The 288,358-nt window shown below is 39.6% G+C and overlaps 4 protein-coding genes and 1 pseudogene across 10 annotated transcripts; 4 read left to right on the forward strand and 1 right to left on the reverse strand.

The window, feature by feature from the left end:
• The first annotated feature begins 11,923 nt into the window (after positions 1-11,923).
• Positions 11,924-64,487, forward strand: AP1AR (adaptor related protein complex 1 associated regulatory protein). 3 transcript variants are annotated; one of them, XR_010133462.1, is made up of 13 exons: positions 11,924-14,911; positions 35,997-36,045; positions 37,536-37,562; positions 40,567-40,592; positions 43,561-43,657; positions 45,777-45,875; positions 47,798-47,856; positions 48,526-48,599; positions 49,383-49,511; positions 50,940-51,206; positions 51,602-51,707; positions 62,511-62,717; positions 62,860-64,487. XR_010133462.1 is itself a non-coding variant. In XM_055385178.2 (10 exons), exons 1-10 carry the CDS (start codon positions 14,829-14,831, stop codon positions 51,203-51,205), a joined length of 909 nt encoding a protein of 302 aa, XP_055241153.1. In that variant the 5' UTR covers positions 11,924-14,828; the 3' UTR covers positions 51,206-52,842. The 3 variants fall into 3 exon arrangements, 2 of the variants coding, with proteins under 2 accessions (XP_055241153.1, XP_004040339.1); XM_055385178.2 differs by lacking the exons at positions 62,511-62,717; positions 62,860-64,487 and having other exon boundaries at positions 50,940-52,842; XM_004040291.5 differs by lacking the exons at positions 45,777-45,875; positions 62,511-62,717; positions 62,860-64,487 and having other exon boundaries at positions 50,940-52,842.
• TIFA (TRAF interacting protein with forkhead associated domain) lies at positions 57,509-68,922 on the reverse strand. 2 transcript variants are annotated; one of them, XM_004040292.4, is made up of 2 exons: positions 68,465-68,922; positions 57,509-61,245 (listed from the first exon to the last, which is right to left on the reverse strand). In XM_004040292.4, the coding sequence occupies exon 2, from the start codon at positions 61,225-61,227 to the stop codon at positions 60,673-60,675; it is 555 nt and encodes a 184-aa protein (XP_004040340.1). In that variant the 5' UTR covers positions 61,228-61,245; positions 68,465-68,922; the 3' UTR covers positions 57,509-60,672. The 2 variants fall into 2 exon arrangements, with proteins under 2 accessions (XP_004040340.1, XP_063561534.1); XM_063705464.1 differs by lacking the exon at positions 68,465-68,922 and adding an exon at positions 64,485-64,596.
• Positions 68,923-80,181: 11,259 nt separating this feature from the next.
• ALPK1 (alpha kinase 1) lies at positions 80,182-225,040 on the forward strand. Of its 4 annotated transcripts, none has more exons than XM_055385181.2 (15): positions 80,182-80,308; positions 98,656-98,707; positions 160,590-160,810; positions 165,622-165,776; positions 195,077-195,275; positions 207,211-207,270; positions 208,929-209,015; positions 209,730-209,806; positions 210,815-210,910; positions 212,379-212,483; positions 213,677-215,810; positions 218,380-218,533; positions 221,733-221,895; positions 222,935-223,121; positions 224,167-225,040. In XM_055385181.2, the coding sequence occupies exons 3-15, from the start codon at positions 160,690-160,692 to the stop codon at positions 224,364-224,366; spliced, it is 3,738 nt and encodes a 1,245-aa protein (XP_055241156.2). In that variant the 5' UTR covers positions 80,182-80,308; positions 98,656-98,707; positions 160,590-160,689; the 3' UTR covers positions 224,367-225,040. The 4 variants fall into 4 exon arrangements, with proteins under 4 accessions (XP_055241156.2, XP_055241157.2, XP_055241159.2 ...); XM_055385182.2 differs by having other exon boundaries at positions 160,642-160,810; XM_055385184.2 differs by lacking the exon at positions 165,622-165,776 and having other exon boundaries at positions 80,189-80,308.
• Positions 138,716-143,164, forward strand: LOC101127712 (regulator of telomere elongation helicase 1). Its single transcript, XM_031010318.3, is given in 8 exon segments — positions 138,716-139,269; positions 139,271-139,523; positions 139,526-140,338; positions 140,341-140,817; positions 140,820-140,936; positions 140,939-141,519; positions 141,521-142,576; positions 142,578-143,164. Coding segments are annotated over 8 exon segments (3,621 nt in total). The 5' UTR covers positions 138,716-139,014; the 3' UTR covers positions 142,647-143,164.
• Positions 225,041-239,126: 14,086 nt separating the features above from the next.
• LOC101130960 (TOX high mobility group box family member 4-like) lies at positions 239,127-241,090 on the forward strand (annotated as a pseudogene).
• Positions 241,091-288,358: the final 47,268 nt, after the last annotated feature.

The following is a 288,358-nucleotide window of genomic DNA, read 5'->3' on the forward strand; positions in this document are numbered from 1 at the left end:
ACTATCCGTGTCTTATCAAAATACTTGAAAGAATTTGGGAAGGGAAAAATCCATCATTTTGTTACTTTAATACAGCTATTATTATTTTTTGTTCTCCTTTCTGGCCAAATTGCCTTATAAAAGAATGACGACAGTTGACAACTCAGCAATGTATGTACACAGTGGTAAACGTTTTCTGTAAAAGGGCAGATTGTAAATATTTTGGGCTTTGCAAGTCATACAGTTTCTAAAGCAACTTCTCAACTCTGCTCTTGTAGCACAGAAGCAGACATAGACATTAAGAAAATGAATAACCGTTGCTTTGGTCCAATATAATTATTTGGGAATGATAAAATTTTAATTTCATATAATTTTCACGCAGCACAAAACATTATTTTTCTTTTGTTTTTTCTTTTTTTCTCCAGCATTTGAAAGTGTAAAAACCAGTCTTAGCTTGTGTGCCATCCAAATGTGGACAGTAGGCTTAATACTCATGAACACAGAGTTGACCAGCCCTATTTAAAAATAGACCATTTCTCTAGTTTTGACCTATGTCCTGAGCTCTATAGACAAATCTTCAGCTTTTTCCTGTTTATCGTGATACGAATATTCCAACAGCATGTTAAACAAAAGACATTTAAAACCTAACTCAGAACTTACCTGAAATTCCCTATTTCTGTTGATCCATAGCTGAAATTTAGAAATCATCTAGACAGGTTCAGCAACCCTTGTGAAGTTCTGTCCTGTTTCAAATATGTCTTCACTTTCAAATTCCCATACCCAGCATCTGAATTAATGCCTTCATTTTTCTCTTCTACATTGTTGCTGTGGCACTGTAATTGGTTTCCCCTACTCCAATATATCCAACATACTGTTCTCAGAAAAGCCTCCTAAAGTGCTGCTCTAATTATGTCACTACACAATTTTACAACTTTCTCTAAATCTATTGCTTACAAAATGTAATATAAGTTCTTCCAACTGGCAGTCAAGGCCATCCAAAACATTATCCCAAATATCTTTCTAGTCTTGCCTCACACTAACTCTCATTCAATGATGTGTTGTTTGTTTAGAGACAGGCTCTTGCTCAGTTGCCTAGGCTGGAGTGCAATGGCACGATCATAGCTCACTATAGCCCTGAACTCCTGGTCTCAAGTGATTCTCCTGCTTTGGTCTCCCAAAGCACGGGATTACAGGCATAAGTCACTATGCCTGGCCCTCAACAAATGTGAATAGCACCTATTAGGCACTGTGCTGGATACTCAGGTACAAGATTGAGCAAAAACAACATGACTTCTGCCTTCATGGAGTTTATAGTCTAGTTGTGGATAAAGGCATGAGTCAAATAATCACATAAAAGATACAATAATAAAACTGGCATGCAAGAATAACATGGAATAATCTTTTCAAAGAATTGAAAGAATTTTAAATCTAGAATTTTACATAAAACTAAACTATTATCTCAGTGTGTGACTGAACTAGAAACTCTCAGTCACACAAGGTGTCAGAACATTCATCACATAAAGATCTTGTCTGAAACTATATTTGGGAAAAGTACTCCAATAACAAGAAAAATATTTCCAAAGGCTTTGAGCTCTACAGGAAATAAAATTTTGATAGGCTTTATTGTGGTGATATTTTCACAAATGTATACATATTACTGAAACACCAGGGGTTTGGTCTAGGTCTTGCTGCTCACTGCACAAAAGCCAATCACTGTGACAAGTGTTGCCAAGGAAGAAGGCTTTAATTGGGTGTTGCACCTGAGGAGATGGGGACTCAGTCTCAAATCCATCTCCCTGACTAACTAAAACCAGCGATTTATATTAGCAGGGAAGAAATGTAACAATATGTAAGAAAACAACAACTAGGAAGGGCCAATCATGGTGAGTGAGGAGGTCCTGCATCTGCTGCCGTGATCTGATGAGTTTCAGTTCTTTGGTGCTTTTTTGAGAGGCCTGAAAGTTGTTTCCTGAGGAAAGAACTCAGATAAAACAAATATGAGTTTCAAGCTTTAAGAACAAAATGGTCAATTTCTATGTTTATCCAAAAGAACAGTCTATGGGACTATTGGTTCAGTGTCATACATATTTGAAAGCTTATAAAAGTGTCCACTTTAAATATGAGCAGCTTATTGTATGTCAATTATTCCCTGGTAAAATGTGTAAAAATCTGATAAAAATTTAAAAATATATATGTACAGCTTAAAGTAAAAGAATACAATGAACACCTGTGTAGTCAATATCTAGGTTAAGAAAAGCAATTACATAAATCAATGTAAAATTATGACTGTGACTGGTGCTATGAGAAAAGGTGGGAAAGAGCCTAGAATAAAGGTTTCTGACTTCAGGAAGTTAGAGGAGCCTTCCCTGAAAAAGTGATGCCTGATCCTAAAACTGATAATTGACTCACAATATTAAAAGTCAACACTTAGATAGTAATGCTACCTGCCAGGTACTGTTTTACATGTTTTACACATAGTAACCCGTTTAATCCTCACAACATTGCTTCATGTTGATTCCTTTATTATCCCCACTTTACAGATGAGGAAATTAAAGAACTGAATAGTTAAGTAGTTTGCCTGAGGTCACACAGCCAGTAAGTAGTGGTAGCATTCCCTGGGAAATGAGACACTGGAGGAGCAACAGGCATGGGGTGTATTAGTGTATTTGGTTACAAGCAAGAGAAACTGATTTTAGCTATCTATATTAGTTTAGATATTAGTTAGGTTTACCTGAATGGTTTTCCATTACTGGCTGATAACTGTTTTTTCTGTTTCTCCGTGGCTTTCTCAAAGTCCTAAGAAGATTACATTTCCCACGGTGGCCACTCAAAGATTAATCCAAGGAGTGTTACCTGGAGCAGTTGGCCACAGCATTGGATAGGCAGCCAGCCTGGTATTGAGCATTTGCCTACAGGGTACAAGTGCTGCTATCAGTAAGATAGATGCTCATTTTGGCCAGGAGAACATTGTCTGATGAGAGCTAGCACATCGGATAGACAGCAACTTGGCTTGCAGGCCTGTAGGCTGGCAGGAACCTGCACAAACTCCAAGTGGTGCACAGAGCACCCATTTCCCCCAGGGCCAGGTGATAGACTCAGAGAAGAAATAGGACAGTCCTTTGCGGGCTCGCTAGGAGGCCAGATTTGACAGATGGGCAGGGCCTAGCCAATCAAAGGAGACACCAACCACAAGGCTGGCGCAAGGTCCTGGAAGCCTCTTTATGTGCCAAGCATCAACCTTTCGGTTGTTGGATTTTTGAGAGCTGGGAGGGAGGGTCCTATGGGAGAGGCTAGTGGCTGACATTATGAGAAAAGGATGCTCCAGAAGGCTTGGAGCAGCAGCTATCTACCAACCGGTGGGAAAGGATTTCAATGTCTTAACCATAGTAAATGCCATAGCTGTGTGATTCCGTAGATAGCAGATACCTATTTTTCTATTTTGCTGTCACTGTTGAACAATAGTTAGGTATTATTTTCTCTTCTTCTTTTTTTTTTTTTTTTTTTTTTGGAGACAGGGTCTTGCTGTGTCACCAGAGCTGGAGTGTAGTGGCACTATCACAGTTCTCTGCAGCCTCCATCTCCCAGGCTCAAGCAATCTTCCCACCTCAGCCTCCCTAGTAGCTAGGACTACAGGTGTGCACCACCAGGCCCAGCTAATTTTTGTATTTTTTGTAAAGATGAGTTTTCATCACGTTACCCAGGCTGGTAAGTATTATTTTCTTTCAGCTCTTTGAATATATTACTTCATGGTGTCCTGATTTTTACTGTTGCTGTTGAAGTCTGTTGAGGGTTCATCATCCTATAAATATAATATGTCTCTTCTCTGTTTCTTTTTGAGATCTTCTGACTTGGATGCTTTTTAGTTTTCACATGATGTATATAGATATAGATTTCTTTTTATTTATTTTCCTCAGGAATTCTATTTCATAATCTTAGGTTTCATATCTCAAGTGTTAATGATACTTGAAATATTATATCTTTGAATATTTCCATACCCCATTCTTTATTGCTCCTTCTTCTGGAATTCCTCTCTGCTATTTTCATCTTCATATACTAAATTCTGGGTAACTTCTTCAGGCTTTTTTATTAGCACATAAGTTCTCTTCTTTGTCTTAAAAATTTTGTATTTGTATTAAGGTAATACGAGCAAATAGTTTAATGTATCAGAGGCAACCAATCAACCAATTTAATTTTTTTTTTTTTTTGAGATGCAGTCTCGCTCTGTCATCAGGCTGGAGTGCAGTGGCACGGTGTCGGCTCACTGCAACCTCCCCCTCTGGGGTTCAAGTAATTCTTCTGCCTCAGCCTCCCGAGTAGCTGGGACTACAGGCATGCACCACCATGCGCAGCTCACTTTTGTATTTTTAGTAGAGACGGGGTTTCACTATCTTGGCCAGATGGTCTCAATCTCTTGATCTCATGATCCACCTGCCTCGGCCTCCCAAAGTGCTGGGATTACAGGCGTGAGCCACTGTGCCTGGCCCCAATTTAATTTTTTTTACTGACTCCTTTTGCTATTACTTTTGTATCATTAAATAACATACTTTTATTGCTAATTCAGATTTAAGTTTTATTTCCATCATCTATTGCTGCATAACAAAGCACCCCAAAAAATGGCTTAAAACAACAATTTTATTATTTCTCACAATCCTGTTGAGTGACAAGGTGATTCTTCCGGTTCATATGGTACCAGCTAAAATTTGGACACTAGAAGGCTTAAATGACCTCCTATAGTTTGGCCTGGCTGCCAGCTGAGAGCTCAGCTGGAGCTGTCGGCTAACCCATTTCATTCTCCTCCACAGAGTCTCTCCAACATGGCAACTAGATTCTCAGTTGAATATTAGTTACACAAACATTTAGAATTGTTATGTCTTCTTGACTAGTGCAGCTTTTTATCATAATACAACATCCCTCTTTATCACTGGTAATGCTGCTTATACTGACATTTAATTTGTATGATATTAATAAATTATACCAGCTCTATGATTATGATTAGTGTTTATATGGTTACATATTTTTCCTTCCTTACTTTTAACATATCTGTGTCTTTGTATTAAGAGTGAATCTCTTGTGCACAACATAGAGTTGGTCTTTTTTTATCCTGTCTGAAAAAAAAAAAAATCTTACCTTTTAACTAAGTGTGCTTAGTCCATTTATATGTAAGGTAATTATTTATACGGTTGGCTTAAGTTGACCACCTTGTAATTTGCTTTTCATTAGGACTTTCTTTTGTTTATTGCTCCTTCTGAGAGGTGACAACATGTTAGCAGCCCTCACTCACTCTCAGCGCCTCCTCGGCCTCAGTGTCTGCTCTGGACACGCTTGAGGAGTGCTTCAGCCCGCCGCTGCACTGTGGGAACCCCTCCCTGGGCTGGTCGAGGCCCAAGCCGGCCCCCTCAGCTTGCGGTGAGGTGTGGAGGGAGAGACGCGAGCGGGAACCGGGGCTGCGCGTGGCTGCAGGCCAGCGCGAGTTCCAGGTAGGCGCGCTCGGCAGGCCCGGCGCTCAGCGGGCGCTGCCGGCCCCAGGCAGTGAGGGGCTTAGCACCAGGGCCAGCAGCTGCGGAGGGTGCATTGGGTCCCCCAGCACTGCTGGCCCGCCAGCACCGTGCTCGAATTCTCGCCAGGCCTCAGTTGCCTCCCTGCGGGGCAGCCTGCCATGCCTGAGCCTCCCCTGTGCCCTGGGCTCCCGTGCGGCCCAAGCCTCCCTGACAGGCGCTGCCCCCTGCTCCGTGGTGCCAAGTCCCATCGACCACTGAAGGGCTGAGGAGCGCAGGCACCCAGCGAGGGACTGGCGGGCAGCTCCGCCCTTGGGCCCCGGCATGGGATCCACTAGGTGAAGCCAGCTGGGCTCCTGAGTCCAGTGAGGACTTGGAGAACTTTTATGTCTAGCTAGAGGATTGTAAATGCACCAATCAGCACCCTGTGTCTAGCTAAAGGTTTGTAAATGCACCAATCAGTGCTCTGTGTCTAGCTAATCTAGTGGGGACTTGGAAAACTTTTGTGTCTAGCTAAAGGATTGTAAATGCACCAATCACCACCCTGTGTCTAGCTCAAGGTTTGTAAATGCACCAATCAGTGCTCTGTGTCTAGCTAATCTAGTGGGGACTTGGAGAAATTTTGTGTCTAGCTAGAGGATTGTAAATGCACCAATCAGCACTCTGTGTCTAGCTCAGGGATTGTAAACGCACCAATCAGCACCCTGTCAAAATGGACCAATCAGCTCTCTGTAAAATGGACCAATCAGCTCTGTGTAAAATGGACCAATCAGCAGGATGTGGGTGGGGCCAGATAAGGGAATAAAAGAAGGCTGCCGGGAACCACCAGCGGTAACCCTTTTGGGTCCCTTTGCGCAACGTGGAAGCTTTGTTCTTTTGCTCTTTGCACTAAATGTTGCAGTTGCTGTCTGTTTGGGTTTGTACTGTCTTTATGAGCTGTAACAGTCACCAGGAAGGTTTGTAGCTTCACTCCTGAGGCCAGCAAGACTGTGAACCCGTCAGGAGGAATGAACAACTCCGGATTGGAGAAATGAACAGCTCCAGACAAGCTGCATTAAAAGCTCTAACACTCACCACGAAGGTGTGCAGCTTCACTCCTGAAGCCAGCGAGACCACGAACCCACCAGAAGGAATAAACTTCTAACACGTCTGAACATCAGAAGGAACAAACTCCAGACACACCATCTTTAATAACTGTAACACTCACCGCGAGGGTCTGCGGCTTCATCTTTGAAGTCAGTGAGACCAAGAACTCACCAATTCTGGACATACTTCCTGACTGATGTCATAGAAAAATATTTTAGTTTTTTTAGGGTTTTTATTCTTGTTACCATGTGTCTTTAACACCCTTCTACATATTAGAAATTAGGAGAAATCTCTCCATTAATTATTTAATTTCAGTGTCTCTGTATTTTTATTAGTTTTTTTTTTTTTTTTGGCAGGGGTGGCGTGGGAGTGGGCACAGAGTCTCGCTCTGTCGCCCACGCTGGAGTGCAGTGGCGCAATCTGGGCTCACTGCAAGCTCTGCGTCCCGGGTTCACACCATTCTCCTGCCTCAGCCTCCTGAGTGGCTGGGACTACGGACACCCGCCACCACACCTGGCTAATTTTTTGTATTTTTAATAGAGACAGGGTTTCACCGTGTTCGCAGGAATGGTCTCGATCTCCTGACCTCGTGATCCTCCCTCCTCAGCCTGCCGAAGTGCGGAGATTACAGGGGTGAGCCACCACACCCGGCCAGTTCTGTTTCATTTTAATAGCTCTTTAGTATTTCTTTGCTTTTTATGGCATCAATCATTGTAAACATGCTTATTTTATAGTGTCCATCTGATTTCTTTGCTGTATTTATTTTATAAATTGGGGTTTTTTTTCTGCTATTCCTTAATGTCTGCCAATACTCAGTCATGGCATTTTGTGATTGCAGGCTCATTTTCAGTGTGGCTTGATATCTGTGGGAATCTTGTACAACCTAGATAAAAGGTATGTCTACCGAGAGTAACTTTTTTGCTTTCCAAGAAATCTCAAGGACATTGCTGCCCCAAACCACTTTCTTTTTCTTTTTCCTTTTTCTTTTTCTTTTTTTTCTTTTTTTTTTTTTTTTGAGACAGAGTCTCACTCTGTCACGAGGCTGGAGTGCAATGGTATGATCTCAGCTCTGCCTCCCGAGTTCAAGTCATTCTCCTGCCTCTGCCTCTGCCTACCAAGTAGCTGGAATTAATAGGCGCCCACCACCACACCCAGCTAGTTTTTGTATTTTTAGTAGAAATGGGGTTTCATCATGTTGGCCAGGCTGGTCTTGAACTCCTGACCTCAAGTGATCCGCATGCCTTGGCCCCCCAAAGTGCTGGGATTACAGGTGTGAGCCACCGTGCCTGGCCCCAAACGACTTTTTATGTTAATTTCTGGCCTGGGGTTCCAAGACCCTAAGGTTAATGTGAATTCCAACTCTTTTAACTAGAAAGAAGACAGGCCTTTTTTTCCAACTCAGATCACACCCATAGTAATAACCTTTCCCCCGAAAGCTATTGAAAAAAAAAATTAAGTAGTAACAAATTTCTGTTTTCATCTCCCAGTAGACTAGGTGGCTTTTATCCGGAGTGAGATTTTCTAAGGGTTCTGGCTTTATGTATACTTCTCAGGCTCCTCCCTTTATGTGGGTCCAAGGCTTTGTCTCTTGTCCCAGGGTGGATGTTAAAACGTGTGCCAGTTATGATCTATCCTCTTTGCTCTGATTTTTTATTCTAGAACTGGACTCTGCAGACACCCCTTCTCGTTCATTGGCTGATCCTATGTTAGGATCTCCTAATACAGGGTGCTGCAGGGACACTGCAAGGGTGGAAGAAGTGGCATTCTTTTTCCTCTGTTCTGTTTATATAGTGGCAAGTGGATCAGCAGGAAGGAATCCTGGCAGTGTTTATCACAGTGGCCGTAACCCTCCTGCTTTAGTGGCTAGTGCTTCCTAGCCTACACAGGGAGTTCATAGGTAGGCAACTTCTATTATGCTCTCTCCCTTACCGTAGTGGCAGGCAGCATGTTTCTATGGCATCCATAACTCTTATCAGAAACTTGAATATCTAGCTTGTAGGGCCTTCCTCTAACTTTCTAAATTCTTTCCTTGTTCACTTTTCTTCAGTTCCAGTGGTGGTTGCTACTCCCTGCAGGAGCTACATCTGTTTGACTTAGATTTTCCTTCTAGCATTAACCACCACTGACCTACTTACTGATTCCCATTATTAAATTTCCCTTGTTCGAATTACTAGTGTGGTTTCCAACTAGGCAAGAGAGATCTGGAACAAACTCTGCCTAGAGGAAGGACTCCATATTAATCGTGTAACTGTTCCTATTTATCTCTCGTCCCTGTCTTTGTGAAATGTGTGTGTTGGGTGATCAAAGAGGGAAGCAAATTACTTAGTGTGCATTGTACTCAGTGTTACTAACTAATGAAGCTCATCTCACATACATCCAAAGGCCAGAAAAAATGAGTTGCTGGTGACTGAGCCAATAGTTAAATAACTTTCCCTTTTATCTTTAAGAACATCTTTTTGTGCCTTTTTTCTTGGAAAATTACTCAAATGATCTACTTAACTATTTAGTTATGCAAATGTAAAGTAAAAGAGCATCATGAGAAATAAATTTGAGAGAAGTGATTTTAAAGAGCCAAAATACTCTGCGTGATAGTGTAAAAAGTTGTTTGCATTATATATATAAAGTGTTAGTTGTCTTGGACTTTTTTGGACAAATGTTTGTTCATTAACTATTAATTTAAGCTGTGATGTGTCTGCAAAATGTTATTTATTCTTATGTAAATGTGCTCTTGTTCAAGCCATTGTTGAGTACGTGGGAGCTGAAACTAGACTTGGTGCACCAAAATTCTCACTTATAATGGAAGGAAATATGTACAAATGAATTAGGCAATGTCGAGGCTGGTTCAATTTAAACCTGAACTGGCTTATTGGTCTTTCATATGGTATTATTTAAGACTGAATAAATAAGACTTTAGGAACAATAATGATACTAGCTTGTCGTATTAAGAAGAAATTATTCCATTTGGGTTCCCAGGACAATACACTCCTAATTGGTAGGGAGTGAGGTCTCCCTTTAAGTCAGAGGATATTCTCACTTACAATCATCTGGGAAAGAGGCAAATCATGGGACAGACAAGGCCTGAGAGTTGGGGAATTTTTCCTCTACCTATGCCACATTTTCTGGGAGCCTGATTTCAAGTAGTGGTGTGAAGTGTGCCCGAGGACTGTTTTAAGAGACAGAAATTTTAAAAGACTAGCATTTTGTATTGGATGACAGGAATGTAGCTACAAAGGAAAGTGTAATATTGATGAAAATTTCCTTCTGTCTGTGGATAATAACACCTAATATTTATATTTATGGTATTTTAGATAATTATAGTATAGCCTATTTAGTACATTATAGAAATTATAACATATTATACTAAGTACTTGATAGTGCTTAATCATTCATCCTAACAACAAAGGCAAATTTTGTTTAGTGCTTAATCATTTATCCTAACAACGAAGGCAAAATTTATCTCATTATCTCCATTTTATAGTAGTCATATCTAGTACTCTGTATAAATTTTGGTAATTGAAACTACGCTCAGTGAGTTAAAAGTACGACTTTGTGTCCATATTTGGAACAATGTCGTAATGGAGAACACAGAATTCTTCCCTTTGCAGGGACCACATAACCTCCACACCAAACATAATAGTAGCAAATGATCTCAAAATGACAAAAAGTGATTAGCAGTCAATAGAGAAGAAGTTCTGAGCAGAGAAGAGATTCAGATTTGGAACCACATAATCCAGAAGACAATTAGGGGTACACGTTGCATCCTGACGGACTCCGGAGCACCTACGAGAAAAGATCTTTCCCTTCAACTTCAGAATAAAATACTTGAGAGAAGAAAATGTTGTGGGTTTTTTTTTAACTTGTATTTTAGGTTCAGGAATACATGTGCAGGTTTGTTATATAGATAAACTCATATCACAGGGATTTGTTGTGCAGATTATTTCGTCACCCAGGTATTAAGCCTAGTACCCAAGAGAATTTTGAAAGGGATGGGGAAGAAGGTGTGAAGTTCTGCTACCTGTAAGCAGGTGGGATGTCTCTAGCAAGCTGACAGTAATCACTGTAGATAGTCTTTCTTTTTTGAGACAAGGTCTGGCTTGTCACCCAGGCTGGAGGGCAGTGGTTAGATCTCGGCTCATTGCAGCCTTGACTTTCTGAGCTCAAGCAATTCTCCCACCTCAGCCTCCTGAGTAGCTGAGAATACAGGCACATGCCGCCACACCTATTTTTTGTAGAGACAGGCTCTTGCCATGTTGCCAAGGCTGGTCTCGAACTCCTGGACTCAAGCCATCTGCCCACCTCAGCCTCCGAAAATTCTGGGATTACAGGCGTAAGCCACTGTGCTTGGTCCCACTGTAGATAATCTAAGTGTTTGTGTATCTTACTGACAAGTTAAATATTCTGCGTAGCCAACTGTCATATAAATGAACTTTTTGAAATGATGAGGTCTTGCTATGTTCCCCAGGCTGAACGCAAACTCCTGGGCTCAAATCATCCTCCTACCTCCACCTTCTGAGTAGCTGGGACTACAGTTACGTGCCACCACACCCAGCTCTAAATGAACTCTCTAGCAATGATGAATTAAACTTATAAATCTTATCAGAATACATGTGACTATGGTCGTTACTGATTTTATACCCATGTCCAAATGTAAGAGTCGAGGAAGCAGTACTGAAGCATGGCAGAAGGCACAAGTCTGTCAGGAGGCCTCAGTTTTCTTCATATTATACTTTTAATTCATTGTATGACCTTGAGCAAATCATTTAATTCCTCAAAGACTACTCTTTCTCAACCATAAAATGAAGTTTATCTGCCTCTCGAACATCCATTCCAGTTACGGGTTTTTTCCCTGCTAATTCTGTTTAACTAAAAGCAGATCATCACTTAACTGAATGTTTAAAAAGTCTTAAAACTTACCATGAAGATTCTTGATGTCAAATTTGGTGAAAAATTGGACAACGATAAATTCCAATAACCTCTTAAGATTAGCTTGGTAATTTATTTAATACATTTGTAGAAAAAAAATTAAGTAGCTCCCCTGAATTTATTATAATCTACCCATATTCAAGTTATCGTTACTTTCGGAGACAGCCAAATGCCTAGGCAGACAAAAAGGGGTCCCCAGAAAAATCTCCCACCTGCCCCCACAAGCGTTTACATCAGATGCTTTTGTGCAGATGAGGGAACCTGCCCAGTGCCTTGTGTGAACATGCCCATATGTGCACTGGGGGAATGGGGTGGAACCAGGGCGGGGGAATGGGGTGGAACCAGGGCAGGGGAAGGAGGCTGGCCTCTTCAGTTCCTATGTGGTGGCTTGGGATTCAATCTGTGAGGTGCCTTTTCAGTCCCTGTGCAGTAGCCTGGGATTCAGTCTATGAGGTGGGGGCCTGATAACAGGACTCTATCTCGCTTTGGTGAGTTTTTTCTCTTTTTCCTTTTGCCCAATAAAATCCTGCTCTACTCACCCTTCAATGTGTCCACGTGTCTAAGTTTTCCTTGTCATGTGACAAGAACCTGGTTTTAGCTGAACTGCGGGGCAAAATTCTGCATTTGTAAATGCTTACATTTGTGATCAAACTTTAATTGAACTGGTTATCAATCTTTTCTACTGAAGGGTCAGATTTAAACATTTTTTTCTGATTACAGAAGTATTAAATAATAATTGTCAAAATTGAGAAAATAGAGAAGAGCAATAAAGCTCCCAGCATTCACAGTCTTGAAATAATTACTGTTAGCATTTTGATATTTACCATCCAGCCTTTATTTTCAAGAAACACGTGTAAGAAAGAATGTAAGAATGTATATGTTTTGTTTTAAACATCATTTGGAACATACATATAATTTTCTATCCTGATTTTTCACACATTATTCAGCAAGCATTTTTCCATATTATTGTTTTAAAAAATATATTTATTATGTCTATATAACAAGAATACACCAGCAAATTTAATCATCCTTCAATTTTTGAACATTTAGTTTGTTTCTGGTATTGGTATTTCCGAATAATTTCTCAGAATGAGTTTCATTATCTGCAGCAGTTTAGAATAGTACCATTTCATTGTATCCTTGCAAATACTGAATATTTCTAACTGTAAAGCTTTGTTAACCTGACAAGTGAATCAATACAAATGACTAAAACATGCATTTTAATTTGCATTATTTTGCTTAGTGAAGTTTTTAAATGTCTTATTCATTTGTATTGCTTCTGAGGATCATTCATATCCTTAACTGAGAGACCAGATTTACTATAAAAAAATTATTTTTAAGTGAGATTTAGTTTTAATAAAGGTTTATAGAATGCCTATAGGAAGTGCTCTGTCAAGTCTATAGCTGTATTTTTTAATCAAACTTTTTATATTGAGACAACTGTGTCACATGCAGTTTTAAGAAATAATATACAGATGACCGTGTATATCTTTAATCTAGTTTCCCCCAGTGGTGACATGTTACAAAACTATTGCAATATCACAACCAGAATACTGACATTAATATAGACAAGATGCAGGATTTCCATTCCCTGACCCATGGCAATCAATTATTCTGTTGTCCACTTACATAAATTTATCAATTCTGAGATGTTACATAATGGAATTACACAGTATATAAGCATTTGAGATTGGCTTTTTCTTTAACCATAATTTCCTACAGATTCATTTCAGGGTGTGTTCATCAATACTGTGTTCCTATTTGTTACTAAATATTCCATAGGATAGATGTACCAGTTTCTGTAAACATTTATAGTTGAATTTTAATGACTATTTCATTAATACATTTGTCTAATTTCAGGGGTTGGAAGGAGAAAAGAAAATGCATTCACTAGGAAGTCATTCGGTCATCCCAACATTCACTGAAAGCAGACCATTGGGACAAATGTTATCCTATGCTTCTGATTACAAAACAACTAAAACCCAAATAAAATAAACATTAGTAAGTAGCAGTGCTAAGATTGAAACCAGATACGTATTTAAAGAAGCAAGAAAATGAGTTCAGAGAACATTTTATCATCAATAAAAACTTTCTAAAATGTAACAATTTTTCTAGGTTTAATTAAACAGGCTAAAAACTTGATGTGTCCAGTCCATGAGAGCATCCTCCTATCCACTGGACTAGGTGTCTACTAAACCACATCTTATATCTATTGTGAGGCCAACTGTCTTGAGGCCAAACAAGACGCGAGTTATATGGTAGCACTTGAGAGGGCTGCGGACACATTAGAGCAGCTTTCTCTTCCCATCTACAGCAGTTCTGGGCAGCATGCTTGGAATGGCAACGCTGGCGTCCCCGAAAAATACCAGCCCTCTTGCCAATTTCCTCTGAACCCCAACTACCCAACCCAAAATTATGTGAAGATCTGATTTTCAAACAAAACGAGGCCAATAATGCACCATTATTACGTTTCCCTAAAACATTAACAGTATGGAAATTAAGACACAAACCAGAGACCGGAAAAAAATCTTGGTGCGTTCAAAGTAACCTCAATCAGTTCCCGACTCTATTTTTCGCTTATGGTGCAATATTAACAAAAACTAAGCACAACGTGCAGAGAAACGCCCCTTCGCACTTATGACTTCCGGCCTGGGACTCTGGCTCCTCACACGCCTTTGATACAAAGTTCGAAGGCTGAGCCTTAACCATGCCACGCCCAGCGTGCTCCGGACGAGGATGCCCGAAACTGCAATGAGAGAGGGAAATTTCCTAGTCAGGTCAAGGTCCAACAAAACAAACGTCCGCACGCAGGAATTGAACCGTCTCGCAGGCAGAGGCGGCTGAACCAGGAGCGAGCGGAAGTGACGCACAGGCCGGTCGCCGGAGAAGGCGGGGCACCGAGGTAGCGCGCCCAATTGGGGCGCGGGAGAGGCCGGGGGTGTGGCAGCGTTGGCGGCGAGCAGGGGCCTGGGCGCGCTAGGGGCGGGGCCAGGGTGCTCGGCTCGCGGGGACTGGCCTCCTTCGGCAGCTGGAGGCGGTCACTCACGCTGGGCTAGGAGCTGAGGCAAGAAGGGCCATGCGGACGGCGAGGGAGTCCAGAGTCTTGAGCCCGGTGCTCCTCCCTCGCGCAGCGGTGGCTCTGCGGCCGCTGGAGTAAACACTGCCTTTGTTCCCTAGCGCCTCGTCTTTCGTCGCCCCGTCCCCTCACGCCGCCGGGCTGTGGCCGGCCCGCCCTCGGTCCTTGAACCCCATTTCGGCTCGTTCCGTGCGGATGCGGCTGCCGGGCCTGGGTTTGGGCATTGAGCGGGAGGAGGAGGAGGAGCGGCGGCGCCTGGGCGGCATGCGATGGGGAACTGCTGCTGGACGCAGTGCTTCGGACTGCTCCGCAAGGAAGCGGGGCGGCTGCAGCGAGTAGGCGGCGGCGGAGGGTAAGCCCGCTGGGGGAGGGGCCCGGCCCCCGTGGCTCCTCCTATTCGGCCCCCGGCGGGGAATCCCTTTCACCGTCCCCCAGCGGCTGGAGGTGGCGGTCGAGAGCCCTGCTACACTCACTGCTTAGCAGACGTCAGACTGGTGGTCGTCTTGGAGGCCCAGTCTGGGGTCCGGTCTTGGGGCCTCCTCGGAAAGAGGTAGAAGAGGGGGCGGGGTGTCCCTCCTGCCAGGGCGCCCTGTCACGCGGGGAAGGAGTCACGGGAGACATCATCTCCAGGAAACAAGGGGTAGCCTCGCGCTAATGGGCTGTAGGACCGGCTCCACGGCAACCTGGACACACCCTGCGCTGAGCTTAGGTTTAACGCCAAAGCTAGTATCCCTGTATCTGACCCTCTCTTTAGCCCTGGCAGAGCAGGTGGGATCTGGCTCCGGAGTTAATGTCTCAGATTGATTTTAAGTAGAAGTCATTTGGATGCTGGAGTAAAATAAGGTTCCAGATACTGATGAACTCTGGTAGCTACAAAGACTTGCTGAATTGCAGAGTTCCCAATGGGCATTCAGATTCTTGGTGCTCATAACTACAGGGACAATGTGTAATTTTTTCGTATTAAGTTTTTGAAATTTCGAGAGGAATTCCTTGCCCTGATTGCTACTCAAACGTCCTATAAGATTAGGTAAATTGCAGTCCTTCTGAACTTCACTTCTCTTGAGTAAACCTCGGATATTGCTTAGGTTTTGTATATGCACCATCCACAGAATAGTAATTTCATAATTCCGTTTTTGTGTTTTTTTATTTCATATATATTGAAAAAATTAGAGCAAATTCCTTTGGGGTTGGCTTTGTTGTTATTAAATGTCCCTCCGGAATTCAAACCTAGAATTGAAAATCTGAACCAAGCCAGTCTGTGTAAGGACTAAGACTGTTTTGCACTTTCTGAAACAGATTGCTAATTTTTCATAATCTGTTCCATTTAACTAACATTATTGGGTAATAAGATGTTCAACATAAATAAATTGCAGTAAATGATCATAATTTTAATCTTTGGTAATGGAGATCTTATAAAATATAGGATTCTCATTCATTAATTAGGCATTGTGTCACCTCTCTGATGCAAAATAGCTAAGGTTTTACACTAAGTATCCCTAGAATGGAAGGACAAGGATTTGCAGTTTGTGCCTAGTGTAATATTTCGATTTCCCTAATTTATGAGTTCTTACTCTTGAGTGGGACATGACAGTTGTTTTATCTTGTCATCCAGGATCATCTGGTTTAAGTATTTATAATTTTTGTGTGTGAATGAAACTTACAAGGTCAAGCTGCTTAAGTAGGCTTGCCCAAGAACTAGATACCACACAATCTTTGGCTTTTACTATTATTTGTAGTTGTGTTACAGGGCGTTAAATTCTAACTCTAAGAAAGTTGGTTGGTGAGGGAGCAGTACTTACATTCTAAATGGATAAGCAAAAAACTTTATATTTGACTTTGGACTACATGATGTGTCTGTGGACTTTAGTTTAGTTTTGTTTTTTTCATGTGGTCTCCGTAGAATACAGCATTAAAATTGTAGGTTCTACTCCCTCAGCTCGTGAGCTTGGCAGCACAGGGAGGTGGCAGGAGGAAATCCATGAATCAGCGTGAGTGTTAATTGTCTGTAGATATGCCATAAAAACATAAGCAGGTGGAATATTTCTCTTTTTTTTTTTTTTTTTTTTTTTTTTTTTGAGACAGAGTCTCGCTCTGTCGCCCAGGCTGGAGTACAGTGGCGCGCGATCTCGGCTCACTGCAACCTTCGCCTCCCGGGTTCACGCCATTCTCCTGCCTCAGCCTCCTGAGTAGCTGGGACTGACTGCAGGCGCCCGACACCATGCCCGGCTAATTTTTTTGTATTTTTAGTAGAGACCGGGTTTCACCCTGTTAGCCAGAATGGTCTTGATCTCCTGACCTCATGATCCGCCAGCCTTGGCCTCCCAAAGTGCTGGGATTACAGGCATGAGCCACTGCGCCCGGCCAGCAGGTTGAGTATTTCTTATCTGAAATACTTGCTTTGGAGTTCACATTTTTATTCAGATTTTGGAATATATGCATTATATACTGGTGTAGTATCTGAAAATCTGAAATCCAGAATTCTCCAATGAACATTTCCTTTGAGTAACATGTTGGCACTCAAAAAGTTTCAGATTTTGGAACATTTCAGATTTTGGGTTTTGGGGTTAGGTATACTCAACTTGTGGTTGGGTTTTTACTGTTTGTGGGCAAAGCTCTTTCAACAAGTCCTGTGGAGGCAGTGAGAGTTTATAGGTTGTGGACACTGTCATCTAAAATTATATAATGGTGATATTGATCCTATTACTTTAAGTCTATAAACAGGATTTGACGGTTCCCTTACTTGAATTTTCGATTAACTTATTGTTTAACATCAATTTTAATACTGTTTTAGCAGCTTCCAGTAAGCATGTAGAGACAGATGGATATAGTTACTTGTGCAGTAAGGTTAAACTCTTATTTTAGTTGTTTTTTTTTTTATCAGCTGTTTTGATTTTCTTTCAAGTATAGGTCTGGATAGTTAGTAGTTCTTCTAAAGGTGAAAAAGTTGAGGAGTAATCACAAAAACTTGATTTGATCCTATATGTCTTTGTAGTGACCACAAAAGAAGAGGGTGTCCTCAACTTTTTTTAGCTTGATTTAAGCTAGACTTCACAGGGAAGCCTTATGATCTGAGGCCTGGTTTCTGAGTCTGGCAGATTGACATGCCCCTGAGAAATCTCAAAATCAGATCACTCGTTTTTTACTATTTTAATCTCAAAACCAGAATTACCACTTTTTCCAGTTTATAAAATACTAGGGAATTCTAGTATAGTATATTCTAGGATATCTGTTTCACCAGTCAAAATATCAGTATCAGTGTTGAGGTATGTTGGAAACCCTACTACTAATGAAGTCATTTGGTGATTAAAGCAGAGAGAATTAAATATCTTTAAGGAATAAAACTTAGGCATCCTAATGAGTCATACTTCTTCACTGAGTTTTGCCTGCCAACACTTTCTGCAGGGCTCCATCTGCTGGTCAGTTCTCCTGTTTCTCTGAGCAGGCCTTTGTATAGACTTAGTTTTTTCTTTCTCAGATAGAAGACCCAATTAAGTTTTGTTGTGTTGTATTTAATTCCTATTTCTATATTACTGTATAATTCCACATAGTGATTCCACTTAAGATAAACTAGTTTTTATAGAAAGGTAAACCATATTTTGTATCCTCATCAATATGTAACATTTGTTGGCCTTTTTGGCTCCGGCAGCCAAGTTGCTTTCAGGCAGTAGTTTACAGTGATTTGCTTTTCCATTCCTAGTAAAAATGATTTTAATAATAACTGACAACATTCCGTTACTTCCTATGTGCCAGGCACTGTTCTAAGTACTTTATATTATCTCACTTATTCCTCCCCGCAATCCTGTGAGGCAAGTAAGTATATGTATTATATATATTATAGGTTGAAAACTGAAACTTAGAAAGTTGAACTTTCCCAAGATAGCAGAGCTGGGATTGCAACCCAGGTCCCTCTGAATTCAGAGTTCTTATCCTTAACCACCACAAATAGTTCATGGCAGTTTATTCTATAGGTAAACATTTGGTTGCTATCTCTCTCATTGCAGTATCTTGAACGTTGTCACCAGAAGAACTTATGAATATACCTGAACAACTTGACTCTTTATTCTGTGTGCTAAGCTGTCTTTTTCTTGAAACTATGCACTTGACTTCCACAATATCACCTTTATCTTATTTTCCTGTTTCTTTCCTAGCTATTCTTATTCTGTCTATTAAATGTGGAGATTTTCTTGTCTTCTCTTTTTTAATTTCCTTCATATGTGTATTACGTGCCCCTGAAGAAATTTTACCCATTCCTATGATTTCAACCACCACTACTTCCAAATCTCATCTTCTGCTTGTAGATCTTTTCAGTTGTCTACCTAAGAGGCACTCTTGGATATATTCAATTAAATCTCTATATATTATTTTCAGTCTCTCCTTAAACATACTGAACCTGTTTTCTTCCTGTCTTCTGCCATAAACATTGCCTTTCAAACTGCTTAGTCAGCAGCTTCCAGACTACTCTCTCTATTGTAGCTCTCATACTTCAGCCCATCCTCCCTTCCTATCATGAGTTAGGCTTTCTAAAACCCGCATTGGATTGTTTCTTTCCTTTGCTGAGCAACTTCCATCTGCTCCCTGATTCCCATAGCTAAATTTCTAAGTCTTTTTTTTTTTTTTTTTTTTTTCCCAAAAAGGAGTCTCGCTCTCTTGCCCAGGCTAAAATGCACTGGCACAATCCTGGCTCACTACAACTTCCGCCTCCTGAGTTCAAGTGATTGTCTTGCCTCAGCTCCGCAAGTAGCTGGGATTACAGGCACCCACCACCATGCCTGGCTAATTTTTGTATTTTTAATAGAGACAGGATTTCACCATGTTGGCCTGGCTAGTCTCGAATTCCTGACCTGAAACGATCTGCCCACCTCGGCTTCCCAAAGTGCTAGAATTACAGGCACGAGCCACTGTGCCCGGCCCTAAATTTCAAAGTCTTTTTTCCTTCTGTGACAGCATGATGAATTACATGGCATTCAGATGTATGGCATACTGTCCCTTTGTATACTCAGGATGATGTTTAGTTCTATATTTGGGTTTCTATAATCTCTTTGTCAAAAAATGTCAGGATACAAATCAGTGAGAAAAACATTAAAAGAATAACATTAAAGCTATTCTAATTTCAAAAAAACGTGTCATTCATAAATCTTAGCATTTTAACTTTTTGATAACTTACTATCTTCCCAACTACTAGTTTAAACTTTGGACAAAGCAATGTAACCTTAACCTGTTTTTACCAGTGTTATTCTCTCCCATCCTTTCACTTACCACTTTTAATATCCTATATACCAGATGGACTGTGCTTGTTCTTGTTTTCCTAAAATACAGTGTTTTCTTTTTTTTTCCCCAAGACGGAATCTTGCCCTGTTGCCCAAGCTGGAGTGCAGTGGTGTGATCTTGCTCACTGCAACCTCCGCCTCCCAGGTTCAAGCAATTCTCCTGCCTCAGCATCCCGAGTAGCTGGGATTACAGGTGCGTGCCACCACACCTGGCTAATTTTTGTATTTTTTAGTAGAGACGGGGTTTTGCCATGTTGGCCAGGCTGGTCTCGAACTCCTGACCTCGTGATCCCCCCGTCTCGGCCTCCTAAAGTGCTGGGATTACAGGCGTGAGCCACTGTGCCTGGCCAAATACAGTGTTTTCTAACCCTGTGCCTTTGTGGGTGATATTTATTTTCTTTTTTCTTTTTCTTTTTATTTTTTTTGAGACGAGGTCTCACTCTGTCACCCAGGCTGGAGTGCAGTGGTGTGATCTAGGCTTATTAAAACCTCCACCTCCCGGGCTCAAGCAGTTCTACCTCAGCCTCCCAAGTAGCTGGGACTACAGGCGCAGGCCACCACGCTTGGCTAATTTTTGCATTTTTTGTAGAGGCACGCAGGGTTTCACCATGTTGCCCATGCTGGTCTGGAACTCCTGAACTCAAGTGATCTGCATACCTCAGCCTCCCAAAGTGTTGGAATTACAGTTGTGAGCCACTGCGCCTGGCCTCTGTGATATTCCTTCTTTTTTTAGTTTTTTTGTGAGCTTTCACTTACCTTTACCTTACCTTACTTACCTTCCCTATGAAACCCGCTCCAAGCCCCTGAAACCATATTATCTCCCTGAGGAACTAATATTTTCTACAGGCTTATTTTTGCTCTATATCAAGGGTTGGCAAACTTTTTCTGTAATGGGCCAGATAATATGTATTTTAGGGTTGGCAGGTGGTATGGTCTGTCACAACTACTGAACTTGCCTGTTTTAGTGCAAGAGCAGCCATAGACAGCATTTCAACAAATGAGTGTGGCTATATTTCAATGCAACTTTATTTACAAAAATAGGCAGAGGGCCAGATTTGGCCAGTGGGCCATAGTTGCCAACTCCTGGTACCATATGTACCGTGATGTACGCTAAGAGCTCCTCAAGGAGATCAAGGACTGTGTTTTATCACTCTCTCCATTCTCAGTATCTTACATTTGTTGAATGAACAGCCAGAAGAGTTATTTGAACTTGCAGGATCTACAAAACTACAATTTCTCCTATCCTTCGTTTTTTTTAAGGCCTAAAGATAATTCCCTAACTTTGGCAAAAACACCACATACCCAGATACTTAAACACATATCCTACCAGTTTTATATTGACTCACTATTTTTTTTTAAAGAGATCATATTGAGTACCTTTGAGAATTTAAAAAATATTTATTATATATTGCTAAAATATAGAAATCAATAGTGTCAGCATTAGAAGATTTATTTTGGTTCTGCATGTTTTTCAGTTTTGAAAAAAATATAAAAGTGTAAGATGTTTCTCTTGGAATTTCAGAAGATAGGAAGGAAAACAGTAGTGCATTTAAATGGATATGGATTTTTTAAACATTCTTTGTTAAACCTTAAAGACTCCCTAAGACTCTGTTCTGAATATCATTCCATTTTTCCCTAATACATTTTTAGTCTTAAATGTACTTTTCCTGGGTAATGGTACTTCACCTACTACTTATATGCTAATAAGTTCAGTCATCTTAGTCTGAGCTCTGAAATATCTAATTGCTACTGTGTAGTTCCACTTATCTATCAAACATAACTGTAAATTAATTTTGTAAAGCTGAATTCATCTTTGTATCCTTCTCATAGCCCTTTCCTCCTTTTTCCTCTTTAAGCCCCAGCCTTTTCTACTACTTCGTTCCCTACCTTGTGAGTGGTATCTGTAGTCACCTAAGCCATGAAACTAAGAACCGTATCAAGTTCTTTCCTGTTACTCACCCTTCAAACCCGGGTTATCAAGTCCCTGCCTTCTGAATGGCCCCTACATGTTAGATCTTTCTAACATCTATATCCTCTCTGCCTTAAAACAGACCCTTCTGTCCTCTATATTTGTAGTTCTACCCTCCTGATATGCCCTTTTGAACTTGTGTCTCCCTAATCTGAAAACCAAAAGGAAAGCAACATGAAACCTTATGTAGACTCCAACATCTCCCTCTAGCTGTTACCCTGACTACCATGTCTCCCTCCAGCTATTAACCCTATCTCCTATCTTTTCCCTTAAATATGTTTCTTAGGAATTGTCTGGTCTTGCCTAGTCTTGATGTCTTCTTGAGAAGTGTTTCCTCACTTCTCACTCAGTCTTCAAAGTAACCTAATGTTCACCTTTCCTGCTGCTGCTCCCCTCTGCATATTCATTTTCTTCTCAGTCATGACATTTTGGAGTCCTTTAAAACTTCTGTTAGACTCTTCTCACACTATACTCTCCTTAAAGAGTGACATGCATATAGCTGCTAACCTAGGGGTTGTCTTTGACACTTTTCCCCATCATCCCATGTTTCCAGTCCATCCTCAAGACCAGATGATGTCTTTTTTATCTCTTAAATAACTTCAGTCCACCCACTTCTCTCGCTGCTGCCACATTAATCCAGGCTGTTGTCATTTGTTGCCTAGATTTCCAATAATTCTGTGTGTATTCCTCGTTCACCATTCTCTGACACTACTTTGTTTTCCTTCATGGCGCTCACCACTCCATGACTTTGTAGACTCCGAGCATTTGTTTGTCTGTTGACTGTTCTCCCTTAATAGAGTATAAATTTCATGTGGTCAGAGACTTTGTTTGTTCCTGTATCTCCAGTGTACCAGCGGTGCTTGCCACATAGTAGGTGCTCAATAAATATTTGTCGACTGGGTGAATAGACTATCAAGTGGGTCTACCCACATATATTCCTGACCTTTTCCAATTTATCCTGCACCCTGGAATCGAAGTGATCTTAAATGCACATCTGATACTCTGGTTTCTCTTCAGAGTCAATAGATCTTTTGCCTTTTAAATGCAAATCTGTGACACAAATACAACATAAATTCTGAAGTGGCTTACCAAACTTGTAGGATAAAGACTGAAATCTTAATGGAGCTTTCAAGGCTCTGTGTTAATCTTTTCCTTGCCTACCTCTTCTTTCTCCTTTTATTTTTTTATTTTTGCTTCATGTGTGTCACACTTTTCCTTGAATCTATTTCTTTCCTTTTTACTTAGATGACTCCTATTCACTCATCTTGTAGATGCCAGCTTAAGAATCCTTTCCTACAGAAGTCTTCCAAAACCATCTCCTACCCTCCAGAGGGTAAGTCTGCACATCATCATGGAACCATCTGCTTTTCTTCTGTGCATGTTCTTAGTTTATAGTCATACTGAAATAGTGTGATTATTTGGTTAATGCCTGTCTGCTGCTCTCAATAAAAAGGAAGGAGTTTATGCCTGTTTTTCCATACCACTGAATGAATACCCAGCTCTCAGTTAAGTGCCTAGTACATATTACATGTTCAGTAAATACTTGTTGGCAGAATTAATGAATACAGTATCTTGAATATGTCAGGTTCTTTTCACTCCTCCTTGCCTTTGGTACCTTCCGCTCCCTGAAACATCTCTTTTATCTGCTTGGAGGCCTGGCTCATTCCTCGGCCTCAGGCTGATTTTTGATGACACCTCATCTGAACATATCCCCTCTCACAGCATAGTAGTTGTTAATTTACCTGTGTGTCTACCCTGTTAGATTATAAGCCTTTTGGATACATGGGTTTAAAATATTTCAGATGTATAGCTATGCGTGTTACTGTATTACATAGCTATGCCTGGCTATGCCTGTCACTCAGTAACTTACGGAAATAAAAAATTGGAAGATTCAGTGGCATAGATACATAAGTGGCAACAGTTTCCAAAAGAAGAGGGTTGTCAGTGATTTCAGATGCTGCACACAAATTGCAGAGGACAAATAGCAAGGAACTAAAAGACCTCTAAGGTCCCTTCTCATTATTAGTTTCCTTTAAATCAGGCTCTTAAAAGGCAATAACTGTTTTTTAAACCCTTGCATTATGTCTTTGACATGTTTGGAGGGAAGAATTTGTCTCCTCTCTGCCAAGGCATAAAATTAAGTTTTTGAACATATTCTTCGTAAACATGTCTTTATTAGGAAGAAGCTTATTAAACAGTAAATATGATTATTATTACTACCTGTATTAGGGTTCTCCAGAGAAATGGAACCAGTAGGAGATATCTGTATTTCTATGTTTACATGTAGGTAGATATATATAAACAGATATAAAATGAGAACTGTCATAAGGAATTGCCTCATATGATTATGGAGGTTAAGTCCCACAATCTGTTATTTGCAAGCTGGAGACCCAGGAAAGCTGGTCGTGTAAGTCTTAGTTCATGGGCGGAAGACCAGTGTCTCAGCTCAAGCAGTCAAGTAGAGAGAATTCAATTCAACCTTCCTTCAGCTTTTTTTGTTCTGGTCAGGCCCTGAATGGATTAAATGATGGCAGCCCACCCACCTTGGAAAGGGCAATTTGCTTTACTCAGTCCACCAATTCAAATGCGAGTCTGTTCTCTAACACCCTTGCAGATGCACCAGATATAATGTTTAGCCAGATATCTGGGCATCTGGTGACCCACTCATGTTAATGTATAAAATTAACCATCACATCACCTTATGTCACTGCTATCCCTACCTGGAAAAATCTGTTGATTTTGTCCCTTAAGATTTGAGTGGTTAAATCTCTATTGAAATATTTGATACTAATTGGAAAACAATGTTTCCATCATCTTTGTAATACTTTTTGCCAGGCATTAGATTTATAATCTTTCCAGTCTTCTGAAAAAAAAAATAGCATTCTTGGGAAGCTTTTAATTTTTAATAGACTTTGGAACAATTTACCATGATTCTTCCTCATTTATTTATAGTGTCAAGCAAAACATACAGGGAAAGACTTTCTTATTTTATTCTGACAGATATAAAGAGGAATATGAAGAAAAGGTACAATATCAATGTAGAATTTGTGATAATTTTTCAGTTACCTTTTACTTAAGTCACTTTGATATGAGTATTTGCCTGCTATGCAAAACAAAGTGAGAAGCATAAAATACTGCATTTTAAGCCTATTCTTAACAAGACTGGTTTTATCTTTAATAAAAGTATCTTGAAATCCACCTTGAGAACATCAATAAGTGAATATGTATGCAAGTATCTCCACTTTTGTACCACGTTAGTTTCAAATTCTTCCAAATTTCTGTATATGCCTCCATCGTTCAGAGTATTATTCTCCAGGAACCAGTCATAGCCTTTCTTTTCTACCCCTCTGATGTCCTTTATGTGTCTGAATCTGTCTTAGGCTGTGTTGACATAAAGGAATATCTGAGACTGGGTAATTTATAAAAGAAAAAAAAAGCTTACTTGGCTCACAATTTTGATGTCTGGAAAAGTCCAAGATTGGGCATCTGCATGTGGTAAGGTGCAGACTGCTTCCACTAGTGGCAAAAGGTGAAGGGAAGCCACTGTGTGCAGAAATCACACGGCAAAAGAGGAAGCAAGGAGGGAGTGCCAGGCTCTTTTTAACAACCTGCTTTCATGGGAACTCACTCATAACCATGAGGATGAGGTTGGCACCAAGCCATTCATGAGGGATCCACCACTGTTACCTAAACACTTCCCATTAGGCCCCACCCCTAACAATGGAGATCAAATTTCAACATGAGATTGTTAGGGGACAAACATCCAAGCTATAACACAATCCATTTTCACATTTTCAGTAGTAGTAGAGTGGATACGCAGAAGCCTACTTTACTTCATTTAGAGACAGCTCGCAGGACCATAAGAATTACATGTAAATGAATGTCCATGGATGACTTGGAGGAACTCTAGACTGTTAAGAGGAAAAAGTACACTTCTATTTTCTTTAAATCATTGTTTTTGGAGCCTCTTTCTTTCAGCTCCTCAACTTTCACCCTAATTAACACACCTGAATATACATGTTCTTGAATAGAATAGTGGGTTGATGCCCAAATTACTTATCGCCTTCCTTTTTCCTCCAGGGCATGTGACTGGATTCATGAACGTTAAATGCACATATTATGTGCCTGTAATCATTTTCTTCACAGCTCAACTTTATGTGATACTGCTCTATTGCTAGAGAATTCTTCCAGCTTCTCACATCACTTTGTCCTTTATCGTTTCACTGCTGGCATTTAAGTCTTATGTCTTGGATTTACCGCATTTATTTTTCTCTTGTACTTTCACTCTTGATACTGCTGCTTTCATATTACATCCCCATTGGGATTCTGACACTTCTCCCATCATCTCTTGTTTTCCAGTCCGTCTCCCAAACCAGATGATTTTTATCTTGTAAATATTTCTTTAATCCCTCCACTTCTCTCACTGACACCACCCTAGTCCATCTTATTCTTGCTTAGCCTCAAATTTGATTGCATACATTATTCATACATTCATGCTATACATTTATCCCCGCTCACTGTTTAGGACTTGTATCATTCTTGGCACTTGCAGGAGCAGCTTCTTATATGAACCAAGGTTTACTTCTGGTTCAAGTCATTCATTTCTATTCCTGTGCAGTATTGTATTATATGAATAGGCCATAATTACTTCACCCTTCTGTTGATGGGCATTTAGATCATTTCCAACTTCTTTTTTTTTTCTTTTTCTTTTACAAACTACTTCAATTTGTGCAAGGAGATAAATGTCTCTTTGTACACATGTGCAGAAGATTCTTTAGGTGGATATACCTAGGAGTAGAATTGCTCAGTCATAGCTTATGTACCTCTTCAAATTTACTAGAAAAATAAAACTTCTTCAGAGTAATTATACTACTTTAAACTTTTACCGATAATGAATTTTCATTGTTCCATTTCCTAACTCTTGGTATTGTCAGATATTTTTTCAATCTGTTGATGTGAAATGCAATCTAATATTTTGTCAAAACTTTATAATATTCCTATATACCAGCAACAAATACTGCATATTATAAAATTACCTTTTAAGATAGCAATGAAAAAATATGAGACTAGTAATCAATAATAGATGTGTAAGACTAGAACAACGTTTTTAAAGATGCCATATAAATAAATGCAGGGCAATACCATTTTCATGGGTAAAAAGACTCACTGTGCTTAAGATGTCCTCTGCCTATTTACTTGAAATTTAGTGCATTTGTAGTTAAAATCCTAATAGGAATTTTGTGGAACTTAAGCTGATTCCAGCAATTTTAATGGAAGAGCAAAGAGCCATAAAGAGCCCACAAATTTTGAAGCAGGAAACTTGTCCTATCAGATTTTAGACTCTAATAATTAAAACCCTGTTGTATTGCCACAGCATAAACTAGTGGGTGAACGGGCTAGAATATAATACCCAGGCTTTCTTAGTCAACTTGAAGGTGAAGCTCAGTAATGTTTATTTTTAAAAGGCAATTGTTTTATGCCACAGGATGAGAATAACTGCTTTTCTAAAACAGAGTTGTCAAGACTAAATACCTATATTGGAGGGTTTCTAAATGTAAAATGCCTAGTTCAGGGACTCATAACCATTTTTTTTCTTTTGTACATCAGCTCCCAAAGGTATGCAGTAGTCTCCTGTCAGTAATAATGCAGTGTTATATTGATTTTTGCCCAAAGATGGGTGAAGGAGACCTCCTTAGATTTACTCTTGCCATTTTCTGTTGTTGTTTCCTATGGTACCTCCAACATTCACACCTCCAGAAATCTCTGGTCTGTATAAACTTGGAGTTTTCTTACAGAGTTGTTTTGTTGTCATTATAAATGAAATTAATTTGAGATTCAGTAGGTTTAGTCAGAAGTTACAAATATGAAAGCGGAGAATACTGTTTTTTAGCTTCCTTATTTTTAAGCAATTATGTTTGCATAATAGAATCTTAGATTGTTCTGTACCAATTTACACTATAATTTTATTTAGCAAATGTAGGAAGCTTTGTACAACATGACCTACTTATAGGCTAACAATAGGTCTAAAAAAGTAGGGTGGCTATTCTCCTTTATTTTTAGATTCTTAAGCAGTTACTATTGAAAATATTAGATCAGATTTTCTTTTAACTTTAAATGTCACCAGATTTATATACTCCTAATTTTTAGTGAAAATCTTTTTATGAATAATAGTTAATTAATAAAATAATGTTTTATGCATAATACAATTAAATTTATTTTTTTCTTATAAGAATGCTCTAAAAGCATATAATGTGAACAGTGTTATATATAAAATTAGCACACTTTTAGATTCCAGGCTACACATATTATCAGAACATGTATAGCAGTGTTTTCAGCTACAGAACTGTGATGGATTGAACATGGAGGGGGAAGAATTGAGGAAGATCTAAAAGATATTTATCTACACTTGACCTTGGATATATGTTGAAAAGAGCTTACTTTTTGGAGTTTAGATACTTTACGTAATTTTTTGTACTAAGTCCTCAAAATCCAATGCATGTATGACACATAATAGCCTTTAAAATTCAGACTAGCCACATTTCAGTTGCTCAATAGCCCCTTGTGGCTAATGGTTATCATTACTGGACAGCGCAGATCTATCCAATAGGATAACAATAGTTCATAGGATGATTCTGGGAAGCAAATGAATATAAAATACATATTTTAAAAATAAGCTTCGTTCCTGACCCATTGTAGGTCCTCAGTAAATGCAAGCCTCTCTTTGCTCTCCATTATATTAATAGCTTGTTATGTTTTGGGTTTTGTAGCATATGTAGTTGGAAACTTCAAGTCAATAAAATATTGACCTTTTTTTCAAATTGAAGAAAATAAAATGTTCTTATTATTCTCTAAACTAACAGTAATTGAGAGTCAGCTTTTGTAATAGATATTGCTGCTTTTGCTCATTTTGCTTCCTATCTTTCCTTCTAAGACTCAATTTTCACCTAAGATTATTAGAAATGTACGTTAATAGTTGGCACCAAATTTCTGGTTTTAGACTGTGATCCAGTTTCCTTTTGTCTCATTTTTTTAATGATGCTGCCCTATATACATCTAAAACTTCATTCTTGAAAATATTCTCAACCAGCACCTATATAATAATGAAATATTACTACACAGTACTTGGGGGACTTGAATGATGAGTTATGTGATTTTTCCTGTGGCTACTTTTGCTGTCCCATTAATATATAATTTTAGGCTGGGTGTGGTGGCTCACACCTGTAATTCCAGCACTTTGGATGACCGAGGCAGGCAGATTGCTTGAGGCCAGGAGTTCGAGACCAGCCTGGCCAATATGGCAAACCCCCATCTCTACTAAAAATACAAAAATCAGCTGGGCATGGTGGTGCACGCCTGTAGGCCCAGCTACTTGGGAGGCTGAGGCAGGAAAATCGCTTGAACCCAGGAGGCAGAGGTTGCAGTGAGCTGAGATCACACCACTGCACTCCAGCCTGGGCAACAGAGTGAGACTGTCTCAAAACAAACAAAAAATACATAATAATTTTGTTTGGGCAACCACATTGGTGATTTCGTCATGTCCCAGGCTCTCACCTTCAACCTTTTGGGTCAGGTGAGAAAACCAAGGTAAATTTAATAATTTAAAATGAGAAATGTAACTGTCAAGGAACTATATAGTACTTGTGTCTAGGTAAAGACATTATTTTACTATAAGCATAGAATAACAGGGTGGGAGGTGCTTAGTGAATGTAGATTCAGAACAAAGAAAGTTAATTATACAATTCAAATAACCCATCACCTTGGAACACTACCATCCACTGGGACCAGATAGCCCAGTTCCTTGAACCAGGGGACTTTTCTACAGACAGAGTTTGGCTGAACTCTACCAACATTTCTTTCTCTATTTTGTATTCTTCTGTTTCTTCATTTTACACATCTTTTATAAAAATATGATTAACTTCCTTCTCTTTCTTTTAAATCTTACAGGAGCCCTTCTGTTTCCTTAAGTTAACTTAGCATGTGAAGGTAACTGATCCATGATGTATTGTTTATAGCTTTAATTTCTGTTTTCTCTGTTTCCAGCTTACTGGGAGATAACTCACTCTTCCTGTGTCCCCAAGGAAGAGACTATACTTCCATTTCTCGATATTACTTAAAAGTAAAATCCCTAGAAACGATAGGCATATGTATGTATTGGTAGTAACATGAAGTGTATGTATGGGAGGGGGAAAATTGCTGACATTGCATCTTTGTCTACAGACAACCTTATTGGGATAGCAAAAGCAAGCAACATAAATTTCCTGGGTGTGAAGAAAAGAAGAAAAGAAAAGTACTTTTACTGATCTGAGATTGAGAAGTAGCTCCAGGGTTAAATATAGGAATACTTTTAAGGAGTTTTTGGGCTGATGTTTATGTTAACGTTGTAGTTTCGAATTTGAATAGAGGAGTCTCACCCAGACTCTAACTTTGTATGAATGTCAAGCTCAAGGCATCTAAAAACACAAACCTGCTTCTTTCCCAGGCTTCCTCATCTTGGTAAATGACAAATCCATCCTAATTGTTCAGGCCTCAGAGTTAGGAGATAGCCTTGATTTTTCCTTTTTACACACATCCTTATATCTAATACATTAGCAAATTCTGTCAGCCCTGTCTTCAGAATTACTTCTTATTACTCCCACTATTGTTACTGTGATTCAAGCCACCATCATTTCTTCGCTCTACTATTATAATAGCTTTCTAATTGACCTCTTAAAACATATGTCAGCTTGTCTTTTAAGGATCTTCCAGTGAAGTTGTTACGGCTAATAGATTCTTAAGGAATGATAGCATTTAAAAATCATTGTTTTTGTACTCTGTAGTGAAATAATGGAACTGAGTACTGATTATCAATGGATGCTAAAAACCATTTGGTAAAAGCTTGATGTGAAATATTATGATGGGTGGATTAGGCTGACATAAATACCCTAACTTACAGATCATCAGTAAAAGTGAGGCAGGCAAAAATAAAGTTCCTTATGATTTGATTCAATAGCAAGTGCCATTAGTGAAGCATTCTTGCCTAAAAAAATTAAACTCAATATAATCAAGCTTTTAAATCAAATTACTAAAATGCAGGAAATACAGGGGATAGAAGAAAAAGTTAAATAATACCAAGAGGAAAAATATCAGGTAAATCCAGAAAGTGAGAAATTTTGTAGGACAAGTGACACAATTTGTCTAACAAATCAGTGGCATGAAAACAGACACTGGTGCTGGGAAGGGGGCTGATATGGACTAAAAGAGGTGCAAGAGGCCTAACAAGCAAACATACTGTGTGGGGCTTTTGTTTGATTCTGATTTGAACAAATCATATGTAAAAAGATAATTGGGGAAATAGAAATATAGATTGGACTAGACATTAGATAATATTAAAGAAATTATTTTAAATTTTGTTGGCATGTTAGCTTTTTAAAAAAAAACAGTTCTTAATACTTTAATTAGAGATGCAAATTGAGGTAAGGGTAAGATAACATGTCTGAGATTTGCTGTAAAATACCAACAAAAAATAAAACAAAAAGGAGTATAGTATAAATGAAACACGATCAGGAAGTAGTAACTTTTTAAGTGTGGTAATGGGTACAGAGGGGCTTATCAATCTCTTCTCTCTGCTTTTGTTCATATTTGAAAAGGTTCATGATAAAAGTTTTAAAAAACAGAGTGAATGCTAAAGACAAAAATCTCTTCTGTGAGTTCTTATCTAATTAATATTAAAATCTAAAACTCTTCCCATGGTCTATAAAGGCCTGTGATCTGACCCTGGCTATCTCTCAGACCTTATCTCCCTTCCTTCTTCATTCCAGCCATTCTGACCCTCTCGCTTTCTTAGAATGTGCCAAGTAGAGTTTTGCCTCAGAGCGTTTGCTTTTGCTTTTCCTCTGTTTAGAATTCTTTTCCTCCAAATATCTGTCTAGCTGGCTTCCTCATTTCCTTGGGGTCTTTGTTCTGCTTTTGCTTTAACCGAGAAGTCTGCCTTGACCACCCTACATAAAGTAACCTCCTGTTCCGGGTGCGGTGGCTCACGCCTGTAATCCCAGCACTTTAGGAGGCTGAGGCAGACAGATCACCTGGGGTCAGGAGTTCGAGACCAGCCTGACCAGCATGTAGAAACCCTGTCTCTACTAAAAATACAAAAAATTAGCGGGGCGTGGTGGTGCATGCCTGTAATCCCAGCTACTCGGGAGGCTGAGGCAGGAGAATTGCTTGAACCCAGCGGGTGGAGGTTGTGGTGAGCCAAGATCGTGCCATTGCACTCCAGCCTGGGCAACAAGAGCAAAACTCTGTCTCCAAAAATAAAATAAAATAACCTTCCTCCTCCAATCACGATCCTCACTTACTCTAAGGTACTTTTCTTTAAAAAAAAAAAAAAAATGTATAGGCTTGGTGCAGTGGCTCACGCCTGTAATCTCAACACTTTGGGAGGCCGAGGTGGGTGGATCACCTGAGGTCAGGAGTTTGAGACCAGCCTGGCCAAAGTGAAACTCCGTCTGTATTAAAAATACAGAAATTAGCCGGGTGTGGTGGTGGGCACCTATAATTCCAGCTACTTGGGAGGCTGAGGCAGGAGAATCGCTTGAACCTGGGAGGTGGAGGTTGCAGTGAGTCGAGATCCAGCCACTGCACTCCAGCCTGGGTAAGAGTGAGACTCTGTCTCAAAAAAGACATATATATATATAATTTTTTATAGATTTAGGGGGTACAGCTGCAGATTTCTTACCTGTATATATTGCATAGTGAGATACCATCTTGTGCCAGTCAGCGTGGCCATTACTGAAAAGTTAAAAAGCAATAGATGTTGGCGAGGATGTGGGGAAAAGGGAATACTTAGCCACTGTTGATGGGAATGTGAATTAGTACAAACTTCATGGAAAACAGCATGAGGTACTTTTCTTTCATGGCAATTACTATCATCTGATGCATTTATCTATGTGTTTATTATCATTCATTCACAAATTGTTAGCTCCAAGGTGGCAGGACCTTTATCTGTTTGTTGACAGTTGTATTGCCAGCATCTAGAACAGTGCCAGGCACTTTAGAAGCACTTGATAAACATTTATGAAATAAAAGTGTAAAACTCGACTTAAGGTTTAATAGTTGAGTACTTCCATTCCTTTCCCCAGTTGTTCCGCTTACCCTTCACTTACATTCTCATCCTTACCTAGGAGCAAGCAGTGAAGGATTGATTGCCAAGAGCCTCATCGAGAACAAAACTGAAGGAAAGAACAGAAAATGCAGGATAGTTTATTATAGGAAACATTGTAAAAGGTGTATTCCAAATTTGCTAGGCTTTTAAGCATCCAATAATATGGAAAGATTTGAGTTTTCATTTTTCATTTCTTAATAGCTCTCCGAAATCTGAAATGGTTCTTTCAAACCATTAGGACTTTGGCTTTCTAATTATTTTTAAAACATATATATTACATAGAATATAGAAAAGTATGTGAAAAGTTATGGTTTTATATGGCTGGAAGTTGGCAAAATGTCAGTGACTGAATTTAATACATCACATGTCTGAGGGTCCTATTCAGTCATCAATAATGTTTGAACAAGTAAACATAATTCAAGCATACTTGAATAAGTAACTTAATTCATGAAATATATACATATTATGTTTCTTGGTATTTTCAGATAAGTCACAGGATAAAGCTCCCCTGATAAAAATGTTGACCCTGAGTTTGCCAAATCGAGTATTTACTTTATCAGTATAATCTTAGCTTTTATTGTGATAGGAGTCAAGATATGCATTTTGTGAACAAAGTCTCAATCTAATCCATTTTAAAAGGAAAGCTTGAATTTTTTCCCAAATATGTTTTGCTTTTCTCTCAAATATATTTTGCTTTTCTCTTTATCTTGTTTTATTTATTGCTATTCTTAATTTACTCCGTGTCATATCACTTATATTCATGTTTATTAATCAGGACTTTGTGGGGGACAGAAGCCCAGTTAAAACTATCTTAGGCAAAGGGTAGAATTTGTAATAGGGATGTTAGGTTTCTCAACTAATAACCAAACCATGAGCAGGGTGGGATGCATCTGGTTCTTAGGGATGATTTTGATGCTGTCAGAGCACTCTTTCAGTTTATTTCATTCCTCTCATTGCGCATTGTCAGAAAGCATAATCCCCAGCAACTCTCTAGAGCTCTCAGAAGGATATTGTCTCTCCCTGCTCAGTTTCTGTGTAACCCTGAACCAGTCAAATGAGGTGTGAGGGATTGACTGATTCTAGCTTAGTCAGATACTCAGGGATTCAGAGTCATGTGAGAACGTGAGTGTCCTCACTATAGCTGGCTGTGAATAGAGGGGACAGAAAAGGGAGATATTTACAACAGATAACACTTTTGCCTACTACTAAAGTTAGTTTGTATTATCTATGTATAATTAGACTAGAACATGGTGTTCTGCCATCTAATACAAATGTAGTGTAACAGTTACCTTGGTTTCGACAATGTTCTACTTAGCTTTGGGCTTTGCCACAGCAGTGAAGTCATACTGATGGCTCCTATTGATAGTATTACTGGGCTTTATTTCTAATTATTCAGCTGTACCACTCACTAACCTGGAGGAGGAAACAGATTAATCAGAGACAGATTCTTCATTCAGGGAAGATAGTGATGGTTGCAGGGAGAGAAGCATATAGCACTGTAAGCAGGAATCCTAATGCCAGAACCCAGTGCTACTACTGAAGGTTCAACTCATTTCTGTATTTGTTTGAGAAATAAAGGAGAGAGAAGGGTGGAGGCACTAGATAGAGGATTAAGGGTATTGCATTTATGTTGGATATAGTCCATGAAATCTGTGGAATTGTAATACCAAATTCTTTGCTTTTTACCAATGATCTTAGTGGACAATAACACAGATTTGCATCTATCAGCAGATAAAGATTATAGCAGGAAAAATAGTTCCCATAATTTCATTGCTATTTTTTTCCTTCAGTCATGATATGGCATTCTCTTTCACTAAACCTTCATCCACACACATACACATAATACAAAGAATTCTGCACTTTGGGAGTCCCAGAATTACTTGAGCCCAAGAATGTGCGACCAGGCAGGGTAACATATTGAGACCTCGTCTCTACAAAAAAATAAGTGAAGCCAAGCATGGTGGTGCATGCCTGTATTACTAGCTACTGGGGAGGCTGAGGCAGGAGGATCACTTGAGCCAAGGAGTGCAAAGCTGCAATGAGTCAGGATTGCGCCACTGCACTCCAGCTTGGGTGACAGAGTAAGACCCTGTCTCCAAAAAAGAAAGAAAAGCAAAAGAATTCTGACCTGTCCTAACCCCAGGATTCTTCCTGTTTCTTAAAAGTGTGCTTTCTGTCCATGAATCCTGATGATTTAAGAACGCTTAGTACAAATTTGGATCCCCATTGTATGGCAGTGGAGTTCTCCATCAGTTTTGGCAGCTGTAACAGGAGCCACATTATGACTGAAAGTCTCGTAGTCTCCTGGCACTTCCAGTTACAAAGGACTGTGAGTGGCCCTGTCCTGGGATGCCAGCTTGGATGCTGTAGTACTTAGAATGTAGACATATCTTTGGAGGATATAATAAAGAAGATTCCTATTTGACTACATATAAGTTTAATAGGAGCAGAAAAGAATGATTAAAATAAAGTCAATATTTGGCCCTAGTTGGAAAAAATAATGTAATGGATTGTTTGATTGACATGTATATGCATTGTTTTTCTCTTTTATTTGTGAGGGCATGGGAAGATAACAAAAGTCTTAAATAAAGACATGTGATTCCACCACCAAAGATAACTACTCTTAGCATATTGACATATATACTTCTAGATACTTAATGTTTTGTGTATTTTTAACAAAATTGAGAACATATTCTTTTTATATATTATTTAACACATCAGTATTTTTTAACGAGGTACTTTTCTTGATGTAGTAAAAATAGAGATACATTTTAAAATGTATTCTACTCAATGTAGTAAATATAGTAAATTAATTATTACAGATTTAGTAAGTGTTAGTGCCAATAGAAAGAAATATTGATTGACTAAACAAAGTCATAATGAAGTTTAAAAATCTGGACTTTTTATATTCTTAGGTAAATTTTGTTGTTCTTTTTTAATAAATATAACTATATGTTAGAGATTTTAAAGTTGCTCTTGAGGAAATAAATGTTTTTATGCTATATATTAATTCAATCTTAGAGTTAATTGTGTTTTTTTAAAGTTATTCTGTTTTCCTTCCCAGATCCAAGTATTTTAGAACATGCTCAAGAGGTGAGCACTTAACAATAGAGGTAAGTAGTCATTAATTTGATTGAATTAAAAATGCCTTCAGAAAGGCGGAAGGGGCTTTTTGTTGTAAAGAGGGAAAGATCTGGACCCAAATTTAGAATGGACTGTTTATATTTCAATATTATTCATGTTAGTGAAGATTGAAAGAGTTGGAGCAGTGAGGGAAGGAATGAGTAGGAAGAAGTTTGCAGAGGATTATGGTTCTGTTTTTCTAATAGCTTTTTCCCCCATCCTATAAGTCAGGGAGAAGGTACTCTTCTGTCAGTAATAGTGGCTCACTAGGGTATAATGAGAGGTGGTTGGCCTGCCCCAGCAGGGGGGAGTCCAGAAACAAAGCAGGAAGTTGAGTTTAAGCAACTCCACAGCAGAATGACCGAGTCACTTTTTCTTTGAATGTAAAATATAATAATAGAAACTACCATTTATTCCTTACCTACTATAAACTAGCCACTCCACCATACAAATTAAGAATGTCATCACAACTCTCTTGTAAACAGGTGGTGGTCACCCTGTTTCATGAATGAAAAATCAGAGGCTTAGACAGGTGGAGAAATTGGGCTATATTACACAACCTATTAAGTGGCAAAACCTAAATTCTAGTCCAAACTGCCTGGCTCCAAAGCTGGAACACTGTACTTTATGGCCTTCTATATTAATAAGGAAATGTGTAAGGCAGGAATTAGATATTTAAAAATCACAAACTAATATAAAAATAAGATAAAGATAATAACTTTAACAGTTTATTCTTTTTTCAGAGAGATTCCTTAATTTTCTAAACCTTTTGAATTCATTGTTTCCTCTCAATCTTTAAGCCAAACAGTATTAACAATAAAACACCTTTTATTTCAGGTGGTTACTTATCAAGTTATTTATATTTAAAATAAAAACACTTTAGTGATATAATAGTAATGACTTTTATTAGGTCACTGACATAATAGTGTTAAGCACATTATGATCAAACTGTTTACATTCCTATCTCTAGAAAGACATTGTATTTGGGGATAGTAACTACCACTTAGTAGATTTTCAGTAAATAACTATGTGAATGAATAGACGGATAAATATAAACGTGGGGAAATTCTTATTTGGTATCTTTTAGTCCCCATTCCTTGAATAATTTTCCTTCTTACAACATTTGTTCTGTAGTCAAGTGAAGTGGAATATTCTGGTAGCATGGAATGAAATTACTTGTATGAAATATTCAATTCAGATGAAAGTTTTAGTTCTGATTTATGTAGAAAATTGCTATAATTCTCCTGTTTGATTTTCATTCATAGAAAGTCATAAATTAAAATAGTATATGCTTGTCTTGGCCATTTTGTAGGACTGTTAAATATATCAAATGAAATGATGTATTAAAGAGGCATTTGAATTAAATAGCTTACAAATATAAAGGTATATTATTTTTAAGTGAAAAAAGTAACATAATTTCTTGTGAGATGTATACCTAAGACAAACATTCCTCTTAACGCTTACTTTTTTGTCCTTTCAGTTTGAGAATCTAGTAGAAAGTGATGAAGTAAGTATTTCCATAATAGTACAAAACTTGTATTTGTTTTTCTCATTAATCATCTCATTAGTTCTAACAATTATGTTTACAATTTTTATTATTTTTGTTTTAGAATTTTTATTTTCTGGTTTTTATTTTTACTTTTTAGTTCTTTATTATTTCCTTCTTTTACTAATTTATATTAGAAAATAATTCCGAATTTTTTTTTTTTTGAGACGGAGTCTCGCTCTGTCGCCCAGGCTGGAGTGCAGTGGCATGATCTTGGCTCACTGCAAGCTCCGCCTCCCGGGTCACGCCATTCTCCTGCCTCAGCCTCCCAAGTAGCTGGGACTACAGGCGCCCGCCACCACGCCCAGCTAATTTTTTGTATTTTTAGTAGAGACGGGGTTTCACCATGTTAGCCAGGATGGTCTCGATCTCCTGACCTTGTGATCCGCCGGCCTCGGCCTCCCAAAGTGCTGGGATTTCAGGTGTGAGCCACCGCGCCCAGCCAATTCCGAATTTTTTTACTATCTAAGATACACTATATACACACACAGGATTTAAAGCATTATACAGAAACCCAAGGAACTTCAGAAAGTTGTATTTCTAATATTTCTAACCTCTTGCCATTAGGTAGGTAAAATACCTAACAATCCAGAGTAGACCCATTGCTTTTTGTTGTTGTCGCTGTTGTTTTCTTTTTAAGAGACAAGATCTCGCTATGTTGCCCAGGCTGGACTCAAACTCCTCGGCTTGAGCAGTCCTCCTGCCTCAGCTGAGTAGCTGGGACCATCGGTGTGTACCACTTCACCCAGCTTTGGAGTAGGCCTATTCTTTATAGTTTTCATAGATTCTGATGTCAGATTTTCTACATGTTTATTGTACATTTTCTGACTTTAGCCATCATCTCTTTTATCAGTTATTCTTTATGTTGATTTTCTACATTTCATCTCATACAACTCAGCAAGTTTTAAGATGCTTCTCAAATACAGAAGTGTTAAAAATGAGAAGGGAGTGCATTTTAGAATCAGCAAATTGTGGTGTATATTTCAACATTTGATCGTAGTCAAAAGGCTAAGAAGCATTTCTTAGGCATTCGTATAGTTAGAACTTTAGTTTGTATGCTAATTTGCAACTTCACTAAATTAATTGTGTACGTTTCTGCAAATTACTTAGCCTCCCTGGGTCTACTTTCTACATCCTTAAAATTGGTTAGACTAGAAGAACACTGAAAGTTGACACTGTCATTTTTGTTTTCTAGGGAAAGAAGAAAATGTATTAATCTTTTCCTTTAAAAATGTATTCTTTAGTCCAGCCTTTCTCAGAGTATGTATAGAATACTAGTCTCAGAGTGTAAATTAGCATGTAAAAGATTCTGAGATAAACTATTGTTAAACTGAATTATTTAAACTTGTTCAACTCAGCTCTTCTTAAATTAACGTGGGTAAAAATCCTTTTTTAAAATAATAATACATATTTTTCATCTGATAGGACACATTTTGGAAACTATTTTAGCCGTTTGTTCTCCCAGTAAAATATCATTCCATTTCATAGAACTTACTCCTTTTCCTTCACAGAGGTCACTTTTGTCTTCATGTCTTTCTCTTAAAAAGTTTAAGCAAACACTGGACATGATATTTTTAAAGCATCTGACAAGTGTTAAAAGTAAGCGTTCTTTCAGCCTCCAGTAGAATTCATCCCAGCATCATAACACTTTTCAAGAGAACTCGTGATTCCATGGATTTTCCTAAGATGCTTTTTATTTGGTTGGCTGAGGATTTTTTTATTTTTGTTTTTGCTAACCCCTCTTCTCCTCTCTCATTTACTTCATATTTTGTGTTTGGTTTAGTTGAATGTCATCCTGTTTTGTAGTGCTACTTTCTAAACTAATGTGGACCATTTGGAATTTTATTCCTGCTATTATATTTTAACTTTCAGTTATGAATAGTTTAAATGTGTAAGAAATAGGCATAAACCTGAATAAATCCTGAAAATAGTTATGCTTTGCTTTGGAGGAAAAAACTACAGATAATTTCATAACCTTGTGAAAGAAAACAAAAAGTTGATTCTCATTATTGTATTTAAGTTGCTGTAAATGCTAAATTAGTGAATGCTGAAGCATTACTGCAGGGGAAATACAAGGTTAGGTTCCTGCAAGCCTCTGATCACAATATGTTCATCAACCAATCATTATATAGCCTCATTCAATGTGCGTTTCTGTGTAAGGCACTGTATTAAACACATATTATTGATTCATTAACTTTGAACTCACAGCCAATAGCACAAACTCATGCTTGTATGAAGCTTACCTAACACACATATTTTCCCCATAACACACATCATAGCTTTCTTGGACTTTAGGAACACTGGAATACTTAGAGGTCATTTTAAACAGAAATCACCAGCAAAAAAGCACAAAAATGCAAACAATGTGGCATTAAATAGACTGTAAAAAGGATACTTGTTTATAGCATGAGAGCTGAAACAAGAAAGCGGAGTGTCTGTTGCCCTGTTCTACCTCATCTGGGAATGTGCATTGCTGAGCAACTCAAAATTTTTACTGCTCCATGCCTGTCCTTGAATGACCAAGAGAGCTCAAATATTGATTTTGTGGTTACAAGTAAATTTTCCAAGTAGGCAAATTTGCAAATATAGAAACTGCAAAAAAATGAGGATCAACTGTTAATATAAATGAGAACATAGAGAATATGTTGTCTCATACCATACTGACCACAGTTCATTTGGTATGTAACAAATATTTGTTAAAAAAAATTAAGAAATGTCCAGCAAATGGTTTTATGTAATTAAGCTAGATAGTAAACTAAATTTTGCTTTGGAGAAGTAGCAAAATTTTAAAGCTTTTTGTTTCAAATATTTTTAATAGTGAAATATATTTAATAGTGAAATGTATTTACTCTGATAAAAAATGGGTAAGTTGAAGGTATTTAGATTAAATAAAAATTGTATTGGTTACTTTAAATAGAATTTAGCTAATGAATTTGTTTTAATTGTTTAATTAATTTTTGTACAGGGGGAGAGCCCAGGAAGCAGTCATAGGTAAGGCTTTGTTAAAAAAAAAAACAAAACTTCTATGCAAACTGTAAGAAAACTCTGTTAAAAAGTCAGGCTTTATCATTTGCTTGCTTTGAGACATTAAACAGTTTACATTTCAGAACTTTTAGTTTTTTCTTTCTATAAGATTGAGACAAATATCATATATCTCAAAAGACTGTTTTGAATATTAAAGAATTTAATGTAAGTGCCCAGATGCTTTCCTGTTGTACCTGTTATATGTTTTTTAGTTTTCTTAAAACCATTTAATACTGATAAGTACGTTTCTTTTAAATTTTTTAACTTTATTACCCCTTTCTTTCCTTATGCATTCTAAAACTTATTCTACTAAATTTTTTCACATCTTTTAATAGTAACTAAAACCTTATGCTATAATTATTTAAGCAGCTTTTAAATATTTTATTAAAATTGCATGTGTTACTTGAAGTATCTTTAAGTCAAAAGAGCATTCTTAATTTCAAGAGAATAGTTTTCATATACAATGTTATATTATGAACAAATAATCCTTACTTTTTTTAGTTTAGCAAACATTTATTAAGCAACTGTCGTGTGCCAAGCACCGTGCTAGACACTGGGATTTTAAAAATCAGACATAGTCTCTCCATTAGAAGAAAGAACATCCTGGTCTGGGAGATAGATTCTCGAGATGACTAATTTCAATATGAGGTAGGGAAAGCAATTAAATAGTGATTATAGAACATTCTAGGGAACCTTAGAGAAGAGGCTGTTTGCCCAAAACAAAATCCAAGAAGACATTTTTAAGGGGATAACACCTGGTGTTGATTGTTGAAAGGTTGGTTAATGCTAACTATCCAGGCAGAGCAGGAGGACATTAGAAATTTCATAAGCAAAGTGAGAGAATTGATTGTAAAGGGGCACAAGGAAAGTATGTGAGGTGATGGAAGTGTTATATATCTTGCTTCCAGTGGAAGTTACATGAGTGTATACAATTATCAAAACAACTTTATGAACTGAACACTTAAAATCTATATTTCATTTTATTTAAGTTATACTTCAAAGAAAAAATTTTAAAGCCCTAATATATAACTAGGGCTAGCAGAAGTTAGAGCTGAAGGGACAGAAGTAGGAGATAATACCTATAAATGGCTAGTTAACCATGATAGTTACCAAGATCACCTAACTGAGATGGGGGTTTGGGGAGAGGTGGAGCATGGTGAGAGAGCAAGGATCTGAGGATTGACTAGGCGGACACTAGAAGAGGATTCTGAAGATGACCAAGAAGTAGTAGGCAAAAAGAAGAACCAGGAGAGCTTGGGAAGCCGAGGGAGGGGAGACAGACAGACAGATGGGAATGGTTAACACTGTCCCATGAAACTGAGGTAGTAAGATAAGGACTTAAAATTGTGTATTGTATTTGGCAACATAGAAGCCATTGATTACCTTTGCTAGAGTTATTGGAGTTATGGGAGCAGAGGTAGACTGCAGCGAGTTGACAAGTGAATGGGAGGTAAGGACATGAAGGCAAGAGAAGAACAGTAGTTAAGAACAAGAGCTACACTACCTGGGGTTCAGATTCTGGCTTTGCCACATACTATATGACTTACTTAGCCATACTCTTAATCTGTCTTCGTTTCACTTCCCTCATATGTATAATCCTTATATCTACCTTAGAGGGTTGTTGTGAGGATTACAATTTGCTAATATATGTGAAGCATTTAGAAGAGAGCCAGGCACATAGTAAGTGCTAGGTATGCTGACTATTGATATTATACATTTAATTTCAGGACTTGGCTGAAAAAAAGAGGGAGCAGTAGCTTGAGATAGATACAGGTCAAATGGAGGGTTTTTTCTTAGTTTCTTCTTTCTTCCTTCCTTCCTTCACATGGAAGAGAGGTGCAAACAGACAAAAGGAATAGGTTAAAGGTAAAAGAGAGGTACTAATTGATAGAACAAGGTCCCAGAGAATTGCCTGGAGTGGGGCAGGAGAGACGGGCTCAATGGTGAGTGAGTCAAGAGTGTAAATGTAGTAGGTGACTCTGAACAAGTTAAGAACATTCCTCTTTAGAGGATGGTGAGGAGAATAGGAAGGATATATGTAAGTAAGTGGGGGTTGCCACAAAGTTGGGGCGATTCATGGTTGATACTCCTCATTTCTTAAAGTGGAGTGAAATTGCCTTTTAAGATAAAAAAAGTATGAATAAGGAACTTGAGTATGTGAAGATTTTTAATTTGGTAGTGTAGGATATGTGAAGGAATTGCCACATATATATAAAAGGACTACTGCTGGGGTCCGAGTGCCAAATTGATGTCAGGTTTTCTCTAGCAGCCTGAAACAGAAAGGGCTGAACATGGAAATGACCCAGGGTCAGAATGTGAGTAAACCAAGTGAATATGGAATAATGATAGGAGTGCAAGAAGGTGAGTATGTTGGTAAGAAAGTAGTTCAGATCTGCCTTGGTGTCCATATTGGTTGTAAGTGAAGCAAGGCCAGAAGATGACTGGGACAGATAGACTGGGAGAAAAGGGAAGGATGAAGGGCCTGGGGAAGCCAGAGTGATTAAGCAGAATAAAATAGGAGGATTAAGAAGAGTTCCAGAATGGTATGATGGCTGAGATCAGGGTGTAATAGTGTACTGATGTTTATATTTTATGATGAGCATCTTGGAATATGGTTTGGGGTATATACCCATAGGTCAGATGGCTGAAGCAGAGCCAGATGAAGGTAAATAAAATCCACATTTCTTAAAAGGTAGCTGTAATGCTTTAAAAACTATTCTGATATTGTATCATCTTACCAGTTTATATACTAGAATAATAGCAAGTGTTAGAATGTATACTTTTTACTCTTAACAATTGACGTTGTAGCAAATTGCTTTAACATTTTTAACAGCAAAATTTGAGAATTTCACTGGCTTTTTGAGTGTTTTATTTGGACTTAGACTCATCAGAAGTTTTTGTTTTTTCTTTTTCTCCTCCTCCTTTTTTTCTCTAGGCCTCTTACTGAGGAAGAAATTGTTGACCTAAGAGAAAGGCATTATGATTCCATTGCCGAAAAACAAAAAGATCTTGATAAGAAAATTCAAAAAGAGGTAAATTGTCTTTTATATTGCTTAAGTACATGTTATCATAAAGAGAGAATTGTCATTAAATAATATATTGTGTAGAGTCTTTGGACCTATATTTAGATATATACAGATGAATCTGTTTTAAGAGTTAAAAAAAAATCATTCCAGCCTATTATAATTTCTTTTAGTTTGGCTTAATTTATCAGAAATCATATGCTGCCAAAAAATGGAGATAGTACATTCTTTTAAAAATAATTTCTTAATTCACAAAGTAGGAACTCTGGCAAGAATATGCACCTTGGTATTTAAAACCAACTTTTAGAGCAGGCTCACACCTGTAATCCCAGCACATTGGGTGGCCGAGGCAGGCAGATTGCTTGAGCCCAAGAGGTTGAGACCAGCCTCAGCAACATGGCAAAACCCCGTCTCTACAAAAAATACAAAATTAGCTTGGTATGGTGGTGCATGCCTGTGGTCCCAGCTATTTGGGAGGCTGAGGTGGGAGTATTGCTTGAGCCAGAGAGGTCAAGGCTGCAGTGAGCCAAGATCATGCCATTGCACTCCAGCCTGGGCAGTAGAGTGAGACCCTGTCTCAAAAAGGAAACAACAACAAAAGCAAATTTTTAAAAAATTACCCTGTTTCACAATAAGTGGTTTTTTGAAGAGTTTTTGTCTTGGTGTATTTGTTCTCAGAGAACCAAGTACTTATAATCATAAGTGTTAAAGTTATTTAATGTGTTTATTGAAAGGGCCTATAATTATGGTTTTGCACCCACTAAACTAAATGGAATTATTCATATTCTGCTGCACATTTAAAATTTTTCTGTTTAAGACCGGGCATGGTGGTCATAGTTCCAGCACTTTGGGAGACCTGTAGTTCCAGCACTTTGGGAGACTGAGGTGGACAGATCACTTAAGCCCAGGAATTTGAGACCAGCCTGGGCAACATGGTGAAAACCCATCTCTAAAAAAAATACAAACATTAGCCGGGTATGGTGGCATGCACCTGTAGTCCCAGCTACTAAGGAGGCTGAGGTGGGAAGATTTTGAGCCCAGGATCCTCAAGGCTACGGGAGGTCGAAGGGGAGCCACTAGACTCCAGCCTGGGTGACAGAGCAAGACCCTGTCTCAAAAAAAAAATAAATGCACACACACACATACATACATACATATACATATATTTGTCTGTTTAATGTGGGTATGGTGGCTAATGCCTATAGTCCCAGCACTTTGGAGGCCAAGACAGGCAGATTGCTCAAGTCCAGGAGTTAAGAACCAGCCTGGGCAACTTGGCAAGACCTCATCTCTGCAAGAAATACAAAAATTCACCCGGGGTGGTGGCGCACACCTGTAGTCCCAGCTACTCTGGAGGCTGAGGTGGGAGAATGGTTTGAGCCCAGGAGGTCAAGGCTGCGGTGTTGGTGCCATGGTACTGCAGGGTGACAGAATAACACCCTGTCTCAAAAAGAAAAGTATGTTTAGGACCAATTAGTGATTTCAAAAGCATTAACGTAAGCTATACAGTAGCTGTTAATATTAGTCTAAAGAAAAAAATTTGTGTTGAAATTTGATTTTCAAGTTAACTTTAACATACAATAGATATTACTAAAGCAGTTTATGTGCTCTTATGAATAGCAAGAACTTACATTTGAAAGTAATTTTTTAGTAGTTTGATAGTAATAAAATTAAGGAGACATGTGCATTGATGTTAATTAGATGGCAAGACATGAATTTTGTGAAAGCTGAGTTCACTTTGGTCACAGTGATGTAATTGATCTTAAAGATACTGGATTTATGAGGGCCAAAACCGGCAAACTAGTGAGGGTGATAGGTGTTGGAATGATTGTTTAAAATGAAGATCACTGCAGATTCTAAAGAAACACTTCTATATTTATACAGAATAGATGCTACTGCTTCATAACTCAGTTTCTAAGGAATTGTGTAATGTGTTTTATATCCTTTGGGTTATTTTGTAAAAGAAAAAATTTAAACAATTGCAAACACTTCAATTCTGTTATGCTTTGTAGAGATCAATTATTTTTTAATAATTTATTTTTTGTTTTATAAATAGAAGCATTTTATTTTTAGAGCAGTTAGACAGGTTCTGATTTTTGTTAATCCTTATCGTTTTGTTCATGTACAGTTAGCCTTACAAGAAGAGAAGTTAAAACTAGAAGAAGAAGCTTTATACGCTGCACAGCGTGAAGCAGCCAGGGCAGCAAAGCAGCGAAAGCTCTTGGAGGTGAGGGGAAAAGACCCCAGCATATATTAGGGTTGCTTTTCTCCTTATTTTCTCTGACAAATCTTAGTTGGGACTCTTTTTTTCCTCTTCTCAAGGACTTCTTGTTTAACAACGAATGTGTTTACCCATATATTCTTAAGAATTTTCAAGGCAAATTAGTCATTAACAGCTAGAAATAACATCAGATTACATGCTTGATACTCAATGCTATTTAGCTTTAGATTAGCAAATGCTGATTCCTGTTTATCCTAAAGATAAATTTTAGTGCTATAAAATTCAGTATTCTTTTGGAAAAATTAAATGTACTCTTAGAGGGAAAGCGTTGCAAAACTAGCCTTTAAATATAATTGGCAAAGCATTTTGTTTTGTGAGGGTTTTTTTTTTTTAACAGTTTTTTAAATTGCTAGAATTTCTTTTTTTCCTGGAACTGGATAAACTGTGCTATTTTCCCCATAAAATTATTACTTGCTTCTCATCTTTATTCTTGTGTCCTTGGGAGATTGGGAGTTTGGGTCTTGAGAAATCGTTGGAATATTATCAGAGAAGACAGCAGATTTACCGTATCTTACCATGCTGCATTACCATAATGGCTGGCAGCTGTAAGTAACAGGCATTTATGGAACCCTAACTGTCAGGAGCAGCAATGTTTTACCTTATTTAATCCTCACAACAATCTTATGAGATAGTGTTTTTAATCCCTGTTTTACAAATGAGAAAACTGAGAGTAGGATATGTTTTGTAAGTTGCTTGAGATCCTACAGTTAATTAGGGCCAGAGCCAAAGTTCAAGCACAACAGTGCTTAGCCGGTATCCTTAATATCTTCCTCCATATTTTGCCTGTTTGGATTCACCTCTGTAGTGTTAATTGAAGTAGTATAAAGATCATGTCACATTGTAAAACTTAGGGAAACTGAAATATCATGTCTGTCATATTGTTACATGATTTCTATGTGAACTGTGTCCTTCTCCCCCCAACTTTCCTTCATTTTTTTCCCTTTCTCTTTCTCTCTGCTGTTTTAGCAGATTATATGAAGGAATATATTTTCTTTTTAAGTCAGTTCTAAATATTGAACAAGTTTTTAACTTTTACCTTCTACTAAGAAAAGTATTTTTCTGGTTATCATATAGACACTTTTTACTGTAATAGATTATCTACTGCTTCCCTTTTAAAGACAAAGCATTCCATATGCAGCATCCATATGGGTGATTTCCAGGATTCTCTGAGTTTTTCCTACCCTGGTTTAAATATTTGATGTAGGAACACATTACAGTCTATACAGCACATACTGACACACAGACATACACAGACACCCACCAAGTCATTTTATTTTCATGGGAACCCTGAGTTTGCTAGAGCAGTAATATAGCTATCTGTAATTTATAGGTGAAGGAACAGTAGGTAAAGGCCATGCCAGGGATATATAGCTAATAGCTATCAGAGCCACAACTCCAACAGTTCTTCTAAATCTTAGCCTATTGCTTTTATTATTTCTGAGTCAACTCAGCCAGATCTTATAAATCTGTTGTTGTATTGCTACTTATTTCACCCAGAATGGAACTTCATGTATTGTTTTAACTATTCCTTTCCTGCTCCTCATTTTTCCAGTTGGTTGGAAGTTCTTGGGTATACCAAGAATGTTAAGGATATCAATACATATCTGTTAAAAAAAAAAGTTATTTTTTAATAACACTATGAATATTCTGGCCACTTCTGGATTACACATAGATAAATTCAGAAAAATTCTTCCCATAAATAAGGGGATATAGAATTGAATAGTGATGGATTTAAGGAAAAATATATCAACAAAATAACTTTTTTTTTTAGAAACTAGAAAAAAATACTTTTTGGTGTTGCATGAGTGGTTTTAAAATATATAATTTTACAACAGAGTGATTTTTCTTATTACATTATGTTTCCAAAGCAAGAAAGGCAGAGAATTGTGCAGCAATATCATCCTTCCAACAATGGAGAATATCAAAGGTAAATAGTGAAACATATGCCTCCTTCCCTTTGTGGTAGAACATTTTATTGCGGTGTAGAGCATCGTTCACCTCAAGATGTGTATATACGCATTCATGTTTATGTGTTCCCTGAAAATTATGCCTTCTAAAAGACATTGTCTTGGAAGAAAACTGAGAACATTTAAGTTGAAACATGATTATTATTCATTTAAACTGACTTTATTGCATTTTTAAGAGTGGTCTCATTTCCCATATAGATGTGATACAATAGCTGAATGCCTTTGGGTGAGTTGTTTATACCCTAGTTGTTTGTGTTTTCCTTAGTCCCTCTCTTTCTTATAATAAAGTTTATGTGTGGTCATTTTTTGGAAGAGATATTTCAGTGTCACATTTCCACAAGTACCACTACTCATTCAAAGAATATTGTTCATGATTCATTATTGTAAAGTTGGACTTATGGCTAAGCTTTGGAGATTGGACTTCAGGATTAACGAAAATCTTCTTATTTTCAGTTTCATTTTAGTATTAAGAAAATTAAGAACTATTTTCATTAGGTTATTCTAATTGTACAGCAGTTATGAATTTGTATGACATAGGTCTTCAAGCCACAATGCCATCATTAGCTTAAATATTTGTCATATTGCAGCTACCATGAATATATTAAAAAATTATTTCACTTTTATTACAGTTCAGGACCAGAAGATGACTTCGAATCTTGTTTGAGAAATATGAAGTCACAGTATGAAGTTTTTCGAAGTAGTAGTAAGTTTTTTAAAGTATTTTCTGTACTTTTTATGCCACAGTAAACAGATAAGTAGAGATTCTGGCTCTGTTTCTGTAGAAGAACTTTCTGTTCTTAAATTTGTAATTCCCAGATAGGTCAATTTCCTAGGTAGTCATTAATTATACAACCTCATCTTTTCTTTTTAAAAAGAAGTTGGAGCAAAGAAAAATCTCAGACTATTTCTGTAGATCCATATAGGAAGTCAGGCACTCCTTTTTCCATTTCTACTCTGATCCTAACCCTTCCCTTTCCAAAAAAAAAGAAAGGAAAGGTGGGAGGAAGTAATAGAAAAGTGTACTTATTTTTTACTTATTACAGATTGACTTATAAGATTAAAATATTTCCTCAGGTTTCAAAAGCAAAAACTCTTATGCTTCCCAATAGTGGAAGCATAGTATGGTAGTGGTTCCTTTTGAAAATATAGGTTGCTTTTTGTTTTATCTTTCTTGTTCATTGTTTTTTGTGCCGCTTTGTAATTGACTGTTAAAAATATTATCTGGAGTTAATCATATTTGAAAAGTTTATAATCATTTATATTTGCATGTTTGCTATGCTTAGATGGCAAAAAAAAAAAGAGAGAAAAGTTTCTTTATACTGTTCCTAACAGAAACTTACCAATAAAATGATTTCCAGAATTATTTCTTATGAAGCTAAAAGTAATAATAATAATATTTAGAGACAGATAATTGTTACAAAATAAAACGGCTGTTGCGGTGGAAGAGTAGATGAGAGTATTCAATTGTATTTCGTGTATATTCTAGGACTCTCATCAGATGCTACAGTTTTGACACCAAATACAGAAAGCAGTTGTGATTTAATGACCAAAACTAAATCAACTAGTGGAAATGACGACAGCACATCCTTAGATCTAGAGTGGGAAGATGAAGAAGGTATTTTATAATTCACAATTTTACCTGAAAAATTTAACGTAATCTGTGTTGATTTATGTAAATCTACCTTGGTCTTTATTTAAATGGAAATAAATTCAAGGCCTTGAAAAATCATATAAACACTTTTTAGACCGTTATTGTATTGGTGATTATCTCTTGATAAAAATTTTTAGAAAATTGCTTAATTTTTAATGTTTCTTTAGATTTAGAAAATAAATGTTGATTTCTTTAAGGTTTTTGTAATCCAAGCCCATGACATTACTCAGTATGAAGGATTACTACCCCCTTGTGGACAGTCCAAAGCCAGAAGTTAAATATAACTTCTCTTAGAAATAAATCCACAGAAACAAATCCACCAGATACAGATCTACAAAGTTATATTAGTACCTAGCTCATATTTTTTTCTTATCTATAGAAATAACTTGTTTTACTGGGTTGAGTCTTTGTGATTTTTCAGGAGTGACAGACAACGGTGTTACAGATTTAAATGTTCTTTTATGGTGGGATCTGAGCTTTAAGGTCAAAAAAGAAAATCATTAAATGTGTCTGGGAATATTACAATCTCTTTGTGAATCCTAGATTTTAATTCTGTTACCAATGTTGATTCTGTACTTACAGATTCAAATTTCTTTTCTGTCCTGTCTCCCTTCCTTCTGCCAGTAAAATGACATTATTTTTTCCTTTCAAGATTATTGACACTTTCACTTTACCAATTTCATTTTGTTCAGAATTAGATCTAGAACAGTTTCCCATAGAAATGTCTCTACTCTGTTGTGGTAGAGTCAGAAGAGCATAATACCACAGACTTTGGAGCCAGACTGAATGGATTAAAATTCTTGCTTCACCACTTTTTAGCTGTGTGACCTTACCCAAATCACTTAGCCTTTCTGTCCCGGTTACCTCAACTATAGAATGAGAATAATGATAGTACTATACTCCATAGAGTTGTTGGGGATTAAATCAGTTCATATCTGTGGCATATATGTCACATTAACTGGAACCTAGTAAATGCTGGAAAAGTACATGTTATCATTAGAGTGATTGTCATTCTCTGGGAAATGAAATTTTGTGGGTGGGAAAAGACTTTGGCAGACATACTAACTTGGCTATATAAGACTAACAGCAGTTGAAATCCTCCATCCATTCTGTTTTATTTATGAGCCTTCAGGAATTTCATCTTATCAGATAATCAATGATGCATCAAAACTGCCCTTTGGTGACTGTTAATATTTATTTTTATCTGAGGCATACTTCAGGGTTAGAACCCAACAATTTCCCTTAAGAAGGCCTCCATGGGACTGGGTCTTTAAGTTAATTCACACATCAAGTCTGATAGTTAAATAAAAACTACATTGCTAAACTTGGGAGTTTTTAAATATAGCTTTATTATCTGTTCTGAGATTTCTAAAAACTCTGTTCAAATCATAGGAATGAATAGAATGCTTCCAATGAGAGAACGTTCCAAAACAGAGGAAGACATTCTACGGGCAGCACTTAAGTATAGCAACAAGAAGACTGGAAGTAATCCTACATCAGCCTCTGATGATTCCAATGGGCTGGAGTGGGAAAATGATTTTGTTAGTGCCGAAATGGATGATAATGGAAATTCCGAGTATTCTGGATTTGTAAATCCTGTATTAGAACTGTCTGATTCTGGCATAAGGCATTCTGACACAGATCAACAGACTCGATAGGGTAAAATTGTGTGACCTTGTTTATCAGTTATGACCAAATGTTAAAAACCAACTAGAATGTATAAGTGATTGTGCTTAGCCTTTTTGTAAGGGAGACGTGTAAGAAACCATGTTGTAAATGCTTATTTTATTACAAAGGAGTAGGGATGATAGGATCTGAATTGATACAGAATTAAGTGCAATTTCATCATCTGCCTTCTGCTTTTCAAGACCAATTTAATGGTCCTGTCATGTTACTGATTAAATTTACTTTGTCTTGTCTTTATAGCATTTCTGTTTACTATGGTAGATTTCCACTTTCAATTTTTTAAATTAATTTTACTTTGAATGATTTATGAAGCCTATTTCATTGTCTAACTATGAAAATATTAAGACTTTTTTGTTAATTCTCAGCAGATGTGAAGGAAGCATGAGGAGGGATCGTCAGATTCAGATTTAGAATAGTGTTCCCGTTTCCAGCATTATTTATTTCTATGACTTCTTTGGATTTTATTATCTAATAGTAAGTACAGTTGATGTGAGTAGATGACTCTAAGAAATGCTGAAGTATCGGCATTACATGTGTTTATTTACATGTCCTAGTATGATAATGTTGATTCAATCTGAACAAAAGATAATATAAAAATAACCCTTCAGAGTTTGGACATTTCAAGTTGGTAATAATAAAAAATAATATTTAAGAAGATATATATATATATATTTAGTTTTTTCCACTTCATTTTACATGCCACTATATTGACTTTAATTGATATACAGTATTAAGTTTTTAGGTGCCATTATTTTTAAAAAATTCTATATTTCCAATGAACGATGTTAGATTTTACACAGAACATATTCTCTGCATGATTTCAGAAAAGGAAATCTAAAAAGGTAATACGGGTATTTCAAATAAAATCCTTTCTGGTATGAAAGGCTCCATTGATTTTATTAAGCTTTCCTTTACCTTGTAGTACAAGGTGCTTTAATGGGATAGAACTAAGCATATCAATATCTATAACTGCATTTTGTGCTAGACAATTACTGTTCTTTTCTCTAAAATGTATATGTCAATTTAAAAGGCCAGGGATAGAAAACACTCCATAATTGCTTTCCTTGATTTTGCTGAGGATTTGGTATGATTTTAGTAAGCAAACTGTTTTTTGGTTTTTCCTTAATGTTTTTAATTTTTTTCCTCTTGCAACAATGACGGTGCATGTTCTTATAAATATAGGAAGGTCCAGATATAAATAGTAACCTAAAGTTCTTGCTGTGCTTAAAAAAAAAATCATGTGGCCCTTTCAATATTTGAACTGCTAAGCAATGACATCTGTAGTTTTATCTCCTTTTTTATGTCATAGAAATTAATATGATACTTTAAATATGTAAATATAATACATTAGGTAATGCTATTATTTATATCTGTCTTAACATAATTTAAGTTGTAGCTGTGTCTTGGAAATATTTTTAAGGTAATCTATATTCACATTGCCTGTGTTAATGCTTTTTAAAGTTTGTATACATCAGATGTATATTTTTGGTTTGGCATAAGCTACGATTGTAATTTTTCTTGGCTTTTTGTTCATAAAGAATTTTTTGAAGGAATGGTAACAAATGGTAATTTACAAATGGTTGTGAATAAACACATTTTTACACTTAAAGGTAATAAGTTATTTGACTATTATTGGTTTTACTCCATAAACATGCAGGTATTCTGATTCCTGACTTGTAATTATTTTATTAAATCTGACGTGAAGACAAAAGTAAATTAAGAAAGCAAGGTGGAACTAGAAAATGTGTTTTAACTGTTAAAAAAAGTTAACGTTTTGTTTTGTGTTTATAAAAAGTACTAGAAATAACTTATTCAGCAAATATTGGAATAGTATTTAATATTATTGGAACTCTGTCTGGTGCGTGTTAGGGACATAGAAGTACAAAGACATATAAGGTCTCTGCTCTTTGCTTACCATTCTGGTGAGAGAGATGGACAATAATAAGTAAACATATATGCAAGAAAATCACAGGTCACAGTTAGAAAACATACAAGATTATAGGAGAGAGAGTAACTGGGGGCCAATTGACTACTTCTCATAGGTCAGGACAATCCTCTCTGAGGAGATAGCTTGGCTAAAACTTGTTTTAAGTTTTAGTTGTTAACTTGTGAATTGTTTACTTGGCTAAAACCTAATTGTTAAGCAGGAAACAGTCAAGTAAAACCTGGTGTGAAGCATGTTATAAGCAAAGGGAATGGCAAGTACAAAGTACCTGAGGTGGGAAAGAGTTTGTTATGTTCTGTGAATACAAAGACCACTGGGAATGAAGCATCATGAGTGAGGGGGAAGAGTGATATGAGATGATACTGGAGTGGTAGTTAAGGGCCAGATGATGCAAGACCTTGTAGACCAAGAATGAGTTTTAAATTTGATGTGTAATAGAAAGCCACTGAAATTTTTTGTAAGCAAGGATGTACAGTCATCATATACACATTTTCAAAAGATTGCTTTAGTTGCTGTGTAGAGAATGGATTGTAAGAAGGCAAGAGTGGATATATAGCACTCCCAGTGGAATATAGTGTGCCTTGGGTTTACAATGGCTGTGAAAAGGCAGAGCAGATTTATTTTAGAGGTAGAATCATCAGGATTTTCTGATGGGTTGGATATAAGACTAAAGGAAGGGGTAGAATCAGATACTACTGTAGGGGTAACACATCTGGCATGGTGCCGTGGCTACCTTGCTCACTGCACATAGTCCACGTAGGCAAAACTCAACCACAGTCTGACACAGGTCTTGGTAGAAAACATCGTGATCCTCTCTGGATCCTCCATGGCAAGATAGGCCATCGTAAAGGAGCTGTCAAAGGGCCATTTATCTTGCAAAATACCTCCCTGTCTTACAAAAGGCTGCCGTGAGGCAATTTCTCATCCAACTGGTTTCCAGTGACCTCACTCTCATTCAGGTACAGATACCGACTATTAAAATGTTTAGCTATAGTTTAGAGATGGCTCCTCAACAGAGCTATTTCTACTTGTCATCTGTCATCTTGTCCCCTTGGTTCAGTGTCATCCAGGGATGTCCCTAAGGACCAGGTATACAGGGAGCTGACTCCATCCTGATACTGCTTTTGCTGTCTGTGTAAATAATAAACTGTCTCAATCTATTTGGACTCATTGTCTCCCTACTGGCCAAATCTATAGATGTCTGACAGCCAGCCTAGTAGCTTCAAGTGCCCTTAACTATAACTTCTTGGTTCTGATTTGACTTCAGTGTAATGGGAGGAACAGGTTTGGGAAAGTGGGGAAAATGAAAGAGTTCTATTTGAAAAGTTAACTTTGAGGTGTTCATAAGATATTTGGATGAAGATGTCAAGTAGGTGATGAGATATATGTCTGCAGCCCAAGAAAGAGGTCTAGGTTCAAGTTTGGGAGTCATTAGTAGGAAAATGGTATTTTACGTCATTAAACCAGCTGAGTTCACCCCAGGGGAGCACATAGGCAGAAAAGCCCCACTAAGTGTTGACATTTAGAAGTTGGGGGTAGTGAAACAGTCAAAAGAAACAGATACAGGAGGAATGCAGGAACCAGAGAATAGTGTCACAGAAGCCAGGAAATAAGAGGGCTCAACAATAGCAAATGCTTTGAAAAGAGGTCCGCTGCTTTAGTTGCATTTGGAGACAGTTACACAAATGAAGGGATGGAAACTGGGGAGTTGGGGATGAAGAATAAAGAACAGCTAATGCAGACAATTTGAAAAGAGAGCAGAGAAATGGGGTAGCTGGAAGGGGATGTGGAGTTATAGAAGGGTTTTTATTTAAAAGATACTAGTTTTAGAGTAGATAGGCAGATGTGAATAGGGCAGGACAGCGCCACAAAGACTGTGAGGGCTGGTGACAGGGAGGGGAAAATCTAACAGGAGACATCTTGAGCTCATGGGCAACAACTTCCCAATAAGAATTTAAGATGGCAGAGTTTGGCCTTCCTCTGGGGGCATGTCCAGGCATGTGCAGTAAGGGGCAAAATGACAGAGTTTGACAAATATATGACCTTCCCATGGGGCTTGGCCGGGAGTGCTAGCCCAGTAAGGGAAAATTGCCCTAAGAGAGCATGTGCATAACTTCAACCACCAAAAGGCCCTTCCAGATACTGGCAAACCACTGCACATACAGGGAGGGAAGAGACGGGGAAAAAAAATAGGAAATAATAAATCTCTAAGAGCCCTAAGACAAAGGTCAGGCTGGGTACTCAATCTTTTGACGTCCCCCTTCGTTCCATCCAAGTGTACTTTTTTTTGCTTCAATAAACTCTTGTTTCTGCCTTAAATATACTTCTGTCTCTTGGCTGAATTCTTTCTCCCAAGAAGACAAAGATCAAGGACTATGGAGCGTGCCCATACTCACCACTGGTAACACTAGAACTTTTGAAATGATATATTTTGGAATTATGCCTGCTTTTTTTTCAATAGATAAATATATTTTTCTAGCAGAGGCCAGAGGTTTCGTTTAACTATGTAAACATGTCCTAATCATAATTTCTTGAGAATACAGACATCTAAAAAAGATTTTATGTTAAATACGTAGTGTTTTCCCATCTTCATTTATTTGGTATTTCTGGTTAATTATCTGACAGTAAAGGAGTTCACAAAAGAAATCTGAGATTCCACATTGAAATCCTAAATGTAAAACAACAACAGTAACAATAAAAATGGAGAGAAACAGAATCCCTGCATCTGATTCTTGAATCCTTAGGAAATATTAAAGGGGAAAATGAAATTAAATTTGGAAAATGATATTTAAAATTGTATATTATTATTTCAAATTTAAAGATTTATTTCCTCCTACCCAGATATAGTAATGTCCTCTGTAGTTCAGAAATCTTATATGAGACCATTAAAAATAAGGACCTAACTCTGCCCCATGCTACTCAGAGGAACAGGTACTGTGTGTAAATGCTGTGGTAAGGAGACTACATACTTTATCTCAGTTGATATTCACAGAGACCCTATGAAGGAGGCACTATTTAATCCTTGTTTTTCAAAAAAGCAATCTGAGTTATGTCAAATTTTACAGGAATAGTAGATAAACCCAAGCAGTATGACTCAGAGCCCACACTCAACACTGTACAATTCTTTCCAGTAGAAATTAGGTCAGTATTGTTTTGAGAGTTTTGGGGGCTTCAGGGGATTTTTTTGCTTAGCTATTAAAAAGAATGTGTCTAACCTGGGCGGGTGCGGTGGCTCATGCCTGTGATCCCAGCACTTTGGGAGGCCAAGACAGGCAGATCACCCGAGGTCAGGAGTTCAAGAGCAGCCTGACCAACATGGAGAAATCCCATCTCTACTAAAAATACAAAATTAGCCAGGCGTGGTGGAGCATGCCTGTAATCCTAGCTACTCTGGAGGCTGAGGCAGGAGAATTGCTTGAACCCGGGAGGCAGAGGTTGTAGTGAGCCGAGATCGCGCCATTGCACTCTAGCCTGGGCAACAAGAGCGAAACTCTGACTCAAAAAAAAAAAAGAATGTGTCTAACCTAACTTTGGAGGATTAAAAAACTTTCAAGACGCCGAAAGTGATATTATTATAAAAAGGCACTGTGAACTAAGGGGAAATTTCATTGTCACACCTTATTGTGACTGTCTAATCTCAGAAGTTTTCTGTTTTAAAATGTCACTGTTGAATTAGCTCAGTTGATTGTTCATAGTCAGTTACAGATTGAATTTCTTGTTCTACTCTTTTCCCCCCTTCTGACTACTGCACTTGAGTAGTCTAAAAAAAAAAAAAAAAAAAAAAGTCACTGTCTTGATTTGAGCCTTCAAGCAGTTATTTTACTGATGCCACTAAGCAGGGCCAAACTGGTTCATCTCTAGTCCCTTGGTAGCCTTCCATCAGCAACAAAATTATGAAACCAGCAACAGAGCTGAACCTAATGCCATCCCAGTTTCTTCACCAGTGCTCCCAGCCCTAAGTTCATTGCTTAAGAGGTAAAGGACAAATAAGTATTTTCATGTAGGTTGAATAGGTTGGATCTGAGGACAACTCATACCAACTAGAAACCTATTAAATTCCACCCACTTGTCATAGGGCTCATCTTGGTCACCACCTGAAATGGAGACTCTGATAGTTTCAATCATGGTCCACTTAGTAAAATAATAACAATGCCTGTTATCTTAACTTAATAATATAAGTAATTAATTAAACAAGTGTTAGAGAATTGGAAACATAAAAAGAGCCAGGAGGTAACATAAAACCATCCACCACATATACACACACACAAAGTTAACAGTAGTTCTCTTCTGGTAGTAAGATTATGGCTAATTTTTCTACAAGGCATATATATTTATTTACACATATAAATTTTTTTTTAATGTAAAGCTTAAGTGAACACATACCCGATCCCACCTCCATTAAAACAAATACCACCACTTATGTTAGAGTCTAACAGTAATACTTACTTTTAAGTCAGTTACTGCATTAGATAGTAGGAACAGAATTCTCTAGAAAATGGTTATATAACCATATGGCCTATGAGATTTAACCACTGGAGTTGCAGGTTCAAGAGACTGCCAAGGATTCTAACACTGGCACCATTAATACACCTCTCTACCTAAGGAGCCCCAGAAAAATCACTTTCCAGGGACAAAGAAGTCCTTAAAGTATATATGGAAGGTTTCACACCTTAGCTTCAGTACCTTGTATCAAACACCAATATTTTTGTTTGCCCCACCCCCACCCCTCTGTGACCATTTTTTTGAGAAAATGCTGTATCTATCCACATGATCACTGACCAGAGCAGCCATTATATAATGTGACTGCATTACCTGAGACAAGTTGATTGGTGAAGGGGTGGGCACCTGACCCAAGCTGACCCGTCCCTGGAACTGAAATCAAGAGATCAGTTCTCTTTAGGGGATCAATAACGTGTAAAACTTGGGAGCTACAGGTGGCCATGGAGCCAATATGCATTGAGGGTCAGAGCCAGAGCATTCGAATCTCACCTGAGGTCTGCTGCGTTCCTTCCTCGGTTCTATGAAATATGGCAGCTTTCCTCTAACAACCCCGCTTTGGGGTTGGGTAGCTCAGGCAAAGATGCTAACTTTGTAATCAAAACAATTCTAATACTAACCAATTGCTCTTTCATTATTAAAGCGTTCATTATTATTTACTACTGGAGTTGGGCTATGGAAAGTGTTTCTATTCTTTGGAGAACAATATAAACTTTTAGCAACCCACTCTCTCCTTTGCCAATCTTTTAAGAAAAAAAAAAATAGAACAAAAAATTTAATATTTCTCAAGTTGAACAAAACCCTTTCCAAGATTTACATTAGGAGAAATCATTATTCTGTACAAGATTTTTCTGGCCCTAAATATTACTTAACACATTGTTTGGATTCAATAACAATAATACATGAATCCCTTAATATTAAATTTATAACTTAGAAACACATTCATCAGCCTCAAAGACAAGAAACAGAGGTGAAAGTCTTCCAAAATAGTCAAAATGTGACAGTATACACATATTAAAGTATATACACTTCACTCATAGAACGCCTTTACCATGAGACTACACACTGTAAGCAATTCAAGCCGGGTGATCTGGCTGTAAACCCACATCAGACCAGAAGCTAAAATCCTAGAAAGAATCAATAGTAGATAACCTTATATTAAAGGGAGTATATTAGTTTTCTATCTGCTGCTATAATAAATTACTGCGATTTAGTGGCTTACGACCAACACAAATTTATCATCATAAAGTTTTGTAGGTTAACAAGTCAAACATATTCTCACTGGACCAAAATCAAGGTGTCCACAAGACTTTGTTCCTTTCTGGATATTTCTTTGTCTTTTCTGGCTTCCAGATGTCCAATGCACACTTTCCAGCTTCAAGAGACTGTCCACATTCCTTGGCTCATGACCTCCTTCCTCCCAGCAACAGCAAGTCAAGTCTGTCTCACACCTCATCACGCTGACATCCTGATCTGCCTCTCTTCCACTTTTACGGATCCGGTGATCAATTGGGCACACCCAGATAATCCAGCATAATCTATTTTACTTCCATCTGCAGCCTTCATTCCCCTTTGCCACATAACAACACAGTTACAAGTTCTGGAGACTAGCACATGGACATCTGGACATCTTTGGATGGGCCATTACTCTGGGCATCACAGGGAATAAACAGGAAAACCAGACACAGGAACTCCAACAGTCATTCAGGCCACTTTGTACAGGGACAAATATTTCACTCTACTGGAACAGTCCCAGGGCTGGGGAGTCGGGGTTAGGGTGCTGGACATCACATACTACTGCCCAGGAATAGACTGATGGTCTGAATCAAGATGAGGTTTAAAGCCTCTTTTGGTAAGAGGCTGGAGGGTTCACAAAAGCATTTTTAAAAGGCTGTTACAAAAATATGGACCTCTTACTACAGGAAATTTCATTTACCTGGAAAATTGTACAGTGAGCCTCACTACCTGGCAATGCTACAATTTAACTTAACTGAATGGTTACCTCATCTACTTAACATTCATAGCTACCTTAGTTAAGATAAGTCGAATAAGTATCTTAAATAAAAAAATTTTTATTTAAGAACTGAAAAAGACTTTTTTGAAGTTAACATTTTAGAAATATTTAAGCGTTTATCATAAACATTCACATACATTTATCTATGTAAAGTGGCCCAAGAACAGTTCTTTCCCTTATTTAGAAAAAAATTCAAAGAAAATGGCTAATTAAACTTTGATTTTATTATGTACATGGATACTATTAAAAAGGTGAATTCGTGAAATTTTAAAATTGTGTATAACACATAAAAGTCAAACTTCTAATTTGGTAAGTAAATAATCCTAAACTTAACACAGTGGTTCTTTAAAATGTTTAAATATTTGTCTTAGATGCTGAATATAGACAAAGAGAACTGTCATCTTAGGAGTAAACACACTATAACTCTGTAAAAAGAAATCATAGAAAAGTAAGGTAGTATTTCTCAAATAAGTCCTCCCATGCTAAAACCACAGTGACGCGCAGACACTAGCCTAGAACCTATTCCAGTACTGCAAGTACTGACAGGCTGCAAACACCAGTAACAACCTGCCTGGAGCCTTGACCTTGAAAACAAATGGCTGTTGTGAACTGATGTGACCAAACCAAGAGATGGTTCCTTACAAAAACAAAGCAAAACACAAGATGAAAATCAAGCAGAAAAAGAAAATAATATAACCTTATTTTGAGAACACGACTTCATCTCAAAGGATACTTTTTGTATATTAATCCTCACAGATTAATAAGAGCACTTAAAATAATTTTGTGTAGATCCAGGAATACAACAGGTGACTAAGTTAATGACTAACACAATTTACAGACTTCAAAATGATAATACTGAATTCCAAATTTCACAGCATAACAGATGACTATAATATACTACCCTAATCAACTCTTATTTAGTATCTATACAGCATCTACAGAGCTCTTCATCCTTCATATTTCTCCTCTTAGACTTTCTGTGTTCATGACTCATTTTCATCCATTTCTGTCGGAGAACTGCTTTGGAAGGAGCAGAGCGAATAAGTGCCATACTCGGGTATGGGCCTGTGTGGTGGCCAGTTGTTTTCTTGCAAGAGTGATCTTGGAGATAAAATAAATTGAGTCTCAAAAAATTCCAATGACTCGCCATCTTCCTTCTCCATCAGAAACTGATACTCTCCGAATCTGACCATGCACCTGTATGGCAGGTCCATTTTATTTAGGTAGCCCAGCTCTCTGCTGTCCACGATCAGATTGGTCTTTTTACTCATATTTTTTATTTCAAAGGAGAGAACTGAGCTGTTGAATTTTTTAAACAGCTGCAGAGAAAACTGAACTCGGGAAACCTGTTTGTCCTGAAAAGTATAATGACAGATGTTGGAATTTCGGCCAAATTTCACCACTTCGCTGGAAGGGAGTTTCTCTCTGTTAAAACTTATTGACTGAAATATTCCACACTGCAAGTGGCCAGGATGGTAAACCGTCATCTGGAGACAAGTTACTGTCTCTTCTGTGTCAGCATCTTCAAAACTGGTCATGATGTGCACAAGGCCCACCTGCAATAATTAAATTACCATGTTAGTTTCTGCTTATGCTTGAGGCATTAAGAACTTTGATTCTAACGTTTTGATGAACATCACCTGATAGGCAATTTATTTGGACTTTAAGAAAACAGTACATAGACAATACTTTCAGTGAACTAGTAGATATGTGAAATCTTATACCAAGCCCTATAAAATTGCTACACTAGCTTCTCCTATCTTTTTCATTTCTAGTTTGACTATAACACCATACATAAAATGCAGACAATAACAAAGAATGATTTTTGATAATAAAATGATTTGAGGGAAGCATAAAGAAACCTCAGTTCCTCTTTCACCTAAATAGAGTGACTCGAGCCCAGAGAAAATATGACAGGTGTACTTTAAAAAGAAAATTAGGAAATAAAAAATCTCTTTGGTTTGAATACCTTCAGAGGATATATACATAAAGAAAACATAGTTTATTAACTGGATTATAATTAAATATATTATGAATTGTGAAACCTGGTTAAAGAAAAAAACTTAATAGTTATAAACAAACAATTGCAACATTTATCCTTTATATCCTCACTTTGATTTCTAACAGGTAAATGATTAAAAATAGCAAATGCTTTAAGTGGTTATTTTATTCTATAATTTCAAATTTTAGACATTACTTTTAAGAATATAAGTCTCCATGAGTTGGTTCTAATTATCACAGCCTGCACTGGTATCAGAATTATTTATTTTTGTCAGTGGTACTCAATGACTGGATGGACAAACTGTCATTAACTACAAATAGCACAGTCCAACTGTTGTTAACCACATCCCTTGAGAGCCGATGGCCCGAGGTGCCCTCCACCTACACTTCACTTTATATATCTTTGGTAATTAGTACAGTACTTAAAAGCAGTATAACGGGACAGGAGAAATAGCTACTAAAATTTTTGTGAAGTTACTTCAACAGAGAATTGCCATTTTAAAACTAATTTAATTTTTTAAAAGTACATGTACATGATTTTAAAATTCAAACACTAACAAAGGATTAAAAAAAAAGAGTATTTCTCCCCCACCTGAACTCTTTGTCTTTCTCTCCTAGAGTACAACCACTGTAAAAGCTACTTTTATCCTTACAGAAGTTTTGTTTACATAACGAGCATAACTATGTGTGTGCACTCTCACACACACAAACACACATACAAGCACATTTCTCCACAGAGAAAAAAAATTTCTTACACAAATAGAAACATGCTATATTTAGTTCTGAACCTTTCTTTGTTCTTTTTTTTTTTTTGAGACAGGTCTCTGTCGTCCAGGCTGGAGTGCAATGGCACAATCTCAGCTCACTGCAAACTCCACCTCCCGGGTTCAAGCAATTCTCCTGCCTCAACTTCCTGAGTAGCCGGGATTACAGAAACGCACCACCATACCCAGCTAATTTTTGTATTTTTAGTAGAGACGGAGTTTCGCCATGTTAGCCAAGCTGCTCTCAAAACTCCTGAGCTCAGGTGATTCACCTGCCTCGCCCTCCCAAAAGTGCTGGGATTACAGGCGTGAGCCACTATGCCTGATCGATTTTTCAATTAATAATACATATGGGTGATAATTTTCCCATATCTACACTTACAAATATACCTCATTCTTTAACAGCTGCACAGAATTCTGTAACTGTAGCACGGCGAGAAGTTACACCAGTACCCAGAGAGATGCTGAGTGCCGCCTGCATTCCTTGGATGACTCTCCCTTGCTGAGGCTACCGGACACTGTCTGCTTATACTGATTTGGGGTTTGGAGATAATCAGTCTTAAGTGAGATTGATTTGTAGTTTTATTGTTTTTTGTTTGCCATCTATATTAGATGTTGGCATCAAAATTATGCTGGTTTGAAATATAAAAAACAAAAACCAGAAAGAATATTTTCCTTCCCTTTCTATCTTGCTGGCATTTCTTTTTTTTTTTTTTTGGAGACAGCGTCTTGCTGTCACTGGAGTGCAGTGTGCAGTGGCGTGATCTTGGCTCACTGCAACCTCTGCCTCCCAGGTTCAAGCAATTCTCCTGTCTCAGCCTCCCAAGTAGGTGGGACTACAAGTGTGCGCCACCACTCCCAGCTAATTTTTCATATTTTAGTAGAGACGGGGTTTTACCATGATGCCGAGGCTGCTCTCAAACTCCTGAGCTTAGGCAATACACCCACCCTCGGTCTTTCAAAGTGCTAGGATTACAGGCATGAGCCACCGTTCCCAGCCCTGCTGTTTACTTTTAAAATATAATCTTTCCTTCTGTTTTACAAAGTTTTGCTGCTGGGAATCAAACTCTCAATTTATTCAATTATCCAACAAATGACATAGCTAAGCAATATTTCTTTTCTATTGATTTGAAAATGCATTTTCAATTTTATTTTCATAATATATTTTTGAACATTATTGCATCATATTGCTCTACCCAAGCAGGCCACAGATGTCCAGCTGTAAGCAGAAAAACTGAGAAAAATCCTCAAAATCCTGTGCTAGGGGTGGTAAAACTTACTATGAAACCAAAGTCAGCAAGAATTAACACACAATGGGTAAAACTGGTTAATCCATCTTACACTGTGATTTGAAGACACTATGATTACGATAATAAAGTCTCATTATTCAGGAAGCAGACAGCATAAAAGAATAATTATAAGTCATGGGATGATGCATTAGCAGTCGACAAGAAAAGCATTTGCTATTAACAAGAGCCTGAAAAGAAGCGTCAGAAATCTGTAAGTGATCTCCAGCTTTATTTACGATATGCTGCCATCAATTTAGTTCATTGTTGGACTTCAGGCGATAAGAATTCCAAAAGGAGAACTGTATTAAAAACCATGGTGTATTCTGGATCTAAATAGTCTTTTGGTAACATCCAAATTTTGTTTTTGTATGCTTTATATAAGCTATTACTTTATAATTCAGTCTTCTGAGCAAATCAACCACAAGAAAAGCTTACCCCATATAGGTTCTTATACTCAGTCCCCAGGACAGATATATTATCCACTGTTAGAGAGAAAAAATGGCATTCTGGTTTATACATCAGTGGCTATGAGTGTCTTGGTGCAGATCAATTGTCTGGGTTTGATGAATCTCTGGGTTCACAATTGTGACTCCATCCAACAAACACTGAGGCAGACTGCATTAGTGTCAAATATTTGCTACCCCATCCTTGCAGGCCTGTCCCTACCAGTTCTGCCCCTTTAAAATGATGATCCACTTCATTAACAACCATGTCAATGAAACATGAATGGCAGTGACTTACTTCCAAGCAGAAACTTAAAAGCCAGTGTGTAGTTCCACCTTCCCTCTTTCTTTTGTCAAAACATCAGCAGTTCCCACAAGGAGCAGCTCAGTCTGGGTCCCAGAGGGAAGAGCTGAAGACAGATACATAAAGGACAGTTAATATTAGCAAAAAAATCAACCCTTCTTCCAATAAGCCACTGAGATTTTTTAGGTCATTTGTTACTGCACTATATCAGAGCCTGAGCTGATGGATGCATTCACCTATCTTATGAAGGTATAAAACCACAGCAAACTCTGACAGTGATATGGTTTGGCTGTGTCCCCACCCCAATCTCATCTTGAATTATAGCTCCCACGATTCCCACATGTTGTGGAAGGGACCTGATGGGAGGTAATTGAATCATGGGGATAGGTCTTTCCCATGCTGTTCTTGTGATAGTGAATAAGTATCACGAGATCTGATGGTTTTATAAGGGGGAGTTTCCATGCACAAGCTCTCTCTTTGCCTGCTGCCATCCATGTAAGATGTGACTTGCTCCTCCTTGCCTTCTGCCATGATTGTGAGGCTTCCCCAGCCATGTGGAACTGTGAGTCCATTAAATCTCTTTCCTGTATAAATTACCCAGCCTCAGGTATGTCTTTATTAGCAGTGTGAGAACAAACTAATACAGACAGGAATAAGGGCTATTACTTATTTCATGCCTTTCATGTGCCAGGCAGACTGCTGATACCCTGATACACTGTAACCAAGTACCTCCACTTTTCTAAGTCATAGTTTAATTTTTTAAATTATTTTCTCTTTTCCCCTTCCCCCTGTGCCCCGCTTCCTACTTAGACCTTCAGAAATGCAAATGTAACCATTCACCTTTCCTGACCAGAAATTCCCTACAGGGCAAGTATATCTAACTATGTGCTCCAAGAGAACCTTAACGTTGATCTCTCCTGGAGAGTTGACAGTCGATTTGCAGACCAAAGCATGTCCCCACAGAACTCTCACCTCCAGGGGGTGGCCTCTGAACTCACACCTACTAGGAGGGCATGGTGAGAGTATGCCCACTTGGCCACTTATATAACTTATATTTCTGCCCAGGAAGGTGCCAACTCAACTGTCTGGTAGATAAAGCACCAGGGAAGCGGGGGACTCCCTGCTCTGGCTCACTTCCCACCCTACTTTATAAAAGAGGCCCACTTTCTGCTCCAAAAGTGAAGCAGCACATTCTGGGTGTGGATAAAGGCAGGACGTTTTGTGCCCCCTTCTCCAAGCTAGCTTAGGAATTCACTTTTTTTTTTGTACCAGACCTCACTCTTGTTTATTGGACTCTGCATGCAGCGGGCAACTAACCTGCTTTTTGGTGACAACAGGTCATCTAATCTTCAAAATAACCCTGTGAATCACTGCTTCACTGATAAGGGAGCTGAATCTCAGAGGGTTAAAAACCAGCCCAGAGCATAAATCCAATGTCAAAGACAGGACTCAAACTCCAATGCATCATCTCTTAACCATTACAAACACTGCCTCCCTGGTTACCAGTTACTTCACAAACTTTAGCAGTTAACCTGTAGAGAAGGGGGACATAAATGTGTGTGGGCTACAACCAGCAAGGCACCAAACAAGAATCTAATACTGGGGAGGGAAATACACCATTAGTGCTACCTCATAGGAGGAACAGCCTCTGAAGCACCAGGTTACAGTGAATATCAGTAACCTGGGTATCAGTAAGCCTGGGTGTATAAATGTTAGCATGGACCTAGTACTCATCGGTAATTGTGGCAGGTTGTTTGGAGACCATGTTGATCTCTGACCTCAAGGAACTTAGAAATGAATCTATTTGTTTATCCTCAAAGCCACAGGGTCCCTCTGCAAAGTGACCTGAACACTCTGACATTTCAGAGTGGTCAGCAGAAAAACAGGAAAGACAGAAGCTGACAATTAAAATAATATACTTAAAATTGTTAGATTTAAAAAAATCATTGGTGCACATTTGCTCAAAACAGCATTTTGAAATCTGTTAGTCATAAGTTATCAAAGAAACAGGGCAACAATGATTTTATATAGTGATAACAATGGTTACCTCTGGAGACAGAAACTGGGGGCCCAGGATAGGAAGGAGACTTACTCTCCACTGCACACACACTCTACACCTTTGGAATTTTATACCATGTGCACTTCAATATCTATTCAAACACTTAACAAATATTTTCTTTACAAAATCACCAACCTCTGATTTTTATGGAATTGACAGTGGTTGGAGATTAGCAAAGTATTATTAAAGGGGTAAACTGTGATATCTGACATGGAAAAGTTGTAAAACACTGATTAATATCTGACAAACAATAATATCTGTGTTAACAAAGGAAATACAATAAATATAGAAATAAAAATAAGCACTGCAGTTGGGAACTCTGTCTCTGAAAGCTGAATACAGAAGGCATAGATGCTGCATCTTGAGTGTCCAGCTCTTCTGTGCTGGACATCAGGATGTGTACACTTAACCTGGGAGGCTTAGAGTTGGGAAGAGAAGAGTTAGATTGAGGGCAAGGCTTCTGACTCCTCTCTGGGGAAAGAAGAATGGATACGTGTAGAGGTGCTATGTGCAAAAACAGCACCTCCACCTCTGCTACCCTCCCTGCAACACAACACACACACACACACACACACACACACACACACACACGTACACACACACTCACTAAGGTCCTGCAAAGCCCGTGAAGAGACATACTACCTCTCCTTGCCAAAGGGTGTTCGGCCTTAAAATGTCATAAACAAAAACATATACAGAAATATTTTCGCTAAAAGGACCCAGATGTCTAAGCAGTTTAACAGAAAGCTTGGCACCCCTGGGTGGTCATGCATGCCAACCAGATTTCTCATGCTTTAAGAAGTCTATTTTTTAAAACAGGATTGACCAAACTAATGGGGTCTGCTCTGGATGGTGAAAATGTTTACTTTCATTTCCCCCCAACCCCCTCGCCTCCCCAGTTCCCCCTGAATATATTCTCAAGAAAGAGTATGTCTTTGGGTGGTTGCAAGTAGGAAGTTTCAAGGCTTTTCTCCCTAACGAATACCGAACACTGAGCACACAGGAGGGGAACAGAAACTTGGAAGCAGAGCAAAGGACCAAGTTATCCTCCTGTCTAACCCTGCTCAACAGGATCACCCTGAAGTGTGGCTCTGAAGATATTTGTGAACTCTGGCACAGCTGTTTGGCAGAATTAATACTAAAACCACAGGTCTTGCAAAAACAAAGAATCAAAAAAAAAAAAAAATGAAAACCAAACAGCAGGAGGAAACCCTTAGGAAAGCTCGGTGTCTTTCAGACATGAGATTTTCTTTCTCCCACTCTACTTGACTGGCCTGACCTGGGGTCCAGTCCCACTTCCTGGTGGCTGCGGAAATCCGCAGTGAGGCTCAGTATGGATTTTGGCTTCAGAGGATTTGTGAAATTCCACCTTTCAATCTGAAATCTGGGGAAAGTCCAAGAAAACAACGGATTACTATATTTCTCTCATGAACCAGACTGAAGCAAGGAGTCAGGTCTAGGACCAAGGACCTCGGCACTCCAGGGAGCCCAGGGCCCCTCAGAAAGGTCTCGCTTGGCGACCGAGAGCGTGGGGCCGTGGCAGTTGGCAAGGGGAGGGGAGGGGGGTCACGCACAAATGCTCTGGAGCCACACTGCATAAATGGCATTCGTTTTTGTTTTCTGATTAGAAAAACGTTGAAAAGAATACCAAAGTACAGAGAAAACACACCCCCATCTCCAATGTTTCCTCATTTATGTAAATATTCTCATATTTTATAAAACAGGGAGGTGCTGTCTATAATTTTTGCAGGCTTTCCTTAGCATATGGTGAGCGTGTGCCAGGTGAGCAGGAGCAGCGGGGGATGACTTCCGATCCGACACCCCCAAAATCTCCTGGACAAAGCTGCTGTCTTTGCGGGATAAACAGAAAAGGGCCAGTCCCCACCTCACCCCCAGCCCGCCGCCCCGCAAGTACCTGGAGCTGGGGAGTCAGTGAACTCTCCTCAGCTGTTCGGCTCTCCCGGCTCAGAGCGAGGGGAATCGAGGAGACTGGGCGCAGGCTGGGGGTGGACACCCGGCCGCTGCTCCTCCGCGCGGGTAAGTATGAGCCCCGGGGTGCGGGGAACCGAGCCAGGGACCAGGGACCGCGAGCCGCCGATCCTCCCGCGCTCCCGCGCGCGAGGCCTCCCTTCCCACTGGCTGGCAGAGCACGTCCTCTCGCGCCCGGGGCCTTTGTAAAGAGCGCAGCGGAGGCGCGGAGGTTTTCAGGCTCCGCCCGCTCCACTCGCGCTCCCGCCCCTTCCTTCCTCTCGAGGTGACCCGGCAGCTGGCGCCTTTCTCACCAGGCACCCAGCCCCCTGGCCGCCTCTCTCAGTTCTCTGGCAGGGTTTGGTGCGCGGTACACCGACCCGGACCGCGCCTTCCCAAACGAGTGGCCTCTCCTCCAGCCCGATTGGCGAGCTAGAGAAAAGAAGGGAACTGGATCACTTCAACATTAAGGAGGACTTTTCCCCAAAATGAGTGTTGCCCCAGGGCTTGGGCAGGCGGGGAGCTGAACTAATCTTTCGGTGACTCCAAGGATACCAAGCAAGCCAGTGCGTGGCATGCACGAGCTCCTCTAATCATCGCAGTCCCCCTTACACATGAGTAAACCGAGGCTCAGAGAATGGTGGAGCGTGGCGAGCAGAGGTGGAATTTTTTTTTTCTTTTTTTCTTTTTTTCTTTTTTTGAGACGAGTCTTACCGTGTCGCCCATGCTGGAGTGCAGTGGCGCCATCTCGGCTCACTGCAACCTCTGCCTCCCGCAGAGGCGGGATTTGAACTTGCTCCAGGTTGCCCTCGCCTTACACCCATTAGAGCAGTCCAGTCTCTTTCTCTCCTGCCGCTTCCATCGTAATGGACATCCAGAGTCCACAAGTAAAAGCTGGTACATGATGAAATGGGAAACACCTCTCAGGAGTCCTTTATAGCTTAGAAGAAGGTAATGCTACTTTTCTGCCTCCGTGAAAAGGTTTGGAATCACCTAAGTGTGAAGAACCTAAGGAGAGTAGGTGTCAAGAGAGGATAGACCCGGGTGCCGTGGCTCACACCTGTAATCCCAGCACTTTGGGAGGCCGAGGTGGGCGGATCACGAGGCCAGGAGTTCGAGACCAGCCTGGCCAACATGACGAAACTCCATCTCTACTAAAAATACAAAAGTTAGTTGGGCTTGGTGGTGGGTGCCTGTAATCCCAACTACTCGGGAGGCTGAGGCAGGAGAAGCGCTTGAATCCGGGAGGCGGAGGTTGCAGTGAGCCCGGGATGGCGCCATTGCACTCCAGTCTGGGCAACAGAGTGAGACTCTGTTTAAAGAAAAAGAGAGAGAGAGGATAGACACTGTAGAGACCAGCAATCCCTGTTGGGAACCGGTGTCATGGAAGACTTTTTCCACAGACTGGGGTTGGGGCCACGGAAGATGGTTTCAGGATGATTCAAGCCCATTTCATTTATTGTGCACTTTATTTCTATTATTATTGCATTGTAATATATAATGAGATAATTATACAACTCGCCATAATGTCGAATCAGTGGAAGTCCTGAGCTTGTTTTCATGCAACTAGACGGACACATTTGGGGGTGATGGGAGACAGTGACAGATCATCAGGCATTAGATTCTCATAAGAAGCGGGCAACCTAGATCCCTCCCATGTGCAGGGTTCCTGCTCCTATAAGAATCTAATGCCCCAGTGATCTGACAGGAAACAGAGCTCAGGCAGTAACACAGGTGACGGTTAGCAGCTGTAAATACAGATGAAGCTTCGCTTGCTGGCCCTGAGCTCACCTCCTGCTTTGCCGCTGGGTTCCTAACAGTCCATGGACCACCGCCAGTCCATGGCCCAGAGGTTGGGGACCCTTGCCATAGAAGGAGAAAGAAGACTGAGGATAGATGGAGGAAGGAGGACAAAACTTGGCTTGGCTGAGATCATAGCAGCCTGCTTCTTCGCATGGGAAACCAAATTCTGATGATGGAAATGAGTGGAAGCCCCTTGTCTGTCTTCTGTCCTTGAGTTCAGGAGAGTTGCTTGTTTGTGGATCGGTTTCACTGGCAATAAAATGACACTAATGTCCACCTGATAAAGAGGTTCTATGCGTGCGGTTAAGTTTTGAACTGTGTCAGAGCTAGGTATAATCAAGTACAGTGACTGTGGGGAAAGAAGGGTACATTTATAAGTGAGGCAGATTCCCATAAGGGCTGCAATTTTGTTAATCATCAACATTTATTATTTCTTCTCTAGAAGTGACAGTCAGGGTACCTTCTCTCAGCTGATGAACATGAGAGCAGGTGGAAGATAAGACATGCTATCTGATTATGTCAATGAACTCATACAGTAGAACAGTATTGTCAGAATTGGAGTTTCCAATCTCTAATTTGAAAACTGACAAAAGGCCCAGAAAATTTCTAAAAGCTTGAATAAGGCCAGAGCCCCCCAAAAAGTGACTATTTATTTCTGTACTTTCAATTTATTAAGTTTTCTGAAAATCACCAGGGGATATTTGCAAAAGAAGCAATTTTAAGTCACTCATATCTAAATTAGGCAAAGTAATTTGTAATATGGGCTTTATGATTGTTTCAGTTTGTGTAAAACCATTAAAAATGATTATTTTTAATGAAGAGATTATTTTACAGTTATTATTTAAAACATGAACATCATTCTTTGATAATGAAAATGTCTTTACTGTTAAAGGAACACAGTAGGAATTTTAATTATGCAATGAAAGGTACTAGACATTTCAGGAAGGGGTTTATACAAATATCCTCATCTCAGGCTATTATTTATCTTAAAACAAGCAAATTACTAAAGTCTGAAAGTACTTTGGCCAAAGTTACATCAGACTGAGGAAATGTAAGGCTTCCACTGTGTGCCACCGTTACAAATATGCTAATGAGAACATAGCAGCTGGAAATCACCTTTGAGGCCCTCTTATTGCGGTTTTTCTTTTTGAAAAGAAAAACGAAAAAACAAAAATATTTTTGTTTCAATGTGATCGTGTCATTTTGATAAATTCATTATCTGATCCTGACATAGCCTTAAAGTGTGAAACTTTCTCTTGCACATAGAACTGCTCATGGGCTGCCAACATCTTTTAAATTAGACAGATGCAGTTAAACTCTCCTGTGAATTCAACAGCATTTTAAACTTGGTTAACCTCACTTGCTACAACCAAATGCCCTGAGTGGTGTTGGGGTTATAGGAAGTAACATAAATGCTTTCAGGAAAAAATTACAAGAAACCCTTCAGGGAAATGACTATACTAAAAGTTGGGCTAGGATTGTATTCAAAATAGACGAAAACAGTAGGCATGTGTTATTGATACAGAAAGGAGGGATTTACCGTTTTAATTACCAATGACCCATCATTTAATTTGAAAATAACATAAAATGCCCATAATCCGTTATATTTCGATCCAGCTTTGAACAATTTGAAATTTCTAAATTGTATTAATGTTTAAAAAAAAGTAAAAATTTATCTTGGCTCTCCTATTCAATTGATGGCATGCCATCACTTCCTCTTATCATCATCCCTCATCCCCATGACATGGGTCAATATAATTTCTAATTAAGTTACTTGGTTGTTTGGAAATACAAAGTTTTTCCATGGCAAGAATCTTAAGAGTTTTAGATATTTTTGCTGGCCCATAATTAAGATGATGTACATTAAACGCCTACTGTATGTTATTTAACATAAAAAATAAAAGCAGCTAATTCGTGGTAATACAATCACACCATGTAAAAAAAAAAAGAAGAGGTGCATGTTTGTGTTACTTGCTGATAAATGAATTATATGACCTCGCTTTCTGTCCAAGGCGTTCTAAGCACCTGAGACCCACACTTGTCTAACTCTCCCCTGTCCAGCCCTGACGTTTAAATTATGTGCAGTTCAGCTCAAGTGTGTCTCACCGCCTCATGGTGGATGCTCTCTGCTAACAAGTGGAAACATTTAGAATCACTTGAGATAGCTGACCTAAATCGTTTTCCACTAGTTCCTAAATGAGGGACAGGCGGCAGCCCAAATCTCTTCCTCTTCCCTATTCTTGAAGTCAAGTGACCACAGTTAAAATTAACAACTTAAAGCCGAGCCCAGTGGCTCACACCTGCAATCCTAGCACTTTGAGAGGCCAAGGCAGGCAGGCAGATCACTTGAGGCCAGGAGTTTGAGACCAGCCTGGCCAAACTGGTGAAACCCTGTCTCTACTAAAAATGCAAAAATTAGCCATAAGTGGTGGCATGCACCTGTAGTCCCAGCTACTCAGAAAGCTGAGACATGAGAATCGCTTGAACGTGGGAGGTGGAGGTTGCAGTGAGCAGAGATCATGCCACTGCACTCCAGTCTGGGCAACAGAGCAAGACTCTGTCTCAAAAAAAAAAAAAATAGAAAAATAAAAGAGCAATTTAAATCTACGTATGAAGGATGCACTACTAAAGAAAACACAGAGTGCAGAACAAAAATGCTAGCATTTGTGGAAAAACATAAATATGTGAACTATCCAAGGAGGTAGAATGGATAATGTTGGTTAATTCTGAGGAGAACATGGCTGACAGAGGACAGAAGGCTGGAGTCAGGCAGAGAGTTCTCATTGTGTCCTTTTTCCAACAGTTTGGCTTTTTGTAATTATCTTCATGTGTTACAGTTACAAACACATACAGCCTTTTAAAGAAGAGTCGAGTAAGAGAAATCCCCCAAGAGACAGGTCTCAATGCTTTAAAGCCTTAATATTTTTCATATGATGGAGGTTTACAACAAAATTCAGGCTCTCAAGAAAACAGTCAGATGGTGAGGAGAAAAGTGGATCCCCTAAAGACAAGGCCCCTCAAGGGTGCAGGGAGAGGAATGAGTCAGCCTGTTTGGGCCATCATTTCTGTCCCACCCTGGAGGCAGTTGTGGGAAAGGTGCTGTGGGAGGCAGAATTCTAAAATGGCTCCCTAGGTCTTCACCCCCTGGTATGCACAATCTGTATAATCTCCTCTTGAAAAGAGGCAGAACCTATAAATATGTTATAATATCACTATGGTGATTAGGTTTATAATCAGTTATCTTTGAGTTAACAAAATGGGAGATGATCCAGCTGCGCTGGGCCTAATCAGGTGAGTTTTTGTTTTTGTTTTTGTTTTCTTTTTTTGAGACAGGGTCTCATTCTGTCATCCAGGCTGGAATGCAGTGGTGCAATCTCTGTTCATTGCAACCGCCACCTCCTGGGTTCAAGCGATTCTCCCACCTCGGCTGAAACTACAGGAGCATACTACCATGCCCGGCTAATTTTTTTATTTTTTGGTAAAGGTGGGGTTTCACCATGTTGGCCAGGCTGGTCTTGAACTCCTGATCTCAGGGGAGCCTCCTGCCTTGGCATCCCCAAAGTACTGGGATTATAGGCACGAGCCACTGCACCTGGCCTAATCAGGTGGGTTATTAAAGGTAAAAGGACTTCACCCTTCATGAAGTCAAAGACACATGCTCCTGCTGGCCTGGAAGGAGCAAATATCCATGCAGGAGCTGCCTACAAAGGCCACATGGCAAGGAAATTCCAGTGGCATCTAGGAGCTGAGAGTGGCCCAGTCAATAGCTAGCAAGAAAATGGGGGCCTCAGTGCTACGACTGCAATTCTGCCAAAAACCTGAATAAACCTCGAAGGACCCCAAGCCTCAGATAAGAAGTGCAGTGCTCTCAGCTATAAGTGTGCCCAGACTTCTGACTGACAGAAACCTTGAAACAATAAATGAGTGCTGTTTGGTTTTTTGTATATCATAGAACCTTTATTTTTCCTCTAAGTTATTAAAAAACTTATATAACATCCATGCTCTAGTTATGACACCATTTATAGATGTGTAAAATGCATCTTCATTTGTATATATTTTACAGATAGTTTAATAAGTGCTGTTTTAAGCTGCTAACTTTGTAGCAACCTGTTATGCGCAATTTAAAAAGCTAACATAGTTGCTTTTGTTAGAGGGTCCCAGTTAATTATGAGGGTCCTCAACTTATTCTGGCCTAAAGCCCCCAGTCACTCATTATGAGGGCTTGAGTCCATGTAGGCAAGCATGGGAGGAACTGACTGGGGGAGTACATTATTTCTACCTGTCGTATACTCCCCTCAAACTGAGTAACTTGATTTTTTCCTTGTTGAATCTAAACTTTCTCAAATAGTACTCGTCAGTGTAATTTTTAGTAAAAATCAACAAACAAAAAACCTCTCCCCTTCTTTAATGTTACATTTAAGTATTTATATTTTTATACTTCAAGTGTTAGTACTTTAACTTTTATTTTATTTTATTTTTTGAAACAGAGTCTCTCTCTGTTGCTCAGCCTGGAGTGCAGTGGCACAATCATGGCTCACCACAGCTTCAATCACCTTGGCTTCTCCCACCTCAGCCTCCTAAGTAGCTGAGACTACACATGCCTGGCTAATTTTTGTATTTTTTGTAGAGATGGGGTTTTGCCACGTTGCCCAGGCTGTTCTCAAACTCCTGGACTCAAGGGATCCACCAGCCTCAGCCTCCCAAAGTGCTAGGATTGCAGGTGTAAACCACCATGCTATGAATTACTAGCTTCCCAACAAGGAACAACATTTTAAACCACTAATGAGGGATCATAAGATATACATTTTTAACACAATGATTTTATTTCCTCATAAAGTAAAATAGCAAAAGTTGGCTCAGAGAAGTGCCATATCTGGACTAAGTTCTTTTCTTGTCCATCTCTCTGATTCTCTCTTTGTGTTTATCCTCATTGTGCTGTCAACTAGGTATGTAAATCTGAAAAGAAAGTTCCAGAATAGCATTCTAGTTCCTGTCCCCATAGAAATGTCACTATTCTCTGATATCTGGGGTCTTCAAGTTTATTACATATTAAAATGGTTAAGGTGACCTTGAACTCATCTTCCTACAACGCTGAAGGACCCTCGGAAGGATATAGCCCCTTCTCAAAGTATGTACCACCTGTATATTTTACTTAATCTAGGCTTCAATTGGAAGATTCTCGTCTGTCTTTACTTATTCATCTTACTAGGTTTGTTTGTTTGTTTGTTTGTTTGTTTGTTTGTTTGTTTTTGAGATGGAATCTCACTCTTGTTGCCCAGGCTGGAGTGCAGTGGTGTGATCTCGGCTCACTGCAATCTCCATCTCCTGGGTTCAAGCGATTCTCCTGCCTCAGGCTCCTGAGTAGCTGGGACTACAGGTGCCCGCCACCACCCCCAGCTAATTTTGTATTTTTAGTAGAGACGGGGTTTCACCATGTTGGTCAGGCTGTTCTCGAACTCCTGACCTCAGGTGATCCACCCGCATCGGCCTCCCAAAGTGCTGGGATTATAGGCATGAGTCACCGCGCCCGGCCAAGGATTTTTAAAATATTCCATCATCTGCTTTCTGCCACTGCTTTACTGATTTGTTCTTGTTATATCCATCCTTGACCTACTTGCCAAGCCAAAGGACACTTTCCTTTCTTCATCCTACTTCACTTCTCTGCATCATTTATTCTTGTTGACCAATTTCACTTCATTGACACTGTCACTTCCATCTACTTGGCTTTTAAGCAGGCTTTCCTGAGTGTGTGACCTGTGCAATCCATAGGGCCCTGCACTCAGAGTTCCATGCTTTTATCGGCATATCACCAACCTGAAATGCTTAATATTTTTGAACAAGAGGCCCTGCAGATTCTCTTGCCAGTCCTGTTTTTAGGATATACTTTGTTTTGGTTTTTCTACTACTGTTCTAGGCGTTCTTTACCCATCTCCTCTATGGATCTCTCTTTTTCTGCATGAATGCCTATATTACCGACTTTCATCTCTGTGGTATCCTGTACATTCCCCTTTAGTAATATCTAACTACAATTATAGTTTTTTGACTGCCTCTAAGTCATTTACCCATATTTCTGTGCCTCTCACCCAGGCCTGTGATTCTATTTCCTAAATATTTCTTTCCCTTCCTTTTTTTTCCATTGTTACTGCCATTAATTAAGCCTAGTCATCACTTCTCTCTACAATACTGCAGTACTCTTCTAACTCATTTTCCTAATTCCGGTCTTGCCTCCTAATCCACCCACCACCAGGATCCCTCCCTTGCATAAACCTTGCTCCATACTCCAACCTTCCCACAACAGTAAGTATTCTTTCTAAAACAGTTTTATGATTTTACATTCTTTGAAATTTTCTGTTTTCTGTTTGTTTTTTTTTTTTTTCTTGAGATGTAGTCTTGCTCTGTTGCCCAGGCTGGAGTGCAGTGGCGCAATCTTGCCTCACTGCAACCTCCACCTCCCGGGTTCAAGAAATTCTCTGCCTCAGCCTCCCAAGTAGCTGTGACTACAGGCATCCGCCACCATGCCCAGCTAATTTTTGTATTTTTAGTAGAGACAGGGTTTCACCATCTTGGCCAGACTGGTCTTGAACTCCTGACCTCGTGATCCGCCCGCCTCGGCCTCTCAGAGTGCTGGGATTACAGGTGTGAGCCACCACGCCTGGCCCAAATTTTCTATGTTGTCAATATAAATATCCAAACTCCTTAAAATGAAACACAAAGACCTCCTATTATGAGCCAACTCTTGCCAATTTTTTCCAACTAATTTCTGGCCACATCACTACTAATCCATCAGTCACTGTGATTGCCTTAAGTGCATTGCTTGTGTGCACAGTCTGAATCTGTAGCACCAATGTAGCACTTGACACAAAAGATTCCCTAAACATGTTATTGAGATGAACGAATGATGTCAGCTTGTATCAGCATTTTATATTTTATATTCAAGATGATAAATCCTAGAAAATCAAAATGAGTATGATGCTGCAGCCAGTTTTCCTGTGTGTCATAATGTATTCCTTATATAGGTGTACATCCCAATCACTTAAAATAGTTGAAATTTGTGTGATGAAACTTCCATCTTTGAAATCTTACTAAAACTCACCACTGGATTATAAGTGAGACATTTTGTCTTTGTGTTTTACATGACTCTAAGGATCTTATCAGGAATCCCTGTTGAAGACAATCTTGACTGTTGTCCAAACTGTAAGGAAGATAATATCTCCTATGAGATCCCTCCTCTTCTATCAGTGCCATTGCCTCTCTCTCCATACTCAGGTGTACAGTGCCCTTTTTTAGGCTCTGAAATGTACAGCCCTTCATCCTAAACACTGTATTTCCAACATTTTTGCTCCCTTACCCCCAAGTAGAATTTTGCAAAGACAATAATTCCTTCACATAAAGTCGATATTCATCTTTCATTATAACTTTAGATACAAAGGGTCTAAATCTGATGTTGAATAAACATAACTCATACATTACTCTTTTAAATGTATCCAACACAAATTTTATATCCTAGTGATTTGATGTCCCCCATCATCCATTTAAAAACGCATGTACAGGCTGGGCGCAGTGGCTCACTCCCACAGTCCCAACACTTTGGGAGGCTGAGATGGGTAGATCACTTGAGCCCAGGAGTTCGAGACCAGTCTGGACAACATGGAGAAACACTGTCTTTACAAAAACAAACAAAAAAACAAAAACAAAAATTAGCCAGGTGTGATGGTGTACACCTGTGGTCCCAGCTACTTGGGAGGCTGAAGCAGGAGGATCACTTGAGACCAGGAGGTCAAGGCTGCAGTGAGCTGTGATTGTACCACTGCATTCCAGCCCAGGTGACAGCCCTATCTCAAAAAAGTTTAAAATTTAAAAAATTTAAAAATAAAGACACGTGTACAAATCTTTTTTAACAACTGGAAATTTTATATCATTCCTGTATTTCCGTAACCTTCTGTTTCATTTCACTTCATCCATAGAAGTTTATCCTAGTATAAAACAGTTTATATACTTGAAAGTTTTTGTCACATTTCTTTACAGTAAAAATATGTAGGTCGGGTGCAGTGGCTTAAGCCTGTAATCCCAGCACTTTGGGAAGCGAAGGCAGGCAGATCACCAGAGGTCAGGAGTTCGAGACCAGCCTGGCCGATATGGTGAAACCCTGTCTCTACTAAAATACAAAAATTAGCTGGGCGTGGTGGCAGGTGCCTGTAGTCCCAGTTACTTGGGAAGCTGAGGCAGGAGAATTGCTTGAACCCAGGAGGCAGAGATTGCAGTAAACAGAGATCACGCCACTGCACTCCAGCCTGGGCAACATGTCTCTCAAAAAAAGTATATATGAAATTAAACCTTTCTGGCTGGGTGTGGTGGCTCACACCTGTAATCCCAGTGCTTTGGGAGGCCGAGGCAGACAGACCTGAGGTCAGGAGTTCGAGACCAGCCTGGCCAACATGGTGAAGCCCCACCTCTATTAAAAATACAAAAAATTAGCTGGGCGTGCTGGCAGGCACCTGTAATCCCAGCTACTCGGAAGGCTGAGGCAGGAGAATCGTTTGAACCCAGGAGGCAGAGGCTGCAGTGAGCCGAGATTGTGCCACTGCACTCCAGCCTGGGCAACAAGAGCGAAACTCCATCTTAAAAAAAAAAAATAGAAAAGAAAAAAGAAATTAAACATTTCTATTTTCTGTGACCGTAGACTCTAAGTATTAAACTTTCTTAAAGATTGAATTGTAAAAGTATTGATTCATAATTGATGAAAAAGACAAAAATAAAATGGTCTGTTTTGATGAATATTAAGTGATAAAATTTATTCAAGTGTCACTTCTCAATAAGATTTCTGGAGTTTTAAAAAATTAATTCACAGATGAATGTTACTTATTGTTGTAATAAAACAACATTCCACAAAAATATACACATGGAAGAGGAGAGGAACTGTGTTTACATAAATAAATAGAGATAGAATTTTGTTATAGCAATGCCATTTGGTTATTTAAACTTCTAAGGTCATATATTAAACATTACATAGCGATCTATCACAAAAAAATGTGTTTTAAGTGATCGAGCAACTGACTGTTCAATTATTTCCTCCTATTTTGTTGTAAACAATTGACTTGCCAAAGCATTTATGACCCAGCTTTTGGAGTCCTTCACTCTCTCAGTTTCTAGGAAGTATACCAAAGGCTTTACCAAAATTTATCAAATTACTATTAATAAAACCTATTATTCCTTCACTCTAGAGGAAACTTCTTTAACCCAGCAGGCTCAAAAAGGATTGAGAAAATTAAAATATTGTTTATGTCAATACCTTTTCCAATAAAATATATTTTGACATTTAGAAATCTTATGTACTTTTGATTTTTTTTGTCAAAATTTCGAGTTGCAGATTTCAGTTGTTCCATTGAAGGACAATGTCCACTGTGTAACTCAATAAGACACTTTTCACTGTCAAACTAGTCAGCCTGATCAGATATTCTATCCAAAAAGTCCTAACTTTATTTTCCAATTCAAATAAACCTAGCAATATATGTGTCTCTGTGATAACAAGCTCACTTCTAAGACAGAGCACAGAATGAAGCCTTAATGTGCATCTGTCTTTTGCTAACAGATTTCAACAATGTCACATTCATTGTTTCTTACTGACATTCTCTCTTCTTGGCTCTAAGAGGACTCTCCATTCTTAGTCTAAATAATAAGTTTTTCTTGCACTTTCATTAGGAGAAGGAACTTTTCTGTAGTAATACAGCTCCCAGAATACCTTTCACCAAAGCAATTCCTAAAGGGGTGTGTCTTATGGTGCAAGATTGCTGAAAGTCCCGGAATTGAATTACACAACCATATTCTGAGACAGTCACAGGATTGGTTGTTTTTTTTTTTTTTAATTCCTACTTCCTGAAACTGAAGCCGTTTATGAGAAACAGTGTATTTCAGAGAGGCTGTACCAGAATTAACTCTGCTCAGAGTTAGATTTTCTGGTCTTAAAGTACTTTTCCTCTTTAAGATAAAAGTGAGTATCATCCTTTAAATGACAAAACGCAGTAGATGGCATAATATATGAGGAAGTATTTGTCTTAAGTGTTGACTCAGTTTCCATCTGCTGATCTTGTTTATATTTAAATAACTTTAGAGCTCTAAGAACCTTTGCACTTCTATAATAGAAACTTTCCAGAAAGGGGAGGGTGAGTTGGTGGGGTGAAGGGGGTGGAGTGGGGAAGGGGAGGGAGAGAAGGGAAGAGTTACGTACAATAGTAAACTGTAGTCATTACGAAGGGGAGAAGGCAAACCAGTTTTTCATAAGGTTTTAATAACAGGTTTCTTAAGTCACTGAGCTTCTGGTCTTACTTGTCACTTAATTGAGATGTTTAATTAAAGGATTGTTAGGATTATTTGTTTGAAAAAAAACTCTATGACTTTTGCCTGGAATACATAGGTAATAATAGAAACTACCACTTTTATGACAGCATCAGTAATTTTGCTAGGAAACAGGTAGATAAGGCAGGAGACTTACTTATCTCATATGGGTGAATTGACGGGAATTCTGAGTGCGTGGAAGCATTGTTTAGAGTCAAAGCATCCATAAAAATTAAATTCCTTTGCATGTCTATTTAGAAGAATCCTTTCGTTAAAAAATTCTAGTGTTTGAAATTAGTACTTTAGAGTACTTTGGAAAGCCACAAATTAAAACCTTTAAGATGGTTTGGGATTTGAGGATGGGTGAGGGTACAAACAGAGGCAGGATCAGGAAGGAGAGGACTTTATGCCACAATATAATAGCATCTCTGCTTGCAATATATACTTCTCTCTCTGTCTCTCTCTCTCTCCCTTTTACTTTCTTTTTACTTTGTGCCACTAATTCTCTTATAAGAAACAATATCCATTTAATTTGGGGTATAATTTATGCACTTGGGATACACTCTAGACTCTAGAACCAATGTCAAGTCCAGTCCTTGTCTGCTGACCGAAACAATTTACTTCTCTCTTCCCACCTCCTTCCCGCCCCATCAACCTCAAGCCTCAAGAGAAACAAAATACTTAAAATTATTTTAGAAATAACTTATTCCCCATATCAAAGATCTTTTAAATCTGAGATGAATCTCTCAAATTCTTCCGCCAAGAAGACACCAAAATTGTATAGCATCTCTATCTGCATGAGTAGGAAGCCAATAATTACTTTAAACTTTTCAAAATCTATTTTAAGCTGTAAAGAAAAGGCATGTGTAAATTATGATGGATATTAGGCATTATCATATGTAATAATACTGTGATGAGCTTTGCTGATGTGTTAAGCTGTAACAATACCTCCCAGCAAGTGCCATGTGATCTAGGTTTGGATTTAGAGCCTGAAGTTTTCCTTAAGATTAAGTTTGTGCATTTCAAGATATTTCTGAAATTCCATGGCTCCTTCTATTCCAAACAATTTTACTGATCCCTTTCCCATGAACACAAGGCATGAATTGCTTTTATTATTCTCTAATCTATTGCAGAGAATGATGGCTTTTTGGCATAAGCTGTTCATTGTAAATGATTTTCTTTCTTGAAATTTTGAATATCTGTGGATTGAAGAACTCTTAAAGGAATGAGCATTTAAACTTTTGGTGAAAATATATTCCATATTTTTGTTTTTTTTGTATTTTGTATTGTATTTGTTGCCTCTCTATGTGGGGGAGTCTTTGTTTCTTGTTATTGATGGTGACAACTGTTTTTGCAGAATGTTGTAATATGCTTTATTTGTAGAGAACTGTGGGATAGACAAACTTAAAAGAAAGAATATCATCTGGTGCTATCATTCTTCTATGTCTGAAGAAAAGAAGAGATGATTATAACTTAAATATCAGATACATACAAATACAACTTTTCCTAAGTATGGTATACATGCTACTGATTTTAGGCAGTACATGTCTAAAATTCAAAATTTTGAGTTATTTGCTAGCTTAATATAAATTAACATAATTTGCTTATAAAACCTAGAATTTCATGAATACTATTGTTCAGGAAAGTGTTAAGTAAGAAGTTGAGCTAATTTACTATTGATTTTAAGGAAATGATTAAATAAATAATATTACAGGTAATCTGCAGATTTGGCAAAAATTATGAAGATGGCATGCAAATGGCTAAAGTTTCAGACATGCTACACTAATGCATTTGAGAAGTGGATATTTTCTTAGCCAGTGCAGTATCTTTGAACTTTACTGGGCCTTGGTTACAGAGCTCAGTTGATAATGCAATCTGTTCAATTTCCTAAGTATAGATGTACAAAGTATTTGACAGAGAAATATTTTATCAAACTTTTATCACACCTGTAGTCTAATAAACTATTATATTTCCTCGTAAATTATCATATAATTGAAGGGATGCAGAAGATAGCCAATATTTTTTCAAATAAGAGTGATAGAAAGGGTGAAATGTCTCAGCGTGAATACTACAGGTTCATTCTGCTTGTTTCACTGAACTTCTGAACTCAGGGGCCGGGGGGACTTTAAACATTATCTAGATCAAGGGCTATTAATGGGTCATAGTATGTGCCAATGGCTATATGCAATAATTTCATTTCTGGGAATCCATCCTAAGGGGGAAATAATTATAGACAAGGGAAAAATTCGCAAACATGTTCATCATAAAGTCGTAATAACAAATAATTGCAAGCATTCTCATAAAAGGGGGAGGTTAAGCAAAACATACTGTACCCATAAAACATGATAGGATAAAAAACAGTACCAGCACAGAAAATACTAAGTGAAAAACAGACTCAGGATTGAATAACTTGTATGCATGCAGGTATTTACATAAAATGGTATAGACATAAATTCAGAAATATTCTAAAAGTGATTGTTGTCTTACAGTGATAGATTCTTTCCCTTCCTTCTATTTCTTTCTACATAACATGATATTCTTAAAAAAAATTTTTAAATTATTATATATCATTTTTTGAGAAAACAAATATGGTTTATTAAATAGAACTATATTGCTAATAATATATAGTAAATAAAACTATGCAGCTTTGGAAGATAAAAGTTTTTCCTTCTTTTTATTTGGCATACAAATAACCAGCTATGTGAAAGAAGAGAGGACGGAGTCTCAGTGCTAGGAACAAACAGTTGCAGCGGAGTCAGTGAACAGAGAAGGAAACACCAATTGAAACACTTACTATTGGTTCATTTTTCTTGTGTTGATTGCTTCTCTGTCAACTGTAGCTTTTACTTCAGTCTAATAATTCTTTTGGCTTAAAGATAAAAAAAAAAAAAAAGACAGGGAAGGGGGAATGGAAACTTGGCCTGACCTTTGTGCAAATAACCTCTTAACTCATTTCTTGTTCTTATGGATTTCCGTATTTTGGATTTAGTAATTTATATCTGCACATATTGTACTTATATTCAATTTTGTCATGTCTTTGTATATACTCCTACTGCACCTCAAAATGCATTGTGTCATTGGCTCACCCAGCACTGCTTTGACCTTAACCCCAGCACATCTGGTTTCTGTGGTGCATTCTCCATCAGTGCATAATAAGCACCCAAAATATCTGCAGAATTGCCAGCAAAAGCCTTGTCCATTCATAATTACCTTTTTTTCTACAAAAAAAAATTTAGAACCTCATCATATGTCCTTTTAGTTGGCATTTCTTCACAATAACTTCAGCTCTAATTAAAGTTTGGACACTGCTGGTCAGCCCGTCATCATTTTCCAAGATAACTATATCATTACCGAGAAATTTTCTTCCCTGAGGTCATGCCCCAAATAATTATTGTGAAAGATAATAAACTGTAAGTGGTAACATCTCTTTTGATATATTAATGTATTAGGTTCGACATACACTTCTGAAGATTGCAGGTTACTCAATAAGCAACATTTGAAGACCTTTGAGCCCAGATTTTGTGTTACTCTAAACCTACCCTCTTCCTTGGGACATGAGAAACTTGGTTTAGGCTTCTGAAGGCGCAGCTTGCCAGGGCAGCTCAGCAACTGTTAGAAGCGCCCTTACTGTGTTAATTCCATGCTATACAGACTCCTGCACCATTATGTAGATAAGGTTAGGCTCTCCTTCTAGCTTTCCGCTCTTTCTAGCTCTCTGTGGGGTCTTCTTGGGGCACATCCCTTGAATATATTTTCACTCAGTAAAGTGACCTCTGATCACCTTATTCCCAAGCACATGTTCTCACCAGAATGTTCATCAAGCACTTGTGATAGAGACTTGTAGGAAGAGAAATCCTCTGGGGCATTTGATACATGGGATACAGAAGATACCGTATATTCTGTATCAGCAGTCTCACGTTCTATTTATTTATTTATTTATTTATTTATTTATTTATTTATTTATTTATTTATTTGACAGGGTCTCACTCTGCTGCCCAGGCTGGAGTGCAGTGATGTGATTGTGATCACGGCTCATTGCAAGTTCTACTTCCTGGGCTAGGCTCACATTTTAGAGCCTGAGTGAGCTATCGACTTACAGATGCATTTTCACCGCATATCCTCCCATCATCCAATTACAGTGTCTTTGTGGACAACTGAACCTTCACTCGATGACCTCTCTCTCCAAAACCCTTCTCCTCCCTCACCACTGACTCTCAGATTCACATCCTGGAGCTTACAGTCCCTGAGACAGGGTCTAGCTCTCAAATTTTATACTTCAGTATCCAACTCCCTAAAAAACAGCCCTCTTTCTTCATCTCTGCTTTCGTTAGCCCATCTGTCAAGACCTCTAGGTGCTGGTCCCTGCCCTCATTTCTCCCAGTCACCATTCCTCTGAGCCATCACTTACCTGTTCCCACAGGCCCCTCAGTCCTTAAGCATAATTACTAAGCACAATCGTAAGTGCTTAACAAAGGATAAAGCCTAAAGGCTTCTGGAGAAAACTCCACACAATTAATGACACTAAAATTCTTGGTCACACTCTCAGCTGGACCCTTGGTGCTACCTGGAGATCCCTCTACTTGTTGATGGGCAGCTTCCCGGGCCACTCCTCTCAGGTACTCTACTGAAGGTTTTTCATTCTCCTCAAGCTCCAGTTCTGCCACCTCACTTCTTACTCTCAGCCCAAAAGCAGGTAACTCCATCAACTTCCTTCCTCCCCCTCCCCTGCCCTCTACTTAAAAACCTCATGCAACCAGAGCACCTCTGCCTCTTTCCTGTCTGTTTCAGTAAAAAGTGTGTCCTGCCTCCCCAAGGCAAGGCAAACTAATCCTTACAACTGGAGTCTGTCCCCTTCCTTTTTCCTCTTTCAGGAGGACGCTGCCTTCTCAGCCCTCTGCTGCGGTAGTAAGCATGCTTAAGTGTGAGTATCCTGAAAAAAGCAAGCAAGCAAACAAACAAACAAACCCCTTTTTGCAGCTACATCCCTCTTGGGCTACTTCCCTTTCTCTCCTGTGCCTCTCAGCCACATTCCTCCATAGACAAGCCTCTACTCCTCGGCTCCATTTCTTCACCTTTTACTTCTACCTCCCTGCAATCTGGCATTTGCCCTGAACTTACTTACATTCATGTATCAGAGGCTTCCCAGGAGACAAACGCAAAGGCTGCTTTTTAGACTTTATTTTCTCTCTCTCTCTTTCTAAAATTATGACACTATTATGATACTAACACTTTTTCTCTAAATTCCCTCCTTTGGTTTCCATATCACCTTGAGTGATCTTCCTGACACATCTGATCTTCTGATCTTCCTCCCACATCTCTGGCTGCTCTTACTTCTCTATTCTCTTTCTCTGCCCCATTATACGTGTTAGATTCTGTTCTCTACCCTCTTTCTCTCTTACTGTATGTTCACCTTGGATGTACTTAACACTAATATATTAAAGACCCTGCCATTCCTCTCCCTGAGTCTAGACTCCTATCCAAATGCCTACTTACCATTTCTACTCTGTATTCCACAGGCATCTCACTTCTAACATTTTCAAAATTGGACTCATCATTTACTGCCTCCACCAGTAATTTTTATATTGCTATCTGGCACTAAAATTCACCCCAAATTCAGCCAAGCCAAAAACTTTGAAGTCACCCTAGATGTCTTTTTTATTTAATCAACAATAGCTAATCAATTTTGAAGTCACACTGATTCCATTCTCTAAATGTCTTTTGAATCTACCATATCGATCCATTCTCACTTGGTTCAGGCCATCAGCATCCTGCACCATACCGTGATCTCCTCCGTCTCTAGTCTGGGTGCAGGGCTGTTTTTGAACAATTTGTATCAGATCATGCTGTTCAGATGCCTCCTTTTCTGAGCACATATCTTTATAGCCTTCTTGATCTCCCAGCTACATGCTTCTCCAGCCACATCTTTTTTTTTTAATCATACTTTAAGTTCTAGGGTACATGTGCACAACATGCAGGTTTGTTTCTAGGGTACATGTGCACAACATGCAGGTTTGTTACATATGTATACATGTGCTGTATTGGTGTGCTGCACCCATTAACTCGTCATTTACATTAGGTATATCTCCTAATGCTATCCCTCCCCCATCCCCCAACCCCACTACAGGCCCCGGTGTGTGATGTTCCCCTTCCTGTGTCCAAGTGTTCTCATTGTTCAGTTCCCACCTATGAGTGAGAACATGGGGTGTTTGGTTTTTTGTCCTTGCGATAGTTTGCTGAGAATGATGGTTTCCAGCTTCATCCAGGTCCCTATAAAGGACATGAACTCATCCTTTTTTATGGCTGCATAGTATTCCATGGTGTATATGTGCCACATTTTCTTAATCCAGTCTATCATTGATGGACACTTGGATTGGTTCCAAGTCTTTGCTATTGTGAATAGTGCCACAATAAACATACGTGTGCATGTGTCTTTATAGCAGCATGATTTAGAATCCTTTGGGTATATACCCAGTAATGGGATGGCGGGGTCAAATGGTATTTCTAGTTCTAGATCCTTGAGAAAATGCCACACTGTCTTCCACAATGGTTGAACTAGTTTACAGTCCCACCAACAGTGTAAAAGTGTTCCTATTTCTCCACATCCTCTCCAGCACCTGTTGTTTCCTGACTTTTTAATGATTGCCATTCTAACTGGTGTGAGATGGTATCTCATTGTGGTTTTGATTTGCATTTCTCTGATGGCCAGTGATGATGAGCATTTTTTCATGTGTCTGTTGGCTGCATAAATGTCTTCTTTTGAGAAGTGTCTGTTCATATCCTTCACCCACTTTTTGATGGGGTTGTTTGTTTTTTTCTTGTAAGTTTGTCTGAGTTCTTTGTAGATTCTGGATATTAGCCCTTTGTCAAATAAGTAGATTGCAAAAATTTTCTCCCATTCTGTAGGTTGCCTGTTCACTCTGATGGTAGTTTCTTTTGCTGTGCAGAAGCTCTTTAGTTTAATTAGATCCCATTTGTCAATTTTGGCTTTTATTCCTTTGCTTTTGGTGTTTTAGACATGAAGTCCTTGCCCATGCCTATGTCCTGAATGGTAATGCCTAGGTTTTCTTCTAGGGTTTTTATGGCTTTAGGTCTAACATTTAAGTCTTTAATCCATCTTGAATTAATTTTTGTGTAAGGTGTAAGGAAGGGATCCAGTTTCAGCTTTCTACATATGGCTAGCCAGTTTTCCCGGCACCATTTATTAAATAGGGAATCCTTTCTCCATTTCTTGTTTTTGTCAGGTTTGTCAAAGATCAGATGGTTGTAGAGGTGTGGTATTATTTCTAAGGGCTCTGTTCTGTTCCATTGGTCTATATCTCTGTTTCGGTACAAGTACCATGATGTTTTGGTTACTATAGCCTTGAAGCATAGCTTGAAGTCAGGTAGCGTGATGCCCTCAGCTTTGTTCTTTTGGCTTAGGATTGTCTTGGTGATGTGGGCTCTTTTTTGGTTCCATATGAACTTTGAAGTAGTTTTTTCCAATTCTGTGAAGAAAGTCATTGGTAGCTTGATGGAGATGGCATTGAATCTATAAATTACCTTGGGCAGTATGGCCATTTTCATGATATTGATTCTTCCTATCCATGAGCATGGAATGTTCTTCCATTTGTTTGTGTCCTCTTATTTCATTGAGCAGTGGTTTGTAGTTCTCCTTGAAGAGGTCCTTCACATCCCTTGTAAGTTGGATTCCTAGGTATTTTATTCTCTTTGAAGCAATTGTGAATGGGAGTTCACTCATGATTTGGCTCTCTGTTTGTCTGCTATTGGTGTGGAGGAATTCTTGTGATTTTTGCACATTGATTTTGTATCCTGAGACTGCAGAAGTTGCCTATCAGTTTAAGGAGATTTTGGGCTGAGACGATGGGGTTTTCCAGATATACGATCATGTCATCTGCAAACAGGGACAATTTGACTTCCTCTTTTCCTAATTGAATGCCCTTTATGTCTTTCTCCTGCCTGACTGCCCTGGCCAGAACTTCCAACACTACGTTGAATAGGTGTGGTGAGAGAAGGCATCCCTGTCTTGTGCCAGTTTTCAAAGGGAATGCTTCCAGTTTTTCCCATTCAGTATGATATTGGCTGTTTGTTTGTCATAGATAGCTCTTACTATTTTGCGATATGTCCCATCAATACCTAATTTATTGAGAGTTTTTAGCATGAAAGGCTGTTGACTTTTGTCAAAGGCCTTTTCTGCATCTATTGAGATAATCATGTGGTTTTTGTCTTTGGTTCTATTGATATGCTGGATTACATCTATTGATTTGTTTATGTTGAACCAGCCTTGCATCCCAGGGATGAAGCCCACTTGATCATGGTGGATAAGCTTTTTGATGTGCTGCTGGATTTGGTTTGCCAGTATTTTACTGAGGATTTTTGCATCGATGTTCATCAGGGATATTGGTCTAAAATTCTCTTTTTTTGTTGTGTCTCTGCCAGGCTTTGGTATCAGCATGATGCTGGCCTCATAAAATGAGTTAGGGAGGATTCCCTCTTTTTCTATTGATTGGAATAGTTTCAGAAGGGATGGTACCAGCCCCTCTTTGTAGCTCTGGTAGAATTCGGCTGTGAATCTGTCTGGTCCTGGACTTTTTTTGGTTGGTAAGCTATTAATTATTGCCTCAATTTCAGAGCCTGTTATTGGCCAATTCAGGGATTCAACTTCTTCCTGGTTTAATCTTGGGAGGGTGTATGTGTCGAGGAATTTATCCATTTCTTATAGTTTTTCTGGTTTATTTGCATAGAGATGTTTATAGTATTCTCTGATGGTAGTTTGTATTTCTGTGGGATTGGTGGTGATATCCCCTTTATCATTTTTTATTGCATCTGTTTGATTCTTCTCTCTTTTCTTCTTTATTAGTCTTGCTAGTGGTCTATCAATTTTGTTGATCTTTTCAAAAAACCAGCTCCTGGATTCATTAATTTTTTTGAAGGGTTTTTTGTGTCTCTATCTCCTTTAGTTCTGCTCTGATCTTAGTTATTTCTTGCCTTCTGCTAGCTTTTGAATGTGTTTGCCCTTGCTTTTCTAGTTCTTTTAATTGTGATGTTAGGATGCCAATTTAAGATCTTTCCTGCTTCCTCTTGTGGGCATTTAGTGCTATAAATTTCCTTCTACACACTACTTTAAGTGTGTCCCAGAGATTCTGGTATGTTGTGTCTTTGTTCTCATTGGTTTCAAAGAACATCTTTATATCTGCCTTCATTTCATTACATACCCAGTAGTCATTCAAGAGCAGGTTGTTCAGTTTCCATGTAGTTGAGCGGTTTTGAGTGAGTTTCTTAATCCTGAGTTTTAGTTTGATTGCACTGTGGTCTGAGAGACAGTTTGTTATAATTTCTGTTCTTTTACATTTGCTGAGGCTTGCTTTACTTCCAACTATGTGGTCAATTTTGGAATAAGTGTGATGTGGTGCTGAGAAGAATGTATATTCTGTTGATTTGGGGTGGAGAGTTGTGTAGATGTCTATTAGGTCCACTTGGTGCAGAGCTGAGTTCAATTCCTGGATATCCTTTTTAACTTTCTGTCTCATTGATCTGTCTAATGTTGACAGTGGGGTGTTAAAGTCTCCCATTATTATTGTGTGGGAGTCTAAGTCTCTTTGTAGGTCTCTAAGGACTTGCTTTATGAATCTGGGTGCTCCTGTATTGGGTGCATATATATTTAGGATAGTTAGCTCTTCTTGTTGAATTGATCCCTTTACCATTATGTAATGGCCTTCTTTGTCTCTTTTGATCTTTGTTGGTTTAAAGTCTGTTTTATCAGAGACTAGGATTGTAACCCCTGCCTTTTTCTGTATTCCATTTGCTTGGTAGATCTTCCTCCATCCCTTTATTTTGAGCCTATGTGTGTCTCTGCACATGAGATGGGTCTCCTGAATACAGCACACTGATGGGTCTTGACTCCTTATCCAATCTGCCAGTCTGTGTCTTTTAATTGGAGCATTTAGCCCATTTAGATTTAAGGCTAATATTGTTATGTGTGAATTTGATCCTGTCATTATGATGTTAGCTGGTTATTTTGCTCGTTAGTTGATGCAGTTTCTTCCTAGCATTGATGGTCTTTACAATTTGGCATGTTTTTGCAGTGGCTGGTACTGGTTTTTCCTTTCCATGTTTCGTGCTTCCTTCAGGAGCTCTTTTAGGGCAGGCCTGGTGGTGACAAAATCTCTCAGCCTTTGCTTGTCTGTGAAGTATTTTATTTCTCCTTCACTTATGAAGCTTAGTTTGGCTGAAAATGAAATTCTGGGTTGAAAATTGTTTTCTTTAAGAATGTTGAATATTGGCCCCCACTCTCTTCTGGCTTGTAGGGTTTCTGCCAAGAGATCCGCTGTTAGTCTGATGGGCTTCCCTTTGTGGGTAACCCAACCTTTCTCTCTGGCCGCCCTTAACATTTTTTCCTTCATTTCAACTTTGGTGAATCTGACAATTATGTGTCTTGGAGTTGCTCTTCTCAAGGAGTATCTTTGTGGCTTTCTCTGTATTTCGTGAATTTGAATGTTGGCCTGCCTTGCTAGGTTGGGGAAGTTGTCCTGGATAATATCCTGCAGAGTGTTTTCCAACTTGGTTCCATTCTCCCCGTCACTCTCAGGTACACCAATCCGACGTAGATTTGGTCTTTTCACATAGTCCCATATTTCTTGGAGGCTTTGTTCATTTCTTTTTACTCTTTTTTCTCTAAACTTCTCTTTTTGCTTCATTTCATTCATTTGATCTTCAATCACTGATACCCTTTCTTCCAGTTGATCGAATCGGCTACTGAAACTTGTGCATTCATCACATAGTTCTTGTTCCATGGCTTTCAGCTCCATCAGGTCATTTAAGGACTTCTCTACACTGATTATTCTAGTTAGCCATTCATCTAATCTTTTTTCAAGGTTTTTAGCTTCTTTGCGATGGGTTCAAACTTCCTCCTTTAGCTCAGAAAAGTTTGATCATCTGAAGCCTTCTTCTCTGAACTCGTCAAAGTCATTCTCCATCCAGCTTTGTTCCATTGCTGGAGAGGAGCTGCGTTCCTTTGGAGGGGGAGAGGCACTCTGATTTTTAGAATTTTCAGCTTTTCTGCTCTGTTTTTTCCCCATCTTTGTGATTTTATCTACCTTTGGTCTTTGATGATGGTGATGTACAGATGGGGTTTTGGTGTGGATGTCCTTTCTGTTTGTTAGTTTTCCTTCTAACAATCAGGACCCTCAGCTGCAGGTCTGTTGGATTTTGCTGGAGGACCACTCCAGACCCTGTTTGCCTAGGTAACAGCAGCAGAGGCTGCAGAACAGCAAATATTGCTGAACAGCAAATGTTGCTGCCTGATCGTTCCTCTAGAAGCTTTGTCTCAGACGGGTACCTGGCCGTGTGAGGTGTCAGTCTGCCCCTACTGGAGGGTGCCTCCCAGTTAGGCTACTCGGGGGTCAGGGACCCACTTGAGGAGGCAGTCTGTCTGTTCTCAGATCTCAAACTCCGTGCTGGGGCAACCACTACTCTCTTCAAAGCTGTCAGACAGGGACATTTAAGTCTGCAGAGGTTTCTGCTGCCTTTTGTTCAGCTATGCCCTGCCCCCAGAGGTAGAGTCTACAGAGGCAGGCAGGCCTCCTTGAGCTACGGTGGGCTCCACCCAATTTGAGCTTCCAGGCTGCTTTGTTTACCTACTCAAGCCTCAGCAATGGTGGGCGCCCCTCCCCCAGCCTTGCTGCCACCCTGCAGTTCAATCTCAGACTGCTGTGCTAGCAATGAGCGAGGCTCCATGGGGGTGGGACCCTCTGAGCCAGGTGTGGGATATAATCTCCTCATGTGCCATTTGCTCAGTTGGAAATGCAGAAATCACCCGTCTTCTGCGTTGCTCACGCTGGGAGCTGTAGACTGGAGCTGTTCCTATTCGGCCACCTTCCAGCCACATCTTTTATTCCTCTCCAATACCCCAGATGAAGCTAAACTTCAGTAGTGTCAAGTTACTTGTTCTTTCCCAACCATGCCATACTCTTGTCAACACTATTACTTTTCCTGTTGCAAGACCATTTCCTTCCTTTGTGGCCTATTTTATTTCTAAGACCCAGCTCAAGCGTCACTACCCCTGGGAAGACTTGACTTACATGACTGCTTTCTACTAAAGTCAGTGGCCACTTTGTCCTGTTAGGTTAGCCATTTCTTAGGACCCAGAGATTTTCTCTACTCAATAACTTATTGAAATAAATTGTGATGATTTCTTCATCTCTGTACACAACTAGCTCTTTTTGAAGATCAAGACTATATCTTTTTATCTCTGAATTCCCAGTACCTAGCCCAATGCATGACACATTGTAGGTGGACAATACAGATTTGCTAAATAAATAAAATTTCATGGATCTCTACGTCCTTCTCAATTTTTTTTCTTTGAATGAAGCTTACCACTGTTAAAACTCTCTAGCTCACAAATGAAATTTTCCCCATGGGTTAAATTGAAAAATTAATTCATAAATTCATCAACATAACACTTGGAGAACTGCATCTATTTTCTCATAAGTGTATAATAACACCTACTCAACTAGAGATGGTAGAAGGTTGTAACATTTGAGAGGCTCCAGATCCTTCCAGATGCCTCCTTTGACTTGGTGTTGCATAACAAAACAACACACCCTGAATATTTGCTCCATTTAAATATATTTAAAGAGTCCCAAAATGAATACCATAGATTCTGTATCAGCAGGTATGTGTTTTAAAGCAGGTTGTCCATAGCATGGCCAAGTTTTTGCTCTTGTTCTATCAGGTTATTTAAAAACAAGACTTTACTATCTATTCAAAATGACACCTGATCTAGGTTACCTTTATCAAGTGTAAATGGGAACCTGCAGTACAGGATGCTTTTAATATGATACATTGACTCCTTGTGTTAGTATCAGCTTTGTCTCTTCCTTGCTTTTTGGCCATGACCAAGTTAATCACTAACGGCCTTAATTTTCTCATCCATAACATGAGGATAACAATGTCCATTTTCCTTAAGTTTTTTTTGATAATTAAATGAGTTAATATATTAAGACCCTTATAGCAATGCTTGATAAAAACAAACAGTAGCCATTATTAAGTGCTATGTATATCCTACTGTAGCAGACCAGGCTGGCACTGATCCTTGGTCACTTGCTGCTGAACTTTGGGAGGGCGGAAGTAGCACTACAGAATCATAGAATCGAAAGGGACTTTAAAGACTTTAGCAAAAATCCCCAACTTTAGAAAGGAGGAAACTGAGGTCTAGCAGGGAAAGGTGACTTGCACAAGTTCACACGTAGCTGGTTTGTGATGGAGTCAGGATTAGAATCCAGGTTACCCAGTGTGCAACGAATATAAAAAAGCACTCACTTGGAAGCAGGAGACTTACTGTGTGGTTGGGATCCACCATGAAGTGAATAGATCATGGGGTGGAGGACATTCATGAGCCGGCAGTGTTTAAAGACGTAAGGAAGCAGCCCCCTTCCCCCACCGTAAATGACACTCTCATCTGTTCACCAGTGCTGAATAATGATAGTTAATAACAATAAGTGGCATGCATTATTCTTTAATAAGTATTTGTTAAGCATGTTCTGTGTGTCAGCCTTTCTGTTACAATGCTTATATATATTATCTTAATACTCACTACAGTTTTATGAGTTGACTATTATTGGTAGCAGTATTTACTCAATAAATGGTAATGATTACTATTTCTACCTCCTTGCTATGCTAGGCTGTTAGCATGACTCCATCTCTCTACCTCAGGCTGCGCACTTAATCCATTCTAACCCTGCTGGTTACCAGAACTGCCAATTCTCTGTTTGGATCTACTTTGCCTAAGATGACACACTTGCCAGAGCACACTCTCCCAAGGACCTGAAGCTCTGTCTGTCCTTCAAGGTGCCTTCCTGACTTTCACAGCCAGCTCCAGGGGAGGTTCTAGCCTTACCCCACTCCCTCCTTCCGGCTATCAACTGCGCCATGCCGGCCCAATACCAAGATATCAGAGATTTTTTCTAGGAAAGGGTTTTGATAAAGGTTAGCACTCACTGATGATGCTTGGCTATCGGGGTTAGTTGTTTGTGTTAAGTAGGTCGGGGCAGGCAGAGTGGTGAGGATGTCCAGCTTTAAAGTAAGGCTGAAAGAAAAACAGAAGATAGCACGTGTAGAAACATTACCAAGTTAACTGTAACATGAGTGAGAGGAAACACACACACCAAAATACACACAGGGGGTCACAGTGTTTTTCTAAATCATTTCTGAGTACACCTGGGCATCTCAATCTAGAGGCACAAAGACTGGTCAATTGTAGTCAGACAAAGAATACTTAGCTAAATTTTGAAAACTTATACTTTTTAAAACTTCATTATAAATACTATAGCTATACAAAGAAAAAATTATAAAATATTCATAGTGCTTATTTCTTAGTAGGATCATAGATAATTCTTATGTTCTTTTATATATTATTTTTCTCCAAATTTTTTTTACAATAATACTGTTTTGCTTTCTAATGATATAATGTTTTAAAAATCTAGATTCTTTTTTTTTTTGAGATGGAGTCTTTCTCTGTCGCCCAGGCTGGAGTGCAGTGGCCTGATCTAGGCTCACTGCAAGCTCCGCCTCCCGGGTTCACGTCATTCTCCTGCCTCAGCCTCACGAGTAGCTGGGACTACAGGCACCCGCCACCACGCCTGGCTAATTTTTTGTATTTTTGGTAGAGACGGGGTTTCACCATGTTAGCCAGGATGGTCTCGATCTCCTAACCTCTTGATCCACCCACCTTGGCCTCCCAAAGTGCTGGGATTACAGGCGTGAGCCACCGCACCTGGCCTAGATTCTTAAAAATATATTAAAGACAAATACAGCACGGAGACTCTTTAAGATTTTAATGATTTAAATACTTCTTTATCTAGCCCTTGTCAGAAATCTGGAAACATTGACTAGGCTGGTAATACCTCTCGTTTGCAAGCCAGGAGTTATTTGTGAAAAAGGAAGTCACAGTGAAAGAACAGAAAAGCCTTAGTTATTGTGCAACAGACAGGTTTCAGAAGTCCCACAGTGTCTCAACACAGTTATCACCCCAAGTCATAGTTGTCAGAAGAAAACCTTGTTAAGACTACAGCTGCCCATGCACAAATTGAAAGTGAACGGGAGGAAACCAAGCAGTTCCTTCCAGCCAAGTTCCTTCCACAAGGCATGGCCCTTCCGGTAACCCCAACTGCTCCTATTCAGCCTCTTTTGAATGCCCAGCTCATCAAGAGTTGGCCTTTCATTTCACTCTGCTGACAAGGTTCAGTCATCAACAAAGGCCAACCAAGGGTTCAATGTGAACTCAAGTGCAGATATCAAGTTACGGTTGAAAATATGCATCTGAAGTTTAAGGTGAAGTTTGGGCAGGAGATAGGAATTTGATGATTACCAATAAATATGTGGTATTTACAACCATGAACTGAATGAAATCACCGAGGAATAGGTTTAGATGGAGAAAGGAAGATAGTTTGAGACTGAGCCTTTGCATACTCCAACATCAAGAGATCTAGAAGAAGAGGAGGAACCAGCCAAAAAGACTAAGGAGTGATCAGTAATACAGGAGGAAAACCAAGAGAGTATGGTTTCCTGGAACACAGCAGAGGAGGGAGGCTTTATGTCACATGTTTTTGGCACATCAACTAAGATAAGGAGTAAGAATTGACTGCTGGAGGCCGGGCATGGTGGCTCACGCCTGTAATCCCAACAGTTTGGGAGGCCGGGGCAGGTGAATCACTTGAGGTCAGGAGTTCGAGACCAGACTGCCTAACATGGTGAAAACCCATCTCTACTAAAAATACAAAAATTAGTCGGATATGGTGGCAAATGCCTGTAATCCCAGCTACTTGGGAGGCTGAGGCACAAGAATCGCTTGAACCTGGGAGTTGTAGGTTGCAGTGAGTCAAGATTGCCTCATTGCACTCCAGCCTGGGTGACAGAGGGAGACTCCCATCTCAAAAAAAGTAATAATAAGAAGAATTGACGGCTGGATTTAGCAACATGGAGTTGATCAGTGACTTTGACAAAATTAGTTTCAGTGGCATAATGGGACAAAAGTCTAATTAGAATGCGTTTAAAAGAGAATGGGAAGAGAGAGGTTGGAAGCTCAAGTAGAGACAATTCTTTCAAGGAATTTTGCTAAAAACGACAATAACTACTGATGAAAGTGAGATGAAGAGATTTTTCTTCTAAGATGAAAGAAATAATGGCATATTTGTAAACAGATAGGAATGAGCCAAAGGAGAGCAAAAGCTTGACGATGTAAAAGATTGAGAGAGGAAGAGGAGAGAAATGCTGCTGCCCTTGAATAGAAACACAGCTGGACTTAGTGCCCAAATGGAGTGCTTGGTTTTAGATAAGAGCATGGGTGGTCCCTCTCTGATAGCAGAAGGGAAGACAGAGTGTGGGATGCAGCTGCTGTTAGATTCGTAGAAGGGAGTGGGAGCCTGCGGAAGTCCTCATCTGATGAGGATGAGGATGGAGGAAGAAGAGACAGCGTGAAATAGTCACCTAAGTGAGCAGAAGGTAAACGGATGATAAAAGTACAGTAAGGGTTCAGGAGTAGGATCCATAGAGGTCCCAGTGGGATTTTAGGATTGTTGGATTTTGGAGACTAAAAGGGGACAAGATGGGTAGTAGTGAACAGCGAGAGAGATTCGTGAATTTGAAAATCTGGAAGAGTTGCTGTGATTGATGATAACAAAATTTAGGCTGTATGACCATGGAAGTGAGTGACTGAGGCTGTGTCAAGGACAACATCTTTGGAAGAAAGGATTTCAAGGAATGGAGAGTCCTGGATCATCACATGATTATTGAAATATCCAAGAATAAGAGTGGTTTGGAGAGACCAAGTGATCCAGGAGCCAAAATGCCCTGAGAACTGGCAGCTGAGAGCAACAATGAAGGGCAGTGGGATAATAGAATCTGGTGACATGAATTCCAAAGGTGGGGATAGGAGTGTGTGAAAGCAAGGTTCATAAGTGGCAGTTAAGAACAGGAGACCTCGACCTAGGATGGTGGTTTAGGGGCTGTAGGAGAATAAGCTGGCCTTTGAGAGGGTTATAGGAGAGTTGAAAAATGTAAATTACTGGGAAGAGTAATCCATTGCCTTTTTTTTTTTTTTTTTTGAGACAGTCTCACTCTGTTGCCCAGGCTGGAGTGCAGTGGCCTGAACTCGGCTCACTGCAACTTCCACTTCCTGGATTCAAACGATTCTCCTGCCTCAGCCTCCTGAGTAGCTGGGATTACAGGCACGTGCCACCACACCTGGCTAATTTTGTATTTTTAGTAGAGACAAGGTTTCACCATGTTTTGTCCAGACTGGTCTTGAACTCTTGACCTCACATGATCCACCTGCCTCAGCCTCCCAAAGTGCTGGGATTACAGGTGCAAGACACTGTGCCCGGCCACACTGTCATTTTAATGTACAATAAAGTAGTAATTATTATTGCAAACTTCTTTAGCAACATTTTTGTTTAAATAACTGGGGGATTCCCGTTTTTCTGGCAGGCCCCAAAAGTAGTAAATAGACTTTTTTAAAGTCAGTGGATGAAAGTTGCAGAACTCCAGGAGATAAGATGTCAACCCCAGAGGTTTTTCAACAAAGTCTTTTATTTCATGCATAATAAAATTATCAGATATGACCACCACTGATAGTTTGATCCTGTGATGGTGAGTTTTCTCTCCTTTATGGTTGAAGTTTAAGGATAAATTTGAGGCCCTTTCCCCTATTTAAGGGAGGGAGGAAACCAAAAGAGGTTTGTCCCCAGTCAAGCACTCTGGACAGGATCTGGTCTCCCTTGATGTAACATTCCTCTTCCTTTTATATCTAAAGTGATGAACAGTGATGATACAATTGTAACTTCTCTGCACTCATTTGCAACTCAGGAACTTGATCTTCCTGTTCCCTTATCCGCTGTTTCGAATAGCAAGCATGCAACAATGCTTGTGACATAATGCAAGAAATAGAGTAGAGATTATTCCATCTTCTTATAACAAAGTCCTCTGTTTTTATGTCTTTTTCTTAACTAGGAAGTTCTTCTAAATCAGGAATGGATTGAAATCTAATGAACCGAAACTTTGGGTAAGTTTTCATATGAAACTTTTGAGTTAAGTTATTTTTTCCTAACTACATAGCAATACGTAGTCATTGTAGAAAATAGGAAGAGGAAAACAATAGAAAAGTACCACTTTAGAGGCAAACATTCCACATTTTATTGTATTTCCTTCTGATTATTCTTCAATAATTTTTAAAAATTGTGGTAAAATACACATAAAATGTACCATCTGAACGATTTTAAGTGCACATTTCAATGGTATTAAGTACACTCACATTGTTGCACTGCAATAACTACCATCCATCCACAGAACTCTTTTTTATCTCACAAATTTGAAACTCTGCATCCAGTAAACAATAACTCCCGTTTCTCTCTTCCCCAGCCCCTGGCAAACACCATTCTCCTCTCTGTGTCTATCAGTGTGACTACTCTAGGTACTTCATATAAGTGATATCATGCTGTATTTGTCCTTTTGTGACTGGCTTCTGTCCTCAAGATTCATCCATGTGTCAGAATTCCCTTCCTTTTTAAGGTGGAATAATATTTTATTGCATGTACATACCAATTTTGTTTCTCCATTCATCCGTTCAGTGGACTGCTTCCATATTTTGGCTATTACTAATCATGTAATGGACATGGGTATATAAATATCTCCTTGAGTTCCTGCTTTCAATTCTTTTGGGTGTATGTAGAAGTAGAATTGCTAGATCATATAGTAATTCTATTTTTATCTTTCTGAGGAACTGCCATACAGTGACAATACTGCATAAGAGTTCTGATTTCTCCACATCCTTTCCAACATGTTATTTTCTGATTTTTTCATGGCAGCCATCTTAATGGGTGTGAGGTAGTGTCTCATTGTGCTTTTGATCTGCATTTCTGTAATGATTAGTGATGTTGGGGACTTTTTCTGTACTTATTGGCCATTTGTATATCTTCTTTGGAGAAATGTCTTCAAACTTTGCCCATTTTTTTCAAGCTTTGTCTGCTTTATTCCACTACGTTAAGTAAGGCAAAACAGTAACCTGTCATTCATAAAGATCAAGGAATGCCTCCCATTCCCAAAAGGAACCAAAAAGGATGTTTCTTCACAAATGTGCATGACATTTATCATTATGCTGATAAGCACTTTAAACTACAACAAAAAAACTTTAGTGGATGAATCAAATAACAGATCCAAATTAACTTAGCTTTAAGTTTCCAAAACTGTAGTTTCAAATGCTAATGCTTTGACCATTTTTTAATTGGGTTGTTTGATTTTTTTGTTGTTGAGTTACAGTTGTTCTTTATATACTCTGGATATTAACTCATTGTCAGATCCATGACTTGCAAATATTTTTTCTCATTTCATAGGTTTCCTTTTCACTCTGCTGATTGTGCCCTTTGATGCCCAGAGTTTTCAATTTTGATGTAGTCTAATTTATCTATTATTTATTTTGTTGCCTGTGCTTTCCATTTCATATACAAAAAATTACCAAACCCTATTTCATGAAGCCTTCCTCCTATGTGTTCTTCTAAGAGTTTTCTAGTTTTAACTCTTACATTTGTGTCTTTGATCCATTATGAGTTAATTTTTGTATGTGGTGTTGTAAAGTAAGGGTCTCACTTCATTCTTCTGTATGTGGATATACAGTTTTCCCAATACCGTTTGTTGGAAAAAACTATTCTTTCCTCATTGGATGGTCTTGGCACTCTTGTTGGAAGTCATGTGACCCTATATATGATGGTTTATTTCTGGGCTTCTTATACATTGATGGTCTATACTACTGTTTGGATTACTATGGCTTCATTGTAAGTTTTGAAATCAGGAAGTGTGAGTCCTCCAATTTTCCTTTTTTCAAAATTGTTTTAGCTATTCCAAGTCCCTTGAGATTCTATATAAATTTTAGGATGGATTTTTCTACTTTTGGAAGAAAATGTCAGTGGTTTTCGATGATTTTTTACAGAGTTGCTATTACACTGTATGAACAATTTTATATTTTGCTTCGTCTTACTTAAAATTATTACATATATATACCATTACAAAATAAATGTTACTTATTATCCAAGCACTTCACAAACATACTTTACAGTGACTACATAAAGGAAATGTACAAATGGAAGTATAATTGAAAGGTCTGAAAATATGCCTCAAACCACAAGACATGTGTATACTTTAGATACTATCGTCATAAAAATGAGAAGAATTTGATTCAATACATTTCAGGGTATTAGGATGTGATATTTATACTAAGTGAGTAGAAAGGAATTAATAAACAATTGTATTAGTTTAAAAGACCTTTTTAAAGTATATACTTACACTACTTTTGACTAACTACAACTCTGGGAATCATTTATTTACTCAACAAACATTTATTGAATCTCTATAGTTTCTGAAGTTCTGGGAACCTAGGTATGAATTAAATAGGGTCTTCACCCTCGGGGGAAGGAAATAAGTGCTGAAATTTAATGAAATTTTCATGTGTCATGAACTTTTACTTGCTTATTAAATCTTTGCATCAGTCCTATGAGGAAGTGGTGTTAACTCCATTTAAAGATGAAGAAACGAATGTTCATTTCAGAAAAGCTGAGCTACTTATTGAAGGTGACACAGATAGTGAGTGTCAAGGCTAAGTGATTATCCCAGGGTCATTTGCCTCCGAAGCTCATATCCTTTTCACTCCTCCAGGTTGCTTCTGTCACTTATGACCTAACATGGAAGACTGGAGTATATGCAACTACCATGACAGCAATTAATTCTGCCATATTAGAGTCAAGAAAGTCTTTAGAGAAGCACCTTTATAACCTAAGACTTGAAAACTGATGAGTTTATTAGATAAAAATGGGGAGAGGAACATTCATTCATTCATTTATGTGTCCATTCACACAGCTTCTACAGTGTGCTAGTCACAGCATGAGAAGCTGAGATGAAAAAAATGAGTGAGACACTGTGGTCACCCACAGAAGTCACAGTCTACCGGGAGACAGTTAAGTAACTGAATTATGACAGAGCATGATGTTAGACTCTGCCATACAGTTGAAAACAGAGTCCTGGGGACACCATTCCAGAGTACTAAGGGCAAGTTCACAGTGGCAGAAGCGACACTAATGGCAGGTAGTGCTGAGCATGGCAACTTGGACCCTCCACGCCAAGTTCAGGAGTTTGGGTTTCATCCTATAGGCAACAATGAGCCAGGAGTTTCTAAGTAGGAAAGTAACACTGTCAGTTCTGCTTTCTAAGAACCTATCTGGGCAGCACATGAAGCATAAAGAATGGGAACCGGGAAAGAGACAAGTGGCAGGAAGACCAGCCTGGAGGCTAGTGGTCCAAACTAAACAGGGAGAAACCCTGAAGCAGGCAGCAAGAAGAGAGACTGAGAAGCAAAGACCATACTTATGAGGTGAGGTTGGCAGCTTTGTTGCCTATAGGGTGTGCGCTGAGAGTAAGGAAGAATACAAGAGAACATGACCAAAGACTTTGGGGTCATGTACATGTTCAGAACCAGCATTGTTTGCAAGTTATGGACCCATGGAGCATTTAATAGATAAGGCTCTTTTGCATTAACAGTATTTCTATTTAGTCATTCTAAAATTACTATGTGTCTATTTTTATACCAACTGTTTTGGTGACTATGGCCTTATAGTCAGAAAGTGTGATGCCTACGGATTTGTTCTTTTTGCTTAGTCTTGCTTTGGCTATGCTGGCTCTTTTCTGGTTCCATATGAATTTTAGAATTATTTTTTCTAATTCTGTGAAAAATGATGGTGGTACTTTGATGGCAATTGCATTGAATTTGTAGATTGCTTTTGGCAATATGGTTATTTTCACAATATTGATTCTATCCATCCATGAGCATGGGATGTGTTTCCATTTGTTTGTGTCATCTATCATTTCTTTCAGCAGTATTTTGTAGTTTTCCTTGTAGAGGCTTTTCACCTCCCTGGTTAAGTATATTCCTAAGTAATTTATTTTTTTGCAGCTATTTTAAAAGGGGTTGAGCTCTTGATTTGAATCTCAGCTTGGTCACTGTTGATGTATAGCAGAGCTACTGATTTTGTGTACATTAATTTTGTATCCTGAAACTTTACTTAATTCATTTACCAGTTTTAGGAGCTTTTTGGATGAGTCCTTAGGGTTTTCTAGGTATACAGTCATGTCATCAGCAAACAGTCACAGTTTGACTTCCTCATTACCAATTTGGATGCCCTTTATTTCTTTCTCTTATCTGATTGCTCTGGCTAGGACTTCCAGTGCTATGTTGAATAGAAGTTGTGAAAGTGGGCATCCTTGTCTTGTTCCAGATCTCAGGGGGAATGCTTTCAACTTTTCCCCATTTGGTATGATGTTGACTATAGGTTTGTCACAAATGGCTTTTATTACCTTATGGTATGCCCCTTCTATGCCAATTTTGTTGAGGGTTTACTTATAAAGAGATGCTGGATTTTGTCAAATGCTTTTTCTGCATCTATTGATATGATCATGTGATTTTTATTTTTAATTCTGTTTATGTGGTGTATCACATTTATTGCCTTGCAGATATTAAACTATCCCTGCATCCCTGGTATGAAACCCACTTTATCATGGTCGATTATCTTTTTTATATGCTGTTGAATTCTGTTAGCTAGTATTTTGTTCTGGATTTTTGCATCTATGTTCATAAGGAATATTGCCCTGTAGTTTTCTTTTTTTGTTATGTCCTTTCCTGGTTTTGATGTTAGGATGATATTGACTTTATAGAATGATTTAGGGAGGATTCTTTCTTTATCTTTTGGAATAGTTTCAATAGGATTGGTACCATTCTTCTTTAAATGTCTGATATAATTCAACTGTGAATTCATCTGGTCCTGAACTTTTTTTGTTGGTGGCTTTTTAGTTACCATTTCAATCTCACTCCTTGTTATTGGTCTGTTCAGAGTTTCTATTTCTTCCTGGTTTAATCTAGGAGGGTTGTATACTTCCAGAGAGTTATTAATCTCCTCTAGGTCTTCTAGTTCATGTGTGTAAAGGTTTTCAGTAGCCTTGAATGATCTTTTGTATTTCTGTGATATTGGTTGTAATATCACCCATTTCTTTTTTTTTTTTTTTTTTTTTTTTTTTTTTTTTTTTTTTTTGAGATGGAGTCTTGCTCTGTCGCCCAGGCTGGAGTGCAGTGGCGCGATCTTGGATCACTGCAAGCTCCGCCTCCCAGGTTCACGCCATTCTTCTGCCTCAGCCTCCCCAGTAGCTGGGACTATAGGCGCCTGCCACCACGCCCGGCTAATTTTTTTGTATTTTCAGTAGAAACGGGGTTTCACCGTGTTAGCCAGGATGGTCTCAATCTCCTGACCTCATGATCCTCCCGCCTAGGACTCCCAAAGTGCTGGGATTACAGGCGTGAGCCACCAAGCCCAGCCAATATCACCCGTTTCTTTTCTAATTGAGCTTACTTGAATCTTTTCTTTTCTTGGTTAATCTCACTAATGGTCTAACAATTTTATTTAACTTTTCAAAGAGCCAGCTTTTCATTTCATTTATCTTTTGTCTTTTTTGTTTCAATTTCATTTAGTTCTGCTCTGATCTTTGTTACGTCTTTTCTTCTGCTGGGTTTGGGTTTGGTTTGTTCTTGTTTCTCTAGCTCCTTGAAGTATGACCTTAGATTGTCTATTTGTGTTCTTTCACACGTTTTCATGTAGGTATTTAATGCTATGAACTTTCCTCTTATCACTGCCTTTGCTGTATCCCAGAGGTTTTGTAGGTTGTGTCACTGTTATCATTCTGTTCAAAGAATTTTTAAATTTCCACCTTGATTTTATTGTTGACCCAACAATCATTCAGGAGCAGGTTATTTAATTTCCATGTATTTGCATACAACTATAATTTTAATCATTGATATATTGAAACATCATAGATTTTGGGACAGTAGATTAGTGAGTTTTCTCCTAAGACAAAATTCAAAAAGATTAATGGATCTTTACTGAAATGAAATTCAAATACGAGTATTTGTCAGTTGCATAATATGCACTGCTATTTTAATGTTCCACAAAATTTTCCATTTTTACAGGCCATTACTAAGTCTTATAATTTATTCAGACCTGTTCTGTTGTGTAGAGTGTCACATTTGTTTTCATTAGTAGGTATAAACACACTAGTTAAAAGTGAAATTGCTTATACCTGTACTGATAAGTGCCACCAGTAGAGGGCGGCAGTGAGGCACTAGAAAGAAGAACCAACTTACTGTCAGAAATTGCAGAAAACCGTCAAGATGGGGGTTGATGTGAATGACGGCAAACATTTGTTGGTGTTGGCATCCTCATTAACACCCAGATTGGCTTATTTTATGGGCCAGAAGCTTTGACATAAACATTGTCACAGAATTTTCAGATAATCTGATAATGTACTTACAAAGCAAATTTTGTGGAAATTTCTGGTAAGACTGATGAGAATCAACATTAAGAGATATTCTAAAAATTTTACATTATTTCAAAGAGACAAGAGTATGAATTAAAATTAAGCATGTTGTTCTTGTCACTTCAAGAGTGTAGGCAGAGAATTTAATACTTTAGAGATGACAAAAGGCAGCTTACCTTCTTTGAACACTACAGATATCCCTGAAATAAAAAGAAATATTTACAACTTATCAACAGTAAGCAATGCATAGGATTAATCAACAGGATAGGTTACCCAGATTTAGCTTGCATCTGCTTTTATAAACATTTAACAACAACAAATATTTTTTGAGCACCTACTATGTGCTAGGAGTTATTCAAGGTACTGAGGTTATAGAAGGGAACAAAACAAACTCATTTCCTGCCTTCTTGGAGTTTAAATTATAGTGAGGAAGACAGATATTAAACAAAGCTGCATAATTAATTCATTAGTTACAATGGAGAAAAACAAAAAATAGGAAACAATCTACCACAGGGCCCCAGATCAATGAGTTTGGCCTCAAATCAAAAAGGGGAAATTAAGTGAAATTGAAATAGGACTCAAGAACGAATTAAGTTCTTAATATCCATTTATGTCATTTATTTCCCTTAAAAATAAATAAAATAGATAAGGTAAAATTAACAGATTCATGGAAATAACATTACTAAAGAGTATTTGAGTAGCTGCTATACAGCAATAAAGTACTTTGCCAACGTAAAGTGTTGTTAAAATGCCCCATGCCTGCCTGAGCACCTAAACTTGATTAAAGTCTGTGTCAGTCATCAGCCCAGCCACAGCCACCCCTGAGAACCTGGACTTCCTGCTGACCGCAGTCACTTTCTACAAGGTCCCTCTGTGTCTTTGCTCTTGCTGTGCCCCACATCTCACCACATCAGTCTGATGTGCATCTCTTCACACTGCCATCCACCCCTGCTCCTCAGAGCCTACCCCTTTCACTTCCACTGTCTGGAGTCCTACCCATCTTTCAATGTCCTAGTCAGTCTTCTAAACAAAGCGTATCTTAACTAAACCTCCTTTCCCTGTATAAAAAATCATTATTTTTTTCCTCAAAGTGGTAAATTAAACTACAAATCACAATCATTCTTTGCCCATTCTTTGCTTGGAATTTTGCTATATCTGAGCAGATTCAGTCTTTTATTTCAGACCTATTTGCCTGTCATCTCTAGTAAACCCTGAGCCCTAAAATTCCAGAACTATGTCTAATTCATCCTTATATCACCTTACAGATCCTGGCACATAGCAGGTATCCAGAAAATTTTGGTTAATTTGCATTATTGGTGCCACAAATCTTAATCTTTAACAATTTGATTTTTTTGAAAAGCATGGAATTGGTAATACACAGGCTATACGTTTTGGACAACATAGAACACACAAAAAATAAACGTATGTCAAATAAAGTTGCCATTTTTGCCTTTATCCTATTTCAGTTAAGATGAATATTTAGGAAATCACATAAAATTTTACTCTGCGAGAGGCTCATCTAGGAGTGAGGCAATTCTTGGAAAATATTAAGTTTGTCAGGGTCTGTAATTTGCTTCTACTCTCCTTATAAGCTAATGAGCTAGCCTGTTATTTCACGGATTTTGGCAGACGGCATGAAACTCCTGAGACAGAGACAAAAGGTTTTAGTACCCATAGTACATCAAGCAGCATGAACATCATGCTGACATCTGCTCCTCATGTCCTCCAAGTCCCACTGGAGTAGTAGTGAGAGGGCCAGTGGATGCTGTGCATGCAGTCAGTGGGTTTGTCTCTATTGCAGCCAAGGAACACTGGGCTTAGGGAGCCCACTGCTTTTATAAAAAGCCTGCTCTTGGCCAGGCATGGTGGCTCATGCCTGTAATCCCAGCACTTTGGGAGGCCAAGGCGGGCAGATCACGAGGTCAGGAGATCGAGACCATCCTGGCTAACACAGTGAAACCCTGTCTCTACTAAAAATACAAAAAATTAGCAGGGCATGGTGGCAGGCGCCTGTAGTCCCAGCTACTCGGGAGGCTGAGGCAGGAGAATGGCTTGAACCTGGGAGGCGGAGCTTGCAGTGAGCCAAGATCATGCCACTGCACTCCAGCCTGGGTGACAGAGCAAGACTTCATCTCAGAAAAAAAAAAAGAAAAAAAAAAAAAGCCTGCTCTTTGTCCCAGTGAGAGACATGACCTCATTCCTCAGAGATGCTGCAAATTCTAATAAATTCCCAGGTAAGGAGAGGTTGGCCTGGCCTTTTTTGTTTGTTTGTTTGTTTGGTTGGTTGGTTTGGTTTGGTTTTTGTTTTTTCAGACAGGGTCTAACTCTATTGTCCTGGATGGAGTGCAGTGGCACAATCATAATTTACTGCGACTTCAAACTCTTGGACACAAGAAATCCTCCCTCTCAGCATCCTGAGTAGCTAAGACTATAGGTATGTGCAACCACTACAGGCTAATATTTTTATTTTTATTTTTATTTTATATAAGGTTCTTGCTATGTGCCCAGGCTGGTTTCAGACTCGTGGTTTCAAGTGATCATCCTGCCTCAGCCTCCCAAAATGTTGGAATTACAGGTGTTAGCTACTGCACCAGGCCTGATCTCTCATTCTTGACACACACTGCAAGAACTTGCAGAGATGCCCAGAGCTTGTGGTAGATTGTCTGTCCCAAAAATATTCTGTGAAAGTAAGAATTGCAGTTACCCTGGAACATCAGAGGGGTTCAATAAATATTTGTTGAAGCAAATTGATTAATTAATGAGAAGAAGGAGAGTCACTGAGGAACCAAAAAAAAAGGCGGGGGCAAATAGAGTGAATCCCTTGAGGGAATAGTTTCAAATTTCAGACCTGATAAGGAGGAAAAATCAGAAGAATAACAAAAGCTAAGACATTGTAGGCTACTTGGCTTTATAATAAAATATCTAAGCACATTACTTCATGGAAAATGAATCTAGGACTCACTATACAAAGTAATCACTGATGAAGTTCAAATAATCTAAGGTAATGCACCTATCTCCCTAAATCAGCATTGCAGTAATCACAGCTCTTTATATATGCAGTCTTTTGGCACGTACCAAATCCCCTCTTTGAAAACTTTAGACACTATTCCCATTTACCAGCCATGATTTTTTTCCCCAAAATTGTAAATTGAACTACAAATCAAAGATCATATGAATAAATTTGGTCAGACTTAAACAGTTCCTTAGAAATGTATAGTTAAGCAAATGAAATATCGTATCCTCTCAAGATTCCCTTGAAGGGCAGGAATTAAGCTGAAATATTTTGTGATGGTATTAGAAGTGAGGGACTTGACGCATATTTAGGACGTTCAAATTCAAAGTCCAGACTGGTGAGTAGAGTTCACATTTACATTGATAATTGTAAATACTCCTTCTCCAGACCACAGTAGCCCTCGTGTCTATAAAACTTAAGGGGCAATCATACAGCATTTTGTTATCACACATCTCAACTTTTAGCCTCCCTGCCCCCCTTTTTCCTGGATGCCTTCCAGTCTTCATGAGCCACTGCTGTAGTATCACTGCTCTCCATCTGCTGCTCTCATAATTGGAGATTGATTGCCTCCAGGGTTCACAAATGTTTCAGGCAACCTTAAATGGTTTGAGTTTTTAAGCAACTATGAGTTTTTCAGGCACTCCAGGGAAGGCCTTGTTTTAAGATTTATAATTCCCCTCTTCTCTTCTGTCCCTTCTACCCTCCCAAAGGATTTCACCCAGGCTTCCCTAAGGCCCTGGGTGAGAGGCTGTGTGAGCGAGCAGTGCCTTACTCAAAGCCTCGCCTCACACTCAAACTGGTGTCTCTGGCTGAGCCTTCAAAGCCTTTCCTACCTCAGCATCAGTGCCTGGCCTTCCTAGGGCTCTTTCCCCTTTCCTCAAGTTTATGGAAACCATCTTCCCTTTATCTTTGAAAGTCTTTGCAGTAGAGATGATCATCATTTCTTCCACCAGTCAGTTTTTCCTTCCCAACATCCCATTTTTACATAATTTATTTTTCCTTGACTTGAGATTGTCCATGCAAACCTCCCTGCTACAAGCCCCTTTGCTGTACACCTGATTAAATGCTGGAAGGAACAAGCCATGCGTTGTTCTAAGATTTTATCTTTAAACTAAGGACGCTGCAACTGAGTTAGTTTCTGTTAAATGCTTGAGTCGAGAGATCATGCAAAGCCATCGTAAATAGATCAGATAAAGATGGTCTACAGAGAGAAATGAAGCAGACCTTGTCTGTTTCATTTACATCTGTAGGTACTCTTGCCCCACCTACCTAGCATGGTGCCTGACACATAGTAGGCATTCAAGTCTTAATGGAATGAATAAATCAGACTGTGGAGAGAGAGAAAGAAAGAGAGCCAGGCTTCCACTAACAGCTTTCCATTTCCTTGTTCTAATCCCACATGAGGACTGTCTGCATTTCCCATCCTCATGTCCATCAGTACATTCCCCTTTATGCCAAAACTAGTTTGGGTGTCTTTAATTTCCTAATGGTCTTCTTAAAAGGCAACCTCCGAAGAAAAATGTGACAGAACTCCAACTTGAGGATGCTTTTGCAGAGCAGGCCTTAGCCCCTATGTGTACATAAACCTAGGCATTGTTGATTGAACAGGGATTCATTTAGAGCCCATAGGGAGGACTCCAAATGAATAGAGGTCTGATCAGGAGGCACTTGCCAAGTTAAGCTCCAGGAAGAGGAGGAGTGGGTTATGGTTTCACCTTGGACTTCTGGAATGCTGCTGGACTAACGTGGTGGTGCAGGAGGCTTCTCTGCATTTCTGCCTGTACCCTCAGTCACTGTGCAGTAGATCAAGAAGGGTCATTCTTTCCTACTCAGTGAAGCAGTAGGGAGACGGGCCCTGCCCAGGAGAGTATATTTCAAAGTGAGGGAGAGAGGGTAGTTGAAAAGCCATAGGCAGTCATTCTAGGTTTGAAATATAGAAAAATAAAATATTCAGAGACAGTGTGGTGAATTTGTTCACAGTGCAGGTTTGAAGGGAGACAGATCTGCATTCCAACACCAGCTCTGCAACTTACTGACAAGCTCTGTGATCTTTAATAAACTGCATCACCTCTTGTAGCCTCAGATTTCTCATCCACAAGATGAGAATAACAAGACTTCATAAATTTGGCATAAGTAATAAACATATGTAAGTTGATAGCAAGCTAAGTGCTCAGTAAATGGTGGGTATTGTTAGGATTGTTAGTGCTTTTGTAATAAAAACATTAGTGAAAAGTGTTTTTGTTTTGATTTTTGAAGAGACAGGGTTTCATTCATTCTGTCACCCAGGCTAGAGTGTGGCAGTGTTATCATAGCTCACTATAACCTTGAACTCCTAGGCTTAAGGGATCCCCCCGACCTCAGCCTCTGGACTAGCCAGGACTACAGGTGTGCACAACCGAGCCCTGATAATTTTTAAAAAATTTTTTTTGTAGAGATGGGGTCTCTACAAACAATGTTGTCTAGGCTGGTCTCGAATTCCTGGGATCAGGTGATCCTCCTGCCTTGGCCTCCCAAAGCACTGGGATTACAGCTGTGAGCCACCAGGCCCGGCCAAAAGTGTGATACTTTTATGTTAACAAAAGAGTGAATTTTTCTAACAAGTTAAGAAATATGGCACTAAAACATATACTTAATAGCTCTTTTTCACTATTACCTTTTAACCCTCAGTCCCTGAGTGGTAATGTAAAAGAAGAGTGCAGTCAATATCTAACAGGACAGTAGTTACGCAGTAATAGTCATCAGTTGTGGCATCAATCAAGAATTAGTAGTATCAACTCCCTGAATAGGAGGCACACGTGAATTCTCATATACAATCTTCTGAAGACCTTAAAAGCAATTTGTAAATGGTATGACCTGTAGATGGCGAACTTGGATAGGGGGAATAGTAAGCAATGACTAAAAAAGAAAGCAGTGGTTTTTGTTTTGTTGATGACAGGACTTAGTAAAGTTGATACATTAATAAGTTCTCTTTATGACCATAGGCCCAAAGATTCTTAGCTGACACACCAGGTTCCTTCTGTCTGTGGGCAAGAGCCCACTCGCAGTCATGCCCACTGTTGTGGGACTAGACTGCATTAGCTGCTGGTAGAAACGTTTTGGCTCTGTTCACACTGGCTGCTAGTCACTGATACAAGAGCAAGAAGTATCAAATGGGGAAGGTAAATAGCTTTCCTGGAAGTCTCTTGGCGGGGTACAGAAATGCATACGTAACACTACTTAATTATCTGACTACATCCTACATGTCCAAAGTATCCACATCTTTTGATTTAGATAAATAGTTATACTCTCCCTTGATGCTTGTTGCCATTGTTGAGTATTTGTTCTTCACACTGCCCAAGGCAATCCTTTAGGGACCAATTACCATCCTTTATTGACATCATTTCACTGGCTGACAGAGACTTCTGGAGTGCCACACTGGGCATTCAGGACTCCTAAGAAAGCTCTTTAATACTTTTGTGTAATCTCTATGCCTTACATGAGAAATATGAATCTTTTTTCCTTAAAATTCTACTTTGGAGTACTAGTTTTACTGTCCTGGGTCACAATTGCATATATGTGGATTTGTGGGAAAATTAGTGTGACTTCCAAAACTGTGCCTGCTCATGCAGTGGCCTGGGATGTTTTGTTGATTCTTTCAGCTATGAAACAGCCCAGCATCCCACCCAACATGATAGATTGATGACCTTGTACTACATTGTAAAGCAGGGTCATTATCCCCAGAGAGCCTCGCAGCTTGTGGGTCAGGTGAAGGGATGTCACTAGGCTTCCACAGTGCCTCTGCTCCGTCATTTATCACAAGGCTGTAATCATTTTCTACACATTGGCCTCCCCACAAATGTGTGCTTCTAGAGTCCAGAAACTGTGCCGTTTTCATCCCTTTACCCTTCACATTGTGAAGCACTGGCATATAGTAGGTACTTATGAAAATGTTGAATGAATGAAAGAATAAATATACATGCTTGGGAAGAACAAGAAGGCAGGAAGGAGGAAAAATCAGTTTAGGGGAGAAAAAGAGGAAAATAATCCAAGCACTTATGGAGAATTGTACCCATATTAGACAAACATTATTCCTAAACAATAGAAAAAGAGAAAAGCTGAGTAGATTGTGTATAGTCCAATCCATTTATTTTTACCAATCAAACTCTGAAGAGACTGACTTATAACTGAAATGCTAGTTCACTGTTACCAGTGAAGAACACGTCTTTCTAGAAACTACAATGTTGTGTTCACTGAGAACATTACCCCTGCCCAGACCCACGTATTTCACTTCTTTATTTCAAAACAAAGAAAGCCCTTGGCTCTCAGGATGAGGCCATTTTGGTTTTGGGGTAGCTTCTAAAAGCCATGAGGTTCCAGTTAACCTAAAATATTAAAAGTATAAAAGTTATCAGAGAATTCAGAAATTATAAGATGTTATCTAAGGGTTGATTTGGATTTAAAGGCACCCATTAGTAGAAGGCAGACTTTAGGGGATGGGAGTGAGGAACAATCAGAAATAGGCTCTGGAAGACAGTCCAAATAAGAGCAGCAATCCATTACCCCATGGCACTGCTCATGAGGTTGACAATGGGCCATCTGACATGAAATCACAGCAATGGTCAAGGACATGAAAACACACACAAGGGTGGGAGGGGTATAGGCCTGTCATGTCTGTACATGGTAAGTACTCAATAAATACTGGTCGAATGAACAGGCTACTGTGTGACTGAGCTGCTAAGGGGAAGCCACAAACTACTTCACTAAAGGCGCAGTTTATTTACTTACTTACGTATTTACTTAAGTACATATGAAAAGGAATTGAAGTGACATGCACTACTAAAATGTACAAAAATCCAATGTAAGGAAAAGTTAAATTGAAAAATGCTGATTAGAAACCATTTAGAATAAATGAAGAGAGCAGCTTGGGTCCTGGAAACCTGTGTTGAATGAATCATAAAGTAGAGCTTACAGAAAGTTCTGAGCTTCCAGACAACCAAGTCAAAAGAGGAACAAGCTGGATTTGTACATCTTTCATTAGTTAGTAAAGGGGTGTATATAAGTTCCTCTGTAAACGCAGACTTATTTTTGGAACTTAATTCCAAGAAGAATTTATTGCATGGACACTTAAATAAGAGAAAGGAGACATTTGGCAACAGTTTTATAAAAGTACCTACGTGTCATTTACAGACTAAGCTATAAAGGTAATCACCACCAATGTAGCCTGTATAAATTAATACACAACAGGGAGAGGGGAAAAAGGAAATGGGTTAAGGTATGAACATATGCACTACCACCCAAAGAGGGAAATATGAATATTGGCTACGGTCCTTGTTTTTGCAACTGGTTAAAAGGCTAGAGTTATAATCTACTAAATCTAGTACTCCCAGTGTTGTGAGAGGTTCCACTCCTGCTTCTTCCCTTTGATTCCTGGACCCATGTGGCCTGTCCTTGGGTGAAACAAGACCATATATTGGTTATTGATTCAGAGCATATACTATTTTCTCTATACCAGTACCCATGCCTTATGTCTTCCAGCTGGCTCTAAAACAGAATGTGTAATAGATTATTGCTTTGCTCTATTAAGGCCAGCTGCTCCAGGGTTATGATATGACCGATCGATGAATCCTGTGGGAAATGCCCTGCCCTATAGCATCCTTGGCCAGAGGCAGTGTTGTATGGACTAATGTGGGTGAATTAAGCTTTCAGTAAGTCCACAGATGGTATTGCTAAGAGAAGCATAGCAAGGGAGCCAAACCTACATCCAGAACACATGTCCATTCCAGGGAGAAAAACTGCTACAACTCCATGATGAAAGAGGTTCACTATGATCAGCCAACAGGAGGTTAGCTGTTCCCTCCTCATCCCTCAGGTTTAGAGCTAAATGGAGGGCTCACTATGCTGGCGTTTCAAGCATTCAATAGTGGTGTGGTAGCCAGATTTGCTGTGGTAAGGGGAACTTCATGTGGTTGAGTCCATGCATAACCTTCATCTTTCTCACCATGGCCACTTTGTTCTTGAACTCATCGAGGAACAATAGTGAGAGTAGGGAGACAGGAAAAGGGACATGTGCAGTACTGGTCTTTTGCCCGCTGATTATTGAGGGGGTGTCTTCTGCAGTGGGAGCCCTTTGGTGGACATTTACATGGGGCACAAGTATTCTGATATCATAAACCCATTCTGAGAGGTCCATCCATATCCATACGTGTATCTCTACCCTAAACCTCCTTGTCATCATCCTTCAATCTTGTTCCTTTCAATTTTCTCATCACCTAACCCAACCTTTCAGCTCTGTCTTTGAATTGCACTGTGATTATCTTTCCTTGCAGGCAAAGTATACAATTTGAGGTACCACTCAAAGTCTGTTTATTGGGAGGATTTATCTTCTCACTTGTTTCTCATGGCTGACAGTGAGGACAGCTCCAATGCTGTATCAATTTACATATGACAGTGTATTATGCATAAACATCAGTAAATCAGCCTTGGACATTTTCTATCCTGTCCATAGAGAAATTCCCATTACACTGTATATGTGGGTCTAAGGAGATGTGGCATCACAGCAAGACTAGAAGGAGAGTTTGAGCCACTTGCTCATGAAAGTTTCTTATGCCTTTAGCAGTTGTGAAGTCTGATCTTGTATATATCTCTTCAACTTGATTATGGAGAGCTGCTGTGCACATCCACATTTTCAAATAGGTCAATCAAGTCGCATCTGATTCAGGTGGGCAGCTCGGGTCTCATACATAATCAGTTGATTTCCTATGTCTAGACACTCAGTCTCTACCAGTACCAAATAACAACCACTAGGTGAGGTTTCTCAAGGAAAATAGCTATTTGCCAAAGAGGTATGACTTTACGCTCAAGTCTGGGATCTGTACTATTATTATCTTATTCAGGAGTTCCATAGGATCAATATGGTATCCTGATCTGCCACAGTCACTCACTCTACAGTCCCAAGGGCTAAGTGGCAAGAGAGGTTTATTCTTTGAACTGGCAAAAGAATATTATTTTGTTTGGGACCTTCCTTAAATATAAAGCCTATGGTTTATCAATAAGGAGGAAGGAAGAATACCAGTTAATTTGCCTGTATAATACTGAAAGTCCATCAAATATTTGTGCCTCTTTCTTCCTAGAACTGGATGCAAGAAGGTACAGCAAATTGACTTTCACAATTTGAAGGGGATATCTCAATATACCCAGATCTCTAGACCCCCAGAAACATCAATGAGTTAGTAGATCTCTGAACTTTTATGGAATTTTTCTCTTATCCTTAGTCACATACATGTCTTTCCAAGGCATTTTGTGTATTTGCTAATTTATGCTCAGCAGATTCATTGACTGGTTGCCATCAATTACATGGCCATGGTCGATGTCCTGTGAAATGGTGAAATGATCAAGTTCCCTGAATACTAGGTTATGACACAGTACAGTCAGGGAGCCAATGTAGGAATTCTGCCACTTGCTGAGTAAGGTCTTCTCTAATTCTAAATGTAGGAACTTGGAAAATAAATACAGGATGAATGCTTGGACCCAGAATGAACACACTGAGATAGATTTTGTCAAATATTCCATTTATCACCCAACCCTCTTAAGCTTTTCTTCTGATTGTTGGACTGTAGTGGTGTTATATGTCCCTGGAGTTAACTGTAGCTCAGAGACAATTCCAATAATCCCTAAAACTTCTAACTATTTTAGTTTCTTCATTGTACATTTACCCTCGTGAATTACTGCAGATCACTTTGGCGAATGCTAAAAGGAAGCCTTTTGATGCACTTTCAAAGAACTTGGCTTCAAGGGTCCCCAGTCTCCATTTCATGGAAGGGGCTTTTGGTCTATGAACCAACTCAGTTCTGGGAAGTAAGAGACTATGAGACTGTGGTCCCTCAAGCCACACTTCTATTTGCTAGGGTTAGGATTTTCAATTATAATACATAGATGAAGTAAACCCTTAGTGTACTGCCCGTGTATTAAAGCTGAAGCTAAAGCTCCTTGCAGGTCAAACCATTCTGATTACTGATCTGGCCCTGCATAATTATGCCCACCTTGCCTCTTGGTTTATGCCTCTCCAATATCCTCTCAATTCTAAAGAGAGTATATCATGGAGCACATTTCTACTTTCATTCCCAGATTACAAAGTATAGTTGCCATCTTGCTTTTTAGTGATGTGTGCTTTCTCACTAATATGTTTTATAATGCCTTGTTACTAGGACTATCCCTGGAACATAATTAGGAGTGATACGCTACAGGGTTGAGTGAGCAGATCACCCTCACAGATCCATTCTAATATTTCTATCTCTAAGTATCTGTGTATCTTCATCCACATTATACTAATTTCTAACAGCTTGACTTCCTTTAGTGTAGGCCACCACTGAGTCCAGGTACCAGCCAACCAACTGAACAAATGGTCATAACCAATCTCACCTACCAGAACTAGCGCATTTACCAGAGTCTCTGGTAGATGAACCCACATTAATGTTTGACCCAAAGGAGCTATATTCCTTTCTTCTTCCTTCATTTAGCACTTAAGAATCCATTTTGACACATATTCCACTAGTTTCTGTTGACATAAATTAGAAAAAAAATTCTACAATTCTATTGGTGTGTAAGCCCATTCTCGTGTAGGTGTAACTTGGTTAGACTCTCCTGATATTTAGACACTTCTGCCCCACAGCCTCTCTAAGAGAAGCACGAAGCTTCTTAATGCTTTTTCTTTTCCTTTTGCTTTTGTTTTTTGTTTGTTTGGTTTTGTTTTTTGTTTTTTTTTTTTGGTAAACAGCATAAATAGGCTTTATTTTTATTTATTTTATTTTTTAACTTAACATAGAGCAACATTGATGTATTGTTTGTTCTTTATTTTATAATTTTAACAAATGTATAGTACTGTGTAACGAACACCCTCATCAAGATACAGAACAAATTTCCCTCTAAAGCACGCTTTAGATGCATATCACAAATTTCCTGAAGAAAAACAGTTTTCCAGGCCAGGCTCAGTGGCTCACGCCTGTAATCCCAGCACTTTGGGAAGCCAAGGCGGGCAGATCACTTGAGGTCAAGAGTTCAAGACCAACCTGGACAACATGGTGAAACCCCGTTTCTACTAAAAATACAAAAATTAGCCAGGTGTGGTGGCATGCGCCTGTAGTCCTAGCTACTTGGGAGGCTGAGCCATAAGAATCGCTTGAACCTGGGAGGTGGAGATTGCAGTGAGCCAAGATTTCACCACTGCACTCCAGCCTGGGTGACAGAGGAAGACTCTGCCTCAAAAAAAAAAAGAAAAGAAAAGAAAAGAAAAGAAAGGCAGTTTTCCCTGTCCATACTGCCAATAAATGAAGCTTTGTTCAGGGCCAAGTTAATACGGCAAGAATCTAAATAATATTGTTTAGGATAGTGTATACTATGGGGATATCAAATTTTAAGGTGGTTTTAAAGTTTTAAGGTGGTTTTAAAGCTTAGTTCTTATATAGGAGTCTTGGCATATTAGTAGGGCATGTATATCCCAGGGGATATAGGGGAAAGTCACAGTAAGGAGGAATTTTACCTATTATTTTAAACTAGGTAACTCAGAGGCTCTTCTAATGTTGGACCCAAATCCTTGTACTATAGGATTCTTTTGGATCTAATTATTCTGCTGGAAGCTGGATGAGAAAAAAAATCCTGGGCTACTTTGTTTTGTATGATCATTGTTGCTCATATACAGTTACTGCTAGAGCCAGAAAGGAAAATTGGATAACAAAGGTCTTGGATTAGCTTTTGCCAACCTACCACATTCCAGGGGTTCACAGTACCTATGTTAAGATCCTTTTTTAGACAGGGCACGGTGGCTTATGCCTGTAATCCCAGCACTTGGGAGGCCGAGGCGGGCGGATCACCTGAGGTCAGGAGTTTGAGACCAGCCTAACCAACATGGCGAAACCCCATCTCTACTAAAAACACAAACTAGCCAGGTGTGGTGGCACATGCCTGTAATCCCTGGCACTTGGGAGGCTGAGGCAGGAGAATCGCTTGAATCCGGGAGGTGGAGGTTGCGGTGAGTCAAGATCGTGCCATTGCACTCCAGCCTCCAGCCTGGGCAACAAGAGTGAAAATCTGTCTTAAAAAAAAAAAAGAAAGATACTTTTTGAGTCAGGGAAATGCAGTCATTTGCTTTTGGGCACTTATTGTGATTCTAATCATTGAGCTGTAGTCTTTTCTAAAGAACAAGGTAAGCCAGATGATCAAGGTTCTTTTCATTTTGCAAAAGGTAGATATGAATGCCTTTGTGGGAGGATGGTTGGATTCCTGTCCTCTTGTAGTATTGGATGTTCTCAGCAGGAAGTAGAAGCTGGAGCCATCTTGGGATAGAAATGAACAAGCTCACTGGAATCCTGTTTGAGGGAATGTGGCAGGACAGGGACTAGTATCTGTGTGGGGTGAGTTTCTGAGTACCAGCTTTGAGAGACCTGCATAATGGATATAATATATTCAAGCCACATAATCTGGAGGCAAAAATATAACTCTTTATATTTTTCAATGACAGTATAATCTCTATCTCAAAATGCCATTTCATCTGAATAAGGGAAAGCTTGACCTAGTTAAATCTAAGCAGATTCCAGTAATAAAGGGTCTTCCTCATTAATTCTTGGCTTTCTTGGACTTCTCCTGAGGAGGACAGGTGCAGGGCTTTCACAGAGGGATCACAGTTCAACAGCTCTGATTCATCCCTTGCGTTCTTGGGATCTTTATCCAATCTGAATGGATATGGGAAGTGCTTATTTTTTATAGCATGTAAGTTCTCTGTCATGAATCTTTCATGGGGCTTTGCATTCTGAAAAAATAAACGAACGTAAAACCAACCAACCAACCAACCAATCCATGCCCTTGGCTGGAGTCTACCTCTCAAAACGATTAAATCTACTTTTGTTTACTGCTATATCCCTAGTACCTAGAATAATGTCTGGCACATAGTAGGTACCCAATAAATATTTGTTGACTATCTGAATGAATGAGTGAACAGGGGAATGAATCAAAGTGTAGGTTTTCACTTGCTCTTTTCAGACCTAGTGATCCCAGCAGAAAAGTAATCAAATAAGCAGCCACACACAGTGGAGATAGATGAGGAAGTACCCTGGGCAATGGAAAGTAGATTCATTAAAATAGTGGGTAAAATGAGATTCAGACAGATGTCGCTTAGTGTTGAATCCAGGGAAGACCTACAGAAACTACATTTGGAAATAATTAATTTTCCTGTTGAAAAAAAAGCTTTAACTGTAAGCAAGTTGCTCAATCTCTTTGGACCATTTGCCTCTTTTGTAAATAGAGATGACCAAAAATTAATGAATGAAATTTAGCTGAATATAATTTTTAACATCTTCATGGAAGTATGATTCACATATCATAAAATTTAACCATTTTAAGTGCATAATTAAAGTTTCTTCCCTCTTAAATAGCTTGAATCCATTTCTTATTAAATATGTACTTGGCAGTTAATATTTTGGAGCTATGGATGGGCAACAACAGCGTCTTCTATAGTTATCTTTTTTGTTCATGGTCTTGGTCAGGTATTAATAATAGTGTTATGCTGGCCTTATAAAATGAACTAGGAATGTCTTTTATATTTTTCTATTAGCTATATAATCTACATATCCTAGAAATTACACATTTCCAAAGAATTTGGTGGAAATAGACTACAACCACATCTGAATCTGGTACCATTCTTGGAAATAATAGGCAAATTTTTCCACTTATTCTTAACTAGAAATTTTTTTTTTCTTCAACCAGTTTTAATCATCTATTAAAAATTGTTCTAGAAAATGTAGTTCATATAAGTTTTCATGTTTTAAAATTGGATTTGTACATCATAGTTTATTATACTTCTAAAGTCTTAATCATAATACTGTTTTTATTCCTTTTCCCATTCTGAAAAGAGTCCTTTTTTTATTAGATTTTCCTGAAAGCCACTTTACTGACTTTTTAAACAACTAGATTTTTGAATTTATCTACTTTTTATAAACCATTATTTTAAAAATATATATGTTTATGCATTCCCCCAACTTCCCAAGTTTTAGTTTGTCTCTCTTTTTACTTCTTTGAAATAAAAGCACATTTTATACTTCTTCACTTTTATTATTAAAGATTATAAAGCTATAAATTTTCATCTAAACATAGTTTTGGTGGCATTAAGTCTGGAAATGTATTGGAAAATGACAATAAGATGGTTTCTGAGTGCTATTGAAACTTCCAAGTGTTGGGCTGGGTGCAGTGACTCAAACTGGTAAGCCCAGCACTTTGGGAGGCTGAGGCAAGAGAATTGCTTGAGGTCAGGACTTTGAGACAGCCTGGGCAACAGTGGTGAGACTCCATCTCTACAAAAAAAATTTTTTAAATAAAAATGAGCCAGGCATGGTGGCACATGCCTGTAGTCCTAGCTACTTGGGAGGCTGAAGTGGGAGGATCATTTGAGCCAGGAGTTAGAGGCCACAGCGAGCTGCAATCATGCCACTCCATTCCAGCCTAGGCAACAGAGTAAGACTGTGTTTTTAGAAAGGAAAGGAAAGGAAAGGAAAGGAAAGGAAAGGAAAGGAAAGGAAAGGAAAGGAAGAAATTTCCAAGTGGCTCAATAAAAAAATTTAATTTTAAATTAATAATTTAGAGTTTTATGAGTTGTGGTCAAGTAATTTTTTCCTTTTGAGGATTTGTGAAGCATCTCTTAAGCCTACTATACTGTGAATTTTCAGAGATGTTCAGTAATAAGTTTAAATATATGTTTATTTTGCATAAAAGCTGAATGGCTTGCTAATAACTTTTTAAATAATTTTGATTAATAAACTATTTTATGTCATTTTTCTTTTGAGAGGGAGTATCACTCTGTTGCCCAGGCTGGAGTGCAATGGCATGATCTCGGCCCACTGAAACCTCTGCCTCCCACGTTCGAGCCATTCTCCTGCCTCAGCTTCCTGAGTAGCTGGGATTACAGACGCACGCCACCATGCCCAGCTAATTTTTGGATTTTTAGTAGAGACGGGGTTTTGCCATGTTGGCCAGGCCAGTCTCAAACTCCTGACTTCAGGTGATCCACCCACTTTGGCCTCCCCAAGTGCTAGAATTCAGGCGTGAGCCACCGCGCCCGGCCGTCATTTTAATTTTTAAGTGTATTCATTCTCAATGTTTTTTCCCCTAGGAAAACTGTTTTTGAGTAAAATATCTTGAATAATTGTAAATCTACCCAAAAAGTATAGAGTTTTTTCTATACTTTTTTTCTACCTTGTTTAAATTAGAAAGTGATACTAAACAGACAATCAGAAAAAATGTATATAAGGGATAAGAGGAAAAGCCTATACTTTTTTTTACCTTGTTTAAATTAGAAAGTGATACTAAACAGACAATCAGAAAAAAATATATATAACGGATAAGAGGAAAAGCCTACAGAAAAGATGCTTAACAAGTTTCAAAGTGGTGCAGGCATAGAAAAATGCATACCACTTGGGAAAGGTATTTGCTAGTGTCTGGAAGGCTGCAAATAAAGTCATAAGGTCTTTCAGAGTATGTTTTACCTTGGAAGTGAGTGGAATGTAAGAACAAGCAGAGAATTACATTAACTATAAATAAATTTCAGCGTGAATATAGATATTGCCAGCATTAAAGGAAGATGGCATGACAACTACTAGCAAAGTTTTCATCTAATTTCTGAAAGTGCCAAAGTGGTTCACAGGAACAGAGATACAATTATAACTGGTCACCTACCTCATGGTCACCTCAGGAGAGCAGGCAAAAACTACCTGCTACGTAGTGGGCAAATCTATTTAACGCCAAACTCAGAGTTCCTTCCACTGTGCTGTAAAGCCTCTCTAGCATATGCTTGTGAAGAAAATGGCTACTTTAAATAAGAAGCACTACTGAGAAATGTTCTTTACTCTGCATGCATCTTCAAAAATATTTGAAATTACCCACAATGAGAGAAACAGGTGTGTCCAGAACTCTTAAGTCAAGGGTAAAGAAGACGGACCAAATAATGAAAGGTGTGGGTTAGACAGTTTGTACAAGGTTATCCAAATGAGGGACAACCCTGGATCTGAGCACAAATCCTGGCTCTGAGTTTCCTGGGAGTAAAAGCAAAAAGGGATAATATGATGAGGTTCCGGTGTCCATAATCAAATAAGAAGAAATATATTTCTTTGGCATAAAAATCAAAATGTCTCTTGCTTTGATATCATAGGACAATTTACTATGTGGGGCTTTAAGTAAAATAACATTAGATAGTGTAACAGACATCTTCAATAGCAATTTTTACACAATAATTATTTTCAAAATTACGAATAATTTATAAACCAATTATTTGTTTATAGATTAGTTAACTACAAGATAAGAAAAACAAAATCAGTCTTCTTTATAATATAGCACTTTTCTTTTAAAAAAATAATTTAAGCATTATAAAAGGAATGTCATCAGTAGAATATAGACTTCACTAATTTTCCTTTGTTTTAACTAAAAAAATACATTTTCTGCAATGTTGTATAATTTTTAGTTTGCCATACTTTGTTGAAATTGAATCACTGCATCATCTATTGGCAGCTCAGTTGGATATAGTCAGCTGAGTTGTCTTTGTCTATGAAAAAGTGGGCTACCTAGAAATTACTGCATCTAAATGTTTAATGCTGCCCTGCAAAACTGTGACATCACTGAGTCTCTTTCTCTTGATTATCCAGGATCAGATTCCCTAGACAGAAGGTGTGGTTAGCACTTGATCCTAATCAAAGGACCAAAAATACATGGATATAGTTCATTTTAATCTTAGTTGAAAAGATTGTGGATAGACACTTAGGAAAAAGTGAAATCAGCATAATATCGTCTCTTCAAGTGCAGTCCAGCTTTCAGAATGGTAACTTGGATTTCGGCCTCCTTGTAATTCTCCCTGATGAAAACAGAAGGATTTCACAGCACAGAAAGCAGTGGTTTATGAGTCTGGGTATGGATAGACACACAAGAGAACTCTGTTCATCGTCTTCAAAGTGATGCAGCAATGGCAAGACTGCTGCTGTGGCCACATGTAATATAGCCTGTAGCTCTTTAAAGGGGATTAGCCTTAGCGCGCTGGGAGCATTCAATGCTGGATTTCATGTAGAGCAGAATATGCTAATGAAATGTAAATGTCTACGGCAAACATTGCGTAATATAGAAAACCTTCAAAACTGAGCTTTGTCTCTTGCACGGTGGGAAACCAAACTTTATCACATCAGAAAAAAGTAAAAAAGAAATAACCTTATACTTTTCTGTCCTATGTATCTGCTTCTAAAAAAAAGTGAAGTTAAATGCATACACATACATATTTATACTTAAATTAAATTTCAATGTTATTAGAAAAAGTAATTTCAGTCACTCAAAAATATCTTACTAGATCTATGCCCTTGGATGGATGTAAAATCATTTATCTCTGAAGAAAAAAAATACACATAATATGGATTTTCTTAAACACTATTATTAAGATTACAAAGGGCTTACAGAGTAGATTCCCCCCTCAACCCTTTTCACCTGAAAAGTTCTTATTTGTGATTTCCACTTTGTGCCTGAGCAATGTCCTTCTACTCAATGTTGGGAAATGCTACATCTTCATAATTTTCCACATAGTGCTTTTACTACTTCATAGGAAGTCGGTATGAGATTTGATCAGTTTTTTAAAACTGCACATGCACTTAGTTAAGATATCAAAGTTATTTTCATTTTAGTATTAGAATTTCAGAACACATTTGGTATTAGGAAAGTGAATTCACTGTAAGATGTGTGATTTGCAATCCATGTAATGATGTGTAGCATCTTTGAATTCACGCACGTGGTTCCCAAAGATTGAAAGCCCCCTAAAGATTTTATCTCAATTGCTGGGAAATAAAGATCCCAGCGAACACGTGGAACTGGGTGCTTAGTTACTACCATTTCACTACACTCAACCAAGTAGCTTAGGTTCTCTTGGTTTTTGTTGGTCGGTGGTGTGTGTGTCTGTGTGCGTGTGTGTTTTATATCTCAGTTTTGAAGGGTTTGTCTCTGTAGACATAGAGGGATGGTAATACATATTCATGAAAGCGTGTTCTTTCCAGTCCCTGTTAACACTGACAAAGCCTTAGCTGTTTCACACAGCAAGCTGACTGGGATTGTGTGTGGGGGCTGCATGGCCAGATTAGTGCAAACAGCAAGCCCACTCTGCTGCTTGTTAGGCCTTGCCTTCCTGACAATTTCCCCAATTGTCACTTGTGACAAGGCTGTCATTAGGTGATGGCTTCTTTTGGCCATTTTCAGATAAAGATAATTTCCTTAACTTCCATTTTATTTGACAACAAGCAGTTTGGGAGAGAAAGGAAGTGCTTCAGTAGTATATAGATTAGGGTTTTGTCACTTCAAAGCCATCTTTGATCTAAAAATATGTGCTGTACCAAATTCATTATGTCTTTTTTTTAAAGAGCTTTTAAATTTATTGATCTTCTCCTCAATTATTCTCCTTTTACATCCAATAATGATGTGTGAGATGGTAGTGTTGGGCAAAGCCTAAGGAGGAGTGTGGGGTGAATGCAGCCAACTGGTCACTTCTGAGGTCATTACAAGAACGAAACAACAGGTGCTTTTGTTTAGTGTTGATTCTTTTCTGAATCCCTGTGTGGACAAAGGCTTCTCTTCTATTTATTGCTCAACATAATGATATCGGTGCCAAGAGAATAAGACAAAATTATGTTTGGTATTACAGCATAATAAAGTCATGGCGTGTACAAAAATTGTGCCTACAGTTGCTTTCACCCTCACCTTTGAGGCCACAGGTTTCTCCAGCCAGTGTGGGAGTTCTGTGGAGAAAGAGCAAGAGACTTCTTTGTTGACCAACAATTTGACTTCCTCTAGAAGCAAGCTTACATTGTGCTGAAACTCAGCTTGCCAAAGTTCTTAGAATTGAATCATTAAAAAAATCATACAGAGAAGAAGAGAATAAGAATTCCTATGTGAAAATGTACTTTAAAAATAGCACTATGAGCATTCATGGCTTAGACAGTAGGCCACTTGTTTAGAAGGTCCACTTGTCTTCCTTTTGTTGTTGTTGCTGTTGTACACAATGGTTGTGTGGAATTACTATGTTTTAAATAACACCTAGGACAAAGGGGTGTACAGTTTACATCCAAACTATCATGATTAGCAATAGTCTCCTAAAACTTCACGTAATAACCAATTTAGGACAGAACAAGCTACTCATTTCCACTCCTGCAATTAGGAAAAGGAGGTGAAAATAAACACCTTAATTTCATTTTTTTGGTCTAAATGTTATGTTACTTGCCTCTTGATAGTCTACTTTATAATTTAGAATGATCTAGATGCTTTTGATATTTACTATTTTAGCAAAGAATTTCAAAATCTTATATATTAAAGAAAATATGTAATTTTAAAGCATGACCTCAGGCTCTTAAAAGCAATGACAATTGCTTCTTTTGAAAAATCACTTTTCTGAATTTTCAAAAGCTAGTATAACACAATGCCTTTCATTTTGCCTAACTAGTTTAGAGGTCTAGGACTCTATCCATGGGCCTCCAATCCACAGTAAACTCTGCGTAAAAACAGCCAGCATTTTCTATATGTCATGTACTTTTATCCTTACTAAGAAGTAGATACAATTGTTAGCTCAGTTTTACAGATGAGAAAGTGAGACACAAAGACATTAAGTAACTTGCCCATTCTCTCATATTCCAGTAAATGTTAGAGCTAGAATTCAGACTTTGGTACTTTAGATCCAAAGCCTCTGCTCTTATTGCTGGGGCCCAGAATACATGGGACCTGGAATACCTACATACGCTTCTCCTGATTCCTCCTGGTACAGAACAAGTAAATGTTAGTTCTCCTCTCCCCTTCCATCCCTTCAGCTCCCCAGTCCTGGTCTCCTGCCCTACACAGTCCAAGCAAGTGGGCCAAGAGATTGCAGCAAAGGAGAGGGGCCAGAGAGGAATCTTATCTTCTGTCCTGGCTTCTCCGGTTGTCCTCCTGCCTGCACATTAAACATACGGGGACTGACGTGCTGAGACCTGGTAAATTCAGACAGTGGGGTTCACGGTTCATCGTATCCTTTGAAGGACTCCTCCACCACTTCATTCAAGATATCCGATGTCATTTCTCTTGACTTTGTTTTAACTAGAAAACCTTGATTTTGATTATTTTTTAATTTTTGGTGAAATCAGTAAATGCCATTTTGAAGAAAGAAAGAAGTAGACTATGAAGGAGAATGTTTTGGGGAAAGATCTCTGTGTCGTCTTAGAGTTCACCTGCTTTGTGACTCGTGAATGCACTACAGAAACTGGCAGACAGCAACACCCTCAGCCTGCCTCGGAAGAGACAAAAGTAAATACCCGTCTCAAAGAGAATGCACTGAAATATGATATCAGCTGCAAGAGAGGGCCATCTCCTCCGGTCAAATGAGAAAAATCATATTATCCTCGCTGTGGTATACAAATAGCTTGTAAGCCACATTCTCCATTTGAATGATAACAATAAAGTGCTAACCTCGCTGCTGCAGGCCAGCCTGATCCCATCTCCAAACACAAACACTTCTGCCTGGGTTTTGGCTGGGGGTTGTGCTGTGGCCTCCCAACCCCCACCCTTTCCCCCCCTTCTCCCCCCTACCCCCGTTAATTGGCTGAGACCACCAGAATTTGGAGGACACAGATGTCACTGATAGTTTTCCTAGGGAGCACATTCATGCCCATCTGTTGCAGCCTAGAAGGCTGTTCATATATCCACAAGGCCTTCATTTAATTCTTGTCAGAAAGTAATGTAAATCCAGTTTACCTCAGAGGTCGCAGGCGAGATTTATGCCAATGAGCCCCCTGCAATTTACACACACTGTAGTTGTATAGGATGAAAAGAAAGCCTTTCATGTTGGTGCATATTAACAAGAAAGCCTGCCTTCCGAGAGAGGCTTTTTGATTGAGGTTTCTCCTGATTTTAATACAGCCGATGCCAGTTGGTATACCCAGCTTTAGAAAAGGGGGGAAAAATCTAATCTTTAAACTGAAGTTTCTTCTTTTATAAGAAGTAAAAGAGAAAGAGTGAAATCCTAGCAAGTGGCACTGCCATGTCTTTAATTATCTCTTACTAGACAAAACTCCCTCGCACTTGGAGAAGACAGAGTGTGACAGGAGAGCACGTTCCAGCCTGAACTGCTGCGAGTGGAAGTCTAGGGAGAGCTCAGTTGTAAGCAATTATCTTTCCAATGTGAAAATAGTGGGACTGAACAGTTGAATTAGACTTCTGACTTTTTGTCTGTCTCTTTCTAGCATAGTTAGAGAAAAGTATGGAGTTTGATAATTTGGATCAGGCTAGGTAGAAATTGATTCATCAGTAAATTGGAAGAAGACATATGTGATATATACATAGAAAATAATTCATAGAATTATCTTATTGGAAGTCTAAGAGCATTAAAAAGGACTTGGGTTCCATCTTTCAATGTATTGATACATTTTGAAATATTCAGGACTGTGTAAGTAGGCTGGAAGGCAAATGGTTTTAAAAGCATTCATGGGGTCAAAGTCTTCTGGAAATTCTGAATACACGCCTTGTTTAGTATGTGACCTTGGGAAAGTTACTTAACCTCCATGACCCTCAACTTTCTCATCTCTAAAGTGGGGATCATAAAGCCAATATCACAAAATTTTGTGTCTGAGGTGCACAGCATAGCACCTAAAGTACAGAAAGTATTTAACCAATAGCAATTTTCCCTCTCCACCTTGTCTTTTGGTGGTACCTGTGACAGCAAATTACAGATTTAAAATGTTAGTTAATTTAGTTCAAAACCTCTAAGCATTCAACCCACCACACTACTTTTTCGTATTCAAAAAATGTTTAAAGATCAATGAAGTTGGAGATTTTCTTTCCCACTGTTTAGAATTTTTGTTGTCAGCTGTTTAATTTTTTAATTCTGTAGAAAGTAGAATAATAGAAGTGTGTTGGTTTTGGTAAAAGTAGGCATGGCTGCCATGCTCATTCAGAGTTGTAGCCTCTGATTTCCCAAGACAGTGTTAATAGGGGGCGTGCTTCTCGTGTTTTTATAGACAGTGCTCATTTACCCATACTAATGGCTTTGAAGTATATGGTATGATTATTTTTGCACCACATTTAACTTTTTGTTTGTATTTTGCTTAAGATAATATTAAAGTTCAGCTGTGATTTCTAAGTACATACTAACAGGACAATGAGGCACAGTAACCTAGAAGCATTACATGATGTGGATGTGGGTGGAATGGGGCCCTGATTAAAAATACAATGTGTTGTTGGCAACACATTAAGCAGATACTCCAAATATGCATAATCTGGACTTAATTACAGAATTGGATAAAGCAGTAGCTTCATTTTGCAGAGTAGTGGTCATATTAGGGAGGCTGAAGCCCAATTTTGTTGGTTATCTAAACCAGGGAAGAGGAGATTTCAAATAATTTCAGAACGGTCTCTTGCTGCCTCTCAAAATTCATCAAGGCCATTCCTTTTTGTTGGGGTCCTCAAAACAGAATTTTTAAATTTTTTATTATTAAAAATTTCAAATATGTTGTTACAAAAGTAGAGGGAGCAATGTAAAAACTTCATATACTCTTACGTAGCTTCAACATTTAACAGTCCATAGCCAATCTTGACTAATTTACGTCTTTAATTTCTCCCCACCTCCATGCCTCAAATTCTTTTGAAACAAATCTCAGACTCCATATAATTTCATTTCTAAGTATTTCAGAATGTATCCCTAAACGATATGAACTCTTGGAGTTTCACTCTTGTTGCCCAGGCTGGAGTGCAATGTTGCAATCTCAGCTCACTGCAACCTTTGTCTCCCGGGTTCAAGCAATTCTCCTGTCTCAGCCTCCTGAGTACCTGGGATTACAGGCATGTGCTGCCATGCCAGGCTAATTTTGTATTTTTAGTAGAGATGGAGTTTCTCCATGTTGATCAGGCTGGTCTCGAACCCCCAACCTCAGGTGATCTGCCCGCCTGGGCTTCCCAAAGTGCTGGGATTACAGGTGTGAGCCACCACGTCCAGCTGATATGAACTCTTTTTAAATATAACCACACTACTTTTATCCCACCTTAAAAATTAACACTAATTCTTTAATATCATTTATTATATCATATATTATCAGTCAGAAATCATGGGACTTTGATTTTTAAAAAAGGAAATTGATTATTTGAATCTCATATTACAAATTAGTTGTTTTGCTTCCATAACACAACAGTTTCATGAGGACTCTTAACGGCATTCATCGTGGATTTATATGGTTGACACGTTTTGTGATACGTGGTAGTGACTTTTAGAATGAGAATGTGTCACCTTGTTGAAAAATAAAAATCACACCATCATTATGTTCCTACTCCATCTTCATTGGTTCACTTGGATAAGTGTTTTCCAAACTTATTGGTGTCAATGAAATTGTATGTGGATGGCCATCATATAAAACAGATGGAAATGAAATTGCTCTGGGTCCATGATGCCAACCAGTCATTTGGCCTACTCTTTCCCCATGTGGGGCATTGCAGGTTTTGGTATGTGAAATGCTTTCTTAAGTATATACTATTTTCCCATTATGATTTCAGGGTAAGACAAATTGCTGTGTGAAACAGTGTTAAGAATAGAAGATTGCACACATAGCCAACATCGAAAAACAAACAACAGTACAGTATTTACTTTTTAAGCTTCCTACCAGCAAAAATAATCTTTCACTTAAAGTAATTAAAATGTTTATTGTAATGGGAAAAGTCCACTGTGCTCATAAATAACGACCCCACTTCTCAGTTGACTACACTGGGGCCTCCTGGGAGGAGATGTATTTGCTTCCTGTCAGGATTAATCTATAAATGCAATCACCACTTAGACCTCATCAGTTCTTTTCTTCCCCTTCATTGGTCCTCTGGACTTATATTGTAGCTCGAATAAGGTCAAATTAGGATACTTTTTCCCCAGGAAAAATATAGCAGTGGCTGTTTCAGTATTTTAAAATTTGAGAATCAAGCCTAAGAGTCATGTCTTTAAATAAACTACATATACTTTTCTGTCATAGAATCAACATTCTGTTAAACTAATGATTTCTGCTTGTCAGTATGATGATCAGTTTCTTCCCCACAAAAAGCAGGACACAGAGTGGTCTCACATAAAACCACAGTGGCCTTAAAAGCTTATGTCTAACTTCTGGCACGTAATCTTAATGAGTTGCTATTTGAACTTTGACAAATCACTGAACTTTTGACTTAATCTTCAAATGGGAACCATATTCCTTGCTACCTTCCTCACTGTAATCTTATAAAAGTCATATCATCAACCCGGTTCAATTTTCTTTGTCAAGATCTAATAATAAATACTTTTTCTTCTAAGTAGTATAATAGTGGGAAGGATGGAATGAATTCTCCAACTTTCCTAAATTTAAGTAAACTCATCCTGTGGGTCAGAATGTTGCTTTGGAATTTTTTACAAGTTGAATTATATAATTATGTTTACTTCTCGAATGAAGTTGTTTCTGTGGGTTGAAAATATCTCTTCTGTTTCTCTGGTAACCTTCCAAATACCAAATATGTATACAACAGATATTCAGTAAATGCTTAAATACCATTGAGAAGTTTACAGATACAGTGCATCTTATTTGATGCATTAAACTTCTAAGTTAGCTATGAAAGCCAAGCTTTAAGGAAAGAGCAGGAAGCAAGCAATTATTTTTTGCCAGTAATAGACTGTGTAAAAGCTAATATGTTTCACTTGCCTATTTCGATGTACTTATTTTTTAAAAATTTCCTGTATCACACTGTTAGCTCTATACTGGCAAATATTCCTTCATTAGCTAAAAGCAAAGAATAGAATTAACACTAAGTCTCAGATCGCCATCTTCCTTATTAGAGAAAGGAGAAAATGAGAGTTCTTCCGCTTGAAGAGCTACCAAAGAAAGTAAGCAGAGCGGTTCAAAAACAATAATCATCCCCTAAGCCAGGTGATTGGCGTTCTGAGCACATTTGCTCTGCAACTTAGCCGCATTTCACTCAGTCACATAACTCTTACAGAAAGTGTAGAATCCTGAAAGTCTAAAACTGTGCTCATTTTCCAAATCAGCCTGGTGAAATCTAGTTCTTGATTCTCAAATTCAGAATTTCAGTTTTAAGTTTAAGGGCATTAAAACTGCAAGTTATAGAGTGAATAGAAAAAGGCCTGGTTTTCTAAACAAGTCTGTTGGTCTCTGAAGGCTAGCTACGCCAAGGCCTCTGTGCTTTGCACACGCCATGAGGTGCTTAGGCGCAGTGTCGAGAGGTAAGTCAACAAAAAATGAAATGTGCTATCTTTTCTTTGCAGACACATTTTGAGTTTGTTCTCCTTAAGATCAGGCAGGACTAGTAGAATCCTACTGTCGACTGCTTGTCTTACAGAGTCCCTTGCTGCTGGCCTGTACTTAGTTGTCACTCTGTGAATAGCTTGGCGTGTGGGTGTTTGCTGTCTTTGCGCCTGCAAAGTGTGCGGACATCCAGGCGGTTCTCCGTTACCGTCTCCCTGCTACTTGAGGACATGCAAGTCCTATTTGTTTCCAAGCCAGTAGGAGGCTCCCTGCCAAGACCCATCGGCTGCTGGTGACATGAACACGCTGTGTGAATCACACAGCCACATGGTGGACTTTCATTATGTCAGCCCAGGAGTGTGGTCTGCCAATCCCCAGGCCAGAGGCCCACCCCTAGGCGCCTTTGACATTTTAAGTATAAAATAAATAAAGAGCTTTGTGTGTGTCTCGGAGCAAAGGAGAAGATGAGGGGCTGTGGGTGTTTCTGTCTGATCTGTAATCCGATGGAGGCTCTTCTTTCTTGTCAGCCACTTCAGGGCGCACTTCTCTGACACCACAGACAGAGGCAGGCTGAGTGCCTGAAGGCAAACAGCTGATTAAACCAAGTTGGCTGGATGCAGTTTTTGGGTTTTTTTTGTCTTGTTTTAAGCAAATGAAATTCACATCTTTTTCCCTGAAAAAGTCTAATAAGTGGTCATAACATTTCAATTATTGAACAGAATTTCTATTCATTAATTGAATATGGATCCAGATAATTATCTATGAGATAATCCCAGTGGCAAAAACTGCAATTACTTTTGCATCAACTTATTATTACGTGACTTTATACTGGAAAAATATCAGGAACCTGAAGACTTTGCATAGTCAAGCAATTTTATTTCTCAAAAACCTAAATGGTAATGAAGCCAACAAGGAAACCAAATCCAGAGTAAACTAGGAGAGATTGGATAACCTCTTAAAAAATAAAATTTAATTTCTTGAAAACTTTATTGATAGCAATAATTGATACCTATGAAGCACTCACTATGTGCTAGGCAATTTTTTGTGTGTTTTACATATGTTAATTCAGTTGATGCTTATAAAACTGTGAGATTGATCCTATTATTACCGCCCCCCCCCCCACTTTATTTTTGAGACAGAGTTTTGTTCTGTCACCCAGGCTAGAGTGCAGCGGTGCAATCTCGGCTCACTGCAACTTCCGTCTCCCAGGTTCAAGCGATTCTCCTGCCTCAGTCTCCCGAGTAGCTGGGACTACAGGCGTGTACCACCACGCCTGGCTAATAGTTTGTATTTTTAGTAGAGACAGGTTTCACCGTGTTAGCCAGGATGGTCCTGATTTCCTGACCTTGTGATCCGCCTGCCTCGGCCTCCCAAAGTGCTGGGATTACAGGCATGAGCCACCACGCCCGGCCTACATTTTAATTTTTTAAAAAAACTCTTAAGCTTTTTTTGTGCGCAGAAATTCTCAAGTAGCTAAGCATGGTATTTTAGGCTCCAGAAGAAATTCACTATTACAGTGTCCTAGTAGCCCAGACATATGAGAAAACTGAGACATGATTTGCCTAAAGCTACTCAGCTAGTAAGTAGCAGAAATTTAAATCTAGGAAGCCTCACTGCAAAGTGCATGTGCTTAACTTGGCTGTTTATTGATAATCAAGACAGTGAAACCACAATTCTTCATTTCAACATCTTCATTTTTCTGCTCCTGTTATTTCAGAGCCCCCACATCCCATTTCTCCAAGACAGATTGCTCCTTTGTGGGCTATCTCTAACTTCAAAGCTACATAGTTCTATGCAAAATAAATTAACTTCCTGGCTGTGAAAATTATAAATACAGATTTTAAAATACTCTGTTGCAAAATGATCCTTAATCCGCACATTTCCTGGCCTCATCAAAATAATGCAATGCTTTACAGCCCTGACAATTTTATATTACAATATGCTTCATGCTGTTTTCATATACGTATCACACCAACATCGGGACCCTCCCTCCTCCTACTCCATCCCTGGAGAGATGCAGCAGTTTTGACATTCTGACTCTGTTGGTATAAACAGCGCATTTCCGTTGCCTCACCCACTGTAGCACAGACTAAATGGTCAAGGCTACTCCATTTCTTCTTCTGAAGATAAACTATTTCTCTTCCACCAAAATTACTCTTGCTGAGTTTTTCTCCAGACCTCTGGTACCATTTAGTGGAAAGCAAAGTGATCATGCGTTTTCAGGACAAGTCAGGACTCTGCACTCTTATCCTGATCTTCTCTGTCATAGCTTTTGGAAGTCATTCAGCTTACTCCTGCGTCTTCACCTCCATGGCTCAAATTCTTTACCTAGAATATAGGTGGATACTATCTGCCTCTCAGAGAATACATCTCAAGTTGAAGGCTCTTTAAAGTTTATGAAATATTTTTCCCTACTTTATGACTGCCTCCTAGTATCATGATAGTTCTGGATTTGGGGACATATGGGGTGAGTCTATGTGAGCGTTCTCTCATTTGGGGTGCAGAAATGCCAAGAAAACTTTCCTGGAAGTACCATTTTGAAGTCATCAGTGCAGGAGCCTGGAGCCAGGACCAGATGGCAGGCTTGACTCACCTTGACCTGAGATGTCGCTCATCCAGCTATGTGGGCCAGGCTAATAGTTCGTCAGATGTCACCATGGCTGATGGAGTGGGTAACTGTAGCCGGAGAGTACGAGCGGCAGCCTCTGCAGTGATGGCCTTTTCTTTTTCCTATTTTTTCTTCTTCAGGCCGGGAGGTAACCCATTCATGACCCGGAACACTCTCATTGCACTTCCTTGAGAAGTCAAGTTTGGTAAACACGTGCAGCTGCAGTGAACTGGACAGAGGAGGGTGGGACACAAAGGCAAGAGAGATAGAGGGAAGGGACAGCTTTGGCATCTAATTTCCCATTTTAATAAGGTGTTGTCCTCAGACTGTAAGTGTTGATATGAAAGTGACATAGCACAGACCTTCATTTTCACTTACAGAATTTCCTAAAATATACTTTGCTTTAAAAAAAAAAAAATCAGACACTTCTTTTTTTTCATTTTTTTTTTTTATACTTGCTCTGTCACCCAGGCTGGAGTGCAGTGGCACGATCTCGGCTCACTGCAGCCTCTGCCTCCCGGGTTCAAGCAATTCTAATGCTTCAGCCTCCTGAGTAACTGAGATTACAAGCATGCGCCACCACGCCCAGCTAATTTTTGTATTTTTAGTAGAGATGGGGATTTGCCATGTTGACCAGGCTGGTCTCGAACTTCTGACCTCAGGTGATCTGCCCGCCTCAACCTCCCAAACTGTTGGGATTACAGATGTGAGCCGCTGTGCCCAGTCTTTTATTTCATTTTCTATGTAAATAGAATGAAAAGATAAGTTGAATTTCCTGGCAATCTAGTGTTTCTCAAACTAATAGTTCAAACTGCTTATATATAATCAATTATCTCAATAGACTATGTTTACCATGGATCCCCAACATAAGATGAGGATCTCCTCCTCACAGTCTTTGTTCATGTCATTCTCCAACTAGAATTCTCTTACTCACTTGTCCATCCAGCAATTCCAAATCCTATTCCCTCTAGAATTACCTGTGCAAGTGCCTCTCCCTGCTCTGAAAGGATGTGTCTTTTACCACCTCTCAATGGAGCCCCCGGTTCCAACCCTAAAAGCAGTAAATGATATTCATTACCAACCCAATACTTCCAGGCTTGGGTTTTCATTTTATTCTTTTTAATATTTTCATCAAATGTGGAACAACTATCAAGAATTTATAAAATAGATGTGATATACATGGAACATGATGAATACCCAAAGACCAAGCCATCGATTTAAATAGAAAAACATACCACTTGCTTTGAAGTCTCCTCCATGTGCTTCCTTTACATCTTGTTCCTGCTCCCCTCAAAAAATCCACAATTCTGAGTTTTAGTTAATCATTACTTTTCTTTGTAATTTTACTATATACAGTCATCCTTTGGTATCCATGGGAGATTGGTTCCAGGATCTCCAGGATACCAAAATTCTTGGATGCTCAAGTCTCTGATATTATAGAAAATGGCATAATATTTGTATATAACCTACACATATTCTTACCCATAACTTTAAATAATCTCTAGGTTACTTGTAATACCTAATACAATGTAAATGCTATGTAAATAGTTGTTATATTGTATTGGTTTTTTATTTGTATTATTTTTGTGTTTTTCTAAATATTTTGATCCACAGGTGGTTGAATTCATAAACGTGAAATGCACAGATACAAAAGGCCAACTGTATATTTGTATCCTGTAACAATATATTGTTTGGTTATAATGTTTGTAAATTTTACCCATGGATTCCTCTGTGACTGCTTTTTATATTTCTAAGATTTACCCATGTTGTTATATGTAACCATAAGTTATTCATTTGTTTATTTTTTCCCAATGTATGAATGTACTTCAATTTCCTTCCTTCCTTCCTTTCTTTCTCTTTCTTTCTTTCTTTCTCTCTCTTTCTCTCTTCTCTCTTTTTCTTCTTCCTTTCCTTTCCTTTCCTTTTTTTTTTTTTTTTTTTTTGAGATAGGGTCTCATTCTGTCACCCAGGCTGAACTGGACTGCAGTGGTGCAATCTCAGCTCATTGCAACCTCTGCCTCCCAGGCTCAAGACATCCTCCTACCTCAGCCTCCTGAGTAGCTGGGACCACAGGTGTGTGCCACCACACCTGGTTAATTTTTGTATCTTTTGTAAAGATGGAATTTTTCCATGTTATTCAGGCTGATCTTGAACTCCTGGGCTCAAGTGATCCGCCTGCCTCAGCCTCCCAAAGTGCTGGGATTACAGGTGTGATCACCGAACCTGGCCATACTTCACTTTTCTAATCCACTCTCCCCATGAAGGACATATGGTTTGTTTCCTTTTGCTTGTTTGCTATTACAAACTGTGTCACTGTAAAGATTCTTATACGTAGCCCCTAGACACAGATACAAGAATTTCTCTAAATTAGAGGATATACTTAAGAGTGGACACTGGGTCAGTGAATGTGCATCTTTGATTTTACTGGATAATGCCAAACCATAGGTTCCAATAATGGTGACTTGGAGTAACTAACACTGCCTGTTCTTGATGATTGTTATTATCCATTTACTTTTTTTTCAATCAAGAAGTTGCAAAGGGGCCGGGCGTGGTAGCTTACACCTGTAATCTCAGCACTTCGGGAGGCCGAGGCAGGTGGATCACCTAACGTCAGGAGTTCAAGACCAGCCTGGCCAACATGGCAAAACCCTGTCTCTACTAAAAACACAAAAACTTAGCCAGGTGTGGCAGTGCAGGCCTGTAATCCCAGCTACTTGGGAAGCTGAAGCAGGAGAACTGCTTGAACCTAGGAGGTGAAGGTTTCAGTGAGCCAAGATTGCACCACTGCACTCCAACCTGAGCTACAGAGTGAGACTCTGTCTCAAATAAATAAATAAATAAATAAATATATAAGTTGTGCAGGGTTTCCCATTGTGGTTTGAACTTGTATTTCCTGATTACTAATGAGGTCAGACACTTTTCATATGTTTATTAGCCATTCACATTTCTTCTCCTGTGAAGTGTCTGTTCAAGTCTTTTGTCTATTCTTTTCCTACTATGTGGTTGGTCTTTTTCTCATTGATTTACAGAAATTCTTTATATATTCAGGGTAGAAATCTTTTGTCAGCTACCAAAGCTACAAATACTGTCTCCCAGTTTGTGATTTTTCTTTCCACTTTTTTTATGGTGTCATTTTACTAATCAGAAGTTTATCCTTAATTACAATATTTTCCCTTACGATTTGCTTGTTTTTTTGCAAGCAATTAAAAATTTATTTCCTAATGAAAGGTATTCTCTGTTAGATATTCTCTTTTACACATTGTGTAGTTTTGTCTTTCACATTTAAGTTTTTAACTAACATTGATTTAAAATAAATAACCAGTTAGCTCAATGCCATATACTGAGCTCTATAATAAATCAAGTTCCCGTATATATGTAAGGTCAATTTTTCTTTTACTGTTTTTTGTTTTGTTTTTGTTTTTGTTTTTTGTTTTCAGACACAGTCTTACTCTATCAGCCAGGGGCTGGAGTGTAATGGCATAATCTTGGCTCACTGCAGCCTCCGCCTCCCAGGTTCAAGTGAATCTCGAGCCTCAGCCTCCCGAGTAGCTAGGATTACAAGCATGAGCCGCCACACCCACCTAATTTTTGTGTTTTTAGTAGAGATGGGGTTTCACCATGTTGTCCAGGCTGGTCTCGAACTCCTGGCCTCAAGCGATCCACCCACTTCCACCTCCCAAAGTGCTGGGATTACAGGCATGAGCCACCATGCCTGGACTGTAAGATCAATTTTTCTAAGTGACAATAATTTTTGCATCATTTAATTATATACTAATTTATTAATAATTATTGACATTTGGTATAACACTGTGCTCTCCTCATTATTTTTCATCAGGAATGTCTTTATTATTCTTGAACTGTTTTTCCCTACAAATTTTAAAATCACCTTTTTAGGTTACACACAAAGACACACAGACACAAACAGAACTGTTGAGATTTTGACTGGAGTTGCATTAAAGTTACAGACTAATTTGAATGTTGAGTTTTCCAGACCACAGAGTATCTCCTCATGTCTTCCCATGAGGTAAATGTTACAGTTTTTTCTCTGAAAGTCTTGTGCACATGTTAGAATTATTCTCAGATACTTCATGTATATTATTTTTATACCTTACATATTTTGTACCATTGTAAATGGTGTATTTTTATTAAATTTCATTTTCTAAGCATTTGTTGCAAATTTAAGATATTTTGCCTAGGGTTAGATTTATTGGGTTGTTGAACGATTTGTAAAATTTTGTTAGTAAAATTATATGTTTCAAGTCTGCCTTGCTGTCAACCAGTGCTGGATGCTGGGGACTCAGGGAGGCCCACCCGGGCCAGTGGGGGAGACAGCGACACGAGCAGAAGCTGGACCGAGCGGGAGAGGAAGGAGGAGGAGGTCAGGGCTCTCAGGATCCAGGTTCTGGGCAAGGGGCAGCCGTTCTCAAATTTTCAGGAAAGCGGTCGGCTCACACTCGGGCAGTAGAAGGATGCCTCTGGGGAGGAGGCCCATGCAGCTATCCAGGAAATGATGGTGGCTGGGCCTAGGGAGGTGGCAGTGGAACGGAGACCCTGGTCGGGGATGACATCAAAGGAGGAGACGGGCGGGACCCCAGATTTCTGCCTGTGGGCGATGGAAGTGAGGTTCACTGGGCAGGGAAGCTGGACACAGAACGCGCAAAGGGCTGCATAGACCTCTAGGGGCCAAAGAGCAGGCGGACCCCCTCCGTGGGGTAACAGTTTCTGCCTGGAGCACAAAGCAGCGGACTGGAAGTGGGGGCGGAAGTGCACCGCGCTCAACCGCAACTGCGCGCCTCAGTCCGCGAAGTCTGAACTGCCTGACAAAGGGGGACCCGGTGGCAGCGCTCGACTGGAGTCGGTTGAGGTCCTGAGGTCCCCCGGTTCTGGAAGGCTGGCCGGGGAGACAAGAGAGGAGCCTGTGCCATAGGGATTCTAGAAGAGAACAGCGTTGTGTCCCAGTGCGCATGCTGGCATCACTTACCAAGAGCGGCTGAGAGCCTGAGATGTTTGGAGTGCTTTTTTCTCACAGACCCGAATAGCCTGCCCCTCAGCCACCCTCTGTGCCCTCCTGAGAACAGGCTGATATGCCCAAGATAGTCCTGAATGGTGTGACCGTAGACTTCGCTTCCCAGCCCTACAAATGCCAACAGGAGTACATGACCAAGGTCCTGGAATGTCTGCAGAAGAAGGTGAATGGTATCCTGGAGAGCCCCTCGGGCACAGGGAAGACGCTGTGCCTCCTGTGCACCACCCTGGCCTGGCGAGAACACCTCCAAGACACCATCTTTGCCTGCAATTTTGCCGATAGGGTGCAAGGGGAGCTTCTCTCAGATCAGGCCTTTGTCATTCTGGGGCAATGCTGCTGCTGATGATGGAGACCCCTTAGCTTGCTACACGGACATCCCAAAGATCATTTACGCCTTTAGGACCCACTCGCAACTCACACAGGTCATCAACGAAATTCGGAACACCTCCTACCGGCCTAAGGTGTGTGTGCTGGGCTCCCGGGAGCAGCTGTGTATCCACCCTGAGGTGAAGAAGCAGGAGAGTAACCACACGAAGATCCACTTGTGCCGCAAGAAGGTGGCAAGTCGCTCTGTCATTTCTACAACAATGTAGAAGAGAAAAGCCTGGAGCAGGAGCTGGCCAGCCCCATCCTGGACATCGAGGACTTGGTCAAGAGGGGAAGCAAGCACGGAGTATGCCCTTATTACCTGTCCCGGAACCTGAAGCAGCAAGCCGACATCGTCTTCATCCCATACAGTTAGTTGTTGGATGCCAAGAGCCGCAGAGCACACAACATTGACCTTAAGGGGACGGTCGTGATCTTTGATGAAACTCACAAGGTGGAAAAGATGTGTGAAGGATTGGCATCCTTTGACCTGACCCCCCATGACCCGAGTTCGGGACTGGACGTCATAGACCAGGTGCTGGAGGAGCAGATCAAGGTGGCACAGCAGGGCCAGCCCCACCCGGAGTTCAGCGCGGACCCCACCAGCTCAGGGCTGAACATGGAGCTGGAAGACATTGCAAAGCTGAAGATGATCCTGCTCTGCCTGGAAGGGGCCATTCATGCTGTTGAGCTGCCTGGAGATGACAGCGGTGTCACCAAGCCAGGGAGCTACATCTTTGAGCTGTTTGCTGAAGCCCAGATCATGTTTCAGACCAAGGGCTGCATCCTGGACTCACTGGAGCAGATCATCCAGCATCTGGCAGGACGTGCTGGAGTGTTCGCCAACACAGCCGGACTGCAGAAGCTGGCAGATATTGTCCAGATTGTGTTCAGTGTAGACCCCTCCGAGAGTGGCCCTGGTTCCCTGGCAGGGCTGGGGGCCTATAAAGTGCACATCCATCCTGATGCCAGTCACCAGAGGGTGGTTCAGCCATCTGATGCCTGGAGCACCACTGCAGCAGAAAGCGAGGGAAGGTGCTGAGCTACTGGTGGTTCAGTCCTGGCCACAGCATGCGCGAGCTGGTCTGTCAGGGCATCTGCTTTATCATCCTCACCAGTGGCACACTGGCCCCGGGGTCCTCCTTTGCCCTGGAGTTGCAGATCCCTTTCCCAGTCTGCCTGGAGAACCCACACATCATCGACAAGCACCAGATCTGGGTGGGGATCATCCCCAGAGGCCCTGACGGAGCCCAGTTGAGCTCCGCGTTTGACAGACGGTTTTCCAAGGAGTGCTCGTCCTCTTTGGGGAAGGCTCTGGGCAACATCGCCCGCATGGTGCCCTATGGGCTCCTGATCTTCTTCCCTTCATATCCCATCATGGAAAAGAGCCTGGAGTTCTGGCAGGCCCACTACTTGGCTAGGAAGATGGAGGCGCTGAGGCCTTTGTTTGTGGAGCCCAGGAGCAAAGGCAGCTTCTCTGAGACCATGGGTGCTTACTAAGCGAGGTTGCCTCCCCCGGGTCTACCGGCGCCACCTTCCTGGCGGTATGCCGGGGAAACACTAGCAAGGGGCTGGACTTCTCAGACACTAATGGCTGTAGTGTGATCATCACGGGCCTCCATAGCCCCCACGCATGGACCCCCTGGTTGTCCTCAAGATGCAGTTCCTGGACGAGATGAAGGGCCACGTTGGGGCTGGGGGCCAGTTCCTCTCTGGGCAGGCATCCAGGGCTGTGAACCAGGCCATCGGGCAAGTGATCCGGCACTGCCAGGACGACAGGGCTGTCTTCCTCTGTGACCACAGGGTCGCCTTAGCAGACGCCAGAGCCCAGCTGCCCTCCTGGGTGCGTCCCCACGTCAGGGTGTACAACTTCGGCCATGTTGTCCAAGACGTAGCCCAGTTCTTCCATGTTGCTGAGCGAACTATGCCAGCACCAGCCCCCTGGGCTGTAGCACCCAGTTTGCGTGAGGCAGAAGATGCTGTCAGGGTGACTAAGTCAACTGGCCCCCTCCTCTCCACCAGGAAAGCTAAGAGTCTCGACCTGCACGTCCTTAGCCTGAAGCAGAGGCCCTCAAGGTCACCAGCTGCTGGGGACCCCGAGGGCAGCCTGTATATGGAGTATGAGCAGGAGCCAGACCCTGCCTGGCAGAGGCCCTGGGGACTGCTGGCCGCCCTGGAGCACAGCGAACAGTGGGCTGGGGGGCCCCGGCGAGGAGCAGGGCCACAGGTGCTCCACCCTGTCTCTCCCATCTAAGAGGCTGGCAGAGGAGCCGCGAGGAAGGAGGAAGAAGATCCAGCTGGTCAGCCACTCGGAGGAGCCCGTGGCTGGTGCACAGGTGAACAGGGCCAAGCTCTTCATGGTGGCCATGAAGTAGGAGCTGAGCCAAGCCAACTTTGCCACCTTCACCCAGGCCCTGCAGGACCACAAGGGTTCCGATGACTTTGCTGCCCTGGCGACCTGTCTTGGCCTCCTCTTTGCTGACAACCCCAAGAAGCACAGCCAGCTCCAGGGCTTCTACCAGTTTGTGCAGCCCCACCACAAGCAGCAGTTTGAGGAGGTCTGTATACAGCTAACAGGACAAGGCTGTGGCTATCGGCCAGAGCACAGCATTCCCCAAAGGCAGCGGGCACAGCCAGCCCTGGACCCCACTGGAAGGACAGCGCCAGATCCCAAGCTGACCCTGTCCAAGGCTGTGGCCCAGCAGCTGGATCCCAGAGAGCACCTCAACCAGGGCAGGCCCCACCTGTCCCCCAGGCCACCCCCCACAGGAGACCCTGGCAGCCACCCACAGTGGGGGTCCAGAGCGCCCAGAGCAGGGAAGCAGGGCCAGCATGCCATGAGCGCCTACCTGGCAGATGCCTGCAGGGCCCTGGAGTCTACAGGCTGTAGCCAGCTCTTGGCAGTGCTGACAGCCTACAAGCAGGATGATGACCTGGACAAGGTGCTGGCCCTACTGGCTGCCCTGACCACTGCGAAGCCTGAGAACTTCCCCCTGCTGCAGAGGTTCAGCATGTTCGTGCATCCATACCACAAGCAGCACTTCTTGCCGACATGCACAGACCTGGCCAGCCAGCCCAACCCAGGCATGGAGCCGCCAGGACCCCAAGAGGAGAGCCTTGCCACGCCTCCTATGCTCACCCACGGGGCTTCCCAACCAGACCACTCATGGTGCAAGAAGCCTGGGAAGACCCAGAGCAAGATCTCATCATTCCTCAGACAGAGGCCAGCAGGGGCCTTGGGGGAGGATGGTGTGGCTGGCTGCAGGGCGAAGCCAGTCCCCTGGACTTTCCCACGGGCATGCAGTATCTGAGTGGGGCCTCTAGGACGTGCCCAACCTGCACACTGCCTCCAGGAAGCAGAGCATCATGCAGGTCTTCTGGCCAGAGCCCCAGTGGGTGCCCATGGAGGCCCTCAGCATGCCCAGCATGGCTTGATCACCTGCCTGTCCAGCTCTGGTGGGCCAAGAACTCACCCAACAGAATAGGCCAGAGAACACTTAAAATCTACTCTTAGCAATTTGCAAGCATACAATATAATTATTTTCAATAACTATAGTTAACTATAGTCACCAGATACAACAGACCTCTTGAGTTCATTGCTCCTCTCTAACTGAAATTTTGTATTCTTGGACCAACTTCTCCCCAGGCCCTGACCCCATCCCTGCATCTTCTAGTAACCCCCATACTGCTCTATGTTTCTATGAATTCAACATTTTTAGATTTCACAAATATGTGAGATCATATGTTATTTGTCTTTCTGTATCTGTCTTATTTCATTTAACATAACATCCTCCAGGATCATCCATGTTGTTGCAGATGACAGGATTTCCTTCTATTTTAAGGCTGAGTAATATTCCATTGTGTGTGTATATATATATGACATTTTCTTTGTCCATTTATCCTTGATGGAAATTTAGGCTGGTTCCATATCTTGGCTATTGTGAATAATGCTGCCATGAATATGGAAGTGCAGAAATCTCTTCTATGCATTGTTATTGCTGTAGCTTTATATTAAGTACAATGTTTTTTTGTGTGTGTATGGAAATTTAGGTTGGTTCCATATCTTGGCTATTGTGAATAATGCTGCAATGAATATGGGAGTGCAGAAATCTCTTCAATACATTGTTATTGTTGTAGTTTATATTAAATACAATTAATGATTGCTTAGATTTTGCCAATAATCTACAAGTTTTTTGCTGATTAGTTCTGCTTGACGCTCAAGCCCTTGATAGTGATCTTTCTTCTCTCTAAAGTACATACTTTAGAAATTTGTTTAGTGAGGATCTATTGGTGTTTCTTTTAAAATACTTTTATTTTGCAGGTTTTCTCCCCCAGCATATGAAAGATACCCTTTTGCTGTCTTCTTGTTTACATTTTTGCTTTTAGGTAACCAACTGTATGTAAGTCCATTGTTGTTTCTTTGAAGGTAATTTGTCTTTTCTCTCTAGCTGCTTTAAAGATCTTCTATGTCTTTGGTGTTCCATGGCTTCATTATGATATTTTTATATATGGATATTTATTTGTTATTTATCCTGCTTAGAGATCCTGAATATTTTGGTTACTGTTGGCCCTTCCTATTCTCAAATTGCACATCCACAGACTTAACCAACCATGGATTGAAAATATTTGAAAAAACAGATAAGCAGAAAATGGTGGATAGGAGGCAGGACTAACTTGCAGCTCTCACTCAGATGGACAGAACAGCATGCAGAGACCCACATTTGTAAACCTTTACTCCGAGAACCACCACAGAACATACCAGGAAAGCTGAGACAATCCACAGACCCTTTGAAGGAGGTGGATTGCTGCTGCAGGCTCTGTGGGACAGCCGAGGAACTGTGAGTCAGCTTGCTTTCTCAGTTGGGAGGCTTGTAACCTGTGACAAGTTCTCAGCCCTGCTCACTGGCTGCCTGGAAATAAACCTGGTGCTGTTGGGGGGAGGGGCACAGTGGAAGTGAGACTGGCCTTTAAGGCTGTAGGCTGCCAGGAAGCCGGGTGAGGCCTGTGGCTGCTGGCATTCCCCCGCTTCTCTGGCAACCTGTGTGTGTAATGCAGCAGAGACAGACTTAATCCCCCTGGGAGCATAACTTCATTGGCCTGGGAACAAGACCCCCATCCCCCACAGCAGCTGCAGCATGCCAGGGCCAAGGAGAGTCTGAGCTTAGACACGCCTAACCCTGCCCCCATCTGATGACCTTTCACTACCTTCCCTGGTAGGGAGGACAAAGGACATACTCTCTTGAGAGCTGTATGGCTCCACCCACTGCCTGACTCTAGGGCAAGCTTGTATCCTCCCTATACAACCACAGTTGATGCACTCTTGAAAGTGCCACCTCCTGGCTGGAGGCCAACGAACACAAAACCGGTGCACTAAACAAAAACACAAGCAAGGACCCTCACTGAGTCCACTTCATTCCCCTGCTACCTCCACTGGAGTAGGTGCTGGTATCCATGGCTGAGAAGCCTGAAGATGGATCACATCACAGGACTCCTTGCAGACACTCCCCAGTACCAACCTGGAGCCCAGTAGCTCTGCTGGGTGGCTAAATCAAGAAGAGCAATAACAATCACTGCAGTCTGGCTCTCAGGAAGCCCCATTCCTAGGGGAAGGGGGAGAGCCTCACATCTAGGGAGCACCTATGGGACAAAAGAACCTGAACAGCAGATCTGAGTCCTAGATCCTCCCTCTGACATAGTCTAACCAAATGAGAAGGAACCAGACAAACAACTCTGGTAATATGACAAAACAAGGTTTTTTATCACCCCCAAAAGATCACACTAGCTCACCAGCAATGGATCCAAACCAAGACAAAATCTCTGAATTGCCAGAAAAAGAATTCAGAAGGTCGATTATTAAGCCAATCAAGGAGGCACCAGAGAAAGGTGAAGTCCAGCTTAAGGAAATCAAAAAAATGATACAAGATATTAATGGAAAAATCTCCAGTGAAATAGCATAAATAAAAAAACAACCACAACTTCTGGAAATCAAGGACACACTTAGAGAAATGTAAAATGCACTGCAAAGTCTCAGCAACAGAATTGAACTAGTAGAAGAAACAGCTTCAGAGCTCAAACACAAGGCTTTCAAATTAAACCAATCTGACAGACAAAGGAAAAAGAATTTAAAAAAAATGAACAGAGCCTCCAAGAAGTCTGGGATCATGTTAAAGGACTAAACCTACAAATAATTGGTATTCCCAAGGAAGAAGAGAAATCTAAAAGTTTGGAAAACACATTTAAGGGAATAATCAAGAAAAAGTTCCCTGTCCTTGCTAGAGATCTAGATATTCAAATACAAGAAGCTCAAAGAACACCTGGGAAATTTATTGCAAAAAGATCATCACCTAGGCACATAGTCATCAGGTTATCTAAAGCCAAGACGAAGGAAAGAATCTTAAGAGCTGTGAGGCAAAAGCATCAGGTAATCTGTTAAGGAAAACTTATCAGATTAACAGCAGATTTCTCAGCGGAAACCCTACATGCTAGAAGGGATTGGAGTCCTATCTTTAGCCTCCTTAAACAAAACAGTTGTCAGCCAAAAATTTTGTATCCAGCAAAATTAAGCTTCATAAATGAAGGAAAGATACAGTCTTTTTCAGACAAACAAATGCTGAGAGAATTTGCCACTACCAAGCCAGCACTGCAAGAACTGCTAAAAGGAGCTCTAAATCTTGAAACAAATCATTGAAATACATCAAAATAGGATTTCCTTAAAGATTAAATCTCACAGGACCTATAAAACCGTAACATAATGGAAAAACACCAAGGTATTCAGGTAACAAATAGCATGATGAATAGAATAGTACCTCACATCTCAATACTAATGTTGAATGTAAATGGCCTAAATGCTCCACTTAAAAGATACAGAATAGCAGAATGGATAATAACTCGCCAACCACATAAGGACTCACATAAACTTAAGGTAAAGGGGTGGAAAAGATATTGCATGCAAATGGACACCAAAAGTGAGCAGGAATAGCTATTCATGTATTAGACAAAACAAACTTTAAAGCAACAGCAGTTGAAAAAGAAAAAGGAATAGTGTATAATGATAAAAGGACTAGTCCAACAGGAAAATATCACAATCCTAAATAAATATGCATCTAACACTGGAGCTCCCAAATTTATCAAACAACTACTACTAGACCTAAGAAATGAGATAGACAGCAACACAATAATAGTGAGGGACTTCAGTACTCCACTGACAGCACTAGACAGGTCATCAAGAGAGAAAGTCAACAAGGCAACAATGGATTTAAACTATACAACAAATGGACTTCACAGATATTTACAGAACATTGTTATTGTTCTACGGAACAACCACAGAATATACATTCTATTCATCAGTGCATGGAACTTTCTCCAAGATAGGCCATATGATAGGCCACAAAACAAGTCTCAACAAATTTAAGAAAATCAAAATTATATCCAGTACTCTCTCAGGCTGCAGTGGAATAAAATTGGAAATCAACTCCAAAAGGAACCATCAAGACCATGCAAATACATGGAAATGAAATAACCTGCTCCTGATTGATTGTTGGGTCAACAGTAAAATCAAGATAGAAATTTTAAAATTCCTTGAACTGAATGATAATAGTGACACAACCTATCAAAACCTCTGGGATACGGAAAAGGCGGTGCTAAGAGGAAAGTTCATAGCATTAAATGTCTACACTAAAAAGCCTGAAAGAGCACAAATAGGCAATCTAAGGTCACGCCTCAAGGAACTAGAGAAACTAGAACAAAGCAAACACAAACCCAGCATTAGAAAAGAAATAACAAAGATCAGAGCAGAACTGAATTAAATTAAATATATATATTTATATACAAAAAATAAATAAAACAAAAAGCTGGTTCTTTGAGAAAATAAATAAAACTGTTAGACCATTAGTGAGTTAACCAATAAAAGAAGAGAGAAGATCCAAACAAGCTCAATTAGAAAAGAAATGGAAGATACTACAACTGATACCACAGAAATACAAAAGATCATTCAAGGCTACTATGAATACCTTTACATGCATGAACTAGAAAACCTAGAGGAGATGGATAATTTCCTAGAAATATACAACCCTCCTAGATTAAACCAGGAAGAAATAGATACTCTGAACAGACCAATAACAAGCAGTGAGATTGAAATGGTAATTACCCCAAAAAATAAAAGTCCAAGACCAGATGGGTTCACAGCTGAATTCTATCAGACATGCAAAGAAGAATTGGTACCAGTCCTATTAACACTATTCCAAAAGACAGAGAAAGAGGGAATCTTCCCTAAATCATGCTATGAACCCACTATTGCCCTAATACCAAAACCAGGAAAAGATATCACAAAAAAAGAAAACTACAGACCAATTTCCCTGATGAACATAGATGCAAAAATCCTCAACAAAATACTAGCTAACAGAACGCAACAGCATACCAAAAAGATAATCCACCATGATCAGGTGGGTTTCATACCAGGGATGCAGGGATGGTTTAACATACACAAGTCAATAAATGTGATACACCACATAAACAGAACTAAAAACAAAAATCATATGATCATCTCAATAGATGCAGTAAAAGCATTTAACAAAATCCAGTATTACTTTATGATTGAAACCCTCTGCAAAATCAGTATAGAAAGGCCATACCTTAAGGTAATAAAAGCTGTCTATGACAAACTGACAGTCAACATCATACTGAATGTGGAAATGTTGAAAGCATTCTGCGAGAGCTGGAACAAGACAAAGACGCCCACTTTCACCAGTTCTATTCAACATAGTGCTGGAAGTCCTAGCCACAGCAGTCAGCCAAGAGAAAGAAATAAAGGGCATCCAAGTTGGTAATGAGGAAGTCAAACTGTCACTGTTTGTTGATGACATGATTGTATACCTATTATAGAAAACCCTAAAGACTCATCCAAAAACCTTCTAGAACTGGTAAATAAATTCAGCAGTTTCAGGGTACAAAATTAATGTAGACAAATCAGTAGCCCTACTATATACCAATAGTGACCAAGCTGACATTCAAATTGAGAACTCAACCCCTTTTACAATAGATGCAAAAGAAATACAATACTTAGGCATATACCTAACCAAGGAGGTGAAAGACTTCTGCAAAGAAAACTACAAAACACTGCTGAAAGAAATCACAGACAGCACAAACAAATGGAAACATCCTGTGCTCATGGACTGGTAGAATCAGTATTGTGAAAATGACCATACTGCCAAAAGCAGTCTGTAAATTCAATGCAATTCCCATCAAAATACTGCCATCATTCTTCACAGAACTAGAAAAAACAATCCTAAAATTCATATGAAACCAAAAAAGAGACCGCATAGTCAAAGCAAGACTAAGCAAAAAGAACGAATCTGGAGGCAGCACATTACCTGATTTCAAACTATACTATAAGGCCATAGTCACCAAAACAGCATGGTACTGGTATAAAAATAGGCACATAGACCAATGGAACAGAATAGAGAACCCAGAAATAAAGCCAAATACTTACAGTTAACTGATCTTTGACAAAGTAAACAAAAACATATAGTGGGGAAAGGACACCCTATTCAACAAATGGTGCTGGGATAATTGTCAAGCCACATGTAGAAGAATAAAACTGGATTCTCATCTGTCTATATATACAAAAATCAACTCAAGATGGATTAAAGACTTAAATCTAAGACCTGAAACCATAAAAATTATAGAAGATAACATTGGAAAAATCTTACTAGACATTGGCTCAGGCAAAGACTTCTTGACCAAGAACCCAGGAAAATCAAATGCAACAAAAACAAAGATAAATAAATGAGATTAATTAAACTAAAAAGCTTCTGCACAGCAAAACTAACAATCAGCAGAGTAAACAGACAACCTTGAAAATCTTCTCAATCTATACATCCAACAAGGGACTAATTTCCAGAATCTACAAATAAACAAATCAGCAAGAAAAAAAACAAACAATTCCATCAAAAAGTGGGCTAAGGACATGAATAGACAGTTTTCAAAAAAAGATACACAAATGGCCAACAAACATATGGAAAAAAAATGTTTAACATCATTAATGATCAGGAAAATGCAAATTTTAGCCATTATGTGATACCACCTTACTCCTGCAAGAATGGGCATAATCAAAAAATCAAAAAATAATAGATGTTGGCATGGATGTGGTGAAAAGGGAATAATTTTACACTGCTGGTGGGAATGTAAACTAGTACAACTATGGAAAATTGTGTGTAGATCCCTTAAAGAACTAAAAGTAGAACTACCATTTGATCCAGCAATCCCACTCCTGGGTATCTACCCAGAGGAAAAGAAGTCATTATATGAAAAAGATACTTGCACATGCATGTTTATAGCAGCACAATTCACAAATGCAAAAATATGGAAACAGTCCAAATGCCCATCAATCAATGAGTGGGTAAAGAAATTGTGGTATATATACACCATGGACTACTACTCAGCCATAAAAAGAAATGAAATAATGGCACTTGCAGCAACCTGGATGGAATTAAAGACCATTATTCTAAGAGAAGTAACTCAGGAATGGAAAACCAAACATCGTACATTCTCACTCATAAGTGGATGCTAAGCTATGAACACACAAAGGCATAAGAATGCTACAGTGGACTTTGAGGACTCAGGGGAAAGGGTGGAAGGTGGGTGAGGAATAAAAGACTACACATTGGGTACAGTGTGCAGTGCTTGGGTGATGGGGTTCACCTAAATCTCAGAAATCACCACTAAAGAACTTATTCATGTAGCCAAACACCACCTGTTCCCCAAAATGCTATTGAAATAAAATAAATAAGTAAATAAAAAGTAGATTATGAAACAGTGTATACACTGTTGATCCCAACTGTAATTTGAAAAACATGTGTATGCCTATAAAAAAGAACAGTAGACTATACATCAGAATATTAACTGGTTATTTCTAGTGTTGGGATCAAGGAGAATTTCAGTTTTCCTTTTTATCTGTATTTTTTACTAGTTTCTGTCTTATGCTTAATTATGATAAAAGATTTTTTTAATGTAAAAAATGAAAATACAAAAAATATCAAAAAATAATACAAATTAAAAATACAGCATAACAACTATTTACATTAGGTATCATAAGTAATCTAGAGATGATTTAAAATATAGGGGCAAATGTGTAACTACTACACCATTTTATATAAGAGACTTGAACATTCTTTGAAAGTGGTATCTGAGGAGGGTCCCAGAACCATTTTCCCATGGATACAGAAAGATGACTATATTTCTGTCTCCTGTTCAAAAAATTTGCAATCACAATTATCTCTCCAAATGGTTCTACTGCTGCTCCCTCTTCTTCCCACCTAAGACTCTGATTAGACATATGTTAGACCTTTTCTACAAATTATTTCCTGTTTTTTAGCCTGTCTTCATATATTCTATTTATCTGCCTTTTTTCTGTTGAATTCTAAGTGATATATTCTGATTTATTATCCAGTTCAAAAATTCTATCTTCAGCTAGAGCTAATTATTTTTTTTCTTTTGGAGACGGAGTCTCACTCTGTTGCCCAGGCTGGAGTGCAGTGGCATGATGTTGGCTCACTTCAACCTCTGGCTCCCAGGTTTAAGTGATTCTCCTGCCTCAGCCTCCTGAGTAGCTGGCCACCTATAATTCATTGCACCACCACGCGCACCACCATGCCTGGCTAATTTTTGTATTTTTAGTAGAGACAGGGTCTTGCCATGTTGGCCAGGCTGCTCTTGAACTCCTGACCTCAAGTGATCCACCCACTTCCACCTCCCAAAGTACTGGGATTACAGGCATGAGCCACTGATCCCCACCTAGAGTGAATATTTTTATCGAATCTATGCATTCATTGAATTTTTAATTTTTAATTTTTATATTTTTATTTCTAGAAATTCTTATTCTTAATCTGCTTATGCCTTCTCTATAGCTTATGCTGTTTATTAATGTTTTCAACACATTAATTCAGTTCCTTAAACATATTAAACATATATATTTTAGAGTCTATATCTGTTAACTCCATTATCTAAAGTCTTTGTGGATCTGATTTTAGTATCTGTTGTTTCTGCTTTCATTCATGATTTCTTTTTGCCTTATGTATTTTGTGACATTTGATCAGGAGCTCATGCATCTTAGTATTTTATGGGTGGGAATTCTTTGAAGCTTGGATTGAGGTTAATTTTTTAAAGAAAGGATTATATTTAGTCACACCAGTTGACTGGGAACACTACTAACCTAATTATTTTGAATAATTTATTTTAAATTAATCATTAGCTAGAGGTTTTATGGACTTTGTGGCTTCAAATTCTCAAGGGAAAAATTTTTGTTCCCCTCCATCAAGCAGCATGTTTTGCCACAGACAATTTTCCTGGGAGGTGAGGGGAGAGGATGAGGATTTATTTTTTAGCTCACTCTTATACTGAAGGTGCTACCTTTTAGGATCTCAGTTTTATGCATGGGGTGTGCAGTCTCCACTTAAATTCCTACCTCAGTTAAGGCCTTTGGTTTCATTTTCTCCCCTCTCACCTTACAAGACAGTGAAACCAGTTTTAAGTTCATAGTTTGGCAAATACAATCAAGGCAACGGCTAGCTTCTATATTGCAGTTAACTTTTTAGGTTTCAGCTTTTACTCATTTTTTGTTTTCTGAGTACTGCTTCCTCTCTTGCCATTTTATTGACATATTTTAGAGATTTAAAATGTTTTTGCAGCATTTTTTATTGTTTTCAGTGGGAGTGTTAGATAGTCTTCCTCAATGCTAGAAATAGAAGTCTACTTTTTTATGTTTTTGGTGACTTAGAAGTTGCCTTCTCCCTTTTAATGCAGTTTTAAAATGCTGACAAATGCCTGTTACCCAATAATATCTTTCTGAGCCCCACACTTGCCTTACTCTCCAGTCAGCTGCCTCTTTCTCCATTTGTTTCCCCACTTCTACTGCCAATCAGTGCAAGAGGCAATATGGTGATAGTTTATGTCTATGGGTGCTCAGAGAAGAGTGAAATGGTGGGAACAGCTGGATTGTCATTGCTTAGTGCCTGATTAGAGAAATGTATTCTTGTTGTACATTAGAGACCAGAATACCTTTTCCTATAGAAATAATATGAGAAATGAGTGTAGATTAAAAAGACGTTTTAGATTAGCTGGGCATGGTGGTGCATGCCTGTAATCCCAGCTACTCAGAGGCTGAGGCACAAGAATCGCTTGAACCCAGGAGGCAGAGGGTTGCAGTGAGCCGAGATCGCACCACTCCACTCCAGCCTGGGTGACAGAGTGAGACTCGGTCTCAAAAAGAAAAAGAAAAGAAAATTTGTTTTAGAATAATTATTCATGTACATATGAATTAAATAGGCTCTGTGGGCTTGCTTATGAATCTAACCAAGGATTAATTGAATTCCAACATAGATAATTTAAATTGAGCTTGCAGAGTACAATTGTGTATTATATGCCCTGTATATTTATCTAGTTTACCTTTTAGTATATTTGCATCTTATCCTTCTAATTATATTGTAAATTCCTTGACAGTAAAGATCATTGCTCATATTTCTTTACCCTTCTCCACATCTTCTAGCTTGGGGATTCTGACTAGTTGGCTAGTGGGTTATAATAGCAGTGGCAACCAGTAGACAATGGAATATCTCTGGAGTCATTTTATTTTCCTTGACATATTCCCTAATAGGGGTACTAATTGTCCAGTGAAAAAGACTCAAACACAGATGCTAAAAGAAATGGAGCTTTGAATAATCCACTGGTTTGGTTACTTTTATAATAGCTGATTTGTCAATTATCCCATAACTAAGCCACTCAACTAAATTCTAAGTTACCAATAGAACTGAAGAATTTGTATATCAAAATCACATACAGCATGTATAAACACACGACCACTTAGCTGTGAGTGTGCACATGTGCCTTAAAGTGTATCGCTCTAACTTTTTTGGGTATTTATTCCAGAATTATCTGTTTTTATGGTCTGATTGCTTTTCCTGGACTCTTTCTATTTGATTTTTAAGGAAAAAAAAAATACAGGGGAGGGATGTTAAAAGACAAAAAGTAATTCATTGATTACCAGACATACTGGGGAACTCCCATTGTTTAAATGTAAAAACAATATACAGCTCACTGAATGCCACAGTTCAGGGGAGGAAAAACTGATATGTGTTGAGATTGAAAATGATTCCTTTATAAATGAAGTTGACCAAAATTTCCAGCAGGACTGTTGCCTGAAGGAAAGTTCCTGGGCTCCAGCCTCTGTTATGCCTAACAATGAACCACACAAGTCTGGACAGATGGTTGGATTCCAAAGCGTTTCTCATGTTACAGTATTTTCTTCCTATTGTCTCCTCTGAATTCTACAGAGAAAAGGGAAAATGCTGTGACTTTCAAAAAGTATGAAGAGTGTCTTCAGTACATTTCTGGGGAATTGCAAGTACTAAACATGAATTACCTTGGAAATCTCTTCTTTTTAGAAATGTTGTCTTGGCTAAAATATGGTTTCTTATTGTGGATGATATGATTTATCTAACTTACTTTTATATGTAGAAATACAGAATAGATGCATTTATGTCTTTTCCTGGAAGATCTCTTCTACGCTTCTTGTCTCAAAACATGGTAACATTGTCCACTCAGTTTTGAGCTATGGTGAAGGAGAAACTGATACTCATTCTTAATAACATTCATATCCATCCAATGCCAATATTGCATTTATTCCCCAGACAACTCTCAATTCTGTCCAGTTTTCTACATCTCTAATACTATCGCTCTGGTCGAAAGTCCTGATACTTTCCACGTGAATTTTTGCAATAATACCTAACTGATCTTCCTGCAGTTACCTCCCGGCAAACCCCCACCCTAACGTACGCACTACAGCTAAAACAGAGTGATTTTTTCCACATGCACAACTGGCCCTGATCCTCCTGCTACCAGTAGTTTCCTAGCACTCTTAAGGTGAAGATACAATTTTTTACCAGGCACACATAGGCCTGCACAGCCCGTATTTACCTCTCCAGTCCCACCTCATATCAACTTTCTCCTTTTATCGCTAGTTCAGCCAACCTCTCTGTCTTTCATTCCCTCTCTAGTTCCTTCTACATAAGAGCCATTCCCCACCATTTTAACTTCATTAAGCCCTATCACTCTTTCAAAGCTTAATTCAGGCATCACATTCTCAAAGAAGCCTCCCTTGATCTGCCCTAGCTTTACTCAAGTGATTAGGTCAAGTCCTGTTGTTTGCCTTCATACAACTGCATGCCCTATCTCTCTTTCACATCACTTAGACAAAAGGAAGAGATTTATGATCTTGTGCATCAGGAATTGGTGTTGCAAGTGAGGAAACCAAAGCAAATAAGTATATTTAGTAATCGACTTCTAAAATTCAAGCCAATATTTCTAACCACACAAAAATATACATACATAAAAACGATATGTAAGGGTTCTCAAAAGAGCTAGGGAATTTCTTAATAAACAAATATCAAATATTATTTGGCAATAAACAACATGGTCTATTTAGACTGCTGCTGAGTATGTAATTTAAGAGCTAGAAGCATCTTAACAATTGTTCCAACCAATTCCTTCAAAAATACAGATGAGAAAAGTCAATCTCAAAAGTGAATCTCAGAAGTCTTACAAATAGTTAATGATAGAGTATAAAGTGGAATTAATCAACAAATATCTGTTGAACACCCTTGTGTGCATTCGTTTCCTATTTCTGGGTCCTCTTTTCATTACTATATGCTGTTTCTACTTAAGTCGTTTACAGAAACAGAGTAATTAAAATTTACTTCAATTTGTCAATATAAAGAAAACTACTTTCTTCCTTTTTTTTTTTTTTTTCTTTTGAGATGGAGTCTTGCTCTGTCGCTCAGGCTGGAGTGCAGTGGCGTGATCTTGGTTCACTGCAGGCTCCACCTCCCAGGTTCATGCCATTCTCCTGCCTCAGCCTCCCAATAGCTGTGACTACAGGCACCAGCCACCACACCCGGCTAATTTTTTGTATTTTTAGTAAAGACCGGGTTTCTCTGTAGCCAGGATGGTCTCAATCTCCTGACTTCATGATCCACCTGCATTGGCCTCCCAAAGTGCTGGGATTACAGGCGTGAGCCACCACGCCTGGCCTACTTTCTTTTTTAATTTTATTTTAATTGACAGATTAAATTATGTATATTTATGGTCATACATTATAGAATGGTTAAATCAAACTAATTAGCATTATCTCACATACCATTATTTGTGGTGAGAACACTTAAAATCTACTCTCTTAGCAATTTGCAGGTATATAATATATTGTTTTTAACTATCATCACCATGACATCCCATAGATCTCTTGAACTTTTTCCTCCTGTCTAACTGAAATTTTGTATCCTTTGACCAACACCCTCCCTAATTCCCCCCATCCTGCAGTCTCTGGTAACCACAACCCTACTCTCTGCTTCTATGAGTTCAACAAAAGACCACTTTCTACCTTAAGGGAATGATACAGCACTAAGAAAACATAAGCCTTTAGACAAAAGGATGATGTGCTACTAAAATTATATGATAATGTAGTTTTATTTCTTTGTGCACGAGCTCTTCCTATTTCTTTATTACACCTCTCTTTCTAGATGAAGTTCTACAAAAGAATGCTAGGAAAGAGAACTCCCTTCTTGCTTTAATTTTGGACTTGAAGAAAAATGAGTCTCCAACTTATCTGCAGCTCACGCCAAGCAAAGTTTGTTCTTAATCTTCTAAACCACCAAATGTATATTTTAATCTCAATGCTAACCTCCCATTTTAGCCAATGTCTCCCTCTCTCAAGGAATGATGGGAATGAGATATCGTTTCTTCATTGCTTCAGGGCCTCTTGTTCACTGTAGCCCACTAATTAGCTCTTTTATCAGCTCACTGCGGTACTCAGAAGGAATGAACATATGCTCCTGTACTCTTTGCAATAGCAGTATGAGGATAAAATTCTGAGCAGCCTTTACTGCTTAGTTCTTTTCCTAGGTAGGCAGGCTAATAGCCAGCTTGTGGCATAAAACATTGTGGCTTATAGACATTTGAGTTAAAAGGGACATTGGAAACCTTTTAGTTCAACACCCAATCCATGCAGAAATACCTTTTTGAAGTATCCCAAACAGAAAAGAGATTAAATTTGTACAAGTGTACCTCAAAGATATTGTGGATTCAGTTCCAACCATCTGCACAGAAGCAAGTATCACAATAAAGTGAGTCACACAAAGCCAGGTGCAGTGGTGCGTACCTGTAATCCTACTTGGGAGGTTGAGGTGGGAGGATCACTTGAGCCTAGGAGTTTGAGTCTGGTTTGGACAACATAGTGAGACCCATCTCTTAAAAAAAATTAAAATTAAAAAAAGGTGAGTTACATGGATGTTTTTGTTTCCCAGTGCATAAAATTAATGAAAGTTATGTTTACACTATACTATAGTCTAGTAAGTGTACAATCATATTATGTCTAAAAAAGTACCCACCTTAATTAAGAAATACTTTATTGCTAAAAAATGCTAATGATTATCTGAGCCTTCAGCAAGTCCTAATCTTTCTGCTGTTAGAGGGTCTTGCTTCAATGTTGGTGGTTGCTGACTGATCAGAGTGATCGTTGCTGAAGGCTGGAGTGGCTGTGGCAATTTCTTAAATTAAGACAACAATGAAGTTTGCTACATGGATTGAGTCATCCTTTTCCTAAAGATTTTTCTGTAGCATGTGATGCTGTCTGATAGCATTCACCCATGGTAGAACTTCTTTCAAAATTGCAGTCGGTCCTCTTAAATCCTGCTGCTGCTTTACCAACTAAGTTTACATAATATTCTACATGGTTTGTTGCCATTTCAACAATGTTCACAGCATCTTTACCAGGAGTAGATTTCATCTTAAGAAACCACCTTCCTTGCCCATCTATAAGGAGCAACGTCCCATTCATTCAAGTTTTATCATGAGATTGCAGCAATTCAGTCATATCTTAGGCTTTTCTAATTCTAGTTCTCTTGCTATTTCCACCACATCTGCAGCTACTTCCACCACTGAAGTCTTGAACACCCCAAAGTTATCTATGAGGGTTGGACTCGGTTTCTCCTCAGTTCCTGTTAATGTGGATATTTTGCCCCTCTCCCATGAATCACGAATGTTCTTAATGGTATCTAGAATGGTGAATCCTTTTCAGAAGGTCCATTAGAAGAATTTGCTTTGCCCAGATCCATCAAAGAAATTACTATAAAAGATATAAGCTGTGATCACTATAAGCTATAGCCTTATGAAATGAATTTCTTCTAAGACTTGAAAGTTGAAATTACTTCTTGACCCATGGGCTGTAGAATGAATGTTATATCAGCAGGCATAAGAACAACATTAATCTTGTACATCTCAATCAGAGCTCTTGAGTGACTAGGTACACTGTCAATGAGCAGTAATATTTTGAAGGAAATCTTTTTTTCTGGGAGGTAGGTCTCAACAGGGCACTTAAAATATTCAGTAAACCGTGTTGTGAACAGATATCCTGTTACCAGGCTTAGTTGTGCCACTTATAGAGCACAGGTAGAGTAGATATAGTATAATTCTTAAGGGTCTTAGGGTTTTCAGAACAGTAAATGAATACTGGCTTCAAAGTAAAGCCACCAGCTGCATTAACCTCTAACAAGAGAGTCACCCTGAACTTTGGAGCTTTGAAGCCAGGCATTGACTCCTCCCCTCTAGATATGAAAGTTCTAGATGGTATCTTCTTCCACTACAAGGCTGTTTTGTCACCACTGAAAATCTGTTGTTTAGTGTAGCCACCTTTGTCAGTGATGTTTTTCTTTTTTTTTTTTTTTGAGACAGAGGCTTGCTATGTCACCCAGCCGGAGTGTGGTGGTGCAGTCACAGCTCACTCCAGCCTCAATCTCCTGGGCTCAAGCAATCCTCCTACCTCAGCCTCCTGAGTAACTAGGACCACAGGTGTGCACCACCACACCCAGCTAATTTTTTTATTGTTTGTAGAGACGGGGTCTCCCTCTGTTGCCCAGGCTTGGCATTAATTATCTTAACTAGCTTTTCTATATAATTTGCTGCAGCTTCTACATCAGCCCTTGCTGCTTCATCTTGCACTTTTATGTTATGGAGATGGCTTCTTTCCTTAAAACTCTTGAACTAACCTCTTCTAGCTTCTAACTTTTCTTCTGCAGCTTCCTCACCTCTCTCAGTCTTCATAGAGTTGAAGACAGATGGGGCCTTACTCTAGATGAGGGTTTGGCTTAAGGGAGTGTTGTGGCTGGTTTAATTCTCTATCCATTAAAATTTTCTCCATATCAGCAATAAGGCTGTTTCACTTTCTTACCACCTGTGTGTTCTCTGGATTAGCACTTTTCCTTTTCTTCAAGAATTTTTTTTTTTTTTTTTTTGCATTCACAACTTGGCTGTTTGTCACAAGAGGCCTATCTTTTGGCCTATCTTGACTTTCAACATGCCTTTCTCTCTCAGCTTAACATTACTAGCTGTTGACTTGAAGTGTGAGATGTGTGACTCTTCCTTTCACTTGAACACATAGAGGCTGCTGTAGGGTTATTAAGTGACCTAATTTTAATATTTTTGTGTCTCAGGGAATAGGGAAGCCTGAGGAGAGGAAAAGATAGTAAGAAATGACTGGTCAGTGGAGCAGTCAGAAGACACACAATATTTATGGATTAACTTTGCTGGCTCCCAGACAGTTTGTGGTGCCCCAAAATAATTACAATAATAACACCAAAGATCACTGATCTCAGATCACCATAACAGATATAATAATAATGAAAAAGTTTGAAACATTCCAAGAATTACCAAAAAGTGGCACAGAGACACCGATGGTTAGACTTGCTCTTAGTGACTAATTCCTCAGTATCTCACTTAAGTGAATGCCCTTTCAAGTAACACAAATTTTGTATTTGAGCACTCTGCTTGTGTTCTTCATCAACAAATACATTAGTATTTTAAATGAAACAAGCCTGTAATAACCTCAAGCTTTGCTTTGGCAGTTCTAGCTCTGTAATGTATGTGTGTAATGTGTGTGTGTGTGTGTGTTTAAACCCAAAGTATATGGAGATACGAGGTATACCTGCCAAGTTAGTATGAAAAACACAAAGTTTAGATTACACAGTTAGCTCAGCTCTCATTTTCTGCTCCTGTTAAGTCACAGAATAGAAAATGAGAGAGAGAAAAAGGCTTTCTTGCTATTTCAAATTCAAAACCAACTTCTTAAAGTTAGTTAAGAAACCATTGGCTAGTAGAGCACATTTAATCCCAACACCAACACAATAATTCACTGCTTTAATATTTTCAATGGTTACTTCATTGCATGCATAAGCTCAGAGACAAAATAACTAGAGCCATCCATGTATCTGTTACTTTCTTCCCTTTCAGACTGTCTTGCTTTTGGTAATAAAATTCTACATGCCCTCCAGGAGTGTCTAAACCTGACAGCAGCTCCACTATCTATTCTGGCAATGTCTAAGAGAGAATAACTTCCTGTCTTTCATTTACAATATAATACTTTAACAAAAGAAAGATAGACAAAAAGATTTGTTAATTGAATAATGTTTTTCTATGAATTTGTCAGGCATTTTTTTTTTGCACTGTTAGTAAGTTATTTCATTCTTGAAATTACCTTGACGGCAGTAGCTCATTAATCACACTAATATTTGCATAAGAAATCTCTCAATTGTATATACGTTAAATGACAATATAAGTAGATCCATATGACAGATCCATCCGTTTGATGGATTTGGGAAATTGGGTTTTCTAGGATATCAGTTCTCTATTTTACTTGGTAATGTTCCTGGCAGTGAAGAGCTTTAAATTTGGCATTTGTCATTGCCTATCTTGGTCCAAATTATATCATGCTAAATATTATGAAGAATACTGCACAGGGGAAATCAGCAGTGGGTTATTACCGTGTACTAGTGTCTAATATTAGAACTGTTAGCCAGATGCTTCCTGTGGACTTCTAGAGAGCAGAGAGTGTGGTGCCACTGAGCTCCAGAGGCACTGATGTGAAGTATGCAGAAGATAAATAAATCATGCAGTATATTCATTTCATTTGGCCCATGTAACTCCACTGACGTCACTGTGGATAGATAACTGGGGTCTGTACCAGGCCCCTCTCGCTTCTGCACTCTGAGGCCTTAGGAGGTGCTGCCCATCTAGCCAGGCCCTGCAGTAATTTCACACACTCCTCTAATAAAGTCCTCGGGGGCTGTCATGTATTTTCCTCTGTTTGCCCTATTATCCCTCCCTGCTTGAGTCTCACAGATAATTGATGATGCTTCAGTTAATCATCTTTCCCTCTCTTTTGTTCACCAGGTACTTCGGCCTTCAAGGGGCTCCTTTATTGAGAATCAATGTCTTCTCCTAGGTAATTGATCACCCTAGACCCAGGGACACCCAATTCATCGTAATCATCATGAATAATCAAAAAGTGATAGCTGTGCTACTGCAAGAGTGCAAGCAAGTGCTGGATCAGCTCTTGTTGGAAGCGCCAGATGTGTCGGAAGAGGACAAGAGTGAGGACCAGCGCTGCAGAGGTGAGGTTCTGATGGGAGGCACCAGGGGTGAACCAGCAGGTTCACTCTCCTGTCCCCTGCCTGAACGACACGTTCTTATCTCTGCCCTATTTTTCTTCTCTTGGCAGATGACCACCGAGAGATGAGTGGATTTCTAGGGCATGAATGGGACATGGGCTGCGGGCGGACAGGCAGGGGAGGAAGCCCACTTTGTTGCACTGAATTGCTGTCAGTTCTAATTTTAGGCTTCAGTAAACATGAGGCTACAAGAAACAGTTTAGTTCAAGAAGAACAAAGGATCCAAGTTGGCTGGTGCACATAAATTTCAATTATTAAAAAATTGAAGCAATTTCTGAATGGTAGCACATACTTTTTTTCAAACTAGGATTTTTTGCCTCATCAGTTTCCATAGACTTCTAGGGTTTCCATTAATACGTCATCTCACCAGTCCAATCTCACTTTTTTGATCACCAATACATTCTTCATGCTATATTCTCACACCATTTGTAAAATAAATTCTCTCATCTCGATAAATACTGATTGCATCATTATCAGGTTTTAAGAATTTGGCTTTTTGCTCATTTTATTCTTTGTGCCATTCAGAGTATCAGATAAGTCATTGTTTGGGAAGTTTCCATCACAAAGTCTAGAAAGTTAAAGCAATTCTTATTTCTTCTTTAACCAATTTTTGAGAGGCAACGTTCTGATTTTTTTTTTAGATTTCTTTTTAGCATTTGAATAAATTTTCCTCCACTTCCATAAGTACTGTCCTTTTTACATGCTTTTAATATTTTTCTCAGTATTTTTAGCACTTTGCTATTCCTCACAGAAACAAGATTCCCAAATAAAATGCATGCTCCTCATTTTTTGCTGTTGTTCATTATGTAATGGGAAAAGGTTCTGGGAGAGTCTTTTCTCCTGAGTTCTTGTACATAGGCACATATATTTTTACAAGGGCACTATGGAAGTCTTAATTATTTGTAACCTGTCATTTGTCCTCCTTTCAAGATAAAAATCCCCTAAGTCCAGTCATTTCACAGCCTCAGTTTCTGTGATACACCAATGTGTGACTTTGCTTCCTGGCTCCATGTGCCTGTCAGCCTGAGATCACTCTCACAGATGTCAGCCTTTGTCAGGGAATGGCAGGTACTTGGCACCTATAGAATATGCTCTATGGCTGGCCCTAGTTCTCCCCAGGGGCGGTGTGTTGTGTTCTGTTGTTTCCACTGAAGTTTTTCTCTCCCTTTTACTACACCACACCCTTTGTCTCCTCAGCCAAATTCCTTTAAGCTTTGTGTTCTCCCTGATGAAGACTCTGAGCTCCCAATTGAGTAGCATTTTCTTTTCTTTTTCTTCCCGAGTGCCACAGAATAGAAGAAGTAATCAGTTTAGTTCCAGATAAGGCAAATCACGGCTGTAAAATCACTAAATTAGACATGGCCCTTCAGGTAAGCTGCTTGGGGAAGTAAGTGATCAGAGAGGCAGAGGAGGTTACTGCTGGGTCTGGGGCTGACTGCCCGGCGTTGGTTGAATCCAATAAACCGACGAGGAAGGACGCCTCCTAAGCGGAGCCATTGGCAGCCGTAGCATCAGCCCCAGCCCAAGGGCGGCGCTGCGTGTCCCACACGAGCCCACCGTGCGGATGGAGTGCAGCCTGCACCGGATCCCTTCCCTCGGCAGGTGGCTGCGGAGCGGCTCGAGCAGGCGGGTCGTGCCGCCACCGATGTCGTCACCGCATGTGCTCCCAGAGAAAGGCATTAGTACAGGGTCACTTATGGCAGCGGCGCGAGCCAGCAGACCCTGCAACACAAACGCTGAGGTTTTTCTTCTTCTCCTTCCTCCTCTCGACGCCATGATTTTCCCTCAGAAACTGTCCTTGTCAGCATGGGTGACTACCCCAGCAACTTCTCCAGAGATGAAGAAGGAACTGAAATCCAGAGATACATTTTAAAAACATAGTTAACAGGCATATTTTATTTCAGAGTGCCCCACAGGACATTCTGACGTGAGGTGTGGGGAAAGGGTGATGTGAAGGAGGCAAAAATGAGTTAGTTGTAAAGAAGAGACTTTTCCATTACCATGAAGAAATTTGAAAATATGAACACTATTCACTCCAAAGTGTGATAAAATTCTATGAACCCAGAAATCACATTTCCTTTGCCATGTGACTGCTCACATTGACTCAGTGTTCAAATAATTTAAAGAATTTATTAGCTAAACTGGGACACTTCTGAGAGTGAAAAGGAGCACTGTTAATAAGGACCCTAGGACCACACAGGATGGTCCTAAGCAAACAGGACTAAGGGGTCATCCTGTCTGTGACTGTTTAGAAATGCTCTTGAAGAAATGTTCTCTACAGCTATATTGAAAACAGTTTCAGAAGTTGAAATTATGTCAGTGGCTGTAAGAGGGTCAGGCTTTCCAGCAGAATGTGGCCACCTAAGTCCCTAATCCTGTGGGTCTGCTTTCAAGGGGGAGCACCATCAGTCACACAGTAGATGCTCAGTAGTCCTGGACTGCTCAGTGGAGATAGGGGGTGATAATTTCAGTGTGATACCTGTAAGCCATCCTCGGTAATCAGTGTGAATCATTCATTGGCATAGCCCATGTGATATCCCCTCAATGCCAAACAGTCCTTCCCCACCAGAAAACTTCCTTACATTTGCCCAGTTCATAAATGGTTCTAAATGGCTCATAAAAAGGGATCACAGACCAAGTTAGATTTTCTCTCTCCTTTTTTCTTTTGTTCTTTCTGTCATATCTCTTTTGCTGTATTTAACATGTTTCACATAGATACTAGATGAACTATGTCTTTTTTATAGATGATATAAAAATATTTTCAAAGGGCCAGCTAGAAGATGAACCTTGTCTTTTAATCATACTGGTCTTTCACCTATCATGGTGTGACTTATAAAAATGATGAGACATGGCCAGGCGCGGTGGCTCACGCCTGTAATCCCAGCACTTTGGGAGGCCGAGGCGGGCGGATCACGAGGTCAGGAGATCGAGACCATCCTGGCTAACATGGTGAAACCCCGTCTCTACTAAAAATACAAAAAAATTAGCCGGGCGTGGTGGCGGGCGCCTGTAGTCCCAGCTACTCGGGAGGCTGAGGCAGGAGAATGGCGTGAACCCGGGAGGCGGAGCTTGCAGTGAGCGGAGATCGCGCCACTGCACTCCAGGCTGGGTGACAGAGCGAGACTCCGTCTCAAAAAAAAAAAAAAAAAAATGATGAGACATGATGCTTGTCTTCAGGGAGATAGCAGTCCAGTGAGAGACAGAAATAGTTACAGAGCAGTGGGATGATGGCTGAAAAGAGCCTGCTCCCTTGGGTTTGGAAGTGCTCAGAGCAGGCGCTCAATTCCACTGTGAGGTCACGGTGGATTGAGGAGAAGTGGCAATGTTTGCATTGAGTGCTGAAGCCAGTGGGCCTGAATTTGGTCACAAGGCACTGGGGGAAGTCAATCCAAAGAGCCAGAACAGGATTTGCCAAACCATTGAAGATTTTTATTCAGGGCAATGGACTGGTCCATCTTGTTTTTAGAAAAATGAGGCTTGACAATGTGCAAGAGGGACTGGACAGAGCAAGATTCAGACAATAATTGAGGCAAGAATTACTGCCAAGGAAGAGGAGGAAATGGATTTTAGGAGCCACAGGATTTGACAACCAATTAGGTTTGGGGAAGAAGAGAGAACACAAAGTCTAGACTGACTCCTGGGTTTCAGATTCGGGGAACTTAGTAAATGGTGGTGCCAGTCATTAAAGTAGAGATTTATAAGGGAAAACAGATTTAGAAAAAAGTGATGAGTTCAGTTTTGGATGTTGAGCATGAGAGGCTTGCAAGACAAGTACCTAGAGATTTATAGCTGGCAGTCATATATACAGGTCCTTTATTTATATGGCAGTCATATGTACAGGTCCATATATACATAATCCTTTATTCAGAACCCTGGCATCACATGTGTACTTCAGAATTCAGAATTTTTCTAGTGTTAGGAGGGTCTTCTGGTGCATGGACTGTATATCACATTCATACTTCAGTAGCAGGTGGAGTGCAGTCAAACACAAAAAATTTTGCAGCAAAACGTTTGAGCAATCTCACTGAGTCCTTAACCAGGACTATAAATAGCCTCTAGTTAATTCAAGTCTGTTTCGGGTGCCAAACTTAAGAAAAATTTCCAGTTGCTAAAGCTGCTTGGGTTTCCAAAGTTTGTATAGGAGATTATGGACCACTATAAGTAGATTTGGTGCCCATTAAGAGATTTAATACATCTACTAATGTGAAACAGGGCCATTTCACAATTAATTTACACCATTTCAAATCTGATATGTGTTTTTCGTAGTTATTTTCTGTATTCAAATGTAGTCCATATCGAAGGGATGAGAAAGTGAAGTCTTAGAGAAGCAAAAAGAGGTTGTACAAATTAACACTGCATCATCCACCTGCCACAAGCCCAGAATGCCATTCCATTTCAGTCCCTTTCTCATTTTACAGGGAAAATAATATTTCCTTCATTCCTTTCTCTGATTCTTCATGCAGAGATAGTCACTAAAGTGCTTTACTTCCTGCTAAAAACCTTTCTTAATGCCTGACTACCCCAATTTACCTGTAGGGCAAAGTCGGCCAGGGCCACCCCTGACAGATAGCTCCTCACTGTTATTCTTTGAGTCAGAACCAACAGCTTAGACCAGCCAGCAAGAGGCAGGGAAAAGGTTTTTCTCTTTTTTTTTTTTTTTTTTTTTTGCCACTGCGGTGCTTCATCATAACATTGGTAGCTCAACAGCCTTTTCTTTGACTGCAATTTCCTTACCTGAACTCTGACCTTTTCAGCTTTACTCCCCAGCGAGTTAAGGACCCTGATCCAGGAGGCAAAGGAAATGAAGTGGCCCTTCGTGCCTGAAAAGTGGCAGTACAAACAAGCCGTGGGCCCAGAGGACAAAACAAACCTGAAGGATGTGATTGGCGCCGGGTTGCAGCAGTTACTGGTAGGAAGAGCCACACCACCTGTTCCTCTGATATCCCCAAGTGAGGCATTTAGACTCTAAGTGGTCTAATAGATTAAATTTCTTTGAAGCACAAGACAGCCCCCTACCCTTATGCTCAGCTCTGCCAGATTGACTAATGTGAAGGAAATAGCTGTTTGAAAAACATTGCTTGCCCATAAGATCTTGTGTTGTGAAGCCAAATCCAGTAAAAGTGAAGAGTGGTCAGTGAGTCTAACATGAACCCTGTCATCTTGAAATATTTACATATCCTTGGTGGGCCAAAGAAGCAGATTTGATTTCACCATTCCTCACAGCATTTTAATTTTGAAATGCTACTTTCTAAAAGTTAGGTAGCTTAAAAAAGTAAATGCACCCTTGTTTCATCAGTGTGACTTGCTGTCTAAGCTATTGAAGTCTGGCATATTTCTTTCCTGAGCCCCACCTAGGGTCCTGTTGACTTTCTTATATCCTCAAGATTAAGGCTGTTCAGGAAGCATCAAGTCAAAGTCATTGACATGCTTATTTCTCAACTCATTTATTGGAAATTAATTGAACTGGTACTTCTATGCCAGATAGAAGACAGCCTGAGGAGTAGCACAGGAACTCAGATTGCAGCTCAGGATTCAGGCTTTGGTTCTGGGGATAACATAGGGAGAACCGTTTTCCTTTTTGATAGCATTGCTTTTTACCCACATTCTCTCAGAAGATTGTCAAGGAAGAAAGCTTGCTAATTTATATATATATATATCTTTTCTCAAATAAAAAATATATTTGTCAGGCATTAAAGCATGACAATATCCTAAAATTTTTACTTTATTGGTTTACGTAAGATTGTATTTTTGAGTCATCCCAAAATAAATATATAGACATTGTCTTTGCCCATTCAAGCAAAAATCTAAGAAAGACCCCCTGATCTATAGACACACAAGAGCATCTTTAGAGACTTAATAGAAACAGTAAAACCCCAGCTCTCTCATCCTCCTAAAAAACAAACAAAACAGGTTAAGCAGACTGGGGATTGCAAGCAAAGGAAAGTGAATACTTAAGAAGAACACAATGGTGAGCCAGGGTTTTAAATAAATGTGGTCAGTATTAGTGGAAAAATAGAATAAAATAATAACTGTAACTTAACTATCACTGTAGAGTTTACAAAGTGCTTGTAACACTTTACAGAGTGATTCAGATGCTCTTTGACCTACAAAGGAGTTGCCCCCAGTAAATCCATCATAAGTTGGAAATATAATAAGTCAAAAATATTATACATTAAAAATGCATTTACTACACCTAACCTACTAAACATCATAGCTTAGCTTAGCCTACCTTAAGCAAGCTCAGAACCCTTACATTAGTATACAGTTGGGCAAAATCATCTAATATAATGCCTATTTTGTAATAAGGTATTGAATATTTTGTGTAATTTAGTGAATACTGTGCTGCAAGCGAAAAACAGAATGGTTGTAGTCTACTAAACGTATATTGCTTTCACACCATTGTAAAGTAAAAAAAATCATAAGTTGAACCATTGTAAGTTTGGGTTCTCCTGTATTACCATTATCATCCCTCTTTTGAACAAGGAAATTAAGGTGCAGAGAGATTAATTTGCCCAGGGGAACAGACCAGTAAGTGGTGAAATTGTGACTTACAGCTTTCTCCTTCATCCAACTCCAATTCTCCATCAGGAAGCACCAAGTGAAGAGCTTGAAAAAACAGGTAGAAGCCATGAGGTTTACTTATTGTATCTAAAGTAAGCTGTAGGCCATCCAGTAACACTTTTTGTTTTGATGATGGAAATGTTCTACAGCTGTGTTCAATATGGTAGCCACTAGCTACAGATGGCTCTCAAGCACTTGAAATGTGGTGAATGGGACCGAAGAACTGAATTTTTATTTTAGCTATTTTTTATTCATTTCTATGTAAATAGTCACATGTGGCCAGGGCTGCCATTTTATTGGACAGTGCAGCTCTAAAGCAGTGGCTATAAATGTGAGACCTCCCAACAATAGATTAGCATTACCTGAAATCTGGTCAGAAATTCAAATTCTTGGGTGCAAATCAAAAACCCTTACTGAATCAAACACCCTGGGGGTGGGAGTCCAGCAATCAGCATTAGACAAGCCCTCCAGATGATTCTGATGCTAAAGTTTGAGAGCCACTGTTCGCAGGGAAGAGTAGAGTGGCAAGCAAGGGGGAAGGGCAGAGAGCCTGAATGGGGATATAGTGGAGAGGGTCAAGGTAAGGAGTAAGGAGAATCCAGTGAGAAGGCTGTAGGAGACCAATCCAATAAAAAAATAAAAAAAAAATCTCTTTTCCATCAATTCTGGGAACTGTTGCTTAGACTGGAGCCCTTCTGCAAAAGCTGATGGTCACTTTACTTGCTTGGAGATCCCTTGTGGAATTAGCCTAGTGGCATAAAAGAACTTTACAAACCTTCCAAGGAAGGCGAGAGCAAAACGGCCTCGCAAGAGGGAGTGACTCAGCTTTGACTTTTGGGCTTAGCAGGTTTCTCTGACTTTTGAACATAGGCTGAGTGATGTGGCACATCACTATAACTGGGGTTTACTCCCCTTGTTCCATCCTGCAATCACCAGATCCCCTGAGCCCTGCATTCAAAGCTGGTAGTGACATTAGCTTAAAAACTGAAAACGATGTTTTAAACATCATTAAAAACATCAGTCCTGCTGCACTGGGGGTTTAATGTGAGTTGGGAGAGAAGCTGCTCATAGTTGGTAGACTATTTTAAGAGCCCACTTATGATACCTCCCGCTATGCCTCTCTATACTACACAAATTTCACAATTGGAGAAATAGAAGCATAGAGAATTTAAGAAGTTTGAGCCCAGCTCACAAGGTCACTCAGTAGCAGCTCTAAGGGGCGCTGTCTATTAGGCCTTCTTTAGTCTCTAATGTATTTAATCTGGCAGCTTTTTGAACTCTGAGCATCATTTTCTTTAGCTTGCCCAGCAAGCTATTAAATTAAGCAACTGCACCTCCTAATGACTTTTAGGATGTTCTCCTATTGTGCCAGACCCCAAGTGCACAATTGCTAAACCACTCTGTTTTGTAAATATGGAGAACCATAGCACCCTGTGAGTCAGGCACTCCTAAAATCTATTTTTAATATCTTAGATTATTAAAAATAGTTTGAACAAATTCCATGATTTGTTTTTGTGTCATTGTATCCCAATCTGGTCGATTTCAATATTAGAGTTTGTCAGAGCTGGATGGTCATATTTTAATAACTGATTAATTGTGAAATTCCATTCTCATGTAAAAAATAGTTAAAGATTGCTGAGTTTGTCTTTTCATGTTTTCTCTCTTTTTATAGTTTATTCATAAATATAAACTTTCTGTGATTTTTTTACCTTGAAATGAATCCTTCCCATAAAATGTTTCCCCTCTGTTTTTCAAATAAGCATTGTACTCAGAGCATAAACACTGTGTCTTTAATTCCACAAATAACAGATCGAAGTTGAGAACAGAATGCTTAAGAAAAAGGCAAGCCACAAACAACTGTTTTCCACAGTTCATGAGTTGGTAAAATTAAGAGTCATTTATAATGTTATTCTCTTGGGCTGAACTTAACCAAGAAAAATGATACATGTTTTGTGTTTTGCTTTCTGGTCTCCACTGTGTTCCCATTTCCTCCCTCCCCACTGCTCTCCTCCCCTCCTCCCTGACTCTCCAATCCCTTTTCCTTTGGTGTGTGGCCACAGACAGAAATTTATGGCAGGGGCCAACCTCCTTTACACTCCACACAAAGCTTGCTGACTTGAGAGAGTTTGTCCGCGCTCTCCCAGAAAAAACACCTGCAGTACGCTCCCCAAGAAACCTGAAGAGATGGGAGATTAATGTGGCTGTAATAGCTGGGCAGTGTTTTTGGTATTATGCCCTCTCCCTAGGTAGATGGGTCTTTTCCGAGATGATACCAATTATTTATTGCTGAAACATCTGTTGATAACTGCAGCTGCCCTTGTAAAACAAAGCATATCACGGGGTCACAGGCTACGGGGACCTAAAATCCTACCTCATGCTAGTTTCAGTCTATTCAGCAACACCCTCAAGTCCATGGGTTACCATCATCTTTAATGTCTCATCGTGCCATAGAAAATACTTTGTAAACACCGAGCTGCCCTGCCCTATAGGCTTTGAAGTATTATTTCATCTTCATCGGTAATTTATATTCCAGCGCCATTGTACTGTGGGAAAAAGAGGGGGAACCTTTTTTGTTTTCCATTTAATTGTATATCGCCTGACACTTTGACCTGTATTATTAGTATTAGTCAGAAAAAGGATTTTCTCCCTCTCTTATTTAAAAATAAAATTTCAAGGGAAAGTAAGCGCTCCTTCAGCTCTTTTCACTCAAAACAATGTTTACACTCTGAGAGGGAAAGATGAAAAGCATGAGCAACTTTTTTCAAGTGTCGGAGAAGGGCATTTCAGTCTGTGAAAGAGAACAGTAAGGCCCTTATAAATATCATTCAGCAAAACCTTTGATGGATTTTTCAAAAAGTATTGAAGGCATTTAGCGTTAGCTTCTATTTAGCTCAGCTTTGGGCCATGGCGGTGGAGTGCTAGCTAGGAAAACCCATAGAATGCTAACTTGCTGCTGAGATGCCGGGGAAGGACTCAACGTGGATGCCACCTTGGGAATTTTTCTTTCTGTAGTTTTCACTCTTCTAAACAACAACAAAAAGTGTCTAGTGAATTAAAATAAAATATGAAAGTAAAGCTTTCAAAAAGTAAAGTAAAGGGTGTGTTTGGATTTGCAAGTGGGAGCAGATTGGGCTGCAAGGCCAAGAGCTGTGTGATAGCCCTGAGTTTGGACATTGCCTGCACAGGTTTGGGGGTCCTGATGCTGGAGGGAGACTGGCTTATTTCTGTGGAGGGAGGGGCCTGCTGTCAGTCTGCCCTGGATTTACTGTGGTGCCCACTCACGGAGATACGAGATCATTTTTGTAGGTTGGCACTAAAAGCACAGTCTGAGGACATGAAGCAGGCTCAGAAGGAGGATATTCTTTTTCCCATGTCCTTTTCAACTCTACAACCATGAAAAATGGGTAATCTGATAGCCCTGATGTTGTAAATATTTTTGGAAAGTGTCTGTGGTGCCCTGAGTGATTTGAAAAGACGCCATGATAATAATAATACTAATAATAATAATAAATGTTGAGTTGTTTCTTTATGCTATTTTGTGGAAAACCCCTGTGGATGAATAAAGTTTGATCAATTTAGTCCCAATAATTTTTTTAACTTTTATTTTAAGTTCAGGGCTACACATGCAGGTTTGTTATGTAGGTAAACTTGTGTCACAGGGGTTTGTTGTACAGATTTTTTTGTCACCCAAGTACTAAGCCTAGTACCCATTAGTTATTTTTCCTGATACTCTCTCTCCTCCCATCATCCACCTTCCAATAGGCTCCAGTGTGTTTTTCCCTTCTAAGTGTCCATGAGTTCTCATCATTTAGCTCCCACTTAGAGTGAGAACATGCGGTATTTGGTTTTCTGTTCCTGTGTTACTTTGCTAGGGATAATGGCCTCCAGCTCCATCTGTGTTCCTGCAAAAGACATGCTCTCATTCTTTTTTATGGCTGCATAGTCAGAATATTTTTTCTAATATGTCTGTTTGTATTATCTTGGTGCCTTTGACTTGTTGATATTTTTGTTTTTATACTACTTAAGATGTTAGAGGGGTGAGATTTAAAACATGAATAAACATGAATAAATATAAGAGTTGGTCATTGCAAGATTGCAGAAAATGCCTTAAAAATGCCTAGTGTGACTAACTCGTGAGCTCAGGGGATGGAGGAGAGACTTTAGCAAAAGAAAGCAAAGTATGAATTTATTAGGAAATGAAATATCAAGTTAAAGAAAGTTATGGAAACAATAAAATTCCCTCCATGAATAAGCTCTGGATTAAAAGATGTCCTTAAAACTAATTTTAAAACATTTATTCCAGGTGCCGGTTTTTATATTAGTAATACAGAATTCAAAAGCAGTAACAGGTGCTGTTTAGATTATGATTCTTTCATCATTTTTCATCTTATATGCTTTGGGGCTTTCATAGCAGAAATCTTTTTCATCAAGTTGCAAAAAAAAAAAAAACACAAAGTGTAGATAAACTCTGCATTCATTCATTCAACAAACTTTACTGGGTGTCAGCATGTGCCAGATGTTTGACAGAACACTCAAAGAAGTGCAGAAGAAAGAGAAGACCCAATTCATGTCCTGGAAAACTACAAAAATGAAGAGAGAGGGCAACCCCGGTCAAAGTCCAGCTTATTGGAATGGTTCTTCCCATGTATTGACCTCCTAATATGTGGCAGTTGCTCAATCTATGTTCTTTCAGCTATGAAGACAACCCTTAAAGAGAAGAGTTATAATTCCCTTTTCACAGTTAAGAAAATTAATGCTCAGAGAAGTAACTTTTCAAAGTCACAATCTGAACTCCCCATCTCTTTATGGACAGCTCTGTTCTTTCCATTCAGGGGCACACAATGAGGGCCATGCTGGCTTTTTTTTTTTTTTTTTAGACAGCATCTCGCTCTGTTGTCCAGGCTGGAGTGCAATGGCGTGATCTTGGCTCACTGCAGCCTCCACCTCCCGGATTCAAGCGATTCTCCTGCCTCAGCCTCCTGAGTAGCTGGGACTACAGGTACGCACCACCACTCTCAGCCAATTTTTGTATTTTTAGTAGAGACAGGGTTTCACCATGTTGGCCAGGATGAGCTCAATCTCCTGACCTCGTGATCCACCTGCCTCAGCCTACCAAAGTGCTGAGATTACAAGCGTGAGCCACCATGCCTGGCCTGTGCTGGCTTTTAAGATGTTGAGATACCAGTGGTTGGTCACAGCCATGGCCAGGGGCCTGATTGCTCCTACTCTTGCCCTGACTAATTCAGGAACCTCTGGATCTTGCCATGACCTGAAAATGAAAGTTTGTCTCAGAAAGAACCTTGCTCCAGCCAAATGTCTGGTGTCTCTGAGGCTGCAACAATTGTATTTTGTTTAGGTCCCCTAGATAAGATAGCAGATCAGGAGAAAGGAGCATGAGGAAGGGAGCTGAGCTACTTGTCAAAGGCAGAAGAGCATGTGGTGACCGGTTAGACAGACGGGGTGGGCACTAAGTATAAGATTTCAGTCTTGCAGTGTGCAGGGCAGTGATGCCTTTACCTGAGACAGCACAGGAGGGGAAGCTGGCATGTGCTTCTTGGATGTCTTACAGACATCTGAAACTCATGGTCCCTCTCTTCCCTGCTCTCAAATAAGGTCCCCTTTCAGGGTCCAGTAGCATAAGCTGGGAACTTCAAGGTCATTCTTGTCACTTTCCTCTCCCTTGCCTGACATATCCATTCCATCACCAAGCTTAGTAGGTCTTATTTTCTAAATCTCTCCTCAATTCCCCTCCACCCCATCACTACTCCTGTTCCAGCTGCAGCTATATCTCACCTGGGCTCCTGCCATTGCTTCCTGAATAGCCTCGCACATCTACCCCGCTTCACTCCTCCACATCTCTTTTCCATGCACAGAGGTGTTTGTGCAAACTACAACTCTAGTCTGTCACCCTAGTATGCCTAGGAATGCAAAACTCTGAAATGAGGCCCACGGGCCCTGCCAGGCATAGTCCTTCCCTTGGCTGCCCCTGCTGCATCATCTCCATCTCATGGCCTCCTTTCAGTCCACACTCTTACCGGGATTATTCCATGCACATAGCTGCTCTCCATTCCCGAGACATTCTTCCCTCCCTCCTTTGCTTGATTAATTTCTGTGTATCTTTCCCTTCTCAGCTCACATCTCAGTTCTCAGGGAAACCTGCCCTGATCTCTGGGACTAAATCAAACTTCCTCAATATAGGCTTGGCTATAAGGTATCACCTTTTCAAAGTTGCAGTTTACATTTGTTTGTGGGGTTTCTTTTACATTTGTTTACATTTGTTTGTGGGGTTTCTGTCTCTCTCTTCTGCTAGCTACAAGCTTCATGAGGACAGGGCCTTATCTGCGTTCACCATTATATTCCCTGACACTTAAAATGCATACCTTCAAAGAACACCCTTGGATGGATGGGTGATGGATGGATGGGTGGATGGATGAAAGAATGAAACAGTATTAATGTTATTTGAAAAACATGGTGTTTGATGTGCATGTGTGGTGGCATATATATGAGGCTGCCCCATGTGTGGCCCACAGTCAGACAATTGTCTAGGTGCTGGTCAGGAGGATAATGCCCATGTATCTCTCAGGGACGGAAGGCATTTAAGTAAATGCCTTAAATGTTTCCTGATAAAGAAATGAAGTAATCACCTGAAGAAGATAATGCTATTTGTTGTGCATATTATAAATTGGAGTGGGGAGATCCTGAGTTTGGGGAGCACACTGAACTGCCAAGGAAAGAATGATTATGTGAGGTCCTGCATAAACGTTAGGCTTGAGAGAAGTGGAAAGAGGAAGCATATCTAAGAGACATTATGAAAAACAACCTAAGGTATGTCATGATTCATGGAATGAGCTAGACTGAGGTAGATTGTATTATCGTTCCCACATATTCACTGTTGCCATGTGACTTGCATGCCTCCCTCTGAAAGGAATATACCTTCCCATGGAGATATTAGGTTAGGCCCTCACAACCTGTCTTAGTCTATGAAATGTGGCTGGAAGTGACATATGCCAGTCCCAAGCAGAAGATTTATGAGCCGTTGTGTTGTTCAGCAACTGGAAGTTTTCCTTTGCCTTGTGAACAAGGTAGGGGCTACTCCCTCAACCTGAGAAGGGCAACAAATGTTGAAGAGAGTGTCAGTGTTACAGCCAAACTGCAGGCCATAAAAAGTATGGACAACAACTGCCAAAACAATTTTGTCATTAAAGGCAATTAAATTTTAGCGTTATTGCAGTCTTACCATGTATCAAGGGTTGAATTGACCCCCCAAATGATGCATTAAAGTCTTATCCCTCGGTACCTCAGAGGACTTTATTTGAAAATAAGGTTATTGTAGGTGGAATTAATTAAGTTAAAATGAGGTCATACTGGAGTAGGGTGAGCCCTTAAGCCAGTGTGACTAGTGGCCTTGTGAGAATCCCTAGAGACATAGGGTAAATGCCGTGTGATGATAGAGGCAGAGATTGGAACCATACAGCTGCAGATCAAGAAGCACAAGGGTTGCTGGCAACATCAGAAGCTAAAAGAAAGGCAGGGAATAGATACTCCTGTTAGAAAGAGCATGGCCCTACTGACATCTTGATTTCAGACTTCCAGCCTCCAGAAGTGAGGAATGATACATCTGTATTGTTTTAAATCACCCAGTTTATGGCCTTCTCAGGAAACTAACATACTAAGTGCATATGTGTAAGACAATGAAGCAAGAAAGCTCTCAAATGACTTCTAGATTCTTAGTATGTAAGCCTGTGCCTCTATAGAACAGAAGGCAAAATAAACCCCAGTCCACAGGAAAAAAAAACAGAATTTGTTCAATGGAATATTTCAACAAAAATGCTTCTAAAAGGAAAAGAAGAATAGGCTCTAGTATCTACTAAGTTATTTTATTCTTAAGCATAACTAGAGAAAATAGATTGGGAAAAACATATCACTCTTCCCACTTCATCAGTTTGTGGTAAATAGTACAGTCAAGAGCCCACTAAATATTTCCATTTGGATGTCCTAGATGTCTCAAGTTCAATAGGTCCCAAAACTGAACTCATAATCTCTCAACTTCTTCTCCCTCCACCAACCAAACTTTATCCACCCCCAGCGATCACCATATCGGTAAATGGCACTACAAACCACCCAGTTCCCCAAACCAAGACCTTGGCTTTATCTTCCCCCCAACCCTCATATCTCATTTGTTACCAAATCCTAATAATTTTCCTCTTAGATGTCTCTCAAACACATCTTCCTTTCCCTAATCCTACTGTAACTATTCTGGTTCCAAGCATATCATCTCATTCTTAGAGTATTATTATTATTAGGTTAGTGAAAATGTAATTGTGGTTTTTGCAATTAAAAGTAATTTCATTTATCTGAGACAATGTATGTCTCTGTTGCCCAGGCTGCAGTGCAGTACAGTGGCACAATTTTGGCTGACTGTAACCTCTGCTTCCCAGGCTCAAGCCAACCTCCCACTTCAGCCTCCCAAGTAGCTGGGACTACAGGTGCATGTCACCATGCCTGGCTAATTTTTTATTTTTTTGTAGAGATGGGTTTCCCAGAGCCATGTTTCCCAAGGTGGTCTCAAACTCCTGAGCTCAAGTGATCCACCTGCCTAGGCCTCCCAAAGTGCTGGGATTGCCGGATCGAACCACTGCACCTGGGCCTCTTTCCTAAATTATATCCAACTCCTCTCCCTAACTCTAGTCACATTCCCTGTATCTGAAAGAACAGGAAGGTCATGCTGCAGACAGATTTAAAAACAAACAAACAAACACTCAGGGGCTGAAAGCAAAGAAGGTTTATTCTGTTCTCTTGCTACATGTCCATCTGAGGTCAGTGGGAGGCTCTGCTTTATGTCAGTCTCCTCAGGAGCCCAGATTGATGAAACACCTAACATGTAGAATGTGGCTGGTTGCCATTGCAGGGGGAAGCAGAAATAAGGAATTGCACACTGGGTTTTAAATGCAATTAACCCAACAGATGTGGCCATTGGTCAAGAGAAGCCATGTGGTCACATTTCTTTTCAAGAAGCCAGAGAAATACAATCCCACCATGTGCCCAGAAGGAGAAGACCCAGAAATATATTGGCAGATAGGCTGCCATGGCCTGCTAGCTTCTCTCCACAATGCAACTGAAGCATGTTTCCAAAAGAGCAGGCTGGCATTCCTTCATACTTAAATTTGGGGCGGGGGTAGGGGGGAGTTGGAAAAAATCTCAACTAATTAAAAGAAAATAACAAAACAAAAACAAGACAACCATGTAGATCTTACAGAAGTACCTAATACTAATCCTCAACAAGAAAATCTTCTAAATAGATTTGGGTGAACATTTTCATCAAGGTGGTGAGAATACTGTTTACTTTTGTTGTTTATACTTCTTTGATTCTTTACAATAAACATTGCTTACCATTATAATAAAGGAAGGGAAGAGAGAAAGAGAAAGAAGGATTGTTAAACAGTTGTCCTTAAATCTAGACAAGGTCAAATGTTCAAAAACAAACTTCTCACCACTTTTCTAAGAGCAAGTACAAATACTGAAGTGCACACATCTTAGCTAAAGTAATTAACTAAGTGACTCAAGTACTGCATCTTTTCTCCAAGTAAAGTAAGAATTTAAAATGCAATGTTATTCTTTCCAAACATTTTCTCTTCCCATTTGGTGGCCTGCTATAAGCTGAGTATCATTATTCTTCTGTTATATTTTTTAGATCATTTTAGCCTGGTGTGCATACACATATACATGTGTGAAATATATATATATACTGTATATATAATTCGTATTGAGTACAAGTTATTTCTCCATCAAATGATAGAACATCAAAGCTGGAGAGAAATTCAGAGGTCTTCTATTTCAAGCCCATTGTTGGGTAGGTGGGGAAACTGAAATCTAGAGAGAATGAAAAGAGGCTCACCGAGTCACACAGCCAGTTCGTGGAAATGACGGGACCACCACAGCCGGGTTTCCTACTCCTAAATGTGGTGTTTTCTCCCTGAATCTACATGACTGCCTGGCTAGGCAGGCTGTTGTAGGGCTGGGGCAGCTTTGCCCTTGTTGCACTCCTTTTTTCTCTGCTGCCCCATAGCCTGCCCCTCTGCCTCTTTCTGTTAATGTGATATGACTATTTTATTCGGAGCAGAATTAATTAAAACAGAAATTGTATAATTTTCAATAATCAACATTTAAAACTTGAATTTCTTTTGCTCAACATTATAGATCTTGTTTTGAAAAGAAGCCAGATAAAAGGTTTAGATGCTTCAAAAATAAATTTTATTTAATAAGTGAAAATTAGTTGCCAAGAGAATGGAGCTTTGGAGGAAAATATTAGCCCCAAGGCCTATGTATTTTCAGACTTTAAGGTACTCTGATTAAAATCACCAAGGATTTAAACCCTGCTCTAAAACTCTGCCAAAAACTGCCCTTTTAATATAGCACTTTCAAGTTTCAATGGAAGATAAATTAAAATGGTGACTTGTCCTTAAAATTCTACCAAGAAACTTTGGTTGCCACAGAATCAGGCATGCAAGTTATCCCTTTGATGAGGCTAAATCTATGGCACGAATTTCATGTCTCCCCATAATGAGGCCTGAAGACTGAGCCAAGTCCTGGAGGAGTTGATTTGACTAAGACAAGTGGGCTGAGCAACCCAGCTCAAAATGCTAGCAGAAAATGAACAGGTTCAAGTGTTGGGCAGACAAAAGAAAGTGATGACCTTCAGAAAATAAATCCTAGGGATGTGATCATTCTTTCTGGCAGCAAATAAGAAAAACATCATCTCCCAAATCTTATATGTTAGGTAAATAAGGAGCTGAAATAATATTATCTCCATATATCTGACTGTGTTTATATGAGGTTGAACCATATAAAGTGTCACCTTTGTATGCAACAAACGTCAAACACCAGCAATCTCATATGATTCAATGTGATATATTCTTCACAGCATATAATCTTGATGACAGTCCTGCAAAGTGAAATTTGTTATACCCATATTGCAGATGAGATGATTGTCTCAGAGAGCTTGAGAGACATTTCCAAGCCATGTCACCAAGTATACTTCAGCAGGGATATGCCCTGGATTTCCTTCTCCCACCCTTTCATCATGTGTAATCACCTGCCTGCTTCATAAAACAAGATTATCTCACTCACAAGGGCAAAACCCAAGCACTTTTAAGCTCAACAAATTCATAGATTTTGAATCAGTACTTTCTTTTATTGGATATATTTGTACAGCACAAAAGAGGTTTGCTATTATGCCATGAATCTATTCATTTGAATCAATTGTCTTTAAAACATTTTTATTGCTCATCTCATCTGTAAAAAGTTTTACACAGGCACCACATTATACATTTATTTATTTAATGATATACATGTTCTGTGCATTACTATGTATATAGATTTCAGTAGAACAGAAATTTAAGAAGAATGAGACAAAGATTAAATGAATACTTTAAAATAAAGTTTGAAGTGTAATATTGGCATGAGAAACTTTTTGTTCATGTTAAAATTGTAACATACTATGTTTAGTTTTAAAAATCTTGAATTAGTCCTCTGCTCTGAAGATGTAGCTAGTACAGTTTATTTTAATACTTGATTTTAATGACTGTCACAGTTGAAAAATTATGTGTCAAAGATGTGTAGATCCAAATAGAAATGATCAGCTATGACTACAAATTCACATCACTCACATTTCAATCCATCTACCAATTATGAGGCATCATTTGTTGAAATGCAGCTAGCAAATTTCTGCCTTCCCTAATGTCAATTGCATGTTTCTGCAAGTTAATCAGAGGATTTTTTTTTTAACAAAGGATGTCAAAAATCCATTCAAACTCTTCATTTGGAACATTTTTTTAAACGGGTTAAAATTTTCTTAGTTGTCATGTTTCCTTAGGAAAGAAAGAAAGAAAAAAAAATTCCCATTTGTGTGTTGTAAAATATGTGATATTTTTAGTACCTAAACCACAATGAAGAAAATACTTCCAGCCCTCATTATTTGAAAGATATTTTTCAGAATACCTGTTGCATAGCATATTGTTGTCAGCCACTTGTCATCACAGAACAGGCTGACACAAAAGCCTTTCATAAAAGAAAAATGTTTAAGCTCCATATTTGGCCATTCTCTAAGGAACTTTGCCTGGAGATTTTCGTAGTATTTCCCCCTCTCATTATGAATTATTCCAAAGTATCTATGATTTGTGATACTAGAAACTGTAAACCTACTTATCAACTATATAAACCGCAATACAGCTCGTACAGTGAAAACAGTCCAAAAAGAGAGTTCCGGTCATCAGCTCCTCCAGGATGAAGCACGATTATGTGCCATCTGTGCTGAGTAACCATCCAACATAACAGAGTAAGGCGCTTATGTCAATTCACTTTTTAAAATGTTAGTGAAGCTTAATTTCTTTCTCATTGATAAATTTAAATGGAAACTTTTAGAATTTTCTTTATATTTTGAGATCTCAGAAACTGATTTCACAATCTCACCCTCAATCCACTGTCAAAACAATATGTTATTATTTATTGAGCATCTACTAAGTGCTAGGCACCTTACATGTACTCCTCTGTAATCTTTTCAGTAATCTATGTAGAGCTGTTTTTTTTTCTTTTTTTATGTTTTTGGAGACAGAGTCTCACTCTGTCACCCAGGCTGGAGTGCAGTGGCATGATCTCGGATCACTGCAACCTCCATCTCCTGGGTTCAAGCAATTCGTGTACCTCAGCCTCCCAAGTAACTGGAACCACATGCGTGTGCCACCACACCCAGATTTTTTTTTGTATTTTAACAGAGGTAGGTCATCACCATGTTGCCCAGGCTGATCTCGGACTCCTGAGCTCAGACAATCCTCTTTCCTTGGCTTCTCAAAGTGCTAGGATTATAGACGTGAGCCACAGTGCCTGGCCCTGTGGCATTGTTATCTTTACTTTATAGATGAAAATGTTGAAGTCTAAAGGTTAAGTAACATGCAAAATCACGTAGTGCCTCAGCACAGCTGAAACCCCTTTTCTTTGCCTTTTCCCACAGCATCTCCCTCTAGTAACGGATTTCACTAGCTTCTTCGTAAAAGTAGTCCCAATATTGGCTTCTTTTCCACGCATGTGTGTAATCGTCACATTTTGAAAATATTATCAGCTCAATTCTGGAGCTTTTTATGTATTCTCTATGTGAAGACCACAGGCAAAATATATTTCTTTCATGGCTGTTGAAAACATCCTATCACACTAGGCATGAATTATTAGGCTGGTGCAAAGGTAATTGTGGTTTTTGCTATCGCTTTTAAATGGCAAAAACTGCAGTTACTTTTGCACCAACCAATATTTCCATGGGCACTGTAAGTGAAATCAAGACCTCTGTGTCTTCTGGAGTCACTGTCAAGTACAACTTTAAAAGAGCTTAGGGGCTAGATCCCTAACCTGTCTCAGTAGCTCTCCTATTATATTGCTTTGATCACAGAACTATGACAGCTTCCCTTCACTCTTTGTCTAAGGCCATACCTTTGCCTAATATGCTTAAAATGCACATAATTTATATCTGTTTATGACTTAAATGACTTATGCTGGAGATTCCAAATACTGGTCAATAGGGTGAATGAATTAGAATTACATGGGACATGTATGCATTAGCTGGGGTGGGGTGGGGAGCAGCTTCTTAAAATATATATATTCCTAGGTCTTACTACCTCGAGATTCTGATTTAGTGAATCTTTATTTAGATCCACGAATCTGTACTGATAAAACATTACTGTTGATGAGATTGGGCACAGTCAGACAGTGTATATATAATTTAATATTGGAGAGTAATAAAGCCTATGATGACAAAGCAGAGTCGAGAGACAGTGAGTGATTATAGATACTCTAATATGATTGTAGAGGAATGGCTAGGGAAGGATTTTTTGAATAGGTGACTGGAGCCCAGATCTGAATGAGGGAGCCATGCGGATATCTGAGGGCAGAGCATTGCAGATGGAAGGAGCAACAAATACAAAGACTTGTTGGAGGATGAGTAAAGAGTCTGGAGAATGGTGAGAAGTGATGCAAATAAGAGTAAATAGGTCAATGTAGTATTAAGAGGCAATATCATATAGGATTTTATTGGCCATGATAACAGACTTAAATTTTTAATTTTTTTAAGAGACAGCGTCTTGCTCTGTTGCCCAGGCTGGAGCACATGTGATGGTGTGATCATAGCTCACTGTAACCTCAAATTCCTGTGTTCAAGCGATCCTCCCACCTCAACCTCCAGAATAGCTGAGACTACAGGCAAGCACCACCATGCCTGGCTAATTTTTTCAAAAAATATTTTTGTAAAGACAGGGTCTCCCTATGTTGCCCAGGCTTCTTTCAAGCTCCTGGGCTCAAGTAATCCTCCTGCCTCGGCTTCCCAAAGTGCTGGAATTATAGGCCTGAGCCTATATTTATGGCTGGCCTAAATTTTATTTTAAATGTGATGAGAAGCCGTGTTAAAGTCAAGAGCAGGGAACTGACATGATGAGGCTTACATTTTAGAGGGATCATTCTGTTTGCTGTGTAAGGGAGAGGAACACCAGAGGCAAGAGCAGGGACCCTATCCAAGCAAGACTGTAACAGTGGCGTGGACTAAAGTGGGTGCCCTGGAGGAGATGAAAAATGGTCAGATCTTACACGTATTTTAGAGGTAGAGCCAACATGATTTGCTGATGGATTGGGTGTAGAGGACAAGAGAAAAAAAAGAGTCACAAACATGGAGTCGAAACTCCAAGGTTTTGTCCTAAGCAAATGAGTGAATGAGTCATCACTACAGAGACAGAGAACACTGAGGAAGAAGCAAGAATGGAGGAAAAATAGAGTTCTGCTTTAAACATGATGAGTTTGAGATCCTGACATCCAACTTGGGCTATGGCGGGCAATTCCATATACAAGTATGCATTCGAGGAAAGAGAAACAGGATGGTATTTAAACGTGGGATTCATCATCAGTGTTGATATTTGAGGCCATGGTACAGGCTGAGTGTCACTGGAGGAGAGAAGCAGTCTCAGAACTGATCGCTAGGGCCTTCCTTGTTCAGAATTTGGGAAAGAAGCATGATCCAGCAAATCAGAGCAAGGAAGGGAACCAGGAGAATGTGCAATGACAGAAGCCACCAGAATTTTTTTTCTTTTTTAAAGAGGGATTGATTTGCTCAGCTAAATCTTCTAGGAGTTTGAATAATATGAGAATAAATAAATGGTCACTGGATTTGTTAGCAACTTTGAAAAGAATAGGTACAGTGAAGTGTTGGGGATGAGAATTATAGATTTACAAAAGAGTGGCAGGTAAAGACGTGAGGACAGTGAGTTTAGACAACTCTTTTGGGATTGGCTAGAAAGGGCAGCAGAGAAATGGGATAGGAGCTGGAGACAGATGTGCGACCAAGAAAGGATTGTTTTTCTCTCTTTTTTTTTTATTTTACTTTAAGTTCTGGGATACATGTACAGAACGTGCAGGTTTGTTACATAGGTATACATGTGCCATGGTGGTTTGCTGCACCTATCAACCCATCATTTAAGTTTTAAGCCCCACATGCATCAGGTATTTGTCCTATTGCTCTCCCTCCTTTTGTCCTCCACCCCCCTACAGGCCCCGGTGTGTGATGTTCCCCTCCCTGCGTCTATGTGTTCTCATTGTTCAACTCCCACTTATGAGTGAGAACGTGCAGTGTTTGGTTTTCTGTTTCTGTGTTAGTTTGCTGAGAATGATGGCTTCTAGCTTCATCCACATCCCTGCAAAGGACATGGAGTCATTCTTTTTTATGGTTACATAGTATTCCATGGTGTATATGTACCACATTTTCTTTATCCAGTCTATCACTGATGGGTATTTGGGTTGGTTCCAAGTCTTTGCTATTGTAAATAGTGCTGCAATAAACACACATGTGCATGTGTCTTTATAGTAGAATGATTTATAATCCTTTGGGCATATACCCAGTAATGGGATTGCTGGGTCAAATGATATTTCTGGTTCCAGATGATTGTTCTTAAGGTGGATGCTATTACAACATGTTTGGATGCAGATGAGAATTATCCGGGGGAAATTAATGATGTAGAAGAGAAGGGAGATATAATGTAAAGAAGGATGAGAATTGAATCTATAAGTAAGATATTGGTATCACACTTACCAGAGGAGGGTAGATGAAACACATAGGTTCCAACTCAAGAGGGTTGGCAAATTTAGGCAAAAGAATAAGGACCATCTCTTCTCATTGACTCTTTTCTCAGTGAAATAACAATCAAGGTTAACAGCTGAGACTCAGGAGAATTAGAGGAATTTTGGTTGGGAAGAGAGAAGGAGGTAGAAATGTAGTCCCAATTGCCGGGCAGTAATGGGGGCCATCTTCAGGTTACAATCATAAATTTAAAGTATCATGGTTGTGTTTTTTTCCAGCCATTTTCACTTGCTTAGGTAGAAGCTCAGGTTAGGCAGATAATTCGATATAATTTTGGAATTTGGGATGCCAGTAAATAACATTGATCTTACCCTCCTGCATTCAGAACCAATTGAAAGACAGATACAAAAGAGTAACTTTTATGACTATAAAACAGATAGGAGAATGTGGTTTTCAATATTCAGATGTGGGTTGGAAAATTCTTCACTCCAGACTCATCCTGTTGCTGGCAGGAACTTTCCTTCAGGCAGAACAGGCCAGAATGTACCCTCTCCCCTGGCAGGAAGATATGAAGAGAAGAGAGAGGAAGGTCTGAGCCAGGTATGTCACCCCCATCAGATAATGTGTTTCATCCACAGAAGGGAGGTGAGAGTGAGTGTTGGGGAAAGAGCCTGGAAGATCAGCCTCGCTCAGCCGGAGTGCTCAACTCTGGCTGCTCATTGGAATCACCTGGGATTGTTAAAAGAAACCGATGCCCGGGTGTACTCCAGAGATTCTGATTTAACTGGTCTGGGCTGCCATCTGGGCATCTGGACTTTTGAAAGTCCTACCAGGTGACTGTAATGTGAGGCCAAGGTTTTTCTCTAACAATAAGCATGGTTGGCCTTTGCCAGAAAAATATAACAGAGGCAGAAAAAGGGAGAGGAGACAAGAATGCTTTTTAAAAGTTATTACATTTATGCACTATGGAATTTAAAGAGGCAAGTGAGGACATGAGATGACTGATGGGATAGTACAAAACAGTAGGGTCAGTGAATTGTATGGGTGTCCCAGAAAGATTGCAGAATTGTTGGATTTGTGCTATAGAAGAAGGAAGCTGAAAGAACAAGAGATAAAGACCAGAGAATGCAATGCTTAAATTGAGATTCTTAAATGCTGCCAAAATGGTACATTCTAAGGTATGACCAACCATGAGAGTAGGTGACTAAGGTGGGGTGTAGAAGAAGATAGTTGGAGAGAAGAAGGTCATGGGCAAGAGACACCAGTGTGCTGGAGGAATCATCAATGTGGATGCTGAAATCACAAAGAATGATGACTGGACTCATGCTAGCCATAACAACCTGGGCATCAGAAGAGAGGTAAGGTGTGCAGGTCCCTAGCTCCCAGGGCCATGAGATTCACAGGGATCCTGGTGAAATGGTTGCCTATTTTAATACTGCTTCCTTTTCCCTTTAACAGATGGCCAACTCCATATACAGTAGAACTGAGAAAGGGCGAGATGATCCAAAATATTATCTTCAGATATTAAGATAGAGAAAAAGCTTACAACTATTTTTCAGAAGGGTTTGAATCTGCATTTTCTATTGGTAAAAATGAAAGAAAGGCCAATGAAATGTTTACAGGCCCTGGGCATAAACCTTAAGAAAGGTCAGCTTTTTCTTCTCACCTCCTTATCACATTCAGTGGGTGGACAAATATGGAGCATGCTATGTTTGGTCTTCCATTGACTTGAGTCCACCAGTTTGATCTGTACCACTTTCACTCTGCTTTTACTATTGATGGATAACTATGCAGGCGTCAATCGCTTTTCGTGTGTTTATTCTGCTAATTCCTCATCTCAGGACTTCCCCACCTCCCTTCCATATTTCCCTGCCTTTTACCAATCTCCCAATTTGTTATGCAGCAATAATTTCCCTTTACACTGCTCCTGCCAATTGCAGTGCCAGATGGCTTTAGTTCTGAGCCCCCTCACCCAGCCCCCCCTTGAGAACAGCTGCCATTGTCATTGCTGTGAACACATCACAGCTTTGAACCCATAGCTGGGACCTAAACTTGATGCTCAGCATCGGGAGGGGCTGGTGCTAATGCAAGGAACCATGAAAACAGCACACACTTTTCCTTGCTGCTGTTTAGCAAGAGCCCTTAGAAAAGGCTCTTTAGCATTTTTTCAATCATCTGTGTATCGAAATCTCATTGTGGAGTTTAATTCCTTTACCACCTGACTCAGCTTCCTAGCCATGAAGTTCCCTTTGTGCCTTAAACACAATTAGAACCCTGTTATTTCCCATCCTGAAAACAGATGTGAAAAAACAACTGTGTGTGTCTATGCGTGTGTCTGTGTACATGTGTTTGTGAGCCTCTCTCTTCAGAAATCCAGCACATTCTCTCATCCATATCCACATATTTTTATGTAAACATGATCACATAACAGGAAAAATACAATTTGGTTGCTATTTGGACAATCTTCCCCTAAGCCAGCTCCGAGGAAAAATAAAGGATTAGAATCCCTGCACGTTTTTGATCTTGAGCTATACTATGTTCATCCCAACACTAAAACTGTTACTGTGACACTACCTAAAAAGATCATATTTTTGAGTCCTCTGTGATGGCAGGTCAGTCGTGGGCCTAAAAACCCAAACAAAAAGAATCCTGAATCAAATTCCATGTAGACCAATATGCATTTCAAAGGCATTGCCCATGTAGTCAGTGGGTTAGGGTTTTTGTGTTGTTTTCTTTTTCTTTCTTTTTTAGGGGGTGGGGGAGGGAGAGGGGCTCTCTTTCATGTTAATCTAATTGTGCATAACCCAGGCACATTTTACTATGTAGGGAAACTCTTTAGCATCCCTTCCCTACCACACAGTTTGGCCCTCTTTCATTTTTCTCCTTCTGATGTCAGAGTGCCCCCCGCCCCCTCCCAGGCATACATTTTGGGAAGATTCCCAGGATGATGATGTATTCTGCTTTGCTGCTGAGGAATTTACTATCCCCTTACTTGGCAGCAAATGAAAGTGGGTATTAATTTCTCAGAGTGCTGGTAGAAACACGACAGAGGGGCTGCAAGAATGATACCCACCTAAATCTGTATGTAATTCACAGCATGCTGCCGTTTCAAAAGGGAAAGAGAAAAGAAAATGAAAAGAAAGAAAAGATTCTCCTGAGTTGACTTCTCTGCATTTTGCATCGTTAGGTCTTGGAGAGAGATGCGAGAGGTTTGGGCCCTGAACGGAGTTAAATTATGCAGCTGCGGGGATGCCAGGTCCTCCAGAATAGGATGCTTCGTTTAGATTTTCCACAATGCTATTGAAGTGCTTATTTTCCTCCTGAAGAGACACAAACAGATGCAAACTTCTGTAAACACTTTAGAAATGAATTCAGTGAGTTTGGCCTCTCAGCAGTGCTCAATAGCTGACAGAAAAATGTCTAATTAGTGCAAGTGGAAATAATAGGGCCACTTGGATTCCTTCCATCCTCCTCCAAGTCTACTTTTCCAAGGAACTCAAAGGCCCTTTTGTCTGGCAGGTCACCCTCTCTCAGGCTTTTGTGCTCCAATCTATTAAGAGTAGAAGGGGGAAAAATAGATTAGGCAGTGTTCTCTGCTCAAATATATGGCGTGTTCTTGAGGGATGCAGAATGGGGTGTTTGCAGCATCAGTTTACAGGTGCTTGGGGAGGGATTCCTCCATTGGCGACAGCCAAAAGCAATTCGCACGTGTGTGCTGAGAAGGCCCCCTTTCAAGACCCAGCTTTCCCTCACCAAGTGCCACAGAGCCCGCTCATTTTCCTTTTCCTTTCTCAGTTTCCAGTAACATCAATCCTCGGAGTTGGTGAAGAGAAGAAAGAGATTGAAAAAAATGAGAGGTTTAGCCATTCTCTAAGATAAACCTTGTAGATGTTACATGCATGACCCATTATTTCTGTTTTGCTCTATTGAAACTTCCACTGAAACTCACCTTGGGAGTCTGTCTGTGCCTGTTTATACCTCGTCATACAAGTGAGTGGAAATGAGTGGCTGACTTCTTTCCATTTTTTTCATGGTGTTCCATGTCATTTATTAAGCACCCACAATCTACCAAGCTCTGTGCTGAGCATTTGACCCATACTTCCTCTAATCCTGAAACAGCACCACAAATGAATAGTATCCACATTTCACAGATGAGGTCATTGAGAATAGAGCAGTTAAGTAACTTGCCATGGCAAATAAGTGCTAGAGCTAGGAAACAAACTGAGATACTCATGGTTTCATCTCAGACATTATATCGCTTTAATCTGTAAACATTTGACTTGGATCAATTTTTATATCTTCCATATCTCTACTGCATATACCTAATTTTTACTCTACCTTCCTGAACTGTAATCTGGGGGTCACTTTCTATTGATTTCTTTTTCTGTGCAATCTGGGCTTCTTTCATACCTGGCAATTTTTGACTGAATGCCAGATTGTAAACTTTACCTTCTTGGATTGTGAACATTTTTGTGTGCCTATAAATATTCTTGAGCTTTGTTCTGGGACTCAGTCAAGTTAGGAAATAATTTGATCCTTTTGAAACTTGCTTCTAAGCTATCAGAGTTGGCCAAGAACAGTCATAGTCAAAGGCTAATTTAGTCTCCCTACCGAAGCAGTACTTTTCTGAATACTCCACCCCCATGCCCTGTAAATGACAAGACTCTTCTACACTGGGTGATAGAAACGCAAGCTGCTTGAGGCCTAAGAATTGCTTCCTATGTTCAATTCAGGTGGCTTTTTCCCCAGCTTTGGGCGGTTTCTTTCCATGCAGAAGCTGATCAATATTCTGCTGAAGACTCAAAGGGGACCCTCTGCAGATCTCTGAACTTGCTTTGTGCAGCTATTTTCTTCTGGTACTCTGCCCTGTGAACTCACTACCTGGGCCTCTCCAGACTCCAAGCAGCTCTGTCTCATAACTCAGGGAGACCACTTCATAAAGGATGCCACTGGACTTACAAAGTGTCCTTGTAGCTCACTGTGAGGAGTGCCCAACTGTAGTGATCCCCAGCTATCACCAAATCATCGTTTGCTCTCATAATACCAACTTTTGCTAGAGAATATCAAACATGAAAATTAAAAGCCACCTCCCGGGAAGTCTTCTTTCCTTTCTCTCATTTTTAAATATATAACAAGATCACTCTTTTTATTTGGAATTTGTTTTTATTTGTCCCTGTTTTTCTTTTCATAGAATTTTCTCATTATAATGAAGGACGCGGGGCCCCTAAAACCACTGTTTGGACTCAACAGTGACTTCAGCCCCAGCTTTAAAGACCCAACTTTTTTGTTTGTTTGTTTTTTGAGATGGAGTCTTGCTGTGTCAGCCAAGCTGGAATGCAATGGTGCAATCTCGGCTCACTGCACCCCCGCCTCCCAGATTCAAGTGATTCTCCTGCCTCAGCCTCCCAAGTAGCTGAGATTACAGGCACACCCCACCACACCTGGCTAATTTTTTGTATTTTTAGTAGAGACGGGGTTTCACTATGTTGGCCAGGCTGGTCTTCAACTCCTGGCCTCATGATCCACCCGCCTCGGCCTCCTAATGTGCTGGGATTACAGGCATGAGCCACAACACTCTGCCAAGACCCAATTTCTTATTCCCAGATTAGGCACTGCTCCACAGAACCTTGCTGAGGCCACAGGGGAAAAGCAGAAGATGAACTGATGCTCAAGAGAGTTGTGTTCCTAAGTATTGGCAAAGATGTGGAGAAAATGGAACCTGTGCACTCTTGGTGGGCTTGTAAAATGGTGCAAACTCTGTGGAAAACAGTATGGATGTTCCTCAAAAAATTAAACATAAAACTCTCATGTGATCAAATAATCCCACTTCTAGGTATATATCCAAAAGAAGTAAAGCAGGGTGTCAAAGAGATATTTGCACACATATGTCCAGGGCAGCACTATTCACAATAAAAAGAGGTGAAGCCACCCAGATGTTCATTGATGGATGGATGAATGCATAAACAAAATGTGGTATATACATACAATGGAATATTATTCAACCTTAAAAGGGAAGGAAATCTTGCCACATGCCACAATATGGATGAACCTTGAATATATCATGCTAAATGAAGTAAAAAGACTAACGCTGTATGATTCCACTAATACGAAGTATCTAAAGTGGTCAACTTCATAGAAGCAGAAAGTAATGTTGGAGCTCAGAAAAGGATACCCCAAAGTAAGGCATTTTGGCATGCTAAGTACTTTGAAGTAAAGGAGATTGGAAGACCCCAGAATCAGCCTCAGCAGCAAGTTCTCTCTGACCTTCTCCTGCTTTCCTGTCTCTCACCCCTCTTTCACCACTAAACCAAGTCATAGAAACCACAGAATTCCTCTTCCTCAAGGCAAGTCATAGAAGTTAGAATCCCTCTCCACCAAAGCAAGCCATAAAACCTAGAAACATTACTCTAACCTTTCCCTGCCTTTCTGTGTAGAGGCTGGCCTTAAAAAAATTCTCTGTCCTATCTTGTCTGATAGATTATAAGACCTGTACCTGGAAGGAAGGATACTACACAGACAGGCTGAGAAAAATCTCACCAGATAGGTCTTGCTGAGTCCCATCACACCTAGTCTATTATCATCAGTCATACTCCTTCTGTCCAATCACATTTCTACATGGCTGTCTATTCTTTGTCAAATTTAAGCCTTAAAAATGGGAAGTTTTTCTGGGTCTTTGGGTCTTCATTTCTAAAGGCTCCCATGTAATGTCAAACTTTGATTAAATAAATTTGTTATGCTTTTCTCTTGCTAACCTGTCTTGTGTTATAGGAGTGTCAGCGGTGACCCTTATGATGGAAGAGGAAAGGTGTCACACCTCTTCACCCTTACAGTAGAATGGTGGTTGCCAGGAACTGGGGAGAGTGGAAAAAGGGGAGTTGTTTTTTAATGGGTATAAAGTTTTGGGTTTGCAAAGTGAAAAATGTCTGAAGATCTGTTTTACAACAACATGAACATATTTAACACTGCCGAAATGCATACTGAAAAAGGTCAAGATGGCAAATTTTATGTTATGCATTTTTTACCACTATGAAAGAGAGAAACCAGGAACAGTGGCTTATGCCTGTAATGCCAGCTACTCAGAAACTGAGGTGGGAGGATCACTTGGGCCCAGGAGGTTGAGGCTGCAGTGAGCTATATGATCAGCCACTGCACTCCAGCCTGGGTGACAGAGTGAGACCCTGTCTCTAAAAATTAATTAAAAATAAGTAAATAAAAATAAAAGAGAGAGAGACTTGAATTTTTGCCTAGCTCTGACTCTTTTGATTTTGTAACTTTGGAAAGTCACTGAATCTCACAGCTTCAGCTTCCTTTTCTCGTTTAGATTTTAGAGTTACTATAAAATTTAAATGTCATAGTGTGTGTGAACATTTTTTCATAGACTAGATGGTCCTATACAAGTGGAAACCATTATTCCCTGTGAGGAAAGAGTGGGGAATCACCTCTGGAGAATAGCCTGCCTCTGAACATTGCCGCCCGAGTAGTTACTGCAGCTTCCCTAAAACTGAAGTGAGACACTAATAAGAATGGAGAGCAGTGCTGGGCACGGTGGCTCACGCCTGTAATCCAGCACTTTGGGAGGCTCAGGTGGGCAGATTACGAGGTCAGGAGTTTGAGACTAGCCTGACCAACATAGTGAAACCCCGTCTCTACTAAAAAATACAAAAATTAGCCGGGCGTGGTGGCGTGCACCTGTAGTCCCTGCTACTCAGGAGGCTGAGGCAGGAGAATTGCTTGAATCCAAGAGGCAGAGGTTGCAGTGAGCAGAGATTACACCACTGCACTCCAGCTTGGGTGACAGAGCAAGGCTTCATCTCAAAAAAGACAAAAAAAAAAAAGGAGAGCAGAACTAGAAATCAAGCATGCACTGAAGTGTAACATCAAAAAGAGGGCATTCACGGGCTATCTGAGTACCCCCCAAGGTCCATAGCCATGAGCAGGGTGGCAGGAATAGTGCTGTTCTTTCTAAGCAAAAGTAGAAGGAAGGCTATCAGTGGCAGAAACTTCAAGTACTGAGGATAGTAGCTGAAGATACAAAACAAAGGACTATATCTATGTGTCCTTAGCACAGGAAGGACTGGCCTTGCTGAGAGACTGGCCTTATTAGACACAGCTGGCCACATATAAAACCATCAGTTTGCTTTTCCATCTTTGATTTACATTTTATGAATGCCAATGACTGACTTTTTTTTTTTTTTTTTTTTGAGACTGAGTCTTGCTCTGTTGCCCAGGCTAGAGTGCAGTGGCACAATCTTGGCTCGCTACAACCTCTGCCTCCTCCTGGGTTTAAGTGATTCTCCTGCCTCAGCCTCCTGAGTAGCTGGAACCACAGGCATGTGCTACCACGCCTGGCTAATTTTTGTATTTTTAGTAGAGATGGGGTTTCACCATGTTGGCCAGGCTGGTCTTGAACTTCTGACCTCAAGTGTTCCACCCACCTCAGCCTCCCAAAGTGCTGGGATTACAGGCTTCAGCCACTGTGCTCAGCCAACAGACTTTTTCTCATTTTGAAACTTGCATTTTTCCGATTGACGGTGTATTTGACGAACTCAGTCGAAGTTTTGAGCATGGCAATTTTAGTTAGGCTTTTTCTGGTTGGAAGGAACAGAAGCTCAATCAAGTAAACACATAAAAGGGGGTGTGTATTATTTTGAAAATACATGTGGCATACTAAATGAGACACGTAATTCCTAGAATGGCACTCATGAAAACATGGACTTGCCTTCAGAGCCATTCTTGGATCTTCCCTTGTGTTGCCCATAAACATGGCTTGGCTATACTCTACCTTCTTCCTATCCTTCAACAACAGGCAAATTCTTTCTATATTTTTTAGTTCAGATTGATACGTTGGTTTTTTAAAGCCTGGCCACAGAATCATGAGGGGTCAGCTTATCAGGTAGCTACTCTCAATCCAGTGGCCTTGATCTGGTCGTGGGGTGGAGAAAAAAGGGTGTCAAGGCCAAGTAGCAAAATACACAGCTACCTCAAAGACAGGGGCTGTGGGCACAGCAGTTTCCCTAGAAAGGGTTATGGTGTGCCTTAGAAAGGCAGTTATTCATGTCAGGGTCTTTGGGAGGATCTGATCAATAGTACCTCTCTTCCTCTCCTGGATTCTGAGCAAATGGAGAAATAAAACAAAAGAGGCAAACAAGAGATGAAATATTCCCCTTAATTCTAATAAAGGGTAAGTTAGAAGATATAGCTTTGTATTAGACATAGGGAATCTGCTAGTGGAACCCCAAAATTATATAGACGTCCCCATTTAGTCACAGGAATTACAGGGTCAAGCAGAATACTCCATGTAGGGCGGCTTACTAGACAAGACTTATGATATAGAAAAGTAACGACAAATTGCTGTTTCGTTTAGACAGCTTGTTCCCAAGAGAAAAAAGGAAGAAGAGAAGTCATACATGCCCACTTTATTCTTCTAAAATTTACCAGTCAGATTACTCACTCCACCCCTCATGAAGTAGAGTGGGGAAAGTGATAGAAAGAGGCCGAGGATGCTACGGTCATTGAGCTTCCGTCACATGGAAGGAAACATCGAGAGGAGAGAAGAGATATTCTCCCCAACAGTTGGCAATTCTATCACAATGACAGCAATGATAGACTCAGACCAAAAAGATAAATAGAGTAAAAAATTTTATACTTAATAAACACATTGGTAGTTTAAAAATCTTAACATGTTAAGTAAGCATCAGTTTTAAAAAAGAAAGATTATTGTGCTGGTATTTGGCAGGCATTACCTGATTGATGAAAGTCTGTAAATACAAATATCCTGTAACCAATTATGCATATGGTATTTATTAACATAATAGTAAATATCAGATAATTGACTCAAAGGGGACCCTCTGCAGATCTCTGAACTTGCTTTGTGCAACTCTCTTCTTCTGGTACTCTGCCCCGTTAACTCCCTACCTGGGCCTCTCCAGACTCCCAGCAGCTCCATCCAGTTTCCTAACATAGAGTCAGGACAACAAGGGAGCATGTAGGATCTGGATTTGGACCTCCTGTGTTCAAACCCCAGCTCTTAGTCATGTGACCTTGGCATATCACTTCACCTCTCTGCATCTCAGGTTTCCCATCTTACAGAAGAGAATAATAATAGAACGTGCCTCTTAGGATTGCTAGGAGGATTTATTGAATCAGTGCATATAAATCACCTAGCACTGTGCCTGGCACCTGGTTTTGCCCAGTAAGTGTTAGTACTTAGGATTATGTGGTGATGAAAGCAGTACTTTGTGTAGCAACATTGTGGTAGGAAAATGGGCAATGCTTACAATGCTTTCTAGGCTTCACGCGTGAATAAACATGCCCAGAAAGCACTCAGCATGATTTAGTTTAGCATATGAAGATAATAGTATTTGGGTGATAAACTCATTTATGCTACTAGCTACGTAACCACTAAATCAAAGGTCTTTAGTGTAACACCCTAGCAGAGCAAAAGATGATGATGTTTTTTCATAAAAATTTGATTATTTATTTCTACTTTTCGCTCTTTATGTTACACTTTCATTTCATGCCGGTTTTCTTCTTTTTCTTATTTTATTCATTAACTAAACATGATGATATAAATCAAATATGGACTGTTATCTAAAATTCTGTATTTCTTCCTAATTAAAATGTAGGCAATAAATGAAGCAGTGTCATGAACTAATGTGGAAGTTCTCCCAGATGATGATGATTGAAAGAAGAAAACAGCAGAACCATATGTTTAGTGTGACATCATTTACGTATGAGAAAGAAAGAGATAGGAAGGGTAGGAGAAGGCAAAGCAAGACAATGATCAATTAATGTCTAAATATAAATAAAAGGATAGGCGTTCTGGAAGGAACGTCTCTCCCAAACCATTGTCAAGGAGAATTGGAGCAGGAGGAGAAGAAATAAGATAAGGGGTGGGGAAACCATGGGGCGCTTTTACTTTTTACCCTATATAGTTTTGTTGCTGTTGTTGTTGTTGTTGTTGAGACGGAGTCTCGCTCTGTCGCCCAGGCTGGAGTACAGTGGCTGGATCTCGGCTCCCTGCAACCTCCGCCTCCTGGATTCAAGTGATTCTCCTGCCTCAGCCTCCCGAGTAGCTGGGACTACAGGCGCATGCCACCACACCCAGCTAATTTTTGTATTTTTAGTAGAGATGGGGTTTCACCATGTTGGCCAGGCTGGTCTCAAAATCCAGGCCTCAAGAGATCCACACGCCTCGGCCTCCCAAAATGCTGAGATTAAAGGCGTGAGCCACCATGCCCGGCCCTACTTTTTACCCTATGCGCTTTAGTATTGTTTGAGTTTTTAACAACAGGAAGTATGCATTTATCGCTTCTATAATTTTATAAATGTAATGGGGGAAATTGAATGAAGGAAATACTATTTTATTGCACAATTGAATTGGACTTTTCTATTTTCTTTCTTTTGGTTCAGCTGCCTAACAAAGTATTTTTCTCTTCCTAGCTGTGGGTTTTGTTGTATTAATGAAAATGCCTCCCACGCTAAGCCTGGCCCTCAGCCTGCCAGCGTTTCCGCCTGGCTCACGATGTTCCACGCTGTTCCTCCAGGCGTCCCTGAGGGCCTCCATCCTCGCTCGGGACTGTGCGGCTGCGGCAGCTATTGTGTTCTTGGTGGACCGGTTCCTGTACGGGCTCGATGTCTCTGGAAAACTTCTGCAGGTCGCCAAAGGTCTCCACAAGTTGCAGCCAGCCACGCCAATTGCCCCGCAGGTGGTTATTCGCCAAGCCCGAATCTCCGTGAACTCAGGTAGGCTCCCTCCTGCTGGCCGCCCCCGCGTCCTCAGTGTCTTCTGGTCCCCTTCCCTCCCGAGCTACTTGACCTCTGTGGGACACCCGGAGCACCCGGGCCCTGCGTGCCATCTTTCCGAGCCCGGGGCTCCCCTCCCCCGCCCCTGTGCCCTTCCACCCGCCTCTTTGCCAGCACAAAGGCCCTGGCATAAAGGGTTTCAGAGCCAAAAGCAGTAGAGAAAATTGTGAAAGGGTGTGGAAAATACTAATTGGAGCTTTTGTCTTCTAACAAATCTGTCCTGCTGCTTTCAAACAGGGGTATCTGAATTGCTATACTTCTGACCAAGAGTCTTTAAAAAGCAGATTAGAATTCTACTATTTTCTCTTCGCTCTCCTGTCTCCTTTCTGTAGGGCCACTTGACTAAGCTGACAATAGAGCTGACAAACCCACTGAAGTAATTTGAGGGTTTTTTTTCATCATTCAGAACACCGGTACAGTACCTGATTAGGTCTTAAAGTATCTTTTTTTTTTCCTGTCACTTTGAATGAAATGAAAAAGGAGGCTGACATTCTAACTTAAGATGTGGTGTGGAAGAGGGCTGGAGGGGAGGGGGGCCTGCTATGCATTACTGCAAAGTCCACTTCCATAGAATTCTTGAATTATTTAAATTGCTGATAGCCATTAGATTTAGAAACGTGTAGCCTGTTATTCCTGTTTCCAAGACTGAAAAAGTAAAGGATGAAAAGAGAAGGCAAGTTACCCCTCCCAGAAATGGGACTGGTTCATTTTCTGATTGGTTTTAGCTGTTGCTATTATTTTAATAACTCTGGTCTTTAAGAGGTTAAAATCTCTTTACTTCATTTCCTTTGAAAAGGAACTGTACTAACTATGCTAAATAGGACAATTGCTGAATGCAGAGAGGGACAGAGACAAAAGGACATGGGAGAAATGGGCTAGTGGAGGTTACCTTTTCAAAAGCCCAAGTTCATTTACGCTCAAGTTCTTGCAACTGTGCATAAATTGTGCATGTCTTGTTATTTACTTATCTCAAGTAACTCAGGGACAGAGCTGAACTTAGGAAAAATTTCTTCTTTAAAATGTTCCTGATGTAATTTATAATGTGTGGGATATGAAAGAAACCTAACAACTGTTGTTCCTTCTGATGGTGTCAGATGGCAATGATGTATGAGCAGGGCATTCTCTGAGGGAAACAGAGTGGTGAAGGCTGGAGGGTACAGACCGGGTTCTAATATTGGTTCTCATCAAGAAGAGCTTGGAACAGAGTTAATGTAGCATATTTTGTGCCATACAGCATTGCTATAGTGTGACATGGAAATTGAGGTCAAATGGTAAACAGGGACGTTGATAGCTTTGCTTTTACATGTCCAAACTGGTCTTTCAGGTTTCCATTTTTGTTTTTGTTTTGTTTTTGAGACAGTCTTGCTCTGTTGCCCAAACTGGAGCCCAGTGGCCTGATCACAACCCACTGCAGCCTCGACTTCTGGGGCTCAGGTGATGTTTCCCCCTCAGCCTCCTAAGTAGCTGAGACTTTAGGCATGCGCCACCACACCCAGCTAATTTTTGTATTTTTTGTAAAGACTGGGTTTTGCCATGTTGCCCAGGCTGGTGTCAAACTCCTGACCTCAGGTGATCCACCCACCTCGGCCTCCCAAAATGCTGGGATTACAGGTGCAAGCTGCCATGCCTGACCCGGTTTCCTTTTTTTAAATTGGTTTTGGGAGGGTTTTTTAAATTATTTCTCTCAAGATTCTAACCAGGTGGTATAGCAGTTTTCTCCTGATAATGAGAAAGCTTTGGGATGATCATGATGAATAGGATGCTCCTCTGCTTAAATTATCCTGTGTCTAACATAAAGGTCCTGGATCTTTTTCCCTAATGGTTGGGATTGTCTTTTCCTCAAAGACACTATTAAAAGTGCCACAGAAAGACAAATATAGCCTCAGAGTTAAGTCTTCTTGTGTAAACGTCTACCCCAAAACATCTGGAGCCTCCACCTACACTGGGTGTCTCAGAGAGAGAGAAGGACTGGGACTGAGAGTAGGGATGGCTTAGGGGTAACAGAAGAAGATTTGCTGAAAGGAGGCTCTCAGGCCCAGCACTTAGGAATCGTGGGGTGGAGAAGTGAAAGAGATTATATAATATTGTAAGAGGTAAGGAAGAAAAACAAAGGTGATATGAGAGGACAGCAGTCTTGCTATTATCCATCTGATCCAGCGCTTCCTGGTATCCACCACAGCATTCCATCCAGCCAAACACTCAATGTAGTGGGATGTCAGAAGCAAGAGAAGACCCACAAGGCCAGGCACTATGGCTCATGCCTGTAATCCCAGCACTTTGGGAGGCCGAAGTGGGTGGATCACCTGAGGTCAGGAGTTCGAGACCAGCCTGGCCAACATGATGAAACCCAATCTCTACTGAAAACTACAAAAATTAGCCAGGCGTGGTGGCAGCCGCCTGTAATCCCAGCTACTTAGGAGGCTGAGGCAGGAGAATCACTTGAACTCCGGAGGTGGAAGTTGCAGTGAGGTGAGATCACGCCATTGTACTCCAGCCTGGGGCACAGGATCAAGACTTCGTCTCAAAAAAAAAAGAGAGACGACTCACAAGGCCTGCTCACCTCACTCTTGCCTGAAATTAGGAGACAAAACCTTTCAAACCACAGTTACAGATAAAGGCTCAGATTTCCAATTCCATCAACATGGAGGACTGAGCACGTGCAGAATCTTCTCCCATTACAAATACATAAATATGGTGAATTAAAGATTTGTAGGTACCTGAAACATAAAAGGTATTTAAAATCACAGCAATAGACTACTGCTTATGACACATAGCCAAAGGAACTTACACTTGAACAAAGTCCTCAAGGGAAGGGGCTGTCATTTTAATCCCTGGGCAGAGATGAGAGACAATTGCCTTGTGCCCATGTGAGAAGTAAAATATTTGCATCAAGCTTGAATTCTTAAAGGTTTGCACAGGCTACAAAAGGAGACTGAACAATCCCACCAGCCTGCCCAGAGAAGTTACAAGGACGCTTGCTCTCTGCCCAAGCTCTGGGATGGAGGGGAAAAAAAACTCTCATCTAAAATAAAGGTCTCAACTCTGTGCCGAATTTGAGTGTGGAGTCTGAATTTACTCTGCCCACAAGGCAGGAAACCTGCCTTCAAATAATTAAGAAAAAAAATTTGTTCAAGACTGAAATTTCTGGGCCCCAGGAGATCAAATGCAAAACTATACTCTAGAGAAGTATCCACACCCCAGGGCCATGGGAATCTCACAGGAAAATATTCTTGGCTAAAGATGACCTTACATTAAAATTTATAAGCAACAGACTGGGCAGTGGCTCACTCACGCCTGTAATCCAGCATTTTGGGAGGCCAAGGCGGGTGGATTACCTGAAGTCAGGAGTTCGAGACCAGCCTGGCTAACATGGCGAAACCCCATCTCTATTAAAAATACAAAAAATTAGCATGGTGTGGTGGCAGGCGCATGAAATCCCAGCTACTTGGGAGGCTGAGGCAGGAGAATTGCTTGAACACAGAAGGCAGAGGTTGCAGTGAGCCGAGATCATCCCATTGCACTCTAGCCTGGGTTACAGTGAGACTCTGTCTCAAAAAAAAAAAAAAAAAGAAAGAAAACAAAAAAGAAAAAAAAGAGAAAGTAATAGTAATTTATGGGGAATTCCCCACAGAACAGGCAGCGCATACAAGTTTGTTTTTATATAGACAGGATACAAGAATTCAACTACAAAACCATGGCTGAAGAGCACAGAACACCCTCCCGGTTGGTGAGATAAGCTTTTGGCATTTCACCTGCTAGTAAGGGTGCCCAGCTGCCAACCAGACTGCTTCAATGGGGTGAATGAGATAAAATAAATCCTTAGAAAAATGAAGTAAAAAACAAAGATACAAAAATGCAAGTTTAATGTATTTATTATCATCAGCTTCAAGAGTTATACAATTATTTTGGCAAATCATAATAAAAATTTCTAAATGCTCACTCTCAGTGTTTCACTTAATCTCCTCAATTCAGGCTAGCAACAAAAAGACACAAATAGTAGTGCTCCAGAGTAGTGCTCCCCAAACTTCAATGTGCTCTGAATCCCCTAAAGATCTTATTAAAATGCAGATTCCGATTCAGTAGATCTCTGGTATGGCCTGAGATGCTGCTGTTCTGTGAACCTTGCTTGACTAGCAAGGGATCATCTAAAGATTCTAACCATGTGCCTGGCTGCCCACCTGGGACAAATGACCACTAACAACCTTAAAATCAAGGTACATTTTCTACAGCCAGTTTCTCAGATGTTCCAACCCCATAACTGACCTACCAGAAATGTACGCCTGCAATACCATTAACAGTGGGGGAGAAAATTATGCAACTGGAAACTGTATTTAAAGAAAATGTTGAAAATGAAGCACAGAGAGCTAAGTAGATGAAAATAGAGAAGTTTAAAAAACTCAAAGAGATTGAAAAAAACACAGAAGCATAGGAAGACTTCTAGCAGGACTAACTAGACTCAGAATTGGAGAAAATTATGTCTTTACACTGAAGAAGTTTATCTAGCCTTGGGCAAAAAAGTTTTAGGCCAGGCATGGTGACTCACACCTGTAATCCCAGGACTTTAGGAGGCCAAGGCGGGAGGGATCGCATGAGCCCAAGAGTTCAAGACCACCCTGGGCAACACAGGGTGATCTCATCTCTACAAAAAATAAACAAAATCAACCAGGTGTGGTGACATGTAGCTGTAGTCTCAGCTACTCCAGAGGCTACGGTGGGAGGATCTCTTGAGCCCAGGAGGTTGAGGCTGCAGTGAGCCATGATTACACCACTGCACTCCAGCCTGAGTAACAGAGCAAGACCCTGTCGCAAAAAAAAAAAAAAAAAAAAATCTTTTTAAATAAATTCAAGACCATACCTAGTGTGGTAAACTATAGAAAATCATACAATAAGAAAGTCTTAAAGAAACAGACAGAAAAGACAGATTAATATAGGAAGTATATTTAGACTAACAAAAAGTATCTTATCAATAATAAGAGTCCAGAAAGCAAGAGAATCTCCAAAAAATTGAGAGGACATAGGTTTTGACCTAGGATTTTATACCTAGCAAAATTGTCATTCAAAAGTGAGGATAAAATAGACATTTTCAGACCTGATTGGCTAAAAATGAATTATTCTCAAGACAGCTCTCTCATTCACACACACACTCACATACACACTAAAGGATGCATTTTTCTAAGAAGAAAATTGAACTTAGAATGAAGAAGTGGAGAGTAAAAAAAGATGATGACTAAAGAATGTGGTAAATACATTTAGCCATATAAGATTAAAATAAAAGGAAATTATATGGCAATATCACTTATATAATTAATAAGGTGCAAAAAATCTTGAAATATTACCAAATTGACCAACATTGTATTAAATTAATAATGCATTACAATCAAGGAAGGTTTATTCCAGATATATAAGGATAGTGGGCTTTATTTTTATTTTTATTTTTTGGGGGACACGATCTCACTCTGTTACCCAGGCTAGAGTACAGTGGTGCAATCGTGGGTCACTGCAGCCTCAACCTTCCAGGCCAAGCAATCCTCCCACTTTAGCCTTCCAAGTAGCTGGGACTACAGGCATGTGCCACCATGCCCAGCTAACTTGTTTATTTTCTGTAGAGTCGAGGTCTCTCTACGTTGCCCAGGCTGGTCTTGAATTCCTGGGTTCAAGCGATCCTCCTGCCTCAGCTTCCCAAAGTCCTGGGATTATAGGCATGAGTCACCGTGCCTGGCTGATAGTTAAATATTTTTAAATCTATTCATTTAGTGCACCACATGCACAGAATAAAGAAGAAAAATATGTGTTCACCTAAATAGATTTTTTAAAGTTAACAAAATTTTCAACCAACTTAGGTTAAAAATGCAAACTAGGGATAGAAATGTAATCAGGTGACAGAAACCACACAGTAATTTGAACAGGAAAGTTCAATACAAAGAATTACTATTTCAGGGGATTAGAGTAATGAGGGTTTGGCTAGTGAAAAGTAAAGAGAACTCTAAAGAAGAACTCTAAAGCGTGCAGGATAGCAGTTTTAAGGTATAGCCACTATTCCCTGGACTCAGAACACCTAAAAAAGAGCTCCTGGCCCTCATACCTATGCACACCACGGCTGAGATCAAGACCTTTTTGGAGAAGGCACAGACATGGCTCGCCGCATGGCAGAGAAGTCACCAAGGTTCCATGCTGGCCGAACTCGCTGGAAACCCACCTTCTGAATGTTGGGGGAAGCCGTCTACGGGGAGGCGCTGTGTCTTAGAACTCACCACAAAGCTGCCTTTACAGAGTGCCAGGGGAAACTGGTCACCAGAGGAGCCTAACTGACAGCACTCCACTGTAAAGTCAGCTGAGAGGACTGACTGCTGGGTTCGGCTGACCTCTGCACACTGAGGAGACAGATGCTACAGAAGTCACCTATGTTGCAGGAGTCAGGCACCGGGAAAACTATGAAAGCCTGTGTTGTAGGAGTCAGGCATTTAGGAAGTGGTACCCGCAGTGGCCTGGCCAGAGGAGCACACCAAGTCAGGATGAGAAGCACCCTTCCCACGCAGCGTCCTTCCACACCCCACGATGACAAGGCTTACCATCTTGCCAGCTGACAAAGGAGAAATGTTTACCAGATCCATCCCCATGATCACAAAGCAGGTATTGAAGGGTGGATTGGAACTGAAAGATGACAAGTTGGAGCTGAAAAATGATAAGTTCCTCCCTGCATAGGAGGGAACTTTCTTAAACTGATAAAAGGAAGTAACTGAAAGCCTCCAGCAAAACCAATGATGAAAAATTATAAGAATTCCTTTTTAAGTCATGTCAAGAAAAAAAGTACCTCATTACTGCTTCTATTTGATACTTCCCTGGAAGTCCTCTCAAGGCAATAAGAAAATGAAAGGAAATAAAAGGTATAAAGGCTAGAAATGAATAAACAAAAACAGTATGATTTGTAGACAATATGGCTGAACACATAGAATACTCCAAGAAATCCACAGATTGTTAGAATTAAGAAATTCAGCAAGGTTGGTGAATACAAAGTCAATATTTTTTAAATGCCCATTCTTAGCAACAAAACCTAATTAGAAATATATCTTTTAAGAATAGAGATTGCTTTGATAAAATTTATTTGTGTAGGTATTTCATTTGATATCTGTCTTTTTAAATATATTGGTATGAATAAATTTAATTAGACTGTAAGCCATGATTTTGATACTAATTTTCTTTTATTCTCTCTTTCTCTGTTTTTCTTTTTTTTGACAAATATATGTGGAAAGCCTGCTATGTGCCAACAATTGCATTAGGCCTTTAGGATAGTTATAAAGATGATCAAGATATGGTTCATTATCTTCAAGTGGTTCAAGTTGGGGGAGAAGATAGAACTATAAAAAAATTAAAAATAGCAAAGCAATGAGGTTTAAAACAGAGAGGAAATTAGAAAGGGAGGGAGGGAAGAAAAGAGGAAGAAAGGCAGAAGGGAAAGAAGGAGGAAAGGAAGGATGAAAGGAAAGAGGTAGAGAGAAAGGAAGGGAGGACAGTAACTGTAAAAATTGGTAAGGGAAGGAGACAAGATGAGAAACTCTAAAAACTGCAGATATTATTTCATGCTATATGTTCCCTCCTCTGATGACAGAAAGAGAATGTGAGGAAAGAAAATTATATCCTGCATGGCTGAAAATGGTCCCCTACAAAAATATCATGTTGGACAACTAATCTGAAATAGTGGTATCTCTGGGAAGCAGTTTAGCACTGGTGAGTTTGGACTTTCATGGCAGGCTGCCTTGGTTCATATCTTTTGGTAATGATACTTATCCTCTGTAAGGCCCATTTCTTTATTTGTGAAATGAAGACAATAGAGTGCTTAGATATAATTTAGAACAATGTCCGTCACATAGTAAACACGTAATAAGCGGTAGCTCTTATTGTTATTATTATTACTATTATTACCTTGAAGACAGGGGCTCTGTCTTGTTCATCATTCCATCTCCAGCTCTTAGCACAGTCCCTGGCACAATTCAAACATGTATTTGGATGAACAACAAATAGCTATTGAATATTTGCCCTGTTCCAAGCATTGTTAGAGGTACATGGGACAGGGCAGTGAACAAAACCGACAAAACCTCCTGCTGTCTTAGAGTTCACACTCTAATGGGGAGACCCAGGCAATGAGGAAATAATTAAAATATACAATGTGTCTTATGGCAATAAATGACAAAGAAAAATAAAGCAGAGGTGAGAAACAGTGGCAGTGTTTTGGTGATCATTTGCTTTGCAACAAGCCACTCCCCAAAGTTAGTGGCCTAAAACAATTTAATCACAGTTCATGTTCTGGCTACAACAATACACATCCCTCTCATGTGCAAAATACACTCACTCCTCCCTCAGAGCCTCGTACCATTAAGGGTTCAGGTTCAAAGCTTAAGATCTTATCCTCTGAAGTAGGTTTAGGGACAAACAAGTCTTCTCAGGTACTTCTGGGGACACAGAGACTTGTGAACTAAAAGACAAGTTATCTACCTTCCAACACAACTGACATGCAATGGGGATATAGGAAAAGATAATTTCAATAGGCGCTTCTGTGCAAAAGCGGGGGAAATGAGAGTCACTCAGCAGTCACGGTTCATATTAATCTAAAATCTAGCCAGGCATATATCCCAAGTCTTCCTGATGTGAGGACAAGAATTATTTCTTGATTAGGGCTCACTTTTTCTCTTTGAGAATGGTTTGCTTCAGCTTTTGGATTTGTCCTCTGAATCATCCTTCCTTGTCTATAAAATGCATATATATACTCATACCTACATAGAGAGAAAGAGAGAGAGAGACTCTGTCACACAGGCTGGAGTGCAATGGTGCAATCTCAGCTCACTGCAACCTACAACTCCTGGGTTCAAACAATTCTCCTGTCTCAGCCTCCCGAGTAGCTGAGACTACAGGTGCATGCCACCATGCCTGGCTACTTTTTGTATTTTTAGTAGAGACGGGGTTTCACCATATTGGTCAGGCTGGTCTCGAACTCCTGACCTCAGGTGATCCACCCACCTCAGTCTCCCAAATGCTGGGATTACAGGCATGAGCCACCGTGCCTGGCCCATAAAATATTTTTTATGAAAACATCTCAGCATACTCCATGCCTATAGAAAGTTTGACTCCCAGATGTCTCTTTTCATTTTGAACTATCTCTGCCCTTCTTAAATCAAGCTGATATAATTCATTTAAATACTTTCTAGCTTTTTAACATACTAAATTAGAAAAAAAAATGCCTACATTTATCTCTGAATGCTACTTTGGGCTACAAACCAAAGGGATACAGGACAGCACCCTTAAGATTCTTAGAAGCTCTTTCGCTTGGTCAGAGGGTCTGAGGTCTTAACAAAATGTTTTACAGCCACGCCCTTGGTTTGATCTTGACCCTAAGGTCACATTTTACTGGCAGTGCCCTGAATTTGACCTTTGCCCCAGGTTTTAATATTTTAAATTTATCTTCAGAATGTCTTGCTGTCTGGAAAGACTATTCTGGGCCATCTTTATTTTCCCTAAATCTTGCTTAAAAATGGAATACAGTAGTCCACCCTTATTCATGGGGGATACGTTCCAAGACCCCAGTAGATGCCCAAGCCTGATTGCCATTAATCGAGACACATTTCTGTTTATGTCTTCTACCCACCGATTTAATGCCTTTTCCATCTTAACTAAGCACCTATCACGCACGGTAGCCATACTTTCACAGTTTGAGATGTGACAGCAAAACTAGCACAGATCTCTTTTTCCTTCTTCACCATTTTTGGATAGAGGATGCATCCTTACCATAGACCTTAGCAACCTTGGCATATGAATTTTTTCCTTCTTTATTAAGTTGAGAATTTTCACCTTCTCACTTAAAGGAAGCACTTTACAGCTTCTCTTTGGCATATCCAAATTGCCAGCATCACTACTCCTGTCCTTTGCGGCCATTGTTAAGTAAAATACGGGTGACTTGAACACAAGCACTGCATTACCTGACAGACAGTTGATCTGATCATGGAGAGGGCTGCTAAGTGACTAATGGGTGATCATCGTAGATAGCATGGATCCGCTGGAAGAAGGGATGGTTCATGTCCCAGGCAGGATGAGATTTCATGACGCTACTCAGAACGGCACGCAATTTAAAACTTATGAATTGTTTTTTCCTGGAATTTTCCATTTAATATTTTTGGACTGTGGTTGACTGCTGGTAACTGAAGCTGCAGAAAGGGAAACTGGGGACAGAGCGGACTACTATAGTTTCTTCTTTAGGTTATTGCTTTCTTCCTGTACTTTATCTTGGGTAACTAAAAGATACACATTTTGGCACTTTCAATATCCTTCCTGGGTATCTCCCTAGCTAGACACCGAGTCCACTGGTTACATTTTGCTACATTCCACATTACTCCTGGAGACCATGTTGCCAAACTTTACAACACCGTATAATGTCTGTTCCCTTTCTCAAACTTCCAGGAACAATTTCTTCACTGCCTTTTGTCTCTGCAACACCCTTCAAGTCTCCAAAGTTTTTGTTATAGTAGTACTCCACTTTTAAGTGCATGATTTTTCCATTGCTATGTTAAAAGCCACTCCATGACTTAGTGGCTTAAAACAGTAATAATTCATTCAGTCTCATAATTTGTAGTTTGGGTGATTATTATAAGTACTGTCAGCTGGAAGCTGGGATAGCTAGAAGGTCTGGAACGGTCTCATCCACACAGTAGGCATTTGGTACTGGCTGCCAGCTAAGAGCCAAGCAGAGGCCTTGGGGGAGGGCCTCAGCTGTCCTCTGCATGGGCCTCTCCATGTGGCGGCCTCAGCTTCCTCAGAGCATTGGGCTAAGTTCCAAGAAGGGAAGGCAGAATTTAAAGATCCCTTAACGCCCAGACTTCTGCCACATTCCATTTGTCAAAACAGGTCACAGGGCCAGTTGTGTTCAAGGTGAAGGGAAATAAACTCTAGATTCCACTTTTTGATGGAAAAATGGCGAGGTCATCATTGCAAACGAGCATGAAGAATGGAATATACTGGTGTGGTCTTTTTTGGAAATACAGCCTACCACAGCCAGAGTGTATGTCTACGTATGTAATTTAAAATAAGATGGTCAGGGGAGGCCTTCAGAGACAGTGACATTTGAGCAAAGACCTGAAGGAGAAGAGAGGAAGCCTTGCAGATATTTGGGATGAAAGCGTTACACACTGAAATAATTGTAAATACAAAAACTCTGATGTGGGAATGAGCCTGGTCTACTCAAGGGATGATAAGGAGGCCACTGTGACTGAAGTAGAGGGCCAAGAAGGAAGGAATAAGTAGTTAGAGGTGAGGTCAAAGAAGTCATGAAAGCCAGATCATGTAGGGCTTAGAGGCACCTAGAAAAAGGAATGTTTGGTTAAAAGGATAAATAATTGTGTTTCCAACAGGTGTCCATAGAATAGGCCCTTCCTATGTGGTAGTAACAAAAATAAGTAAAAACTTGAGAAAGAATCTCCTCACTCCCCACCCCCAAATTCCTGCCTGATAATTCCGTAACTAGTTCCTGTCCACGGGCAACTCTGTTCCACTTCCTGAAGTATAGTTTTCACAGGGAGGCGGCACAGCCTGTTAGAAAAGTTTGCCTCTACTCCTCAAGCCCTGCTCTATGTGAATGAATTATCACATACATATGAATCTAATTTTCATTTCAGATACTGTCCAACTTCCCACCTTACCAACTTAGGAAAACTTCATCTTTCTTTTCAGTTTTATAGATGATGTCATTATTGATTTTAAATTATAAAATGGAATGCTTCCAAAGGAGGTTACAGTTCCTGCTGCAATATATCAATCTTAGAACATGAACGACTTGTGATTGTTAAGTGCATGTTCAAAGCTAATTGTGTGGCATTTGGTTGCTGCTTTTCAGGAAAACTTTTAAAAGCAGAGTATATTCTGAGCAGTCTAATAAGCAACAATGGAGCGACGGGTGAGTACTTTCATATCTTCACGATGACTTTTACCTCAGCCCCGAACAGAGCACTCATTTAATAACAACTTAGTGACTTAATAGTTACTATACATTAGACGTTTCCAGAGCTATCTGGGGCTGGCTCTGCCACTGATGAATGAAGAAGCTTTGATCAAGCAGCTTACATCTCTGTGTCTCTGTTTTCTCTAAGTTAAAAAAAAAAAAACAAAGACAAGGAACCTATTATTGGCCTGCTTCCTTACAGAGTATGCTATCTAATGAACAGTCACTGTCAAGGCAGATAACTCAGTGGGCCTTAGAAAGGTTCAACAGCAGCTTTTAAACAAAATTGTGATTGGAAATAAAAGCCTCTAAGTTCAGAAGAGTCTGCTTCGGCTTTATCGATTTAAATGGTTCAGAAAATAGATTTGATTTTTGGTACATAAGAACTTTAATAAAAACTTGTTTCAAAATGGATTTTCTTTCAATATTTAATTATCCATGAAAGGAGGCAAGTCCTAATAGGTAACAAATAACTTAAGCCTTCAGATATCTTGTCTGAATTTCTGGGCATTTAAGTTAGCAAGTTTACCAATAAGTTGAGCACAGTTTCCATTGGACTTTTAAACTCAGCATGCTTGGATGTGAGGTCTCAAACTGCCTGAAACTTGTGGACATTTCTAGTGGGGAGACAGTTTGGAATCCAAATATTAACCACACACCCCTCACTTGTGGCCACCATCACTAAACTACAATATACACTCTTGTCATCATGTGTGTGTGTGCACACACACATGCACGCACACAAGGATTCAAAGCTAGGAAGAAAATAAATATTATCTGATGTGACAGAGAATAGTGAGGGGGTAGTAAAGAGTCTGCCTCTATTTTTGATGTTTGACTGACCACTGACAGTTTTCAGGCCACAGCCTTTTTTACTTTTGCCTCACACTGGACAGTCCGATTAAAACAAACAAACAAACAACAAAAAGCCCTTTCATCCACACACCCAAACCCAGCTTACAGGAACCTTTACCCGGCCCCACACCCCAATCACAGTGAAAAGCAAAGCCACTCACCACTCCCTGCCTGAATCAAAGGAGCAGCTTGGGTGCTAGCCTGACTTACCCTAGAAAGTCTCATTATGTGAGCAATAAATCTTCTCACACCTTCTTGGTACATGTGTGGAGTCATCAGTTTTGACATCCAAACAAATTTTCCTCAGATGGGATCCACCCCACCCTCCGCAAAGCAACCATAAGACAGTGGGGGTAACAGTGTAGAAATACTACTCTGTGGAGGCCTTTGAGGAAAAGCACTGAGGCTGAGACCTGAAGGAGAAGGATCTGGCCTCTTAAGAAGCTAGAGGAAAGAGAATCCCAAGCAGGGCTAGTGGTAAGTGCAGCTGCCATGAAGCAAGAGGCCAGCCCTATAACAAGGAGGCAAAATAAAGTAGAGTGGACAGAGAGTAAGTAGGGGAACTGGAGACCAGACAGGAGTCAGTTCCTGCAGAGCCTTAGGCTACAGCAAGAAGTTTGGACCTGATTCTAAATGTAGAGACGAGATTGTCTCTCAAAATGATGTCACATGTGCTCATGAAGACTTCTGTGAAAGTAGTTTTAATTCGCAAGGCTATATCTCTGATAATTCAAGGGAATTTTCGTCTTTTCTTTCAGGTACCTGGCTGTACAGAAATGAAAGTGACAAGGTCCTGGTGCAGTCGGTCTGTATACAGATCAGAGGGCAGATTCTGCAAAAGCTAGGTACCATCATCTAAAACTTGCATTTCTCAAGGCTCATTTACAAAGCCTGGCTGCATGGTTTCACTGTGGAATTTTCTTCTTTTATCTGGCTAAAATTGTTAATTTCCACTTGCCTTAGTTTCCTCATCGAAAAGAGAACGGCATTTAAGATCCTAGGAGTGTCGCAAATATTAATAAAATGTGATTTTTCTAGTGAGTTTTGTTAGAGAGGTTCACAGTTGTATATTGTAATGTTAACTGTAGGGTTCCCAGTGTTATTTCTAGCATCTGACTCAGTTCAGCAGGACTCCATGTGATATGGTGACACCTTATACTATACCCACCGTGACACTGTTTTCGTTCATTCCTTAAGGTATTCATGAATTTTTCAAGTTTATAGAATGCTAATATACTTTAGAATGCAAAATAAGGGTTTGAGAAATTTTAACAGGAGGTGGCAATTATTATTTTTGTAAAAAACTGAGATAACTACATATATTACGCATATTATATATACAAATATATAATAATTCTGTTTCCCAGTGAAATGGAAAAATTGTCTATATTACAACTGGAGAAACATTGCTGTGTCAATCTAATCTAAGCCTGAGTTTTCCTAACAGAATCTAATGAGTCTTGGTTCTGTATTTGTTTTCAAAGGTTTTCTCTATACAAGAGCACAGATACTAGCTGTTCCTCCCCTGTCCCTCTCCCCGCCCCTCTTTTTTTTTTCAGGGATGTGGTATGAAGCAGCAGAGTTAATATGGGCCTCCATTGTAGGATATTTGGCACTTCCTCAGCCGGATAAAAAGGTGGTTTGTCTAGTGCTTCTTTTTCTCCTTTCCTGTATTTGTCTTTGGATGATTATCTCTTTATGACAGAAGTCCATTTCTCATATATCAATTTCATCTGTCCTATTTTTATTTATTTTTCACAAGCATAGGGCCAGGTACAGTTAGTAGCTTCCTTATGTGTCTTGCTTTATCCTCACTCACAGCTAGACTCTTGGTGCATAGATGGTGTTTTTATAATCATTTGTAACTGTCCATTTATATATTTATCTCTACTGGTCCATTCATTTATCTGTTTTGTTATATATTTACTCTTTACTTGATTGCATAGCAAAGTTGAGAAGACCAAGTTGCTTATATGTAAAATCAGTTTTCTTGAGTTGAGTGGGCGAAGACTTCAATTGTTTATATAGCACCTTTATTCAAGAAATTGAGGTCATCTGCCTTCCTACTTGACATTTTCATTTTCTGGAATTCTGTGGGTATAGTCTCATTATCTGAAACATCTGGTTATTACATTTCCCTGAGCTGTGTAAGCAATTGCTGTCTACGATTCTTTTACAATACAGACTGATATGAGCTCTTCCTTGGGCCAGTTATTCAGGCCTAGCAGTAGGGACAAGTTAGTATTGATCATCCAGTGAAACCCAACTGAGAAGTAGCTGTGTTTACATTAGGCCCATGTGCCCTAGGATGTGTTGATCTTTCAAGCTCTGTGGCAGCCAATTTAAAAGTATCTCCAAGTCAGGGTATTAATTATTACACAATGTAATATTTATATACATGTCAAATATATATATATATTATATATATGTCAAATATATATGTCAAAATGTCACATTTTATCCCATAAACATGTATAATTATTATATGTTGATTTTTTAAAATAGTATCTCCAATGTCATAGTAATAAAATATTAATAGGCAAATAGTTCATATGGAGGGATAATCATAGCCTTTAGGCCATGGATGAGAGCAGTAATCCACTGTAAATTCCCGATCTGTGACTTCTTTGTGTTTTTCCTACAGGGCCTCTCCACGTCGCTAGGTATACTGGCAGACATCTTTGTTTCCATGAGCAAGAACGATTATGAAAAGTTTAAAAACAATCCACAAATTAATTTGGTAATTATCATAACACTGAGTGGCATCACCTGTAAAACTGTCAGTCGTGTCCTTGGTGGTTGGTTAGTGGCTGTCTTTCTCAGGAGATTGGGAGGCAGGGAGCTCAGTGCTGCGCCTCCTAGACAAACGGGAGGAATCCTGGGGAGGAGTCTTGTGGGGTCCTATTTGGCTTTATTATCCCAGTGCCTGGCACTGTAACAGACACTCAGAGAGTGCTCAGAAAGTTACTGGTGAATGAATGAATGAATATCAACAAAATGATTTTGAGCCTCACTTCTTCCTTTCAAAGTATAACAAAATGCAGTTTCCAAACTTGGGACATCTTGATGATAAAGGGGTAATAATTTTAAAACTTTGTAATCACCATCTGTTCAAATCAGAGCATCAGTCCCTTGTTCCAGGCTCTCATCCTTGATAATAATGACTGCTAATTTTTATATATCACTTTACAACTCAAGAAAGTATATATATATCCACATAAAACCCTATGAGGAGGGTAGAGCAAAGTGTATCATTCCATTTTAGAGAAAAATAAAATGCAGTGCAGAGAAACTAACTAACCTCTGCAGTTTACACAACCAGTAAGAGAGAGAACTGGGAGCTGAGCCCAGATCTCTGACTAGCCCAGAGAAGTGACAAGGATGTTCTGCTGCTCTTCACACTGTGCTTAAATGGAGTTTTTATTATCGTCTATATTGCCATTTTTATTCAAGACACCATTAAATCACAACGGTAACCATGCTCAATACTAATTAGTGTAGCAAAAGAACACATACAGCTTGCTGATGGTAATCTGAATCTAAGATGTTGCTTTTTCTGTTTGACCAAAACAGGAGGATCATGTCCCTTGTTCACTGAAGTTATCCCTGATGACCGTTTAAAATTGCAAACTTCCTTCCCATCCTGGACCTCCTTAACCCCTTCTCCATTTATTGTCTCTCCAGAATACTTGTCATAATCTCAAATACTATGCACTTTACTTGTTTTGTATATTGACTGGTCCCTCCCCCACAACAGAAAGTAAGCTCCTTGAGGGCTCACTGTCTGCTGCTTCCCCTGTGTCTAGAACAGGCCCTGGAATGTGGTGGTACTCTATACATATTTATAGAATTAATAGAAGAATTCTAATTGCTGTGAAATCATCAATTAAAGGGCTCTTTGCCAAGAGCGTGCAGAAATCAATTAATCTGGCTTCAAAATGTGCAGTTCCTTTGAACAAAGAACTGCCACCGTCCTCCAAAGAAGCTCACCCAAATTATTTTGCACAGGTGTGTGTCTGCTGGGAAAAAGGAAAGTCAACACCTTGCGGTCTTTAGACCCACTTACTCTTTCTTGACACTGTTCTGAACGGGTTGCGGTGAGGAGTCCCTTGAAATCATGAAAGAAAAGCAAAACCATTTCATAGCCTGTTTTTTGCTCATCGATAATTAATTATCACCATTCCACTTAGCCTCCTGTTTTCTCACAGAGCCTGCTGAAGGAGTTTGACCACCATTTGCTGTCCGCTGCAGAAGTCTGCAAGCTGGCAGCTGCCTTCAGTGCCTACACGCCGCTCTTCGTGCTCACAGCTGTGGTAAACGAATGCAGCCGCTCCTCAAACCCCAACAGGACCTCTCCCAGGATGCTTTCTGATGTAACCAGTGAGAAGGGAAAGGTTTAACCTTCAAATAGGCTTTGTGTCTCATCAGTGGCAATTGTGATAAGACTCCACACCACATATGGAAAAATTTTATTGGTCGGAGTTTTGACAGCCTACTAGGAGCTAAATTAATTCAGCCCAAGGATAGAATGTTGTCTGTTGTGAAGCAATGGTTCCCAAGCCTGAGTGCACATCAAAATCACCCAAGGAACCTTCTCAAAATACATATTCCTGCCAGGCATGGTGGCTCATGCCTGTAATCCCATCACTTTGGGAGGCCAAGGTAGGAGGATGGCTTGAGCCCAAAATTTCAAGACTAGCCTGAGCAACATGGTGAGACTTTGTCTCTACAAAAAATTAAAAAATAAAAATTGGCCAGGTGTGGTGGTACGCGCCTATAGTCCCAGGTACTGGGGAGGCTGAGGTGGGAGGATCACCCGAGCCTGGAAGGTTGAGTTTGCAGTGAGCTGAGATTGCACCTCTGCACTCCACCCTGGGTAACAGAGCAAGACCCTACCTCAAAAAAAAAAAAAAAAAAAGAAAAGAGAAAAAGAAAAAGAAAAAAAAAAGAAAGAAAAAAATACTACACATTTCTGAGCTCCACCCTAGATCCACTAAATGCAAATCTCTGGGGTTGGTATCCAAAAATCTTTAATTTTGGAATATTGTCCAGGTGATTCAAATGCACAGATGCATTTGGAAACCAATGCCCTATTGTTTTGACATTAAATGAATGATGTATTCATATATAGCATCCTTATTTGCATAGAGAAACTTATATCCATTTCCATGGATAGACTCTGTTAAAACTAACAACAGCAACAAACACAAGCCTATTGTCTTTAATCAAAATGTATCAAAGATACAATAGGATGGTAATTGAAGCTAATTTCTTACCCCTTCATGCCAGCCAGTCACTTATATCCCCATCCCTTCTTCTGATTCACCAAAAAGGCCTCGGGTCCTTAACTCAATGTTTGCCTGTACATTTTCCTTAGAATGTATGTGGCATGTGTTCATTTTTCTATAATATTTCAAATGACTGTCCTCCAGAAATGAAAAGTTTGTCCTGATTCACTTCCAGTTTTCAATTCAATATCTGATTTTGTATTTGGTATTTTTCCCAGAATATCCGTGGCACGTGTTTATTGTCGTACAGTAGTTCAAATGACTGTCCTCCAGAAATGAAAAACTTGTATCTGTGTGAAGCCAAAGAGGCCTTTGAGATTGGCCTCCTCACCAAGAGAGATGATGAGCCTGTTACTGGAAAACAGGAGCTTCACAGCTTTGTCAAAGCTGCTTTCGGTCTCACCACAGTGCACAGAAGGCTCCATGGGGAGACAGGGACGGTCCATGCAGCAAGTCAGCTCTGTAAGGAAGCAATGGGGAAGCTGTATAATTTCAGCACTTCCTCCAGAAGTCAGGACAGAGAAGCTCTGTCTCAAGAAGTTATGTCTGTGATTGCCCAGGTGAAGGAACATTTACAAGTTCAAAGCTTCTCAAATGTAGATGACAGATCTTATGTTCCCGAGAGTTTCAAGTGCAGGTTGGATAAACTTATCTTGCATGGGCAAGGGGATTTCCAAAAAATCCTTGACACCTATTCACAGCACCATACTTCGGTGTGTGAAGTATTTGAAAGTGATTGTGGAAACAACAAAAATGAACAGAAAGATGCAAAAACAGGAGTCTGTATCACTGCTCTAAAAACAGAAACAAAAAACATAGATACTGTGAGTACTACTCAAGAAAAGCCACATTGTCAAAGAGACACAGGAATATCTTCCTCCCTAATGGGTAAGAATGTTCAGAGGGAACTCAGAAGGGGAGGAAGGAGAAACTGGACCCATTCTGATGCATTTCGAGTCTCCTTGGATCAAGATGTGGAGACTGAGACTGAGCCATCGGACTACAGCAATGGTGAGGGAGCTGTTTTCAACAAGTCTCTGAGTGGCAGCCAGACTTCCAGTGCTTGGAGCAACTTATCAGGGTTTAGTTCCTCTGCAAGCTGGGAGGAAGTGAATTTTCACGTTGACGACAGGTCAGCCAGAAAAGAGCCTGGCAAAGAACATCTGGTGGACACTCAGTGTTCCACTGCCTTGTCTGAGGAGCTAGAGAATGACAGGGAAGGCAGAGCTGTGCATTCATTGCGTTCACAGCTTCATGATCTCTCTCTTCAGGGTCCCAACAATGACAATTTGGAGCCTTCTCAAAATCAGCCACACCAACAGATGCCCTTGACACCCTTCTCGCCTCATAATACCCCAGGCACTTTCTTGGCCCCTGGTGCAGGGCTTCTAGAAGGAGCTCCAGAAGGTATCCAGGAAGTCAGAAATATGGGACCCAGAAATACTTCTGCTCACTCCAGACCCTCATATCGTTCTGCTTCTTGGTCTTCTGATTCTGGTAGGCCCAAGAATATGGGCACACATCCTTCAGTCCAAAAAGAAGAAGCCTTTGAAATAATTGATGAGTTTCCAGAAACCAACTGCGATGTCAAAGACAGGCAGGGGAAAGAGCAGGGAGAAGAAATTAGTGAAAGAGGCGCAGGCCCTACATTTAAAGCTAGTCCCTCCTGGGTTGACCCAGAAGGAGAAACAGCAGAAAGCACTGAAGATGCACCCTTAGACTTTCACAGGGTCCTGCACAATTCTCTGGGAAACATTTCCATGCTGCCATGTAGCTCCTTCACCCCTAATTGGCCTGTTCAAAATCCTGACTCCAGAAAAAGTGGTGGCCCAGTCTCAGAGCAGGGCATCAACCCTGATGCCTCCACAGTGGATGAGGAGGGGCAACTGCTCGACAGCACGGATGTTCCCTGCACAAATGGGCACGGCTCTCATAGACTGTGCACTCTGAGACAGCCGCCTGGTCAGAGGGCAGAGACCCCCAATTCCTCTGTAAGCGGTAACATCCTCTTCCCTGTCCTCAGCGAGGACTGCACTACCACAGAGGAAGGAAATCAGCCTGGAAACATGCTAAACTGCAGCCAGAACTCCAGCTCATCCTCAGTGTGGTGGCTGAAATCACCTGCATTTTCCAGTGGTTCTTCTGAGGGTGACAGCCCTTGGTCCTATCTGAATTCCAGTGGGAGTTCTTGGGTTTCACTGCCGGGAAAGACGAGGAAAGAGATCCTTGAGGCTCGCACTTTGCAACCTGATGACTTTGAAAAGCTGTTGGCAGGAGTGAGGCATGATTGGCTGTTTCAGAGACTAGAGAATACGGGGGTTTTTAAGCCCAGTCAACTCCACCGAGCACATAGTAAGTACAATCTTTTCAATAGTTCCCCCCTCAGGAAGCAGCTGTGTTGGGGCACTCTGAAGAGCTTGGTATGTAGATCACTTAAAGCTCATGAAAGGTATAGACCCCTGGTATGCTTTGTGAGTTCACAGAGAAATGTATACTTCAGGGGTCTCCCTCACTCTGTGTGATGGACCTTAATGGTTGTAAAGTAAAGAAGCTTGCTCAGGCTACCTTGCATGCTGGAGGTTTGCTCTAAGGACACATGAGGTAGTGAGGGAGACAGGAAACTTAGAGGACTCTGGCACAGCCATCACTAAGGGTTGAAAACAGCTCTGGAGGCCGTCTCATCCACTCAGCATCTATCTTCTTCATTGATTCTCATTACTAATCAGGTGATTTTAACAGGCTGGATACCATATTATCTGCTCAGCATCTATCTTCTCCTTCAAGTCTTTTTACCAACCAACTGATTTTTCTCTGTCTTTCCCCATTAGAATTCTATGGGGACACGGTTTGACCTAGTTAAATATCATCTTTCTATTGGGCAGAGACTTTTTACACCTGTCTACTTAAGCGGTTTCTTGCCAGCCAATTGGTTGGTCAAGTGTGTCCTCATCTTGCATTCACGATGCTATAACAAAATGCCATCAACTGGGTAGCATATGAACAACAGAAATTTATTCCTCATAATTCTGGAGCCTGGAAGCCCAGGATGAAGGTACTGCTTTCTGGTTCATTGACAGCGCCTTTTCTCTGTGTCCTCACATAGTGGAAGGGGGAAGGGTTTCTCTGGGGTCTCTTTTATGAGGGCACTCATCCCATCTATGAGGAATCTACCCCTCAGGACCTAATCACCTCCCAAAGTCTCCAGCTCCCAACACCATCACCTTGTGGGTTAGAACTTCAACATGTGAATTTAGGGGGGATAAAAACTTCCAGACTACAGTACCCCTACTGTTGCAATCAGCAGCTACTTCTTGCTTAAGGAACAGCCCAATGTCACTGCCCAAAGCGGGAAGCCTGGGCTGGAGCCACCTAGTAGTCAATGCCTAACACAGCTTAAAAGTGGTAGAGAAGCTGGGAGGAAGACAGAAGGAGATTCTTCTCTTAGCCCAGGAATCACATCAAAATGCCCTCCTACTATACAGAAAAATGATTTGAATGATTAAAAAAACAAAAAGATTGTGAAGCACATCCCAGAAGAGACAAACTACATGGATTGCTAAGCACTGGCTACTAAATAGTAATTCTCTACCCTGGCGCCACATGAGACTCTTCTGGGGAGCTTTTAAAAACTTCCAATGCCTCACCCCAGAGATTTCCATCTAATGGGTCTGGAGTGCAGACCCAGGGATCATTATTTCTTATGAGCTCTCTGGTGATTCTGCTTAAAGCCACTGTTAAGAGCTTCTGCTTCAAAGTATTCCAATGTTTTGCCTGCCACCTTGAAGTCCGACTAAAATACAAATCACATTGTTACCAAAAAAAGCAAAAGTTTCCAGCAATAGGGTTTTCTACTAACTGTGAGATTCTGCAATTTTGGAATCACGTTTATTACAATGAGGTAACTGCTTTCTTGTTATTTGTTATTGTTTGCTAATTTATGGATGAAATACATTAGAGGAAGCAAGGCCCAAAATGGCAGAAACAGAACAATGATTCCCTTCCTCTTTTCTTCTCTCAATTTATCACCCATCCTGTGTGTGGACAGACAACTCACCGTCCATTTCCATCCGGCTTCTCTAACTGAGTCACCCAACCCTGGTCACCATCTCGCCCAGCCTGTAGGCATCCCCTTCCCAGAACTGTCAGTTTATCTTCCTTTAAGTATTTTCTCTCCCACGTGTCCCATTCGTTTATCTACTTTCACAATCTAGACAAAAGTCTTTGTTCACTTCATTTTAATTTCAATCAAAGTGTTGCACTCCTTGATTAGGATTCATGTGGGTCTTTCTCCTCAAAGAGATGCTTTCTTACTTAGCATTGTTCTTCCTTTCTATAAGGTGGAGACTGTCCCTACTTTTTCCTCTTATCTTTTCCTTTTTTCAGTTGAGTTCGCATGTTTTTACAGTAGCTACATTTTCTCAAATAATTTCCAAACTTTCTCAACTTAAAACAATGAAGAGAAAATTAGGGTGCACTTGAATATATAATGCTAGGATTCCCAGAGCTGCCATCAGTAGTAGCTTCTGTTATTTGGGATCCCCAGGTAATAATAGTAAGTTGCAAGCATGTGTCACTTGTCCCAAAATGGTCTCTGGGGTTTTCTGATTTTAAAATTCCTTTATTTTCCACTACTTTCGTATAGAATCTTCATGCTTATCTTAATCCCTTTTCATCACAACTAAGGGATTTTGGGACTCAAAGGCTATTCCTCATTGTAATTTATAAAGTGTTACCTTTTTATCATTTCTCACTAACTTTTTAATACTGTAGTTGTCATAGAAGAGATGACAATTAGAGAAAAGTGTATAAAAAAGTGAAGATTTCAGGTGAGCTGGCGTAGGACCTGTGTCACATCAGCTTTATTCATGAATTGTAACATCCTTTTGAAAATAAGATTCATTTTCATCTTTTTTTTTTCCAGCTGCTCTTTTGTTAAAATATTCAAAAAAATCTGAATTGTGGACAGCCCAGGAAACTATTGTCTACTTGGGGGACTACTTGACTGTGAAGAAAAAAGGCAGACAAAGAAATGCTTTTTGGGTTCATCATCTTCATCAAGAAGAAATTCTGGGGAGGTATTACTTAAAAACATTTGTATAACTAATGTAAGATGAGCTAACCTTGCCCTTCTGTTGAGTAATCACTCATGAGACTTCGTAGGGGCTGAAAAACTTGGCCAAAATATATTTCCAGATTTCTACTCCTTTTTCTTTTCATTATTAATTAATTAACAACAGTTACTATATATTGAGGACCCACGTTATATCAGCTGTTTTGCTGGATGTTTTAGCTACAGGACCTCAAAACCATCAGGGAAACATTGGCCATACTGTACTGATAAGAAAAATAAAGTTCCCGGCCACATGACAGGCCAGAGAGCCTTCAATATTCACTAAAAATGCTGGCAAAAAAGGTAAATTATGAAAAGCACACTTTTAAGTAAATAGGTGAGCCTGAAAAAAGGCAGGAAAATCCTGAGTCCAGGGATGAAGCCTGTTCAGGGATATAAGTGATTGCTGAACCCTTTAGGGATCCCGCATAGGAGTTTGAGGCAGGGGTGGAGTGAGGGTGCAGCCAGTAGCAAAAGCTACACCCAGAAGGGAATGAGTTCAGATACCACTCATACAAGCAAGGACTCAGGAATGGCTACATCCCCACGATAAAGGGTATCTTTAAAAACCTTACCCCAGTGAAGTAAATGCCTGGAAAGTTTTTGCTTTGGCCTTAGTTGTTAATAAAAATTTTAAACAAAAACTCACCTGAAAAATTAGTAACCACAGGTGGTCTTCATTGGATTTAAGACACAATTTTATATCATTTGTATATTTTAAAAGACCTATAAGACATGACTTTTCATTTAAAGTTGGCCTTGTTATTTGCTCAAATCCAAATAGTGTAAGAAATAAATAGAAATAGAGAAATCAAGTGTCTCTGTAAGCAGTGGAAGTACATTTCTTGAAAAGATTATTGATTATTATTATTATTTTAGTAAACATATGCCAGGTCCTGTTTTAAATGATTTCTATGCTAATTCAATTAATCTTCACAAATCCCTCTAAGGGTAGATACTATTATTATTCTCACTTTACAGATGAGGGAACTGAGTCACAGAGATGTTAAGGAATTGCCCAAAATCACATGTCTAAGCAGTAGGGGCATGTGCTGATGCTTCAATTGTGTCTCCCAAAACTCATATATTGAAGTTCTCAGTACTTCAGACTACGATCTTACTTGGAAGTAGAGGGATTGCAGATGTAATTGGTGAAGTTAAGATGAAGTCATACTGGAGTAGGGTGGGCCCCTGATCCAATATGACTGATATCTTTATGAAAAGAGGAAATTTGGAGATAGACAAAGACGCAGAGAGAATGCCATGTGAAGATTGTAGTTATGTTGCCTCGTAGCAAAGAACTGCCAGAAGCTGGGAGACAGCCTGAAACAGATTCTTCCTTAGAGCCTTCAGCAGGATGATGGCCCCATTGGAACTTTGATCTTGGACTACTATAGGCTTCAGAACTGTGAGAAAATCAATTTCTGTTATTTACGCCACCCAGTTTATGGCATGTTGTGACAGCAGCCCTGATACACCAGAGTATACCATAGGAGGACCTGAGATGAGAATAAATTGAGAATAAGAGACATAGAGAATGGAGTGACAGAGTTCAATATATTTCTGATCAGAAGAAAATAACTGCAAGAGAGCAAAAACAATATTTGAATAGATACTTTCTGGTAATTTTTCAGAATTGCCAAAATACACTAATCTTGAAATACAGAAATCACAATGAATCCTAAGGACAGAAGGGAAAGGAGGAAAGAAGCTGGAAGGAAACAGGAAGGGAAGAAGGCAGGTAGTCAGACATCTTGTGTACCTAGTTTGACTAGGTACACAGTAGTCAAACTCCAAACACTAAGGACAAAGAAACCATTTTAAAAGCAGTCAAAGAAAATAGACAGATTACGTACATAGAAATGTCAATTTGACCTACAGCTGGTTTCTTCATAGCAACAATGGAATTCAGAGACAATGGAAGTCATATACTTAGTGCAACTCTCTTTTATGGAGGAAGACAAAATAAAGACGTTTGCAGCTTAAAAGGAAAAATGACCATGGCAGTTTACCATGAACAAATCCTCACTAAAGAAAAATAATCCCAGAAAAAAAATGGTACAAGATGAGAGAAGATATGGGCTTCTGTTCTCAGATTGATGATCCCCTGCCTAGGACTGGAGGTCTTCTGGCAGAATGTTCAGGAAATGCTCCAGTAGCCAGTACTCACAGGTTCACTCTCTTGTGCACACCTCTGGCATCGGTCAACAAAATTCTGAATTAGTTCAAACCCTCTATAGGTCTTGCAGTCTCTCCATAGAAGAACTGCCTAAAGCACTGGTATAGCATCCCTATTACAACAACTGCTCCTCTGCAGGCTGCCTTCTGAGACCATACTGCAGCCTCCACTATCAGATTTCCTTTCTGGTGTTCAGGAGTCTGAATGGCCAAAACCACAGCCTCCTTAAGTTCCTTTATTATATGGGATTCAGAAATTTCTGGAGAGAGTTTACTCTGGTTGAAGTCTATGACTCAAACAATTCCCCTTGATTTTTGGTGGTCACTCTGGGCACATGTGAAATTACTCACAAATTCACACCAGTTTACAGCAAGTATAAACTACAGTAAAGTGAGCACTGTTTTGCTTCTTTCCGCATGTAATCATTTACTGCCTTGTGTCTTCCCACACCAACTGTGCTGTTAGCTCTTGAAATATACAAATCATGTCTCGCACTTTCTTCAAGTCACTCAAGACTAGCACAGTGTTATGCACATAATAGGTATTGATGGATAATAAGTATTTATAGGAATAAAGTAATCATAAAAGGAAGGGATAGAGGAAGGCTTCAGATTGATGAACTGACTATATAAGGCCACACTGCAGGGAGTGGAAGGTCTTGACTCCAGAATCCGTGCACATTCCAGTATACTTTGCTGACCCCCTTGTCTTACCAAAGGTCTGGAGAACTTCTACATTAAGTGACACTTTCCCTTTATAATCAATATCATTCTGCGTCAGCTAGAATGAGTGTGTTCCATTGTTCAAGTAGCTCTTACAAAATTATTTGAATCTTGAGATAAGTCAAAATAATTAATATTCAGTCTAAGGCAGAGAAAGAGATCTTTCAAGCATTTCTGCGTATGTCTTTTGATCTCCTCTCTCTTACTCCATTGTAAGTAAGACCACTTTCGCATTTTCTTGTGTGGATTTTCTTTGTTCATAGGTATGTTGGGAAAGACTATAAGGAGCAGAAGGGGCTCTGGCACCACTTCACTGATGTGGAGCGGCAGATGACCGCACAGCACTATGTGACAGAATTTAACAAGAGACTCTATGAACAAAACATTCCCACCCAGATATTCTACATCCCATCCACAATACTACTGGTAAGATTATCCTGAACACATCATTTGGATCTTCCAAATCACACTTGAATATCAATTAATCTGAATATCTGGTTCTACATAGTCAGGCTAGCATTTTTAGCAAACTATCCTTGTGTGTTGTCCCTGTACTTTCCAAGAGAGAAAGAACCCTAAAGATTAATCTAGTACAAACTATCCCCTCAACATGATACATAAATCCCATTTTACATCTGTTGGCCTCACCCCTTGCAACCAAGTGATTACTAAGTCAAAGTTTACACACCTTCAGCAAGAAAAAATAATTGTTCTCCTTTCACTTTCAAGTAATCCTAATTGTTAGAAAGTTCTTAGACTTAGCCCAAATCTATCTTTATCTAACTTCTATCCATGGATTACAGCTCTCCCTCCTGGGACCATGAAGACCAGTCTCTCTTCACTAACATACACCTTTCAATAGATAAAGGCAAATATTCCCATTGAGTTTTCTCTTCTTAGGATCAAGAATGCCTTGCTACCCCGAATATATTAGATCCTGAGTGCATTCATACTTGCAATAATTTTTTCATTGGCCGGAGACATTTTTAGACCCATCTTTTCCTAATCATAATAGTAATTATCATCCATTTCATACCTTCTTTATGTCACTCACTGTGCCAGGCAGTTTGCAAACCTTGACTCTAACCTTTGAAACAGCTCCACAAAGCTGATATTTTAACCTAGAGTCCCTGAGCATGATCTAATTTCATGTCCTGGTAACCTAGCCTCCAGGACAGGTCACGTCATGGCCTAAATCTTAAGTGAGCAGTTTAATATGTGAATGATAATAAATTTAAGTTCTATGACATGCCACATGCCGTGTTAAGCATTTTACATGCATTTCCTTGCATAATCCCTTTAACAAGCCTAAAAGGTAGTTATAATTATACCCACTTTACCCATGATGAAATTGAAGCTCAGAGAAGCAAAGTGGCAGAGCCTAGGTTCAAACCAAGATTTACCCAAGTTCAAAGACAATGGCCTTTACCATTATGCTGTAATGTTTCTCATTGCTATTTTTCAGATTTTAGAGGACAAGACAATAAAGGGATGTATCAGTGTGGAGCCTTACATACTGGGAGAATTTGTAAAATTGTCAAATAACACGAAAGTGGTGAAAACAGAATACAAAGCCACAGAATATGGCTTGGCCTATGGCCATTTTTCTTATGAGTTTTCTAATCATAGAGATGTTGTGGTCGATTTACAAGGTATGTGAAACTGGGAATTATTTTTATTTTTAATATTATATGTAAATGTGAAGTTTTGTAACTAGCTTCCCTAATCTTTATTTAATAGATTGTTCCATGTATAGGCTATTATTTGGAGTTAACTTAATTGATCTTACTATATATAGCAAATAATTCCTGAAAGAAAAATATGCCCAAAACTTCTATGAATGTCTACAGTATCACATAATCAGTGAGAGGGTCTGGCTTATGTTCTGTTGGGCTTTGTTCCAGAGCATCTCTGTAACAGCTTTTTTTATGTCACTTAAGTAGATTTGAGTGATGTATATTTCGTTGCATTTTTTTCACATTTCAAAATCTTCTTTCCACTTTTCCTTTTCTCCAGCCCCTTACCCTTATTAAAAGTGTGATGTTGGGTTTCATAATGGGGGTCATTATAGAACAGAAATCTGTATCCTTAAACTATGTACTTAAATACGACTACTTTTCAATTCTACCTTAATATTTTAATTTTGTTTTAGTTTGTCTGGTATTTTATTCATCAGAATTTTTATTAGAAAATACCCTATACTTCATGTAAATTATAAGTAAGATTTTTTACTAGCTTGTTCAGTCGGTACCACCAGTGCCTAAAATAGTGTTTTGTAGAGTGTCTGCACTCAATAAATATTTGTTGAATGAACAGATGAGTATATGAATTAATGAATAAGTCACTAAAGAAATCTCTGAATCATGAAAGAAATATTCCATATTATGATATTGATAATTATTCTAAGTGTATTTTATTGCTTTCTAATACCTTGAAAATTGGTGATCTGGGGATGTCATATTTGACAAATATAATTGCCCAATATTTAATTATTCTTAAACTAATAACTGGAATATGCAATCCAAATTCCTTACCAGGAATTTACTAACTATAAACCACAGGATGGCCAAGTTTTTGAATTATCTCTTTAAGTGTGTGTGTGTGTGTGTGTGTGTGTGTGTGTGTATGTATTTTTGTAAACACTTGATGGACATTTACAGGGAATTTAATACTCAGGTGTGTTCATTTCTCTTTTAGGTTGGGTAACCGGTAATGGAAAAGGACTCATCTACCTCACAGATCCCCAGATTCACTCCGTTGATCAGAAAGTTGTCACTACCAATTTTGGAAAGAGAGGAATTTTTTACTTCTTTAATAACCAGCATGTGGAATGTAATGAAATCTGCCATCGTCTTTCTTTGACTAGACCTTCAATGGAGAAACCATGTAAGTCATAGGCTGTATGGATTGGTAATGTGGCAGACCTTAGTGATGCTCTCAAATACCTGGTTCTCTCCTTCCAGGCACATAGAATATGGCACAGTCTGGTCCTCTGGGGCTTGGGCAGGGCCGTGACACAGGTTCTGGCCAATGATTTGTAAGAGGAATTGATCAGTATCACTTTAAGTCCTGCATTTAATTGGCAGCACAAGATCCTGCAGAGCCTCTTTCCCTCTGCCACAGTTATCAAGAATGGGTCAGGAGACCGCTGCTTCTGGGCATAAGTCCTGCAAGGAAGCAACATGGAAAACAGCCCCAACTCACCCATGAGGGATGAAAAGCACTGTTGAGAAAGGCATGTGTTGTTTAAGCCATTGAGATTTTAGAGCTTTTTGTCACTATCTGCCAAGACTGATACTATTGGGGCTTTTCCTATTGATTTGGGAGTTCTTTACATATTAAAAAAAATGTGAGCCTTTGTGATACGAATTCAGTTTGTTTTTCTGTCTTTTGACATTTGACTTTGCATAAAAGTTTATCTGTGCATAATTTTATATATAGTTGAATTCATCAATCTTTTATTTTGTATGGCTTTTTGGTTATGTATAATACTTAGATCCTCCTTATACTCTGAGTTTCTTTCTTTTTAATTCTCCTGTATTTCCTTCTAGTATAATTAAATCTGTAAAAAGTAAGATGGAAGAGTGGTACAATTTTCTTTATCCAGTCTGTCCTTGATGGGCATTTAGGTAGACTGGATAAAGAAAATGTGGTACATATACACCATGGAACACTATGTGTATTAATCCACTCTCACACTGCTATGAAGAAATACCTGAGACTGGGTAATTTAGAAAGAAAAGAGGTTTAATTAACTCACAGTTCCACATGGCTAGGGAGACCTCAGGAAACTTACAATCACGGCAGAAGGCACCTCTTCATAGGGTAGCAGGAGAGAGAATGAGTGCCAGCAGGGGAAATGCCAGATGCTTGTAAAGCCATCAGATCTTGTGAGAATTCATTCACTATCACGAGAACAGCATGGGAAAAACTGCCTCAATTACCTCCTACCAGGTCCTTCCCATGACACATGGGAATTATGGGATTACAATTCGAGATGAGATTTGGGTGGGGACACAAAGCCAAACCATATCACAATGTAACCATAAAAAAGAATGAGATCATGTCCTTTGCAGGGACATGGATAGAGCTGGAGGCCATTATTTTTAGCAAACTAATGCAAGAACAGAAAACTAAATACCACTTGTTCTCACTTATAGGTGAGAGCTAAGTGATGAGAGTAGGTGGACACATAGAGGGAAGAACACACACCAGGGCTTATCAGAGGGTGGACGGTGGGAGGAGGGAGAGGATCAGGAAAAATAACTAATGGGTACTAGGCTGAATACCTGGGTGATGAAGTAATTCGCACAACAAACCCTCATGACACAAACCTGCACATGTATCCCTGAACTTAAAATAAAAGTAAAAAAAAAAATCATTGAATATTGTGAACTCTATGAATATACCAAAACCATTGGACTAGACACTCAAAGGGTGAATTTTATGGTAGGTAAGTTAAAGCTTTAAAAAAAAAAAAAAAAAAAGAATAGTCTTGCAAAAAAAAAAAAAAAAAGAGGAAGAATGATACATTTTCCTGGCTACCACAGTCCATCCCTTACCCTAAACAGATCTACTTCTTCACACAGGTTTAGGAAACAGCTCCTCCATGATCTTACCGAAAGAAACAAAAGGGCGACTAGTGAGATAAACCAATTCTTTTCTGCAGTTACTCTTGGGGCTGCAACTGGTGCTCACTCTCCCCATCCTCCACTGTTCATTCTAAGTTTCCCTCAGCCTTAACTATTAGCTCAGGAAGTCTGCGTGGCTTACCTGGTTGGTGAGACTCAAACTTACATACATGATCTTCATGTATCAAGTCCGAACATTTGATAGTTTATACTCTTCTCAATTTGAGGTTGCTGCACATGTCTCTTCACAGTTGCAGTTGAGGCAAGGAAGACCCATTCCAATCTCCTGCTGTGGAGATCACAGTTGATTGACACTCCCAGCTTTCACTCCCCTGATACCATCACTGTGTTTATGCTGAAGCCATGTTGCCCTCAATGTGCTGTCAGCCAGTGACTAAGCATGACAAGGACACTAGTCTCGGAATATTTCTAACTGCTGACTGTGACTGTGGAACAAAGTCTTAGCACTGGCCTAACCAAAACTTTCTTAAGGCTGGGCGTGGTGTCTCAGGCCTGTAATCCCAGCACTTTGGTAGGCCGAGGCAGATGGATCACCTGAGGCCAAGAGTTCAAGACCAGCTTGGCCAACATGGTGAAACCCCATCTCTACCAAAAATACAAAAAAAAAACAAAAAAAAAAAACCTGGTCATGGTTAATTTTTCAGGAAGCAGAGGTTGCAGTGAGCTGAGATGGCACCACTACACTCCAGCCTGGGTGACAGAGCAAGACTCCATCTCAAAAAACAAAAGCAAACAAACAAAAAAAACTCTTTTCTTTGCTCTCTCCTTTTATAGGCATCAGGCCCGCAGCATGGTCCCCTGCCTACTCTTGTTCCCTCCAACTGATCCTTTACAATCATTTCTCCCAATAGAGGTCTTTCATGTCTAATCCTTTCCTGGTATCTGCTTCTTGGAAAACCAAAGCTAATACATGCTTATTAAGGAAATGAAAAAAAAATGTAATCTATCCTATTAACAAAATAAAGGGAGGAAATCATGTAATTTCACAAGATGTAGAAAATTATTTCATAAAATTCCAAATCAACTCATGGTAAAAGAAAAAAAACAAGCTCTTTGAAAACTAAGAATAAAGAAAAGGTTTCTAAATCTGGCAAAGGTTTTTTATTTTAAACTTAAAACAGCAATACCATAATTAATAGTGAAGCAATTAAAACTTTTAAGTTGAGAAAAGGAACAAGACAAATTTGCCTACTATCCCACTTCTATTCAACATCATAGAAGAAGTCCAACTAATAAACATAGAAAGACTAAACTAGAAAATCATGATTTTGCATCCATTAATGAAATAATGGATCTGGGCAGAAAGCATTGATGGCTGGGGAAAATTAGATGGAGAACTTTATAATGGAGAAATCAGGCTGATGCTACTCACACTTCAGTCAATCTGATCACTAAAAGTGGGATAACGAATCAGTGATAAAATAACATTTTTGAGACAATTGGGGATTTTGAATATGGACTGAGTGTTAGATAAAATGATGAAGTGATATCTTAAAAACATTCAACCAAAAGAAAAATTTGGAAAAAGATGTGAAAACAGCTTGACTCTTTCGGGTTAATGTTGAAGGGAGATGATTACATAGCAATTCATTGTACCAGTCTTTCTACTTTTCTATATATTTTTAAATCTCAAAAAAAAACAAATCTTAAATGTAAGGTCATAGAAAGGAAGAAATAACAAGAAAAGTTTGAAGAATCAATAGATAAAGAAGATGAAAACCAAGATTGGTATCAAACAAACTAATGAGGAAAGAATATAAGGAGGAGCATTCAGCAGTATGAAATCCAGCAGAAAAAAATCAGGAAAAAAAAACAATTTTGGGGGTGAAAGACTGAGAACAGTGAAAAAAGATTGTTGACAGCAAAAAGAGGCTATTAATTGAGAGAGTGACCTTTGAGATGTTGTAGAAGGGGGTCAACAAACTATGATCCATGAGGTCAAAGCTGCTGTCATCTGTTTTTGTAAATAAAATTTTATTGAAACATAGTCACTTTATTCAATTATGTGCTATCTACAGCTGCTTTTGTGGTACAATAGCAGAACTGAGTAACATTGTGACATACACTGGATTTTGCAAAGTGAAAAATATTTACTGTGTGGACCTTTACAGAAAAAAGTTTGTCAATCCCCATTTGTAGAAGATGAAATTGGGAATAAAGTTCAGGATATTTACAGTTAGAAAGAAATATGGTTATCTTTACCAACACAGAAGAAAAGGAGGAGCAACAATGGGCAAAGAAACTGGAAATTGGAGGTAATAAAGAAGTAAATTGATGGAAAGCACATCAAAGCCCACTTTCCTTTGTTAAGTCAAAAAGCTAGGATATCTGCTAAGTGAGATGGCATTGGCATAACTAGGAATTTTAGAGAAATAAAGATTTTGTAGCAATGCATATCTCTGAGTTATAAAAAGCAGAAATAGTACTATTGAGAGGAATTTGCAGGAAATTGCATTTTTAAAATATCTGTAAATTTTTATTTATGTCATCACCCATATACCCAACACCTGGTTGAAGAAATTAAATGTAATACTGTTTTTGAAGCCTCCATCCCTGATCTCTACTTCCTCCTCTATCCAAGAGAAAATCACTGTCCAGAAACTGTTGATTATCATTCTCCTTACTATTGTTACACATTAACTTTTATTTAATGTTGTTATACATTTATATATTGCATAAAAGTAACAATAAATATCCAGTATTCTTTTAAAATGTTCAAAGCTTTGTATAAACATTTTAAAAGGCCAGATTAGTTTTTAAAAAGCCAAATTAATTTTCTAGAAAATGAAAAATACAGTAATTGACTATATAACTTACTAGAAAGTTTAAACAGCAAATTAGACATAGTTCAAGAAAGAATTATTAAAATGGAAGGAGAGATGAAGGAATTAGCTAAAATGCAGCAGAAAGATAAAAGGACAGAAAATACAAATGAGTGTTTAAGAGATGAGGAGAAAAGAAGGTCCAACATCATCTAGTGGGGGTTTTAGAGAGAGAAAAAGAGTACAAAGGAGAGGGAATTCTCTGAGTTAAGCAAAGAATGTGAATCAAGGAGGGAATGATCAACTATGTCAGATGCCACTGACAGATAAGTCAGATAAAAACTGTGAACTAAATTGTTGAATTTAGCAATGTGGAGTTCACTGGTGACCTTAATATTAGCAGATATAGATGAGTGCTGCAGCTGAAAGCCTGAACAGAAAGGAGTATTAGTTTTCTATTGCTGCATATCTCAAACTTAGCAGCTTCAACCAACATACGTTTTATTATCTCACAGCTTCTTTGGGTCATGAGTCTGGGCACAGCTTAGCTGGTCCTCAGCTCAGAGTCTCACAGGCTGCAATCAAGGTGCTGGTTAAACTGTGTTCTCATCTGGAGGCTTGACAAGAGAAGACTAAACTTTCAAGTTCACCAGGTTGTTGGAGAGTTCATCTAAATAGAAATACATATATATATAAAATATTGAAATACTGATAGTGTTTTTCCCTAGTAAATCTATTACAGTGGATTTCATTTTCTTCTTTATCATTTGTTTCCCAAATTTTCTGCAATAAGCTTGCATTACTTATCTCAAAAAATAATATTTAATAAGAAATTCAAATGATTCTCTTTTCCAGTAAAAGTCCACATTATTAGATCAGCATGTACAGCTTTCTTCCTTAGCCCACCAATACTCCTAGTCTTGCAATTTACGCTCTAGAAACACTGAACTACTTATGGTTTCAGTATATAGTTCATCCTGCCACCTCCCACACCACAATACGATGCTTTGTCACTTAGTAACTGTTTTCGTGCTGTTTTTATACCTACCAGAACAATCACACCCCATGTCTTCTCATCCTTGAAGACTCACCTCATCCAACACCTCCTTCAAGAAATCTTCCCTGACATCCCTTATTCCCTTTCCCTCCCCACCACAACCCAGGTAAGGTACCCCTCCTTTAATGTTTTAAAATAACTGCAACTGTCATTTCACAGTTATTATAGAAGCTAATACACAATTGTATCACATTATCTACTGTAGTTAAATTATAATTATCTTGTGTATTATTTATCTATTGCTGCATGACAAATTAACCCCAAAACATAGAGGATTAAAACAACATTTATTAATTCTTACAGTTTCTATAGATCAGAAAAGGGTGGGGAGGGGTGGCTTAACTGGGTAGTTCTGACTCAGTCTCTCTTAAGCTGACAGTCAGGATGTCAGCTGCAGCTCCAGTCCTCTGAAGGCTTCCCCAGGACTGGGGAATCTGCTCCCAAGCTCTCTCATATAGCTGTTGGCAAGGAGACCTCTTCCTTGTTGGCTGTGGGTCAGAGGCTTCTGTTCCTCACCATGTGGCCTGTCCATAGAACAACATGGCAGTGGGAAAAATCGAAGGGAGAGAGCGGTGGAAGCCACAATGTCTTTTATAACCTAATCTTGCCTCCGAAGTAACATATCATCACATTTGTACTCTTTTGGTCACTGGTCACACAGACCAACCCTTGTACAATGTGGGAGGGCACCTTGGAAATTCATGCCCAAAAGGGCATGAATACCAGCAGGTGGGGATCACCGAGGGCACCTTGGAGATGGCTCTGTCTATCTCACCAGCCTGACTGAACTCGGCCTTGTGCCTCTTGCTACTCCCTAGCCCTGGCTTATTATAGTTTTGCATAATAATATGAAATACCAATAAGAATTATTTGCCTCTTAAATGATCAATAAGGGCTGATTAGCTTACTAACTCTTGCTACATAGGATGAGAGGCATAAGAAAAGAATGTCTGAGCTCTCCAGGCTTCAGAAAACCATTCTACAACAAGGAAGGGTGTGGGCAGATAAGTGGATGGATGGAAGAATTAAAAGTTGGAAAGAAAAAAAAATGGCATTTTCTCAGTCCTTCCTCTAATTTATCAAGAAACTTATTTTGCTTCCTTTTGTTTAAACTTTTCTGATTTTTCTCCCTCCATTCTTTAATATTTATCTCATAGCAAACTGAATATTGAAAATTTTTCAAGTAATTCTTAGGAAAACTTCAATATTTTTCTAAGTTGAACTAAGAAATTGACTTTTATTTTAATCTTTTGCTTGTGGAGTGAGTTGAGTTTTGCAATAACAACATTTAAAAAGCAAAGTTTGAGGAGTTGAGTTCAACTTAAGGAGACAATCTTTGTTTCTTCAGATATCAGAAATGTCAGGCTTTTGTTACTGTCTTTTAGCAGTGCTATTATTTTGAAGATGATATTTGTTCTGTGTGGTTTTAATATACAGATGTCCTCTGCCTGAACAGTTCAGTAGAAATTAGGTATAAAGTACAAGAAGCAAGCAAGAGAGGGTGAGAGAAAAAAAAATAAATCTCTTTATTATGGTGCATAAACCTTCAGTGTGAGGGAGCTTTGCAGCTGCACAAGGAGAAAAATGCATTCAAAAATATAATGCAAGTGTGAATAATCCTTTCTCGAATGCTGCTTGCAGACTGCTCCAGCTTTGTCAGGTGAACTTGAACCGGGCCATCAGATTTGCCCCCATTCCCATTGCACACTCTGTCTATCACCCCAGGGCATTCACCATCTTGACTGTTGTTTAAAGAGAACAAGCAATCCATCATTGAGCCAGGGAGTCACTTTCTCATAGAAAAGTAAAATCAGCATGTGACACTACTCAGCCCTAGTGTTTTGCAGATTAAAATGATACATGGCGACTCACGTGTTACTAGGAGGATTAAGTCGGTTATCTTGTTCCATTGCCCAGACAAAAGAATTTCCCTCAAGCGGTAAGTGGGAGCTTTACAGAAGCTAAAATCGTTGGGCTCAACTATACAGTGGTAAGACAGAGAATTTAACAAGAGAACAGAAAAAAAAATGTTATTTTACATCTAAGCACATTTTTTATTCCCTGCAGGAGATAGTACAAAGAAGAATCCATCCCAAAAGGGGAGCTGTGAAATCTTTGTACAAGTCTCTGCTGTTTGAAATGCCAATTTTATTACTAGAGATGGACACACAATTTATTGTCTGACTGCCTCTACAGTTGATTTAAATATGGTGAAATAAATGAGCAGCCGTTGGCCCTAGGGCTGTTAGCTTCATAAGAGTAGGTTACAAATCCTGCAGCTACAGTATCAAGTTATTAACACTGTTATTCCATTGTGTGATCTACATAGTAATAAAATTTTAAGTGAATCTCATAGAGAAATGAGCTCACAATGAAAGGCTAGGATACAGCCTTTAATTTACGAAGCTGAGGCAAATATTTATCATGTTACAGAAAATATTTTTATATAATTGAATCTGTAACTGTGTTACGTTCATTTTCAAAAGTAATGTTCAAAAAGAAAAGATGAATATAAATATCATAGTATTTAATTTTAGATTAAATAAATGCATAAAGTTTTGCCATTCAGACCTTACACTGGAAATAATGACACAGGTTAAAGAGAAAGAATTGTTTTTGAGTTGGTTTTTTTGTTGTTGTTTGTTTGATTGTTTTTTAGGTTCCCATGCATTTCAGGCAACACTGTTGTTAGAAAATTCTTCACTATTTATTTTTTGCTCATACTTTGCCACACCAAGTTCTTTCTTAAAGTACAAACCATTTTTCTAGCCAAAAGGATTGCAAATCAAAGAATGCCCTATTTCTTTACTCTTAACTAAATTTTCAAACATTACATATCTTAATCAGCTGTACATTCTCCAAGTATGCTGTAAAAATAAGAGACAACACTGGAATATCTGTTTTCTCTGTGAAGGACCCACACCAGATTTAACCTTCTTTTTCTACACAAATCACAAAAAGGAGAGAGACTGCTGGAACACTTTTGTTAGACATTTGACATGGTCTCTCCCAATAACAGAAGGACCCACAGCGACTGGCTTTGAAGGGCTATGTTCCCAACATGATTTCAATAGGGAACATTCTCTCTGGACTGAGCACCTGGATCATGGGCAGTGTTCCCTTGGGCAGGACAGCAGTCACTGAGCCACCTGCATCAGAGGATGGGAGATGAGAGACAGGATCCTCTGGCTAGCTGTATCCTTCCCCAGCCTCTGGGGCACGCTCGTGCAGGGGAGCCAGGCCAGGCCAGGCCAGCACACAAGCATCTGAGTGGCTGGCCCCTTTGCCCCACTATAGACAAGTTAGCAGGATCCTTCCATGAGTATAGATAAAGACTAAGAGCAATGGACCCTGGAAGTCTTTGAAATATGCCATGTGCCAAGACTCAAAACTATAAATTGTTCTGCCAAAGGCATCTGAAAATGTCAAAGTCCTAGGATGTTGAGCCAAGTATTAAGGAAGATGATCTGAGATGGAGCTGGATATTAGAGAGAGCTCCACTATTCAGCATGATCTTGATAATCTGCCACAGAATCGACCTGACTTCATCCCCTCCTGCCTTGTTTCCTCCCTCCATCCCTGTGGCATGGTCTGCACTGTCTAAGCTGATCTGGAACACCCACTCAACAAAAAGCTATCCCTAAGCATCTTTAGACAACCTATAAAAGCGAATTAAACTTGGCATCTCTAAAACCTTGCATTGCCAAGTATCAACTTTTATTACATTCAACTCTTGGTTATGAGAGGGGAGGAGGGAAATGCAAAGAATCACAAATAAGACTACTGTTTAAGATGCATCCTATTTAGGCCAGTAACAAATTTTTGTTGCTAGTTAGTGGCTACGTAGTAGTTGATGATTGGGAAACAGACAGCTCCAAATTGTTCCAGATGCCAAGAGAAGGCCAGACTTTGTCATCAACAACTTAAAAATTAGATTGAGATACAGCTCCAGACACGTTAAGCGCATTGGTCCTTTGGCATTTGTCAACTGCTTTACCTCCTTGTGCTAAAAATGCCATGCTCAGAACATCCACCAACAACAGTGTAGTTCAAATGCTAAAAAGATAACCAAAAAATATACTTTAGGAAAGTTAATGTTTTATAAATTGTAACAATCATTCCAGTTATCAAGAAAATATTGTTTCCAAGAAGCATTTTATAAGTTGGCACAACAGACCCATGGAATGGCCAGGAGGGAGTAGAAACCTTTCTAAGTGATTTATTGATTTACTATAATGTTTTCCACTGGAAAGATTAATGATATATTCCACTTTGCTGAAAATTACTTCTCTTTTGCTCCTGCAAAATAATCCTAGAGTTATTTTCTCTTTCGGACCCTAACAAAATTATATTTCTTACAGAAAGACTGAGAGAGCTACAGGCATCTAACTCTAAACTCAAAGTGTGATCTTTAAAGAAACACGCTCACTTTTTTTTTTTTTTTTGAGAAACTGTTTAAAAATCCAGACTCTGAAAGGCTGCTTCTCAGTGAGAAAGGTCACTCTGAGTGCAGTGTCCACAACATTAACGAGAAATGACCCTTGTCATCACTCTCAGAATGGGAGACAGAAGAAACAAATGAAAAGACACACCCAAAAGATGGTTTCTAGAACAGGCCACTTGGATAATAGATGAGACACTGTGCTCGTGGATCACATGGGCCTCCAGAGGCTTTGTTCCCACTGTGTATTATGGTATGCTGGGTGGCTTCACGATGACAAAACTACGGGAACTTCAGGGTCTCAACCGGACCACCATCCCAAAGTGATGAAAATGTTGTCTAACTTCAAAGTTTAAGAATACTTCCTTAGTAACATGTTTCCAGTTTTAAAGTTGTATTTTCTTGATCACACTTCTTTCCCATGCAATCTTTTAGGGGAATAAATCAAGTGAAATATTTTTGTCCTATGATGGCCACACAATATTCCTCCCTGTTATGTAGCTGTTGGTGAGAAGGACTTCGGTAAGCAGAATGAACTTTGTTCTTGCCACAGCAAAGAAAGAGTTAAATTCTAGACCCAGCTGATTCCCTGCCAGCAGGGATGTGGAAGAAAGAGTGGGTGCTCACTTTTCTCCCCATATTACCCAAATGCCTCTTTTATGCCCCATCCCCATCTTCTACACTCTCCTCTTTCTCGCTTTCTAAGGAGAAAAAAATTGAAATTTAGAAACAAAGAATTCCGACACTCTGAAGTAATTCACGGGGCTTCACTCACTTTCAGGTCTTTCCTTTTCAGGGCAATGGTTTTTGGAAATCACCTCTCTAGTTCTACCACAGTCACTCTCACTAGGCCTCCTTGAAGGGGAGTGTCTGGTGAAATCAGACAGGAATAGTCCCAGCTCTGCTGCTCACTAGCAGAGTGGCACTGAGCAAGTTGCCTGGCCTCTTTACAGCCTTCGAGTGCCCATATGTAAAACAAGTATAAAAATCCCTCCCTGGGTTTTGCTGTGAGGATTAGAGGTAATGCCTATGAAGGACTTAGCACAGTGGCTGGCACTCTTTGGTGTTCAAAGATAGGGTTTTTGTCTCTACTAAAAATACAAAAATTAGCTGGGTGTGGTGGCACATGCCTGTAATCCCAGCTACTTCAGGGGCTGAGGCAGGAGAATCTCTTGAACCCGGGAGACGGAGGTTGCAGTGAGCCAAGATCACACCACTGCACTCCAGCCTGGACGACAGAGCGAGACTTCCTCTCAAACAAAACAAAACAAAGATAGGGTTTTATTGTCATTATTACCCCAGCTGTTTTTCTGGTGTAGTCCTGATGAATTCATTTATTCAGTCCCACTCTCACCAAATGTGGCCGCCAAGATTAGTTAACTGCATGTGAACCCAGAATCTCCCCCAGACAGAAGGAGCAAACTTGGACCTAGGGAGAAGCCATTTCTGATCAGGGTAGGGAGTGGGAAGTGCAAATAATAACAGTAACACTAACAATTATAATAGATTATGTTTTGTGGTTATTTACTGGTGCTTATACATCATTATTATATCACCCCAAAATATTCTTTAAATTGCTGTTTTTGTTGAAATAGTCTAATATTGGTAAATTCATCTGGCTTGACCTAAATAATACTCAAACATAATTCTCTCATTCCATATCTCTCCAAACAACTCATCTCCAGGTAGTCCCATATCCTCCCAGCCATATGTGACTGCAATTCCCCAGATATGATGTGACTTCCCACAGATGTCTTCCAAAGCCCTTCCCCGTACCTGGTATATTCACTCCTACATTCCCTGGAAAATTCTATCCTCCCTCCCCTAGGAAACTATTACTTGTCCTTCAAGTGTCATCTCCCCAGGAAGACCTTCTCTGACTCTTCTACTACTCCCCTCTAGTAACACTAACACACACACACACACAGGCTCCATTACACCATCACAGACCTTTACGATAGGACCTCAATTGCACAGTAATTACTTGTTTATGTCTCTGCCTCCCCCCATTAGATTATGAGCACGTGAAAGCAGAGATTGTTAGTTCACTTTGGCAGCCCCAGTGCCTAGCCTGGCACTTGGTTGTTAATAAGGCCTTGCTGAATGAAAGAATTAAATCATTAAAAATCGCAAGATTAATTAAGAGTGTGGTTTTATGATTGACCCATTGTGGCATAACTCTTAGTGTAATACAGTATTTAACATTGTGCCTTGAATATAGCACGTGTTCCATAAATGTTTGTGAACTGAATGAATGAAGGATGGCAGGTGAAAAATCTCTTAATTAGATCCAGAGGGTCCTCTTTATTTGTACAATCCAAATAAGAAAGGCGTTCTCAGACACTGAAAGAAGCTATGCTGACATCTTTGTCTTACAAAAGACTCATCTGAATGATAATGAGTGTGGAAAATGGATTAGCTCCTGGGTGGACAGGGTTTTTTTTGTTGTTGTTTGTTTGTTATTTGCTTTTGGTTTTTGTCTCAGTGAAAAAGTAAAAATGCTTGAGTGCTCCATCACTTAGGGAGATTCAGCCCATCTTCTTTTCCATGATTTTTATTTTAGTGCTTATTTAATTAAGAAAATTAAATCATTTTTGTGGTACACGAATAAAATTGGTGAAAATAAGGTTACCAGTATTTTATTATTGTTGATTTTAATCGCTATTATATATCTGTAAACCAGATAATGCCGGAGAAATTGATTGCCATCTGTTCTTAGACTCCAGGAATAGGGCATCATTATCTCTAGGAGTACTCTACTACTATGTGACCCAAATGTACTGGTAATCCAATTTTTTAAGATCAGTAAATGTTTTTAACCTATATTATGTGTATTATTACATGATATGCTTCAGCTAAAGCATGAATTACTTTTAAAACAAGTGATAAAGAGGGCCTAATTTACTGGTTCTGGCTCAGAAACCAGGTGTTTTAAGTGCATTGAGTTTCATGAATTAAAGAGTGTGTTTCCTCCTTTATCCAGAGCAGCTAAGGATTATTGAGACTCCAAGATTAAAGGCACATCATGAAACTAAAACAGGCATTTAAACTTCCTGTGCCAAAATGCTGCCTTTTTTTCCCATTTCTTTCCTGATTAATCTCAGGATCATTCTTCATTACTACTACCCAAAGGTTAAAAGACGATTAATAGTATCAACTTCAAAACATTTGTGAGAATTAGAGCACATGTAACCTTGCTAGGATGGTGCCTGGCACAGAGTAAATGTTTCATCAATGGTTGTTGTTGCTATTTTTTTATCATTATTTATTCACCATATTTTCATACTTTAAACCAAAGCAGAATTAGAGTTAGCAATATTAGTTGTGTTTTCCACTTGAGCTAAGGTTAATTCCTAGATGAATGCCAGTTGCTTTAATTCTCACTGATAGAATCTGCTTTCCGTATCGTTAACCTCCACACTTGAGTATTCAAGTTTTGTTTCATAGTGTTGCCTCCATGCTTTCTGTGATCGGTCTCTGCTATAAGTCCACTCAACATCATTAACCTTTCATCCTGATTATGAAAATGTGGTTTTCCAAACGTATTTGACTCTTATAACACATGGTCACAAAATTTTTTTCTTTAAGGGTTGCGGCCTCACACAGCTCCAGAGAGTCCCATTCACTTGAAATCAACATGCATTAGTCATCTATTGCTGCCTAATAAATTATCACAAATTTAGCAGCTTAAAACAATACCTGTTCATTATCTGACAGTTCCATAGGTCAGAAATCCTGGATGGTATGACTGGCACCTCAGCTCAGGGTATCACAGGCCTAAAAGCAATCTGTCAGCTGGCTGTGTTCTCTTCTGGAGCTTGGGATCATCTTCCAATCTCATTCCTGATGTTGGTAAAATTCAGTTCCTTGTGGTTGTAGAACTGAGGTGGCTGTTTCCTTGTTGGCTGTTAGCTGGGTTTGTCTCAGTTACTTGTAGCCACTCTGTGGTCCTTGTATGGAACCCCTCCAGCATCAAGGCCAACAACAGCACACTAAATCCTTCTCATGCTTCAAATTTCTCTGACTTCTCCTGCTTCCAGTCATAGAAAACTTTCTGCTTTAAAAGGGGTCAACTAATTGAGTCAGGCCCACCTGGATAATCCCCATATTTTAAAGTTAACTGACTTTCAACCAGGCATGGTGGCTCACACATGTAATCCTAGTACTTTGGGAGGCTGAGACGGGCAGATCACTTGAGGTCAGGAATTCAAGCCCAGCCTTGGCAACATGATGAAACCTTGTCTGTACTAGAAATACAAAAATTAGCCAGGAGTGGTGGCTCACGCCTGTAATCCCAGCTACTTGAGAGGCTGAGGCATGAGAATCACTTGAACCCAGGAGGCTGAGGTTGCAGTGAGCTGAGATCGCACTACTGCACTCCAGCCTGGGCAACAGAGACTCTGTCTTAATTAATTAATACTTGTTAATTTATTAATTAATTAAGTTAACTGACTTGGGACTTTACAGCAGTGCCTGTATTACTGTTTGAACAACCAATAGATAAGAATCTTGGGGGAGGGCATCTTTAGAGTGTTGCCTACCACATAATGTGAGTTTGGTGCGCTCCTGGTTCTGAGATGCTGGGTTTCACACACATTTTAAGGTTTTTAGATGCAAGGAACACAGGCTTGTTTAAGGAAAGTTAAATAGGATACACATGATACAAGAAGTGGTCTCACAGTTCCGAGTCCAGTGGGGCGGTGGGAGCGATGACAGTCTGAGATGGTAAGAGCAGTTGTGTGAAGATGGAGTCTCCCGGAGGAAATGACAATTACCTGACGATCACAGGGCCTTCACACCTCTTCCTATCAGGGGCCGAGACATTCCATACACCAAGCTTAGGTGATGAAGAATTTGAAATCCCACCTATCTCTTTGGATTCTGATCCCTCATTGGCTGTCTCAGATGTGGTTGACCACTTTGATGACCTGGCAGACCCTTCCTCTTCACAGGATGGCAGTGCTTCAGCCCAGTATGGGGTCCAGACATTGGACATGCTCTGTGGGCATGACCCACGGCTTGATGGAGCAAGGTGGGGGCTCCTCAGTGGAGGCTTGATCATGGACTTAAACCACTCTATAGGAACTCAGTATAGTGCCAACCCACCTGTTACAATTGATGTACTAATGATAGACATGACATCTGACTTGATGGGGCATAGCCAGTTGACCACCATTGATCAGTCAGAACTGAGTTTCCAGCTGGGTTTGAGCTTACGGGGTGGCACCATCCTGCCACCTGCTCAGTCACCTGAAGACCGTATTTCAACCACCCCTTCACCTACTAGTTCACTTCACGAGGTTGGTGTTGAGGATTTCCGGAGGCAAATTTCTAGCCAGAAGACAGTGGTGGTGGAAGCAGGGAAAAAGCAGAAGGTCCCAAAGAAGAGAAAAAAGAAAGATCCTAATGAACCTCAGAAACCAGTTTCAGCATATGCTTTATTCTTTCATGATACACGGGCTGCCATCAAGGGACAGAATCCTAATGCCACTTTTGGTGAGGTTTCGAAAATTGTGGCCTCCATGTGGGATAGTCTTGGAGAGGAGCAAAAACAGATATATAAGAGGAAAACTGAGGCTGCCAAGAAAGAGTATCTGAAGACACTGGCTGCTTACAAAGACAACCAGGAGTGTCAGGCCACTGTGGAAACAGCAGAATTGGATCCAGCACCACCATCACAAACTCCTTCTCCACCTCCTATGGCTACTGTTGACCCAGCGTCTCCAGCACCAGCTTCAACAGAGCCCCCTGCCCTGTCCCCATCCATTATTGTTAACTCCACCCTTTCATCCTATGTGGCAAACCAGGCATCTTCAGGAGCTGGGGGTCAGCCCAATATCACCAAGTTGATTATTACCAAACAAACGTTGCCCTCTTCCATTACTATGTCTCAGGGAGGGATGGTTACTGCTATCCTAGCCACAGTGGTGACCTCCTGGAGGCTCCAACTAGGCCAAACCAGTACAGCCACTATCCAGCCCAGTCAACAAGCCCAGATTGTCACTTGGTCAGTGTTGCAGGCAGCAGCAGCAGCTGCTACTGTTGCTTCTATGCAACTGCCTCCACCCCGACTACAGCCCCCTCCATTATAACAGATGCCACAGCCCCTGACTCAGCAGCAAGTTACCATTCTGCAGCAGCCTCCTCCACTCCAGGCCATGCAACAGCCTCCACCTCAGAAAGTTCGAATCAATTTACAGCAACAGCTACCTCCTCTGCAGATCAAGAGTGTGCCTCCACTCACTTTGAAAATGCAGACTACCTTAGTCCCACCAACTGTGGAAAGTAGTCCTGAGCGGCCTATGAACAATAGTCCTGAGGCCCATACAGTGGAGGCAACTTCTCCTGAGACCATCTGTGAGATGATCACAGATGTAGTTCCTGAGGTTGAGTCTTCTTCTGAGATGGATGTTGAATTGGTGAGTGGGTCTCCTGTGGCACTGTCACCCCAGCCTCGATGTGTGATGTCTGGTTGTGAGAATCCTCCCATTGTGAGTAAGGACTGGGACAATGAATGCTGCAGCAATGAGTGTGTGGTGAAGCACTGCAGGGATGTATTCTTGGCCTGGATAGCCTCTAGAAATTCAAACACAGTGGTGTTTGTGAAATAGTCCTTCCTGTTCTCCAAGCCAGTGAAGAGTTATCTGCTGGGAACATGTCTAAGAGCCTGTTTTTGAAACACAAGCTGGGCTTCTGGTAGTGCCTGATCACAGCCCATGATGTCCATTCATGTTTCCCCCCTTTTCTCCCTTCAGCAGAGGTCAGGCTATGGAGCAGGGCCACTGAACTTGCTGTAATCTGGAGATGCTTTTTACACAACCACAAGCAGAAATACCAGTGGTAATAGCAGAGGAAAGGGTGAATGGAGTATGGGCAAGCAAAGTATAGAGATGGTAAGAGTGGTGGTGGGGTTGAAGAAACTTGTTGGTATAATTGTCATAGGATTTGCCTAAAATATTATTAAAATGACAGGAGTGTACTCAGCTTTGAGCCTGGGGGGGGGGGGGGGGGGGGAAAGAAGTGGTTTCACATGAAAATCCAAGACCAGAAGCAAACATGGAACCACACAGCAGGAGCTAGTGAATCCTTGCTCTGGTGATTTGCCATTAACAAAATTTATGCAGTCTCCTTGATTGTATTCTTTCTATATTTCAAGTTTAAATTTCTAGAGTTCTGCTTTCATTTAGGATGTAAAACATCATAAGAGAAATGGCTCTCACCCTAGCAATTGGAAAAAGACAGAAAACCCACAAACTTTTCATGAGCCCACTGAAGAGCTCAGGTTATGGGGCAACCAAATAAATTAAATTCCAAAGAATTACAAGCCCCTTCAATGAGAGAGAGGACGTGCAAACTCTTTTGCCACTGGCAGAGCATAGAAAAAAGAGACGACCACCATATAAGCCAGTTAGAAGAAATCAGCTGAAAGTTTAATAGATTCTTAAAAGTCAATTGTGGACTAAAGTATCGCTTGAAATAACTGACAGTCCAAGACACAAGAGGATTTTGCCCTAATTTACTAGCTCCTTTTCACTGCCCTCGACTAGAGGCTCATGAGAAAATCTAGAGATGAATAGGCATGCAGGAGGTCATCAGTGGTACAGGCACAGAGAAAATTTTCAGTTGCCCCTGGGGAAGAGATATGAACTCTACCCAGCTACGTGGCTCCTTCTGTCACTGAAAGAAAAAGCCTGAAACTACTGGAGATAAGGCAAGAATTCTGTTGCTTCTAGTTGATGACTAGAAGCAAAGGCCCTCTGGCCCTGGGAAAAAGCAGGGAAAACTCTTGCACTCAGGATCCTGCACTGGTATAAGGAGAAGTGCGCTACTTCTGGGAACAGGCAGGAAACTGTTTTCTATCCATGGCCCAATGACCCACAGATCAGAGTTCAACAGACACTGGGAGAAAGAGTAGGCAAGAAACACTGATGACGCTTCATTTCTGAGACGCAGGCATGCAAGTCTGCCTAAAATTGAAACTATGTTAGGAAAATAAAAATTTCCTCTTCCCACAATAAACCTAGTCCACAATAACAAGCAATAGTATTTTAGCACTGAAGAAGGATAAAGAACATGGAAACAGACTCCCCCGCCACCACCGTGGTATGGATATGAAAGGAGCAAAGAAAGCTGAGGATGGAGCAGGAACAATGAGAAAAACAAAACAAAACAAACATGAAAACCTCCACTATCTCAGGCCTGCCCCACTCTAAGCACAAAGAAGCATCAGCCCACCACTGAAGAAATTCAGAGCTAGCACTGCAATGAAGATAATGAGAGCAACAATAAAACCCAAACCCAGTGTATGTCTGCCTACACTAACTCAATGCCCAACATAACAGCCAAGCAAAAGAAAATGCGTGTCCTTTTCCAGGTGTAAATATTATTTGTCTCAGCTTCTATCATTCTTCCACAAAGGATGTCCAGCATTCACTCAAATAATAGGAGACTTTAAGAGCATGCAAAAACAACCCATTGTCAAGAGATAAAGCAATTGACAGAACCAGACTCAGAGATGACCCAGATGTTGAGAGTATCAGACAGACATTTTAAAATCAGACTGATTCATTTTGAAATTTAATAGAAAATGTGGACAGCATGCATGAACAGACAGGGAGTTCGGTAAAGACACAGAAACTATTTTTAAAACAGTCAAATGGGAATGCTTGAAATAAATAAACACACATACACACATAATACCAACAGTGAAGACTTCACTATATGTGCTTATCAGTAGGCTGAACACAGCTGAGAGAAGAATTGGTGAATTTGAAAATAGATCAGTACAAGGCAGAAAACTAACAAAGATATTCAGGGCCTGAACTCTACATTTGACCTAATGGGCCTAACAGACATCTATAGAACTCTCCAGCTAAAAACAACAGAATATACATTCTTCTCACCTGCACATGGCACATGCTGTAAAATTGACCACATAATCGCCATAAAACAACCCTCAGCAAACTAAAACAAAAAACCAAAATCATGCCAAACACACTCTTAGAACATGGTACAAAAAAATAGAAATTAATTCTAAGAAAATAACTCAAAACTGTACAATTATATGCAAATAACTGATCTTCTACTGAATGACTTTTGGGTAAACAATGAAATTAAGGCAGAAATCATTAAATTCTTTGCAAGCAATTAGAACAAAGATACAACATACCAGAATCTCTGGGACACAGCTAAAGCAGTGTTAAGAGAGAAGTTAATAGCACTAAACACCCACATCAAAAAGTTAGGAAGATATGAAATTAACAACCTAACATCATACCTAGAGAAACTAGAGAAACATGAGCAAACCAACTCCAAAGCTAGCAGAAGGCAAGAAGTAACCAAAATGAGAGCTGAACTGAAGGAAATTGAGATGTGAAAAATCATACAAAAGATCAATGAATCCAGGGGTTTCTTATTTGAAAGGATAAATAAGATTCACAGACCACTAGCTAGACTAATAAAGAAAAAAGAGATGAGATCCAAATAAACACAATCAGAAATGAAAAAGGGGACATCACCACTGACCCCGCAGAAATACAAAACAAAAGTTCAGAAACTACTATGAACACCTCTATGCACACAAACTAGAAAACCTAGAAGAAATGGATAAGTTCCTGGAAACATACAACCTCCCAAGATTAAACCAGGAAAAAATTGAATCCCTGGACAGACCAATAATAAGTTCCAAAATTGAATCAGAAATAAAAGGCCTACCAACCAGAAAAAGCCCAGAACCACATGAATTCATACCCAAATTTTACCAGATGTATAAAGAAGACCAGATACTCTTCCTACTGAAACTATTCCAAAAAATTGAGGAGGGATTCCTTCCTAACTCATTCTCTGAAACCGGCATCATCCTGATACCAAAACCTGGCAGAGACACAACAGCAAAAAGGAAAACTTCAGGCCAATACCCTTGATGAACATACATGCAAAAATCCTCAACAAAATACCAGCAAACTGAATGCAGCACCAGATCAAAACCTAAGCCCTCACAATCAAGTAGGGTTTATCCCTGGGATGCAAGCTTAGTTTAATGTATGTAAATCAATAAATATGATTCATTTCATAAACAGAACTAAAAACAAAAATTACATGATTATCTCAATCGATGCAGAAAAGGCTTTCAATAAAATTCAACATCCCTTCAAGTTAAAAACCCTCAACAAACTAGGCATTGAAGGAACATACCTCAAAATAGTAAAAGCTATCTATGGCAAACCCACAGCCAATATCATACTGAATGGGTAAAAGCTAAAAGCATTCCTCTTGAGAACTGGAATGAGACAAGGATGCCCACTCTCACCACTCCTATTTAACATAGTACTAGAAGTCCTAGCCAAAGTAATCTGGCAAGAGAAAGAAAAAGAAGGCATCCAAATAGAAAGAGAGGAAGTCAAAAAAAATCTATGTTTGGAGACAGTACGCTTCTATACATAGAAAATCCCATAGTCTGTGCCCAAATGCTCCTAGATCTAATAAACAACTTCAGCAAAGTTTCAGGATACAAAATCAATGTACAAAAATCTGTAGCATTTTATACACCAACAACGTCCAAGATGAGAGACGAATCAGTAACACAATCCCATCCACAATAGCCACAAAAAGAATGAAATACCTAGGAATACAGCTAACCAGGGAGGTCAAAGGTCTCTACAACGAGAATTACAAAACACTGCTCAAAGAAATCAGAGAAGACACAAACAAATGGAAAAATATTCCATGGTCATGGACAGGAAGACTCAATATTGTTAAAATGGCAATATTGCCCAAAGCAATTTACAGATTCGATACTATTCCTATCAAACTACTAGTGACATTCTTGACATAACTGGAAAAAACTATTTTAAAATTCATGTGGAACCAAAAGAGAGCTCAAATAGCCAAGGCAATTCTGAACAAAAAGAAAAAGAGTGGAGGCATCACATTACCTGCCTTCAAACTATACTACAAGGCTACAGTAACCAAAACAGCATGGTACTGATATAAAAACAGACACATAGAACAATGGAATAGAAAAGAAAACCTAGAAATAAAGCTGCACCCCTACAACCGTTTGGTCTTCAACAAAGTTTACAAAAACAAGCAATGAAGAAAAATTACTGATATCTGTATCTCCACCCAAATCTGGATCTGTATCCCCACCCAAATCTCACTTTGAATTGCAATAATCCCCACGTGTCAAGGGCAGGACAGGTGGAGATAATTGAATCACGAGGTGGTTTCCCTCATGCTGTTCTCCTGATAGTGACTGAGTTCTCACAAGATCTGATGGTTTTATAAGGGGCTTCGCCCTTTGCTGTGCACTCATTTTTTCTCTGGCTGCCCTGTGAAGAGGTGCCTTCTGCCATGATTGTAAGTTTCCTGAGGCCTCCCCAGCCATGCTGAACCATGAGTCAGTTAAACCTCTTTTGTTTGTAAATTACCTAGTTTCAAGTATGTCTTTATTAGCAGCAAGAGAAAAAACTAATACAACTCCCAATTCAATAAATGGTGCTGAGACAACTTGTTAGCCATATGCAGAAGGTTGAATCTGGACCCCTTTCTTACACCATACAAAATTCAACTCAAGATGGATTAAAGACTTAAATGTAAAACCTAAAACTATAAAAAAAAAAAAACCTGCTAGATAACCTAGAAAATACCATTCTGGACATCAGCCTTGGCAAAGATTTCATGACAAAGACTCCAAAAGTAACTGCAACAAAAAAAAAAATTACAAATGGGACCAAATCAATCTAAAGAGCTTTGGCACAGCAAAAGAAATAATCAACGGAGTAAACAACCTACAAAGTGGAAGAATATATTTGCAAACTATGCTTCTGATAAAGGTCTAATATCCAGAATTTATAAAGAACTTAAAAAAATTTACCAGTTGTTAAAAAAAAAACAACCCCATTAAAAAGTGGGCAAGGGACATGAACAGACACTTTTCAAAATAAGACATACATGTGGTCAACAAACATATAAAAAAATGCTCAACATCACTAATTGTTAGAGAAATGTAAATCAAAACCACAATGAGATACTGTTAGATGGTGTAAGATACCAGTCACAATAGCTATTATTAAAAAGTAAAAAAAACATGACAGATGCTGGAAATGTTCCAGAGAAATGGGAATGTTTATACACTGCTGGTGGGAATGTAAGTCAGTTCAGCCGTTGAGAAAAGCAGTGTGGTAATTTCTCAAAGATCTTAAAAAGAAGTACCATTTGAACCAGCAATTCCATTACTGGGTATATACCCCCCAAAAATATAAATTGTTCTACCATAAAGACACATGTACATATATACTCATCCCATATATGTTCACAATACATATATATGTTCATATATATATATGTTCACATGTACGTATATGCTCATCGCAGTACTGCTCACAATAGCAAAGACATGAAGCCAACTTAGGTGCCTATCAATGGTGGATTAGATAAAGAACATACATATATACCATGGAATACTATACAGCCATAAAAAAGAATGAGATCATGTTCTTTGCAGCTACATGGATGGAGCTGGAGGCCATGATCCCAAGTGAACTAATGCAGGAAGAGAAAACCAAATACCCCATATTCTCACTCCTAAGTGAGAGCTAAATATTGAGTACACATGGACACACAGAAGGGAACAACAGACATGGGGCCTACTTGAGGGTGGAAGGTGGGAGGAGGGATTACCTATTGGATACTATGCCTATTACCCGGCTGATGAAATAATCTATACACCAAACCCCTGCGACATGCAACTTATTTATGTAACAAACCTGCACACATACCTCTGAACCTAAAATAAGTTTTTTTAAATGAATATGACCTTAGGATGTCTTTTTTATTATACTTTAAATTCTAGGATACATGTTAGGATGGCTTTTACAACACAAAAGAATATACTCATTTTGTCCAAACATGGTAGTATTTTAATGACATGTTGAGCATTTTTATTTTGTTCATTTTTTATTAATTCTTCTTAGCATTAGAAAGAGTCTTTTGTTTCTTTCCTTTATTTTGTTCACCAGTCTATATATTTTTTAATTTATTGTATTGCTTTCCATTTCTCAACTGAAAAGTAACTACCATGGAACTGAAATTATATCTGTTCAGTACAAGGTTGTAATCCTTATACAGAGGATGAAAGTTATAATTCTTGCTGTATGTTAGGTGCTTACTAAATATTTGTCAAATAAAAAAAAGATCAGTAAATATTATTTAAACTGGAATGTAAAGAGCCAAAAGAGTTTTAGCAAAGAATAAGAGCTGCCAAAAGCTGCATAGCAATATTAAAATAACTAAACATATGCAATTGGATTACCAGAAGAAGAAAAGATAGAGAATGAAACAGAGGAAATATTTAAAGAGATAAATTCTGAGAATTTTCCAAAATTAACAAAAGACAAAAATTCACAGATCTAACAAACTTAGTAAATCTCCCCAAAATATAAATATCAAAAGAAGCCACACCTAGACATATCATAGTCAAACTGCTGAAACCAAATATTAAGACAAAATCTTCACAGTAGCCACACATGGAAACAGGGTAGCGTGGAGGAGATATAACTTACAGAGGAAAAAAGACAAAAATTACAAAAGACCTCTTGTCAGCAACTGTAAATTAGGAGACAATGGCATGCTTTAAAGCACGAGGTGGGTGGAGGGGAGGGAGAGTTAACTGAATGTATTAGGGTTCCCTAGAGGGACAGAACTAAAAAATATATATATATATATGCAATGCTGTGTGGAAACCATGTGTATATATATATACACACACACACATATATATATATGTACACATATATATACACACACATATATATGTACACATATATATACACACATATATATGTACACATATATATACACACATATATACACACACACACATATATGTACACATATATATACACACACACACATAAAAGGGAGTTTCTTAAGCATTAACTTACATGATTACAAGGTCCCACAACAGGCCGTCTGCAAGCTGAGGAGCAAGGGGAGCCTGTCACAAAACTGACGAACTTGGGTCCAATGTTTGAGGGCAGGAAGCATCCAACATGGGAGAAAGATGCAGGCTGGGAGGCTAGGCCAGTCTCTCCTTTTCACATTTTTCTGCCTGCTTTATATTCTCTGGCAGCTGATTAGATTGTGCCCACCAGATTAAGGGTGGATCTGCTTTCCCCAGCCCACTGATTTTAAGGTTAATCTCTTTTGGTAACACCCTCACAGACACACCCAGGATCAATACTTTGTATCCTTCAATCCAAAGAAGTTGACACTCAGTATTAACCATCACAAGTCCACCCCTTGTCAACCTGAACCCATACACATCTCCTGAGATCATACATAATCTTCAAATAAAGGCAATAAATACAACTATCCTTCGTACAGCCAGAAACTTACCAATCCCCAAACCAAATACTATTACATAAGGTTAACAATACTGAAATGCTGATATGAAAATCAATAAATCTTATGTCACATGATAAAGGAAAAAGAAACAAAATAAGGATTTTTTTAGCACATGCATATACATGCACAAACATGTTTTTGGCAAAAGGAGTAAATACTCATGACAATCACAGTCCCCATTTCTGCAGCTGGTCAAGTGGTCATAGCTGGTATTGATGACAACCTTCTTCTACTGCCCATTCTGTATTCCCTTTGCTTTCAGCAAGCACCTCAGCAGGTTGTAGTTTTTTTCCTGGTGGAATGACCCAAACCTTCATTCCTGAGGGGTCTGGGCCATTTGTAGTCCTGCCTGGATTGGGCTGTTGTAGTTTCCCATTGACCTTAATCACAGGGCATAGTAATACTAAGAGATGCCCTAGTGGATCTCCTCCATTCCATGCATACTCTTCCTTACCTCCATTGTGGAATAGTGGACTGATTTCATCTTGATAGTCCTCATCAATTACCCCAGCCAGCACTGTAACTCTCTTCTTAGCCTGTTGACTTAAAGGTAGGAGGAGCCCAAAGTGTCCAGGTGGCAATCTTAACTTCCAGTTTAATGGAATCGTTGTTATGTCTCCTGGTGGCAGGATTCCTCCCTCTGGAAGTAAGACCTCTAGGCCAGCAGAACGTAATGTCATGGGAACAGGAAGCAAAAATTTTGCTAGTGGATCACTAGGGGTTTTGCTGAGTGGTGCCACTTTCACTTCCACCCCTTGATTCCTGGACCCATGAATTCTGGCTATGGGAGAAACAGTATCATATATTGAACACTGATTCAGAGCATACATGGCCTTCTGGAGAACTTTACCCCAGCCATGTAAAGTACTGTCACCTAGTTGGCATTGTAACTGTGACTTCAAAAGGCCATTCCACTGTTCTATCAATCCAGCTGTTTCAGGGTGATGGGGAACGTGATAAGACCAGTGAATTCCATGAGCATGAGTCCACTGCCACACTGCTTTAGCCATAAAGTGAGTGCCTTGGTCAGAGGCAATGCTGTATGGAATACCATGATGGTGGATAAGGCATTCTATGAGTCCATGGATGGTAGTCTTGGCGGAAACATTGTGTTCAGGATAGGCAAACCCATATCCAGGGTAAGCGTCTATCCCAGTGAGGACAAACCTCTGCCCTTTCTGTGATGGGAGAGCTCTAATATAATCAACCTGCCACCAGATAGATGGCTGATCACCCTGAGGAATGGTGCCATATCGAGGCTCAGTGTTGGTCTCTGCTGCTGGCAAATTGGGCACTCAACAGTGGCTGTAGCCAAGTCAGCCTTGGTGAGTGGAATCCCATGTTGCTGAGCCCATGCATAACCTCCATCCCTGCCACCATGGCCACTTTGTTCATGGGCCCACTGGGCAATGACAGGGGTGGCTGGGGAAAGAGGCTGAGTGGTGTCCACAGAACGGGTCATCCTATCCACTTGATTATTAAAATCCTCCTCTGCTGAGGTCACCTGTTGGTAAGCATTCACATGGGATAAAAATATCTTCACAGTTTTTGACCACTCAGAAAGGTCCATCCATGTACCTCTTCCCCAAATTTCTTTGTCATCAGTTTTTTAATCATGCTTCTTCCAAGTCCCTGACCATCCAGCCAAACCATTGGCTACAGCCCATGAATCAGTATATTATTGCACATCTAGCCATTTCTCCTTCCATGCAAAGTGCACAACCAGGTGCACTGCTCGAAGTTCAACCCACTGGGAAGATTTCCCTTCACTGCTGTCCTTCAGGGATGTCCTGGAATGAGGCTGTAATGTTGCAGCTGTCCACTTTCAGGTGTTGCCTGCATATTGTTCAGAACCATCTGTGAAGCAGGCCCTAGTCTTCTCTTCCTCTGTCAACTGATCATAGGGAACTCACCATGAGGCCATTGGTGCAGGGTGGGGAAGAGAAGGCAGGAGCGGAGACCACAGGCATTTGAGCCACTTCCTCATGTAACTTACTTGTGCCTTCAGGACCTGCTCAAGCCCAATCATGTATATACTACTTCCATTTGATGGAATGCTGCTGTGAACAACCCACTTTATGGCTAGGTGGATCAGAAAGCATCCAGTTCATGATGGGCAGTTCAGGTTGCATGGTGACTTGATGACCCATAGTCATACGTTCGGTTTTCACCAAAGCCCAGTAACAGGCCAAAAGCTGTCTCTCAAAAGGAGAGTAGTTATCTGCAGAAGATGGCAGGGCCTTGCTCCAAAATCCTAGAGGCCTCTATTGTGATTCACCTATGGGGTCCTACCAAAGGCTCCAAACAGCATCCCTATCTGCCACTGCCACCTCAACCGCCATTGGATATGCTGGGTTGTATGGCCCAAGTGGCAGAGCAGCTTGCACAGCAGCCTGGACCTGTTGCAGAGCCTTCTCTTGTTCTGGACCCCACTCAAAACTGGCAGCCTTTTGGGTTGCTCAATAAATGGGTTGGAGTAACACATCCAAATGAAAAATGTGTTGCCTTAAAAATCTAAATAGGCCCACTAGGCATTGTGCCTCTTTCTTGGATGTATGAGGGCCAAATGCAGCAACTTATCCTTCACCTTAGAAAGAATATTTTGACAGGCCCACACCAATGGACCCCACAACACTGGACCCCCTTTTATTGAGGTAGAAGTTTCCTGAATTTTAGTTGGATTTATTTCCCATCTTCTGACATGCAATGTCTCACCAATAAGTCCAGTGTATTTGCTACTTCTTGCTCACTGGATCCAATCAGCATAATGTCATCAATGTAAAGAACTAGAGTGATATCTTGTGAAAGCAAAAAGTGATCAAGGTCTCTCTGAATAAAATTATGACAGAAAGCAGGAGAGTTGATATACCCCTGAGGTAGGACAGTAAAGGTATATTGCTGGCTTTGCCAGCTGAAGGCAAATTGCTTCTGGTGGGTCTTATGGACAGGAATGGAGAAAAAGACATTTGCCAAGTCAGTGGCTGCATACCAGGTACCAGGAGATGTGGTAATTTGCTCAAGCAATGAAACCACATCTGGTACAGCAGCTGCAATTGGAGTTGCCTCTTGGTTAAGCTTATGATAATCCACTGTCATTCTCCAAGATCCATCTGTCTTCTGCACAGGCCAAATGGGAGAGTTGAACGGGAATGTGGTGGGAATCACCACCCCCGCATCTTTCAAGTCCTTGATAGTGGCGCTAATTTCCACAATCCCTCCAGGGATGCAATATTGTTTTTGATTTACTATTTTTCTAGGTAGAGGCAGCTTTAGTGGCCTCCATTTGGCCTTTTCCACCATAATAGCCCTCACCCTACCAGTCAGGGAGCCAATGTGGGGATTCTGCCAGCTGTTAAGAATGTCTATGCCAATTTTGCATTCTGGCAGTGGGGTTATGACCACAGGATGAGTCCAGGCATCCACTGGACCCACAGTAAGTTGGACCTGAACTAGAACTCTATTAATTACCTGACCTCCATAAGCCCCTACTTTAACTGGAGGACCACAGTGACGTTTTGAATGACGTTATACATAGTACCTTTGACCATATGTGGAGAACCAAGGAACATAGTGAAGCTGGTTGGCTGCTCCTAAGCTCAGTGGACAAAGTGATGAAAAAAATGATGAACTCAGGGATTCTGTTTCCTGGCTTCAGAAGCAGATACTGAGACTCAAAGCTTCTAAGGTTGCCCTGAGTGAGAGTCTTATCTCCTGTAGAGAAAGAGCTGAAATTGTAGAAAAACAGACACAAGCTCTTATCATTCGAATGGCTGACTTTTGTATAATGAACGTGTATCCTTTGCTTTTACTAAATTAAATTATTAGTTCTAGTAGCTTTTTGTAGATTCCTTAAAATTTTACATAGAGATAATCATGTTTTCAGTGAATTCGTTTCACTTCTTTTTTCCTGTCTTTAGCCCTTTATTTATATTAGGTTGGTGCAAAAGTAAATGCAGTTATTGCCATTACTTTTAATTACTCTTAATGGCAAAACCTGCAATTATTTTTGCACCATCCTAATATTTCTTGCCGTATAGCACTGGCTAGGAACTCCAATACAACATTGAATAGAAGTGATGAGAGAAAACATCCCCGCTTTATTCCAAATCTTAGAGGGAAATCATACAGTCTTTCACCAATAAATATAATAATTGTAGTATTTTTGTAGATACACTTTATCTGATTGCCAAAATAATTTTCTTCTACTCCTCATTTGCTGGGAACATTTATAATGAATTAATGTTGACTTTTATCAAATTACTATTTAATGCCCATTGTGATCAAGTAAATTTTCTTTTTTAGTTTGTTAATATGATTAATTATATTAGTTAATATTTAAATGTTGAACCAACTTTGCACTCTTGGAATAAAACTTGTTTTGTCTTGAAGATTTTATATATGTATTATTGGATTCAATTTACCAAAATCTTGGTAAGCTGTTTTCAGTCAATATTTAACGGAAGTATTTGTCCTTTTATTTATTTATCTGTTTGATAAATGCAATATATTAAAAACTAACTCTTTAATAACTATTTCTTTTATTGTAATGCCTTTGTCTGCTTTTGCTGTCAGAATAATCCTAGCCTCTGTAGTTACCAAAACAGTATGATACTGATATGAGAGTAGGCACATAGACCAATGGAATGGAATAGAGAACCCAGAAATAAAGTCAAATATGTACAGCCAACTAATCTTCAACAAAGCATACAAAAACATAAATTGGGGAATAGACATCCTATTTAACAAATGTTACTGGGAAAACTGGCAAGCCACATGAAGAAAAATGAAACTGGATCCCTACCTCTTGCCTTATCTAAAAATCAACTCAAGATGGATCAAAGACTTAAATATAAGACCTGAAGCTATAAAAATTCTAGAAGACAACATTGAAAAAATTCTTATAGACATCAGCCTAGGGAAAGACTTCACGACTAAGATCCCAAAAGCAAATGTGACAAAAATAAAAATAAATAAAGGGGACCTAATGAAACTAAAAAGCTTCTCTACAGCAAAAGAAATAATCGGCAGAGTAAACAGACAACCCACAGAATGGGAGAAAATATTTGTAAACTATGCATCTAACAAAGGACTTATATCCAGAATCCATAAGAAACTCAAACAAATCAGCAAGAAAGAACAAATAATCCCATTAAAAAGTGGGCAAAGGACATGATTAGGCATTTCTCAAAAGAAAATATACAAATGGCCAACAAACATATGAAAAAAATGCTTAATATCACTAATCATCAGAGAAATTCAAATTAAAATAACAATGAGATACCACCTTACTCCTGCAAGAATGGCCATTACTGAAAAGCAAAAAAAGCAATAGATGTTGTCATGGATATGGGAAAAAGGGAACGTTTATACAGTTCTGGTAAGAATGTAAATTAGTGCAACCTCTATAGAGAACACTACGGAGATTCCCTAAAGAACTAAAAGTAGAACTACCATTTGACAGAAATCCCACTACTGGGTATCTAGCCAAAGGAAAAGAAGTAATTATATGAAAAAGATACTTGCACACATATGTTTATAGCAACACAATTCACAATTGCAAAGATGTGGAACCACCCTAAACGCCCATCAACTAAGGAGTGAATAAATAAAATGTAGTATATATATACACCATGAAATACTACTCAGCCATTAAAAGAAATGGAATAATGTCTCTTGCAGCAACTTAGATGGCGCTGGAGGCCATTAACCTAAGTGAAGTAACACAGGAGTGAAAAACCAAAAACAATATTTCTCACTTATAAGTGGGAGCTAAGCTATGAGTGTGCAAAAGCATAGAGAGTGATATAATAGACTTCAGAGACTCAGAAGGCAGAAGGCAGGGGGCTAGGGATAAAAAACTACACACTAGGTACAATGTACACTACTCAAGTAATGTGCTGTAAAATCTCAGAATTTACCACTGTGTAATTTATCCATGTAACAAAAATCCACTTGTATCTCAAAATCTATTAAAGTAAAAAAATTTGCCAGGCACGGTGGCTCATGCCTGTAATCCCAGCACTTTGGGAGGCCAAGGAGGGTGGATCACCTGAGGTCAGGAGTTCAAGACCAGCCTGGCCAACATGGTGAAGCCCCGTCTCTACTAAAAATACAAAAATTAGCTAGGTGTGGTGGCGGGCGCCTGTAATCCCAGCTACTCAGGAGGTTGAGGCAGGAGAATCTTTTGAACCCGGGAGGCGAAGGTTGCAGTGAGCCGAGATCGTGCCACTGTACTCCAGCCTGAGCAACAGAGTGAGACTGTCTCAAAAAAATCAACAAACAACAACAACAACAAATTTGTAAAAAAAGAAATAATCCTAGCCTTACAAAATGAGCTGAGATAAATTTTATTCTCTTTTCTTTTTTGGGTATGTTTGTGTAGATTTAGTATTATTTTGTTTTCTTAAATGTTTGGAAGAACTCATGAGTAAAACCAACTGCCTGAAGCTTTCTTGTTGTTGTGCTGTTTGTTTGTTTATTGTTTTGTATATTTGTGTGGGAAGGTTTTTAAATACACATTTACTATGTTTAAGAGATATATGACTACTTAGATTATCCATATCTTTTTTAGTTAACTTATTGTAAATTTTGTCTAATTTGTCAAATTTATTGGTATGAAGTTGCTCATAACTGTCCCCTACTTTTTTATGTCTATAGGATTTTAGGAATGTCCAGTCTCACATTCTTGATATTGGCAATTTCTGTCTTCTCAGTTTTGCTCATCAGTGTGATGCAAAGTTTAGCAATTAATTGTCTCAAAAAAAAAATTTTGGCTCTTTTGTTATGTTAATTATTTTCTGTTTTATTTTCTGTTTTCCATTTCATTGATTTTGTCCCTCATTACTTCCTTCTTTCTGCTTAGTTGGGGTATAATCATAAAATGATTAGGTCATTGATTTTAAATATTTTTCTTCTTTTAGGTAGTTTGTAATGCTATGAATTTTCTTCTAATCAACTTTTAGCCATATCTCACACATTTTGATATGCTATAATTCAGCTCAACCCATTTTCCTCTTGGACCATTGACTTTTTATGTCTGTTGTTAATTCTCAAATAGTTAGGGATCTTCCAAATATCTTTCTGTGACTGATTTCTAATAAGATTTTGTTGTGGTAGAAGAATATACATTAAATTATTTCAATTTTTTAATTTATTGAGACTTGCTTTAGGAACCAAAATATGATCTATTTTGGTAAATGTGTCTTGAGTACTGGAAAAGAATATGTATTCTGCTGTTGTTGGTTGGAGTGTTCTAGAAATGTTAACTAAATTTAATTGGTAGTGATTTTCAAGTATTCTATATCCTTAGTGAATTCCAATCTTTTTCTATTAAATATTAAAATAGGGGTATTGAAATCTCCATTGTGGCTATGTCTACTCCTATCAGTTATTGCTTTGAAACTCTCTTAAGAGTATATATTTAGAATGTTATATCCTCTTGATGAATTGACCCATTTATCAATATGAAATGGCCCTCATCTCTCTTTAATATTCTTTGCTCTGAAATATACTTATTAATATGTATTGATCATTCTTTTTCCTTTTTTCTTTTTTTTTTGGAGACAGAGTCTTGCCCTGTTGCCCAGGCTGGAATGCAGTGGTGAGTTCTCAGCTCACTGCAACCCCCACGTCTCAGGATTAAGCGATTCTCATGCCTCAGCCTCCCAAATAGATGGGACTATAGGCACCCGCCACCTTGCCTGGCTAATTTTTTGTATTTTCGTAAAGACGAGGTTTTACCATGTTGCCCAGGGTGATTTCAAACTCCTGAGCTCAGGCAATCTGCCCAACTTGGCCTCTCAAAGTGGTAGGATTACAGGCGTGAGCCACTGCGCCTGGCCAATTTTCTGTATTTCTGATGCTCTGACATGTGGGCCTTGCTGACACTGGAAAGACTGCCCCTCCCAGGGATAGCCAATTCCTAGAGGAATTATGTGAACAATTCAAATACAACCCAACAAATCCAGATCCCCTAACCTCACCCATCTCCTTTTGTGGTCTTCACATGCACAGTCACTATTCCCCTCACCTAATCACCCCAGTGTCAGGTACCAGACAACAAGAGACAGCCCCCCTTTTATCCTAGAGCCCACTGAAATTATTCAAACCAGCCAAAATCCTAAGCCTGCTTATACTGCCTTGCTTTGCCTCTCCAGTAAGAACCACAAAAAGGCACTTGCCCATGCGTCCCCCTCACTCCTTCTGTCTCCTGACCAACCTGGTGCTCCTTCACATGCCCTTGTTGTTTGGCATGCCCTTCCTCTTGGGATCTATGAATAGCAAAGTATCATTTCAATGGAAATCATCTCCTAATTTGTTAGACTCAACACACCAGGACAATAATAAAATCTACATCTTAAAACAATGTATAACTATGTTAATATAGCCACTTCAAATTTATTTTGATTGTATCCACAGACCACATCTTTTTCTAACTTTTTACTTTTGTTACTTTTATCTTTATATTCAAAGTAGGCAGCATGCAGTTGGATTTTGCTTTTTTATCTAATATGACAATTTCTGCCTTTTAACTGAGCTATTTAGACCATTTACATTTACTGGAATTGTCAATAAAGTTGTATTTAAATCTACCACTGTTTTATGTGCGGTGTTGTTTTTGTCGTTGTTGTTGCATGAGTTCTTTGTTTCTTTACTTCGTTCCTTAGCATCTTTTCTGTTAATCATGTTTTTATTAATTCTACTTTATCTTCTTTGTTGGTCTGTTAGCTATTCTTTGTTTTTTCAAGCAATTGCTTTAAGGTTGATATTACACATGGCCTACCTTCAAGTAATATACTATTTCACCTATTGTATAAAAACTTTAAAAGAATATACTTTGTTTTCTTCCTCCTACACCTGACCTTTATGCTATCATTGTCACATATTTTACTTCCATGTATAAATTCATAATGTATTCTTATTATTTTGCCTTAAATAGTCAATATCCTTTAAAAATCTTTTTATTATACTTTAAGTTCTAGGATACATGTGCACAACGTGCAGGTTTGTTACATATGTGTACATGTGCCGTGTTGGTGTGCTGCACCCATTAACTTGTCATTTAGCATTAGGTATATCTCCTAATACTATCCCTCCCACCTCCTCCCCCCCCAGGACAGGCCCCGGTGTGTGATGTTCCCCTTCCTGTGTCCATGTGTTCTCATTGTTCAATTCCCACCTATAAGTGAGAACATGCAGTGTTTGGTTTTTTGTCCTTGCGATAGTTTGCTGAGAATGACGGTTTCCAGCTTCATCCATGTCCCTACAAAGGACATGAACTCATCCTTTTTTATGGCTGCATAGTACTCCATGGTGTATATGTGCCACATTTTCCTAATCCAGTCTATCACTGATGGACATTTGGGTTGGTTCCAAGTCTTTGCTATTGTGAATAGTGCCGCAGTAAACATACATGCGCATGTGTCTTTATAGCAGCATGATTTATAATCCTTTGGGTATACACCCAGTAATGGGATGGCGGGGTCAAATGGTATTTCTAGTTCTAGATCCTTAAGGAATCACCACACTGACTTCCACAAGGGTTGAACTAGTTTACAGTCCCACCAACAATGTAAAAGTGTTCCTATTTCTCCACATCCTCTCTAGCACCTGTTGTTTCCTGACATTTTAATGATTGCCATTCTAACTGGTGTGAGATGGTATCTCATTGTGGTTTTGATTTGCATTTCTCTGATGGCCAGTGATGATGAGCATTTTTTCATGTGTCTTTTGGCTGCATAAATGTCTTCTTTTGAGAAGCGTCTGTTCATATCCTTTGCCCACTTTTTGATGGGGTTGTTTGTTTTTTTCTTGTAAATTTGTTTGAGTTCTGTGTAGATTCTTGATATTAGCCCTTTGTCAGATGAGTAGGTTGCGAAAATTTTCCCTCATTCTGTAGGTTGCCTGTTCACTCTGATGGTAGTTTCTTTTGCTGTGCAGAAGCTCTTTAATTTAATTAGATCCCACTTGTCAATTTTGGCTTTTGTTGCCATTGCTTTTGGTGTTTTAGACATGAAGTCCTTGCCCATGCCTATGTCCTGAATGGTATTGCCTAGGTTTTCTTCTAGGGTTTTTAAGGCTTTAGGTCTAACATTTAAGTCTTTGATCCATCTTGAGTTAATTTTGTATAAGGGGTAAGGAAGGGATCTAGTTTCAGCTTTCTACATATGGCTAGCCAGTTTTCCCAGCACCATTTATTCAATAGGGAATCCTTTCCCCATTGCTTGTTTTTCTCAGGTTTGTCAAAGATCAGATGGTTATAGATGTGTGGTATTATTTCTGAGGGCTCTGTTCTGTTCCATTGGTCTATATCTCTGTTTTGGTACCAGTACTATGCTGTTTTGGTACCAGTACCATGCTGTTTTGGTTACTGTAGCCTTGTAGTATAGTTTGAAGTCAGGTAGCGTGATCCCTCCAGCTTTGTTCTTTTGGCTTAGGATTGACTTGGCAATGCGGGCTCTTTTTTGGTTCCATATGAACTTTAAAGTAGTTTTTTCCAATTCTGTGAAGAAAGTCATTGGTAGCTTGATGGGGATGGCATTGAATCTATAAATTACCTTGGGCAGTATGGCCATTTTCACAATACTGATTCTTCCTATCCAAGAGCATGGAATGTTCTTCCATTTGTGTCTTCTTTTATTTCGTCAAGCAGTGGTTTGTAGTTCTCCTTGAAGAGGTCCTTCACATCCCTTGTAAGTTGGATTCCTAGGTATTTTATGCTCTTTGAAGCAATTGTGAATGGGAGTTCACTCATGATTTGGCTCTCTGTTTGTCTGTTATTGGTGTATAAGAATGCTTGTGATTTTTGCACATTGATTTTGTATCCTGAGACTTTGCTGAAGTTGCTTATCAGCGTAAGGAGATTTTGGGCTGAGTTGATGGGGTTTTCTAAATATACAATCATGTCATCTGCAAACAGGGACAATTTGACTTCCTCTTTTCCTAATTGGATACCCTTTATTTCTTTCTCCTGCCTGATTGACCTGGCCAGAACTTCCAACACTATGTTGAATAGGAGTGGTGAGAGAGGGCATCCCTGTCTTGTGCCAGTTTTCAGAGGGAATGCTTCCAGTTTTTGCCCATTCAGTATGATATTGGCTGTGGGTTTGTCATAAATAGCTCTTATTTTGAGATACGTCCGATCAATACCTAATTAATTGAGAGTTTTTAGCATGAAGAGCTGTTGAATTTTGTCAAAGGCCTTTTCTGCATCTATTGAGATATTCATGTGGTTTTTGTCTTTGGTTCTGTTTATATGCTGGATTACATTTACTGCTTTGCATATGTTGAACCAGCCTTGCATCCCAGGGATGAAGCCCACTTGATCATGGTGGATAAGCTTTTTGATGCACTGCTGGATTCGGTTTGCCAGTATTTTATTGAAGATTTTTGCATCGATGTTCATCAGGGATATTGGTCTAAAATTCTCTTTTTCTGCTGTGTCTCTGCCAGGCTTTGGTATCAGGATGATGCTGGCCTCATAAAATGAATTAGGGAGGATTCCCTCTTTTTCTATTGATTGGAATAGTTTCAGAAGGAATGGTACCAGCTCCTCTTTGGTAGAATTTGGCTATGAATCCATCTGGTCCTGGACTTTTTTTGGTTGGTAAGCTATTAATTATTGCCTCAATTTCAGAGCCTGTTATTGGTCTATTCAAGGATTCAAATGATTCCTGGTTTAATCTTGGGAGGGTGTATGTGTCCAGGAATTTATCCATTTCTTCTAGATTTTCTAGTTTATTTGCATAGAGATGTTTATAGTATTCTCTGATGGTAGTTTGTATTTCTGTGGGATCGGTGGTCATATCCCCTTTATCATTTTTTATTGCATCTATTTGATTCTTCTCTCTTTTCTTCTTTATTAGTCTTGCTAGCGGTCTATCAATTTTGTTGATCCTTTCAAAAGACCAGCTCCTGGATCCATTGATTTTTGAAGGGTTTTTTGTGTCTCTATCTCCTTCAGTTCTGCTCTGATCTTAGTTATTTCTTGCCGTCTGCTAGCTTTTGAATGTGTTTGCTCTTGCTTCTCTAATTCATTTAATTGTGATGTTAGGGTATCAATTTTAGATCTTTCCTGCTTTCTCTTGTGGGTATTTAGTGCTATAAATTTCCCTCTACACACTGCTTTAAATGTGTCCCAGAGATTCTGGTATGTTGTGTCTTTGTTCTCCTTGGTTTCAAAGAACATCTTTATTTCTGCCTTCATTTCGTTATTTAGCCAGTAGTCATTCAGGAGCAGGTTGTTCAGTTTCCATGTAGTTGAGCAGTTTTGAGAGAGTTTCTTAATCCTGAGTACTAGTACGATTGCACTGTGATCTGAGAGATAGTTTGTTATAATTTCTGTTCTTTTACATTTGCTGAGGAGTGCTTTACTTCCAACTATGTGGTCAATTTTGGAATAAGTGCTATGTGATGTGCTGAGAAGAATGTATATTCTGTTGATTTGGGGTGGAGAGTTGTGTAGAGGGTCTGCTTTGTGCAGAGCTGAGTTCAATTCCTGGATATCCTTTTTAACTTTCTGTCTCATTGAGCTGTCTAACGTTGACAGTGGGGTGTTAAAGTCTCCCATTATTATGTGTGGGAGTCTAAGTCTCTTTGTAGGTCTCTAAGGACTTGCTTTACGAATCTGAGTGCTCCTGTATTAGGTGCGTATATATTTAGGATAGTTAGCTCTTCTTATTGAATTGATCTCTCTACCATTATGTAATGGCCTTCTTTGTCTCCTTTGATCTTTGTTGGTTTAAAGTCTGTTTTATCACAGACTTGGATTGCAACCCTTGCCTTTTTTTGTTTTCCATTTGCTTGGTAGATCTTCCTCCATCCCTTTATTTTGAGCCTATGTGTGTCTCTGCACAAGATGGGTTTCCTGAATACAGCACACTGATAGATCTTGACTCTTCATCCAATTTGCCAGTCTGTGTCTTTTAATTGGAGCATTTAGCCCATTTACATTTAAGGTTAATATTGTTATGTGTGAGTCTGATCCTGTCATTAAGATGTTAGCTGGTTATTTTGCTCATTAGTTGATGCAGTTTCTTCCTAGCATCGATGGTCTTTACAATTTGGCATGTTTTTGCAGTGGCTGGTACCAGTTGTTCCTTTCCATGTTTAGTGCTTCCTTCAGGAGCTCTTTTAGGGCAGGCCTGGTGGTGACAAAATCTCTCAGCATTTGCTTGTCTGTAAAGGATTTTATTCCTCCTTCACTTATGAAGCTTAGTTTGGCTGGATATGAAATTCTGGGTTGAAAATTTTTTTCTTTAAGAATGTTGAATATTGGCCCCCACTCTCTTCTGGCTTGTAGAGTTTCTGCCGAGAGATCAGCTGTTAGTCTGATGGGCTTCCCTTTGAGGGTAACCCGACCTTTCTCTCTGGCTGCCCTTAACATTTTTTCCTTCATTTCAACTTTGGTGAATCTGACAATTATGTGTCTTGGAATTGCTCTTCTTGAGGAGTATCTTTGTGGTGTTCTCTGTATTTCCTGAATTTGAATGTTGGCCTGCCTTGCTAGATTGGGGAAGTTTTCCTGGATAATATCCTGCAGAGTGTTTTCTCCAACTTGGTTCCATTCTCCCTGTCACTTTCAGGTACACCAATCAGACATAGATTTGGTCTTTTCACATAGTCCCATATTTCTTGGAGGCTTGGTTCATTTCTTTCTACTCTTTTTTCTCTAAACTTCTCTTCTCGCTTCATTTCATTCATTTGATCTTCAATCACTGATACCCTTTCTTCCAGTTGATCAAATCAGCTACTGAAGCTTGTGCATTCGTCACGTAGTTCTCGTTCCATGTTTTTCAGCTTCATCAGGTCATTTAAGGACTTCTCTACACTGGTCATTCTAGTTAGCCATTCATCTAATCTTTTTTCAAGGTTTTTAGCTTCTTTGCGATGGGTTCGAACTTCCTTCTTTAGCCCGGAGGAGTTTGAGGTCTGAAGCCTCTCGCAACTCGTCAAAGTCATTCTCCATCCAGCTTTGTTCCGTTGCTGGTGAGGATCTGTGTTCCTTTGGAGGGGGAGAGCTGCTCTGATTTTTAGAATTTTCAGCTTTTCTGCTCTGTTTTTTCCCCATATTTGTGGTTTTATCTACCTTTGGTCTTTGAAGATGGTGACGTACAGATAGGGTTTTCGTGTGGATGTCCTTTCTGTTTGCTAGTTTTCCTTCTAACAGTCAGGACCCTCAGCTTCAGGTCTGTTGGAGTTTGCTAGAGGTCTACTCCAGACCTGTTTGCCTGGGTATTAGCAGCAGAGGCTGCAGAACAGCGAATATCGCTGAACAGCAAATGTTGCTGCCTGATTGTTCCTCTGGAAGCTTCGTCTCAGAGGGGTACCCGACCATGTGAGGTGTCAGTCTGCCCCTACTGGGGGGTGCCTCCCAGTTAGGCTACTCAGTGGTCAGGGGCCCACTTGAGGAGGCAGTCTGTCCATTCTCAAATCTCAAACTCCGTGGTAAGAGAACCACTACTCACTTCAAAGCTGTCAGACAGGGACATTTAAGTCTGCAGTGGTTTCTGCTGCCTTTTGTTCAGCTATGCCCTGCCCCCAGAGGTGGAGTCTACAGAGGCAGGCCGGCCTCCTTGAGCTGCGGTTGGATTCCACCCAGTTCAAGCTTCCTGCTACTTTGTTTACCTACTCAAGCCTCAGCAATGGTGGGCACCCCTCCCCCAGCCTCACTGCCACCTTGCAGTTCGATCTCAGACTGCTGTGCTAGCAACAAGCGAGGTTCCGTGGGCATCGGACCTTGCAAGCCACGTGCGGGATATAATCTCCTGGTGTGCCGTTTGCTAAGACCATCAGAAAAGTGCAGTATTAGGGTGGGAGTGACCTGACTTTCCTGGTGCCATCTGTCACAGCTTCCCTTGGCTAGGAAAAGGAATTTCCCTGGCCTCTTGCGCTTCCTGGGTGAGGCGATGCCTCGCCCTGCTTCGGCTCATGCTTGGTGGGCTGCACCCACTGTCTGACAAGCTCCAGTGAGATGAACCCGGTACCTCAGTTGGAAATGCAGAAATCAACTGTCTTCTGCATTGCTCATGCTGGGAGCCACACACTGGAGCTGTTCCTATTTGGCCATCTTGGAACCACCTAAAAATATTTTTTAAATAAAAGTATTTTATATTTTCCCAAGTGTTTATCATTTCTGGCACTCTTCATTTCTTTTTGTAGATTCATATGTCCATCTTGTATCATTTTCATTCTGCCTTGAAAGGCTTTCTTTCGAGGAAGGAGTTATCTGCTGCCAATGAATTATCTTGGCTTTTAAATGTTTATGTAAGTCCTTATTTGAATTTCATTTCTAAAAGATATTTTTGCTGGGTATAGAATTTTAAGTGGAGTTTTTTAAAATATGTCATTCCATATTAAAGATGTTTGGATGCATTATTTCTGAAGAGAAGTCTGTTGTCTTTCTCACTTTTGTTTCTCCGACTATTTTTTTCTCTCACTACTTAAAAACCTTATTATCTTTTATCACTGATTTTTAGAAATTTGATCATTTTGTATACCTCAGCATACTTTTATATATATATATATATTTTTGCTTCAGATTTGTTGAACTACTGGGATGGTTGGTTTCATAGATTTCATCAAATTTATGGTCATTAGTGCTATAATATTTTTTCTTTCTCTCCATCTTTTATGTGGACTGCAAATCATACATGTTTGGTTTCCTGACATTGTCTTATCACTCACTATTACTGCTGCTTTTCTGTGTATTAGTTTGGAAAGTGTCTTCAAGTTTATTAATTGTTTTCTTCTATGCCGTATCATCTGCTCTCTATCTTCCCTAGGCATTTTTTCCAGATACTGTATGTTTTACCACTTTAACTTTTATTTTGAATTTTTAATACATTTTATTTTTTTCTCCTCATGTTCATCCTTTCTTCTACCATCTTGAATTGTTATAACAGTTGTCTTAATGCCCTGTCTACCAATTTTATTTCAAATGTCATTCCTACATTTGTTCCTTTTGATAGATTTTTCTCTTCTTTGTGAGTAACATTTTTCTGCTTCTTTTAATTCCTGGTCATTTTTAAATAGATGCCAAATATTGAGTATTTTATGTTGTTTGGTGTTGGACTTTTTCTGTATTATTTTAAATATTTGGGGACTAAGTTTGTGGATGCAGTGAAGTTCCTTGAAATCAGTTTAATATGCTTGAGGCTTGCTTTTAAGCTTTATTAGGTCAAATCCAAAACAGCTTTTATTCTACAGTTAATTTTCTCCCACTTTTGTGGGATTTTACTCAACATTCTATTTTTAGGATTTTTTTTTTCTTTTGGCATATGTGAACACAAACTGTTCCTAACTCTGTGTAAGCTCTGGGGGTTTTTCTGCCCACTCATTTCTCATGATATCTTCTCCTGCTTTGGTAGTTTCCACAAGTGCATGTGCAAATTAGTACTCAGCTAAAACCTCATGAGAACCCCCCTGCAGATCTTCTGACATCTCTCCTTGAGCAGCTCCCTCCTCTGCCTCACATATTCTAGCTGCAGAGGCTTCCCCAAACTCCAAATTCTGTCTCTTCATTTTAGCTAGACCACCAGGCTCTGTTCATGCTCCTCCCCTCTCTGCTGTGTCCTTTGAAGTAGTAAGCTAGGACAGTCATTGGGTACCTCTCATTGGTTTCTCTCCTCTTAGTGATTCTTGTCCTACGCTGCCTATTTTCCAAAGGCTGAAAACAACTGTTTCATATATTTTATACAGCTTTCTATTTGCTTATGGCCAGAAGGTAAATGTAGTACCTATTATTCCATCACGGTTAGAAGCAGAATGTTCATGCACTGGTTTTTAAAAGCTTCTCCCTGAGAGTGACAAGGGTCACTGATATTGTCTTATAGCTCACTATTAATGTGACAAGTGTCACTTTCACTCATAATTTATAACAAAAGTAAGCCATTTGGCCAACAATTCTAAAGGTAAAAGAAGGTAAATTCTACTGTATACTTAATAGAAAAACTGAGATATTTGTGAATGGAACTAATGACTTCCACTTTGCCTTAGACCATCCAGTATAAGATTTACTATAGAAGAAAACATCAGGGCTAGTCCCATGAAATTTAGTCACGTGCACCATAAGATTATTATTGCAATATTTCTCTTCAAACTCATACTTCTGTTTAGCATACTGATTACAGCTAAGGCTCCAAAGTAATTCAGGCTAAGGTGTAAATCCCCTTCTGCTAGTACCTGTCTGTGTGACACTGGACAAGCTAGTTAAACTTCCTTAGCTTCATTTACTTCCCATATGAAATAAAAATAAAAATCAATGTGCAAAAATCACAAGCATTCTTATACACCAATAACAGACAAACAGAGAGCCAAATCATGAGTGAACTCCCATTCACAATTGCTTCAAAGAGCATAAAATACCTAGGAGTCCAACTTACAAGGGATGTGAAGGACCTCTTCAAGGAGAACTACAAACCACTGCTTGACGAAATAAAAGAAGACACAAATGGAAGAACATTCCATGCTCTTGGATAGGAAGAATCAATATTGTGAAAATGGCCATACTGCCCAAGGTAATTTATAGATTCAATGCCATCCCCATCAAGCTACCAATGACTTTCTTCACAGAATTGGAAAAAACTACTTTAAAGTTCATGTGGAACCAAAAAAGAGCCCGCATTGCCAAGTCAATCCTAAGCCAAAAGAACAAAGCTGGAGGGATCACGCTACCTGACTTCAAACTATACTACAAGGCTACAGTAACCAAAACAGCATGGTACTGGTACCAAAACAGCATGGTACTGGTACCAAAACAGAGATATAGACCAATGGAACAGAACAGAGCCCTCAGAAATAATACCACACATCTATAACCATCTGATCTTTGACAAACCTGAGAAAAACAAGCAATGGGGAAAGGATTCCCTATTGAATAAATGGTGCTGGGAAAACTGGCTAGCCATATGTAGAAAGCTGAAACTAGATCCCTTCCTTACCCCTTATACAAAATTAATTCAAGATGGATCAAAGACTTAAATGTTAGACCTAAAGCCTTAAAAACCCTAGAAGAAAACCTAGGCAATACCATTCAGGACATAGGCATGGGCAAGGACTTCATGTCTAAAACACAAAAAGCAATGGCAACCAAAGCCAAAATTGACAAGTGGGATCTAATTAAATTAAAGAGCTTCTGCACAGCAAAAGAAACTACCATCAGAGTGAACAGGCAACCTACAGAATGAGGGAAAATTTTCGCAACCTACTCATCTGACAAAGGGCTAATATCAAGAATCTACACAGAACTCAAACAAATTTACAAGAAAAAAACAAACAACCCCATCAAAAAGTGGGCAAAGGATATGAACAGACGCTTCTCAAAAGAAGACATTTATGCAGCCAAAAGACACATGAAAAAATGCTCATCATCACTGGCCATCAGAGAAATGCAAATCAAAACCACAATGAGATACCATCTCACACCAGTTAGAATGGCAATCATTAAAAAGTCAGGAAACAATAGGTGCTGGAGAGGATGTGGAGAAATAGGAACACTTTTACACTGTTGGTGGGACTGTAAACTAGTTCAACCCTTGTGGAAGTCAGTGTGGCAATTCCTCAGGGCTGTAGAACTAGAAATACCATTTGACCCAGCCATCCCATTACTGGGTATATACCCAAAGGACTATAAATCATGCTGCTATAAAGACACATGCACACGTATGTTTATTGCGGCACTATTCACAATAGCAAAGACTTGGAACCAACCCAAATGTCCAACAATGATAGATTGGATTAAGAAAATGTGGCACATATACACCATGGAGTACTATGCAGCCATAAAAAATGATGAGTTCATGTCCTTTGTAGGGACATGGATGAAATTGGAAATCATCATTCTCAGTAAACTATCGCAAGGACAAAAAAACCAAACACCGCATATTCTCATAGGTGGGAATTGAACAATGAGAACACATGGACACAGGAAGGGGAACATCACTCTGGGGACTGTTGTGGGGTGGGGGGAGGTGGGAGGGATAGCTTTAGGAGATATACCTAATGCTAAATGACCAGTTAATGGGTGCAGCACACCAGCATGGCACATGTATACATATGTAACTAACCTGCACATTGTGCACATGTACCCTATAACTTAAAGTATAATAATAATAAAATAAAATAAAAAATAAAGAAATAAATAAAAATTAAAATGAAAGTAATAATACCTACTCATAAGGTTTTTCCAAGGATTAAATAAACAATGCTGATAAAGCCCTTAGTCCAAAATCTTTTACAAGGTAAGTGCTCAATAAATAGCATTTCATTATTGCTATTATGATTATTGACTATGTGCTGTAAAATGCTAGGCAGATGGCATAATGGTCACAGCTATCCTGATAGCATGTTTTCGGCTGCTTCCTATCACTTGAAAGGACTTTCATTTAGGTCAAGATGGTTGGAACACAGTAAGGCTCGAAGAGCTCATATTTGCTATTAGAAAAAGTTGGCCAGGCAGGCTGGCTTATGCCTGTAATCCCAGCATTTTGGGAGTCTGAGGCAGGTGGATTGCTTGAGCTCAGGATTTCTAGATCAGCCTGGGCAACATGGTGAAACCATGTCTCTACAAAAACACAAAAATTATGTGGGTGTGGTGCCACATGCCTGTAGCTCCAGCTACTTGGGAGGTTGAGAAGGGAGTATCAATTGAACTCAGGCAGCAGAGGTTGCAGTGAGCCAATATTGCGCCACTGAAATCCAGCCTGAGTGATGGAGCAAGACCCTGTCTCTAAATATAAATAAATAAATAAATAAAGCTGTTTGTCTCTGAATATGAAGTCCAAATTAAATATGTCAGTAGGCCCACATGTGCCTTACCTCAGCAGTTATTTAAAGTTCTCATGTTGTATGTTTCTTTACATGTGGAAAAGGAAAGAGGGGAGTAGTTTGGTATTCTTTTAGGCATTTAGATACCTACTAATTAGCAATATAAATTGGTAAGATCCCTCCTGCCCAGATCTGACAATAATTGACAGAAAAGAATTAATGCCAGGTTTTGAGAAATATACAATTTAATACGGAGTTAATCTGCAACACTGTTCAACTTGAAATTTCCACATACACCCAACTCCCCAGGGACACCACTACCTGTCTGTGTAACCTTGGATAACTTATATAACCTTGCTTAGCTTCAGTTTCTTCCCATGTAAAATGAAAATAAGAATAAGAATACCTAGTTACAAGGCTTTTCCAAGGATTAGGTGACCAATGCAGGAAAAGTCTCTCACACAGAGCACTGTTCATGATTTTACCTCCTGTACTTTACCAAATGCATTGCCATCACCTACAAGAACAGGTGAAAATTTGGTGGGGCTTCTGTTGCTCTTGAAAAAAACTTAAGAAGCCCTGAAACTGGCAAAGTGCTTTTTAAGTCTCCCATGCGACTCAGCCAGGCTCACTAGCATACGCTGGTATTTGTTGGCATTAAAACTCCCCTGCCATTCTAGGAATGGGAGTTCCTGGTGACTGTTTCAAGCAACTACGGGTTGATGATTTGTTAAACAGAATGAGAGAGGAGAGGATGGGGCACCAGTGGGTGGAATTGACTCCTCTGGCCCAAACATTGCCTCAACAGAATTAATTTTGCAGTGCCTAGTGACACAGCTGAGGCCCGTTGGGAAGTTCATGGGGGAGGAATAGCCTTTTCCAGGCACTTTCAATGAATAACACACGGTACACAGCCTCCTGGATACATGGAATTATTCTCACCATAGTTGACGGTACCAGCTCCTGTGTTGCTAGCTTGCACTTTTTAGCTGGATGTTTTTTAAAAAGAGGGGATCAAAATAACTATCTAGTACATGGTGAGTGAACAAATCCCTGACAGCATTTTTTGGTTTCTTGGCAACTCAGAATATCCAGCTATATCAAATGAGGCCATCTAAGAGAAATTTTAATCTCATTCTTAACTCACATTACCGTTTGAAGAACCATAAATGGAGCTTTAGAATGTCCCCCCCCCCTGAAAAAAAAATGTCACAAAGGCATAGGCTGCTATGTTAAATAGATGTGTCCCTTAAAAGTTTTAGGAAAAATTAGTGTTTTGGAGGCTGGAGGCAGTGGCTCGCACCTGAATCCCAGCACTTTGGGAGGCCTAGGTGGGCGGATCACTTGAGATCAGGAGTTTGAGACCAGCCTGGGCAACATGGTGGAACTCCATCTCTACTAAAAATACAAAAAAAGCTGGGCATGGTGGCAGGGGCCTGTAATCCCAGCCATTCGGGAGGCTGAGGCAGGAGAATCGCTTGAACCCCGCAGGTAGAGATTGCAGTGAGCAGAGATAGCACCCCTGCACTCCAGCAGCCTGGGTAACAGAGTGAGACTCCATCTCAAAAAAAAAAAATCAATTAATTAATTAATAATAATTTACAGAATATACTACATAGAGAAACAGAAAACACCTTAATAAAAATATTTATTAATATTGTGAAATTGTACTAAGATAATTGAGCAACTGAAAAACCATAATATAGTACTAAATGAGAATATTGTGTGTTGTAAAGTGTATCCTTCTTGTAGTGAACATTAGTTGGTGGCATCCCTTCAATTTATTTCTCCCCATTCTAACTATACCAACAGTACCTAGAGTTTCCTTTGAGATATCTCCTCCTCTATTCTTGGCCAAGTATTTTAGGTGTGATTGATCATCCTCTTACATTGAGTTCCTTAGGTACAGATTCTGAGACAGGTTGCACGCAGAAGGCTTATTGGAGAGTGACCTCAGCAAATACACAATTCAGAATGTAAGGAGGGCAGAATCATGGAGGAACACGCTGAGGCAGTAGCAATGTCGCTGTAATTGACTCTTAGCTGATTCTCTGGGGAACTATGAAAATGGCATGAGCCCTCAGAGTTAACTCAATAATGAGGCAAGGAAGCAAGATTTTGTGTCCCCACTTCAGCCAGTTGTTGGCTTCAGGCTACCTCCTGGGAGGGGTGTGACTTTGGGTTAGAATCCTCTACAGCCGCAGGGAATTCTCAGAGAGAGCCCAGCAATAAACCATAAGCAGCTAACATTCCCAACAGCTGAAAGACGGGTAAATCAGCCCTGAAGCGGACCACAGTGTCTACTCCACATCCATCCCCAGCTACAGGGGTGACCCTAACTGGCATAAGTCAATGTTTCCTATCTCTCTGAACACAGCATCTACTTCAGGATTGGGCTCATGACCAGTTTGAGGGCAGCCAGAACCATGAGAATCAATGTCTGGACTTCTACAGGAGCAATTAGAAAGGGAGATATTCAAAAAAAAAAGAAAGGGAGATATTCACTTCCATGAATTAGGACCTGGCGTTATGTATCCTGGCAGCTATCTTGAAGCCACAAAGGCCAAATATGACAAGAAAGCGGCCGTGCATGAAGAGGTATTCTTGAGAGATGGGAGAGAAAAACTATGTGAGCCCCAATCAAGCTGCATTTGAAACTAAATTTTATCCCTGGAAGGAGACAGAATGTTCCCTCTTTAGCTTTAGCCAGTTTAGATCAGCTTTTCAGTCCCTTATATTTGATTCATTTCCCAAATTTATGTATAGAATGGCATATTTCATACTAAGACAGCAAGAGTTTTGCTTTTGAAACTTGACAAATTATTAAATTCCTCCTGAAAAAGTAAACAAGAACAGTAGATTAAATGTTTTTTTAAAGTGTAAGAGAGAAAAACAAAACCTGTCAGAAATTAAAATATCTCTAAAAGCTTTATTAACACAACTTGCTGCTGTTCAATAATAAACAAGAAATAAGTAGAACAAATAGCACAGAAGTCAGAATAACAATTTAACATATGATAAAGACAATAAAAAATTGAATTGATAATACAATAAAGATGTCATTGGCCAATTGGTAAGCTATTCAGGAAAATTCTACTTAAGATTTGATCTTAAAGTATACATTATATTAATTCATTAGAGATTAGAGAAATAACAACAAAACAGAAAAAAATATAGAAATGAAAACTATTCCAGATGGGGTAGGGGGAGGGGAGTTTCCAAGCCTAAAAACAATAGTAGAAATCAAATGTCATTAAATCAATAGTTCCAAGTATGTACACCAAAGCATCCAGCAAAATTAAAAGGCAAGTAAAACACTGGAGTACAGAACAAGCAAAATATTCCTTCCTTTTTTGTAGAAAAAATTTATTCAAGTCAAAAAGAAATGCTAAATAAGACCCTAGTAATTAATAGGTAAGAAAACAATTCATGTAAGAGACAATATAATTAATTAATAAACAACATGGCAAAATATTCAACTTAAATAATGTTGCAAATATTAATGCAAGATATTAAAATATTTTTACATTTTCCACTTTTCAGGTTAGTGATGATTTCCTAATATGGTAATGAATTATCTAATTATAAAAGATGAAAATAGAAATTTATACAATCCTTTTGGATAATAACTTGAAAATATGTATCAAAAGGCTTAAGTGTTCATTATCTGATCCACTGATTGAACTTCTCAGAATCTTCCCAAGTGGAATAATTCTAAACATAAAGAATATTTACTTTGGGAGGCCACTTGAGGAGAGGAGTTAGAGGCCAGCCTAGGCAACATAGCAAGACACCATCTCTACAAAAAATAAAAAATTAGCCAGGCATGGTGGTGCATGCACCTGTAGTCCCATCTGCTTGGGAGGCTAAGGTGAGAGGATCACTTAAGTCCAGGAGGTCAAGGCTGCAGTGACCCATGATTGTGCCACTGCACTCCAGCTTGGGCAACAGAGCAAGACTCTGTCTCAAAAAAAAGAATATTTAAAAATGAAATAATTTTAAGTACAAGGACTTTTACTGCAGAATTTAGGACAGTGAAAATTTTGAAGCCTAAATTTCTAACTCCAGGAGAAAAGTAAAAGCTATAGTATGGCAACCTGCTGATAGTCTAACATTTAAAATAATGGCTGGCAAAACAATCCTAAGCAAAAAAAAACAAAAAACAAAAAAAAAAAACAGAGCCAGAAGCATCACATTACTTAACTTCAAACTATACAACAAAGCTACAGTAACCAACACAGCATGGTACTGGTGCAAAAACAGACACGTAGACCAATGGAAAAGAATAGGGAACCCAGAAATAAAGCCACATACCTACAGCTATATGATCTTGAACAGAGGTGACAAAAATAAGCCGGGGAAAGAACTCCTTGTTCAATAAATGGTGCTGGGATAGCTGGCTAGCCATATGCAGAGAATGAAATTAGACCCTGTATTAGTCCATTTTCAAACTGCTGATAAAGACATACCCAAGACTGGGAAGAAAAAGAGGTTTAATGGACTTACAGTTTCACATGGTGGGGAGGCCTCACAATCATGGCAGAAGTTGAAAGGCACATCTCACATGGTGGCAGACAAAAGAAGAAAGCTTGTGCAGGGAAACTCCTCTTTATAATACCATCAGATCTAGTGAGACTGTTCACTAAAATGAGAACAGCATGGGAAAGACCTGCCTCCATGATTCAATTACCTCTCACCAGATCCCTCCCACAACATGTAAAAATTCAAGATGAGATTTGAGTGGGGACACAGCTAAACCACATCATTCCACCCTTGCCCTCTCCCAAATCTCATGTCCTCATATTTCAAAACCAATCATGCCTTCCCAACAGTCCCCCAAAGTCTTAACTCATTTCAGCATTAACTCGAACGTCCACAGTTCAAAGTCTCATCTGTGACAAGGCAAGTCCTTTCTGCCTATGAGCCTGTAAAATCAAAAGCCAGTTAGTTACTTCCTGGATACAATAGGGGTACAGGCATTGGGTAAATACAGCCATTCCAAATGAGAGAAATTGGCCAAAACAAAAGGGCTACAGGCCCCATGGAAGTCCAAAATCTAGTGGGGCAGTCAAATATTAAAGTTCCAAAATGATCTCCTTTGACTCCACGTCTTGCATCCGGGTCATGCTAATGCAAGATGTGGGTTCCCATAGACTAGGGAAGCTCTGTCTCTGTGGCTTTGCAAGGTACAGCCTCCCTCCTGACTGCTTTTACAGGCTGGTATTCAGTGTCTGTGGCTTTTCCAGGCACACAGTGCAAGCTGTTGGTGGATCTACTATTCTGGGTTTTGGAGGACAGTGGCCCTCTTCTCACATCTCCACTAGGCAGCACCCCAGTGGGGACTCTGTGTGGGGGCTCCCACCTCACATTTCCTTTCCACACTGCCTTAGCAGAGGTTCTTCATGAGTGCCCCACCCCTGCAGCAAACTTCTGCCTGAACATCCAGGCATTTCAATACATCCTCTGAAACCTAGGCAGAGGTTCCCCAACCTCAACTCTTGACTTCTGTGCACTAACAGGCTCAACCACATGGAAGCTGCCAAGGCTTGTGGCTTGCACCCTCTGAAGCCACAGCCTGAGCTGCACCTTTGCCCCTTTTAGTCACAGCTAGAGCAGCTGGGATGCAGGGCACCAAGTCCCTAGACTGCACACAGCAGAGGGGCCCTGGGCCCAGCCCACAAAACCATTTTTCCCTCCTAGGTCTCCCGGCCTGTGATGGGAGGGGCTGCCAGGAAGACCTCTGACATGCCCTGGAGACATCTTTTCCATCGTCTTGGGGATTAACATTCATCTCCTCATTACTTATGCAAATTTCTGCAGCCAGCTTGAATTTCTCCTCAGAAAATGGGATTTTCTTTTCTATCGCATTGTCAGGTTGCAAATTTTCCAAACTTTTATGCTCTGCTTTCCTTATAAAACTAAATGCCTTTAACAGCACCCAAGTCAACTCTTCCATGCTTTGCTACTTAGAAATTTCTTCTGCCAGATACCCTAAATCATCTCTCTCAAGTTCAAAGTTCCACAAATCTCTAGGGCAGGGACAAAATACTGTGAATCTCTTTGATAAAATATAACAAGAGTCACCCTCACTCCAGTTCCCAACAAGTTTCTCATCTCCATCTGAGACCACCTCGGCCTGGATTTCATTGTCCATATCACTATCAGCCTTTCGGTCAAAGCCATTCAACAAGTCTCTAGGAGTTCCAAACTTTCCCACATGTTCCTGTCTTCTTCTGAGCCCTCCAAACTCTTCCAATCTCTGCCTGTTACCCAGTTCCAAAGTTGCTTCCACATTTTCAGGTGTCTTTTCAGCAGTGCCTCACTCTACTGGCACCAATTTACTGTATTAGTCCATTTTCACACTGCTGATAAAGACATACCCAAAACTGGGAAGAAAAAGAGGTTTAATGGACTCCCCACATGGCTGGGGAGGCCTCAAAATCATGGTGGAGGGTGAAAGGCACATCTCACATGGCAGCACACAAAAGAAGAAAGCTTGTGTAGGGAAACTCCCCCTTATAAAACCAGCAGATCTCATGAGACTTATTCACTATTATGAGAACAGCATGGAAAAGACCTGCCCCCATGATTCAATTACCTCCTACCAGGTCCCTCCCACAATATGTGGGAATTCAAGATGAGATTTTGGTGGGGACACAGCCAAACCATATCAGACCCCTACCTATCACCATCTGTTGGACCCCTACCTATCACCATCTACAAAAATTAACTCAGGATGGATTAACAACTTAAGTGTGACCCCTCAAACTATAAAAATTTTATAAGAAAACTCAGGAACTATCCTTCTTGACATCAGCCCTGGCAAAGCATTTATGGCTAAGACCTCAAAAGCAATTTCAATAAAACAAAAACTGAGAAATGGGACCTAATTAAGCTGAAGAGCTTCTTCACAGTAAGAGAGACTATCAAGGGAGGAAACAGACCACCTACAGAATGGAAGAAGATATTTGCAAACTATGCATCCAACAAAGGTCTAGTATCCAGAATCTATGAGGAACTTAAACAAATCAATAAGCAAAAAACAAACAACTCCATTAAGAAGTGGGGAAAGGACATGAACAGACGCTTCTCAAAAGAAAACATACAAGTGGCCAACAAGCATATGAAAAGACGTTAATCGTCATGAATCATCAGAGAAATGCAAATCAAAACCACAATGAGACACCATCTCACACCAGTCAGAATGGCTTTTGTTAGAAAGTCGAAAAATAACTGATGTTGGCAAGGCTGCAGAGAAAAGGGAACACGTACATTGTTGGTGGGAACGTAAATTAGTTCAGCCACTGTGGTGAGCAGTCTGGAGATTTCTCAAAGAACTGCACATTGAAGTACCATTCAACCCAGCAATCCCACTTTTGGGTATATAACCAAGATGATATAGTTTGGCTGTGTCCCCATCCAAATCTCATCTCAAATTATAGCTCGCATAAGTCCTTCATGTTGTGGGAAGGACCAGTGGAAGATAATTGAATCATGGGGGCAGTTTCCCCCATACTGTTCTCATGGTAGTGAATAAGTCTCAGGAGATCTGATGGTTTTATAAGGGGAAACCCCGTCCACTTGGCTCTCACCCTTCTCTTGTCTGCTGCCACGTAAGATGTGCCTGTTGTCTTCTGCCATGATTGTGAGGCCTTCCTAGCCACACAGAACTGTGAGTCCATTAAACCTCTTTCTTTTGTAAATTGCCCAGTCTTGGGTATGTCTTTATAGCAGCATGAAAATGGACTAATACACAAGGAAAATAAATCATTCTCCTAAAAAGATACAAGTACCTTTATATTCATCGCAGTGCTATTCAGCATAGCAAAGACACGGAATCAACCCAGGTGCCAGTCAGTGGTGGACTGGAAAAAGAAAATGTAGGACATATACACCATGGAATACTACCCAGCCATAAAAAAGAATGAAATCCTGTCCTTCACAGCACCATGGATGCAGCTGGAAGTTAAAATTATCCTAAATGAATGAATGCAGGAACAGAAAACTGAATACCCCATGTTCTCACTTGTAAGTGGGAGCTAAATATTGGGTACTCATGGACATAAAAGTGGGAACAGTGGGCACTGGGGAATACAAGAGGTTGGGGAGAGAGGGGGTTTTAAGGGTTGGAAAAACTACCTACTATGTACTGTGCTCACTACCTGGGTGACAGATTCATTTGTACTTCAAACCTCAGCATTATGTAACGTAACTTTGTAACAAACTTGCACGTGTAAGACCTGATTCTAAAATAAAAGTTGACATATATACATATACATATATATATGGCTGGCCATGGTGGTGCATGCCTGTAATTCCAGCTATTTGGGAGGCTGAGGCGGGAGGATCACTTGACCCCAGGAGTGCAAGACCAGCCTGGCCAACATAGGAAGACTGTCTAAAAAAAAAAGCAATACCATGAAAAATATTTATAAATAATGTTAACTATTAAAAGCCAAATACAAAATTGTGTACAGAGCATAATTCCAACTATATAAAACATACACACACAGCAAGCCTAGTCTTTATGTAGGTGAAAACTAGAAAAAAAATGAATATACAAAATTGCTAAGATAATCTTTTGGAGTGGTGATACTGTGGAAAATTATCATTTTCTCTATGTTCCATTTTTATTTAATGAGTGTAAACATGTGATAAACAAAAACATTTTCTTTAAAATTCTGCCACAAATTTTCAGGGACATTTTGAAATATAGACAAAATTTAAAATTTACTAAAATGTAAGGTGATTGAAAAAAATTGCAAAAGAGTAGGTACAGTAGCATTTCATTTTGGTAAGAAAAATATGTATAACTTTTTCCTTCTCTAGTTTCAACTCCTTCCTCTCTACCATTGTCTTCCCTTTTTCTGTCAATTTACTCGAGCTACTACTATCTTAGAAACAAATGAAAAAGAGAAAAAGTTAGCTTTTCACTCAGTTTCCATCACCATGCTCTTCTTTGCTTCATTTAATACTCTTTGTAAGAATTCTTTATCCTCCTTGTCTTCACTCTCCCCTTCCACTCAATCCTCCACTCACTGCAATATGCCCTCACCTCCAGCACCCCAGAAACTCCCTTTGCTTGGCTCTTCAGTGAGCCCCAGGTTGAAAAACAAAATTAACATTTTCGATGCTTATTTGACTTGACTTTTGTAGCATTTGATGTTGTGGACCATGCTCGGCTGACCTTCTCTTTCTGACAACTCTCTTCTGGTTTTTCTTTTACTCTTCTGGCTTCTTCCTTTGAAGCTTCTCTTACTCTCCTTTTTTCTTAACTATTGGCATTTTATAGGTTGTTACACTTTCCATACCTGTACCTTAAATGCCACCTCTTCAGTGATAAATTCAAACTTTATATAATTATCTTGGACCCTCAGTTCACATCCTTCCTAACATTCAGAATAAACTCAAGCATCTGCTCATTTGACAATATTCTCTAACCAAATATATCCTGCTCTCAGTCAAGAAGGTGCTAAGTGCTTTTCCTCTCTATCCCTGCATGTTGTTTTTCTAAAATAATACTTCACATTTCTGCAATCATTGGTTTGCTTGATCAATCTCTTCCATACGAGGACAAGAATCATGTTTGACTATTCTTATAGCTCCCTTGTCTTGCATAATACCTGACACAAAATAGTATCCGTGCCCCGCCCCCCCCAAAAAAGCAAGTAATCTGATGAGATAGAAAATGAGTCACTTTCTGGAGCTTGAAATAAGACTGGGGCTAGAATGGCTGCCCAAATCTATAATTAAATTTGGAATCAAATTTATATCTGTGGACTCCAAATTCAATATGATCCTCTCCTTGCCTCAACAGCTCAACAGCATGCCTCATTGCAGCAGCATAGAAGCCACGAGGTTACCTGAGCCATCCATCTATGGACAAATTGTAAAGCAGAAGAAATGTAAAGTCTGTCTTCAGTGTCTTTCCCCAATTAGCACCCTCCCCACTGCCTTCCCTGCAGCCATCTTGGACACTCTAGTGCCCTAAGCTCCCTGGCTTTAGTCCAGTGTCATTGCCAGGCTTCTCTCTGCCATATCCTCATTGTTCCAACTAAATATTGTTGCAACTCACCTATCTTACATCTTATGACCTCATGATCATCTGCTTAATCTAGTCAAAATCCAGATCAGCTGTGGGGGGTCTCCCTAACCCACAGGCCCGGCCAATTGTTTCAACTGCTTCTCAATTCAAATTCCATCCTTCATGATTTCTAAAACTCCTAGGGGTCTAATAGCTCTACAGCATTCTAATAGCATTGCTATTGATACAGTGTTTGCTACTGATTTATCAATTTTGAGAAAAGTCAGTGGTTACTAAGTCTTAAGAAACAAATTACAGGAAACATTTCTTTCTACAAAAGAAAATCATTTTTAAATGTTTATTTACTTTTTTTTTTTTTTTTTTTTTGAGGCAGAGTCTTGCTGTATCACCCAGGCTGGGGTGCAGTGGAATGATCTCGGCTCACTGCAACCTCCTCCTCTCAGGCTCAAGCAATTCTCCTCCATCAGCCTCCTAAGTGGCTGGGACTACAGACACATGCCACCACGCCCGGCTAACTTTTGTATTTTTTTTTTCAGTAGAGACAGGGTTTCGCCATGTTGGCCAGGCTGGTCTCAAACTCCTGACCTCAAGTGATCTGCCCACCTCAGCCTCTCAGAGTGCTGGGATTACAGGCATGAGCCACCGCACCCAGCCTATTTATTTATTTTGTTTGGAGACAGGGTCTTGCTCTTTTGCCCAGGCTGGAGTGCAGTGGCATAATCACACCTCACTGCAGCCTCGAACTTTTGGGCTAAACCTATCCTCCCACCTCAGCCTCCTAAGCAGCTGGGAGTACAGACACATGCCATCACATCTGACTAAATTTTTTAATTTTTTTGTAGAGACAGGGTCTCAGTTTGCTGCTGAGGTTGGTGTCGAACTCTTGGCTCCAAGCAATCCTTTCACCTCGGTACCTCAAAAGAAAATCAATTTGTAATATTAGCGTAGAATAACATAGTCCAGTGCCCCAATAAGCTCTTCTTCTTTTTTTTTTTTTTTAATTATTATTATACTTTGAGTTCTGGGATACATATGCAGAACTTGCAGGTTTGTTACATAGGTATACACGTGCCATGGTGGTTTGCTGCACCCATTAACCTGTCATCTAAATTAGGTATTTCTCCTAATGCTATCCCTCCCCTTGCTCCCCACCCCATAACAGGCCCCAATGTGTTATGTTCACCTCCCTGTGCCCATATGTTCTCATTGTTCAACTCCCACTTATGAGTGAGAACATGTGGTGTTTGGTTTTCCTTTCCTGTGTTAGTTTGCTGAGAATGATGGTTTCCAGCTTCATCCATGTCCCTGCAAAGGACATGAAATCATTCTTTTTTATGGCTGCACAGTATTACGTGGTGTATATGTGCCACATTTTCTTTATTCAGTCTATCATTGATGGGCATTTGGGTTGGTTCCAAGCCTTTGCTATTGTGAACAGTGCTGCAATAAACATACATGTGCATGTGTCTTTGTAGTAGAATGATTTATAATACTTTGGGTATATATCCAGTAATGGGTTGCTGGGTCAAATGATATTTCTGGTTCTAGATCCTTGAGGAATCGCCACACTGTCTTCCACAATGGTAGAAGTAATTTACACTCCCACCAACCGTGTAAAAGCGTGCCTTTTTCTCCACATCCTCTCCAGCATCTGTTCTTTTCTGACTTTTTTTTTTTTTTTTTTGAAACAGAGTTTCTCTCTTGTTGCCCAGGCTGGAGTGCAATGGCCTGGTCTCGGCTCACCGCAACCTCCACTTCCCAGGTTCAAGTGATTCTCTTGCCTCAGCCTCCCAAGTAGCTGGGATTACAGGTGCCCACCACCATGCCCAGCTAATTTTTGTACCATGTTGGTCAGGCTTGTCTCAAACTCTTGACCTCAGGCAATCTGCCTGCCTGGGCCTCCCAAAGTGCTGGGATAACAGGTGTGAGCCACTGCGCCCAGCCTGTTTCCTGACTTTTTAATGATCTCCATTCTAACTGGCATGAGATAGTATCTTATTGTGGTTTTGATTTGCATTTCTCTAATGACCAGTGATGATGAGCTTTTTTTCATAAGTTTGTTGGCCTCATAAATGTCTTGTTTTGAGAAATGTCTGTTCATATCCTTCACCCACTTTTTGATGGGGTTGTTATTTTCTTGTAAATTTGTTTAAGTTGCTTATAGATTCTGGATATTACCCCTTTGTGAGACAGATAGATTGCAAAAATTTTCTCTCATTCTGTAGGTTGCCTGTTCACTCTGATGATGGTTTCTTTTGCTGTGCGGAAGCTCTTTAGTTAGATCCCATTTGTCAATTTTGGCTTTTGCTGTCATTGCTTTTGGTGTTTTAGTCATGCAGTCTTTGCCCATGCCTATGCCCTGAATGGTATTGCCTAGGTTACCCCTAGGGTTTTTATGGTTTTAGGCCTTACGTTTAAGTCTTTAATCCATCTTGAGTTAATTTTTGTATAAGGTTTAAGGAAGGCATCCAGTTTCAGTTTTCTGCATATGGCTAGCCCGTTTTCCCAACATCATTTATTAAATAGGGAATCCTTTCCCCATTGCTTATTTTTGTCAGGTTTGTCAAAGATCAGTTGGTTATAGATTTGTGGTGTTATTTCTGAGGCCTCTGTTCTGTTCCATTGGTCTATATCTCTGTTTTGGTACCAGTACCATGCTGTTTTGGTTACTGTAGCCTGATAGTATAGTTTGAAGTCAGGTAGCGTGATGCCTCCAGCTTTGTTCTTTTGGCTTAGGAATGACTTGGCAATGCGGGCTCTTTTTTGGTTCCATATGAACTTTAAAGTAGTTTTTTCTAATTCTGTGAAGAAAGTCAGTGGTAGCTTAATGGGAATAGCATTGAATCTATAAATTACTTTGGGCAGTATGGCCACTTTCGCGATATTGATTCTTCCTAACCGTGAGCATGGAATGTTTCCCATTTGTTTGTGTCTTCTCATTTCCTTGCCCGGTGGTTTGTAGTCCTCCTTGAAGAGGTCCCTCACATCCCTCGTAAGTTATATTCCTAGGTACTTTATTCTCTTAGTAGCAATTGTGAATGGGAGTTCACTTATGATTTGGCTGTTTGTCTATTATTGGTGTATAATAATGCTTGTGATTTTTGCACATTGATTTTGTATCCTGAGACTTTGCTGAAGTTGCTAATCAGCTTAAGGAGTTTTGGGGCTGAGACAATGAGGTTTTCTAAATATACAATCACGTCATCTGCAAACAGAGACAATTTGACTTCCTCTCTTCCTATCTGAATATCCTTTATTTCTTTCTCTTGCCTGATTGCCCTGGCCAGAACCTCCAATACTATGTTGAATAGGAGTGGTGAGAGAGGGCATCCTTGTCTTGTGCTGGTTTTCAAAGGGAATGCTTCCAGCTTTTGCCCATTCAGTATGATATTGGCTGTGGGTTTGTCATAAATAGCTCATATTATTTTGAGATATGTTCCATCAATACCTAGTTTATTGAGTGTTTTTTTTTTTTGGAGTTGCGCTCTTGATGCCCAAGCTGGAGTGCAATGGTGTGATCTCAGCTCACCGCAACCTCCACCTCCTGGGTTCAAGTGATTCTCCTGCTTCAGCATTTTGAGTAGCTGGGATTACAGGCATGCACCACCACACCCAGCTAATTTTGTATTTTTAGTAGAGACGGGGTTTCTCCATGTTGGTCAGGCTGGTCTCGAACTCTTGGCCTCAGGTGATCTGCCCCCTTTGACCTCCCAAAGTGCTGGGATTAGAGGCATGAGCCTTCGCGCCTGGCCTTGAGTGTTTTTAGCATGAAGGTGTGTTGAATTTTTATCAGAGGCCTTTTCTGCATCTATTGAGATAATCATGTGGTTTTTGTCATTGGTTCTGTTTATGTGATGGATTACATTTATTGATTTGCATATGTTGAACCAGCCTTGCATCCCAGGGATGAAGTCGACTTGATCGTGGTGGATAAGCTTTTTAATGTGCTGCTGGATTCGGTTTGCCTGTCCAACCAGCTCTTCTATGAGAGGATAGTTCAAAAACTATTGTTGAGAAAACCTGAACCATTTATGCAAATGAAGGGCCTAGAAACAAAGAGGCAAGTAGCCATTATGTGATGTGGTCCATCTGCCACAAAGTAACTCCACCAACCTTCAAAGAACTAGAAAATGGGTCTTTTTGGTGTTTCCTTAAAGACTTGAAAGAGTGAGAGGTTTAAGAGAAACCATTACTGAAAATAATTACTACTATTCAAAAAGCATTTTATACTTTTCCAAGGATACATACATTGTATCATTTAAACCTTATAGCAGTCTTACCTGGGGGCAATACATTTTATTGAATTTAATTAAAAATATTGTTTTCCTGGCCGGGCGCGGTGGCTCATGCCTGTAATCCCAGCACTTTGGGACGCCGATGTGGGTGGATCACGAGGTCAGGAGATCGAGACCATCCTGGCTAACGTGGTGAAACCCTGTCTCTACTAAAAGTACAAAAAATTAGCGGGGCGTGGTGGCACGTGCCTGTAGTCCCAGCTACTCAGGAGGCTGAGGCAGGAGAATCACTTGAACCTGGAAGGTGGAGGTTGCAGTGAGCCGAGATCACGTTACTGCACTCCAGCCTGGGCAGCAGAGCAAGACTCCACCTCAAAAAAAAATAAAAATAAAAATATTGTTTTCCTATAAGAAAAGCAATATGTATACATTCACATCAACAGGTGAATGGATGAGCAAAATGTGGCATAGACTTTCAGTAGAATATTATTCAGCCTTTAAAAGGAATGAAATTCTGACACATGCTACAAGTTGAATGAATCTTTAAAATATGCTAAGTGAAATAGACCAGACACAAAAGGAAAATATTGCATGATTCCACTTACATAAGCCACCTAGAAAAGGCAAATTCATAGAGACAGAAAATAGGATAGAAGTTTCCAGGAGCTGGAGAATGGGGAGAATGGGGAATTCTTTAGTGGGAACAAACTTTCTGTTTAGGATGGTGAGCAAGTTCTTTAAGTAGGCAAGCTGATAACTGCATAATATTGTGAATTTACTTAATGTCACTGAATTGTACTTAAAGGTGGTTAAAATGGTAAATGTTACATGTATTTCGCCACACTATAACAAGTGATATCTGTTCAAAGTTGAAAAGTAGAAAGTATCAAATAAACAATAATTATAAATTTTAAAATAGTCATGATTCAACCACCAGGATGACTACTATTAATATTTAAAGTTTGAATGTCTTCTTATGTAAAATAGAAATAATAATAGTAGCTACATCAGAGGGTTGTTATGAAGTTTTAATAAAATAATCTATGTAAATGACTTAGCAATGGTCCTAACATGTAAGCACAATGAATGTTAGCTGTTATTACAGCTATTATTTGATAATTATTTGATAATTTTACACACATTATATAATCTGCTTTTTTTTTTTTTTTTTTTTTTTGAGATAGAGTCTCACTCTATTACCCAGGCTGGAGTACATTGGTATGATCATAGCTCACTGCAGCCTCAAACTCCTGGGCTCAAGTGATCCTCCTGCCTCAGCTTCTGAAGTAGCTGGTAATACAGGTACATGTCACCACACCTGGCTAATTAAAAAAAAAAAAAAATTCTTGCAAAGCCAAGGTCTCACTGTGTTGTCCAGGCTGGTTTTGAACTCCTGAGCTCAAGAGATCCTCCTGCCTTGGCCTCCCAGAGTGTTGGGATTACAGGCATGAGCCATCATGCCTGACCTAATCTGCTGTTTTCAACCTAACGATATATTGGGAACATATTTTTATGTCCATAAAAAGACACATGATTTGTTATTTCTGAGCGCTCTTTCATTGTAAGAGAATAAATGTAAATGCAAAGTTTAGCTACAATGCTGTTTATGTTAGAGAAAAACTGGAAACTGTCTACATATTCTGTGATCGAAGACAGAGCTTACAGCTGTAGAACTAAGAGCGCAGACAGACTAAGGAACTTATTCAGAATTACACAGAGGGAGCCAAAACTCAAACCTGACCCTTTCATTGTAAATGTTATGCTCTTTCTCTTAAGGTAGGCTTTTTGATTATCAAGCCATTAACCATCAGTATCATTTAGATAAGAGGTTAGACAATGACTTTTTTGGGAGACAGAACTTTGTTCACCTGGAAGGAATTCTTGCTCTCCCCTCTATCAGTTGTCCCAGCAAAAGTACCTTTGTTCCAACAGGTGTACCTCTTTTACTCTCAAACCATCATCTAGTCAGGAGCCCTATGCACACCAGCTGTTTTGAATAAGTGGTGACCTTATCCTGGGAGACTCTTAGTCTTATCTTATTATTATGTTAGTTATTATCTTAATATTATCTTATACTTATCTTATTATTTATTTTATACTTATTACATATACTTATTATTATCTTAGTCTTATTATCTTAGTCAAATTACTCTTCATGGGCTTAAAGTCCCCTTAATACTCAAAATATATTAATAACTTTTTCCCTCTATTCATAAAAAGATTAAATGATACATTGTAGAAATTCTCAAGTAAATCTCACCATGACCGCTGTTGATCTTTCTTAGAGAGAGAAAAAAAAATCACAACATAGCAACAAATGGAACATAATGCTTGCAAAATTCCTTTGGCTAATCTTTGTTCAGAACTTATGTGGGTTTTTCCTGAAAAAGGGATTCAAGAAAGAAAACTTACATGAGGTTATTGTTTAATGTTGCTACCAAAGAAGAGAGAGTTACCTGCCCTTTCAACCTGGCTCAGAGGCATGTTACAGATGCTGGAGATAGCAACATTGAACAAAGGGTGAGCAGGTACACACACGACACACACACCTGTCCTCCTGGAGTTTACATTCTAATGAGGGAAGATAATGTAAATAAAATAAATTAGTAAGATAGTATGCTTCTTGGTGGTAAGTGTGAGAAAAATAAAGATAGCTGAGCATCAAATTAATGTATATCATAAATGGAACAAGGATTTAAAAATTATATGTGTATTCACAACATGGTCTCTAACTGAATTAATATCTAAAAATAAACTATAAGCTTATAAAAGAAAAAAAGATCATTTATTGACTTGGATCTCTCAGAGTCTTTGTATCGTATGGGGAAAATTAAACCTCCTTGCTAAAGATCGATACTTTTGGAACTTTTCATGAAGTTCAGTGACAGAGTAGTACATATCCAGTCCTTGGGGTGGGGGGAAATGTTATTCTAAGTTGGCGCTATGGGAACACTAGTTCATAGGAGAGAAGTACAAATCCAAACCACCATGCTTGGTGCTGGTTCCTTCAGATCTCACTACCTCTTCTCTGCTCTACAGCTCTCTGCTCTGAGGCCACCATCTCCCTCTTCAGCGCACCAGACCATCATGTTAATAAGAGCTGATTTGTAAATAGCGTCTCCCTCACTCCATCACAACCCCCCTTTGGCCAGGCTCCTACTTTCCTGCTCAATGGCACAGATGCGGCTTTGAGCTGAGGGGGAACCAGGCAGCTATTAGCAGCAAATCCAGTGAGGAAAATTAATGAAGGGGACAACTAATAAAAGACAGCTCAGGACAGCCAGACTAACTTGCTCTTGCTCCGAGCAGTAATTAACTTTTTTTTTTTTTTTTTTTTTTTTTTTTTTTTAGCTCATGAAGGTAAATATGTCATCGACACTGGTCCAGTCTAACTCTTCTTTATTAAAAAAGAGAGCAGAGCTATTCATGGGGAGCTGAGACTTAATCTGTTTTCCCCCCAAGAAGAACAATTTTAAATTATTTTGTGATGTGTTTATAGGTCCATGATGTCCAAATCAAGAGACACCTTTAAAGATCAGGGAGAAATGAGGCAGTTGAAGGAATACAACTCTCCGAACAAAAGAAATTGTCATCCCCTGCTTGGAAGCAGCTTAAAAGAAAGAAACCGTTTTCAAAAATTTACTTCTCCTCCCCACCTAAAATGATTGACCTGTGTTCAGTACAAGTGCTGAATGAAAAACAAAATTGAATCCAAGGCACATGGCAGGTCTTAGATGTCAGTGCTAAATATTAGCCTAGCTTGAGGGTCTTTTCAGTTGCCTCCTTCAAGCTTCCAGTTTTCATTTTTAAAGGCATAGTTATAAAAAGCAAGTTAAAATGTGGTTTCTCCAAGTATTTTTGAAAATTAATATGGACTCTCTGAAAAGCAAAATCTTTCTAAAAATATATCAAGATAAATCTGTTAGATTTTATCTAAAAGTGTTTCTAAAAGCAAACCTAGTGTACTTTATTTTTAAAAAGACATTGAAAAGTGAAGCTAGAATAGCGTTTGGAAATACCTGGTATAACCATAAACAGTTGTTCTAACCTTAGGCCTACTATACCAGGCTAAGAGACCTACTCATAGTTATATAGCCACTCAGTAACAGAAAGGACTCTAACCACTTAGCCCAATGCTCTGGCTTCTTCAAAATGAAAAAACCCCATCACGTACTCTAAGTTTGTAAGATAATTATAGGACTTCAATTTAATGTGTAGTTTAATCACATTGTCCTTTTAAGCTTGGGTACAACAGGATCAAATTGTACATCACAGTGAATTTTATCCATGGGCTCAGGAATCACTCTACTCTTCAAACTGGCCTCCAGACCCATTGAACCACCTCTGGCCCATTCTGGAAAAAGATGGGGCAAAAAACATATTTACCTTCAGGACTCTGTTAAACCATCTACTCTGTCAAGATGGCTTCATTCAGGAGGAGTAGGTAACCAGATAATGGGTGCTCTCTTACAAAATTGATCGCAATTTTGCATCAGTCAATAACACTATGCAAAGGAGAGTACAGCTCCATTTTGTTAATTACTTCCCGAAAGGTAGCAGAAGAACTAGTTGTTGTGAGTGATAGAATTTTATACATGCTTACTTCTATAATAATAGTGTGGACAATTCAAATTAAAGTTAATTAAACTGAGATAGAGAAAAATGAGGGCAGGGATCCTACATGCTTTAAAAATAAATATGAACAGTATTTGCCAGGAGCTGGAGGGAAGAAGAAATGAGAGTTGTTGTTTAATGCATATAGAATTTCAGTTTTGCAGGATGAAAAAGTTCTGAAGATTTGTTGCACAGCAATATGAATATACTTTACACTACTAAGCTGTACACTTAAAATGGTTAAGATGGTTTTTTAAAATCACTTTTGGAACAGCTGAAGATTTTAAGGCATTAAAACATTCTTACATGGCCCAAAATAAAAATAAAAATGACTTTTAAAATAACAGAATCTTCAAATTCTTCAAAGTTGGGCTATCAAGTTTTAGTCAATGTATAAGACTTTTTTTTAATTTTGTTGCTACAAATAAGTTATATACTCCCTGAATAAATACACAACCATATTAATCAGGGTAGGCTAAATTATGATGCAATAACAACCAACCACCAAATCTAAGTGGCTCAACTCACAAGTTTTTCTCTCTCATACAACATCCACTGTGAGTTTAGGCGACTCATAAGGACCACTGTTCTTTATGTGGTCACTCAGGAGCCCAACTAGCTTTGATATTTTGGCCTTACTATCTTAAGGCAAGAGGAAGATAGAGACAAGAGATGGAGGCTCGCTCAGTTATAAATGGTCTGAGCATGCCCAGAAGGATTAGAGAATCAGATATGGCAAAGACTAGGAACATCCTCCACAATATCCAGCAGTAGTGTTTTGTCAGGTGAAACACAATTAACTGAATATCATGGAATGAAAGGAAATAGCAAGCTTTCTTTCATTTTGTTTATTTATTTATTTATTTATTTTTATTTTGAGAAATGTTCTCACTCTGTCACCCAGGCTGGAGTG

The sequence above is a fragment of the Gorilla gorilla genome, chromosome 3 (assembly GCF_029281585.2).
Source record: "Gorilla gorilla gorilla isolate KB3781 chromosome 3, NHGRI_mGorGor1-v2.1_pri, whole genome shotgun sequence".
Taxonomy (NCBI): Eukaryota; Metazoa; Chordata; class Mammalia; order Primates; family Hominidae; genus Gorilla; species Gorilla gorilla.

Excerpts from the sequence above, each read along its gene's own strand:
- AP1AR (XM_055385178.2), top strand. The coding sequence starts at position 14,829 with ATGGGGAACTGCTGCTGGACGCAGTGCTTCGGACTGCTCCGCAAGGAA. Across the intron at positions 40,593-43,560 it reads AGCCCAGGAAGCAGTCATAG|GCCTCTTACTGAGGAAGAAA; the intron begins GTAAGGCTTTGT and ends TTTTTTCTCTAG. Across the intron at positions 47,857-48,525 it reads AACAATGGAGAATATCAAAG|TTCAGGACCAGAAGATGACT; the intron begins GTAAATAGTGAA and ends CTTTTATTACAG.
- TIFA (XM_004040292.4), bottom strand. The coding sequence starts at position 61,227 with ATGACCAGTTTTGAAGATGCTGACACAGAAGAGACAGTAACTTGTCTC.
- ALPK1 (XM_055385181.2), top strand. The coding sequence starts at position 160,690 with ATGAATAATCAAAAAGTGATAGCTGTGCTACTGCAAGAGTGCAAGCAA. Across the intron at positions 207,271-208,928 it reads AAGCAACAATGGAGCGACGG|GTACCTGGCTGTACAGAAAT; the intron begins GTGAGTACTTTC and ends CTTTTCTTTCAG. Across the intron at positions 215,811-218,379 it reads TCAACTCCACCGAGCACATA|CTGCTCTTTTGTTAAAATAT; the intron begins GTAAGTACAATC and ends TTTTTTTTCCAG.